This window comes from Eptesicus fuscus, chromosome 14 (genome assembly GCF_027574615.1).
Source record: "Eptesicus fuscus isolate TK198812 chromosome 14, DD_ASM_mEF_20220401, whole genome shotgun sequence".
NCBI classification, from domain to species: Eukaryota; Metazoa; Chordata; class Mammalia; order Chiroptera; family Vespertilionidae; genus Eptesicus; species Eptesicus fuscus.
Window position 1 is genome coordinate 5,563,575 of NC_072486.1, and position 288,358 is coordinate 5,851,932.

At 47.7% G+C, this 288,358-nt stretch overlaps 4 protein-coding genes and 2 non-coding genes across 14 annotated transcripts; 2 read left to right on the forward strand and 4 right to left on the reverse strand.

Annotated features, from left to right (window-relative positions):
• Nucleotides 1–6,788: 6,788 nt before the first annotated feature.
• Nucleotides 6,789–46,823, reverse strand: ANLN (anillin, actin binding protein). Of its 3 annotated transcripts, XM_028154534.2 has the most exons (25): nt 46,742–46,823; nt 39,916–40,069; nt 38,042–38,359; nt 37,154–37,533; nt 35,743–35,968; nt 34,731–34,918; nt 34,375–34,482; nt 32,600–32,732; nt 31,505–31,615; nt 30,275–30,513; nt 29,442–29,587; nt 29,019–29,178; nt 27,864–27,999; nt 27,074–27,256; nt 25,631–25,757; nt 24,752–24,800; nt 24,604–24,660; nt 24,004–24,042; nt 23,718–23,739; nt 22,774–22,886; nt 21,328–21,381; nt 15,782–15,868; nt 12,662–12,769; nt 9,141–9,313; nt 6,789–8,064 (listed from the first exon to the last, which is right to left on the reverse strand). In XM_028154534.2, exons 1-25 carry the CDS (start codon nt 46,757–46,759, stop codon nt 7,941–7,943), a joined length of 3,453 nt encoding a protein of 1,150 aa, XP_028010335.2. In that variant the 5' UTR covers nt 46,760–46,823; the 3' UTR covers nt 6,789–7,940. The 3 variants fall into 3 exon arrangements, with proteins under 3 accessions (XP_028010335.2, XP_054581898.1, XP_054581899.1); XM_054725923.1 differs by lacking the exon at nt 21,328–21,381; XM_054725924.1 differs by lacking the exons at nt 21,328–21,381; nt 31,505–31,615.
• On the forward strand, nt 46,692–84,056 carry MATCAP2 (microtubule associated tyrosine carboxypeptidase 2). Of its 4 annotated transcripts, none has more exons than XM_054725925.1 (8): nt 46,692–46,828; nt 51,503–51,572; nt 73,491–74,188; nt 79,010–79,153; nt 79,749–79,881; nt 80,387–80,692; nt 82,019–82,116; nt 83,315–84,056. In XM_054725925.1, exons 1-8 carry the CDS (start codon nt 46,712–46,714, stop codon nt 83,474–83,476), a joined length of 1,728 nt encoding a protein of 575 aa, XP_054581900.1. In that variant the 5' UTR covers nt 46,692–46,711; the 3' UTR covers nt 83,477–84,056. The 4 variants fall into 4 exon arrangements, with proteins under 4 accessions (XP_054581900.1, XP_054581901.1, XP_008148942.1 ...); XM_054725926.1 differs by having other exon boundaries at nt 79,749–79,842; XM_008150720.3 differs by lacking the exons at nt 46,692–46,828; nt 51,503–51,572 and adding an exon at nt 63,619–63,848.
• On the forward strand, nt 55,151–55,345 carry LOC129151539 (U2 spliceosomal RNA). The gene has a single exon (XR_008558198.1). It is a non-coding gene; the product is annotated as a U2 spliceosomal RNA (small nuclear RNA).
• A 7,761-nt stretch (nt 84,057–91,817) lies between the features above and the next one.
• Nucleotides 91,818–160,763, reverse strand: EEPD1 (endonuclease/exonuclease/phosphatase family domain containing 1). Of its 2 annotated transcripts, XM_028154557.2 has the most exons (8): nt 160,290–160,763; nt 158,944–159,945; nt 121,702–121,753; nt 104,571–104,681; nt 102,491–102,625; nt 100,399–100,537; nt 95,890–96,084; nt 91,818–92,425 (listed from the first exon to the last, which is right to left on the reverse strand). In XM_028154557.2, the coding sequence occupies exons 2-8, from the start codon at nt 159,819–159,821 to the stop codon at nt 92,226–92,228; spliced, it is 1,710 nt and encodes a 569-aa protein (XP_028010358.2). In that variant the 5' UTR covers nt 159,822–159,945; nt 160,290–160,763; the 3' UTR covers nt 91,818–92,225. The 2 variants fall into 2 exon arrangements, with proteins under 2 accessions (XP_028010358.2, XP_054582371.1); XM_054726396.1 differs by lacking the exon at nt 95,890–96,084.
• Nucleotides 160,764–208,087: 47,324 nt separating this feature from the next.
• SEPTIN7 (septin 7) lies at nt 208,088–251,353 on the reverse strand. 3 transcript variants are annotated; one of them, XM_028154561.2, is made up of 14 exons: nt 251,335–251,353; nt 249,958–250,060; nt 243,906–244,012; nt 230,157–230,257; nt 229,192–229,326; nt 226,359–226,476; nt 223,990–224,082; nt 222,845–222,941; nt 221,280–221,331; nt 219,521–219,646; nt 214,099–214,119; nt 211,159–211,294; nt 210,120–210,259; nt 208,088–209,146 (listed from the first exon to the last, which is right to left on the reverse strand). In XM_028154561.2, exons 2-14 carry the CDS (start codon nt 249,965–249,967, stop codon nt 209,107–209,109), a joined length of 1,176 nt encoding a protein of 391 aa, XP_028010362.2. In that variant the 5' UTR covers nt 249,968–250,060; nt 251,335–251,353; the 3' UTR covers nt 208,088–209,106. The 3 variants fall into 3 exon arrangements, with proteins under 3 accessions (XP_028010362.2, XP_028010361.1, XP_028010369.1); XM_028154560.2 differs by lacking the exon at nt 251,335–251,353 and adding an exon at nt 250,785–250,825; XM_028154568.2 differs by lacking the exons at nt 214,099–214,119; nt 251,335–251,353 and adding an exon at nt 250,785–250,825.
• Nucleotides 221,468–221,593, reverse strand: LOC114235037 (small nucleolar RNA SNORA30/SNORA37 family). Its single transcript, XR_003621221.1, has one exon. It is a non-coding gene; the product is annotated as a small nucleolar RNA SNORA30/SNORA37 family (small nucleolar RNA).
• Nucleotides 251,354–288,358: the final 37,005 nt, after the last annotated feature.

Sequence of the window (288,358 nt, forward strand, 5' to 3'; positions counted from 1 at the left end):
TCACAGCAAGGTCATCAGGCGGTCAATGCACAGCCTTGAAAGACACCTTATTCAGTGCGGAGTTGATTGGTGAACACTGAACTCAGGGCCAACAGCAGGAGACTCACCTGAGAGAACCCTGTCCGCTCCCCTGTCCTCTCCCTGGGGCGCCCACCGCCACCTGCACTCAGAGACTCGGGCGGCCCTTTGGCGTTGCCCCTGGATGGCACCGTCACAGTGAAGTCACCAACCAAAAGCACGGAAGTGCCCGCAACGTGGCAGGGAGTCTGCCGTGAAAAGGACGCTAGTTTATGAAAGGCAGAGCTCTGCCTCCTTCCACCTCAACTGGGACCTGCGGTTAAGGGGACGGAACTTTTTTACCGCCCAGATGACAGGAGCGCCAGGGGTACTGATATGGGAGCCCCTGGCTCTGGGATCTTGTCACGCTTCTGTTCCAGGTTACTGTCTCTTTAAGATGGGCGCGATCACACCTGTGACCCAGCACTTGATGTTAACGGTGCTTAGAGAGGGCTGGTGTAGATCCCACGCAGAACTCGCCAATAGTGAGGATTGCCTGTGTCTTGAAACATCGTTTGTGGCCATCGGTACTGTCAGCACTAGAGCCCGTAAAAGAGGCACACATATGAACATGTGCCCGGGCTTACATATTTCAAAATCCTTGCACCAGGCGGATATTTGCTTTCATCACGACAGGTTTTCTTCGTAATCCTGTTTTATTTTTGTCAATAAACTGTCTGAGAGGGGCTCGCAGGCTCCCCCAGCCTGCCGGGGGGTACCTGACGCAGGAGGGCCACATGGGCTGGGTGGGGCTTGGAGAGGAAGCCCACGGCTCATCAGTGGGGAGGCACAGCCCCAGTCCTGCTTCCGGAAAGCCCCAGGGGGGAGTTCTGCTGAGAGACGTGTCTGTCCCGCTCACCACCAGCCCGACGTCTCTGACCGGGGCCTCCTCTTCCCTCGATGGCTGTTAGCGGCCCTGGACCTTGTGCCTCATGGACCCGCCTTGGGCAACGCAGGTTAGAGCATTCGCCTCTGGCACACCCCGTGGCAGGGTCAGGAGAGGGGCTCCCCGGTACCTGGAGACTAGACACCCCCTCCTCGTCATACGTGTGAGCCGGGGTCTCCGGAATCCCGGTTCCAACCACGGCTTTCCTGGTGGAACCGCCAGGCCAGGCGCGCCAACCCTGTGGCTTCCTTAGAACTCGCTTCAGTAAAGTCTGAGCGCAGGCTCCGTGTTTGCCCGGCAGGACAGCACCCTCTAATCGGACCTGGCGAGGCTCCCGCAGAAGGCGTCACACAAACAAGGGCTCTCCCGGCTGCTCCTAGGCTCGGTGACGGGTGGGAGGCTGGCCTGGGGAGCCTCCTTCCTGGGCCACTGCCCCAAACCGCATCCTCAGAACCTGATGGCCTCAGCCCCGGAGCCCGCCGTGAAGGAGGACCGCAGGCCCGCAGCCTGTGGGTGGGCGGGCGCGCAGAGGAGACGTGAAGAGCACACGATGGGGTGCGCAAGGACTTGGGTGGGGGTCTGTGCTCCTGGCTGGCCGCTTTGTTCAGAGTTAATTGCCGGAGCATTTCCAGGAACCCTTGCAGCCTCAAGGCGCTGCAGATGGAGCTCACCGGTTCACAAAGCTTCAATCACTAAACTGCACAGAGGATGGGCAGGAGGGCGCCCCCAGGATGGGAGGGCGCCCCCAGGATGGGAGAGGCACCCAGGGTGGGAGGAGGCACCCAGGGTGGGAGGGTGTCCCCAGGATAGGAGGAGGCACCCAGGGTGGGAGGGTGTCCCCAGGATAGGAGGAGGCACCCAGGGCGGGAGGGCGCCTCCAGGATGGGAGAGGCACCCAGGGTGGGAGGGCACCCCCAGGGTGGGAGGAGGCACCCAGGGTGGGAGGCCCCCAGGGCGGGAGGGCACCCCCAGGGCTTGCATGCAGCCAGAGATTAAGGTGGCTTCAGACCTGGAGGTCCTGGTCTCGCCGAGGACTGCGCCCTCCCTCCGAGATGCACCCTTTGCGCAGGCTCCGCAGAGCGGCAGGTGCTGATGCTCTCCAGGGGCCTCCACGCTGAAGTTCTGCAAATGTCAGCTGGAGCCCAGACGCGGAGGGGGCTGCTGGGGGCAGCGGGATTGGAAGGAGTAAGTGGAGACTCCACATACGTCACTCTCCTGGGAAGAACAGCTCTGCCCGCTGCCTATGTAATATGTAATTTTACAAGTAAAACTAATCTATGATGAAAAAAAAAATTTAAGTGTTTGCCTGGAGGGCAGGAAACTGGGGAGGACTGAAAGAACTTTCTGGAGTGATGCAGCTATCCTGATGAAGGCTTGACTTACACAGATGTGCACACTTACGAAAACTCATGGAAGGACCCTGGCCGGTGTGGCTCAATGGGTTGGGCGGTGCCACGTGCACCAAAAGGTGGCTGGTTCGATTCTCGGTCAGGGCCCATGCCTGGGTTGCGGGCTTGATCCCCAGTGGGGAGCGATTAGGAAGCAGCTTGTCGATATTTTTTTTCTCTCTCTCTCTCCCTCTCCCTTCCTCTCTCTAAAATCAATAAAAATTAAAAATAAAAACACTAAAAAATATATTTTTTAGAAAGCTGATGGAGTGGAACACTTAAGATTTGTGCACTTCATTGTATGTACATTTTATGGACAGGTGGGCAGCTAGGTGTGTGAATGCATGAATGCCTGTATCTGCTTATTTATTTTTATAAAAATAAGTTGGGGAGGGCGAGTACCTTAAGCATGACATATAAATATAGGCACGCCTCTGATGAATCATTTTTCTAACAAATCTTGAAAGTCTATAAAAGGTCACTGGAAGAATCCATTAAAATGTTCCACCGTGTCTTGTGCCCTGTAATCTTTTTACAGGCATATAAAAAGAGTTTTATGTCCATGCAATTGCTAAGCCACTGGTTTCATTACAAGAAAGAAACATCAGGGTAAAAAAAAAACAAAAAACTGTAAGCTCCTAAACTTTGGGGTACACATAATATTATAATCTGGAAGAGGGAAAGACATAAGGGAAAAGAGAAAACGGATAAAAAAGATCATTAGGATGCGAAATAGGAACATGGCTCATGAATTACCTTGAAAGCACAATTTTAAAATGTAATTATCTTGATTCATTCCCATCCTGAGGAAATGTACGCGTAAAGCCAACGGCTTCTCCCGGGCCCGCTGACAACCTCATTAAGCCAAGTGGCTTCTGATGTCCCCATTCGAAGCAGCACAACCCCTTTGTGGGAGGCCAGGCTGGTGCAAAATTCGCAAAGGAAGCGAGAGACATCAAGTAGGTGTCGGATCTTACTGCAGACAACATCAAGGCTGATTAGCTGTGCGGACCAAGTGCCCAACAGGAATCTCTCACCACTGGGAAGTCTGCTTGCTTTTCAGCCCCGCCCCCTCTGCAGCTGGGTGAGGCCGCCTGTGAAGGGCCAGGGAGGGGCTTTACCTCCATCCCTCACGGTGGGAGAGTTCACTGCCATCTTGTTCTTTCTCATGGATGCCCCAAGAAACTCAAGAACAGTGCAGAAGATGGGTGAAAAGCCAAGGGTCGGCAAGGAAGTCGAAGTGCTTTTGTTATTTTGGAATATTTAACAATCTTAGCATATGTGGGAAGCAGCATAGCCTCTTGCCTTTTAGAGTCGGGCCAAGGCTGGACTGTTGGCTCTGCCACGTGACCTCGGACAAGTTCCTTAACCATGCTGACCCTCAGGTCCCCTATATTCTTATAGCCTTACGTGTAACCCTGGGTGTCTGGGAGAATTAAATGAACTAGCACAGGCGAAGCATCTAAGACAGCTCCGTAATGCCTTATCCGCATGCCCCAAATCAAAAAATTCCGACACCCAGCGTGGGGATGGGGGGGGATGGGAATGGGGGGATGAGGACAAATATGTGACACCTTAATCAATAAAGAAATTTAAAAAAAAAAAAAAATTCCGACACCCAAAGCCTTTTCCTGAATCATCTGTAGGCAAAACCTGACCTGAGGCCATTTAGTCTGTTTTTAATCCACTTATGTGAACACCTATGTTTCTCTGCAGAAATATTAATGTTTGATTGTGTGGAGTTGCCTAGACCCTCCTGGAGTATTACATAATGTCTGGTATATGCACCCTCTTCACTTTGTAAATCCAAAACACTATGAATTTTCGAAATACACCTTGTCCCAAGAGTTTCAGACATGGGATTATGAATCCATATGACATCCTCACTCCATTGTTAATTTATGAATTTGCTAGGCCCACTTTACTGAATATCAAGACCGCCTATGTATAGATTTCATTTACGTTAAAAGAGTTTAGCCCTGACTGGTTTGGCTAAGTGGATAGAGCATCAGCCTGCAGACTGAAGGGTCCCAGGTTTGATTTCAGTCAAGGGCATGTACCTTGGTTGCGGGCACATCCCCAGTAGGGGGTGTGCAGGAGGCAGCTGATGGATGTTTCTCTGTCATCGATGTTTCTAACTCTCTATCCCTCTCCCTTCTTCTCTGTAAAAATCAATTATATATATAGATATAGATATAGTAGATATATAGTAGATATAGTTATAGATATAGATAGATAGATAGATAGATAGATAGATAGATAGATAATAGATAGATAGATAGATGATAGATGATAGATAGATAGATAGATAGATAGATAGATAGATAGATAGATAGATAGATATGGAGAGTTTATGTGGCCTGGCCGGTATGGCTCAGTGGTTGAGTGTCCATCCATGAATCAAGAGGTCCCAGGTTTGATTCCCAGTCAGGGCACATGCCCGGGTTGCAGGCTCAATCCCCAATAGGCGTGCAGGAGGTAGCAGATCAATGATTCTCTCTCATCGATGTTCCTATCTCTCTAGTCCTTTCCCTTCCTCTCTCTCTAAAATCAGAAAGATCTGACTTGTAGAAGCTGGTGTTTGAAAGTTGTACACATTAAAGTGAGTTCAGTTACAGGAAAATAAGTAGTTCTCCATTCATTGCAGGCTGCTTAATTCTTTGGCATAAGTTGTTCTGAAGGTTGTTACATGTTTATATTCATTTTTAACTACATAAAGAGATGAGTTAATCATAATAAAACCTTAATTAGGTTAAGAGGATACACATTCTTTTCAATGTTTCCCAAATGCCAGTTGAGAGGATACCAGTAATTGGCTCTAACCTACCAGAGAAGTATTGGCACCATCTGGTGGTGAAACTGAAAACTGCATATGTATATGCGCCCCTCTCAGCTGTTAGTAATCAGTTCTCAAACGGAAAAGCGGTTATTGACCCACAAGAAAGTGTTATTTCCTCAAGTGCTGACTTCATTCCAGAATTCTATCATCAGCTCCTCAAAGTCACCATAGCAGACGGGTACAAGTTTATGTTAAAAGAAACATAAATGAAAAAAAAGAACCATTTCATAAGAATTAAATATACACATATGGTTCCCCCCCCCAAAAAAAATGTATACGCACTTTGAATAATTAATTCCAATGGGTTAAATCTGAAAAAAAAAGAAAAGAAAACATCAAGAAGATGGCCTGGTGCAGAGTAAATGTTAAACAATGCCAGCCAGCCAAAGGGCTCTTGATGCAGTTTGCATGGTGATTCTTTGATTACTGCGCACAGCGTGAAAATTCCCTCCTAGTCTCTTGCTTACGTTTGTTTATGGACATTTATCAGGCAGGAATTGTTTTATGCAACCAACCCTGTCATTTTTTTTTTTCCTTTTGTGGATTTTATTGTAACCTGGCTGTTTATCTCAACATCTGACTGAACTGACCGCTCCAAGTTTCTGAGTTTGTGGTCAGAATCTTAAGGTTCCTCCTTGGTCTCCCCAGACATCACTCGTGTTCCTTCCACGGATGACAATCAGAGCCACGGCTTTTTCAGGCTTCCCCTCACGACGAACGCGTTCCTTTTGTTTCTGCTTCTCTGTCCACACCACGCTCCCTGGAGGTGGGGAGCCTTTTATCCACGCCAGTGGTTCCCACAATCCCCGCAGGCAGCGACACCAGCGACGTTCGCACAGTACTTTTCACTGGAATTTTTACCTTGATGTTCCACAATCACTTTATATGCCCTAAGATAGAATCATCTCTAAGGGGTATTGTTATGCTTTGTTCCTTTCACTTACGACGAACAGTGTGCGGGGGGGTATTTTTTATGAACAAAAGAATCTAATATGTCTATGGAATATGCATACTCTCTAGGACACAAATGCTGGTAAAAGTGGGAGAATGGGAAAAGACATACCTCCAACATTAACTTCCTTGTGCCTCTTGAGTTTTGTTCTATGATGTTCAACATGAGTCTATCCTGTAGAATAAAAGGGACCTTCTCGTCAACCCCACCAAACCTGTTCCTGTTGTGGCTGGTGATGTCACTTCTGCACTCAGTCTCTGCTAGGCACTGGGGGTCATCCTCTGTCCTTCAAATGCACATCAAGTACCTCATGGAAATGGCACCTACTCAGTCAACAGCAGCCCTACTTACCTCTGACCCACCCACTCATTCAACAGCAGCCCTCCTCACCTCTGACCCACCCACTCATTCAACAGCAACCCTCCTCATCCCTGACCCACCCACTCATTCAACAGCAACCCTCCTCATCCCTGTCCCACCCATTCATTCAACAGCAATCCTAAGCTCACAACACACAGTGAGTCCAGCCCTGGGACACAGCGAAAAGATGAAAGGACACGGTCAATAAAATGCCCTCACGAAGCCCCAGAGCCTGGGGTGCGGAGCAGCCACACTGCACGTTTAAATAGGATTTCTTAAAAAACAGATTCCTGAAGCCATTTTCAAGTATTTATTTAGGTAAGAGATCATAAAACACATTTTATAATACACACAAGTACACATTCAAATGAATAAAAGATAAAATGACAGGAGGTGACAGAATTTAGTGTTTACAAATGAGACCATCAATAACTTTAACAATTTAGAGAAGAAACTAAGTGTACTTAAAAGTTTGAGACCATGCTTTACAATATTTTATAACACAAAAATAAAGTGTTAGGCTTTTAAAGAAATACATTACTGAATAGTTTTTCAACAGATTTCATAACGGATTTCTAGACACTGTCATATATGACATGGAAAGTAAAAAAGTCAAGAGCTTTGGCAAGCCAAGTATTAGTCCACAGCAGCTTGTGAAGATAACTTTCTTATATAAAAATTCTTCAATGCACATTTGTTCTTGTTACAGGAACAGAAAGAAGCTAACATGCCAAGTATATTTGAGGAGTCTGTTAGCTATATAGCAGAAATAATTACTTTGGAAAGCCTACATTTTATGAAAATGTGTACCATGCAGCATCTTCAGTAACAGCAAATGTAAACCATGTGATTATTAAGTCTTCCAAATAAAACGTCTTACCCCAAATCTCACACAAGATCCCTAAGTCCGCATCTCCTGTTCGAAGAAGCCTCAGCTTTAAACGAATGTCCACTTGCTCTCTGAAAAGCCCTTGCCTCCATTACTAAAAGCGTTTCCGTGAAGTCCCTTAGAAATGTTTTCAGTGCGACAGTAACAAGACGCACCCACTAAAGGCCCACAACCTACAGGAAGACGCATGAGGCTAAAGAGCGGCTAACTCCCCAAGACCCCTCTGCGCTGAGACCCACAGCTCCAAGAAGACAACGTACAATTTCTTACTTAAAAACAAACAAACATTTTATCGTGAATAACCGAATAATCAGGTTTCTAGGAAATGAGGCTTTTAGATTAAGATTTAGCAATATCCATTATCATGAATTTTCCTCCAGGCATTTATGAATGACAAATCAGTTGAAGTTTTACATACAAAAGACATAAATACTGCATAATATGTAGTGAATATTGGCACATACCCTTTCGTTTTTAAAGCATAAAATGCACTCAGCATATCGGCCGCTCTTAAGATACACGTATGACGTGGCTCAAAGCCACCGCCGAGCGGCACGGGCACTGCCCGCTCAGGGCTTCCCCAGGGGCTTGTAGCAGGCGTCCGGCTGCCAGAGGCGAATGTCCACAAGGACTTGATTGAGCTTCTGCATCCAGAGGTCCCGCTCTTCCTTGGTGTCTGCGGACAGCCAGTGCCTGTGGGAGCAAACCAGCAGCTGCTCAGAGCCCCTCCGCCCCTTCCACGCCGCCCCGCACCCTTACTTGGGGGGAAAGCCTCAACAAGCCAGTACAATGAGTTACTCTGTACTCTCTGTAAATGGATGCTAATTGAGAGCCCATAGGAAGATGCTTCAAGTACAATTTTTAAAATGAGAAACAATTAATTTAGATAAAAGGCCCTGTGCAGAAATAGTTGAGACAAAGGAGAATGCAGAACGATAAAATGTTTATATTTTAACAAAATGTGTGATCCAAATGGTTTTGAGAAGCCACCAAGAAATGAGAGCCCTCCAGTCTCAAATACGTGATAACAAAGGGTCCACTCAAATAACAATCCTATATAATAAAAGGCTAATATGCAAACTCACCAAACAGCGGAACGACCGGTCGCTATGATGAGCATTGACCACCAGGGGGCAGACACTCAAAACAGGAGCTGCCCCCTGGTGGTCAGTGTGCTCCCACAGGGGGAGTGCAGCTCAGCCAGAAGCCGGGCTCACGGCTGGCAAGTGCAGGGGCAGTGGCGGGAGCCTCTCCCGCCTCTGCAATAGCGTTAAGGACCCCTTGGGGGATGTCCGACGGCTGGCTTAGGCCCGTTCCCTGCGGGGAGAAGGCCTAAGCCAGCAGGCGGACACCTCCTGAGGGGTCCCAGACTGCGAGAAGGCGCAGGCCGGGCTGAGGGCATGCACTGGGCCTCTAGTTATGTTATAATGAGAAAAACAAAGCAAGTACAGTCATGGGAGCCACATGGGACCCCAGCAGCAAGCTAACCTACCGGTCAGAGCATCTGCCCTCTGGTGGTCAGTGTGTGTTACAGCAACTGGTCGAATGGTCAGACACTTAGCATATTAGGCTTTTATTATATAGGATGGTAAGCTTTTCTTCACTATACTAATTTAGTTATTAGATTGTTCACTTACTGTGTGTTTTGTGTTCTTATTAAGCCTGTATCCCCCTAAAGACAAGGATGACCCTGGTAGTTCTTACACTGGTAAGAGCATATGGGCAGTTAGTTACTGTGTTGGCAGAACTACCGGCAGCCTGATACTTACTTGGTGACACAGAGTGTGTCCCTGCACTGGCTGACAAGCGTCTCGCGGTCATCTTCTCTTTGTGGTCGGACAGTAATTAATTCAAAAGTGTTGCGTCTTGCGCAAAATTCTCTGTTGGCTGGTTCTATCTGACGACTGGTACAATTGGCCAGATTTATCCTTCCTATGGGATTCTTTAAAAATAAAAATTTTTAAAGAGTATTAGCAGAAAGTAAACAAGACTATTTAAGTCAGCATTAAGCAGTATTTAAGTTTGTATAAATTTAAAAAGCCATTTTATCCTGTATATTATTGTTTCTTAATAATAAAAGATGTCAACTAGAGCTCTTAGCCAACTTAAAAAACTAAACTCTGTATGGAAAACTTTAGAGATACAAAATTAAAAACAAAGCAATCTAATGAAGCCCCATGCACTATCAACATGCTTTAACAATTAGAAACACACTCAGCCCCCTCTGTCCACGGCCATCCCTCCCTCCCTCTCTGTAAACAGAAGCCTAGATGTGCATCTCATCTGTAAATATTGTCATGGATCTCCAAAAGAGAAGGCCAGACGGTGGAGCGCCACAGACCAGAGCTGCACACATCAGCCCAGACTATTCCACAAACCACCCTGAGTCAAAAAATCAGGTTGCAGACCACTACGTACGTGTGTTCAGAATATGCAGCTGCAATAACATATTGCTTAGGAAAATGTACACATCCTACCTAATAAAAGAGTAATATGCAAATTGACCCTAACTCCGCCATGCCCACAAGCCATGCCCACCAGCCAATCAGGAGCAAATATGCAAATAAACCCAACTAAGATGTGCTTAAGTCGCCAGGGGGCGTGGCTGGCCTGCAAACCACCACAGGCCCTTCACCCAGGCTGCCCCACACCCAAAGGGAACCCCCACCCTGATCCGGGATACCCTTCAGGGCAAACCAGCTGGCCCCCACCCATGCACCAGGCCTCTATCCTATCTAATAAAAGAGTAATATGCAGATTGACCATCACTCCAACAAACAAGATGGCTGCCCCCATATGGTCAAATATCCTGCCCCCATGTGGACACAAGATGGCCAGCAGGGGAGGGCAGTTGGGAGGGACCAGGCCTGCAAGGGAGGGCAGTTGTGGGTGATCAACCCTGCAGGGGAGGGCAGTTAGGGGTGACCAGGCCAGCAGAGGAGGGAAGTTAGGGGCAAACAGGCTGGCAGGGGAGCAGTTAGGCATCAATCAGGCTGGCAAGGGAAGTGGTTAGGGGGTGATCAGGCTGGCAGGCAGAAGAGGTTAGGAGCAATCAGGAAGGCAGGCAGGCGAGCAGTTGGGAGCCAGCAGTCCTGGATTGTGAGAGGGATGTCCGACTGCCCCTTTAGGCCTGATCCTTCGAAGGATCACAGATTGGAGAGGGTGCAGGCTGGCCTGAGGGACACCCCCCCCATGCACAAATTTCATGCACCAGGCCTCTAGTATAATAAAAATTAAATAAGCAGGAACACCATTTCAGCATAGGGGAGAGTCACACGGGGGCTTCAGCTGGACTGAACATGGAGGATGATGGACATTATTCTATATGCCTTTGACTGTCCTAAATAGTTCACAATGAGTTTTATATAGAATTCACATGGCTACAATGATACTAAAGTAAATTTAATATATTTTTTACTAAAAATGTCAATTAAAAACATTATAAAACATTCTAGGAAGAAAGACAAATATACACTAAGTGGCCAGATTATTATGATCTCTGAACGCATAATAATCTGGCCACTCAGTGTATATCCTATCCTATATAATAAAAGGCTAATATGCAAATTGTCCCCTCGACCAGTTCGACCAGCAGGCAGGCCAGCCAACCGCCCATGTCCCCTCCCCATGGCCAGGCTGGCTGGACCCCACCCAGGCATGAATTCATGTACCAGGCCTCTAAAAAAAAAAAATAATAATAATAATATATATATATATACACAAATACACACACACACACACACACACACACACACATATCCTATATAATAAAAGGGTAATATACAAATAGGCCGAATGGCAGAACAACCAAACAACCAACCAAAGTATAATATGCTAATGATATGCTAAGGCTACTCAACTGCTCACTATGACGTGCAGTGACCACCAGGGGCAGATGCTCCAACTGGTAGGTTAGCTTGCTGCTGGGGTCTGGCCGATTGGGACTGAGTGAGATGGGCCAGGCATGCTCTGGAGTCCTCCCATGGTCCTTCCCCGGCCGGTCGTGCACTGGTGGGGTCCCTCAGCCTGGCCTGCACCCTCTCGTAATCTGGGACCCTTGGGGGGATGTTGGAGAGCCGGTTTCAGCCCGATCCTGCAGGCCACTCCCCTTGGGAGGGCACCAGATGCAGGGCTCATGGCTGTCGAGTGCTGCTGTGGCAGCACAAGCCTCTCCCAATAGGGACTGATTGGGTGCGAGCCCGTGGTAGGCACAGTGGGGCCGGGATGAGCTGGAGCAGCAGGTAGGAGCTGCAGGCGGCATTGGACTGCAGGCTTCAGCCCGATCCCTGCAGGCCACCCTGAGGGATCCCACCCATGCACAAATTTGTGCACTGGGCCTCTAGTACACACACACACACACACACACACACACACACACACACACAGAGTGGCCAGAATATTATGCATTCAGAGGTCATAATAATCTGGCCACTCAGTGTATGCCTCACAGTATTTTAAGAGTGGTCAAATAACAGAGAATGAATAAAATATAAAATTTCTGCACACACACACACACACTTTGTGACAAGCACATTTTCGATGGCCTAGTGCAGTGGTCGGCAAACTGCGGCTCGCGAGCGCGGTTTGCCGCTCTGTTGACTAATGAGTTTGCCGACCACTAACTACGTAGGCATTACCCTTACCCAGAAGTTTTGACTTCAGGTTAAAGATATTAGTACATTATTTAAATGTTTTTTAAGTGTTTTCCCCTAAGGCAGTGGTCAGGAAACTCATTAGTCAACAGAGCGGCAAGCGGCTCTTTGGCCCCTTGAGTGTGGCTCTTCCACAAAATACCAGGGCCTGGGCGAGTCTATTTTGAAGAAGTGGCGTTAGAAGAAGTTTAACCCTTTGCACTCGCTTGCTTTTTTCTCGATTCCTTTATTCTACTCGGGATTTAATTTTTTAAATACCCCAGATTTTACAAAGCGCGGCAGTAGAATAAAAAACTGGAGTTTCTTTTCATACAAACTTATTTATTTGGGTTTTTTTATATTTCAAATTATTGATACATTCAAAGAGTATAAAAAGAGCTGCTACCGATGTTAACCGTGTCAAGTCACACTCGACATCCGAGTGCAAAAGGTTAAGTTTAAAAAATTTGGCACTCAAAAGAAATTTCAGTCGTTGTACTGTTGATATTTGGCTCCACTGACTAATGAGTTTGCCGACCACTGGCCTAGTGAACAGACTCCCAGGGGAGCGGATGGGTGGAGGCCTGAGGGAGCATTTAGTGATACAGCACGTGTAGAGAGATCAGGGCCTTCCTACCTACCTGCACCCTCAGCCTTACCTTCCGTTTCTCGTCATCGGGGTACGTCCAGTAAGAGATACAGTTTCCAGACAGGATACACCATCTTCGATGCCAGGCGCCAAACCCACTCACATCTTCAAATATGGTCTGGAAAATGAGTGAGATCCTGGCTTAATCACTTGGGGATCAGTTAAATGTTAATCCCATTGGCTAAATGTCACTATATTGGAATATGTCCTGCTTCGCAATCTCCCTGGGTGACTTCCATCATGTCTCATCCTCAGTGGTGAGAATCACTGGCTGCTCACACCCAGACATGTGCCAGATTTTCAGCACCATCTACTGGCATTCAGCACTTAACCTCAAGTAAGTACCTCTACCTAATATGACTTTTTAAAAAATGCTCCCTAAATAAGAGAAAAATACTTAAAGCGTTGGAAAGTAAAGTGATTTGAGAATGTCATGCCTTATATATTGAAAAAGACTAATGATAGCTTCTTACGTAGAGGTAATGCAGAAGACTGGCATTTAATTTCTATTTGAAACAACAAAACAGGACTGGAAAAGAGTCAAACAGTTAACTAATAACACGTGGGGCTTTTCCACGGAAGTGCTTCTTCCTAAACAGTGTTAAGTAGGGGCTGCTTCCCCCACCCCCACTGTTTCTTAGTCGTAATGGAGCCCTAATTTATGTAAGTCCTTACTGTTAATTTCAGAGAAGAATTCATTTAGACACTATTATATTAAGAAACAAAGCAAGGTAAAAAATGCCCCAGTGCCCTAGTCAGGGTGGGCAGGCTTTCTCTGTGAAGGGCAGAGGGTAGAGATTTGGATTGTGTGGCTCCTTCATGACCATTCATCCGGCCGCTGCTGCAGTGCCAAGCGCCCACAGACAACATGGAGACCGATGAGCCTGAGTTCCAGTGAAACTTTATGGAAACAAACAGTGGGCATACTCGGCTGGCCCTAATACAGATGATCCAAAGGGATCTTTGTGATTTCAAAATGCACTGAGGATTTTCCACCTTGAAATGGTTCAACGAAGCCCCACACCAAACAATAGTGGGAGAGAGTCTTCTCCATCCACTAATGTGTGTAATTTTACCAAAAGGTGGCTTGAGTTAGCAGTGCAATCTCTGGCCCTGGAGGGAAATTACTCTGTGTGAAGGAATGTCTCCATGATAGAATAAAACCTCAAATTTATTAGCTTAATTAATTAGCTCAAATTCATTAGCTGACTCCAACCATATGCTCTCTCACCCCACCTTTTTTTTCCTTTTCCCCAGTTTACCCTCTCTCCTCCCCAAGGCCTGGTTTCTCTAGGCAACACCTGCACACAGCCACCCGAGGGAATAAGGATCTTATTTCAGCCTCATGGACAAAGTTAGCATGAATGACTCCCCAGCGCCCTTCTGTGTTTCTGTCCACCTTTCACATCAGAAAGGTAGCAGACAAGGGGAATTTGATGGAGAGGAGTAATACGGTTGTCATTATGCTCTACTCTAATCAGAGAGGAATGACAAAGGGACAGCTTTTGCTTTCTATAGCTGAGAAAACTAAGGGTCCAGGAAGGCCAATGACAACACCATCACATCGCAGACCACAGACAGGGACCTGCTAGGCGTCCAGAGTGTCCTTCCCTTGCTGCTCATCAGTCCAGACGGAGCTGGAGGAGCACCACAGAACCACTTATCAAGCCTCTTTAGCTGGTCACTTCCTTCCTTCCAGCTGTCAGGAAGGGAAACTGAACACCTTAAATTTCAACTACCACCTCTGTTTTTTAAAATATATTTTTATTGATTTCAGAGAGGAAGGGAGAGGGAAAGAGAGATAAAACATCAAAGATGAGAGAGAATCATTGATCGACTGCCTCCTGCATGCCCCACACTGGGGATTGTGCCCACAATCCAGGCATGTGCCCTGACCCAGGCATGTAGTATGACCTTCTGATTCATAGGTTGATGATCAACCACTGAGCCACACCAGCTGGGCCCACCTCTACTCTTTATAGAGGGCAGAGGTAATTAAAATGCATTGATTAGACAGGGGACAGAAGTCATTTGGGAGAGTCCTGAGCCCTTCCGGTAAGGATAAGTCTGAAGAATATAACTGACTAGTTAAGAGCTCAGACATTCTATGTAAATGAACTAGCTGCCAGAGTCCACCAGTCACAGTCAGTAGGAGACTGGAAAGCGGTGTCTCTAATACAATATGGAAATATTTACATTGAAAGGTCAGTAAACACTGCCTTCAACCCAAGGATTTATAGACAGGCTTTTCCAAGACTACTAGTGCCACCTGCTGGATTTGCACCAGAGAAAAGCCAGCAGGGAAGCTGGGTTTACCGTTGGCTTGGCCTCGAGGGCTTGCTGGGCAACCCAACTTCTCTTTCTGCACCTTTCACAGCCACTGCGAACGCTTGGTCTCCTTCAGGTTCTCGCTTCACAGAGAAAACGGAAGCTACTGAACTTCCCCTACTTCTTGCACCATGCCCACCATCGTCCACATATTCTTCACACGCACATTTCTCCTCTGAGAACTGAAAACATTTAATTCTGCACAAACTCCATCATGTGACCATGTACTGTGGTTTGGGTCTGATTTCGTCTCACTCTCGTGATCTTATTTATCCCAGGAATTCTTCCTGAACTGCCTCAATCTCCAACCCTATTAAAAGCTATCCACTTGTATTTGAAGACTCAAGTTGAGCCTAATAAGATGTCAACAAAATCCTTCTTTTATCCTAAAGGTCCTGTCAAGTACCACACTCTACTTACCCACCTGCAGCCAAACTGTTTCAAAGAGCTGCTTGCACTCCCATTCCTCACGTCCACTCCCTTATAACCAGTTTATTAACATGCACTCTGGGCTTTCGCCCATGACAGCATTGTATCTATCGTACTTACCTGTCCACCTGTTCTTCTCCCAGCCAAGCTAAAATCTCCTGAGCAGAGGGATTTAGGTTGTTTTCATCTCTAGAGTATTATGAAGATGCTATAGTACATTCCCACACCAGCACAGTCATTGGCATGTAATGGATATGCAAAAAATCTTTGCTGAACCAATTTAACACTGAATCACACAGGCTTTCTTGCCTACGAGAAATCAAGTCTAACCTTCACAAAACAGAAAAAAAGATAATACATATAGATTACTTACTAGAAAACCTTTTTCTTCAACACTTGAATTCACTTGACATTTTATTTTTAAATAAATATGACCTTCCAAAGGAGATAAAAAGGGCACCTGTGAAGAAAGACAGTAAATTATTTGCAAAACACTTTCAAACTGGCATTTTTCTTGATAAGAGTTTAATCATGAACAGAGAGCATTGTGCCGTGAAAACACACTACTTTCTAAACCGGGAATATAAACTAAGTGGCCAAAAAGCCACTGGTTCCTCAGCAGCAAATACTTTTGAAGAATAAACACATTCAAATTAGAACTGGTAAAAACAAAACCCTTAGTCCCAGTTAACATGATGAAGAAAACACAGGAGAATACAAGTGCTTATCCATTCTCCATCAATGCACTCAATAGGAGACTGGATAAACCAACTGGTATAGTAATACAACAAAATATTACTCAAAAGTAAGTAACAGTGAACTACAGATTTAAAAAGTTGATCCTCAAATTCATATGAAATTGAAAGAGGTCCCAAACAAGCAAAAACAATCTTTAAAAAGAAAAACAAAGCTGGAAGAACCATACTTCCCAATTGCAAAACTTAATTCAAAGCTGGCATAAGAATAGACATATAGACAAGAATAGAACTGCAAGTTCAGAAATAAACCCAGACTTCTTATAGCCAATTGATTTTCAATAGGGTACCAAAACCATTCAATAAAGAGCAATCTTTTCACAAATGGGGTTGGGAAATTGGATATCCACATGCAAAAGAATGAAGTTGGATATACCTCATATCATATATAAAAAATTAACTCAAAATGAATCAATGATCTACATATGAGAGCTACTAATAAAACCTTAAAAATCTTAGAAAAAAAACATAAAGGTAAATATTAAATGATCATGAATTTGGCAACATTCTCAGATATGATACCAAATGCAGGAGCAACAACAGAAAAAAATCAGAGAAATTAGGCTTCATCAAAATTCAAAACTTTTTAGGATGCAGATTCCTCAAAAAATTAAAGATTGAAATACCATATAATCGAACAATCCCACTTCTGGGAATTTATCCAAAAGAATTGAAATCAGGTCCTGAAAGGGATATTCGCACTCCCAGGTTCATTATCGCATCTTCATAATACCCTAGAGGTGAAAACAACCTAAGTGCCCATCAACAGATGAACGGATACTGGAAATGTGGTGCAGTCTTCTCCTTCCGCCCCATTTCTGAGTATAAAAACTACTCTAAAGTTTGTCTTTAAGGCTTTGAAACTCCCCTGTGCTTCTTTTCTTATGTGTCCTAACCCACAGCCCACACCCGTACATAGCAGATTCTTGAGGGTGACTATTGTGTCTTTTTATTGGCTATTCCCATACCCTACTGCCAAATCATACCCAGGCATTAAACAAATGTTTGCTAATAGAATACTGTTTGGGCAAATAAATACCCAGAGTTCCTTAATGAAAAAAAGAAAAAATAAATGTGGTATATAGATACAATGGAATTATTTAGCCATAAAAAAGGAAATTCTGTCAGATGCTATAATATGGATGAGCTTTGAGTATATTATATTAAGTGAAATAAGCCAGTCACAGAAGGACAGATACTTCCTGGTTCCACGTATATACCTGGAAGTATATACCACATATATACCTGAAGTAGCCAAGCTCATAGAAGCAGAAAGTAGACTAGGTGTTGCAGGGGCAGTTTAAAAAACAAAACAAGCCATGAGCCAGATTTAACCTGTAGGCTAAAAGTTTGCCTGGTCTTATGGTAGACTAAGCCCAACCATATTGGTACTGCATTAAATATAAATGGACTAAACACACCAATGAAAAGACAAAAGATTGTCACACCAAGCAACAAAATATGACCATAAAATACATTTATACACAAATTTGACATATATGGTCACAGACGTATTGAGAATAAAGGATGGAAAAAGAACATACAAACACTAATCATGAGAAAGTTGTTGTAGCTATTAATAGCAGATAAAATACTAGTAGACTTTAAGATAAAGATTATCAGAGATAAAGTAAATAATTCATCAAGATGATATAATAATCTTAAATGTTCATGGACCTAATATGTAGCTTTAAAATACAGGAAACAGCCGAAACCGGTTTGGCTCAGTGGATAGAGCATCGACCTTCGGACTGAAAGGTCCCAGGTTTGATTCCGGTCAAGGGCATGTACATTGGTTGCAGGCACATCCCCGGTGGGGGGTGTGCAGGAGGCAGCTGGTCAATGTTTCTCTCTCATCGATGTTTCTAGCTCTCTAGCCCTCTCTGTAAAAAATCAATAAAATATATTTTTTTAAAAAAATAAATAAAATACAGGAAACAGCCCTAACCGGTTTGGCTCAGTGGATAGAGCATCAGCCTGCAGACTGAAGGGTCCCAGGTTCGATTCCGGTCAAGGACATGTACCTTGGTTGCGGGCAAATCCCCAGTAGGGGGTGTGCAGGAGGCAGCTGATCAATGTTTCTCTCTCATCGATGTTTCTAACTATCCCTCTCCCTTCCTCTCTGTAAAAAAATCAATAAAATATATTTTAAAAATAATAAAATAAAATACAGGAAACATAAATTGACAAAACAAGAATTAAGTGCCTAAATTGAGACTATGTTGTTCTTACTAGTTGGAATGTGGGGGGATTGATTTTTTTTTCCAAATAAAATCCTGCTGTTTATGTAGCATGGAAAACATTCACACAATAGAGTACACAGATGTCATAATATAAAGTTGTATACCTGAAATCTATGTTATTAACCAATGTTACCCCAATATTTACTAAAAAGTTTTTTTAAATAAACATTCACATAAATATGTATAAATGTATCATTCTTATCAACATATTACTAGTTAGTGAAGACACTTCCTGTCAAAAGTATCTTAAATTATAAAAGCTGCTTAAGTCTATGTAAGAATTTTAAAAGATTTAGAATTTAAAGATTATAACAAACATGAGAAATTCAATTGGAGAGGTTGAGTCATTAGAGTAAAATGGCTAATATACATATATTTATTGATATTGACTTATGGTCAAGAAAGAATGATGTTAATGTCTGTCATTCCTGCTGTCCAGTGAAAAAGAATGATCTCCTAGTTGGAATAATCTTAGTTCAGTCTAAATAAATTTTTTAAAAAGAGAGTGGAAGGGAAGGGAAGAGACAGAGAGAGAAACATCAATGTGAGAGAGACAAGGGTTCGAGCCTGCAACCGAGGTAACATGCCCTTGATCAGAATCGAACCCAGGACCCTTCAGTCCTTGGGCTGACACTCTAATCACTGAGCCAAACCAAGTTAGGGCACAGTCTAAATTTTAGTTTTAATTGTAAGGTTAGTTTCCAACAATTTAATATTCTCTTGGCCTAAAAGTATAGATTTAAATGGATTAATTCCATTAGACAAACCTGGAAGTTTCTGGATTTAAAAGGGAACCATAATGTAGAATCAAACATCTCCTATCTCATTTGTTATAAATTCCCTTGCCTTTTTCTTTTCCATACAGTCAGTTTTAAGTTCCTTAGCCTCTCAATGCTAAGAGAATTCCATTGTTTTGCAGAATGCTGCTGGAAAAAAGAATCTCAGAGATAGAAGGAAAAGGGTCCCGCTTACTCTACAACTGTGGAAGTGGACAATGTTCTTCGTTAGTAGCTTGCTCTGAAAGAGTGAATTGAGAATATTCACTAAAGAGTCGATGTTACTACCCCTTGTTGAGTTTGGAGAGAAATGAAAATGTCTGAGTCTATTCTGTTTTCTGTTGAACAAAAGGGTATTTTAAGAATACTGTTAAGAGCTGTAAAATGTAACCTATAACCAGGGCGACTGTGTAATTTTTATACACTGGGATATTTCTGAGAGAGAAGGGGACACCATTAATTATTACACCAGGCCAAAGGCATTCACCAGAACACCTCTGTGCACACCGGAACCCTAACCACTCTTCCTGTGACCTCAAAATTCTACAAAATTCTAACTGGTTGCCCTAAAGCCGTTTAAACTGACATCTCTGCTTCCTGGACAGCAGAACTATCTATGAGGTTTCTTTAAGTCAGAACACGAGCTGTGTGGGATGTCCATCTCCCTTTATCCAAAACATGTAATAAAACTTGAGAGTATTTTTTTAAAACAACAAAAAACCTATGACTATTTTGGATTGGTTATTCAAAGGAAAGAAAGTCCTTGAGAGTCTGTGACTCATTAAGATTCACAATTTGAATTCCAGGGTGCCAGACTTCACATCAGATATCTGTAACCTCAACTAAGAAGGTAATCTCCTGTTAGTGGTGCCCTAAATCTCTAGAGCAAACAGTCTGGATTAACCTCAAAGGTAATTCTATTCTGAAGGGATCTCAGAGATAACTGTTGTATTACTGGTCAAGGCACCAGTAAAATAGGCCAACACTCCCTTGTACCGATAGTATCTGCTAAGATATGGGACATTTGTTTACTCTCTCAAAATTAATTAAATAGAATAGTTATATGAGTATAAAAGGTCTTCCACTTTTCCCAATTTAAAGAACACCTAAACATAACAATTTTAAATATTCTTTTATATCAACTACAAACAATTGGAACAAATATTTGCTTTCCCCTGGCACTTACAAAAAGTACATTTGAGACAAATCTGACATCAAAATTGTGTTGTATGTGAAAGAGACTTTAAAGTATTAGAGACAACCAATTAAATAAAATGATTTTGCACTCAATCACATGATTGCCTATTTAAGTTATGAATTCAAAAGAACTAAGAGAATAGAAATATTTTGTGACATTTTGAATTAAAATGACAGACCAAAAAAATTTCAAAAAGCAAACATTCTATATTTAACATGTTACTGAAATCCCCTCCAATTTAGAGATTAATGAAATCTCTTACACATGCAGAAATTGGCTTTGTGAAAGACAACAGCAAGTAAGGAATACAGTTCACAGAATCTCAGTTCTTACGTGTAATCTGCAAATCTTGTTTTAATAATAAATAAACTAATCCTGTCCAGCATTTTATAAATTAGCATTTCTAAATACCCACAAAATGCTTGCAATTGATCTTCACAAGGATATTAAAAATCCTTTCAAAAATCTAAAATATATGATTTTACTTAGTATAATTTAAGTGTTAAATTCATTTTAATTTAAAAATTATAAACAAAGTATCATCTACATAGAAATATGCCTATTGCCAATTGTGACCAAAAAAGTTTTCTACTTAGAGCATCACCAATAGCTCTTTCAATATATGGGAGGTAAACAATCTTGAATAAATTTAATTTGTTATTTTAGTACCCAGAAAATCAACGTTGAAGTGACTCAAGAATCTGAATGAATTAAAACATAAGAAAAGAATGTAGGAGGAAACCCAACACCAAAGATGCATGAAGAAAACAGAGAACAAAGTAAAGATGCCCAACTGCAAGAGACTCAAGAATAATGGATATAACGTCCTTAATTATTCAAAATAACCAAGGAGGCACAAGAGTGGTTAGTGAAACAAACACATATAGGCCAAAACTTAAGGACTGATTTTTAAGCTTGTTAGTTTCAAGCAAAGAAAAAACTTCAACCTTTTCCTGGAACAAATAGCCCAGTAGCTCTCGCTCTTTTACATCATAATTTATCTAAAACAAACAAAATAAAAGACAAAGAGAAAAAAAAAACCCAGGATCACTCAATTTGTTAAACTAACTGAATCACTAAGTAAAAAGGTACAAGAATCTTTTAAATAAACATGTTAAAAAAATACACTTACGCATTAACAATAATCAAAACTTCAAATATAGTCTATCAACTACAAGAAAGATTTCATGGAATTCTAAAGCTATGAGAAATGAAGTGCCTTTGTTCAATATTAAAGAGGAAATTCCTAGCAGGGCCAACACTAACTAGGCCTCCTAATGTGTGATACTTCATCTCTATATTCTAACTACAAAAAGCTCTTATAATACTTAAAAATTCCCCTGAGTTATGAAGCAGGGGTCAACCCAAGAATTAAAGTTTACTTCTAGTTCTCTCATTCCTTAAAATGGTCTTGTTAGTTATTAAAAGTTTAGTCATATCACATTATGGTGAAAAGCACTCAGTGATATTACGCAGATCTGAATGCTGATGCTTTAAACTTGGGGAGGAACGTGTGGGAAGGAACTCCCTTAGATTCCTGGGTACTTGTCTAAGAAATTAACCTATCTTTCCCTATCTTATCAAAACTAAATCTAAAGCCCTAGTCGGATTGGCTCAATGGATAGAGGTTGGCCTTCGAACTGAAGGGTCCCAGGTTCAATTCTGGTCAAGGGCCTTATGCCCAGGTTGCAGGCTCGATCCCCAGTGTGGGGCATGCAGGAGGCAGCCAATCGATGATTCTCTCTCATCATTGATGTTTCTATCTCTCTCTCCCTCTCCCTTCCACTCTGAAATCAATAAAAATATATATTTAAAAAAAACAACACTAAATCTATAAACTACTATTCATTTTTAAATATGGGTTCCAATGGGCAAGTGACTACGTTTAAAACTGTAAGCTTAACATCTAAGAGCAAGAAGTAATACGTCCAGTTAATAAAAATAGTCACAGGGGTGTAAAGTACAGGACAGGGAATATTGTCAATAATGCTGTAATAACCATGTACGGCTTCAGACGGGTACTGGACTTATCAGAGGATCACTTCATTAGGTATATAGATGTCTAATCACTATGTCGTACACCAGAAACTAATATAATATTGTACGTCAACTGTAATTGAAAAATAAATCTTAAAGAAAGTAACACTTCTTTAATCAGAACTGACATTTAGAATAAATCAGCATGCAGTACTTTCAGGATTTAACTGTTAAGATACAAGGGGAAAATTTTTCCAACATCAAAAATATATCATGTAGGTACACCAATGCCTCGTTAAAATGTACAAGTCTAAGAACACACACTTTCAGTCAAAGATTTTAATACTTGAAAGTACTGGGGCATTCCCACTGACCTGATTTTTCTAAAAATAAATAAACAAATAAATTCGGGTTACCTTGTCCAGAGGGAACTTCGTGTTTCCTACTGAAGATAAGGACAGCGTGTGAGATCCAACAAGGTTGAAGTTGCTGGTGCGCACAGCATGGAGCCCGCCCGGGCTGGCCATCACTGGAGAGAGAGGGGCTGGGGCTTAGTTCGGAGTGACTTCCCTAAGTGTGAATCACTCCTCACCTCACCCAACACAATGACATTAACCTGCCACAGAGAAAACTGCATTTCCCTCCATCTCCGAATAGGGAGGAAAAATCTCAAATTTGCTAGTGACAGCAAACTGTTAGGTAGTTTATATTTAACTATAGTAGAGTTTAGGCACGTCTGAATATCTGGGACAGACAGGTTTTTAAAGAGACAGAACCTCAAAATGTGTGCATAAAATGCATAGGAATGAGAGAAGACTCCATTGCCATAGTCTAGGTGGCACACTTAGCAGCACAGACGATGCTGCACGGTGCTTCTTAGTTACTCTGTACCAAGAAGAGACCAAAAGCCCCAAGGAGGTAAGAGAAACCACCCAACCCTAACCCCTGCCTAAAGCCGTTCTAGAGGCCCTTCCCGGGCTTACGGGAACCCCGTTCCCACTGTGCTAGGAAGATGCTTTTCTGACACGATTCAATGCCAGCTATGGTCAGCAAAGCGAACAGAGGTCAACTCCTCTGTTGACAGCAGGGCAGCATGAGCCAGGTGACGAGCACTGCTCCCGCTGCAGGGGTCAGGTGACCGGCCGCATGGGCGCTGCTGCCGGGGCCTGAGAGATGTGTGGCATCTGACAACAGCGACCGGACAGTAATCTCACGTGGTGCTAAACGACATAGAAAATGTCTTCCCAAGGAGACTATGCTGAACACCCATCAACCGAGATGGCTGCACGTGCGATTACGCAATTGCTTCGTTAGCTCTTTTCCTTATTCTAGTGTTTCCAACAGTTCAAGATCCACTCACCTGAAGAGTGAAGGGTGCCTTTCTAAAAAAGAGTGTGAAGAAGAAACAAGTTATTTTCTTGATTAGATATAAAGATTTGAATATTAAATACAAAACTCTAACACTGCAAGAACTACATTTCAGAACACATTTTTTTTTCTACATAAAGAGGTCCCTCCCTCCTCCAGTAGTATATTTTAAAGATTTCCAAAGTGCTAAGGGTTTAGAAATGGTTAACCAATTCACAATCATATGTGTAATAGGAAGATTTCACAAGGAGACTCAATTTCTTAAAAATTCTACTTACTGTAGTTCTAGATGTGAGAAGTCGCTTTGGAGTGATAGCCTAAAAGAAAACATCAGAATATTTTCTATTAAACATTACGATTTAGAGTTTAAAAATAACCAATCTTAAGACACTCCCACATAGAAAATAATCCTTAAACATGAATATTCTTGAATCTTTTATTAAGGTATTACCCATACTGTCACTCTTTCTCTGTTTAAGCTAAGTAAAATTCTTTTAAATGATGGCTTGAAAAAGAACAGAAGAGCAAAGAGCAGGAAGAATGAGAAGCCAGCTGGAGTCCTGTCCGCACACCTCTGCTCAGCCCTGGTGCAGAGGACGTAGAGACCAGACTCCTGGGAAGGCTGGGGAAGGCAAAGGGGTAACACAAGGAAGCTGTCGAAGAACAGAGCACAGAATCATCAAGCCGAGTGCATGAGGAGCTATACTTAGGATTATAAGTTTACGTCAGTGTTCATACCTATGAAATGCAGTACCTGAAATTTGGGGCATAAAAATGGTCCAAAAATTTGATAATCGTTAAAAATTATACATATGGAAACTGGTATTGGATCTGTGGTTTCTCATTATTATAATTTACTGGGTTTCTTTCATCCTCACCTTGGATTTGTATGCCTTTTTCTTCTTATCTGGCACTGAGGGATCTTTCTTTTGCACCTAATACACAAATGGAAAGCATAACTGGTTTAAATCTGTTACCTTTAAGACAATATACTAGCAGTTATTTTAGAGAGCTTTAACTGCTTACCAAGCTGTAAACTTCAATACTGATTTCAAAGTCATTGGACACATCTTCCCTGAAATCACAAAGCATGAAAACTATAAGGAAAACACCAAGCTATGGCCCAGGATGATGCCACCACACTGTTAAAAGACTCTGAGAGCAAAAGAATTCACCGTGTTTCAACTAAAGACAATAGCGATCAACCACTTAAGAATATATAAATTGGTAAGAACAGTCAATTTTTTCCTATAATACAAGTCAAATATTTTCTTTAGTAATTTACAACTCAAGATCTGCAAAAAGGGTAATTTTTTTCAAACTCAATTTTGACTTGTTTCAAAATAAGTCTGTGACACTAAATATGTTCTCTCACTGAGATTGGACATTAAGTACGTAATGAGATTTAAAGCATACATAAAAAATTATGATCAATGTTTTTATAGGCATATGTATATCTACACACAAACACATTTTAAAACACTTCAACACGTTAAACACCTGCAGTCACGTGGAAGCAGCATTCTACTCAATGGAAAGAAATGTCAGAAACAGAAGAGTTAAACCAGGCGTCCTCAAACTACGGCCCGAAGGCCACATGCGGGTGTTTTTGCCGTTTTATTTTTTTACTTCAAAATAAGATATGTGCAGTGTGCATAGGAATTTGTTCATAGTTTTTTTTAAACTATAGTCCGGCCCTCCAACGGTCTGAGGGACAGTGAACTGGCCCCCTGTTTAAAAAGTTTGAGGACCCCTGAGTTAAACCAACCAATTGGAAACTGAGTTACGTGAGCACATAAGAAGAATGACCACTCTGCACTTCCCAGGCTGTAAGCCCACCTGTGTGCTTAGACTGCATTAACTACCGGAGGGAAAGGCGTGCCGCCGACCGCCTGGTGTACTCACAGAGTGTACGTGGTGGAGAACATTAGGGCATCGCCGTTCAGAGAAGTGGCAGTGCTTGCCAGCGGGGTGGCCACCATGTTCTCGGCGCCTGCCTTCAGGATGATCAGGAAGGAGTAAGTTGCTGCATCTGCAGGAAGGAATCACATCACAGAATCAGATCAAGCAGAGTCGGATGTAGGTAACCAGCATTCTGAAGACCAGAGGAATAAAGGAATACTGCACTGATTTACATAAAATTCATTGAAAATTTTCTAAAATCAACTTTCCAGACACAAAGGTAAGTAAGACATAAGCAGATGGTCATAATTCTAGAATAAGCCTCATCACGGGCCCTCCCACTATGGGAATCACAATAACTTCACTCCACACCCCTCCAATTCTGCAGGCTTCGCGTTTTACTTAGTGACCCCTAGTTCTTGAGCTAATAATAGTGTACAACTCAATGGTATGTACCTGAGCATGTATCTGAGTATGTACTACTGTATTTCAAAACTGAGATCAAAATACTATACTTGTGAAAGTTCCTCAGCGATAAAGTCTAAAGAAAACATGAACTATTTCTTCACTATCTGTCATTAAAGAACCACAGATTTCAAGGTACACATTAAATGACCAACAGATTTCTGCCCACAGCCCACCAAAATCGGACAACAGCAAGAATTAGAACTCAGGTCACCTCTTTCCTGCCAAAATGCTCAAACCTTGAAAGGTCCCCTTTTTACTTTCCCCGCACCTCAAATTCACTTGTCACCTAGTCCAGGCTTCCTCTCTAAGAGAATGTCTCACACAAAAATTTAAAGAAACCTTAAAAAGCATCCGAACTTTAATAAAACACTCATTTTCTTAAGCTTGCTATAATCACCCTGCCTGTCTTCAGATCCTCGTGCCATATTCTCCTTTACCCACTGTGCTTATAATGACTTTTAGGAGAAGATGTCGTTTAGAAAAGTTTACTTATTCAATCTAGAGGGGCAAAGGGAGTAAAAGTTCAATACAAGTATATCCACTGTGGGGCTCTTCACTCCCCCAATTCTATAAATTCAGAATTTATAGAACAAATTTCTATAACGGGATGAATTTCACATAGAATAAAGTAAGTAAAATGAGTCATTTTGGATGCCCCAAATAATTTCCACAATAAAATTAATGAAACTGATTGCTATGTCAGAATAACTCATCTCAGGAAAATGATTCATGTTCAAAATTATGTTTAACTAGCTTACTTTCAGTTAGAGCTTTGTTGTTATGTGGAACAGTGAGTTCCCGTATGAGCTGTCCTTGGTTATTCTTACACGCATATTCACAAAAGGATCTAAAGACCCAAGACACGAGCTTTGTAGCTTTATGCATGCTCTCCATTGTTCCCATTCGCACAATTCCAAGCTAGGTGAGGTTCAAATCCCACATACGTTCTAGAAGGCAGGCAAATGAAAATCTCCGCACCTGGTTTCTGAGCTGTGCTGCAGACAAAATCTGCCTTGAGAGGCAAACGGATTTCTGACAAAGTGACTGACCCTTTGGACGGGACAAATTCACTTTGGGGGAGGAGACCAGCCTTATTCTTCCTCTGAGGTCCTCCACTCTTCAGCTCATTCAGCTCATCCATCAAAAGTGTTCTCTTCTCAGCTATGTAAAACGATGCAAGTTAGTATTTCAAATATTAAAAGTTGCAACTGTTTCTAAATGAGACCAATTATGTGGCAACAGTACAAAAGCCCAAAGACGAAATCAGTAACTTTCTTTATAGAAACAGGTGGAGGTAGTTGGAAAAACCTTAATTGGTCATCTGTTTACCAAGTTCCAATAATTTAATGCTTCCACTACTGGTCAGTTTTCTTGTGCGGTATAATCTTTCCACCGTTCATCACCACACGTACATACACACACAACAAAACTCACACCTTTTTTTAGCTACAGATAGATAGCTAGGTACAGAGAGAGAGTGTGGATGTAAATATATCCATATATTCATTCTCAGCATACTCTGCACAACTGCATGCCTTCAAATGCTTTCCCTTCCTTTTGTCCTTTCATGCAAACTACATCTCCTTTTGCATGGCGGGTCTCCACAGACGTTATCCAGAACAAAAAGCAGATGGACTGAACCAGGTTATGAGAAAAGGCCCTGTCTCTACAGAGAGAGTGTCAGCCCACTCGAGGTGAAGTGAGTGTGTCCTGGCTGCGCCTGCTGGGACTGCCTGGGACTGTCTGGGACTGCCTGGGTCTCACGCACTTGCGATCAGAAGCAGCCTCTCCGCCTCGGCTTCTTCCAGGGACCCCTTCCCGTGCTCCTCGTCCACACAGCAGTTCAGGGCCTGGCTGGCCTGGTAGATCACCGTCTGCTGCAGGTTGATTTCATTGTTGAGTTCCTGGTGAGACCCACGAGGAGAGAAAACCCATTCTCAGTCACCACTTTCACTTACTGAAACTTGGATTATAACCAATCTAATTCTATAATTCCCAAAATTCCCAGAAAGTCCAAACGTTAGTTTCACCATTCAAGTTTCTAGACTCTGTACCAGGAGCATTTAACATAACTGTAATAATTACACTATCAACATTCTTCCTTACGAAAAGACTTTCAATCACACTTACTAAAATTATAATTGAGGCGATGTCCAACAAAGTCACAGCCTTTTTTAGCTACAGATGGATAGGTAGGTAAGAGAGAGAGTGTGGGGATGTAAATATATTCATATATTCATTCTCGGCATGCTCTGCACAGCTGCATGCCTTCAAATGCATCCCAGTCTAGAGACAGAGATTATCTGACTCATTTTATTGAAATTACATGTATGGTGTAATTTTTTAATGTCTTCCTTAGAGTAAAAGAATATTTAAGAACAAAATAAATTGCACATTTCACCATCATGTGATTTATAGTTACACTTTAAGGATATTTAGGACAAACATGTTTAAAAATAAATATTTCAATAATATCAAACAAGCTTCCAACTTTTCTAATAAAGAGAGCCTTTCTCCAATTAAACTGAATTCAAGAGCAACTGCTGAGGTCAGGCTGTCAGGCGTCAGACACTGTCCCAGGCCCTCAGGGCACAGAGATGGAAAGGCTGGGCCTCGCCCTAGCTGGTTTGGCTCAGTGGATAGAGCATCGGCCTTCGGACTGAAGGGTCCCGGGTTCCATTCCAGTCAAAGGCACATGCCCAGTTGTGGGCTCAATCCCCAGTGGGAGGCATGCAGGAGGCAGCCGATCAGTGACTCTCTCATTATTGATGTTTCTATCCCTCTCTCCTTGTCCCTTCCTCTCTGAAATCAATAAAAATATATTTTAAAAAATAAATAAATAAAAATAAAAAAGGCTGGGCCTCATGCTCAAGCTCAGTCTCATGAAATATACACCATAAACCCCGTCCATGGCAGTACACACCTGCATTTTCTGCTTGACGTTAACCTGACCAGGAAAGATGCGCTTTTCTTCAGCATTCTTTTTTCCCTCCAATTTTGAAGTAGCATCTTCCTTCCGAACAATCTGCTTAATTGAAGGACGGTCTGTTTCTTTGATTCTCTGAGATCTGTACGCATCGATGCTTCAGGAAACAGTTACACTCTGTTAGAAATCCAGCAACACACTAGCACTTTTTATTCAGCATTTCCGCAGAACTGGATACTGATGCTGCAACATGTCAGCAGCACATTTCACCAGAACGGGAAATGCCACTGGGCGAAAGAGAAGCTGACAGAAGTGATTCCGAAGTTTTTTGCAAGTTAACATAATTACAAGGAATCCAACTTGTTGTATCCATCGAAACCATGACCCTTAGGAGTGAATGCCTCCCCCAAATGTTCTCACCTGTAAAGAAGGTCACGATCCTCAGAACCAATGCTATCCCCAGACTCGGCCCGTGGGACACGGGTTCTCTGGAACTTCCCTGGTTTTGGACTCTCATCATGTGTGCTACTGCCCTTCAGTTCCAATCTAGGCGAGGAAGCGAAACTCTGCAGGAAAGCAGTGGGTATTAATAGGTTTTATGGATGCCAATTGATTCTAAATGATAACTCTGAGGAACTGAATGAATTCTTGTCTATATGAGGAAATAAATATCGCACAAGTCAACTGATTCATCGTAAAAACAAAACAAACTAAACCAAATTTCTAAAGAATAAATAAATAAAAGTTGAAAGATAGTTATAATCTACATTCATAACCCTCTTTAGAAACAGTTCTAATTGAATCAATTTCCAAACAAAGCTGCAGTTATTCAATATAGGGTGATAGCTAATAATATAGCTCACTCTCATAAATGTTAGTTATCTGTCTGGTGCCAAGTACCAATATACTAATATGTCTTAATAGTCACATCAACCCCAAGATGCAGGTACTATTTTTAACCGCATTTAACAGGTGAGTGGATGTGACAGAGGTTCAATGATCTGACCAATAAACATCAGGAAATGACAGAGCCAGGGTTTGGGCCCCAATGCCTGGCCTTTACCCACGTTAGTTTGGATTCTGTCTAAGGTCAAAGGAACCACGGGAGACTTTTAAGCTCTCTCTCAAGAGCATTCAAGTCAGGTTTGCAGACTCCCCTGGCTCCAGAGTTCTAAATCCCCATGTACCCACTGAAACAAAAGGGGACCCCATGCTGCTTGGTTTCTTCATGTCCCTGGCTCCTCTTTTCTTACCTCTGGACTTACCACGCCGACTGTCTGTGCCAGCGGAGTCAGCAGCGACATGGAGGAGATATTCAGGGCATCCTCCTGGTCCTCCCCGCTCTCGGCTCCCGCCTGGCCCAGCTGCTCTGGGCTCCTGGCCGCATCCAGCTCGCCTTCCTGCAGGACATCACTGAAGATGTCGTTAATCACTTTCGAACTATTGATGTCATCCTCGTCGTCCACGCTCATCTCGATTTCACGTACCACTTCTGAAAGATATTTCAATAAGTGGATGCTGTGATCCAGGCCTTTAAAAATTAGACGGAGAGCAGAAAAGATCTAACATCCACATGCTTACTAAATAAACGGGGGAAAGCCCTGATGAAAAGCACCTCCTAAACAAAAAATAATAATAAAACTTACTAACATATGAAACCAAAATTATTTTCAAATTTCTAGTAATAGTTTCTTACCAATAAAAGTGGAAATTATCAAAAGCTGATCCAATGCTTTGGGGGTGAGAAAGATTAAGAACTCGGGGTTAGAGCCAAAAGCTCCAGACGTATAAAACAAGCTCTTCCCAACGACTCTCCGACGGTGGCGCTGCCCTTGGAGGCGGCAGTCACCAACAGGAAACATTAGCGTCACCAAGGGCAGGACTCACAGGGGCCTTCAGGGCCACCAGCTCCCCGACAGTACATGGCGGTGCCAGGCAGTGCACTCCCTCCCCTGTGGCAGGCCAGGGTGGGCTCGACCACGTTTTCACAGGGTCCGTACCCTAAAGATAACTGTTTCAGTCCTCTAGCTCTGTGGAGGCTAGAGTACTTCTTCGTAGTTAAGAGAGAGAGAGAGAGAGAGAGAGAGAGAGAGAGAGAGAGAGAGAGAGAGAGAGAGAGAGAGAGAGAACTATAAAACCACAAGCCACTTAGAAATATAGAACACTGGCCTGGCTGGCGTGGCTCAGTGGTTGAGCATGGACGGATGAATCAGGAGGTCAAGGTTCGATTCCCGGTCAGGCCACATGCTCAGGTTGTGAGCTCGATCCCCAGTAGGGGGCGTGCAGGAGGCAGCTGATCAATGATTCTCTCTCATCATTGATGTTTCTATCTCTCTCTCTCTCTCCCTACCTCTCTGAAATCAATTTAAAAAAATTTTTTTAAAGAAATATAGAACAGCATATAGTGGAATATGTGCTTCTACTGTTTTATTATTTCTCATAATACGTTCAGTGCTAGTAAGAAATAAAGAATAAAAACCAACCTGTCTGCTGCTCAACCTTTGGGTCTGATGTTACTTTTAAAGACTTTTCCTCTTCTAAAAACAATGTTATTTTCAAAGGGCTAGACTTCGTCATTTCACATTCAGTGAAACCTAAAAAAGTTTTAGGGAAAACCACATTAATATTATAAGAACCCGGAACGTTTTGGTTATAGAATCTTCTGTATCTTTTTTTATTACAAAACTGCATTTCACATTTAGAAACGTACAGAGAATACCCCCAAACGCCTGCCCTCTCCTACCTCCCCTTTCTCTCTCCAGGAGGCAGGGACACCGACAGACCAGGCTATGGTTTGCTCCTCCGCTTTCCCCCGTGGTGATCTATGTGAGCAGCCTTTTATTTATCAGCAGGTGGTCTGCAATTTGTTTTTTACTTTTTTAAAAAAGTGCCGATAAAAACACTTAAAAAGGGTGCAGGGTGGAGAGGGTCAATAGGGGAGACAAGGGGACATCTGTAATACTTTCAGCAATAAAGATATATTAAAAAAACACACACTGAAAAAACGTAGCAACAGAAGGAAACGACCCCTCTCTAAGAAAAGCCCCAGCTAACACCATCCCCTGTAAGGACTGAAAGCTCTTCCTCTAACATCAGGAACAAGACAAAGAAGCCCCTCTCACCACGTCCAGGCAGCAAAGCTTCGGAAGCCCCCATCCAGCAGGGGCACATGTGATTACATGGATTTAGCACCATTTACTTAAAGCTGCTGCTGACTGCCTTAGGTCGTGTATTACCATGACACGCGGCTACAATCATCTCTCTGCACACAGCACATCTTTGCACACTGGTTCCAACTTGCACACACTTGCAGAGAAGCTGACTTACAGAGCATGCACACCTCATAGTTCAACAGATATTACAAGTTGCAGTATTCACACTCGCATCGAGAGGCTGAATTCTCACTCTGGAAAGAGGACTGAGAGAAGCATGGCGTGGCCAGAAGTGAAAAGGGGTGGACATGAAGGCACGGATCTGCCTTTCTACACTAGAGCAGCGTTTCTGACTTCCAACCCAGTTTCCAGAACTCTGGTGGACCGAGAGCGCCAGGGCAGTGAAGGAGGGGAGGAAGCGCCGACCTGCGGGCTCTGTGCTGGGGGGCTGCGCTGGAGTCTGCTTTTCTGCCGCCTTTTCCTTTTCTCTTAGTGGACGTGACGGGGCATTTGAAACAACTTGATGTTTTCTGAGGGGAGTGTTCTGAGAGTGAATTTCCTGCAAAAAGCAAGTGAAGAGATACATTTTACTCCTCAAAACAATAGACTGTTGTCTTTTTATGTGTCATTAAATGAAACAAACCACAGTCATTGCTCTACATAAGCTTCCTCAGAACAAAACAGACAATGCGTGTGAAAGGCCCGGCAGTTCAGAACACGAGCCCTCGGCTAGTTCGGTTCTGGGATTCTCAGGATGTGAGTCACTGAGACCAGGAGGAAAGGGGGAATGGAAATCTGCCTCAGGTTCAGCTTTAGAGAAACCGATTCCAGTGAAAGTCAGGTGTGAAGGAAACAACTCCCCCATGTCACTCATCACAGCCCACATCTGTAAAACTAGGGATGCCCCGGCAGGGTTGCTCAGTGGTTAGAGTATCGGTCCGCAGACTGAAGGGTCCTGGGTTCGATCCCAGTCAAGGGCACATACCTGGGTTGCAGGCTCAAGCCCCAGCCCTGATCAGGGGCACGTGAGGGAGGCAACCAATTGGTGAATCTCTTTCTCTGTCTCTCCCCACCCCCTTCCACTCTCTCTAAAAATCAATGGGGAAAAAAATATCCTTAAGTGAGGATTAACAAAAAACAACAACTAGGGACAGTTCCTACCTCCAGATTCTACTTACCAGTTACTCTGTGGGTAAAATGCAATGAAAACAACACAGGACAAAACAGATCCTAAGAAAAGGAAAAAAGAGGTCTTCCCGATGTGGCTCAGTGGTTGAGTGTCAACCCATGAACCAAGAGGTCACTGGATCGATTCCCGGTCAGGGCACATGCCCAGGGTTGTGGGTTCAATCCTGGGGGGGGGGGTGGGGGGGGGAGAGAAGGGAGGTGCAGGAGGCAGCCTATAGATGTTTCTCTCTCATCGATATTTCTCTTTATCCCTCTCCCTTCCTCTCTCTTTAAAATCAATAAAAACATATTTTTTAAAAAGGAAAAAGAAGAAAAATATTCCTTTACCTGAGTCACTTATTAAATATTTATAAGGCTAGGCAAGAGAAACATTCATTGCTTGTTTGCTTTTGAAAAGGTTGTGATTACAGCCAAGAGTAGAAATAAGAACAGCAGCGAATACTGCCATAGAGCTTCACATGTGTCAGTCATCTTTCTATTTTACACACTTCACATCATTGCCTCATCTGATCCTCCCAATAACTCTCTAGGATGGGTACTAATGTCTCCATTTTACAGATGAGAAAACTGAGACACAGAAGAGTTAAGTAACTTTCCCACACAGCTAGTAGCCAGTTTGATGTACAAACACACAGGAGACTGTAGAATAAGCAAGCAGTTTGAGGAGAGGAAGGCAGGGCAGGTGCATTTCAGAAGTGAGAAGAATGGGCTGAGCGCACCTTCCATTGTGGATCGGGGCCCAAGAATAAACATAGCGGTAAAGGAGGCGGCCGGGGTCAGAGGGTCTGGTTAGAAGACCTGGTTTCCCCACACACCAGCTGAGCCATTTGCACGGGGGATTTACCTCCCTGGGGCTTAGTCCCTCCCCCAGAAAAGGGGGCAGTGTTACCTTCCAGGGTTAGTGTCGGGGTTAAATGATCCCAGGCGCTTTATTTGCGCCCACCAGAGGCCTGGCATGGAGCCAGAGCGTTGCTTCTTCCTTTCATCATCACTCGCCTGTTTGTTTATGTTACCTGTTTGGTTTCTAGTTGTTTGCTTCTCGAGTTTTCGCCTTTTTCTGCACTCCATAAATTGCCCTTGTCAAATCGGCCTCGAAGACATGCTAGTTCTTTTTCACGTTCCTAAAATCATCAAAAGTTCTATTTTACACAAGAGCCAATACTAGGTTTAAGGATAATATCCAAACACTAATAACTTGGCTTGTCTTCAGTTTTAAGAGGAAAAAGTCACAATATAAAAGAATACAGGACAAGTGTATTTCTAATTTAAAATACCTAATACAGAGAACCAAGATGCTACTTATTCAATCAAAAAGAATGGTATGGGAATACACGACTTGATTACTGTGAAGGCAGTAGGACGTATGCACCTGCTTGAGCCGCTGTGCTACGTGGGTAGTAGATGAAGATGTGTTTTGCTTTAACAGCCTTTCCTGGATGGCCTTGGTGTTTGGAGTGACCACGGGGGTCCTGTGGGGCGTGCTCCGCGCGGGGCTGTCTTTGCTGCGTTCTAGACAGCGCTCTCCGAAGCGCTCCAGAAACGGCTTGACTCCCGCTCCTACAGAAAACACCACATTGTTGGAGGCTATTCAGAATAAGTAACCATTATGATTTCTACGGGGAAGTTCTAAATGCCTGTACAGTTCCAAAGCGCTTTGACTCCACTAAGATTATTCATTCAGAAAGTAAACAATATATGCTCAGGTGGTGTTGCTCAGTGGTTGAGCATCAACCCATGAACCAGAAGGTCATAGGTTCGATTCCCAGTCAGGGCACATGCCGGGGTTGTGGGCTTGATCCTTAGTAGGGGGAATGATGTTTCTATCTCTCCCTTCCTCTCTGAAATCAACAAAAATATATTTTTTAAAAAGTACAGAGGAAAGTATCTAGCACAGTATTCTAAGGAAAAGGCATGTTTATTTATTTTTTTAAAATATATTTTATTGATTTTTTTACAGAGAGGAAGGGAGAAGGATAGAGAGTTAGAAACATCGATGAGAGAGAAACATTGATCAGCTGCCTCCTGCACACCTCCTACTGGGGATGTGCCCGCAACCAAGGTACATGCCCTTGACCGGAATCGAACCTGGGACCTTTCAGTCTACAGACCGACGCTCTATCCACTGAGCCAAACCGGTTTTGGCAAGGAAAAGGCATGTTTAAACTGCTTAGATGTTAGCAGGTTAAATACTTTGACCAGTGACTGGATTCGTCTACACTAATAAACAGTCACTCTACCACTTAAAGCTGAATTTGAAGATGTCTCATCTGAGCATTCGGCACTTGCCCTGGCAAACCAACTCTGTACCATTCAAACTGGGTATTTAAAATGCTGAGAACAGAATCCCTGAAAAATTTAGATTTTTTAAAAAAATACATAACCTGGTGTTGTAGATTTGTCTTTAGAGTGAGACTGCAGACAAGTTTCTCTATTTACTTCTTCTTTGGGCCGAACTGTCTGGGATTCGGCTGATTTCCCGATTGGTTTTGATACCTCAGTTTTCAAAGGACTAGCAGGAGTTTTTTGAAGTCGCTCAGGTTTTCGTACCTCACAATTGTTAGCATTGGTGAGAGATATAGAAGCTTTCACAGGGGAAGCAGCAGCTTTCTGAAACATGAAAACGCTTAGGATAAATACAACACTCACCAATACCTAAAGACAGTCCCATAACAGACAACGCGACGTCTATTTGCTTGGTGGCCTATGTAAACTCATGAAAAAATGTTGTTGTTACCTAAGGATCAAGCCAATGTGACAGGTTTGGGGAAAAAAATCAACTTGGAAAATGCTGCAATTCAAATTATACTGTATAGTTCAGCCTGCATAATAGAACGATGGGTAATTCAGTATGAGGGACAGAGTCACTATTTTAAAAAACAATTTCTTTCATAGTATCACACTATTACGTTTATGAATTTTAACTGTTAAAGTGAATTATGTCCTTTTGTATTTTAGTTAAGTCAGTATTATTTTAACATAATCGTATCACGGCCCTGGCCAGTGTGGCTCAGCTGGTTGGCTGGTTGAACATCGTCCTGTGCACTGAAAGGTCCCCGGTTCGATTCCCGGGTTGTGGGTTCAGTCCCTAGTCGGAGTGCTATGAGAGGCAACCAATTCGTGTTTCTCTCTCCCTTTAAAGTAAATAAAAACATGTGTATTTTTATTGTATCATGTACTTGACGACTAATGATAATAAGTGAAGTCCTCACTCTGTGCCAAGCACTATGCTAAGGGCTCCATGCACATACCTCGCTCCACCCTCCCCAGACCCTTTCCTAGGTTCTGCAGGACCAAGTGCCTTGTCCAAGGCCACGCTCCTAATGAAGAGGCAGGGCTGGGACTGCGTGCAGGCTAATTCCAAACCCCAGCTCTACACTCAAAGACGATGCCCAGTACACAACCTTCTTCTTCTTTTTTTAAGATTTTTTTTAAATGTTGAGGTAGCACATGCACAAGGGAATCTTTCAAAAGGACATACGTGAGAGCACCGTACCCACCGCCGACAACTGCCACCTGGTCCCTATCGCTACTAGCTGTCAGAAATACGCACCCTGACGGAGGGCTCCGTCCCGTCATGGTGTGCACTCTGGAGTCGCACTAGTTCTTACTGCTCACTCACCTTGGGGTGGAGGTACCAAAGTTATGACTTTTACTTTCTATAAAACCAATATTCTAAAACTAACATAAAGCACTGCAGATACGTTATAAAAATACATACCTACACATGAACGTACATTATCTCTCATAACATAAGCAGCAAGGCTTTTTGTATTGGAAGCTGTGTGTACTCACCGCAGAGCTGGAAACGGCACCCTTAGGCAAGGAGGCGGCCGCGGCTCTCGGGGCCGGCGCTTCCCTCAGAGAGGCATTGCCGCCCCGTGGGGAGCAGCATGCGGCTTCCTGCGCAACACTGCTGCCATTGATGCCAGCAGATGCTCGGCTCGCCGAGGAAGCTTCGGGTAAACAAGTGGTACCAGGCTGTCCTTGGGCACTGTTCTGCTTCGCCGATGAGTGACTGACATCATCTTCCCAGGAGCAAATAGTGGCAGCAAGGTTGGCCAGACGGCCCCTCCTCCCCACGGGAGTTGCTGAGGCTTCTGCTGGTTTGGGAGGGGCGGCGGCCTTGTCCTCCGCTGGCATGGCTGGGATGAGTGAGCTTTCAGGGGTATCATCTGAAAACGTTTTCAGAAAAAGAATTCACAACCCTGCTCAAGAGATGCATGTACCGTACGTGCACACCCCAGCACCACTCCATCCAGAACTGTTCATGCGGTTAACAGGCTGAGAACTGGTCCAAAGCTCTCGTATGCATGAGAGTACCGAGCTGTTTAAATGTGACAATATCTTTTCAAATCCGATGATACTTAATTCAAATTTAAAAAAGAAAAACAAAACTTTCTTAACCAACTGCCTTCCTCCTTTTGGCTAAACCCCAGACACTGCAGATAACACACCTGAAGTTGAAACTGCAAAACATGTCCCTCCTCAGTGCGGTGCCTCCAGCGCGCCCCACACCTGGTAAACATACTACTGATAAGCGAACTATGTGCAAGTGACCGTACTGGGATAGATAAAGCAAAAGCAGTGCCTTCATCTGTTAACTGATAAATACGGTTTTCAGCATACCAAGGTGAATCCTACTGACAGACTAAAGGGACATCCCATCCGTGTCGTTCATACCTGTCACCTCGTCATTATCCCAGTGGCGCCGCTGGGCTGCCAGCTTCTGCATCCGCGTTTTAACAGAGGAGGCCGCAGAGGCCTCGGGTCTGGCGTGCGGCGCTCTCTGCAGGCCCAGCAGCGGTGCGCGGGCGGCGGGCAGGGAATCACTGGCCGGAGCCGGAGCCTGTGGCTGCGCCTGAGGGGACGCAGGACTTGGAGAACAAGGTTTGGCAGAAGCTGACTCAACCGGTTGTGCATTTTCCAAGTTAGAAACTTCTACTTCAGTGTTGTCAGAACAGCGTTTTTTTGATGGCGATGGTTTTGTACAAGATTTCTCTAGATTAAAAAAGGGAAATATTTCAAAACTCCATACTTTCTCACAGCACAAACAACTTGCCAGAGGTACTTCACAACTTAATAAAACACCATGTTTCTCGAATCCTTTCAATGATTTTACTTACAAGAAATATGTAAAATTCTACTTTCAATAACTTAGAAATCTGCTATCAGAGATTTAAAATATATATAATTTATGCTTTAAAAAACCTGAGTGAAAATAAATTCAAGCAACATTCTCAATATATATGTACAATACTTTACACAGTTTAAGACAGCAGGAAATTAAAGTGCACACACAGAATGAGCAAATGTTCCGGGGCCGGTTAAAGGTCACAGCCCAGTCACCTCGCTTTTAGACAAGAAAAACCACGCTGGAGGAATGTAGCTCCCTGCCTAAAGGGTCGCAGCTGAGCTAAGGGTAGAAACCAGGCTTTCTGTTTCTAAGACAATCTTTCATGGACAATAATAAGTCAAGGGTACAGGGCACCTGGCTTGAGGTTTAGGAAAGAGACAGGGAACCAAAAATGTGACTGAATTTTCTAGTCAATAGCAAACAAATTAATCAACCCAAGTGCTTAACCACACTTCACATTTTACACTTCCACGAACACCGAGAAAACAAATTCCAAGTCCTGAAATAAAAGGGAGCGATCCAAATATAAGGCATATGACTTCAACCCAGGAATGAGTTTTAATATATCTCCTGGAAAATTGATATTTTTTAAAAGTCAGGATGTAAATTTTCTAAGAGGTCAGTTTCACGGGTTGTCTAACCAAGGATTCTTGTTCTGGCAGTGACAGTTGTATCAGTGAGAGGCTGTGACTGCCCTTATCAACATCCATCTACGTAAAACACAGCATAAAACTTTCTCCTCTTCTGTAACTCATTTTCCATGGACTTATCTGATCATTTTTAACATGTTTCCATTTTAACATGCAATACCACCTGGAAATACACAGTTCTTTACATTTACAGTTCTTGTGAACAACAGTAAATACCTCCATTTTAGCATCAAAATGTAGTCCCAACCACTGGTTTTCTGCACACGGCACTCACTCTGTGAGTGTACAGACCCATGTCACAGTGAAAGCAGAGATCCTGGACCGGGCCAGGCCTCTATTTTCCTGGCCGAACACCATGTGTATGTAACATATTCCCCTCCCTTCCTTCAACATGAATATGTGAAAATAAATTATCATTCTATGGTGAGTTCCCAAAATAACTGTAAGCCAGCCCCAAGCCCTCATCTCTGTCATCCTCCGTTTCTACCCATTTCAAAGTTACACTAAGGATTATCGCCAGACTATTCCACACTCAGAGTAAGTCTGGATTGAGGAAAATAAAGTTCAACCAATTAATTCAAACTATTTGTTAAAGGAAACTCCTGTCTGGCCCAGTAGGTCCAGACCTGACATAAAACATAGTCCTGACGTAGAGGGAGAAGGCTGGTCTTCCCCCAGGGGCTGGACGTGTGCCTCCCTCAGAGGCTGATTCTTCCGCGTGCACGAGGAAGTGTTTGGGGCTTCCTCCTCCAATTACCTCCCAGTCTTACCTTCCCCCCCGGACAGGGGCTGCTGGTTACTGGCTTCTGCAAGCGGCTCTCTGGCGCGCTTGGCGAGGGGCACGGTCCTCGGTGCTGCCGTGGGCCTCTCGGCCATCTTTCTCTGGAGATTTTCTCGCCTGGCACGGGTTCGTTCGAGTAGTTTCTACATAGATAATGTTTAAAATACGGTTTAGTCAAAGGCTCACAAACCTGCAGGTAACTTCTAAAATCACCGATTGCCATGCAGGAAAAGAGTTACATACATTTCAAAAGTGAAATCCTAAGGTATTCAAGTCAAGACCCACTAAATGAGCACCCCAATGTCAAAACTACTACTGATGTAATATGAACATTGCAGGGGGAATGAAGCCCGGCTGGTGTGGCTCAGTGGATTGAGCGTCGCCCCATGTACCAAGAGGTCACCGGTACGCTTACGGTCCGGGCACGTGCCTGTGTTGTGGGCTCCATCCCTGGTAGGGGATGTGCAGGAGGCAGCCGATTGAGGATGCTCCTCTCTCATCCCTCTCCCTTCCTCTCTCTAAAAACCAATAAAAACAGATTTTTAAAAATTGTGTGCTCATTGTTTTAAGCACTAAGGCTGGTGGGCAGAACAATGGTCTCCAAAGATGCTCATATCCTAATGCCCTGAAACTGTGAATATGTTGCGTGGCAAAGGAAGCTTGCTGGTGTGACTAAGCTAAGAATCTCGCGATGGAGAGACCGTCGTGGATTATCTGGACCGATGTAATCACAATGGCCCTTACAAGGGAAAAGGGGGGCAGGAAACTCAGGCAGCGAAGAGGTGGCAGCGGAAGCGGAGGTCAGAGGGCCGTGATTGGCGGCTGTGAAGATGGATGAAGGGGGACAGGACCCTAAAAGCGCAGGTGGCGCCAGAAGCTGGAGAAGGTAAGGAAGTAAATTCTCCCCTAAAATCTCCAGAAGGAACCCAATCCTGCCGACACCCTGCGTTTAAGTAAAACCCATCAGACTTCGGACCTACGGGAGCTAAGGTGCGGTTCTGACCACCGAGTCGGTGGAAATTTGGTGCAGCAGCTGCACGAACACAGCACGAAGACCTGGGGTGGTGCACAGCAAGAGATAACCGAAAACATAAGACACTTCCTCAGAGGGAAAATACACCAAACAATCTCAATGTTTCATTTAATTAAATGTCAATAGAAAAGTTTTATGTTGAAATCTGAGCCATTTCATAGAATTATGAGTACTTTCATGAACTCGGACGCTCCTGTTTGAATTGTGGTAAAACCCACACGAGACCTGTAAGACCACTCATTCTCTGCCAAGTGCACGCACTGAGGGAGGGGTGCAGATTCCTGGCTGGAGTTTACACACTGCCCTGCAAGCACACTAAGAAATTACACTCCATCTGACCTTTTTAATTCCTTAATTAAAACAGAATAACAATTGTTTTTAATTCCTCTCAAGCATGAGCTAAATTGGGAAGAAAGCTCAACTCTCTCCTCTCCTTAGGATGATTTCTAACTTCAAGTTCATTAAGCCCGGCCAGTATGGCTCAGCTGGTTGAGCGTCATCCTGTGCACAGAGAGGTCAAGGGTTCGAGTCCCTGTCAGGGCACATGCCCGGGTTATGGGTTGGATCACCAGTAGGGGGCGTACTGGAGGCAGCAGATAGATGTTTCTATTTCTCTCTGTCTCTTCCCCTATCTCTAAAATCAATAAAAACATTTTTTTAAAAAGTTCATTGAAAAAAGTGACACTAAGTCTAAATGCTCTGCCACAGAAAGGGTGATTTATGAAACACAAAACCTTCCCCTTTAAGTAAAAGTCTTGCATAAACTCAAAAGTGATAGACAAATTTATGTCTGATCATTTCTCCAGCAATAAAATATATCACTCCCCAGACAAAGCTAGCCTAATTATATTCATTCATGGACATGCCCACATTCCATTCCAGGCTGTTAGAATGCTTGTGAGTCAGTGTATCTTCAGTTACTATGAGCAATGGGTCACAACAAAAGAATGTGGTTGTGGCATTCTAACTTACACAACTGTCCTGTTGTCTACTTTGGTCTAAATTTTTTCAAATTAAAAATAAAGTAGATAAGTAAAAAGAGAAAAAAGTTCCGTAGTCTGTAAAATAAAAACTAATAAGTAACAAAGGTTATTAATTTAAAAGAAATGATATACATATAAAAACAACAACTCAGTAAATGTAAGTCACCGTTCCTTATAATGGTGTATCAGGAAGTTAAAGATTCTTTTATTTATAACGTACATTCCTTCAAACAGTAGAGGAATAAAAAAATAAAACATTGCGATAATTAACAGAATCAGGACATAAGATACTCCGAATGGATTAATCTAAGATAAATGAAGCATATAGTCCCTAAGCAATTTCTGCCACACACACTTTGGATCATTTGTGACAAAAATTTTCCTAGGAAGGATTACTAACTCCCTGACTTCTTAAACCGAGTAGATTCAATAGAAATTAACTTATTTTTTTAAAATATATATTTATTCATTTCAGAGAGGAAGAGAGAGGGAGAGAAACATCAATGATGAAAGAGAATCATTGATTGGCTGCCTCCTGCATGTCCCCTACTGGGGATCAAGCCTGCAACCCAGGCATGTGCCCTTGACCAGAATCGAACCTGGGACCCTTCAGTCCGTAGGCCAACACTCTATCCACTGAGCCAAACCAGCTCGGGCAGAAATTAACTTATTATTCTCAGTGTACTCCAGTAGCATTCCCTCCTGGGTCAATACAGAGAGTGTCACAATTCTGGAAAATAAGAGAGACTCCATTCAAAACAGTAACAGCATGTTTGTTTATTTTTATTGCAAGAAAAGATGTTTTACAAGGAACGTTCATTGTAGCCTCTTCTCTGTTAGGGTTCCTCCATAAAGTTCTGACTTGGCACACCTAGCCCTGGTTTCCCTATGCTCGTCTTGGACTGGGATGACCATCACCCATGGGCGGATCTTCAAATTAAGAGGCTAACGCCAATGTTTTAAGTGTATACATAAGTGTTACATTCACCTCACAGTACAACAATCACTAACACTTACGTAGGATTTAATCCCAGTACTTTCAGTGTTTGCACACATTAACTCATTTCCAAAGCCTAGAAACAAAAACAAAAGCCACCTTCTGGGGCAGGCTGTTTTTACTGCTGTTTAGAGATGAAGAAATCCAGGCACGGGTTACGTAACAAGCCATAGGTCACGCAGCTAAGGAAAGGAGAGGCAGAATTCAAACGAGGGCTCCTGAGTCGGGGATCTTACTTTGCTATAAACCGTCTTTTGACAAAACCCAATTGCTCTTTTTAAGAACTTGCGTCAGAAAACTAACTCCAGATCATCAGCATAAGTTTTTTAATGCTATCAGCTCATATCGGATCATAATGATAAACATCTGCTTAAACTGCTTGTTCGCCCATGAATCAAGATGGAGTCATTACTTCCGGCTGGTCCATGTAAAACTTGAAAGACCCTGTCTACATCCTGATTCATGTCAACTGCAAAAGCATGAGACACAGGGAAATCTGAACGTTGGCAGAATACCTGATACTAAGGAACTGTTACTGTTAAGGTGTGATGGCATGTTGATGTTTTGCTTTTAAAGCCCTTAGCATTTAGTGGTAAACACTGAAATACTTAAGTATGAAATTATATGATCTCTAGGATTTGCTTTCAAATAATTCAGTGGGAAGGACGAGACGGGGGATACAGTGAAACACTGGCCTGAGCCGCTGGGTGATGGGTGCATGAGAGGTTATCACGCCTGCGTCATTTGAAATGTTATTTAGAAAACACTGCGAAAATGTCCTAACAGCTACTGTGGTGGGTAATTACTTGATGGTAAAATAGCAACACCGAGGCGCTCTCCTATACTAACTCAGCACTGTTACTGGGTGAGCCTGAGGTTAGGGAAACTCGCTCTGAACAGAAAAAACAGGCCTACCTGCTCATAGCCAGCAAGTAACATGCTCAAGAGGTAAATGCAAGGGAGCTGAGCACTGTGAAAGGCGTCCTCTCCTCGGAAGCAGGGAGATCAGTGCGAGCCAGAGGTTAAACCAGGGTTTTCCAGGCAGAAGGGCAGGGAGAAGAGTGCCAGAAAGCACCAGTGGCAGCAGGGAGAACCAAGGAAAACAGAGTTTAGGACGGTGGCAGCCTTTCTCAACCAGAGTTACCTGGAGGAGTAAGCCCTGGCTCCCTGACATCCCTGTGATGAATAAAACACTTGCTATGCTTGCAGGAGGGCATGGGAAGATTGAGAAAACCGTCTCTCCGTCCCCCCTGCTCTATGGCTCTGATAAGAATGCTCGTTGAGAAAGTCATTCCAACTGACTTTCAGCCCTTTCAGACAAGGCACTGTGCCAGTTCATTTCACTGTGCAACAATGTTATGAATGCTAGAATTAAGCACCTACTGGCCAGAACCAATTCAAATAGTTCACTCACTACCAATTAAGGGAAAGATGTCAAAGCCATTTATTCCAACTGCAACGGACCTAACTTTTCATAATACAAACCATACATATTAAACAATACGTATTTCTGAGCACATGCTAAAATGAAAGGTTTCTTTCACATAAAGTTTTTCAATTAAGATTTGTCCTGCTTCAGAATGACATTTTTAAGTGACATTTTCAGCCAACATTTAAAATGCTTTGTTCCTATTACTTAGGAGAATAAAAAAAAACTATTCAGAACACATAGGACTAATGTTTTAAGGAATCCTATTTTAAGTAACATTAAAAATATATCCATTAGAACTTCAATTAAGTGAAAAATATGGTGCATGACCAGCCTTATTCTTTAAAGATGATACAAAGATGTGTTCTGGATTTTTGTGAGAATTTTTAAAAGTAAGGTAAACAGCCCCTCTCTCTTCCATTTTCGATAAAAAAATCAATGGTAAAAAATATCCTCGGGTGAGGATTTAAAAAAAAAATAAAATAAAAATAAAAAGGCAAGCAAACTGGTGTTTTCTCCCAAGATGATTGAGAACTTGAAACAAAAATACTGTTGCCCTAGCTGGTGTGGCTCAGTGGTTAGAGTGTCAGCCTGCAGACCAAAGGGTCCTGGGTTCGATTCCTGTCCAGGGCACCTACCTTGGTTGTAGGATCCTCCCTGGCACGGGCCCTGGTCGGGCATGCAGGAGGCAACCAATCAATCCATGTGTTTCTCTCACATCGATATTTCTGTCTTTCCCTCTCTCTCCCACTCTCCTTAAAAATCAATGGAAAAACATCCTTGGGTGAGGGTAAAAAGTAATAATATGTGCTAGTTGGTTTGGCTCAGTGGACAGAGCATTGGCCTGTGAACTGAAGGGTCCCAGGTTTGATTCCAGTCAAGGGCACATGACCGGGGTTGTGGGATTCATCCCTAGTTGGGGGCGTGCAGGAGGCAGCCAATTTCATGATTCTCTCTCATCATTGATGTTTCTCTCTCTCCTTCTCCCTTCCTCTTTGTAAAAAAATCAATAAAATATATTAAAAATAAATAAAAATGTTTAAAAAAATAATAACAAATACTGTTGTGTTTGAAAACAAGTCTAACTGTTGAAACTTTTATTTTTATTTTTTTATTTTTTAGGGCTAGGGTTAGGGTTAGGGCTAGGGTTAGGTTTAGGGTTAAGATTAGGGTTAGGGTTAGAGTTAGGGCTAGAGTTAGCGTTAGGGTTAGGGCTAGGGTTAGCGTTAGGGTTAGGGCTAGGGTTAGGGTTAGAGTTAAGATTAGGATTAGGGCTAGGGCTAGTGTTAGGGTTAGGGCTAGGGTTCTAACTGTTGAAACTTTTAAATACCTTACACTTATGGAATTGTAACTACATTTCAAAATAAAAAAGTATTAACTACTCTCCAAAGCATTTACGTTTTTTTAATCTAGTGTAGAGACATGTTTAGATCCCCTTTGCAGAAACTCAAAAAACAACAGTTTGAAGCTTGTGCAACAACCTTAAAAAGAGGAAGAAAAGAGTGGACAGCTGGCAGCACGGAAACTCCTGAACGGTACAGGCTCCGCGGGTCAAAGCCCGAGAGTGAATCACCCAGTAAGAATGCAAGCAACCCGCATTCAGTCTCTGGAGGACGAAGGAGGAGTGAGGCTCTGCTGTGGTGTCATCCATAAACACACCATAAAAAGGTTTATTTCTTCACTCTGAGTCGTGGGCTAATAAATGTGATGTGTCCATATCCAGCCACCACTTTCCCTTTCCGCGTACGGTCAGCTGGGACGGAACTTCACCCCCGCCGGCCGAGCGACGGGAGCTGAGGAACCCCTGGACTTTGCGGGAGCGGAGGCGGTGCTCTCAGGCGCCAGCTTATCCCAACGCTCGGCTGTTCCTTCGTGAACCGCCTCCTTCAAGGCATCCCTAGCTCCTCTGCGGGCCGCCCGGACCCCGCAAACCCCGCTCCATTCCATTTCCCTTAGGCGGTTGGCAGGCAACGGTGAGTCACCCGGCACCCGCCTCCGCCCGCCCCGGCGGGCCGCGGTCGCTCCCGGCGGGACCGGTTCCGTCGGACCGCACCCTCCCTCTCCGGGAGACAGGGTTCCACTCCCCGGGGGCACTCCCCTTAACAACCGGGCCGACCTGACGTTTCTCACTACCTTCGGGGACAGACTCTAACCTTCCCTCCCAAGGTTTCAGCGGCAGGAGAGCGCGGACGCGCCGCTGGGGTGGGCGCCCCGCGGCCCCTCCCGGCGGCCCCCGCGGGACCCCGCACGCAGGCTCTGCGCACGCGCGCGCACGCGCTCTCCGCCCGGGGGTCCCGGAGGTTGACAGGGGGTGGGCAGGGCGGGTGGGGGCCGAGGAGGGTCATGCCCGGCTGCGCCCGCAGGCTTTCTCACCTCCGTAAACGGGTCCATCGCCCCGGGCTTCGCGTGTCGATTGCGAGACGATGGAGACGGTGGTTCAAATTCAGGAAAAGGAAAGAAGTGAGTCCCGGTTCGGTGTGTCGCTCGGAGAAAACGAGGAGTCCGGGGCCGGGACACTCTCCCCAGCCTGCGCTCCTGTCCCCCGCAGCCTCCAGTGTGGGACTCGGGCTCCGGCTGCCGTTCAAATTTGAATTTCAGCGCCGGGAGCCGCGCGCATGCGTGTGGGGGGGGCGGGGCGGGGCGCGCCTCTCCCCGCCCCCGCACCGGGTCACGTGGCCTCGGCGGCCGGGAGGTTCCCAGGGTGGCTCTGCTTCCCTAGCTCGGCCCCAGGCTGCAGCCCGGCGCCGGGGATCCGCGGGAGGTGCGGTGCTGCTGGTACAGAAACCGCCTCGGGCGCGAAGCCCCACCTTCAACGTTCGCTCACCCCACCCGATCCCTTCCCCCGGGCTGGGCTGGGGCGTTCCGCCTGCCTTCATTCCTCCGGGTAGGATTGAGAGCCCTAGGTTCGGGTGAAATCCCCGTGGGCCTCTGGGCCTCCCGAGGCATCCTCTCCGCCCGCCCTCACATCACCCAAAGGGGGCTGCAGGCTTGACCTTCTTAAGGGGCAGGTCTAGTGCGTCCCCCGGACACTTGGGGTTAATGACCGCTCACCCACCTTGGACGCTGGAGGCCGTTCTCATTGGGAAAATAAGGCCAACTTGAACAGGCTTTGTCAAGAGTTTATGCCCATTTGCGCCCCTATTTTAAATCCTGTCCAAACTGGCAAGGATGGTAGAGTTGGAAGGATTCAGAGAAAGCGATCCACTTTAATCCTTCCTTTTACATCTCGAAGAGAGGAGATCCTGAGATATTAGGTAACCGGTCCAGGAGAAATGAAAATCCACTCTCAGCTCATGGTCTGCTTCCCACCTCTAGATCAAGAAGCTGTGTCTCAGGATTTTTGTTTTTTTTCATGATTATTGCTTATAGATTACTCACAATTGTAAAATACGTTACCTAGCCACTGTGTCAGATTCCTTTCTTAGCAAGTTTGTGCTAGCGCTTTAGTAACAGCTCTTGACTTGTTCATTTGAAAAATAACACCCTGTCGATTAGAGTGCCCAACAGCTGAACCAACTCCCACGTAAGATGTTTCCGTATATTTAACAGCTTTTGCACCTTAGCAGTCAGTAAACATTACAAAACGTATTTCACCAATGATATCTCTAATCGGAATGTTGATGCTGTGAGTTGTAATGAGAAGAATCCAGGGTGTGAGGTAGGAAGAAAGTGCTTGGGGTCTTGGCTGCACCAGGACCCTGTGGCCTGTGGCTTTAGGCAAATTGTTTAACCCACTGTTTCTGAAACCTTTTTGGGGGAGTCATGAACTCCTTTACAATACAGTTCAAGTTAACCCTCAACCTAGAAAAATGCCCATTCAGTCATAAACTATATAACATAGGAATTCATGACGTTCGTGGTCACACGGGTTAAGAATTTCTGATTTAGCCTCTTTGGGTTTTAGTTTACGCATCTGTAAAACAGGAATGATCAACTGCCCTTTCTCAGAGTTGTTTGTTAGGAGGATCAAGTGAAAAACTGAGAGAGATCCAAAAGTATTCTGTAATAAGTAATAAGGCACTATCCAAGTGTTTGGTGTATCGAGCTGTTAAACTTTAACTCAAAATATGCTACTTAAGAACCAAAGAGAAAAGATGGTTGCATTTTTTTCAAATGCTAGACAGGGAAAGGGTGTGTATATTAGCAGGAGAAAGTGTATGTTTTAAACAACATTGAAAAATGAGTCATCAAAGAAGAAAAAAAAAAAGCAAGAAAAATGAGTCATTAGAAATGTTATGTAGCCTTGTGCCTTCTGCCTTTCTCTGAGCCTCAGATTCTTTATAACTAGATTCTAGGTAAGACCAAAAGATAGATAAAGCACCTAGTACAACATAGCTACTTGAACATTTTAGTTTCTCTTTTTCACAGTCCCCCTAAGTCTTTGATCTTTGCCCTGATGGTGATGATGATGATGATGATGATGATGATGATGATAGCAACCACCTTAACAATAACTACAATTTGTTAAACACGGACTGTGCCAGAAACTGTGCTAGGTACCCAGCTCCACCCTTCAGGAGTACAGCACGTGTCTTGTCTCCTAACGTGTCTCCTCTCTTCCACTCTTAGCCCTTGGTGGTTCATTCTTCAGTTTATAAGCTAGAATTACTTTTTCTCCTTTTAAAAATTGTTATAAAATATGTCCAGTTTACAAAAAACATAGTGAGTAAAATAATCATGTACCTAACACCTAGCTTATAAAGTATGTAATCTCATAATTGAAGTCTCCTGTGTCCTTCCTTAATACTATTCACCTTCCACTCCCCAGGAGTAAAACTATCCTGATTTTCATGTTTATCATCCCCATGTATGTACCTTTATTATATCTACTTATAGACATAACAATATGTAGTTTTACATAAATTTTATTATCATTATATAATATTTCTGCAATTTTCCCCTCAATATTCTCTTTATGAGAGCCAACCTCATTAGTAGTTCCAGCTGCATTCATTCATTTTTTACTGTTGTATACTTGTAACTTATGTATCCTTTATCCTATTAACAGACATTTCCCTCATCTCCAATTTTTCATCTCCAAGATTCCATGATGCCATGAATATTTCTATGTCTCTGTATACACATATGCAAGATTTTCTCTAAAGTAATATAGGAATTAGAGGATCATTTCAATCAATATTTTTCCAACATTATTGCCAGAAGCTAAAAATAAAAGCAACAACAAAAAAGGTAATAGGAATAAATTAAAGAATTTAAAGATCTTCATGGAAGCACTCTATAAATAAACATTTTTGGAAGATATAAAGTACACCTGCCCTAGCCAATTGTCTCAATGGATAGAGCATTGGCCTGTGGAATGAAGGGTCCTGGGTTCGATTCCAGTCAAGGGCACATACCTCAGTTGCAGGTTCGATCCCTGGCCCTGGTCAGGGTACCTGTGAGAGGCAACCAATCCATGTGTCTCTCTCAGACTGAAGTTTCTCTCTGTCTGCCTCTCCCACTCTCTATAAAAATCAATGGAAAAAGTATCCTCAGGTGAGGCTTAACAGGAAAAAAAATTAAAGTAGGCCTAAATTAGTGAAGATATATCATGGTCATGAATGCAAAGTCTTGATATCACAAAGATATAAATTTTCTCCAAGTTATGTGATAAATTCAGTATGATTTCAATTAAAAATCTCAAGAGGATTTGTTTTCCTTTATGGAGCTTGACAATCTGATCCTAAAATGTATAAATGGTATCTTTTAAGTTATATTTTGAAACTATCCATTACTGGTATAAAGGAACATAATTAATCATTGCAAACTTACGAACTATGAGGGATCTTTTTTCCATTGATTTTTTTTTGGGGGGGAGGAGTCTTTTTAAAATGTAAATCATGCAGTGTCAATTCCTTGTTTAGAGTCAGTTTATGTCTTACATTGCAATTAGAATATCCACATTCTTTATTATATCTACAAAGCCCTACGTGATCTCGACCCTTTCTACCTACTCCTAATATCCTCTGAATATCATAATACACTCCCTTTTTCCCCCCACTAGTTTCTAACTCCATAGGCTTTATTCTGGTCATTAAAAAATGGTAAATTCTTTCCTGCCTCAAGAACTTTCCACTTCCTGGATACTGCTCCTCTAGATATACCCATGTCTGTCCCCTCATTAGTTGAGTCTAAGCTTGAAATCGCTACCTCCTCAAAGAAGATTTCCCTGATCCGATGGCCACACCCCTTTTCTATGCTCCCCCATCACTCTTCATCCTGTTACTCGATTTATTTCCTTTATTGCATTCACCACTTATATGGAATTACTTTAGTTCTGTATTTCTGTTTCTCATTTAACTCTCCTACTAGACTGTAAGCTATGGAATGGCAGGGGCTTGTCTTGTTTATAGCTGTAACCAAGCATTTTCTGGGCTCACAATATATGTTGAAGGAATGGATGTAAGGTGACTGTTATTCCTATTTTAGAGATGTGGAAACTGAGATACAAAGAGGCTGAATGATGGGCCTAAGACCATCACCATATAATTTGAACCAGATCTACCTGATTTCAAATCCAATTCTTTATACTCTTAACATTTCCGTTAATTTATTTATTTTGATCACCAAAGTTATAATACTGATATGTGTTCCCTTGAGCTATTGCGAAAGTGCTAAATAAATACCAACCATGTTTTTTTCCCTTGGAATTGCTTTCTTTAAAAATGTTTTTTAAATGATTAAGTTAGGAGAGAAAATAAACATGTGCTATATTTGCATGATTATTAGCAGTTAGGCTATACAGTTTGACCTAAATGATGTTAATATTCTAAAAATCATCAAAAGCGTCTTCCCTAGTTATTTAAATAAAAACCACAACCTCCCAAGTTATTTAGGTAAAGACCACAGATTATTACATTAATTTAAGAATAGAATCAAGACCCTGAAGCAGAGATAATGAGAGATTAAAGGTGGCCTTCGTAAATGAGTATTTGGTCCTTCCTTTTCAACAAAGGAAATAGTAATCATGTCTCTCACAGACAAAATTGATGGAGGAATGAAAAACACAAAACTCAAAAGTGTTTACTTCAGACACTCCAAATGGCATATATTTACAGTTAATTTTTCAAAATATATTTACACATTTCATTCACAAAATAATTACAATGCCATAAAATATTCTTATTTTTACAGAGCGTGAAAAGGCCAAGATCTCACCATAAGGCAGTGGCAAGAAAAATTCAAGTCAAGTCCTCTACTTCAGGTTATCTTGCTGAAGAGCCACTTCTTTTATACAGTTATTATAATGAAGAAATAAGAACCATCAAAGGATGTTATATACATGTTACTGAAAAGGGCCATTTTATTTGTTATAATCTCTGCTATTAATGGTACTTAGCATTACATTTTATTGGTGCTTAGCATCAGACTTTTTTCTCTCTAATTGAATCAGTGACTTAAAGTTTCACATGCCAAAGCGAAGGAAAACAGATTGTGTTTGCTGAACATAGTGTATTGTTTCCAAAAAACAATGCAACTACAGGCATATTTCCTTTATCTTCCAAACACTTCAATAGACTACTTTCAAAATTTATGCAGCTTTAATTTCTTCTTTGTTTTTTCAAGTGGTTAATAAGGGTATTAGGGGATTCACTTTTTAATGTTTTTCATTGATTTTAGAGAGAGAAGGAGGGAGAGGGGGAGAGAGAGAGAAACATCAATGGGCTGCTTCCTACATGCTCCCCACGGGGGATCCAGCCTGCACCCAGGCATGTGCCCAGACCTGGAATCAAACCAGTGACCTCTTGGTGCAGGGGATGACGCTCAATCCACTGAGCTGGGCTAGGGAATTCATATTTAATGGACCACAGTAAATCCTTTCATAAAGAGGAAGAATTCTTTTATGTACTTATCACACTGTAATTCATAGATTGATAACATTACTTTTCCATATCTAAATTTCTGAAAGCTATATTCACAGATTCTATTTTTAAAATTTTAGCAATCCCATATTAAAGTAGCTCTTTTTTTTAAATAAATCTTTATTGTTCAGATTATTACAATTGTTTCTCCTTTTTCCCCCCATATTTCCCCACCACCCGGTTCCCACCCCCCCCTGCTCTTACCTCCCCCCCGTTGTCCTTATCCATAGGTGTATGATTTTTGTCCAGTCTCTTCCCGTACCCCCCACACAGACACCCCTTTACCCCTGAGAATTATCAATCCACTCCCATTCTATGCCTCTGATTCTATTATGTTCACCAGTTTATTCTGTTCCTCAGATTTTTAATTCACTTGATTTTTAGGATCACTTGTTGATAGATATGTATTTGTTGTTCATAATTTTTATCTTTACTTTTTTCTTCTTTTTCCTCTTTTTAAAGAATACCTTTCAGCATCTTACCTAATAATAGACAAACATGTAAATGTACCTCCGCTATGCCACCAGCCAATCAGGAGTGATATGCAAATTAACCCAACAAAGACAGAGGTTAATTTGCATACACGGGTGCTGAGTGATGAGGGTGGGTGGAACGCTTGCGTTGTCGCCATGGCAATGACGCAGGTGTTCTGCCCCACCCCTGGTCTCAGGGCCTCTGGGCAGTGTGGGAAGGCGGGGCTGGAGCAGAAAGAGGCGGCTCTGGGGCCTGATCGGAAAGGGGCTGGGCCGGAGTCGAAAGGCGGTGCCAGCAGCCAGGGAAAGGAAAGCCCATTTTAGCATGAATCTTCATGCATCGGGCTTCTAGTTTCATATAATACTGGTTTGTTGGTGATGAACTCCTTTAGCTTTTTCTTATCTGTGAAGCTCTTTATCTGCCCTTCAATTCTGAATGATAACTTTGCTGGGTAGAGTAGTCTTGGTTGTAGGTTCTTGCTATTCATCACTTTGAATATTTCTTGCCATTCCCGTCTGGCCTGCATAGTTTCTGTTGAGAAATCAGCAGACAGTCATATGGGTACTCCCTTGTAGGTAACTAACTGTTTTTCTCTTGCTGCTTGTAAGATTCTCTCTTTGTCTTTTGCCCTTGGCATTTTAATTATGATGTGTCTTGGTGTGGTCCTCTTTGGATTCCTCTTGTTTGGGGTTCTGTGTGCTTCCTGAACTTGTAAGTTTATTTCTTTCACCAGGTAGGGGAAGTTTTCTGTCATTATTTCTTCAAATAGGTTTTCAGTATCTTGCTCTCTCTCTTCTTCTGGCACCCCAAAAATTTGGATATTGGTACGCTTAAAGCCATCCCAGAGGCTCCTTACGCTATCCTCGCACTTTTGGATTCTTCTTTCTTTCCGCCTCTCTGGTTGGGTGTTTTTTTCTTCCTCATATTCCAGATCTTTGGTTTGACACTTCGGGTACGGTGGTCTACAGTTGAGTGTCTGTATATTCTTTATTTCAGGCAGTGTATGCATAATTTCTGACTGGTCCTTTTCCATTTTTTTGGTATTCTCATTAAGGTCCTTGAAGGTCTCTTCAAGTTTATCAGCGGTTTTTAGAAGATTCTTGAGTAACCTTATAAATGTGGTTCTGAACACTGTGTCGTCCATTAGTTTGCTTTCCTCCATCTCTCCTACTCGTGACATACTTCGGTGTCTCCGCATTTTGGCTGCCTCCCTGTGTTGATGGAGTGGCTTTGTGTGGTCAGTGACCTATAGGGGCCGGTAGCTCAGCTTCCCCAATCACTCTAGGTGGTCACTCTTGGTACACCCCTTTGTGGGCTGAGTGGAAAGTCTTGGTGTAGTTAAAAGCCTTGATTGCTGTTGGTACACTGGGAGGAATTGACCTCCAGGCCAATTGGCTGTGAGGACCTGCTGTGTCTATAACGGAATAATTGCTGTGCTGGAGACACAGTAGGGCTTTGGTGCTCACTGAGTCTGCCTCTTGAATGTGTCCCTTATGAGAGTGGTTGAAATCTGGTGTCATCCACACCGACCACTAGATACCCTAGTGTCTGGATCTCTAATGGGGTGCAGGTCTGAGGCCTCCCAGCAGGAGCTACAGCAAGAGCTACAGTTTTCTCCTCTTTGCTTGGGTGGTTTTGGAGCAGTCTGACTGGAGCTGCAGTTAATTTGGTTGAGCTGCCACAGAACAGGCCATTTATATGTAAAAGCCGCTGTGTGGAGCCTGGGCGGGTTTGTAGAATGTGCGGGGCGGGGTCTCAGGGCAGGGTGGGCTCTCAGGGCGTCACTAGGCTGGGGCGTGGCCAACGGCCATGGCTGCCTTCAGCCGTCTCTGCCTTTCCGCATTTCCAAGTCCCCGTGTCCCGCGCTCCAGCGCAGCAAACCCTGATCGCTGGGCACACCTCTGCAGAAAAGTCACTCTCACTCTCCGACCGATGGCCGAGAGTCCAGCTTCTCCCCGTAGGCGTCTGGGTCCCCCGTGTGTCCCCAGAAACTGGAGTTCAGAGTGATCAGGAGTTTGTCTCCCTTCGGTTTGAAGAAAAGCCGCGCGCCCAGTCGCCCGCCACCAGCCTGCTTCGCACGCGCCTCCGTATCTCAGCTCTTCAGCGTTTGCGCTCCCTTCTCTTCTTAGTTGTAAATCTACCACTCAGCCAGCTTTCCCGTGGTTCTGGGTGGTAGACGTTTTGTCTTTTAGTTGTATTTTTGAAATTGTTGTGCGAGGCGGCAGTTTAGTTGTTTAACTTTGCCGCCATCTTGGTTCCTCCTAAAGTAGCTCTTAAATATTTCAAAATAGCAGAAGCAAATGTTTCTTAAACATCAAATTTTCTTTATTGAACAGCAAAAATAAAATCTCCTTAAGTTTGATATAATAAGAAGGTTCATTGTACTCCACTGATGTCTGTTGTGAACTTCTTTATTTTTCAAACATTTCAAAAATTTCTCTTTATTATTGTTTCTCGGCTTTTTGGCTAAGATCAAGCATAGGTATTCTATTTTAATCAGTTTAACATCTGATACATTCTATATCTGTGGGCAACATATTGGATGGATTTTTGGAACAGGGAGATGGAATAGGAGCTTGCTCCGTCAATAAACAAAAAGTTTCTCTCCTTACACACTACTTCTAGACCATGCTTCTTCTCCTCTCTCTTTAACCCTTCCAAATTTTTGGTGTTCATGACATCCACATTCATTCTCTCTCTCTCTCTCTCTCTCTCTCTCTCTCTCTCTCTCTCTCCTCTCCCCCCCCCCTCCCCACACACATACATACTTACATACATACACACACATATATACATATATTTACTCTTAAATACATCACAATATGTATATACATGGTGGGGAAAAAGTATATTAACAGTTGTGAGCCTATGAAATAGTTTATTCTTGTATTATTATTTATTAACATTATTTTCCATACGAACAACTGTAAACATACTCTTGCCCCACCCTGTATATACATACTATGATGTATTTAGGAGTAAAGGGGCATCATGTTTGCAGACTACTCTTAAACAGTTCAGAAAAGAGAGAGAGGGAGAGGAGAGAGAAAGAGAGAGAGAGAGGGATAGTTATATAGTTACTAGAGGCCCAGTGCACGAAATTTGTGCACTTGGGAAGGGAGGCGTTCCCTCAGCCCGGCCTGTGCCCTCTTGCAGTCCAGGAGCCCTTGGGGGATGTCCAACTGCTGTGGAGGTGGGAGAGGCTCCCGCCACCGCTGCTGCGCTCGCCAGCCATAAGCTCAGCTTCTGGCTGAGCAGCACTCCTCCTGTGGGAGCGCACTGACCACAGGGGGCAGCTCCTGCATTGAGCATCTGCCCTCTGGTGGTCAGTGCACATCATAGCGACCAGTTGTTCTGCTGTTCGGTCAATTTGCATATTAGCTTTTTATTATATAGGATGTATCTATTGCTCTGTGTGTGTGTGTGTGTGTGTGTGTGTGTGTATAAAACTTTGTTGGCTCCTCTTCCTATGCTTCACCACTAAATGACTAAAACTCAAAATTCTGCTCTTGTCTACCTTCACACATACTCCCTAGGTCAGTGGTCGGCAAACTCATTAGTCAACAGAGCCAAATATCAACAGTACAATGATAGAAATTTCTTTTGCGAGCCAAATTTTTTAAACTTAAACTTCTTCTAACGCCACTTCTTCAAAATAGACTCGCCCAGGTCATGGTATTTTGTGGAAGAGCCACACTCAAGGGGCCAAAGAGCCGCATGTAGCTCGCGAGCTGCAGTTTGCCAACCACGACCCTAGGTGATCTCTCAGTCCTATTGACTTAAAGTACCACCCGTATACTGATGGCTCCCAAATTTATTTCTTTACATGATCTCTTCCCTGAGCTCCAAACTCTATTTCAGCACCACCTATTTGAAATCTTGACTTGTACTCTAACTGCCAGATTGAACTTAACATTTCCAAAATAGAATTTCCCCACCAAACCTGTTCTTCAATCTTCTCCATTTCCATAAATGGCAACACTAGCCATTTATGTTGCTCAAGCCAGAAACCTAGGGGGTCATGTCAAATTCCTTCTTCCTCTCCTCCCACTCTATCCACATCTCCAACCTGCAGATATATCCTGGGTCTTCTACTTCGCTCCCTCTCACAGCTTCCATTTCCCTCTAAGCCACCATCACCTCACTTGGCCCACTGCAAGAGTTTCCTATCTGGTTTCCCTGCTTCCACTCCACCCTCATAGGCATTGTCCTCAGAGCAGACAGTGCAATCTTTTTTTTCTTTTAAATTTTAATCTTTATTGTTGAAAGTATTACATCGGTCCTCTTTTTCCCCATTAACCTCTTCCAGTTGTCTATTAAATCTTAAAAAAAAAAAAAAAAAAAGCCAACTATGTCACTGCCCTCTTTAAAATCCACCAGTGGCTTCTGATTGCACTTAGACTAAAAAGCAAATTCCTTTCCCCGGCCCCTGCCTGCCTCTGGGATCTTTCTTCTGTCACTTTTCCCCAGCTCACTTGGACTCCAACCATGCCGACTTTCATGCAGCCACAGGGATTATGTCAAGATCATTCCCATCTCAGGGCTTTGACCTCTGCAATTCCCTCTACCTAGGATGCGTGTGCTCCCCAATTTCCTATGGCTGACTCTTATCCTTCATCGCTCAGCTCAAAAGTTACTTCCTCAACGAGGCATTTTCTGACACACACACCCCCATATCCACGTCACCACCTACCATACTTCCCTTGAAGCACAGTAATCCCTCCTTTGGAAAACTGCTGTTTGAACTACTCTGTTATTGTGAGATAGTCCCTTATTCTATAAAATAACTGTTTTAGTTTGAACAATAGAAAGAAATAAAAACTTAACTGTCTCACCTTGCAAGCTAGCCATCTAACGTAATAGACTAATACTGATAATAATTTCCATATTCTTATGCCAAGTGCTTTTTATTATGTACATTTGTTCATTATATCTGCAAAAATAACTTACACAGAGCTCTTTGTAAAATCTGCAGACAAAGAGCTCAAAAAGGTATAAATAGGGAAAACTTCCTCTGTGTGCCGCTCAGAGATTTGGGAGACATCGCCCTCTGGGTCCACTGGCATTAATAAAGACTCCTAATTAATTGGCTTGTTAAGGCATCTGGTATCTATCTCGCTGATTTACGATACAACACCCTGATTTACTGTACTTCCTAGCACCTGTCTGTACTGAAATTACATCGTTTGTTAAGCTGATGCCAGGTGGTTTCTCCAACTGTAACATAAGTTCCAAGAGAACTATCTGGTTTACTCACCAGAGCATCCCTGATGTGTGTGTCAAGGACTGGTTGATGTATGTACATCATGTTTACATAGATAGGTGTGTGTGCACTATCAGTAACTTCTGAGGGCAGGACGGTGTCTTTTTCATCTTTTTGTCTTGCACATAGCCGGCACTTAATAAATACCTGTGGAGTAATTAATGTGCATCCTATTTTCTTCCAAATATGATTAAGATGGGCAGTATTTTTGTCTGATTAAAAAATATCTGTCCACCCCAGTCACTTACAACAAAACGTCCTATTTTTTTTTTAATATATTTTATTGAGTTTTTACAGAGAGGAAGGGAGAGGGATAGAGAGCTAGAAACATCGATGAGAGAGAATCATCGACCAGCTGCCTCCTGCACACCCCCTACCAGGGATGTGCCCGCAGCCAATGTACATGCCCTTGACCGCAATCGAACCTGGGACCTTTCAGTCCGCAGGCCGATGCTCTATCCATTGAGCCAAACCGGCTTCGGCAAAACGTCCTATTTTTAAAAACCACTTTCCCAGGACTTTTGTGCTGTTCTGACCATTTTCAGTGACGTGCAAAGGGCGGTTTCACAAAGCATTCTTTATTGGCCTTCCACGTAATGCCTTTCATTCTCCTGAAAAAGACATGCTGAAAGCATTCCATTCTCAGGACAGGCATCCTGAAAGCTCGCAAGCTTCACCGACAATTTTTTTTTTTTAAACCACGAAACCAACGATTCCGTGGGTTTTTGTGTAAGAGAAATGAAGGAACGTCGTGGCCAGCTTGCCCCAGGGCTTTGGTCAATGCCGATTAGAATCGGGGTTAGAATCTGGGGTGTCCCAGCTGAGTTGCTCTGTTGTTTTACAACAGAAGCTGCAGAGCGACTCTCCTCAATTCATGCATTTCCATCACATAGAATGTCATAAACTGACTCCAGTAGAACAGGAAAGTCTTTTCTTGAAGCTTCTCCTCCCCCATTAAATTCTCATGTGAAATTTATATTTTAATGTTCTAATTTTTTAAAGTTACTAAGCTAACTTCTCCTTAAGAAATTAAACTTTTCTCAGTTCCCAGCATAACATATGCTCGATCTGTTCTCAACGAAATGAACTTTTGCTGGAGAAAGTGAAACCTCATAGTTATTTGTCTCTCCCTGGCACTAGCAATTCTTGTGAGCATCCTTCTCCGGTCTCCTCCATCCCTCTTCCTCTTTCTTGGTCTTTATTACCCGTTCCTCCATGGACGGTAAATGATCAGATGTGTTCTCTGTCTTTCAAAAGGAGGATGTTAATCTTTTTTCTTAAAAAAAAAAAAAATCCTCTCTTATACAGAGATGTTTACACGGGATTTTTATTATCCCCAAACCATCAACTGAATAGTTTGCCATGTAGCATGTACATGGAATATACAGATTAACATAAGAGTTAACTAAACAAAAGTTACTGATAAAATAAGAAAACTTTAAGCTCTTTACTCATAAATTAAAATCCCACATAAAAGAATAATATCTCTATTAAAATACCCATTCCCCTATCATTTTTGTATTTAAATTGAATGGAAATCATCATTAAATTGAAATAACCCACAACGTAATGCTGATAGTGCACAGGGAACTGAGCATAAAAGGGAAGTACAGTAGGACAACTAACTACAATGGTATTCTTGGCTAGTATTGGAAAACTTAAGTTTAGGAAAACTTTAAAGAGAGGAGAAGGTGCATCTTGAAAGATGAACACAACTTACTAAAGTCAGTTTTAATATATCTTAACTTTATTTTACTATCAGTGCTTTGAAATGGATAATCACGTCAGTTTTCTTGAAATTAATGGTTTATGTAGAATCAGGTATAAAGATAAAAGTTTCTCAGAAAGATGGAATTGTTCATTGTTCTGGCGCATATGCAAAGACAATGCTGACTCAAAAGCAGCCACGTGGGCAGCTGCAGAGGCCGTGCCGATGGAAATGCTAGGCAGGCATGGCGCGAAGCAGTAATTAGCAGAGCAGATGCAGAGCTTGCCGAGGATGAATAACTGCATAGGCGGGAACGGTAAAAGGAGCCAATAACAGTACTAGTTTTGTATGAAATTAGATAAGCTCTTCGTGTTCATGGATTTGTTAGCAAGAGCACTTCAATGCCTAATAGCACAGGAAGAGTATCTTCTAAAATGCTTTGATTAAATTGACATGCAACTTTATATAATACTTTTCAGTAAAGATATTTACAAATCAAAGTGATACACAAGAAAATGTAGAGTGAACATAAAAATAATTTTGAAAGAAAAGAATGAAATAAGTTAAATGAAATGTTGAACAAGGAGGCCCCTTTAGTGCGCATCATGTTCTAATGTGAGTGTGAGATCTGTATAAACCTTCCCTGCTAGTCAGCCAGGTCCTTGCGGATAAGTACTGTGTCTTTTATGTACTCTAAAAGTACAAGTCCCAGTGCCTGTGTATAAATAAATGGAATGAGTGAAATAATACATTTTGGTGTCTTCAAAATATAATGAAAATGGACAATCTGATTAAGCACGCTTTTGTAAAAAGCATCCAGAGTAAGTCATTTACACAGATGCTGACATATGACTCAGAAAAATCTTTCACGAGTCTTTATATTTTGAGAAACAGTGACTTTAAAAACTAGAAATATGCAGGAGTAATAGATGCCTTTATAGCAAACTTGGAAAGGGGGTTTCAGAGTTTTAGGTCTATAAAGAAGCTAAGGGAGGCATATAAGGAAGCTTGGTATGTACGTTTCATTTACAGCATTTTTCCTTAGGACATATGTTGAAAGGATAATTGCTCTTATGAATGCAAAGGATTCAGTGCTCATTACTATATCAAGTGCTTTAATCTGGAGATTTTTTCTTACATACCCATTTTATATCATTCTATTTTCTCTGAGTTACTATTGAAAATGCATACTTTCTATTGTCTACTTATTCATTAACTTACACATAATTTATTGAGTACCTACTGCATGCCAGGCACTATCCTAGATGCTGGAAATATTGCAGTGAACACCCCCAAATTTTTGCACTTATAGAAATTTTATTCTAAGGCAGAGACAGGCAATAAGACAAATCAGCGAATAATGTTAAGTGTTAAGGGAAATAATGAAGCAGAGAAGGGGGATAAGAAATCTGAGAAAGGAGTGGAATTTTAAATTGCGTGGCCAGGTAAGTCCTCACTGAGACATGGCATTTGGGTTAAGTTCTGAAAGAATTGAAGGAGCTCGTCCATCCATGGGCATCTTGGGGGAGAGCCTTCCAAGCAGGGGAAATCCAGAATGGCAAAGGCCATGAGGTGAAAGTGCTTGTCATAGTTGCAGGGTATTGAGGGTGTCCAGCTGGACCAGGGAGGAGAGAGTAGAGGGAGATGAGATCAAAGAGGTGGCAGCAGGCCAGGACATAAAGGACCTCATAGGTAAGCAAGGAAGCCATTGGAGTTTTACTTAGGGGAGGGATATTATCTCCCAGCCACAGGATCACTGGCCACTGAGTTTTGAGATTAAAGTGAAGAGTGGAAGATGGAAATACAGATGATTTAGGAGACTCTAGCTATAATCCCGATAAAAGATGGTCATGAAGGGTTGAACCGGAATAAGTGGCTGGGTTCCAGATACATTTTGAAGATAGTATTCCCAGGATTTCATGAAAGAACTAGAGGCCTGGTGCATGAAATTTGTGCATGGGGGCGGGGAGGAGGGGTATCCCTCAGCCCAGCCTGCACCCTTTCCAATCTGGGACCCCTGGAGGGATGTCTGACTTGGGATGTGGGATCAGGCCTAAATGTGCAGTCAGACATCCCTCTCACAATCCAGGACTGTTGGCTCCCAATTGCTCGCCTGCCTGCCTGCCAGATTGCCCCTAACTGCTTCCTGCCTGCCAGCCTGATCACCTCCTAACCACTACCCTGTCAGCCTGATCGATGCCTAACTGCTCCCCTGCCATCCCAATTGCCCCTAACTCCCCTCCCCTGCTGGCCTGGTCACCCCTAACTGCCCTCCCTTGCCAGCCTGGTCGCCTCTAACTGTCCTCCCCTGCAGGCCTGGTCGCCCACAACTACCCTGCCCTGCTGGCCTGGTAACCCCTAACTGCCCTCCCTTGCCAGCCTGGTTGCCCCTAACTGTCCTCCCCTGCAGGCCTGGTCACCCCAACTGCCCTCCCTTGCAGGCCTGGTTGCCCCCAACTGCCCTCCTCTGCCAACCTGGTCACCCCTAAGTGTCCTCCCCTGCAGGCCTGATTGCCCCCAACTGCCCTCCGTTGCTGGCCTGGTCCCTCCCAACTGCCCTCCCCTGCTGGCCTGATCTCCCACAACTGCCCTCCCCTGCTGGCCATCTTGTGGTGGCCATCTTGTGTCCACATGGGGGCAGCCATCTTGTGTCCACATGGGGGCTGCCATCTTTGACCACATGGGGCAGCCATCTTGTGTGTTGGAGTGATGGTCAATTTGCATATTACCCTTTTATTAGATAGGATTAGATATGAGGTCATCTACTAGTAGTGATAGTTAAATTTCCATTGTTCTTTCCTAATTGATGAAAAAGACACAAATTCTCACATGCTCTCAGAGTGTGATGTGCCTGCCATAACTTCAGCTTTCTTTTGTTCCTGAGTTTGAATCCTCCCACCCCCAACTATTTGTGTCCTGTTGATGCCAGGAGGGGCAAGTCCCTAGGGAAGACTCCCTCTCTGAGCCAGGGCCGCCCCTTCTCTTGCCCTTCTGCTACATTACTCTCAGCCTTGAGGAAGGGAAAAGAGATGTGGCTCTGAACATTGGCAGCGACAACACTAGCGCATGAGCTCCCCCTAGACCAGTGGTCGGCAAACTGTGGCTCGTGAGCCACATGCTGCTCTTTGGCCCCTTGAGTGTGGCTCTTCCACAAAATACCACAGCCTGGGCGAGTCTATTTTGAAGAAGTGGCGTTAGAAGTTTAAGTTTAAAAAATTTGGCTCTCAAAAGAAATTTCAGTCGTTGTACTGTTGATATTTGGCTCTGTGGACTAATGAGTTTGCTGGCCACTGACCTAGACCATAAGCTTCCTGAGACTCCTTTCATTCCCCTGCTATGTCCTCAGGCCTGTCTCAGGACCTTGCACACGTTAGGCTCTCAAAAACTGTTGAATGGTATAGCCGTTACATTTCCCTTGCAATAATAAATTGAAAAACACACCCAGTCCTATCAAGTAAAATGTGTATTGTGGCATTGAGGCTATCATGCAGGGGTACTCAAATGGTAAATGTATCTGGGCTTCCTCAACTAATAAAAGGTGCTCATATTACCCAGCCCAACCTCAAGTTTTTAGTTTTCCCGCATCTTCTAAGTTAACTAAAGGGCGGAGAAGACTGGCTTTGCAATTCGCAGCTGGGGCTGAGTTTCCCGTCACAACACCCTCCCTCGTGAAGTTACTGCCCAGTTAAGCCCATTTGAATAGCGCACAACCGCCTGTGCGGGTTATCAGTCAGAACGCGTGCGCGGCGGGAGACGCGAGCTGTGCACGCCGGGAGTTGTAGTTCCTTCCCCGTCTGGTCCTGCGAGCCCGTCCCGGACCCGCGAGCGCCCCCCGCGGCGCGCAGGCTCCGGGAAGCGCAGCTCCTGCGGACGCCAGGTGCGTTTCCTAGCAACGGGGGAGCGGCCACGTCACAGCGCGGGTTCTAAACGCGCTACCCTCCGTTGGGCCGCGGTGTGTACCTTCAGACACCTGCGTGCTGGAGGGAGCCCTGCTCACGGCCCCGCGTCCGTCTGTCCTGACCCGCCTATCCTGCCCCACGTCGCTGACCGCAACCTCCCCCGCGACCTCATCTCTGAGGACCCGGCCGGCCGCCCGGCTCTCGTCCCCCGCGCCCGCGGAGCCCACCGCCCGCGACCTCGGCCGGAGGATGCTGGAGTCCATTCGCGTGACGGGTGAGTGCGGAAAGGGCAGGCCGCTGGGCTGGCTGGGCGCCGTGTCTGTCCCCCGCTTGCGCGGTCCTGACAGCCCCGAGGCCCAGGTAACGGTAGATGCGGGTTCCGTGCGCGGAGATGCGGGACCAGGAGATGCTGGGGGAGGGGGGAGGGAGGATGTGCGGAGGGGGACGAAAACGGTCCCTTTTCCTTTTGTCACTTATTATCATGCACAGATTACTGGCCCTACAAGTGCACAGTCTAAACACACATTGTTAAATTCTATTTCAAACACAGTAGGTGTCATTAGGCATTATGATGTCCCAGGACATCATTTTCTAGACTGCTCATAAAAATCGGAGCTAACCAAAAGAACACATTTCTATGTATCCGTATTTATACTGCTTATTTGTATGCGTGCTTCTATTTGAAATGATGTTTTTAAAAGGTCACTTTAGTATGTACTATACCTAGGTCAGAAACTTTACTGACTTCATTAATTTTTTAAATAACTATGGATATTAGTCATTTAAAAATTATCTCACGTAATACTAGACTAATTGTCTAGGCCGTGTTCCCAGCATTTGGTTCTGTATAACCTTTCTGCAAGACAGGGCTCATGGTAGTCCAGTATTACGAGGAAGAACAGCAGAGTAGGGGGAAATGCCTGATTCTAACACTAGTGTCAAAATAAATGCGGACAGAATTTTTTACTTCAAGGCATTGCAGTACCTAATAAACCATTTTTTCTCTGAATATTTCATTGTAAAACTAAATTCCTTTCCATATAGTTCTGGTCTTAATTTTATTCTATTTTATTTCATGTTCCATGGTATAAACTATGGAGCAGATTTTGCTCGACCATGCCATTGCTGGGATTGATCTCATTGTTATGTTGGCAGGAAGCATAGACAGTTGCAGGATCTAAGATCTAAGAGGCAACTTAAATTGGCATTAGATTTTGTAAAATGTGATTTGATGCAGATGCTGTTTGCATCTTAAAAGACAATGAAAACGTTGAAAGGTACTTAAAAATACCATACCATGTTTTTGTCTCGGAGCAGGGCTCCCAGCCTGGGCTCTGTTAACATTGAGTTAGTAGCTAATGGTTGGTTGTGGGGCTGTTCTGTGCATGGTAGAATGTTTCCCAGCATCCCCCGCCTCTGTCCACAGGTGTCAGGAGCAACACCCTCCCTTACCCAGGGGTGACAGCCAGAAATGTCTCCAGACGTTGTCAGGTGTCCCCTGGAGGGCAAAATCACGCCACCCGACCCCCACATTTGAGGGCCACTGCCTTATACCATTAGGTTCTGTCAGAGTGACGGTTATTAGGTAACGATTTAGAAGTAAAATCTATTAAAACAACTTCCCCAGGGCATAGCAATCCTTGCAGAGAGGGTGTATGAGTACGATAGCATTAGGGAGTAGATATTAGATAGTCTGACCAACTAGTCAGCAATACAAAGTTGTGTTTTTACAGGCAGAGTTGGAAGTCTGAAGAGAGCTGCTTTATAAAAGAGGAGACACAGTCCTCTTGCCTCAACTCTCTCCCTATCATTCAGTGCAATGCATGTATCACTCTAACGCTTCATGTTGAATACCTTGAGAGAGATAGTTTGGCAGCGAATTTCTATGGTTTATTAAACATTCAAACAGCCATTTGTGACGGCTCAGGCCTCAAATTTACAACCTCTTTAAAAAGAATTAACCACGTCATTTTTCAGAATGGTTTCTCCATTTCTTTTACACAGTGCTTGGCCAGCTAAGATGACAGTTCTGGAGCCCTCGCCCAGCTTTCGTTCCATATAGAAAGCCCGTTAGAATGGCCAGATGCTTTACGGAGCCCACTTAGCTGAGAACATGCCCCTCCCCCTCACTATCCCCTCACTCTTCACTGACGCCCAGGCGCCTGTCCTGGTTCGAAGAAGAGCTTAGTTATATGGGGTCAGAGTATTGATGGAAATGTGTGTGTGTTTGCGTTGTGAGCTCTAGAATCGCCATAATGTTAAAACAAACTGATTGGTTTTTATTTCAGGACTGAGCAATTAAATGTTTCTGAAATCACTCCCTATCTGATATCCTTCGCACTTTTGACTTATTAGCCATGATTTAATATAACCTAAATACAACATTGTGGTGTAACTGCTGATTAGGAGAGCTGTGGTAAGAAAGCTGTGTGTGCTGTGTAAGCTCTAGATGCTGTTTGAAATGAAATCAAGTCAGAAAAGGTTTCTGTGCCTTCTCACAGATTTTAAAGAAGATAGTTTATTATACTGAAGCCACCAATATGTTGGTTGTAGAATATAGAATTGTTTAATGTTAAATTTACCTGGGAAATCCAAATGTAATTATTCTAAGTATTTTCCCTTTTACATTATTTCATGGAGTAGTTCTATAGGAGCTGAATATAATATTGAATAAAATAATGATACTGATCATTAACACAGGCTGCACTGTTCTCAGCACTTAACAGACTAACTTTTTTGTTCCTCGCACCACTACTATAACATATGTAGTTTATGATCCCATTTTATAGATAAGAAACAGCACAAAGTTCAATGACGTGGTCAAGGTCACAGCTACTGATAATTAGCCAAGATTCAATTCAGCTGAGCTCCATTCCCACGTCCATGTTCCCCACCACCAGGAAAGGCCCGACATGTTACAAAGAATATACGACCTGCCTGGCTGGTTTGGCTCAGTGGATAGAGCGTCGGCCTGTGGACTGAAGGGTCCTAGGTTTGATTCCGGTCAGGGGCGTGTACCTTGGTTGCGGGCACATCCCCGGTCGGAGGTGTGCAGGAGGCAGCTGATCAATGTTTCTCTCTCATCGATGTTTCTAACTCTCTATCCCTCTCCCTTCCTCTCTGTAAAAAAATCAATAAAATATATTTTAAAAAAAAAAAGACTATATGACCTGACTTAAGCCACAAATTCAACAGGAAGAGCTCATTTGACAGCAGTGGCACATTATCTGGCAGCTCACTCAAGTTGGTGTTTTTTAAGTTTTTATCACAGACAAGTCTGTAAATTTCGGTCTGAAAAGATCATATTTTACTAAAACATTGTTTCAAAATAGAAAGTAAGCCATCGAGCTCATTCAATGAGTAGCAAGTGCTGTCAGAAACCATGTAACACTGTGTCAGTTTATTATTTCTTACTGCCCATATTTTGTGTGTGATACAGATGCGATCGATGCGTCATCTGGAAACGGAGCTCCTTTGTCACAAAGGTGAATGTTTAAAATACTGGAGGCCACCGTCGTCTTGAGCTCAATGTGTGGTCTGTGGGCTGAAACACTAGGTGCGTTGCTCCTGTGTGGCCTGCAGCAGTACTAGGCACCTGCCATTAAAACTCGTCTTCAGCCGAAACCGGTTTGGCTCAGTTGATAGAGCTTCGGCCTGCGGACTGAAGGGTCCCAGGTTCGATTCCGGTCAAGGGCATGTATCTTGGTTGCGGGCACATCCCCAGTAGGGGGTGTGCAGGTCGATCGATGTTTCTCTCTCATCGATGTTTCTAGCTCTCTATCCCTCTCCCTTCCTCTCTGTAAAAGTCAATAAAATATATTTAAAAAAAAAGTCAGCACCAGAGTGAAGAAGGGAGAGAGAGAGAGAAGGGAAGGGAGAGAGAGAAACATCCATGAGAGAGAAACATCAATGGGCTGCCCCCCACACACACCCCCTACTGGGGATCGAGCCCACAACCTGGACATGTGCCCAGACCTGGCATCTAACGGGTGAACAGGCGACCTCTCGGGGCATGGCAGGACACTCAACCACCTGAGCCACGCCGGCCAGGGCAACTAGTTGCTTCATTTCCTTATGCTGGACTGGTAGGATTTTCCTCTCAACCATCAGGCATTCAAATCTTGTATCTTTTCTCACCTCTCAGATATTCTCTTCCCTTTGCTACGTCCTTGTACGATCAGAGCAGTGAGCAAAGACGAACACCACGTCTCCGTAAGGGATCACACAGTGTCAGTGTCGGGAAGGCCACCAGACAACACATGTAAGCCTGCAGCCACGGCAAGTGCTCTGAAGACCCTCCCAGAGGTTTCCTGAGCAAGTGGTGTGTGAAGTGAAGGACCAAGTTCATCTAATAGAGGGGAGGGAAGAACTCGCCGAACACAGGGACAGAGTGAGGAGGTGCTGGGTCTGGGGGGAGAGGTGAGCGTGAGGGGCCGACACGTGAAGGGCAGCTGCAGTGGCCTGAGTCCGGGGACTGCGCAGGGTGCGGCCACGGCAGAGCTGACCACGAGTGACCGCAGGTGCCGTGGTGAGGGGTTTTGTGTTCATCCTAAATGGAAAACCGGGGGGACGTCCGCCGTTGTTTTAGATGGTGTTTGATGCTTCTCTCACCACAATCATCATTTCTGGCATTCTAGAACACTCTGTGTATTTTCACTGGTACAAATAACACCACAGCAGTTTCTGACCAAAAAACAGTGTCACGTTATAAAGAATCATTGGCACTAATAGTAACACTGAGGTGCTCCCAGCTGGGACGGTGGCACTTTTAGGAATCCCGGAATCCAGTTGTGTTCCTCAGTTCCTGAATTGTAATAGCAGGATCTTTCCATCTCGTTTTTTAACTTACAGTTGAGAAACTATAGTGGGTGCTGTTGGATTTAGAGATGATATAATTAACTAGAGGCCCGATGCATGAAATTCGTGCAAGGGGCTCGGCCCTCACAGCCCCGGCTGCCTCAGCCCTCATGGCCTGGCTGCCTCTCGGCCCTGCGGCCCTGCTATGGTCGTTCTGGAAGGTTGTTCTGCCATCCGGTCTAATTAGCATATTAGCTGTTAATTATATAGGATAGCTTTTCTATTATAATGCAGACAGTTGGGGAACAAATATGTTTTCAAAGATACTTATTTTTTCATAAATCATTTTTAAAAATTAAGGTGTAACTTTCATTCATTAAGGTTCACAAGTCTGAAGTGTGTGGCCTGATGAATTTGCACGTATGTAACCACTACCCAGTACAAGATGTAGGACATTGCTTGCACTCGTTAGCCTGGTACCTCCTCCTAGTTATGAGCCCTCCCTCTAAGCTAGCCACTCTGCTGATGTCTGGTTTTGAACTAGACATAAATGGAATTATACGGTATGTGCTCTTGATCTGGTTCAGTTGCTCAGTATTGTCTGTAGGATTCATCTGTAGTGTTGCTTGCAACCACAGTTTGTTCTTTTCATTGCAGTATACTCGTCTATTGTATGACTATACCACAGCTTAGTCATCCTTTCTACTGTCCATACAGATGATCTCTTTTGAGGTTTAATTAATTTAATCCCCAAGTGAGATAAACACTTGATCAAATTGTTTATCTTATTTGGGGATTATTTTGTTTTGTTTAGCCTTTTCTTCTGCTTGTCATCGAGCAACCTGTTGTTTTGTGGTGCAAATTGCCCCAGGTTCTCGGGTTTCATACGTATTAGTGAACCATATAAAATTGCCGTCTTGTGGGTCAAAACCAGTTGAATGGTAGTTTTCCACTAGGCTTTGTTTCTGGCGATGTAATCTTCCCTTCAGCCGGGGCCCTCCTAATTACCGTGAAACCTCACCTCTTCGCAGCCGAGAAACACGGGGCCTCAGTGCACAGTGCTCCCCGCTCCCGCGCCTCTAGGTGAGGAGCCTGAGGCGCTGATGGGCTTCGTGATTAGACTGACGTTACAGAGAGGCCATTGAAAGCCCGGGAATGGACGCCAGGGCTCCTGGGACCCTCTGCTCCCGTTCTGGATACAAACGGAGCTTTCACTGTGTTGGTAATCTCAGTGTACTCACCTAGTTGTGTGAATATACCGAGTATCAATTCTAATGCAATATTTCCCTTTTCCTCAGTATGAGTAATCAGGTTGGGATGAATGATTTCTTTGATCAACAAATCATGTTCATTTACCCCCCAGTTCTAGTGCTGCAGATTTCGAATGGCCCGAATGCCCCATGAGTGACATTTAATATGAGAAAGTTTGATTTTTAGTTACCTTGTTACATTTCAGAGGGAAAATGAGTTACACTTCCCCCAAAGTTTTAATTTTTCGGAAAAGAGGAGTTAGAATAGGATGTTGTTCTTCAGTGAAACCTCCTGATTGGGCTTTGACTATGTTCTTACGCAGGTTTAAAAGTCATTTTTCTTAAACAATAGTATTTAAAATTACAAAAAACTTGGAGGTTCTCTAATACTTTTCATGCAACTGAAAAGGAGGTTAGTGTGCCTGCCGTGAGGAATTAGTTTGTATCCTCCTTGTGTGAGTGCTTGCCGGGCCACCTGCCCACGTCCATGAGCTTCGTGGGATGTCAGCATTCGGCAGGACTGGCATTTGCGAAATCAGAGCCCCGTGGGCGCTCCCAGCCTTGACTCAGCAGGTGGGGCTGGGAAAGGGCCGAGGCTGAGCCTCTCGGGCAGGCGACCAGCACGTGAACGTGAACGGAGATGCGGCACCTGCGGGGGGAGTGGCGGTGTCCCACGCCGTCACACACTGCCCTCTCCGCCCACTCCGCCTGGAGGGTTTTGGCGGGTGGTTCGGACTTTGTCAGTGTACCCTGAAGTGCGCAGGCTGCTCGAGGTGGGACAGAATCATGAAGGCACGGGTCACTGCGCTTTATGACAACACAGCTCTGTGAGCTCACGCCTGGTCACAGAGCTCCTGCGTCTTAGGAACCACCGAGAGCACTTTTCCCTGAATGTTCATTTTTAAACATCAACACAACATGAATGTAACCACCAGCAAAGTTAGACATTCCTCCTAGTTTTCTTCATTGACTTTAACTGGGCAGCTTTCCCCCTTCCAAACGAGAGCCCGGTACCTCCCTCGACCTTCCTGGCTGTGCCCAGTCCTCACCTGACTTCCTAGGTGTGTGATACCCTGTTCTTATCTCAGCTCTCTTGCTCTTCCCTTTCAGTGTCCATTTCGGTCTTCCTTTCTTATCTCCTGAACTGCTGGGGTCTTTGGAGAAACTGACCTTGCCCGTGGGCGTTGGGGCTGCAGCCTGTGACCTGGTGTTCCTTAGCCCATGTTGCCCGGCCTGCCCAGCTCAGAGTACCAGTCGGCAACACTTAAGTCCGAAACCCCTGAGGAACGGGGACCCACTCCCCGTGAGAGTTTTGTTTGTCCTGTTTATTTGTGGCTGGTCGCCAGCACGGATTGAATGGCTTCTTTGTGCAGTCAACCTTCAACATGACCTGTGCAGCCTCGCTCCTACCTCTCACCTCTCAGCTTGGAAATGCAGTAGACATTTAACCCCCGCAAGTTCATACTTTCATGTTATCATTTAGACACCAGAATTCACACTTCACATGGTGGCCTAGAAAATGTTAAGTAGAAGGACGTTTAAGTACCTTACATGTTTGGATTATTATCCACTTTCGACCTGGTACTGTTTCTTTACCCTCAACCCTGGACTTCAAGTAAACACTTCCATGTAGAGCAGGGTGTCTCTACCTTGGCACTGTCTTAGGATGAATATTTTGTTGCAGGAGCTGTCCTGTGCATGGAAGGATGTTTAGCATCATCTCTACCCACAAGATGCCAGTAGCTCCTCCCCCTAGCAGTGACAGCAGAATGTCTCCAGACATTGCCAGTTCCCCATTATATTTCCACTGGTGCGGTGTGTCCTCATGTAAATACAGAATGCTCCCAGAACTACTAACACCTGCTGACCTACCATGGTTGGAGAGTGGCATGTTCAAGGTCATGCCGTTCATTCAGTGTACATTTACGGAATGTCTGCCAGATCCCAGGCTAGCTGTTGGAAAGAAAGAGAAGACTAAGACACGGTCCTGGTACCTCTCTTAGTACATCAGTATCCACATTACCCCGTCTTCCTGGGAGCCGTGTTCTCTGCAGAGGAGAAGTGATGCGTGTTGTGCTTGCAGCCGAGTTCATCCTGCGTGTCTGTGGATAACTGAGTGAGTGACCCCACACGAGAGAATGAGCATGGAGCCTGTGATCAGACACACCTGCATTCAAACCACAGTTTGCCATTTATTACTCTCCTGTCCTATAACCTTGAGCCAATTACTTAACATCGCCGAGGCGTGATATAACCTGTACAGTTTTGGTGTGAAATCCCAAACTCACAGAAATATGGCAACAGGTGATGGTGCTATTGTTGTTATTATTTATCACTACGTATTGTGGAACGTCTCATCTTGAATGGGTGATTGGCAGATGTGTGTGGATAAATAGTTTTCAAAAAAGTGAAATAAAGCATGTCTTTCTTGGCAAGGCAGGCACTCGTCCAAGTCAGCTAGCATTGAACTTGCCTCAGCGGGAGGGGCCCAGGGTTGAGGGCTGGAGGCACCACGGTCCAGGAGACCTGGGGACGAGGCCTGGTTGAGAACCATGATGTGTCCCATTTGCAGAAAGGAGTTAGAACAGTTAGTGACCAGCCTATGTCCGATTTATCGGTAGGACGTTAGCTGGAGCCTCGTTCAGACAGCGGGAGGAAGGCAAACGCAGCCACTTTGTTAGTGTAGACCAGTGATGGGCAACCTTTTGAGCTTGGTGTGTCAAACTTCGCCAAAAAACTGAGCGTAACTCGGGTAGTGTGTCACTTTGAGGAAAAAACTAACTCCAAGACTCTAGACGCAAATGTTTCATCCTCAGGAGCAGCAAATGTTTCATCCTCGGCATGCGGCCGCGTGTCATCAGAAATGGCTACGCGTGTCAGTGCTGACACGTGTGTCATAGGTTCGCCATCACTGGTGTAGACTGAGGCTGAAAGCCCTGAGGCTCTGCTGACCACCCCCTTCCCCCGCATCAGTTTCTCTTCACATTGCCCTCCTCCTCCTCTCAAGTCTAGGTCATAGCTCCTGCTTTTCACGTTTAAGCTTCTTACTCCCTTTCGTTATTATTCAGGTCTTCCCAGGACTGCCTTGCCTTCAGAGCCAGATTAGAAGCTGGTTGAAGGCAGGAACAATGCATTCGTGCAGACGTATTTTAAGAAAAAGTGCAAATCCAGCCTACAGCAGCTCCTGAGCAGCAGTATATCAAGTGATTCTTGCCTCTTTAAACCACTTGTGAGGTCTAAAGACAAAGTTGACTTCTTCTTCATTTGCCGTTTGATGTGCTGGTATCTATGTAACAGTCATTACAATTTTTTTTTCAGACATGGCAAGAAAAATCCTTGATTTTCTTTCATCTTAATCTATAGCCTAGAATGAAGAAAACCAACCAGCTAATATTGAGTGACATTCCTAAAACATGCTTGAACATACGCACTTCATTATTTCATCTTAAAAGTGGTTTTCAAGATCAATAAGGCACTGCTGTTCTTCCTTTACCGATGGCTACCTGTGTATAAACTATCAGATTTCTAGATTGGATTGGCTTTGAAAGTGACTTGGATCTATGGAATCCCCATTCTTTGGTAGAGTTGAGTATTCACATTATTTACATGTGCTGTCTCACATCTGTATTAAACCTTGATCATCTAAATGGTTTGAAGCTGTGGACTTCTAGAGATAATTCAGAAGCGGCAATGTTTAGCATGACCAAAGTTTAGTAACACATCCTTTTAATACTTACAATGTCTTTTCTAAAGATTGTTGCAAAGTTATAAAGTCTGCAGAACCTTCAGCACACTTCGCGTGTCATAAGCAATTCGCTTCATGTGGTGTCTTTGTTATTTCTCGTGTTTGGTTTTGTTTGTTGACACAGAAAAGCTTCACTGGCCCGAGCAGGAGCTGGCCCAGAAGTCTGTGCTGACCGCCGAAGAGGCCGTGGCCGCGGACCGCCGCCGGAGCGCCTCCCAGTTACCGCCCGGGATCCTGAAGGACATCTTCACCACCGGCACCAGCAGCTACAATGTCCTCCTCCAGAGCAGAGAGGAGAGGAGGCATCAGTCGCAGCGGCGGCCTTCCTCCGCCCAGCCCAAGCGATGTGGGAAGCCCAGCAAGTCGCCCTGCTCGCCCCACGGCAAGGAGCTGCGCAAGACCAGGGCCCTGGTGCCGGGGCTGAGCGGCGGCGCCTGGTGCTGCCTCGACCGGCAGCCTGCCGCCTTCATCAAGAGCGCCCTGTCGAGTCCCGTGGCCTTTACACACGGTATCTCTGTTACAGGGAACAGCATAGCCCTGACACCCAAAGCCAAACACAAGGTCAAGCGGCACCATTTCTCCCCTCTCCCCAAGCCGAGGCCGCAGCCCCCGCCGCAGCTGTGTCGGAGTTTTGAGAAAGATGATTCTTCTGGGAAGAAATTTTGCATTCTGACTGCCATAAAGCCCACCAACCTGGAGAGGGAGAAGCTCAGGTTCTTCAAGTCCGACTACACCTACGACCCGCAGTTTGAGTACGGGAACCCCTCTCTGCCCAGCGTGCTGGCCAAGCACAGCAACGCGTCGGACCGCTTTCTGAAGCAGGTAAACGCTCCTTGGGAGCGGCGTTTCGTGGTTACATAGCTAAAGCAGTTGTCTGCAGTCTGATAAAAGGAAAAAAGGACTTGGGAAGTATTCCAGTTGTTTACATGTTATAGTTAATCCCCATCCCGGATGATAGAAATTTCCAGGGAAGTGGCACAGCCTCTCTGTAGACTCCGTCACACTCATCGCGCTCCATAAAGAATCTGTTTCATCGACTCCGTGGCAGGAAGACTCTTTATTAGATTTTTGTTGTTGTTGTTAATCCTCTCCCGAGGATATGTTTCCATTGGTTTTTAGAGAGCGTGGAAGAGAGAGGGAAAGACAGAGAAAACATCGATGTGAGAGAAACACATCCATTGGTTGCCTTCTGTAGGAGCCCTGACCAGGGCCCGGGCTGGGGAAGAGCCTGCAACCAAGGTATGTGCCCTTGACCGGAATAGAACCTGGGACCCTTTGGACCACAGGCCGACGCTCTATCCGCTGAGCCACACCGGCCAGGGCAGGAAGACTCTTTACGAGGAAGAAAGCTTCAGATCTGGCTCCCGACTTTCCGGGGGGAGTTACAGGCCTGGCCGTGAGTGAGCCCACAGGCAAGTACAGCCCTTCTCCGTGTGAGCGGAGAAACGGCTGCACTTGTTCTGCTTGCCTCCGGCCCGCAGTCTCTGGTTCTCCTGCTCGGACTCCACCCCCAGCTTGCTCAGGCCCCACACGTCTGGCGGCCATGAGCGTTTTAGTGCTCTGTTCACATAGTTTATCATCATCAAATCAATATTTAGGCGCTCATTTATAGAAGAAAAGGATGAAATTATAAAAGTGATCTTCAAGGTTCGCCAATCCTATGTGACTGGCAGGACCAGCACTTTCCAGAGTCCCGTTCGGTCACGCAGCCCATAGCTCTGTGGCAGGCGCGTTAGGGCACCCTCCACTTCTCAGGCACCTGGGCTTCCCCTGCAGGCACAGTGCGGCCGGCCAAGGCAGACATTTGGTGAAATTAACCTTGCACCGGCTGTTCTGGCGCAGCAGGCCCGGCATGGCTTTGTCAGGGCTGCCCGGCGTTGGCAGGCATAGCTCCGCCGGCCTGTGCCGTGTGCCCTGTCGTAGCATTTCTGCTGCACACGGTTCTTTTGGATTTGTGCCAGCAGATTTGGTGTTGTTATAACTGACATGCCATCTGACCAGTCATTTAAGCCATTAGGTAGAGCTTATTTTAAGATTAAAATAATTTTAATATTGCTATTTCAATTCCTTTGCTGGAAGAAACCTTTTCTACCGTACCTCTGTTTTTTTTAGAGGGCAATCGCTTTTTATTTAGATGTGCTGAGATTGAGCCAAACACTAGAAAGTCAGCTGTCGCTTTTATTCCTATTCTGGCAATCATTTTGTGATTTATTTATTTTTTTGGGTGGAAATTGCAATTGATTGAATGTGGGGATGTCACATTTAAACTTTATGATAATTATTAAAAAGCTGTTTGCTTCCCCCTCCTTAGTGCTGAGAGAAAGGGCTGAGATTTATTCACCAACACATTTTAATTTGGAGTCCCACCCCAACCCCTGCCAGCCAGGAGAGATTTCCCGCCATGAAATCAAAGCGAATGTTCTCTCATTTCTGTGGGAGGCGATGAGGGGGCATCAGCAGCCGCACGGACAGAATTGACACGACTTGCCTGTGGCTCCACAACCTGTACTTTCACCCAGTTCCCATGCTATCCTATTCCTAAGACTGTATTTTTCAAAGTAACTGTTAATTGCAAGTACACTGCGGTTTTGATCACCCACATTAATGGAAGGAAACCTTTGCATGGATTAGCTCAGGCGGAAAAGTCATCCCCTGCTCCCCCGCTGAACAGCTGTCGCCAGGGCAGCCACCTTGCTCTCCTGTGGTGACACGGGCCACAGGTCTGCAGGAGGGTCAGTATGGGGAGCAAACATGGTCAGAGAAGGAAACGCGGTAATAGAGGAGCCGCCAACGGTGCCGTGAAAAGGAGAGCGTAGGAGGAAGTGGTGTTTAAAACAAACCCCTCAGTGAGGATACACCACTGAACTGACTCATAAAGAAGGAGGCTTCTGGACCCTTGATTTGGTTCCAGGCATCTTGCATGGTAACCTGTGGCGGGGGGGGGGAGGGGGGGCAGGGGGGGATGGCGGAGAGGCAGATGCAGTGAGGAAAGACAAGGGACTAGGGATTGAGGCGGAGACAGATGTTACAGCCAGTGACACAGGCTTCATTTCTTATAAAAAGATCTGTCCAGGAGCAGAGCTGTTTGATTTTAAAGATGGCCCCCGGAAAGCAATGTCTTGCTTTTAGAGTTGGTAGTGTAAGTGGATAGGTAATTCATTGCTGTTTAACCCAGTATTTTCCAACCACATTTGGCCATGGAGCCCTTTTGAAATGATATCTGGTCCACCACTCTTCCAGAGAAACAGTTTGGCCTAGGGAAGAGGACTGACTTCCTGGGGTGACCTCCTGGGGTGATTCAGGATTTGGGGGAGGGGGGCTCTAGATGGAAGAGTTTATAAAAGGGGGGAAGTGAAGGGAGGGTTGGAATTGAGTGGAGGTCAAACCAATGACCTTAAATTCTAAAATTAAAACCCAGCCTTTAATCTGTTGGAACTTAAAAACGATACACAGTCATATGGGAAATAGACAACAAAACCCATTCACGGTCTCTCTCTCTGCCTGTCGCCTCTTTTTCTGTCTCTAACTTTGTCCTCACAACAACCCTGTGAGGTAAGTAGGGCAAACATTTTCATCTCCACTTGCCAGTGGAGAAACGCAGCCCGAGAGGGAGGAATGACATGCCTAGGATGTCACAGGCCGTGAAGGGCAGGCGCCAGGTGAGCAGGCCTGCTGGCCGCCCGTCTCCCGCTCCCGGTCGCACCGGTGTCCCTATTGCACCGAGTGAAACGGCAGCTGAGAAGGGAGATAGCTTTAAGCACATGACTGGGGAAGTGGCTCGTGACTGATGGTCAGATTTCCAGGTTGCTGAGCCGTGGACAGAACCAGCAGGCCAACCAGCAGCAGGTCCCTCACAGACGTGTCAGAAGCTTGTTCTACCCGAGACAATGCTGCACAGTTTGTGCAGACAGTTTTCATTTCCTGGGGTAGTGGTTGGAAAGTTACACAGTGCTATCCGATGAACTATTCCTTTTTATTTATTATTGTTTTTATGTTATTTTTTAAAATAGTATTTTGCTGATTTCAGAGAGAAAGGGAGAGGGAGAGGAAGAGAGAGATAGAAACATCCATGATGAGAAAGAAACATAGATCGGCTGCCTCCTGCACGCCCCCCCACTGGGGGCTGAGCCTGCAACCTGGGCATGTGCCCTTGACCGGAATTGAACCCGGGACACTTCAGTCCGCAGGCTGACACTCTATCCACTGAGCCAAACCAGCTAGGGCTGAACTAATCCTTTTTAAATGACAGCTTAAGATAAAAGTCACACGCCGTGCAGTTCACCAACATGAGTGTACAGTCAGTGATTCTGAGTGTGTTTAGAACTATGCAGCATCAACACTATCCAATTCAAGGACATGTAACACCCTCCAAAAGAAACCTCTGCCCATTAGAAATGACTCCCCATTGGCCACCAGCCTTCCAGCTCTAGGCCAATGCCAGTCTACTCTCTCTTTTTCTATGGACTTGCCTGTTCTGGAAGTTTCATATAAGTGGAATCATTCAGCATTGGCCCTTTGTAACAAGCTCCTTTCACTTAGCATAATGTTGTCAAGATTCATCCGTGTTGTAGCTTGTGTCAGGACTTCATTGTTGAGTAATACCCAAGGATGTATAGCTCATTTTATGTGTCCATTCATCAGTTGATAGACATGTGGGTTGTTTCTGCTCTTTGGCTATTATGAATAACTAGAGGCCCGGTGCACGAAATTCGTGCACTGTGTGTGTGTGTGTGTGTGTGTGTGTGTGTGTGTGTGTGTGTGTGTGGGGGGGGTCCCTCAGCCCGGCCTGTGCCCTCTCACAGTCCGGGACCCCTCTCTCCTTACCGCCCGCCTGCTTGCTGCTCCTACCGCTCGGCTCGCTGCTCCTTAGTGCTGCTGTGGAGGTTCCCACCACCTCTGCCTCGCTGAGTGGCGCTGCCCCTGTGGGAGCACACTGACCACCAGGGGGCAGCTCCTACGTTGAGCATCTGCCTCCTGGTGGTCAGTTCATAGTGACCAGTCATTTCACTGTTTGGTCAATTTGTATATTAGGGTTTTATTATATAGGATACTGCTATGAATATGTGTGCAAATTTTTGTGTGGACCTATGTTTTAAGTTATCTTAGGTGTACACCTGGTAGTGGGTCATGCGTAGTTGGTCATATGGTGGTAGATTGTGTACTAGTGGGTCAGATGTATTAAAGAGAAGCGAACACATTGGAATCTTGGAGGGAAGGCGGGCGGGGGGGGGGGGGGAGGGAGAGTGGGTGGGAGGTTATCAACCAAAGAACTTGTTTGCATATATGCATAACCCATGGACACAGACAACAGGGTGGTGAAGGCCTGGGGCAGAGGACGGGGGACGGGTTGGAGGGGGTCAATTGGAGAAAAAGGGGGACATATATAATATTTTCAACAATAAGGATTTTTTAAAAAGAGAGAAGCGAATACAGAAAAAGTAGTATTTGTAACTGACAGGTGTTTGTGAAAGTATGTGCAAGGGAGTGACAGCTGCTTAGGATTAGAAAGATGTGGTGCCTCAGTTGTATTTTCATTTGGAAATAAACAACAGACACAGTCACGATAAATAAGAGTATTACCGGCTTATTACTCCCCTCGAGTAATGGGAGGCTGTTGGCTTCCATGTTCTCTTTCTTCTCCAGGCCATCAATATTATGGAGCTGACTTTACAGAAATATGGGAGCTATGAGAAGTTTGAGCAGGCCACGGGCGGGAGCCTGCTGTCCAAGACTCGGATCTGGAGCCACGTCAGGAAGTACATGATGAAGGAAGGCTGCCTGGGGGAGGTGAGTCCTGGGGCGAGCGCCGTGGCACTTAGCCCTCCGCAGGGCCCACGGCGCTGGCTGCAGGCGGTGTCTTTCCAACCCCGTCTAGTTCCTTAAACTAGTCACGCAGATTTCTGACTGAATACTGGAAGTCTACTTTCCCATGGCATTGAGCTGTGTTTGGTTTCTTTTCTTACCGCCATTTCTGTGTAGCTTATGGCAACATGTGAGTGGTTTTATGAAAATTGTCAATGAAGAGATTGCCCTGGGGCCCCTCGCATTGGAAGCCAGGTCCTGGCGTTCAGTGTTGACATAGCTCCGGCGCAGTGGCCAGGCCTCCGTCTGCGCCCGCCCTGCGTCACTGTGGCCGGGCTCAGCGCAGCGGGACAGGGCCTGGTCCTCGTGTCTTCCCCGCAGAGCCCTTGCCTTCCTTCCAGTCCAGGAAGGCCCTGAGGTCCCACAGGCTCAGCACCGGAAGGTCCAGGGGACTGGCCCTCAGTTCATCCTCTTGGTTCTGGGAGCATCGGGGTGCTGGAAACAAAAGAAGGTGTTCCTGGGGCCTGGCCCCCCACTTCACATTGTGCTTCCATCTCCGTACCTTCCCTGTGGCCCTCAGGTCGTGGTCCACCTCACCGAGGACCTGCTCTCCCGCGCCTCCATGACGGTGGTCAACGGCTGCCCCACGCTGACCATCAACGTGTCCACTGCACGTGAGCACTGGCTGGAGGGAATGCTGAGGCACGAAATCGGTAGGGCGGCCCCTCCACCGTCCCGCGTTGTACCGAACCGGCTCCACAGACACGCTCTTTGGAATGGGGTTTTCGTAGTTGTATTTGGCAAAAAGCAATGGAGTTGTTAGGCCTCACTTGAACTTGAGCTACGCTGATTGATGTCCCATTTCAAGTTAGGTTCTCAGGGCCCTGTGCAGCAGCATTAAGCTTAAAAAGTCACTGAACCCCAGGATTTCGGTTCCTTGACCTTAAACTGAAGGAATTGAATTACCTGATCTCTGAGATTCTTTTCTATGATTCCTCCCTTGACAAAAATAACCTCTTCTGAGGAGACCTGGGAGCCCTTAGGGGGACGGGAGGGGGGGGGGGCGCGGGGGGGCAGTGTGCTCCTTACGATCAGAGGCTTGGGGCGGGGCGGGCTGGCTTCTGCCGTTTGGGTTGATTTGGGCTGAGAACGGCTGGTAGGGTCTTTGGGGAAGGAAGTAAAGACGGGCGTTTCCTGCTTCCACGGCCCCTCCCGCAGGCACTCATTACTTCCGGGGCATCAACAACCTGCAGCAGCCCTGGGGCAGCTGGACGGGCCGCAGGAAGCACGAGCTGAAGCCCAACAACCCCACGGAGGAGGGGCTGGCGAGCATCCACAGCGTCCTGTTCAGGAAGGACCCCTTCCTGTGGCGGGCTGCGCTGCTCTACTACACCGTGTTCCAGGCCAGCCGCCTGTCCTTCTGCGAGCTCTTCCGGGACATCGGGAGGTTTGTCAAGGACCCCAACACGAGGTGGGATTACTGCGTGCGGGCCAAGAGGGGCTGCACCGACACGGCCCAGCCAGGTGGGTGGCCCGGGCCATAGGTCCTCTGACTTTGGGGTGAGGATCAACAAAAAACAGGAGTGATGAATGTGCTGACTGAACCCTCGTTCAACACGACGCAGTCTTAGTGGTTATGAACCACTAACTGGTTCACCAGTTGTCCCTAGAGTATTGGAAACCAATTCCAGACATCTGTCCTTTTACCTGCGTCCCTAACTGTGCGCGTCCCTAACCAGTAAGGACAACTTGTCCACAGTCCCCGGGCTATTAGCATAGCTAACCACATCCACAGCGTCTTAGCACAGGACTCTGTATGGTGACTTCAGTCCATGGAACAGAGCAATGTTTAACAAATTCACACGCTGTCAGGTGGGAGGAGGGTTTTCTTTGTAAATTAACACTTTTTTAAAAGTAGGATCAGATCTCACGAGCTGTTTCTGCTCATCATGTCTTTGTCCACATTTTTTCTATTTATAAACCCCATCTTCTTTAAAACTCAGTCCTAATTCTTGATTTCTTAGGGAAGAATAGTATCAGAATCACCTATAGTTATTTTAATGGTGCAAAGGGTATTAGTGTGTGTGTGTGTATGTGTGTGTGTGTGTGTTTAACTAGTAGTTCTGACATCCTATGCTTCCACATTGTTCCTGTGAGACCTAATGCTGTAAGCCATCCCCCGCCCTCCTCACCGGACACCCTCATTGCATCATGGGAGTTAAGGCTGCAGTCAGAGGGTGGGGTGAGGGTGAGGGTAGGATAATCTACACTAATAAAAGAGAAAGATGCAAATTGACCATACCTCTAAGAACCCACCAGCCAATCAGGAGTGAGTATGCAAATTAACTCAACAAAGATGGAGAGTTAATTTGCATATGCAGGCACGGAGTGACTGAAGACAACTAAAGACTGAAGAGGCTTGGCTTCTCCGCTGCGGCCAGAGTGAAGGCCTGGGTCCCGAGCGCCGGAGGAAAACCGGTGCCGGCAGCCAGGGGAAGGAAGGCCTATTGCACGAATCTTCGTGCAACAGGCCTCTAGTTATTTACAGGAGTCATACAATTTAAGTTACCAGTGTTTCTTTATAACTGGGGGAACATGCTATTTTAATTATGGGGATGGGGACCTGGGGAGGAGAGATTCTTAAAAGGGAGTTGCTGGTTTCCATGTTGTCCTGGTCCTTCCAGAGACCTTACGTTGGACATTACAGAGATAGAGCAGTTAAACACAAGTAAACGTGGCGCCTTAGAAAACCCTTTTGTTCAGGGCCGATTCCTACACGGGGAACGGCCAGCATCTCATTACTGAGGGATGTTTCGGACATGGGGGTAAACACGGCCGTGGTCCCTGCAGGGTGCTTCAGTAAAGACCAGGTGTACCTGGACGGCATCCTGCAGCTGCTGCGGCACCGGGACTCCATCGACTTCCCCCTGCTGACCGCCCTGGGCAAGGTGAGTGACAGGGAGGGCGAGGTCCCCACGCATTGCGCGGCACTTCCCCCGCTGCTTTATGACGACGGCAGGCGCAGGTCAGACTGCTTTTACCTGTGCTCGGAGCTAGCCTCTTCAGCGTGATACAGGAGGGAAGAAATGTGTTCTGTCGTCAAACCGAACGGCACACTCTCTTAGTGGACAACGAGAGATAAAGAAGGGAGTAGGAAATCTGGGGATGCAGTATGTAGTTTCACTTATATACATCTTTTCCTAAAGCATTTGAAAGTAGTTCGTAGATATAACACTACCCCCCCCCCTTAAATATATTTTTATTGATTTCAGAGAGGAAGGGAGAGGGGAGAGGGAGATAGAAACATCAGTGATGAGAGAGAATCAGTGATCGGCTGCCTCTTGCACGCTCCACACTGAGGACTGAGCCCACACCTGGGCGTGTGCCCTGACTGGGTTTGATCCCCGGTCAGGGCACGTACAAGAAGCAACCCATGAATGCATGAATAAGTGAGCAACAAACCGATGCTTCTCTTTCTCCCTCTCCCACCCCCGTCTTCTCTTTCCTTTTTCTCTCTAAACTCAATAAATAAAGATTAAAATAATAAAGAAAGAAGATTTTTGCTATTTTGCAGATATTAAAGTAATTTGAAAAACAGTTCACATACTTGCCCTAGCCGGTTTAGCTCAGAGTCGGCCTGCAGACTGAAGGGTCCTGGGTTTGATTCCGGTCAAGGGCACATGCCCGGATTGCAGGCTCGGTCCCCAGAAGGGGGTGTGCAGGAGGCAGCCAATCAATGATTCTATTTCATCATTGATGTTTCTATCTATCCCTCCCTCTCCCTTCCTCTCTGAAATCAATAAAAATGTATTTAAAAAAATAGTCCAGCCGAAACCGGTTTGGCTCAGTGGATAGAGCGTCGGCCTGCGGACTCAAGGGTCCCAGGTTCGATTCCAGTCAAGGGCATGTACCTTGGTTGCGGGCACATCCCCAGTGGGGGGTGTGCAGGAGGCAGCTGATCGATGTTTCTCTCTCATCAATGTTTCTAACTCTCTATCCCTCTCTCTTCCTCTCTGTAAAAAATCAATAAAATATAAAAAAAAAAATAGTCCATATACTTAAAAGTGTACTTACTACCCAGAGAAGAAATTGCTCTTTAACTGTGACTGATAGTTACGTTGAATACTGACCCGCCTCCGTTCTCAGGTCTCCTATGAAGACGTGGACCGCTTGAAGGAGCTGGGCGTCACCGAGAACATGAGGGTCCCGCAGTTCCTGCTGGACCAGGAGCGGTACATGGAGCACTTGGAGAAGATCATGGAAGTGAACGAGCTGACCGACAGGGAGCTCAGAGACCTTATCTGTTAGTTAGCATCCTTGCGAGCAGCGCGGAAGCGTCCCCTATATTCCCTTCGGTGCCTCGGCACCGGCAGATTTGTAAAGGAAGAGGACTGTTTACACGAGTTTCTGCAGACTGGTCGGCAGTTTTCAGCTGCATGTTTAGGATAAGTACCAACCTGAAACTGTTTCGAACGCGGGTTCCACAGGCTGCAAGGGAAGTGACCTGATTTCATCTGATTCCATCCGATTCTCCACAGAGGCCGATGAAAAGACTACTGAGGCGTGTTTTTGAAGAATCTTGGTCAAACCGAGCGATAAACTTCTGCCTGAGCACTAAGACCAGCTTCGGCTACAGCCTGCCTCCCGCACTGTTCACACGCCACGGTTACGTGTTATTTCACGAGGATGGCCATTATTCTCCTCTGAAAAGTTAGTTTTTTATGCCCCCCGAACAGCTCCATCTAAGATTTCTTATTTCTCTTCCATGTTAAGTAATGTTAAGGGGGTGGGGACAATTTGAAAAGTTTCATTAATTCTTTACATCTTATTTTTTCACCTTACCAGTTTGTAGGAACTCAATTAGAGAATTGTTTCCAGTTATTCCTTATCTAAAGTCTGTTTTCATTTGCTGATACATAGTTTACCCCTTGTAAATGTTAACCAAGGTTGAGGGTCTCTCCCTCTGTATTCCTCTATAGAAACGGTAAGTACAGGTTCCAGAGAGGTTCGTCCATGTGCATTAGAATAGTTGGGGAAGAGAGAAGCTACCCACCTTCTCATTAAACGGAGCAACAAGCAGGGAAGGTAGGCTGGGTGTCCACGGGATGTCTACAGTGCACCTGACCTTGCTCTGAGAACTGGCATTGCCGGGCCCTGCCATCGGCTGAACCGGCCCTGTGATTGGCTTGTGTCCTTGATCAAAACCTTTGGCTTCACCAACCCAACAGTGACATAGTTTAAGTTTCAAAAATGAGAGTTCTGATTGGCTACATTTCTCCTGCCAAAAGCTTACCCACTTGGCTTTATAATTTTTTAATTTTGATATATATTTGCATATACATACTTGGGATCAAATGGCTCTTCAAACAACTTATTTTAATGATCAGAAAGAACACTGCTGTAGACACCCCATTCAAAATTGCTATTGTAACAAAATTGAAGAATAAAGACCCCCTCCCCCCCCCCAAAATAACCCCCACAAAACTGCTACTGAAATTCCTCCCCAAAGCTCCCTGAGAGTTTATGTTTACCTCACTTCAGGCTTAAATACGGTGCTACAGTGGGTGTCGGGTGTCCGCTGACAGCCTGGGAAACCACTGGGAACCCTCCCGCAGGCAGGCCGGTGTGTGAGGGTTCTCCTTCACAGAGCCTCCAGGGCTTGCCTTAAAGGAGAAGCTGCAGACAGGGTGTGGCTGGTGCCTGGCGCCCAGCAGAGCCCTGCTTCCCCCTCGGGGGCCATGGGCCAGCCCTCGGCCTGGGGTGGGGCTGCACCTCTCCGTGGCCGTGGCTGGCTGTGCGCTGGCATCACACACACACACACACACACACACACACACACACACACACACACACACACACACGGCAGGCGGCAGCACCACTCCGGACCCACTGCGCTGCTTCCTTGTAGCAGAGCCCTCCAGGCTCAGCTTCATGTCTTGTCTCTGATTTCCTCGTCAAACTTCCCCAAGGTGACTGTGGAAAGGGTCTGATGAGCTGGAATGGAAGCACAGACAGAAACGGCAGGATCTGTGCCTGTGACTTAGGCTCAGTGCTCAGGAGCGGAACCTCGGGGCAGTACCACTCCTCCTGCGGACGTCCAGCTACAGAGGACGGTCCAGCAGCCCTCGGCTCCTGGCTGGGCGGTCTGAGTGTCAAATGGATGACATTCTCTGTCTGGTTTGGGAAAGGAAGACTTTAATGCCCTATGGCTTCAAATAAAAACAAGAAATGTGAGCACCCTCCAGACAAAAATGACTTCAAATCACACCAATTGTCTTAGGATATTTTAAAAGTTAGCGGCGAACCAAAAATAGTTTCAGGTGAGCAGAAAAGCTAAGCTTTAAAAGTTGGGATTGAAGATTTAATTAAGGTTATTCTCTTTCCTGAGATAGAATTCTAATGTCAGTTTTATTTCATAAATAAAGGTTTAATAAGTAGAAAATTATAGCAGCAGTACTTAGGGGAATAATTGAAGATCACATTTTAGGGTTATAATAGTTATTTGTCCTACCTAGACTATTGATGCTTAGGATTTCATCAATGTTGTCTACTGAAATTCTAGAATATAGTATCAAATACACTTTCTGATGCACTGTCTGGTTTTCACACAAGACAGGACTCAAAGTGAAATTGTTGGCAAACAAAATTCCATAGTCTTCATTTCTTTATATTTTCATCTTTGTAAACATGTTTAAAATTTGTATGGCTAGTTTTGTAAATCTTTGGGCATTTTGTGTCTAGATATAAGACACAGAGCACTGAGGTTCTTACATGGAGTATGTGAATTATGTGCATGCAAACTTCTGTCCTTTGGAACCTAATTATATTTTTCTTGTGGCACTTCTGGGTTGCTGTGGTGATTATTGAAAGGAGCATGGATCACGCTGAGCCTTATTTATAGGGAAAGCTTACATTTGCCACCCTCCCCCTCCCCCCAGTTAGTGCAGCTTGTATTCTCATGGGAAAGGAGAGAGGGATCATTCTGTCTTTATTTACTGCCCTGTTCACTGAGTAAATTTTGTTTACTTTGTTTTTTATTGATTTGAGAGAGAGAGGAAGAGAGAGGGAGAGAGAGATAGAAACATCAATGAGAGAGAGTCAGCTCTAGCCAGTTTGGCTCAGTGGATAGAGCATCGGCCTGCAGACCAAAGGGTCCTGGGTTCAATTCTGGTTAAGGGCATGTACCTTGGTTGCAGGCTCCTCCCCGGCCCAGGCCCTGGTCAGGGCTCCTGCAGGAGGCAACCAATCACTATGTTTCTCTCACATCCATGTTTCTCTCTGACTTTTCCTCTCTCTTCTATTCTCCCTAAAAATCAATGGAAATATATCCTCAGGTGAGGATTAACAACAACAACAAAACAAAAAAAGCTGCTATACATCAAAAGAAAACACAAAAAGACACCCTAAGGAATGCGAGAAAATATTTACAAATCATAGATCTGATGAGTTACTGTCTAAAATGTATAAGGAACTCCTAAAACTCAATAGCACAAAAAACAATCTGATTTTAAAATGAGCAGAATGGAGCATATATTTTCCCAAATCAGACATACAAATTGCCAACATGTACATGAAAAGACGCTCAACATCACTAAACAGGTAAGTGGAAATCAAAACGACGAGATTTTATAATAGCTTATAAAAAAGATGAGATTGAGTGTTGGTGAGGAGGTGGAGAAAAGGAAACCCTTGTACACTGTTGGTGGGAATATAGGTAGCTATAGGAAGTAGGAAAAAATGGAACTTCCCCCCCCAAATTAAAAATAGAACTACCATATGATCCAGTGATTCTACTGGGTATATATTCAAAGGAAATGAAAACAGGATATCGAATAGATACCTACAGTCCCATATCCATTGCAGCATTACAATAGCCAAGACACGAAACAACCTCAGCATTCATCGCCAGATGAATGGATGGATATGTGGTATATATCTACAATGAAATGGAATTCAGCCATGAGAAAGAAGGGAACCCTGTCATTTTGGACAATGTGGGTGAGCTAAGTGAGATAATCGGAGAAAGACAAATATTGTACGACATCACTTACTAAATCTAAAAAAGGATGAACTCATAGAAACAGGAGAGAATGATGGTTGCCAGGGGCTGGGGCCAGGAAAGCTGGGGAGATGGTCAAAAGGTACAAACTTCCAGTTCTTAAAGATCTAATGGACAGCGTGGAGGGTACAGTGAACAATACTGTATTATAGATTGGAAATGGCTAAGCGAGTGGATCTTAAACGTTCTCACCACAATAAAGAAATATGTGATGGATGTATTGGCTAATACTATGGTGGTAATTATTTCATAATCCCCACACGCATACCTTAAGCTTAATGTTATATGTGAGCCGTAGCTCAATAAAGCTGGCGCAGGGGGCGGGGACAAGACAACCAACTTCACTAGCTGTGTGTGTGTGTGTGTGTGTGTGTGTGTGTGTGTGTATGTGTTGTGTGTCCTTCCAGAGACAGTTAATGCAAATACTATCTAACATGTAAATGTACTCTGCTGTACTTTTAGCACAAATGATAGATTACTACACATTACTCCGTATTTTGAATTTTGCATTTCATAGATCTTGGAGATTATTCTATGACATGAACTCTTTAAAGATATGGGGGTCCTTTAAAAAAAAACCTAACAGGTGGAATTTCAGTGGCTGTCAATTTCAAGAGGTTGTGGTGCTCTGGAGACTTTTTCCTTCCCAAATGGGGATGAGATAAACCTGAAAAAATCCTAACACCATATACTCGTGTATCAAAGTTCTGAAGCGCAGCACATGGGTCAGGTGGGCCGGTGGGCGGACCCACATAGAAGTGGTAACATCTCAAATTTAGACAGACCAGATATTTTGGTTCTCTTGCCTTTTAAAAATAACCTTTATCATATAGTTTATAACTGTGTTACTTCCAAGAAAAGCAAGTAGCTCTCCCAGGTAAACGGGCCTTCCTGGATTTAGGAAAGACTAATCCCTTTTCGCGTGGGAAGCTCCGATTTTGTGTGAGCTCCAGTCAGCCTCAGGGGCGCTTCTGAGTGCCGCTCCACAACCGCCCACCAGAGGGCCCACGAGCCCTCCTTTTTTCATTCTGGCTCCTCTGCCTCTATTTTAGGCTGGAGGCCCCCAGAGCAGGTTCATCTTGCTGGCTGGCCTCAGAGCCAACCCCAAACCCACACTCTGAGTTTCAGCAAGCACGACGCTTCTGGGAAAGATCCAACGCCTTAAAGAGCTGGACAGGGGGGGTCCCGAAGTCTCACGCGTGCCCATCGCAACATCTGTTTGCTCCTTGGTCCGATTTCAGTCTCCGTCTGACAAGTTGGTCACAGAATTCCCTGAGATGAGCTGAGCCACCACCGGCCACCGCTCCGCGGGGCGGCAGCCTGTTCAGTGGCATCGTCCAGACAGGAGGATGCCCCCTCCTCTCGGGCGGGCTCCCCGCTGCCCTGTCGGAAGGGATCCCGGAGGCCGGTGTCCCTGCCCAACCCAGCCCCCGGGACACGAGTCCTGCGGCCGCCTGGGGCCACTGCCCAGCACAGGCGCCAAGCCCAGTCCTTCTCCTGACTTCCTGACCCGACAGAGAGGAAGCTCTCGGAGCCTCAGTGCTGCCCGTGGAAGCGCAGGCCACAGGCAGAGAAGCCAGCTGCCAGGTGCTTTGAAAGGTGACCTCCCTCCATTGTGTCTCAGGACATCCCTGAGGTTGATAAACAGACCCCCTTACAGACAAGTCAGCCCCACCAGGTCACCCCACACACGTGGCTCCAGCTCCGTGGAGCTGAGCTTGGGGGAGCCACGCATCCCAGCGGCCGCCCCAGCTCGTCAGGGCAGTGGGCACTGGAACCCACGTCCTTCTGCCCCTCGACACCGCCCCCGGGAGCCACTGCTCCGCTCCCGCCTGTGCCAGGAGGGCCTGCCCCGCTCCGCCTGCTCTGTGACCCGAGCGGAGGGCGCAGGCAGCAATGGTGACCTGCGAACCCCCCACCCGCCCTCCGCCGGCCAGGCTCCCGTCCCCCCGCCACCGCAGCCTCTTCCTCTCACTGCAAAGACCCCTGAGCCCCGAACAGCCTCCCTTTTCCTTCCAGTGGTCGGCAAACTCATTCGTCAGCAGAGCCAAATATCAACAGGACAACGATTGAAATTTCTTTTGAGAGCCAAATTTTTTAAACTTAAACTATATAGGTAGGTACATTGTTATTAACTTAATTAGGGTACTCCTAAGCTGGCCTTTGCTAAAAACTCAAGGGGCCAAAGAGCCGCATGTGGCTCGCGAGCCGCAGTTTGCCGGCCATGGCTAGCCTATTACCTTCAAAGATCTGGCCTTTGGCTCCGATTAGTCTTTCCCCCAAAACACACTGCAAGCTTTCGCCACGGGGAACTCTGCTGGCCACGTCCCTCCCTCCACACCCCTGCCCTCACGTTCCCCTGCCCAGATGCCACCCCCCCTCGGCCATGCTTCCCCATCCTACCGCCAAGTCCCAGCTCCAGAGACTCCTCCCCCATGAAGCCTCGGATCTGCCCAGGAAACACCCTCTCCCTCCTCCGAGCCACAGGGCGCTGTCTGCTCACAAGCATTCCCGGGTCCACTCCCATCGGCGCCCGTCCCCTCGAGAGCATTTAACCGTGGCCTTCGGGTCAGAGCTGAGTCGGAATCCCGCCTCGTCACTCACCGGTGTGCAGCCCAGGAGGCCACTCACTGTGAAATGGGGGATGCGTCAGCCTCGAATCCTCAAAGGATGTCCTCAGGTCAGCTGTGTGAGCCCAGGCGGGGGTTCTCCCGGGCAGGCAGCATCCGTCCTTCTCGCCCCTTCCCTCACCTCCCCCCCCCAGCCCCGCACCAGGGCTCCCGACACCCCTTAGGCTGAGGGTGCGCACCTGTGGGCAGACGGATGCCAGAGGCCTGGCAGCTGGGAAAGGGGGCAGGCGCCGCAGGTGAACTCAGGTGAACGTCCCAGCCGGGCTGGGAGCTCCCGTCATGACCTTTGGCTGCACTTCCTTCTAGTCCCGGCCTGCCCCAGGGTCTCCCAACTGGCCTGGGCCTGTGGGGGCGGGAGGGAGGCAGGCAAGGAGACACCGCCGTCTGCCCCAGGAGCTGAGGGTGAGGAAGGTCCACCTTCAGGCCACGTCAATCAGCTGTATGACTCCCTGGGGGTTCCCGTTGGGGAAGGCCGCCTCCCGGCCCCAGCCTGGGCTCAGCCGGGCCGTGGGTGGAGCCATCAGGGGGCAGCGCCAGCAGCAGAGGGGGTCTCCAGGCGGAGAGCTGTCAGGGGCGGGGTGTGAGGGGGGCTCTAGCCCGGGACACCATCTCAGGGATCACCAGCCTGGGTTTCCAGGTTTGCTTTCATTAGGGGGGCCTGTGTGTGTGTGTGTGTGTTTTTAGAAAGGGAGAGAGCAATAGAAACATCAAAGATGAGAGAGAATCATTGATCGGCTGCCTCCTGCACACCCCCACTGGGACTGAAAACACAATCCAGGCATGTGCCCTGACTGGGAATCAGTGACTTCATAGGTCAACGCTCAGCCACTGAGCCACTGAGCCACGCCGGCTGGGCCTGGTTTCCCACAGGTGAGGGGAGAGGCAGGAGCGAATCCGCTGCCTGGCTGCTGCGGGAGGCCCTGCAGAGGCAGGAGGCTCTGAGAGGCGAGGCTTTCGAGGGCCCGGCACCCGGATCCCTGCAGCCCCCTCTTCAGAGACCCTGCAGGCCCTTCTCCCAGGCTCACTCGGAGGGCACAGGAGACCCACCCACCCGGGGCCTGCAGCTGCTGACCAGCACCACCCAGGGCCAGGACCGCGTTGGAGCGACCCCTCGGCCCTGCCCATCCCCAGGGCCTAGCTTGGCGGGTGCACAGTGTGTACCGAATGGATAGAAACACCCCTTTCGTCTCTTCTCTCTGGTGCTTTCCATCTATAGTCCTGGAGGCAGGAGCAGGAAGGACAGCGGGCAGGGGGGCGGCGGCGGGGGAGGGAGGAACCTGGCAGAAAGGCCACACTATGGACAGAGCGGGGTCGGGTGGCAGGGGACGCTGGAGGAGGGCGGGGGTTAGGATAACCCACAGAGGGGCAGACAGATGTGGCGGGATATTACTCAGCAAGGACAAGACATGTGCTGTGAGGCCACGCAAGACCCAGAGGAACCTTAAACGCAGGTTGCCAGGGAGGAAGCCGATCTGAAAAGGCGACCGACTGTGTGATTCCAACCATAGGGCACGCTGGGAAAGGCCGTGGAGAGTGAAAGACCAGTGGTTGCCACGGGTTGGGGGCAGGAGGGATGAAGAGGTGGAGCCCTCCATCATAAAAGACCTCCTAGCAGAGAGGGGGCTCATGGTGAGGGTCAGGCCGGGAGGGAGGAGATGATGTGCAGACTTCAGAGAGTCTAGACCGGATGGGGGAGGGTGGAGGTGGGGAGGGGTTCAGCGGGGTGAAAGGCACTTCTGCAGGGGATGGCATGGAGCTCCCTGGAGGGGCTGCTCTGTGTTTAGGACCCTCAAACCCCCACCCCACCCCACCCAGAGGCATCCAAAGTGGGCACCAAGCACCCGCAGCTGGGGACCCAGCCCCTGACTCTCCCCGAAGCCAGGCAGCTTCATCTGTTTACTTTGCAAAACCAAACTAAAACCCACCGCTCAGAACATCTGAGAAGAACGCTCCGTCACAGTTAGAAGCTTTATGTAATCTGCAGCCAGAACATCACAGACTGGTGGTCAGAGAGGGGAGCTCCCAGCATTGCTCAGCCAGGCCTCGCAGCCCGGAACGCTTTGCACACGCCCTTCCAGCCTCCACGACGGTTCCCTGCGCTGCAACCCACGCGGGATGGACGGCGGCGTCTGCAGAGGTTGGCGGGCCGGAGAGCAGAAGGCATTCCAGTTCCCCGCGGGTTTCCGGTTTGGCCACGGGCACCTCCCTCCCCCACGAGAGGCCCTGAAGGTCCACGAAGAAGGCGGGCAGGTCGGGGCCGGGTGCTGACGGCGGGATGAAGACCACGAGGCAGTGGGACCCGTCTCCCCCCAGGAAGGGCTGCTCCCGCCTGCGCCCCGCGGTTAACGTGGGGAAACCGCCCGTGCCATCACCGCTCGTGCTTAATGTTGGCCTCGCTGTGCTCCAAGGCGACCCCGCTGCCGCTCCGAGGGCCTTCCCTCTTGGTCCCGTCCTTTTCCGCGTAAAACTCGGCCAGCACGGGGCAGTGCTCCGACGCCACGCCGCCCCACGACCAGTTGTCGGGGATCCACGGGTTCGTGAGGCCTTCTCTCAGCACCGCGCAGTGACCTGGGGGAGCGGAGACACAGGGTCAGGGCGGGGACTGCGGGGCCCACGTGCTGATGGGCGGGGCTACGAGCTGGAGGGCGGACCCACATGCTGATCAGGGCGGGCCCCGGGCTGGAGGGCGGACCCACATGCTGATCAGGGCGGGGCCCCGGGCTGGAGGGCAGACCCACATGCTGATCAGGGCGGGGCCCCAGGCTGGAGGGCAGACCCACATGCTGGTGGGCGGGGCCCCGGGCTGGAGGGCGGACCCACATGCTGATCAGGGCGGGGCCCGGGCTGGAGGGCGGACCCACGTGCTATGGGCGGGGCCCCGGGCTGGAGGGCGGACCCACATGCTGATGGGCGGGGCCACAGGCTGGAGGGCGGACCCACGTGCTGATGGGCGGGGCCACGGGCTGGAGGGCGGACCCACGTGCTGATGGGCGGGGCCCCGGGCTGGGGGGCGGACCCACATGCTGATCAGGGCGGGGCCCCAGGCTGGAGGGCAGACCCACATGCTGGTGGGCGGGGCCCCGGGCTGGTGGGCGGACCCACATGCTGATCAGGGCGGGCCCTGGGCTGGAGGGCGGACCCACATGCTGATCAGGGCGGGGCCCGGGCTGGAGGGCGGACCCACGTGCTATGGGCGGGGCCCCGGGCTGGAGGGCGGACCCACATGCTGATGGGCGGGGCCACAGGCTGGAGGGCGGACCCACGTGCTGATGGGCGGGGCCACGGGCTGGAGGGCGGACCCACGTGCTGATGGGCGGGGCCCCGGGCTGGGGGGCGGACCCACATGCTGATCAGGGCGGGGCCCCAGGCTGGAGGGCAGACCCACATGCTGGTGGGCGGGGCCCCGGGCTGGTGGGCGGACCCACATGCTGATCAGGGCGGGCCCTGGGCTGGAGGGCGGACCCACATGCTGATCAGGGCGGGGCCCCGGGCTGGAGGGCGGACCCCATGCTGATGGGCGGGGCCCCGGGCTGGAGGGCGGACCCACGTGCTGATGGGCGGGGCCCCGGGCTGGAGGGCGGACCCACGTGCTATGGGCGGGGCCCCGGGCTGGAGGGCGGACCCACATGCTGATGGGCGGGGCCACAGGCTGGAGGGCGGACCCACGTGCTGATGGGCGGGGCCCCGGGCTGGAGGGCGGACCCACGTGCTGATGGGCGGGGCCCCGGGCTGGGGGGCGGACCCACATGCTGATCAGGGTGGGCCCCGGGCTGGAGGGCGGACCCCATGCTGATGGGCGGGGCCCCGGGCTGGTGGGCGGACCCACATGCTGATCAGGGCGGGGCCCCGGGCTGGGGGGCGGACCCACGTGCTGATGGGCGGGGCCCTGGGCTGGAGGGCGGACCCACATGCTGATGGGCGGGGCCACGGGCTGGAGGGCGGACCCACGTGCTGATGGGCGGGGCCACGGGCTGGAGGGCGGACCCACGTGCTGATGGGCGGGGCCCTGGGCTGGAGGGTGGACCCACATGCTGATGGGCGGGGCCACGGGCTGGAGGGCGGACCCACGTGCTGATGGGCGGGGCCACGGGCTGGAGGGCGGACCCACGTGCTGATGGGCGGGGCCCCGGGCTGGGGGGCGGACCCACATGCTGATCAGGGCGGGGCCCCAGGCTGGAGGGCAGACCCACATGCTGGTGGGTGGGGCCCTGGGCTGGTGGGCGGACCCACATGCTGATCAGGGCGGGGCCCCGGGCTGGTGGGCGGACCCACATGATATAGGGCGGGGTCATGGGTAGTGGATGGACCCACATGCTGATGGGCGGGGCACCGGGTTGGTGGGCGGGGTCACGGGCTGGTGGGTGGAGATGACTCTGCCCCCGAGGCCTGGGGCCCTGCTCACACTGCTACCTGGAGCGCTCGGCCAATGAGATGTCGCGGCCACCCTGTTTCTGGACAGGTGACGCTGATCATTTAGGCCCTGAAAGCCCGCAGTCCAGGCCGCCTGCCCACCCACACCCAGATGGTTGGCCCCTCCTCGCCGCGCACACTTCTAATCTGAGAACAGGAGTGTCTGACACTGGGACAGTCGTCTCCCTGGTTGACCAACGCAAGGCTGGTGGGGGGTCAGTTCCATAAAAAGGGGAACAACGGGCAAGTTACAGAGGCTTAGGAGCCAGTAAATATTTTAGAAGTAAGGATTAAGAAATATATGAAGCAGGAAGGCAATGGAATAGTTCCAAAAGCCGGTGCAGAGCAGTGGAGTGCGAGGCTGTGGCCTTGGGGCGGAGCCACGGGGGCCAGTGGGAGATGCCCAGGCCCTCTGGTCTGAGCCGGGGCCTCCCGGATGGTGGGAACTGCTCCCTGGGCCTCAGCATCTACACCTGAACTGCACAGTGACAGGTGACCTGACTGTGACTTAGGTGGGGGCCTGTGTTCTTGGGCTCCAGGCTAGCTTGGTGAGAACAGTGCCTCTGGGGGCCCCCTCTGGGGAGCTGGCAGTGCATGCGACTGCCATTCCCCCTGAGTCCCACTTTCCCCCTCAGGACACAGTCCCCCAGGAAACCAGTGTCCTGGCTGGACTTTCTAGCCCTGAGGACCTCAGCCCAGCTGCGTGTCCCAGTCCCCAGCGGCCCAGGCCTGGTCTCTCTCACCTGTGACTGTCTCATGGATGTTTCTATGCAAGCCTCCAAGCAGCACAGAGAACCCAGTTCCTCTCTCAGCAGAAGCGCCTGCTGTGGCTTCCACATTTCTAATTGTTTTCTGACCCCAAACAGTCATCTCAGCAGGTTCCTGTTTTTGGGGTGGGCTGCTTTTCAGTGCTGATTACCCACAGCACCCTGGTCCTGGTGAGGTCCTGTCTAAAGTGCTTCTCCCGCCTTATCGGTCACCCCCTGACACTCTGCTCACCCCAACTGCTGCTCCTGGGCACTGTGTGTGCGTAACCGCAGGCCCCACACAGCACCTGGATGTGACAGGCCGGAGAAATGCTTGCTGAGCGGCGAGGCGTCCTAGACTTAGGGTAAGGTGTCAGTTCATCTCATACCCAGGTCTGCCCGGGACACCCTCCATGTACCTTGTTGTAGGCCAGTGAATGCCTTTCCATTCTTTTCCACACCCCCCTTCACTCTTAAAAGTGGCTCTGTTGCCCTAGCCGGTGTGGCTCAGTGGATAGAGCGTCGGCCTGCAGACTGAAAGGTCCCAGGTTCGATTCCGGTCAAGGGCATGTACCTTGGTTGCGGGCACATCCCCAGTAGGGGGTGTGCAGGAGGCAGCTGATCGATGTTTCTCTCGCATCGATGTTTCTAACTCTCTATCCCTCTCCCTTCCTCTCTGTAAAAAAAATAAAATATATTAAAAGTGGCTCTGTTGGAGTGACAGGTACATGGTGACTTGAGCTGTAACCCCATAACTGCCCCCAGAGGAGGTAGGTGACCCCCGCCTCCTGCTCAGCCCAGTCGATCGGCACTGCCGGTTCCGACAGCTTTCGCTTCCTCCCCCGAGCAGGAGAGAGGAGGAGCGACCGGCTTTACCTGTGAAAACCTTCCTCAGGCTTTTACTGATCCAGATGTTGTCCAGGGACTTGGAGCCCTGCGGATTCTTGGTGCTGATGTTGGTGAAGGTGTGCGCCGGGACCAGGGGGTGGAATCTTTCTTTCCGCAGGAGGTCATGGTCGCTGCTGTCCGGGCCCTGGCCGAAGTCCCCCAGGACAACCACGTCCTTCTCTCCTGGAAGCGGAAGGGAGAAAATCAGGAGTGGGCGTCGCGGCCGGAAGGACACCCGGCGCTGACCACAGCCCGTTTGTAAGTGGGGCCGCGAGTCTGACTTGATGCCCCCAGGGGTCAGGACGGCCGCGTAGTTCTCATTCTTCCGATTTTTCCAAATTCCTTGTACAAAAATCCCCAAACCTTAAAGAGGAGGTTAGTAACACACTTGGTAACGGGGGGCCATGTGTGCGGAGGTCACCCTTAGTCCAGCTCGTGGGTTCCAAATCTCACAGCAGAAGGAGGCCTAAGGGTCTCGCCCGGAGATTTTACAAAAGCTCAGAGAAACGTTCACTGAACACAGAGGAAAGCCATGTGAAGATGCAGGGAGAAGGTGGCCGCCTGAACGCCAAGGACGGCGGCCTCGGGGGAACCCAGCCCGGCTGACATCCTGGCCTTGGCCTCTGGCCTCAGAACTGGGGGAAAATGGATGTGCTGTGCAAGCCGCCGGCGGTGTTCTGTTAGGCAGCCCCAGCGGACGAATACAGAGCCGCCCCGGAGAGCTTTTCTCTTTAAAGCATTTTCAACGTTTCTCCCTCGGTCTGATGTATACTAGCGAGTGGGACGGTTACGAAGAATTGCCCAAAGTGAGCAGATGTTCCGAAAGGGCAGTGGGCCCCGGGGGCTCAGCGAGACTCGTTGACAGCCTGACCATCGCCGCGTGTCTCCGGGTCCCTGCAGGGAGCCATGACATCACAGGGCGCAGTGTTTCTGTCACGCCTTTCTTTTAAAAAAAATGTTTTATTGATTTCAGAGAGAGGAACAGAAACATCGATGATTTACACCCCCTCCTGGGGATGGAGCCCACAACCCGGGTATGTGCCCTGACTGGGCATCGAACCGTGACCTCCTGGTTCACAGGTCGATGCTCAGTCACTGAGGCTTTGAAGAAAGCAGTTCATAGACGAGAGCCCGCTGTACCCGCTGTACCCGAGGCACCCAGCAAATCCTTTTCCTTGACCGGAATCTGCTTCAGTAACAATGGCTAAGGGAAGAAGCGAAAGTGAAATGGCACAAGCCACCAGCAGAGGGCACTCGGGCACCGCAGGGGACCCTCGGCTAGGGGCAGGAGGGACAAAAAGGGGATGAGACGGAAGCCTTCCCGAGGCTTCCTTGTGTGGGCAGCAGAGATGGCCCCTCGCCCTCCACCGGAATGACCTGTCTTGAGAAATCAGTGCCAACTTCCAGTGGGAAAGCTGACCTGAGAGTAATGTTCACAACAAGTCCAACCTGGCCATGTCAATCATCCGCTGAGCCCGGGCCCTGGCCCCGTGCCAGGCCCTCTCTGCAGGTAAGTCAGAGCCAGCCCTCCACTCCAGGATCGCCCATAGAGCCGGGATGACACAGCCACGTGGACATGGGTGGGGGTTCATCGCAAACCCCGCCCACCCCCCCCCCCGGTGCCTGGAACAGGGCCTGCTGCACACAGACACTCAGTGGACACACATGGACTCAACAGGTGGAAGGCTGAGGAACCCTCAGAACTCAGGTGCCGCTCACGTTGGAAAGAAAGGGAGGGGGGTGGCTGCCTGTATTGACGATGGAGGAAAAGGAAGGTGCTAACAGGCTGAGGTGAAGGTCCCCGCAAGGAGAGGTCTCCCTGGGGGCAGACCTGAGGAGGGGGGCCTGGAGGACCATTCTCCACCAGGAGGGATGCTGGGTGTGCGGCCTCGGGAGCGAAAGGCGCGCTCTTCTGTTTTCCGTGGAGGTGGCCGCAGCTCTTTCCGCACAGGCGCCGCCCGCCGGCATCCTCACGGCTCCGCTCCTTTGGGTGACGGCGGGGGAGCCACCGAGACCCTGCTTATCGCTGAGAATCTCAAGGTGCAGAGGCCTGCATTCCCCAGAGAGCATTGCCTCGGCGGGCTCCCTGGTCACGTCCTAGGCTCCCGAAGGGAAGGGAGATGCTCGGGTGGATTTCCTCGACGGCCGGCATGTAACACACCAGTGATGACAGACGGCCCCGAGGCATGTAACACGTCAGTGACGATGGCAGGTGCCGGGCCCGCGGAGGGGCCGTCCCACGCAGATGCCGGGCGCTACCGTGTGCCGGCGCTGGTCTGGCCCCGTGGGGTCTGAGAGCAGAAGACGCCATCGGGTGACGGGCACAGCCCCCGCTGGCACCAGCCTGGCACAGCCTGACAACGGCAGGAAGGCCCGAGCTCGCCAGCCGCCTGGCTCTGTTGGCTGCGACAGCCCGTGGAGCGAGGCTGGGCCTCGGGTTCAGCTGAGCCGCCCGTGCCTGTGATGTGCCCGCTGCGCCCGCGGCAGGGGCCCTTCCTGAGTCCTCGGGTGGCCGAGTCCCGGGTTAATAGGCGGGGGGTCACCGGCAGCCTGAGTCACGGCCCACACCCGACGGTCAAGGCCGCGCCGCTGTGGGTCAGCAGCCCGAGGGGACTGGGAGCATGAACCCGCCCAGACTTTCTGATGCAAAGCGGGCCGCTCCCTGGTGTCAGAGCGCCTGGGCTGCCGACGGTTATCAGCGCAGCAGCGCCCTGGCGGGTTTCCTCTCTGTTCCGCGTTAAAAAAGGGAAAAGGGAAAAGCTTGAGATCAAGAACAACAGAAATGACCACAGCTTTTAAAAGCTATCCAGCCATCCTTCTGAACAGGTTACAGACGAACTATAGGCGAACCGTTTCCCATAGCTGCTCCCTTTTCAGCCCAAAGACTCATCTTTTCAGGAGAACGCTGGTCCCAGCACATCCTGGCCCCGAACCGAGGCTGCATTTCGATGTTCAGAGCAGCCAAAAGGCGGAAACAACCCACGTGCCCCCTGGCGGATGGGCAGGTGGTAAATGTTCAGGGTGGGGCAACAGTAAGCGTACGGTTGTGTGTGTGGGAAATAATACAGTAAGAAATAATCATACAAGAATAAACTGTGTTTCGAATACCCACAGCTATAAACCTACTTTTGCTCCACCCTATAGGCAGCGGTATGGTGTCTGGCCTTAAAAAGGAGGAAATTCTGGCCCGTGCTCCAACATAAAGGAAACTTGAGGACGTGAGGCTAAACGAAATAAGCCCGACACGAAAGGGCAAAGACTTGAAGATTCTACCTCTAGGAGGTCCCTAGAGCAGCCACTTCCACCAGATGCATAAAAAGACCCAAAAACTAATAAAGAGGAAAAGCTAATAGAGACAGAAAGGGGATGGAGGTTCCCAGGCATGGCGGGGGTCGGGGGGTGGGGGGGTGTCAGGGGGAGTTAGTGGTTAAGGGGACAGAGTCTCCGTTTAGGACGGCGACACAGTTCTGCAGATGGATGGTGGTGACGGTCGCACAACCCAGTGAATGTACTGTGTGCCACTGACTCTTACACTTAGGAGTGGCTGGGATGGCCGATTTTACGTTATGTGTCTTTTATGCAATAAAACAATCTCAAATGTAAGCCTGTAGTTTGGCCAAATTACTTTTGTAGTCGATTCTTCATTAACTGACTACATTGTGAGGGGCCAATGTAACAAGAAACATGCTGAGAAAGCGAGAGAATGTCGGTCAGAACTCAAAAACGTGAGAGAGAATTCCAGGCGGTGAGCCCTCACCGGAGAAGGCCGGCGTCCCGAAAACCCAAGTCCGGCCGAAACATCCCGGCTTGGCCACCCTGGCCGCTCCTCCTCCCGGCAAACCACACTCAGATCTGCCTTTTCCTGTGCTCTAATCCTCCTGGAACCGTCCGAGTCAACGCACGTCCACCAGCACCGATGGGCTTGGTCCCCCCGGTCCGCGAGCCCCCGGGCACCTGTGAGGGCGGCACTGCTGGGTCCCCATCGGGTGACGGGCCTGAGGCCCTGCAGCTGCTGAAGGGCCGAGATGAAAAGCAGCTTTTCCGAGAGCTCCGGCCGCCAGTGCTGTCTGCGTCCCGCAGCGAGAAACGCACGCGCTGCCCGCCGATCGGGCCTTCCCACTGCCGTCCCTTGTCACCAGCCGTCTCTCCTTCCCAAGATGAGCGCGTGCGGAGGCGCAGGCGGCACCACACGGTGGCACAGCCGAGGTGGTGTCATCGACCCCCAACCCTTTCCATCACAGACAGGCGGGGAGCCCCAAAGCCAATGCTGTGGGCCGCGCATGCTAGACGCGCAGAGACAAGGAGGTCCCCGTGCACGGGGACCCAGCTCCGGAAGGTGCGGGCGTGGCCGCCTCCTGTGCCCTCACCATGCCCCCTGCCCATCCAAGCACCAGCCTGCAGGACCAGGGATGCTGGCAGAGCCCGCCCTGCCCGCCCCACAGAGCCCGCCCCGCAGAAGCGGGAGCCTCGGCCCCGCCCCGGAGAACCACTTCCCACCTTTCAGGGTTTCCTGCAAGGCCTGGGCGAAGCTGGCCGCACGGTGGCCATCGCTGTGGTTCCTGCTTGGATTCTCCCCCGCGGCGAGGGGCGGGGTCGCCAGGTGAAGGTTCACGAGGGTCAAGTCATGACTTCCCACCTGGACGGGAGGAGACAAAGCAACAGGGACGGGCTTAGAGGCTTCTGTTCCCCGTTTCCATTACCACCGACTCGCCGTGGTTTCATACACAACGTGGGCAGCCGGAGGCGAGGCAGGGGCCCTGTGAGCGGGGTCAGAGGGCCCTGCAGGACGAGACCTAAATGTGCTTTCGCCCAACCCTCACGGCACCCTCTCCTGCTGGGCCTGGGAAGTTGGCCCATCTGGAACGCCAGGGTTTTCCCTCCTAAGCAACCACAAGGGAGGGGGGCGGCTCTAGCAGCTGCTGGTTACAAAGCTCAGGGTCCTCCCCGGGGTGGGGGACTGCCTGGATCCCCTGCAAGGCCCACTGTGGGCCCGCCCCCTTCCCCACCCCCCCACATCCCCCACCGCAGTGCCTTCTCTCCCCCTGGAGGCCCCTGCGCCCCCATGCTCGCTTTCACCTGCCACACAGGCTCTGCCCCGTCCTGCGTCCCCAGGAGGGGGCCGCGGGGTGCAGGTGAGGCTGGGCCTGAGCTCGCACTGCTGCTTGGCTGCTGGGGTTTGGCAATCCTGACTTCCGTCTGTCACGGCAGCCCCACCGCACACTGATGGGAAGGGAGGACGTGCAGGGGCCCCGGGGAAGTGAGCCCCGCCTGCCACCATCCCCCGCCCGGAGCTCTCTGCAGCTGTGGCTCTGACCGCAGAGGCCCCCTCTTCATGTGGGCAGGGAAACCCCACCTGGGGAGCCCCGAGAGAGAAGCCACGCCTCTGTCCTGTGCTGCGGCCTGGCCCAGAATGGGGCACGAAGCACGGGCGGCTGAGGGCCTGCCGAGGGGCGGCTTCACTTAGAGAATGTGGGCCGATCGCCGCCTCCTACAGACACCGCGGGCGCTGGCTGTCGCCCCGTGGCCGAAGCTGGCACAACCACTGAGCATAAAGGGGTCCCGATGTTGTGAGGAGGGTTTAGGGATGACGCCCAGCTGGTTTCCACATCCGGACCAGGAGCAGACCCCCCTGGTCCCCCAGGTGTGTGCTCACCAATCCCTGCGACCCTGCAGCCACAGGGGGAGGAGGGCATGCGCCCAACCACCCAACACAGCCCCCAAGCAGGGCAGCCCCCGCCAGTGGAGCCGGGGCCCCGGGAGAGCTCTGGCTGGGGCAGCTCCGGGGCTCCGGACCTGCTCTGCAGCCCGTGGAGGGGCGGCCTGCCAGCCCTGAGTGCGGGACACACCTGCGGGGCCCTGTGAGGCACAGGTCAGTGCCATGGGGTCAGTCAATGGCCTGCCAGCTTCGTGGTCTGTCCTGGCCGCGGGCCTCTCCTCCCCGCCGCCGCCCAGCACCTGCCCGCCTGCCGTCCGCCCACACTGCCCGGGGCATCGGGACCAGAGAGGCAGCTCGGCCCGGTCTGCAGCTGCTCTTGCCTCTGGGGGACACACACTCGCACAGGTGAGGGTGCATCTGGAGCCGTCCTGGCCCCACACCCCAGAGGCCCCTCCCAAAACCCCTCCCAACCCAAATGAGCCCCCGAGGGGCCCCTTCTGCCTGGACAGGAGGAGAAGGGCCCGGCCGCCGGCCCCTGGCCCAGCTGCTGTGTGTGTGTGGGTGGTGGGGGGGGGGGGGTGGGCGGGGAGAGCAGGGGCGCTGGAGCAGCAGGGAGGTGCTTGAGAAGCTGGCCAGTCTGGGCCCGGTCCCGGACACTCCGTAAGGCTCGGGGTCCAGGAGTCCCGGAGTTTAAGGAAGTCTCCCGGGGGGTTTTGGTGTGTGAGGTTTGGGGGCCAGCGCCTGCTGTCCTTCCCGCCCAGATGTGGGGATTCTCAGAGCCCGGGTCCCCCCGAACCCCTCATTCCTGCCCTGGCAAGGTCACCGCCAAGGGAAACCCCGGAGGCCAGCCAGCCGAGGCGTCCCGGGCGCCCAGCTTACAGAGGACATCCCCCTTAGGAGAAGCGGGCCTTCGTGGTGACGCGGAGCGGGTACCTTGAAACGCGCCAGGTACGGGCTGGGGCCCGCGGGCTTCCCGTGCCCGTTGCCCGGGGAGCTCTCCTGCGAGGCGGCGTCTCTCAGCTCCACCCCGGCCCCCGCGTCCCACAGGAACCCCGAGAAGCCGGCCCCCTGCGGGAGAAGAGAGGCGTTAGTTTGGAGAGGGGTGGGGCTCGGGGCTGGGGGACTGGGGGACGAGGAAGGAGGTCCTGGGTTACACAATCAGGGGCTGTTCCTGAAGGAAAAGCTCACCCTCCAGACATCTCATACCACCAGTGTCCCAATTCCCAGGGCTTTCCGTACAGCCGGGCTCCTGGGCGCTTCTCCCGTGTGGGTTGGGGCACCTTTGTAATCATCCCGTCCTATGAGGTAGTTACTCCCATTCCCATGGGCCAGAGGAAGACCAGCTGCTCAGAGAGGGTAAGTAACTCCCCCGAGACCCACAGCGGGTAAATGGCAATGCTGGGAGTCCAGACAAGAAGGTCCGAGGGCTGGGTGTGCTGACCGATCGCCGGCCGCTTATAGCACACGGGGCCTGGCAGGCGCCCCACAAACACAGGGTGAATGGAGGCGGGGTAACAGGCCCAATGCAGCAACGGGTCAGGCCCTCCGGAGGTGGACAGGACCCCCGGGGCCTGAAGCCGGGAGCAGGCGCTGTGAGGGCCGGAGGGGGCAGGCAGACAGGCCGTGCTGGCAGGAGGCGGTGCTTGGGGCTGACCCCTGCCATCCCTGGCAGTGTGTGGGGGGATATTTGTTGAAGGGATGACTACCGAGTGTTAAAGGGGCTGTAAGAGCATCATGAACCTGCGTATGTGTCCAGTGCTATTAGCAACAACGACAAGGCCAGGTGCTATGATTTCTGTGTGGACTGAGGATACAGGGTTTTCCCTTCTAAGCAACCAGGTCTGCAGGCTGCTCTTGCCTCTGGGGGACACACACTCACAGAGGTGAGGGCGCAGAGTGGTAAAAACGAGACCTACTCCGTCCAACTCAGCGCTATTCCCACCCTACGGTGAGCGCACAGGGTGTCTCCCACAGTAACCAGCTCCACCCCAACACATAAAGCCCGGAGAAAGGAGGTTTCCAGCACGTGTTTAAACAGTCGCTAAGAAGAGACCTTATGGTCCGCCATGGCTGGGTAACTGTAATCCAGCTTAGTTATCATGTAAAAGCCCCAAATCTTAATGCCACTCACAGAAAGACAAGCCTATGTCATTTATAAGCATACTAGAGGCCCAGTGCACGAAATTCGTGCATGGGTAGGGTCCCTAGCAGCTGCAGGCTGCCGGTCAGGGCCTCCCTTCCCCCAGCCACCTGCCACTGCTGCTGGCCGGGCCGGGGCGGGGCTGGCCAGGGGGAGGGGCCGCGGGCAGTTGGCCCTCGCCTTGGTGGAACTCCCAGTCAAACTCCCAGTCGAATTCCCGGTCAAGGGGACAATGTGCATATTAGGCTTTTATTATATAGGATTTGCTATATTGGATTTATAGGGAAATTATGTGATGACACAGTTCCCGACCCATGATTAACTAACACCAGTCTATTTTAAAACCTAAAACTCCACAGATATCCAACCTCCCAAATGAGCAAACACTGGTCTTCTGTGGGATGTGTAAGAGTGCAAATGTACACACACAGCCACAGGGTGATACTAAGGAAAGAAAATTGGAAACTAAAATCTGCTGAACGCTGGTTGCCACCATTTTCACAGTTTCCACCGCCCGCAGCGAGCCCTTGGCGAGTGAACTAAGTGACTCCCAAGTTTTCAGCCCACCAGCAGCAGGCTCTCCATAGCTCGGCAGAGGACAAAGGTCAGAAGCGCCCCATGTGTTGCCTCAGCTCCAGACAGGATTTCTGCCCCCTCCCAGCCCCCCAAACTCCCATTTCCGCCCGGGGAGCCGTCCGTTCCCATCTCGGCACAGACTGAGAACCGGGCGTTTAGAAATGGGTGGAAAAAACAGGCAGAAAGACAAAACTGCATGAAGGGCGATGGCAGAGGGAACTATCAGATGCCTGTGAGGAGGGAAAAGGGCGTCCCGGTGCAGTGTGAGGAAAAGGCCCGCTCTGGGGAGCAGGGTACCTTCTGGAGCCGAGCCGAGGGCGTGTCGGCGACCGCGGCCTTCCAGCACCCCCGCGGCCCCTTCCACCTGCGGATGCTGGGCAGGACCGGCTGGTTGAGCTCCGCACAGAACTGCAAAGACAAAGACGGAGCGGTCAGTGAGGCCGGGGGCGGCCCGGGAGCCGGGGGTGGGGGGTCCTGAGGCAGCGTCCTCACGGCGGGCTCCATCCCGGTGCAAGGACCCCGGCGACGAAACCCAGCCACCACACCTTGAAAAGCAGACTGTCCGTCTATGACACGCACAGTGACCCCTAGGGGACTCCTTCGTGGCAATGGGCTCTCTCCGCAGCCGCTGGCACACACAGTTCAGAACGCGCCGTCCTTGCAAAACTCGTGCAGCCGAGGTCCCGGGGGGCCCAGGTCGGCACCAACGCAGGGGAGAACGGTGACGGCGCGGTGGTCTTTTCTCCCGGGCTTGGGTAGGAGGTGCCGACACCGACCCCAGCTCCGTCCGGACCACCACACTGCTCACCCGCGTTTTGTCGGAGAAGAACGCCCTGCTGTCGTGGGCGGCTTCTTGCCAGGGCCTGCGGACCCCTGAGGACAGGTGACGCCCCCGTTCACACCCTAAACCCGAGTGCCAGGGCCTGCGGACCCCTGAGGACAGGTGACGCCCCCGTTCACACCCTAAACCCGAGTGCCAGGGCCTGCGGACCCCTGAGGACAGGTGACGCCCCCGTTGACACCCTAAACCTGAGCCCAACCGACACAGTCCCATCCCCGGGGATGCCACCTTGATCGGAGGGCGGCATGAGAGAGGTGACCCAGGGTGACGGTTTCCCATGTTCACTTCCAAACACCGTCTCGGGGAACTCAGGTGGGGCCGGTCAGAGCACCATCAGGATCGTCTGGGAACTTACGGGGCATGCAGACTCCCAGGCCCCGCCCGGACCCACGGCATCCACAGGGCCTCGGGTGGGGCCCAGGAAGCTGAGCCAAAGGCCACAGGGAACGGCCAAGCCCAAGGGTGAGTTTCAGGTCAAGGTCACGCAGCTGGAAGTCAGAGGGGGGGGTGAAGCCAGGCGTGCCTCCTGCCCCTGCCTCACGGGGGTGGGCCAGCCCGCCTGTACCAGCCCTCAGTCCCTCCTGCCGCAACGTCCAAGGAAAACAGAAGCACCGGAGAGCCCGCCCCTCTGAACTCTGCCTCCCGTGGTTTTAACGGAACAGGTGGCTCTCCGCCCACACAAATGGGAGAAATGTTGCTCTCGAAGTTGGGGTGCTCACCAGGGCCGGCGGTGGAAATGGAAAGGGGGAGGCGTGTGTGGCCGGAAACAGTCTCCCAGGTAACTGGGGTCTGCACACCTGAGCACTCCTGCGCTACACCCTCCCCCCACACCAGCTGTGCTTCTGAAACCCCAGCGGCTAACCCACCACCTGCCGCCGCCCGCAGAATCGCGCTGGTTCTTGTCGGTAACCCACAGGTTGGCGGGCCCATCCCTGGCGGAATCGGGATCTCTGAGGGCCGGGCCAAGGTGTGCACTCCCCAGGGATGAAGGTGTGGCGATCCCCAAGCAACCCCGTACGGCTGGAGAAGCTGCGGACAAGGCCAGACATCGCTGACGGAGACTCGGCCGCCACACGGCTAGGGCTGCGGCCTGCAGGCAGCGTGAGTTGTCCAGCTCAAGCAAATCCCCTTTCGGCCCCACCCCACACCCCGAGACACTGCCTCTGGCTCTTGGCAGACAACCTGCGGGGTGAGGCGAGAGGCAGCTGCACGGATGGCCCACAGCAGGCCTGCCGCAGAGACCTGCAGAAGATGAGTCAAGGGGCGTCCCTCTCCCCGCTTCTCTCTCCCGGGACAAGTTACAAGGACCCGGGCCAGGCGTGTTTCTCTACGTTAGACCAAAGCGGGTGGCAGCTGGGCAGACGGCAGAACCCAACCCCCCACCCGCTGGGGTGGCCACAGGCGGCCTCGGAGTCGGGAGCGGGAGAAGTGGGGAAATGGGAAAGGAAACACAAGATTCTCACAAACAGTAAAATCCTTCCTCCCTCGTCCTCTGTCGTTACGGCTGTGAGAACTCTAGAGGAAGGATTCCGTCTGAAGGAACTCTTGCAAAACTGCCTGGAATAAGAGCTTATTTATAGAGAGAGAGAAAGAGAGAAGAAGGGAGGGAGAGAGAAACATCAATATAAGAGGGAAACATGGATCAGCTGCCTCCCGTAGGCACCCTGACAGGGACTTGAACTCCCAAACCACTGAGCCACCCGGCCAGGGCAAGTTTAATTTTAATATCTAGTAAACTAATCCGGTACGTTTGGGTAAATCCCGAAACAGTCAGAAAACACTGGCGGCCAACCTGGGACCGGGTTCGCTTCTGAATCTTTAAACAACAGGATCGGAGCGGGAGGTGGGGGGAGGGGAACCAGCATCTGTTGAGTGCCAGTCCTCTGGCGGGCACGGTTCACAGACCCACAGGCGACCCTAAGGACGACCTGAGAGGGAACACGCCGAGGCCGCTCCCTGCCAGCCTGGCCACGTCTAATCTCAGTGCACTTAGCAGAGAAGGCTCAGGAAACACAGGTTAAACCCACGGCCCACGCGACGTCCCTGCGCCACGCGCGTCACACGTTTTGGGTTCTCCGGAGCGAAACCATCACCTGCCAGAGTCGGTTTCATCATCGGTGTGTCGGCTGCAGGGTCCTGGGGACACGGCTCTCCCGGGGAGGCCAACACCGCGGACCTCTGCCTCCGGCACGCCCCCTGGCAGGGACCGGGCGCCCCAGGGCTTGTAGATTCGTAGGGCAGCCCCTGCTCTCCAAGCCCAGGCCCCCCCTTCATCCCTGGGGAGCAGTGATGAGCTCGCAGCCCCTCAGCCCCCCGCCCACCAGCCCCTTCGAGGTCAGCTCCGCGAACACGCTCTTTCCACGGGGACCTGCAAGGAACTCGGCGACGTATCCTTGCTCCAACCTCCTCATCAGGCCGAGGAAGACGGGAAGCCAACAAGGAGACGTTTCCTCGGCCACCCCCGCCAGCCGATCAGTAGCTGCTTTCACAGACAAGGTGGTGACGCCACGCGCCCTCCTGTCGACAGGCCCGGCTGGCGCTTCCCAGACTCACTCAGCCCATGTTTTCTGAACAAGGTGGTTAAAAATAAGCGGGGGCTGGGGAGGAGGGAACTTTCAAGGGCAATTAAAACATTTATTTGGCAAGGGCTACGGTTCACTGGGGAGTAGGGGGAAGTTAGAGATTCCGTGGAGATGGACGTTAGAATAGGGATGGAGGTGCACGTGCCACGGAACGCTGTGGCCATTCACTCCACGTGGCCACCACCTGGCCATCCCTTCAGGGACGTGCCCAACGTCGCTCTTGTTCTCCCAGTCTTGGGATGTTAAGACTCTTTTTTTTAAAAAATATTTTATATTTGATTGACTTTTTACAGAGAGGAAGGGAGAGGGATAGAGAGCTAGAAACATCGATGAGAGAGAAATATTGATCAGCTGCCTCCTGCACACCCCCCACTGGGGATATGCCCGCAACCATGGTACATGCCCTTGACCGGAATCGAACCTGGGACCCTTCAGTCCACAGGCCGACGCTCTATCCACTGAGCCAAACCAGTTAGGGCGGATGTTAAGACTCTTAATCTTCGATGGGAGTTAAGACTGTGATGATACTGTTGCGCTCTTTTCCCCCTTCTCTTGATTCTTTTAGCCTATTTTTAAAAATACGTTTTTTTAAAATTGATTTTTAGAGAGGGAAGAAGGGAGAGGAAGAAAAAGATAGAAACATCAATGAGAGAGAACATCCATCAGCTGCCTCCTGCACGCCCCCTACTGGGGATCGAGCCACAACCCAGGCGTGTGCCCTGACGGGGAATAGAACTAGCGACCCTTTGGTGCTTGGGCCGACGCTCTAACCATAGAGCCACACCGGCCAGGGCTCAGGTCCATTTCGTTATGATGGACATAAATTTCACATATAAAAAGTGAATTATTTTGGAGTCCAGTTGACAGTGAAGAGTTCAGTGGCTTCACGGTGTTGTGCAGCCATCACCTCTGTCCAGTCCCCGAACGTTTGGTCAGCCACAAAGAGAAGCCAGTAGCCATGAAGCGTCACTCCCCACCCTCCTCTTGCAGCCCCCGCTGCCGCCAGTCTGCCCCCGGCCCTGAGGACGGTTCGTAGGAAGGGGTCACACGACACGGGGTCTGGCGTGTTCACTCGGCAAAGTGCTTGGGCTCGTTGTGCTGGAGTGGGAGTCGGTTCATCACTCCTTCGTGGGGTTCAGTACTGCTCCGGGGCGTGGAGGGGGCACGTCCTGTGTGTCCGCTCACCAGCGACGGCCACTTGAGCTGTGCCCACCTCCTGGCTGCCGTGGCTGCTGCTGCTGCTGTGAGCAGGCACACGTGGGGGTGTGAGGACCCGTTGTGGCTTCTTTGAGGCCAAGGTGGCTTACTTCCTACTTCCCTCAGCCCTGCCCACTGCCCTCCGCAGCCTCTCGCCACCCTCGTCTCTCCCTGCACGCTCGCTGGTGCGTCTGTGACCTCGCCGGCCTGCTCCCCGCTGCACTCCACACGGAGGCCCTGCGGCCTTTTCTAACCCCAGGTCTCTTGTTCACACGGCTCGGGGATTTCACGGTCGCTCGCAGGATAAGGTCCAAAGGCCTTTCAGGGCACACAGGGCCCAGCATGGCCAGGTCTCTGACCCCCCCGCCTCCCCTTTACACTCAGCTCATCATTCTGACCCTCAGCCTCCGTGCTGCGGCCACACTGACCACTCTGTCCTGCAAACCAGCCATGCTCCATCCCACCACAGGCCCTTTGCACGTCCTGGGTGGTAGGCTTGATCCCTGGCCCTGGTCGGGGCATGTGCAGGAGGCAACCAATCGATGTGCCTCTCTCACATGTTTCTCTCTCTCTCTCTCTCTCTTCCTTCTTCCCTTCCACTCTCTCTAAAAACCAATGGAGAAAGTACCCCCAGGTGACGAGTGACAAAATAACCGACTTGGGCAATGGCTTCGATGTGTAAGGGGAAGCAGAGGAGCCACTCTCCCCATCCAGCAAACAGACGCCAGGGGTTCCAGCCATGGGGCCTGGGTCAGGCGGGGAGCAGGGGCCGGTGCCACCCCCGCGGGGACCTGCCCCCGGCAGTCTGGTCCAGCGTTCCCTCCGCTCGGTCACCGAGCACCTGGGGGAGGAATGAGCAGCCCAGTCATTTCTGGAACGTAGACTTTTCAGAGCTCAGAAAAGACAGTTTGGGGACAAATAAAACAAGCACTTCTTCCCAAATTAGGCATACACTTGTGAGTAATGATTGAAACTAATTATTCCAAGTGGAGGCAAGTCTGAAAATAGCTACGTGTTTTGGAGGGTTTGGGGCTATTTTCGGCGAGCGTAGGAAAGCTGCAGGCAGAGCCAAGCGCCCCGATCCCAGCAGAGGCCCTGGGGTGGCCGCACCAGGGCTGGCACCCACGTGCCATTCCACGGATGCCAATGTTTTCACGTCGCTTGAGAAACGTGCCAACAGTGAAGGCCGGGGGGTCGGAGTTCCATTGGTTCTTCCTAAGGAAATGCTCGAACAGCCCACAGGGAACGCCAACCACGGATGTCACATCTGACCTGTAAGCAGATGTCACATTCCACCCCAGCTTGTCGGATGACGGTAACTTATTTCCTAAGACAAACCGCAGTGATGAAGCCGACCGTACGCTTCCTTTTCTAGAGTCTTCTCCCTCTTTGACAATGTCAGGTGGGCAGGCTGACGCATAGGTAAGGTGGGTGTAGACAGGGGAAAGGGCCTCTGAACCCACATAAAGCCTCCCACGGGGCACGCTATCAATAAGAGCATTTCCACCCGTGAGGTTTCAGATGGGGCAACAGAAAGGGTGAGGCCCGGGGGGAGAGAGAGGCCCACACATCCGGGTAGGACACGATGATTTAGGTACAATGCAGGGGCCGAGCAAAGCTGGCCCTTTCCACTGGCTGTCCCTCCCCTCCCCTTTCCCGAGGACACCCTCGGATTTTTTTTTTTTAATATATTTTATTGATTTTCTACAGAGAGGAAGGGAGAGGGATAGAAAGTCAGAAACATCGATCAGTTGCCTCCTACACACCCCCTACTGGGGATGTGCCCACAACCAAGGTACATGCCCTTGACCGGAATCGAACCCTGGGACCCTTCAGTCCGCAGGCCGACGCTCTATCCACTGAGCCAAACCGGTCAGGGCGACACCCTCGGATTTTTAAACCCCAGACACAGATCTTCTCAGACTCACGTCAGACGCAAGACTCCCAGCATTTCCCACGCGTTTCTGCGAAGAACCCCGCGTTCCTCAGGAGCCGTCCCGTGAAACAGTCCGTGCGCACAGACCCTCGGGAACGGCTGTCTGCCCGCCCCAGCTCTTCTAGACGGCGCTCCCCCAGCCCGCCTCCCTCGGGCAACAATCGTGCACACGCGCCTGCAGGGCGTGGGTTCCGGACTCATGGCTTTGATTTATGGTTTACGTGGATCTGCGTGATGCCACCCCCTAGTCTTGAACGCCTGCGTAGTTCCTACTTTATCTCGGGGCGAACCACGCAGGCTTGGTCGTCCTTTTCTGTGCGGGCCGCCAGGGATGGCGGGGGGACTGTGAGTTTTTGTCCCAGACACCTGATGGCACCTCCTCCTGGGGTGTGCGGACACCACCGGTCCTGAGCGTCCTGTGCCGACGGAGAGATGGAGAGCCAGCCCCCAGCTACCTTCCCGCCACCGCCCTCTCCCATCACGCTTCTGCCAGAGGCATTGAAAAACAGCCAACCGCCTGACGCTAGTGGCACGGGCTTCTCGAGCTCCTTCCCACATCCTGGGAGAAGATGGCTCAAAAGCAACCAGGACAGAAAGAAGGGACGTATCACAAAGCCAAGCGGCACGCCAGGGCCGTGGCGGTGCCCACAGCACACGAGCAATGATGTCTGAATCAGATCGAGAGCGCTCATCCGTCCGCAGGAGGCCGGCCGCGTGCCAGGCGCTGGTGCACGCTCCTTACACAGGACGCTGCTGAGACTCACACCCCGGCCCTGCCACGGAGGCACCATCCCCACCAGAGACACGGAGAACACGGGGCTGCCGGGATGAAGATCAGCCAGAGCCGAGTGGCCGAGCCAGGACCCAAACCCCAAATCTAGCCGACTCCATGATGCCACTCAGCTTCCTGCCAAGAAGAGGAGCAATGTGATCAGACTGTGTTTTAGAAGAGTTACTCTGGGAACGATATAAAGGAGGGACTGGACAACGAAAGTAAGTCACAGAGCCCGGCTGGCGTGGCTCAGTGGTTGAGTGTAAACCTATGAACCAGGAGGTCATGGTTTAATTCCTGGTCAGGGCACATGCCCGGGTTTCGGGAGTGATCCCCAGTAGGGGGCGTGCAGGAGGCAGCTGATCGATGATCTCTTTCATCATTGATGTTTCTGTCTCTCTCTCCCTCTCCCTTCCTCTCTGAAATCAATAAAAATACATTTTTTTTAAAAAAAAGTAAATCACAGAGACCAAATAGTAACTTCATGTTTTCATTTTTCTCTCTGCCTTCACATTTTCTAGAAATTTCACTTTTCTGGCTGTAATATAAATACTGATTAATTGGCTTGAAGTTTATCCATGTAGAAGACATGCGTTTGTGCATGCACACACACACACACAGTTAATTCTTTTTCATAAGTAAAAGCTGATTAAGTGCTGTTCATAAGTAAATTAAGGACCAAAACAACATTAACAAATGTCCCTGCCACATCTTGAACAGATGCCTAAAAATACTTGTTTCTTCCTCCCCTCTTACTCTCAAATGTAGCCACTCAAACTGACTGCACAACACGGGTGTCTGGATAATCAGACACAAAACGAACAATCAATATGCAGCAATTTATTCCTCAGCAGGGTTTTGGCCAGGTGGAGACAGGGCGGAAGACTAAGCCTGTTGGATAGAAACGATGAGCACTAACACAAACTACAGGCTCACAACTTTATAATCTGGGGGAAAAGGCTTTACTGATCCCCCAGGAGCTGGTGTTAATGGTGGGGTTCAGGCAGAACCCCAGAACGTGTCCCTTTCCCTTCCAGGTCCAGCCCTTTGGCTTGCAAATACTGAGGATCATGCTTGATCCGGGCACTTGTCCCTGTGGCTTCCCGGAGCTGAACACATCAGAGGGGTGCTCTGTGACTCATCGCGGTCTTATACCGCCACTTGGATAAATCTCTTGCTTGGCCCCTGATGTCGGAAGCCAGGACAGGCAACCGGGAAGGCAGGTCATTCTGGAGCAACTCGCAAATGGGGAGCGGCTTTGCCGTCCCTGGCTGTCCTTCCCCACCTCATTAATTCTGCATGTGAAAGTCAGTCTGTATTTCACGGACAAGAGTTTGATGGGACAGGCCTAGTGCAAGGGAAGGAGTGGGGAGGTAGCCTAGGGCAGAGTGTCGTAGGGAAACCAAGTCCAGGATCTAGAAACGAGTCTTGGATTCTGTTCGTAAGGGATGTCGGTACACTTCAGCACTTCTAGGCAGACAGATCAAAATCTCGGAAAGCAGGTTGGACGCTTTCCCAGGAGTTTCAAATCTCATTAAGGCCCAAACTCACCATTTCAATGCCACCCACACAGTCCTTTATCACCTGTAGGAATCACTCATTCTAAATGGGTAGCTCACGATTTGATAGATCTCTCCATGGAATCAATCTGGTCAGAGCAAGCCTTCCTGACCAGCTCAGTCATCTTCCCTGCGAGGAACAGCAGCATAAATGTTTTCAGTAACGGAGCCAAACAGTTATACCTGCCTGCCCTTCTGTTTCGTTTAAAATGACAAATTAGCACAAAATTGGCTGAACATAAAGTCATGCTCTGAAGAAATGAATGAATCATTCATGAAAAGTCTCAGAATTCTGTCAAAAAATGAATTGAAAGTTCTCTCATACCAACTCATTGTTAGCATTTCCTGATAAGAGAGGCATTTGAGGGTGGACCGAACAAGACAGGAAATTGCATATAACTCCTGTCACCATGGCAATGTGGGTGTTTCCATGAGGTGGTGGCCCCATGCAGCAATGTGAAAGGGAATGCTATGAGTTGGACAGATTTTCTTTCTGTTGAAAAGCAAAACAGAGTCAAGAGACTAACAAGGCACGAGGGAGAAGCGCTTAGGATATACCCATGGCCAAGCAGGCCTGTCCAGGACTGGAAAAACCCGAGAGCAAGCCCTCCTTCCTCTCTTCCAAGCCAATAAATAGTCTAGGACAGCAGTTTTCAAACATTTTGACCATGACTCATGGAAATAAAAAGTTTTTATATGGCAATCTGGTTAACTGTCTGCCTGCCAACTATGTGTGTGTATGTATATACCCTGAGTGGCCAGATTATTATGACCACCCCATCAGTACTTCGCTGGGCCACCTTTTGCCTTCAATACTGCGGTGATTCTTCTTGGCATTGACTCCACGAGATGTTGAAAGGTGATGCGAGGAATCTGACACCGTGCCTGATGAATAGCACTGTCCAGTTCTGTGAGATTGGATGGTTGTGGAACCAGCTGCCTGATGGCTCTTTTAACTTCGTCCCACAAATGCTCAATTGGATTGAGATCCGGTGATTGTGGGGGCCACCTAAGCAAGGTGAAGTCTCCCTCATGTTCTTGAAACCACTCCTGCACAATATGAGCACCGTGGCATGGCGCATTGTCTTGTTGGAAGAAGCCACCTCCATTGGGATACACCCGTGGTCGGCAAACTGCGGCTCTCGAGCCATGTGCGGCTCTTTGGCCCCTTGAGTGTGGCTCTTCCACAAAATACCATGGCCTGGACGAGTCTATTTTGAAGAAGTGGTGTTAGAAGAAGTTTAAGTTTAAAAAATTGGGCTCTCAAAAGAAATTTCAATCGTACTGTTGAGGTTTGGCTCTGTTGACTTATGAGTTTGCCGACCACTGGGATACACCATCAACATGATAGGATGAACTTGATCAGCAACAATACTTAGGTATGTTGTGCTATTCAGACGTTGTTCCACATGAATTAAAGGGCCCAAATCATGCCAGGAAAACATGCCCCAAACCATAACACTGCTCCCACCAGTTTGAAGGGTTGTACTTATGTATGTGGGGGTGCATGCTTTCATGCTGTTTCTGTGAAATTCTCATTCTGCCACTTGCATGATGCAACTGGAAACGTGATTCATCAGACCACATGACTTTTTTCCAATGCTCAACTGTCCAATCCTCGTGTTCCTGTGCAAATTGCAGACAGCAAAGGTGTTCGAACAAGCCTTCGGCTTCCATATCCCATACGATGCAGTGTACGGCTAATTTGCCTACAAACGTCAGGTGGTCATAATAATCTGGCCACTCAGTGTATATCAATCTACCTACCCATCCATCTATCCACTCATCCATCCATCCATGCATCCATCTGTCCACCCATCCATTTGTATACATGTATAATGAAACAAATGCTGGTTGTAATTTACTAAATTGATTTAATAACATATAATTTGAGAATCAAAATCTGGTATTTCTTAGTAAAAGTCATTGGTCTTACAAGAACAGCATGATGCGCTCTCCTTTTCATTCTCTCTTTGCCAGATTATGTGAAATGTTTTGTTGGACTTTATGTAGAAAAAGCCTTCAAATTTTCCTCAAACAAGCCTTGGGACACTGAGTCACTCTTCAGAAACCCAGCAAATAAAATACCCCTTCAGTAAACACAGTGGCCGAGGCATACATCCAGCTTGCAAGCCACCTGCTCCCAATGTGATTAACGGCTGAATGTTCATCCACAACATTGGCCAGAAGGCAGTGGAATGACAAAGTCAAAGTGCTGTCACCCAAGAATCTGAACACATTGTGGATGAATCATGAGAATTCACGTGTTTTCTGTTCTAAGGCTTGTGGACAATCACGAGAATTCTTTACAAAGGTATTAGCTTGTAAGAACATGTAATAAATAATTTCAAAATGCAATGGGTGTTTAATTTTAAAGCATGCCTTTAATATTTATGTAAAACGTTTTTTGTACTCATTCAATAGAAACTTATCTGGCTACTGGGTAAAGCTAGCAATGAAACCACTGGCCTGCCATGTGTTAAGTTCAGAAAAACCACCTTTCAAAAAGGAAGATGCAATGCACTCCAAGACAAACAAAACTGTAAGAATTAGTTGCTAGTAGACCTTCCTTATAAGAAATATTAAAGAACGTTCTTTAGGCTGAAAGCAAGTGACCCCAGACCAACTCAAATCCTCATGAAAAAAAAATGAAGAGAACCAGGAAAGGTAATTATGTAATTATACAATTTACTCATGTTGTATAAACAACATGTACACAGTTGTATGACTGGGTATGTAATATATAGAAATGTAATACAGTGGACGACAGCCCGAAGGAGATGCGAAGGAGCAAAGCTGCATTGGAATGAGAAAGTGATGCCAGATGGTAACGTGAATCCACAGAAACAAAGGAAGAAAGCCGGAAGTGGAAAACGAGAAGGTTAATGTAGACAACTCTATGAATATATAGAAAATATATGCTCCTTTCTTCTCTCATCTTCTTTAAAAAAGGACGAATACGTAAAGCAATGATTGGAACAATGTATAGTCAGGTCTGTAGCACGTTTACATATAACATGTGCACCAACAGCATCAAAAGGGGGAGAGGGAATAGAACCACACCGGAGTAATGTGTCCATAGCTCACGGAAATAAGCTAGTGAATCTGATGAGTGAAGATGGATATGTTAAACTCTGGAACACCCACCAAGAAAGTAAAGAGCTCAGAACTTTTGGAGACTAAAGACAAAGCAAGCAAACCACCAAGGACTGCCTCCCAGGGAGAAGACGGCACTCAGGTCAGACTCTCTGAGCGCAGCAGCGACCCGGATGAAACAAGTTCCAGGCGCGAGCCCTTTCCTGCCCACTCCTAAATTCATAGCATTGTCTCTAAATGGCTCCAAAATTTTTTAAAAAAATATTTCCCAACTAAATTCATTAAGTATTCATCATAAAAACAAATAGCGATATAGAAATTATACAAAAAATGAGCAATTGCATTATATAAATGTTCACTTCTAGGTAAAACGATTTAATGATAATTTCTAATGACAGAAAGCCAACATTTTTTAAAATAACAATGTTTGGGGCTTGGTTAGAGATCAGCTCAGGTAAACCATGATTTACTGGAGTCATACAACTCCGGGCTCCCCGGAGTTACAGGCAGCTGTGCAGGGTGAGGATTCACATTCACGAAAACTACAAGCTCAGGAGAGAAGAGAGAGCGCACAGCAGAAGAGAGCAGGACAAGCAGCGACACATTTCAGGTTCTGGGCTAAACGTGTCCGAAGTCACCAGTGGAGGACCTGATGCCGGAAGAATGGGGGTGCAGACATTCTACCAGCCAGATGTCCCCTCGGAACAGCCGCTGTGGGATCAAAGCGCAGTCACAGACTGTCACTGAGGGCTGCTGTTTCTGCACCCCCGGGCGACCGTGTTGTCTCACACCCACTGGGCCCGGACCACACACAGAACACGCCCTGTCCTGGGCTCTGTCCTTCTCGGAGGAACGTTTCGTCACGGGCTGCGTTTTGAAGACGACTGAAGATATGACAGCTTTCCTGGGTGGCGAAATGAATCCCACCTCCCTTCACCAGCGCCCAGAGCTGGGAACCTGAGGGGCTCCATGGAGAAGCTTCCGGAACATGTGAACTCCCCTGGCGGGCGGCTCAGCTGGTTGGGCAAGGGGGGCACTTCCACTCCTCCGTCCTCTGCGTCCTGCCCGCAAATGACAGGCCTGATGGGGTGGTTTGGGGGGGGAGGGGAGGGTCCCCTCAGCTCCGACATCCTGGGATCCTGTCCATGCCACTGAAATGTATCTCCATCGCTTCACCCCCTTGCTGTGCAGTGCAATTGAGGCCCAGAGTCAGCACTCAGCCGTCACACAGGCTAAGTTAAGCGGAGTCCAGATCACAGGGAAACACTCTGGAAGCCAGTGCTCATGTATGTACACGTGTGTATGCTCAGAAACACCATCACCAACCGCAGGTACAAGCATCCTTAGGTTCTTCACACACATCTACGTGACAATTATGTACCACCTATTTCCTCCTGAAAACCCTCCAAAGCTGTGAACTTCTCACTCCACTGCTGCCCGCCACAGCTCCTGGGTGCCAGTACCAAGTTCCGTGGGTCCAGTCCCAGCTCGCTGGGGAAGCGCACACACGTTATCTCACGCACGAAGCCCCAGAAGACTTAGCGATCCCCTGCTCCACCTGCAGAACCGCCAGAGTAAGAACCAGACGTCAAAGCTGAAAGTCGGAGAAACATCTGGCAGCAGCAGGCATGAACGACTAGCAGGCATTTGTCCTAGACCCGTGGTCGGCAAACTGCGGCTCGCGAGCCACATGCGGCTCTTTGGCCCCTTGAGTGTGGCTCTTCCACAAAATACCACGGCCTGGGTGAGTCTATTTTGAAGAAGTGGCATTTGAAGAAGTTTAAGTTTAAAAAATTGGGCTCTCAAAAGAAATTTCAATCGTTGTACTGTTGATATTGGCTCTGTTGACTAATGAGTTTGCCGACCACTGTCCTAGACAACGTGGCAGGAGGGATAGGAGGGGGACTCCTTTTTAACATCCACCAATGGAGACAAATCAATCTCAAGTTGGGCTTCTCGAGAGAGACGGAGGAGGAAGTTATCGATGGTGATGAGGATGATATGTCAATGACCACAGCAGCAGCTAATTAGCAGGAGTAGGGATAGAATGAGCCACCATTGCTCTGGTGCTCACCATACACATAATCCCTTCTAGCTCATACATTATCTCACTCCATTCTCGTGAAGTCGGTATCACTGTGACACCCCCACCCCCATGCCAAAAAGAAACCGAGGCTTGGCAATAACCTGCCGAAGAAGTTCCACAGCTAGGAGACCGCAGAGTGGCCTTACCCCCAGTCTGTGCACCCTCAGAGCCCGGGTTCCAGAGGATGGAGATGGACGCCGTCAGCTTTGATGGACGGCTGAGTCGTGGCCTGCAGAGGCCGGGGAGCCTGGAGGGGGTGGGGGTGGGGATGGGAGTGGCACAGGCAGTGGCCATGCGCCGGGCAGATCTAGAGTTGGGTGGGCCCGTGCTCTGCCCTCTGGCCCTTCAAGGGAGGGTGACCTCCAGCTGGAGGCCACGGCCAAGCTATTGTTTGCAGCTTTGCAGGAAGCGGGTTGAAAGGGTCGTTGAAAAATGATCTTACTAAATCAAGCTGTACCAATATTTTTATTTCCTTTCATGCAATGCCATGTTTGAAAGGCATTAGGTGGGCCTGTTTATAAAGCCTGGGAACTAAGTCTGTGTGACTTCAGTTCAGGAAAACAAACGCGTCCTGCCCTTACAGCAGAGAGAACGGCCGGAGGGCAGCTTCCTTCTCAGAGCAGGTCCTTGCTCTCGGCACCTGCGGGATGTTTGACAAAAGTCCTTCGGATCCAAAAGGCTTCTTCAGAGAGATGCCACTGTCCTGACATTTATGCGCATTAAACCACCTTCCTGTGGGTCTAACAGTTTTATTTTTTTAAATAAGAAATTGGTAGACAGACTTAAGATTATTAGCTGTAAGGTTTATAGCTTATTGTTAAAATATTTTTACTTATTTCAGAGAGGAAGGGAGAGGGAGGGAGAGAGATAGAAACATCAATGATGAGAGAGAATCATTGATCGGCTGCCTCCTGCACACTCCCTCCTGGGGATCGAGCCCGCAGTCTGGGCATGTGCCCTGACCGAGAAGTGAACCGTGACCTCCTGGTTCCTAGGTGGGGGTCTGGGCAGGGCCCGAGAGTCTGCATTTCTGACTGCTTCCGAGGCTGCTGGTCTGCAGAGCAGGCTCCGGTAGCAACGCTCTCCGAGTTACCAAGAGCTTTTCCTGGTGGGCCTCTCACTTGTCCGGGTGGATAAGGACCTGTGAGTCCTGAGCTCCTGTAAACAGGTGAAAAATCAGGCCTTTGCCAGGTCACATTCCACCTGCCACTCAAATGCAACTGGCCACCACGCGCATGGCCACTGGCTGCCTCTGGACTTTGCTGGAGCGTCTGCTACCTGCCTGGCACGCAGAGGGCGCCACAGAGGCCAGGAGTGTGAGAGACTGAGTGGGCGCGCACACAACACAAAAGAAGGAAGAAGGAAGCGGCCTTGGCTCCCGGCGGGCCCCGGGCCCATTCAGACCCTCGTGTAAAGCTGTCTGCCGGTCACGTATGGAGTCAGGGAACAGTACAAAGCCGTGAGCAGACCTGGTGAGGAAGAGGGAGGAGGGGGAGGAGGAAGGAGAAGGCCCAGGAGCAGCAGCTAACTTTGGGGGATCAGTCAGCACAGGGCAGTGTTGAGTCTTGCGCGCTGACTGTCTACTTAGTCTTTTCAAGACCTCTGTGGACTGGGGATTACAAGGATTTCCACTCTGCAGACCGGGACACGGAAGCACAGAGAGGATTAGCAACTCCGAGATAACACAGCGAGGAAGGAGCCTGTCGGAGCCACACTGTGCGCCCCGCCGCACGGCAGCCCCCTTCTCTGCCGGGCCCGCAGCCCTTGGCTCCCCAGGTGGGCTTCCCTGTGCGGCCCCCCCCAGATCGGATAGTAACACAGCTCCGAAGACCCGGCCGATATTTTCCGGCCGGTGTTTTCCGGCCTCCGCGTGTCTACCAGCTTGGTCTGATGTTGGGTGTTTTTTTGTGTGTGTGTGTGTTTAATCTGAGACGTAAAACCAAGAACTGCAGTGACTGCTGAGAGGAGACTTGTTTGAGGAGAGGTAACCTTTTAAAAGTTCCAAGCCCATCCAAAGAATCGTCACGCACTCCTGGACCCAGTGCGCTCTATGGCTGGTGCACATTAAGAATTCATACGTAATTAAGAATTCATACGGCCTGAGTGCCTGGCATCTAGAAAGCCCTTCCGCTACACTAACTCATCCGGGTGTCCCGCCCCTCTGAGCTCCTAGGCAGCGTGCTCCTTGCTTTACCTGGAATGGAAACGAGGCTGATGGGACGTGAGATTCAGAGCCCTCGCCCACATCACGGCTTGGTGCCTAAAAACTTAATTTGCTTCAGTGTCAACCTGCAATCCAACCACTAATCCAAACAATTCTATGAATAAAATATCACGTCAGTGCTTATCTCTCTAACCCCTTTTTAAAAAGTAATTTTATTGATTTCAAAGAGGAAGGGAGAGGGAGAGAGAGATAGAAACATCTATGATGAGAGAGAGTCATTGATCGGCTGCTTCCCGCACACCCACCACTGGGGATCAAGCCTGCAACTCGGGCATGGGCCCTGACTGGGAATCGAACCGTGACCCCCTGGTTCCTAGGTGGACGCTCAAACACTGAGCCGCGCTGGCTGGGCTCTAACCACTTTCTTTCATGTTAACATTATGTATTCTAATTAACACCTGCAATCACACAGTTAGGAAGAGGCCGAAGCTACCGAGGGGAGCAGCTGGGTGTGAGTTTGGGGGTCTGTGAGTGCCACTGGAGAGCCTGACCTCCTTGGCACCTGCCCAGCCTGCTTTTGGGAGCCCAACCCACCTCGCACACAGACCTCAAACCCCCAACCGGCCGAGGGTCCCAGCTGTGTCTTGACTTGAACCTAGAAAGCCGAGGTGCACGGGTATCTCTCCCAGGGCACAGTGCAAACCTTGGTTTGAGGCGGGGAGGGAGTTCCCCAATGCTCAGAAGTAGCCTAAATAGGGCCTCGAACTCACGAACTGGTCTAGGAATTAGAAAAAGCATTAACTTGCGAAATGGAACCACGGGACTCAATTCCTTAGCTCGTCGCCTCGCTGGGCCTCAGTTGTATCATCCACTAGCCCAGAGGATGACGCACAGCAGAGATGCAGGGGAGTGGCTGTCACGGACCCTGGCACTCGGGTGGGGTCTGGAGCATGGCCCACGGCGGGGGCCTCAGCCCTCGCACAGCCCCGAAGGGCCAAGCCAGGCGGGGTCTGCAAGTGTTAGTGGCATAGGAGCCACGCGGGGGTTTTGACCACAATTCTGCGTGGTGCACTGACTGTTAGGACATAAGTAACAGCCCAGCCTTGCAGCCAACTCCCTCTCTGAGGACAGGGAGTTGCATGTTTTCGGTGTGGGTGTGGGTGTGGGTGTGGGGTGGGAAGAACAAAACATTTACCTTTTCCAGGGCCTCTCTGTCAAGGAGCTCTTGCACCGCGAGAAGCTTGATGCTGTAAGAAAAATTAAAACCACACTTGAAAACAAACCATTTCATGTCAGCAGGCATCAGGCAGGTCACAGGGCAAAAGGCTGAAATTTCAGCCGCATTTCGACGTCACCTCCCCTCGTACGGTGGCCTCGGGTTGAACTGAAATGACCGTTACAGAACTAAATGGTGGAAGCGATTTTACCGTCTGAGCCAGCAATTCCGCTTCTGGGCAGGTACCCAGGAGGCTGAAAACCTGGACTGGAGCAGGAATCTGCACGCCCCATTCACAGCAGCGCTGCTCTCAGCAGCCAACGGGCGGGAGCAACCCAGCGTCCATCCGTGGGGCACACACGCAGTGGAAGATCGTTCAGCTTTCCAAAGACGGCAGCGCTGGCCTAGCCGGGTTTGCTCAGTGGACAGAGCGTCGGCCCTTGGAGTGAAGGGTCCCGGGTTCGATGCCAGTCAAGGGCACATACCTCGATGGCAGGCTCCATCTCAGCCCCAGTCTGGGCACGTGTGGGAGGCAACCAATCGATGTGTCTCTCTCACATCGATGTTTCTCTGTCTCTGTCTCTCCCTCTCCCTTCCACTCTCTTTCAAAATCAATGGAAAAATATGCTCGGGTGAGGATTAACAGAAAAAAACAAACAACAACCCAGAAACAAATTCAGGAAGGACACTCTGGCCTGTGCTACCTGGATGAACCTTGAGGACATTATGAGGTGGAATAAGCGAGACACAAAGGACCAATCCCGTGTGATTCCGTGCCTCTGAGGTGCCTAAGGCATCCCATTCACAGAGACAGAAAGTAGATGGAGGTCCCCAGGCCCGGCCAGGGGCGGGGGCGGGGAGTTAGTGGTTCCTGGGGACAAAGTCTCGGTTTGAGATGAGGACATGGCCCTGGTGTGGCGGGAGCGCGACCAAGCGAGTGAACTTCATGCCACTGAGCTGCACACGTATCCAGTTCACGTCAGAGTGGAGTCTATGTCACGTACCTTTCACCCCAGGAAATTCTGAAAGGAACTGACAGGCGCTTCATGTGAGGAACCTGAATGAAGTCAGAGGAATACAGAAAGGGACACCGGGGCCATGCTCAGTGGCCCTCTTCCCCGACGGCCCTCCGAGGATGACGAGAAAGAGCGCGCTCACTGCTGACGGAGGCCTGCTCAGGGCTCACTGGCTCCCTGCACCCGGATCGAGCCCTACTGTGCGGGGGGAACCGCTCCCCGCCCACGAGGAGCTCACGGCCCCTTGGAGGCCACAGTCAGACCAGATTATGATGTACAGGGTGCCAAGGGGGCGGCCGGGGCTCCGAGAGGAGCCGGCCCAGCTGAGGTCAGGGAAGGCTTCCTGGTGGAGGGGCCGGTAAGCTCTGCCAGGGGGAGGGGCCAGGGGCGAAGGCGCCCACAGAGGGCCAGCAGAGGCAAAGGCGCCGAGGGGGGAGAGAGGGCAGGGGGACACAGCCACCCGTTTCCAGGCCCGGGGCCAGAGCCCAGGCCGCAGGCAGCACCCTCGGGGAGAGAATTCGGGAGTGGATGGAGGTTTACGGGGAGGTACTTCCCCTTCTGTGCCAGTGGCTTCGGCAGAGGCCAGGGTCACTGTGAGCAGGCAGCCACGGCACGCTCATCCGCCAGGGAGGAAGCAGCGAGCTGGGCGGGGTGCTGAGGGAGGGTCAGCTGCTGATGGTGTCACCAGCTCCCTCTTCACCCTGATAATCTGCTTAGTGATGAGCTGTTGGTGTCACCAGCCCCCCTGGCCTCCCCCCCAGCCCCCACCCCCCGCACGGGCTCTCTGCACAGGCTCTCTGCAGCAGAAAGGGGCCTCTCCGGGACCCCGTGCCTCCCTCCAGAGGGGTTCTATCCACGATAAGGTCCACCTTAACTTGCAGGACTCTCTGTACAATGACCGCTCTGCACAGCTCAGCAAGCACGCGCCCAGCAAATGCAACGAGTTACTACAGAGCAACTCCGGGAGGTGCAATGCAAGCTTGAAAGACACCACCTCGAGCCGCAGCAACAATTCACAGGCCTCGGGGCTCATGGCAGGGCCCTCCCTCTGCTCCCGGCACACGGACCCCCCCTCCCGCCCGCCCGGCCATGCTTGCTTGTTTCTCCCTCCCCGCAGCTGCAGTGCTAAGGTGTGTCCGGATGGGTCCCGTTACACGATATCCTGGCGTTATTCCTTACCCAGTTGGAGACTACCAGAGCGGAGAGTCTCAATTTCACATTTCTGGTACCAGATTCTTCTAGCACATCGGATACCCCCTGGGAGGGAATTCACACGTGAAGGAGCCGCAAACCCATTTACCAAATGCTCCATTCGACACCTCTAACTTCCCCGCCCTGGAAGGGGATCTCCTCTCTCATTTCAATCCTGCTCCTCCTCTCCTTCCTCCATCCCCTCGCTAACTCCACAAACACACACTGCGTGTCAGAAACTGTGCCGGGCGCCAGGGGGGCCAAGATGAACACAGCATGGCCCCGGCTCCCACAGGGCTCCCAGGGGCCCGGATGCTGCTTGGGCACAGTCCCTGGAGGCCTGTCTCCCTGAGACCCCCCGGGTCCCCACATGGACCAGCGGAGCTGGGAGACGCGGGGCATGCTTGGCCAGCGCTCTGAGGACAGCCAGGCTCCAGGATGGCGCTGCAATGCCTTAGTCTGCGCTGCACTTTGAGGAGAGAGGCAAATCCCACAAAGGCAGTGATTTATTTAGAAAAATGGCAACAGCAAGGGCCAGGCCTGAAGTCAAGATGGGCAACGCTCAGAAAGACCTAGAAGGCGTGCAGTCACCGCGGGTGGACAAGCCACGGGAGGGAAGGCGCTGAGGCCAGAGGTCTTCTCAGCACCCAGGCGGCACCTGCCACAGTGAGGTCCACCCAGAAGGAGAAGTGGTGAGGGGCAGCGTGCCAGGCAGACCCCGGCCCCGACGGCAGGAGGAAACACCGCAAGGTCGAAGACGCAGAAGACAGAGGGTGGCCTTGGGCTGCAGACTGAATGAACTCACTGGCCCTGACGGGCAGGTCAGAGGTAGCTCTGTGAGGCCTGCAAACACACCTACAGGGTGACACGCCCCCCCCCTCCCCCACGCTCCGAGTCAGGATCTCTCTCTAGCTCCCTGGCTGGCACTTTGAGTTTCACCGGTTTACTCAGCGATGCGTTTTAGAGGCTGAGATACGACAGTAAATGCACAGCCATGCCATGCGGAGCCGTCCAGTCTCCGCACAGATAAAATACTAGCATGTAAGGCTATGCACCAGGCACCGCTGGGCGCTGGGGATTCAGTGAGCGCCAACCCAGCCTCAGCCAGGCGAGGGCGCTCCAGGAGGCAGACCCGGGCGCTGTGAGTTCTGCACCAAGCGGAGAGGCCCCTGGAAAGTGGCCTCAGGGGACAGGTCCAGGGGTGCAGGCACAGGGTGGGCGGGAGGAATAGCGGGAGCTGTTCTCGGCAAGCGGCTTGTGCAGCAGATGGAGAGGCTGGCTCCTCCTCTCCCTGCAGGCTCCTCACTGTCCACGTGGGAAAAGCACCCCAAAGAGAATCCATTTCTGAGTCAGGTCCTGCTCCTCCAGGCCCCACAGCGCCGGCCTCCAGGCTCCTGCGTCCCTGGCAGGCGCCCCAGCTCCCGGCTCCCAGCGAGACCCTCCGCGTGGGACCAGGACAGCCCCTTCGGGAAATCTCTTCGAGCACAAACCGCTGGCCAGAGGTGACAAAGCCCGGCGCTAACAGGAAACAGCAGAAGAGGGTCAGACCCCGTGTGGGAAGCGGCCAGTGGAAGCGAGCCTGGCGCCCGCCGGAGGCTGGGGAACGCCTTCCCACACCCCGCTCCTTTGTCAGCAGCACGCTCCCCACCTGGCGCCACTTTTTAAAAAATATATCTTTATTGATTTCAGAGAGGAAGGGAGAGAGATAGAAACATCGATGATGAGAGAGAATCATCGATCGGCTGCCTCCTGCACGCACCCCACTGGGGATCGAGCCCGCAACCTGGGCATGAGCCCTTGACCTGAATCGAACCTTTTGTCTGCAGGCCGACGCTCTATCCACTGAGCCAAACCAGCCAGGGCAGGTGGTACCACTTTTTAAAAAATATATCTTTACTGATTTCAGAGAGGGAGAGGGAGAGAGAGATAGAAGCATCCATGATGGGAGAGAATCACTGACTGGCTGCCTCCTGCACGCCCCACACTGGGGATCAAGCCCACAACCTGGGCATGTGCCCTGCCCGGAATCAAACCGTCACCTCCTGGTTCATGAGCTGACGCTCAACCACTGAGCCACACTTGCTTTCTCTGACTCCTCTTTGGCTACTCTGGGGCTTTCCTTCCGGGGAAGTGGAAGGAACCACCAGGTCAAATGAGCTTTTGCGTCTACTGCAGGGACAGTGTCGCCTCCTGCACGACCTCACCTGTTCGCCGGTGAAGACTGCGGCTGACCCCATGCCCTCTGCACCTCCACTTTCCCGTGGTCCTTCTGTAGGAAGGTGCTCAGAGCCCTGTGGGATGCGATCTTCCAGGGGTGACCTGGTCTTTTCTTCCTGCCATGCCATTCCATTCACTAGGCTTCCTTCCAACATCTCAATCTTTTGCATTATATAAAATCTAGAGGCCTGATGCATGGAATTCGTGCAAGAGCAGGCCTTCCTTCCCCTGCTGCCAGCACTGGCTTCCCTCTGGCACCCGGGACCCGGGGTCCCCTCACAGCCCCTGAAGGACGTCCGGTCTAATTAGCATATTATGCTTTTATTATTATAGATTCTTTATGAGCATCAAATCCTGTGAGAATGAAAGTAATCAACACACTTTTGTTTTGTTTTGTTTGTTTTTTGTTTTTATGCACGCTGGCCAGCTATCAATAATTAAGGATTTGGGGTTGCATTTTTTTTTTTTTTTTGCTCCCCATATTTTTGTATTTTGGGATTCACAGGGGACTCCTGGTCAACTATTTTTTTTTCCTATAAATGTCCACAAGTTTAGGATTTGCCATCTAGTTACTCTGTCTTTTTGGTCCCAATATTGTAATCGTGAACATTTTCAAACCTCCAGGAAAATGTAGAGAACAGTATAGGAAACAGCTCCCCACCTGCCCCCCACAGGCCACCATTGTTGGCATTTCACCCCATTGGCGATAACACACGCTGCCTATCCGCTCGCCGGCCCAGCCTCTTCTGGATGCGCTGCAAAGCAAGCTGCAGCCCAAACACCTGGTTTCCGATGAGATTCCACCCAAAGGCTGGCCTCCACGCACTGCCTCTGCCTCCTCAACTGAACCACACCCTGCAGATTCCGACCCCATCGTGAGTGGAACTCGCCCTCGGTGCTACTTAAAACCTACCCTCCCTCCTTCCCTTAATGCTTCTCCGCCAGGGCTTTCTCTCAGGCGCCCCTGAAGCTCTCATTTACTGAAGCCACACCCCCTCCCCCCTAACCTGGAAGGAACCACCAGTCTCCCCTCCGCCTGCTCCCCTCCCCTCCTCTCCCACCCTCTCATGTTTCCTAAGCCTGCCAAGCCACCATTAAATGAATATTCCTAAAGCTCAACTTCACATGCGCTCCATGAGACCTGGCCCGGCTCTTGTCCCCTTCTGCCCATCACCCAACTTTCCGTAACAGCGAGTGTGTCACAGAAGCCCAGCGAGGCTCATTCCTGCTGCTCTCAACTGCTCATGGCCGCCGTCTAGAGAACTTATTTATTTTAGTTTTCTGGGGACGAGTAAGAGCGATTGATTGAACGTGCAAGAGACAAGAAGTTCCTGCTATCGGGACAGACTGAAAACCAGTAAGTTATCTCGCACAGGGCACGGCCCCCACTCAGTGCTCCCGCCCGAATTCCTCATCTGGCTTTGGATGCCGACCTTTCACCTCTCTGTCAGGCGGCTCTTCCTTTCGGGCCAGAAGAAATGCACCTCTGGGTTTTGTCAGAGGCGGCGGCCTCATTAATCAGCAAAAAGCAAACATTCATCCCGGCTTGTGATACAGAGCAGCAGGGAGGGTCTCTGGGCTGGGGCTGTTGAAAGCCCCAAGCGAGAGGGCATGTTTCACAGGAATCTCTTCTTCACGTTTTTATAAGAAGGTCCTTACAGAGCACACGCTACTGCAGAAAATTCAGAACACACACACACACACACACACACACACACACAGAGAAATGAAAGAATCATTAGCACAATCTTGCTACCTAGAAATACCGTTAACATTTTGATATCTATCCTTTGAGACTCTATAAAAATAAATATATCCGTTTCATAAAATTGAAATCATATTGTACACACTTTCTATTATTTTTAACTGCCATTATGTTATAAATTATTGACACGATTCCATCTCATTAAGTATTTTTATGTAATTGAATGGAGAGACATATATGCTAGAATGATCTGTCGGACATGAAGGCTGTTTGAAATTTGTCACTGTTCTAAGGATCACTTTAGTGAAAAACACTGCATATGCTACTTTTCGAATGCCTTTAATTGCCTCAGACAACAAATTTCCAGGAGGTCACGGCAATGTGCGTTTTGGAGATTTTAAGGAAGTTTTGCAAAATGGCTTTGTAGAAGGGGACGTCCACCGACCGTCATTCACTAGGACCGGCTCCCATGCCCTGCACGCCTCCCCGCGGGGGATCGAGCCTGCGTAATTTTTGTTAATCCTCCCTAACCCAGAGGTGTTATGATGCTGTTTAAATTTACATGTACTTGACCACTAGAGAAACTGGACTTTTACTGGCCAATTTCAATCTTTTCATCAGAGCGGGTGAGTGATGGGGAGGGAAGGGGCCCGGGCGGGGCAGTCAGAGACCAATAGGATCTCTGCAAAGTAGCTGACAATCATGCTCTCATTCCTCTCCTTCGTTTTTTTCTTTCTTTTTTTTTGGTTTTGTTTTGTTAATCCTCATCAGAGGATATGTTTTCCATTGATTTTTTGGAGAGAGTGGAAGAAGGGAGGGACAAAGGGAAAGAGGGAGAGAGAGAGAGAGAGAGAGAGAGAGAGAGAGAGAGAGAGAGAGACATTGATGTGAGAGAGACACATTGATTGGCTGTCTCCCCCATGTGCCCCAGAAGGGCTGGGAATCGAACCTGCAATCCAGGTACCTGCCCTTGACCAGGAATCAAACCCTTGACCCTTCAGTGCGTGGGCCGTGCTCTAACCACCAAGAAATACTGGCAGGGCCCTCTCCTTTGTGAATTGGATATAATTCGCTGGAAACACTAGATCAGTATGTACGGGAGTTTTACATTATCGCACGGTCTTGACAAATAACAATTATCAATATTTTGCCCAAACAGTTTTGTGTAGGGCTCCGCCAGCTGGAAGAAGTATGATTAAAGGCTACTCACTGGAGAGAAAAATTAAAAACAACCAAGTGTGTGTGGAAAGGTTTACCAGTTGGCTCAAAATCATCTGGGGCCCACCAGAGCCAGAGCCGGGGTTCCCATGTTCCCTGTGGTTTGGGCAGCACAGGAGGGCTCCCCTACACAGGGACGCGACCTGCACAGGAATCCCGGTAGATCGGGCGCAGGACTGCAGGGAGGCCCAGAGGCTCTCCCCGAGGGCAGAAGGACCAGCATCAGGGCACAGGGCCGGCCCTGGGTCCCCAGGGCAGGACGTCCAGATCCCCGACCAGAACTCTCCTGTGGCCCAGCCACCCACAGCCCAGGATCTGTTCTGCTCGGCAGCACAGAACAGACTGGAACACTGACCCCGGGCAGCAAGGCCCCCCAGCGCCGTGGGTACGGGCTTTCAGAAGGTGAGTGAGGTCCCACTGCAGGGACAAACGGGCACTGCTCTGTGCCAAGAGCCTGGCTATCTGGGCTACCCGCCCCCCCCCCCACCCACCAGGCTTCTGAGTCAGCTCCAGACCTGCGGGACCTGGCTGGTCTCTGGATGTCTGTCTGTCCCTCGAATTTCCAGGAGGAGAAACCCCGGCCTCTGCAGCAGGCACGCTGGCTGCTGTGTGCACACCGCGAGCTGCAGTGCGGGCCCAAGCCCCCAACAAGCAACAGCCGCCGCCGCCACGCTTTGATCTCCTCTCCGGGGCACCCAAGGGGCAGAGGGCTGGGGGACCTGGACGGCGGCGGGTGGGCCGCGGCTGTTTTTGGTTAAGCGGCAGCATCTCAGTCTTCAAAGCCAGAGGTCCCCTGACGCCACCGCTATGAGTTCCAGCTGCCGTGTGCGAAACCTTACCCCGCCTGCCACCAGGCCCCTCCGCTCCGCTCCTCACTGGCTTCTCCTCAGTTTAAGACACTGATTCAGGGAGACGCAGGAGGCCCCTCCCTGCCCAGTCCCCCCAACCTCCCCCCCCGCCCCCCCCCCCCCCCCGCACAAGCTGGCTGGGAGCCGCCTGTGCAGAGTCAGGCCGGAAAGCTGCCTGGGCCCCCGGCAGAAACTGCCGGCCTGTCATTTGGGAGGTGCCCCTGCCAGACGGGACCTCTAACTCTGTCAGCCCAGCTCTCCACGCTCAGGGCTCCAGGTGACAACCGCAAACGCCCTTCCGGGACGCAGGCGGGAGGCAAGGACGTGGCTGCCTGGGGCTCCCGTGTTCGTGTCCCACAACCATCTGCCTGCGTTTGGATTGAGGACAGTGGCCCTGCATTGGGGGTCAGTGAGCATCGCCCGGGTGGCTGAAGCCAAGTGCCCGCCCCTGAGTGTTCTCCTGAAGCAGGGCGCCCCGGGCCTGAGAACTGGCATCTCTTACCCGTTCCCCGGACGGCAGAGGCGGCCAGCCCGGGAACCGCACTCTGACCACCGACTGAGGGCATGACCGTAACTAAGGTGCCACCGTTACGTGGGTCACATCGAAGAATTCCTCGAGCAGACCTGCTGAGCAGGGCTCCGGGGGAGATTCCCAGAGGCTTAGTGGGGATGCAAGGTGACAGTACCACTTGCCTTTCCCAAACTGGACATCGATTCCTGCGGAAACTGTGCAAAAGGTCAAATGTCACCAACCGAGAGGCCTCAGCCCAGCTGACCCCGAGCCATGTGGCCATCTCCCTCCGCCATGCTCGCGCAACCCTCACGCTCGGAGGAGCTCCTGTCTCTCCAGGACCTGAGGCCAAGTCTACGCTTAAAGACGGTCCCCCTCCCTCTCCCCCTCCCCCCACTAACACTGCTCTCACGTTGGCCTGTGGATTGAGGGGTCCCGGGTTCGATTCTGGTCAAGGGCACGTACCTCGGATGCAGACTTTAGAGGCAACCAATTGGTGTGTCTCTCACATCCATGTTTTTCTCTCTCTGTCTCTCCCTTTCCCTTCCACTCTCTCTAAAAATCGATGAAAACATACTCTCCGGTGAGGATTCACACACACACAAATAAACTGGTGCTGGGCCCGCTGCCCCCTTGAGCTCTCCTCCTGAACCTCTAGATTGTGTCCCCCCTAAAATCCACATGTGGAAGTCCTAGCCCCCAGGACCTCCAAGTGTGACTGTGATCGAGGCCTGGTCTTCAAAAAGGTAATTGAGTTAAAATAGGGCCATTGGAGTGGCCCAGCCCAATGAGGGGGGCCTTGTAAGAGGCGATCAGGACACGAACGTGCACAGAGAGAAGACCACGTAAAGACACAGCGAGAAGACGGCCTTCTACAAGCCAAGGACGGAGGCCCCAGGACAAACCCACCTGCAGACACCTTGCTCTCCGACTCCCGGTCCCCAAACTGCGAGAAGATACATTTCTGTTGTTTGGCCGCCCTTTCCATGAACTGCAAATGGGGCTAAAACTCCTATTAGTCGTGATGAAATGGAAGGAAAGCCACGTGGCCAGGGTTCAGAACGTCCAGGTCCTCAACCAGCCCTTCCCCATGGCCACAGCCACCCCGAGCCCCAGAAGAGAGGCCACCAGGCCAGGAGCACGTAACATCTTGGGCAGGCTCAGCCCACAAACCACACGCGGCCTCCGCGCATCCGCCCTGATCACGCAGCCCACACGACCCCCTGGCCTGCGGTTTTCGGTGGTGACTCATCCTCCCTGGAAACCCAGCGACAGGAAAGCATCAGAAATCCTCACTGAGTTGCCTGACAACCACCCCCAACAAGAGGAAAGAACCCCCCTGAGCATCCGGACAGACATCGCTAATCGATAATGGCACGCACATGCCCAGCTCAGAGTTGGCCTTAACATCCCTCTCGGGCTCCGAGCAGCTCAGCTCCCACGAAGGAACCAGAGTTGGCGATGAGGAGGGAACCCTCCTTGCTAGCCTGGACCTAGAGAGCAGCCAGCATTTTTTTGCAGAATGAGAGGGTTTAACAACTAAATGACTTAGATTTCTAAGGGACAGCTGTACAGTAAAATGAGGAAATGGCCTTGGGGTCAAAGAGAAGGGGGATCAAAGCCAGCAGACCTCGAGCGAGCTAGAGCACTTAGCATGTGCCTCCCGGTTTTAACATTCATTACCTAATGCAATCCACACGGCCCCAAGCAGGAGGTCCTGTTAGCACCCCACTCTACAGATGGGGACACTGAGGCACAGAGCGGCTGTCCAATCTGCCCAGCCCTATGCCTGGGCTCGGGTGCGGGAGCTCCAGCGCTGTGCCCTCATCTCTCAGGAGGGGTTCCCGAGCGTCCGGGTGCGTCCGGGGTGCCTGGGGGGCTTGTGAAAACAGAGATGGGCCCCGGCTCCGGGTCCTCATGCTGGAACTTCTGGGCGTGGCCTGAGAATCTGCACTTCTTTTTCCATTTTTGTTCATCTTTACTTGAGGATATTTTTCCATTGATTTTTTTTTAAGAGAGAGAGTGAGGGGTGGGAGGAGAAACACACAAAGAGAAACATCGATGTGAGAGAGACACATCGATTGGTGGCCTCCTGCAAGTGCCCCAACCAGGGCCAGGGATCGAGCCTGCAACCAAGAATTGTGCCCTATGCCAAAGCCGGTTTGGCTCAGTGGATAGAGCGTCGGCCTGCGGACTCATGGGTCCCAGGTTCGATTCCGGTCAAGGGCATGTACCTTGGTTGTGGGCACATCCCCAGTAGGGGGTGTGCAGGAGACAGCTGATTGATGTTTCTCTCTCATCGATGTTTCTAACTCTCTATCCCTCTCCCTTCCTCTCTGTAAAAAATCAATAAAATATATATTAAAAAAAAAAAAAAAAAGAATTGTGCCCTGGACTGGAATCAAACCGGAGTCCCTTCAGTCCATGGGGTGATGCTCTATGCACTGAGCCAAACCGACGAGGGCGAGCATCTGCGTTTCTAACACGCTCCCCGGTGACGCTGCTGGTCCGGGGACCACACGTGGAGAGCCGCTTCCCTAAGGAAGGAAAAAAGCTGCGAGAAAAAGCTCACTCAGCCACGTGGGAAACACCTACCCAGGAACCGTGCTTGGCACTGGCCCGGGACAGCGCAGGGCCCACCGGGTCCGGCAGGCGGTCTGCCTGCCTGTTTCTAAAACTCTACCGTGTCATCCCTAGAGCCTGGGGAGCCGCCACTGACCACTCAGTTCCAGGGGGAGAGCCCACCCCATGCCGGGGCCCAGCCTCAGAGCGTGAAACCCTGCGGCTCCGACTCATCAGCCCAGATAGAACCTCAGCGCAGCCAGCATGCGTGGACGCCAAAGCGAGGGCCCGACATCTACCAACAGCCAAACGCTGAGGGTTTCGCACGCCGCCTTTTGTGTTTCTAAATACTAACATCCGAATTCTGCAAACTCTGCTTGCTCTTTCGGAAGGGCTGTGAGGGCCCTGGCTGGTTTGGCTCAGTGGGTAGAGTGTCGGCCCACAGACGGAAGGGTCCTGGGTTCAATTCCGGCCAAGGGCACGTACCTCGGTTGCAGGCTCCATCCCCGGTCCTGCTCCAGGCGTGTGCAGGAGGCAACCAATCGATCTTTCTCTCTGTCTCTCCCCCTCCTTCCACTCTCTCTAAAAATCAATGGAAACACATCCTCGGGTGAGGATTAACCAAAAATAAAGAAAGAAATAAAATGAAAGGGCTGCTAGGAAGGGGGTAAGGGAGGGATACAGGCCCGGTCCACCTTGGGCCCAGTGCTTTCCCAGTCTGTGAACCTGTCAGTCTGGCGGGTGAGCAAGCGCCCCCCGCCCCCACACAGCCACACAGGGAACCCCGTCGCTGCCACCCCAGCCCGGGGCCTCTCTGAACTGGAGTAACCCGGTCCCGCTGGCCCAGGCCCAGCCGGCAGCGCATTCGGGTCACTAGGATTCACACTTTATAAAGAGGAACACGCTGAGGAGATCAAAATGCAAACCGCTGAGTGCAGAGCAGGCTCGCCATTCCTGGAGGGCGTGCGGCGCGGTCTGCCCCGCCCCGCCGTGGCCGAGGGCCCTGTGTGGACAAGGGCAAGATGCTCCGTGTCCGGGTTCAAGTCCTGCATGGAGGTTCCGGGTGGGCGGCTGGAAACCCCGGGAGGTGATTTCTCCCCCAGGTTCCCTGATACGACAACAGAGACAGGCACACGGCCCTTACAGCACGGCCGAGGGCACTCTCCTGCAGGGACAACTCAGAACCGAATGCAGAACACTCTTATTTCAGATCTCAAAGCGGAAACTGGAGTCACAGGCCCGGGCCTGGAGCTGAGGTCCCCAGGTCCCCAGGGTCAGGGCAGGGCCCTCCACGCCTTCTCCCTCCCACAGACCTGGCCTGGGCCCTGGATCTCCAGATGAAGAGCTGCTCTGGGCACAGCAACCCCAGCGCCTGGGCTCAGACCCCGCTCCGATGCGCACCTGGAGGGTTGCAAGCAGGCGGCCCAACCTGGCGGGGCTGTGCAGTGGACGACCAGGTCCCGGGTTCCAACCCAATGCGTCCTGTTCAGAATGCGTCTCCCCTGCACCCCTAGCCATCTGCCTCGCAGAGGCCCCCTCATTCTGCGTCCTTCCACTCAGAGACCCCCCCTTGGGAGAGTCCCGACGCCTGGGCAGAAGGAAGGCGTTCTCGTGCGTTTCCGCAGCCCCTGCTCATGTCCAGTCCTGACCGCGTGGACACGGGACTTGCTTTCTCCTCCGCTGGAATCTGAGCTCCGGGACCTGCGTGTGTCAGGGCCTGGCACCCAGCTGACCCTGGATAAACTTCTGCCGAAGGAACGGTACCTGCTGCCGCCCTCGCAGAGTTACAGGTGCCAAACACAACACGCTGAAAGGATCCTGTCATGGAAAAGCCTATGGAAGTGTCCAGTGCTACGATCGATAATTTATTAAGGTTTAAAGCTTTTCTTTTTTTTTTTTTTTGCTTTTTTTTTAATGGCAGAAGAAGCTCTAAAGTCCCTACAGTGATCCCAGGGGCCCAAGCAGCATCCCGGCAGCTTCCCCGGCTGACTCTGCTACCTGCCCTCGCCAATACCACAGCCCGGGGCACGCACGGCGACGGGGCGCGTGCACTGTGAGGGGTGCAAGCTGAGGGGTGCTGTGAAGGGTGAAACCCGCCCTGGATTTCGAAGAATACCCAAAAAGAACGTAAAACATCTCATTAGTAATTTCTATATACATAAAATGGTGAATCTTAATATTTTTGGATATATTGGGTTAAGTAAACGATACTAAAATGAGCCCTAGCTGCTTTGGCTCAGTGGATAGAGCATCAGCCTGTGGACTGAAGGGTCCCCGGTTCGATTCCGGTCAAAGGCACATGCCCAGGTTGCAGGCTCAGTCCCCAGTGAGGGGCGTGCAGGAGGCAGCCGATCCATGATTCTCTCTCATCACTGATGTTTCAGTCTCTCTTTCCCTCTCCCTTCCTCTCTGAAATCAACCAACATATATTTTTTTTTAAAATGAACGCCAAGGTCTGCTCATTTCTTGGGATTTGGTTTTTTCTTTTTAAAAATTAAATGTATTGGGGTGACACCGGTTAATAAGATTATGTAAGTTTCAGGTGTACAGTTCTGTGATACATCATCTGGATATGGCCTGGTGTGCTCGCCACCCAGAGTCTAGTCGCTTCCTGTCACCAGATATTTGGCCCCCTTCACCCTCTTCATCCCCCACCCCTCCCTCCCCCCCTCTGGTAACCACCGTACTGTTGTCTGTGCCAATGAGTTTGTTTTGTTCATTCATTTGTTGCTTTCTGTTTTATATCCCACACGTGAGTGAAATCATATGGTTCCTGGCTTTTTCCACGTGACTTATTTTTGCTCAGCGTGATACAGTCTTAAGATCCATCCATGTTGTCGCAAATGGTGGTGTTCCATCCTTTCTTCTGGCCGAGCACATTCCGTTGTATATATTTAGCACGTCTTTATCCAATCGCCCATCAGGGGACGCTTGGGTTGTGTCCACGTCTTGGGCTTCTTCCCATGAAATCCTGTTCCTTTGTCCGTGACTCTGTCCAGGGATTTAGCCCGGTTCCCACCCAGCCTTCCAGCAGGCGCCTGGTGCCAGGAAACCCTCTGTGGGCGGCTGGGCGGCCAGGCTGTCTTGGGAGGGCAGCCTGCCTGTCGTCTGGGCCTGAATGCACACAGGGCCCGCGTGGAAATGCTGGGCACCGTGGCCTCGATTCAGCCCATCCTGGCAACAGGAGCTCATTGTGCTGGCGGATTCCTGCCCTTATTTAGGTCAGTGGACCTAAGTTACCCCCGTGTCCGAGAGAGAGTGCCTATGGGTTTTGTCTCTGCCGCTCTTTGCTACCCTGTCCCCTCTTTGCAGAAAACACCACCTCGGGAGGCACTAAAACTTGACACTAAACAGCCAGAGCTCACTCCCCCCCCCCCCACCGCCACCCCCGCCCCCCCCGCCCCCGGCCGAGCAGCCTGCGCACGTTGGGAGGGTGTTCCCATTTTCAAAAGTTAGATACATAATTCAACACCGCACGCCACCTCACTCGGGGCGAGAATCACACTCCCTGCTTCCCATTTGCAGCAGTTTTCCAATCCCCCCTCCCCCCTCCCCCACAGACAAAGGCTTTCACCTGCCCCTCGCGCTGGGGCTGAGCCCCAGGGCCAGGGGACGGTGAAACGCAAAACCCTCTGCACAGCTCCGCCGCTGGGCTCCATGGCGCCCAGGACCTTGGTGAGCCAGGACTGCTGTCCCCCCGGTGCTGGGACGCAGCCTGCGATGGGTTAGGTTCCACCGCTCGAGTCCAGGCTGATTCACTCTGGGATCAGACACAAACTCTGTAATTCCGCTTTCTGTGCTTTTCAGGATGGACACGAAACTATTCACATTCATTTAAAGAAAAGAGAAAGAAGGAATACACACACCTACAGATGAACATCATCTGTGCCCTGGAAATCAGAGGCAAGGGGAGGCGTCAGCTACCCCGGAGAAGATGAGCAACAGAATTCCCTGCCCATTCGTTGGCTCACGCCCCCCCCCCCCCTCCACTCCCCGCTGCTCAGAAATGCCGAGGGTTGAGTTTCCCCTCAATTCACGTGTCACGAGGAGCTGGCTGCATCTGCGTTTGTGCTTTCTTCCTCTTTGAAAATAATCTGTGGTTTGTGTTTTTACACAATACAGATTAGCTGGCTGTGAGGCGTCACTGCAGGCACACTGTCAGTCCCTGTTTAAAAATAAACATCACATCTGCCATGCAAAGCTCCCGCCCGCTTTAGAGAAGGGGAAGGCGGTGCCCAGTGTCCTGGGGCGGTGCGGGGCTGGCACAGGTGAGGCCTCTAACCGCAGGATTGCAACACCGGGGAGCGTCTCCGTGCTCCCAACCTGGACCCCCCACAGCTGCCCGGGCATCCTTCTCCCGGCCACGGGGCAGGTCACAAACAGTCTCAGGATCCCAAACCAGAGAGGACACACATCGTCACCCGGAGAAGCTCCCTCCGACTAACGAAAAAGAGCAAGCTTGCCCAGCAGGCGTGGCTCAGGGGTGGAGCATTGACCTGCGATCTCAGAGGTCACAGCTGGATTCCCAGTCAGGGCACATGCCTGGGTTGCGGGCTTGATCCCCAGTGGGGGCGCGCAGGAGGCAGCCGATCCATGATTCTCTCTCATCACTGATGTTTCTATCTCTCTCCCTCTCCCTTCCTCTCTGAAATCAATAAAAATATGCTTTAAATAAATTTAAAAAAGAGCTCCCTTGAGTCCCACAGTGAAGACACAGAATGAAGTGTGGGTGGTCAGGGCCGGCGTGGCCATGGGATGGACAGGGCCTGGGGCCTGGTTTCATCAGCAGCGCCCAGGTCACACCTCCGTGGATGGCTCCCACGGCCCAGGCAACTGGAGGCATCACGGGCCATCCCAGCTGAGGGTCTTCCCGAGGGCGGGCCGAAGGGAAGCGAGTGGCCGTCAGCCTCTCCGATGCCGCCCTTGGTCTCGGCCAGGACGGAGGACTCAGCAGGCTGGTGGCGGCTGCTTCCAGGCTAGCCCCGCGTCCCGTCCCCGCCTCTCGGTGCCGCACGCTCTCCCGCGCTCACCTGTGCAGCTGTGGGGTCGGGGCTGGAGCCTCGACTTCAGTTCTGCAGTGATGCCATCCCAGTGGCTGACCCCGGGGCCCCGGTCCTGTTCACTCATCCCTGTGGCTCCCAGCACGGGCTTAAAGTTAGGACCCCTCAGCGAGCGGCCCCAGGTGGCCACGGACACTTCACTACCCGACACCCATCTGGTCCTTCCAGCCTCGCCCGAGGCTAGACCGCCTGGTCCCAAATGGGAGAACTCAAGTTTCTGAGCAAAAGCCAACGGGGAACCTGTTTCAAGTTCAAAACCCTCGGAGCATTTTTCTGGGGAAGAGGTCAATGACCGGCAGTGACCTCGGGGAAGGCGGCTGGCAGGACACCAGAATGAGGAAGCCGGCCTCTGGGTGTGGTGGGTGGAAGTCACGCTCCCAGCCAGCAGGTCCAGCGCCAGAAGGCGGAGGCCAGGAAGGATACGTGGTGACGCGGGGTGGGCTTCTCCTCTCTAAAAATAACCCGATGATGGAGCGCCAGGCACCCCCCCCCCTCCGCTCTCAGGGCGCGTGTTTCACGTCTGTGCCGGGATCAGTGCTAGTGAGTGTGCCAGGCCCCCTTCAGGCATCGGACCAGAGAAGCAAGCTAAGCCCACGGGCTCAGGGAAGCAGGTGGAAGGTCCCTGAGTCCTCACAAGTCCACGCAGGCCAACCCGGGGCTGCGTCCTGCTCCCAGCGGCCCCCACGCGGGGCTGGGCTGAAGAGTGAATGAAGCACACAGCCTTTGGGAAGCCAAGCAGGAACCCCTGCCCGGTCAGGCGTACACCGATTCTTGTCTCGTGGTGTCACGGGACTTGAGGGTGGAGACAGACCTGGGGCCACGCCGAGAGTCGCCCGAGCTGGACGCAGCAGGTGGTGCTGGCTGCACGCTCTCCACCCGCCCCAGGAGCCCGCCTGCACGTCTCCCCTGCCTCTCACCCACGTCGGAGAGGCTCCTGTTGCTGTTCTTAGTTTCTATGTGGGGAAACCGAGGCACGGGAAGCTGATGCGAATCCTGACAGTGAATGACGGGTGCAGGATTTGAACCAAGTCTGCGTGAGGACCTCTGCTCCTCACCTCAGTGAGTTCAACAGCCTCAGGAGGAAAGGTGAGCCATTCATGCCCGGAAGCCTGGCCTCCCCGTCAGCTGGGGGAGCGGGAGGGAGAGCACCTTCTTCTCTCCCCGGAGCGCTGAGCCCACTGGAGCCCTCCCCACGGCAGGGGCTCAATAAACACCGACCGACAGCAAGACCCTCACGTCCCCAAGCAGATAACACAGCCGGCACTTCGAAAGCATTGAGCAAACCCGTGTCCACTGATAACACGGGGAAGTGCGACGTGAGGCCGTGGTCACTGCATTTAACTCCAGCACTAGGATTTCAAGACTAAACGAACCCTTCACTGATGTTTTCCGAGGACTTGGCATTAAAAAAAAAAAAAATCCCTATTTTTCAACCAGACAAGCGTTCCATCCTCCAGAATTCCGATTCGCTCACTGTGAAATTCCACAGGCGGTGGGCCGATCAGTACCTATGTTTTTGAGGACCACACAGTGCCAGGCGCTGGGCTAGGTCCCTCCCCGCCAGCCCCTGGCTGTCTTCACTGCATCTCACGTCCTGTGGGGACTGATAGGATGGAAACGGTCTGACACCTACACACATCAACCCCAGAGGCGGGAAGGGGGGGGGGGGGGCGGCATAACGCCAGGGCACTGGTTACGGGATCAGCCTACCCAGGGTTCCCCCAGCGCCTGTCCAGCTGAGGCCACTGAATGACACTCCGTCTGCCACGCGTTCAACGGGAAGCTTCTAACCGTGGAAATCAGCATTTGCTAATGGGCTGTTATAAAGCATTTCCAAATACGAAATTACAGAGCCCCCCGACAACACTGAACATGCGTAACAAAACATCGGAAGTAACCGATGGGCCTCCTACGCATTCATCTCGTTTTCCAAACATATTTAAAAATAAATATGTGTAATTAGCCATTTACATATTTCAGAGCTCAGTGTGTGTGTGTGTGTGTGTGTGTGTGTGTGTGTGTGTGTGTGTGTGTTTAGTGCAAACCACTCATTTCAGCCAAGGAAAAATGCGGCCTTAACTCTCACCACCAGTTTACTGCAGATCTCACCTGAGGGAGGGAAGGGCCTGGTTGAAGTTTTGCCTTTTATTTATTTATTTATTTTTAAAATATGTTTTTATTGAATTTAGACAGAGAGGAAGGGAGAGGGAGAGAGAGAGGCAGAGACATCGATGAGAGAGAAACATCGATCCGCTGCCTCCCACATGCCCCCTACTGGGAATAGAGCCCACAATCGGGCATGTGTCCTGACCGGGAATCGAACCAATGAAGTCTTGGTGGATGTGACGACGCTCCGTCTGTTGAGCCACACCGGCCGGGCACGTTTTGGTTTTTATTGATGCGGATCACTGGCCATAGCCTGTGGCATCACCTGGCGCTCCCTCCCGCCCATAGGCCCGGAGGACAGCTGCCCAGCCTCCCTGTCTCCGCTGCAGTCACAATGCTGCTGGCTGCAATGTCCTACCTGTCAACAGCGTCAGGGGAATCCAAGGCCATTACCACACGCCCTAGGCTGACCTCAACGCCGTGCCGGCAGGTGCCAGACACACGGAAGGACCGATAAAATAACACCCTTATAACTGACGCCGGGAGAACAGAAAATGCCTCTTCCAGCTCACTTCCGGCCTCACCATCCACTACAATCGTTATTGCCCGAACGATTATCAAGACACGTGCCTGTTCTCAGCACCCTGCAGTAAAAAGAACAGGCCTCGTTTAGAAAAAGGAGAGACAGGCCATACGAAACGGATGCAAATTTGTACCCGGCGGATTAACAAAGCAAGTAACAATTACCATTTTAAAAACGACCCGCAGAGTTAAAAATGAGTTAAATTACTAACAAGCAGAGAAACAGGACTGGCAGAGAGATATTCACACGCTCGTCTTCACAGCAGCATTATTCGCAACCGCCCAACGGCGGGAAACCCACGTGCCTCCAGGCAGCCGGGCGGGGAGACAGGACGGGGTGCACTGTTCAGCCTTAAGCAGGAAGGGAACGGGCACACGGGCCACAGCCTGGGCGAGCCTCGAGGCCGTTATGTGACGTGAAACAGCCGGTCACCAAGGCCAAAGGCTGTGTAATCCCCGTGCATGAGGGTCTTGTAGTCACATCGCAGAGACAGAGTGAAGGTGGTTGCCAGGAGCTGGGGGCGGGGGGATGGGAGCTCGTGTTTAATGGATATGGAGCCTCAACTGGGGAAGATGAAAGAACTTCTAGAGATGTGGTGATGGTTGCGCAACTATGTAATATTTTTGGTGTGCGTGTGTTTTTAAAACTAATTAGTTTCCTTTTTTTAAAAAAAAATACGTTTTTATTGGTTTTAGAGAGGAAGGGAGAGGGAGAGAGAGAAAGAAATATCAATGATGAGAGAGAATCATTGATCGGCTGCCTCCTGCACACCCCCACTGGGGATTGAGCTGAAACCTGGGCATGTGCCCTGACCGGGAATCGAACCGTGACCTCCTGGTTCATAGGCTGACGCTCAACCACTGAGCCACGCTGGCCGGGCCAATGTAAATGTTCTTAATGCCAACGAACTATATACTCCAAAATGGTTAAAACGGTAAGTTTTTATGTTATGTATGTTACACCACAATTTTAAATTTTTGTTTTTAAAGAAAGAGGACTTCACGGAAAATTCTAACACCTGACTGAGGAGGCGGTGTGGAGGGGTCAGGCTGGTGGCCTGCAATGACAGAGCTGAGAAGCAAAACTGCCTCCGGAACAGAGCACCCGGCAAACGCACCAAGAAGCAGGGGAGTGGGCGCCGGGCTCCGCCGTGGCTGGCAGCGTCCCGCTGGATTTGCGCACGGCTGCAAACGATGAACATGCGGAAGCACGGACTTCACGGTATACAACCTCCTCTCACATGGACAGTCAGCACAGCCTCCGACCGAGCCCGTGTGACTCGTGTTGTAGCAAAACAGTTTGGTGTCTAGCGTTTCCAGTAATAGTTCCTGAGACGACTGGAAGAATGATTTGCTTAACTAAATTTTACACAAGCCAACTTTTGCATATCCCCCAGCGACGGCGATGACCCTGCCTACCAAACGAACCTGAGAGTGTGTGTGAGAGTGAGAGTGTGTGAGTGTATTTGAGAGTGAGTGTGTGTGACTATTCCTGAGAGTGTGTGTGAGAGTGTGAGTGTGTGTGTGTGTGTGTGTGTGTGAGTGTATATGTGAGAATCTGAGTGTGAGAGTGTGAGTGTGTGAGAGTATGTGAGTATGTGTATGAATGTGAGTGTGTGTGTGTGTGTGAGTGAATGTGTGAGTGTATATGTGAGAGTGTGAGTATGTGTGCGAATGTGAGAGTGTGTGAGTGTGTGAGTGTGTGTGTGTGAGTGTGTTAGGGGGTGTGGGTAACGGGGGCTCTCTGTTAGAACTGGGAGGTCTGGACTCCATCTAAAGCGCTACGGGAACCACCTGTGAGCAGCATTTTCAGAACATTAGGTTTTCCTTTTAGAAAAGGAAACTGCAGCCTGGAGAGGCAGGGCCTGGGCCAGAGAGAGGCCAAGGCCGAGACAGAGAAAATGACAACCAAGAAGATGGTAACGATGATGGTGGGGTGAGCATGAGGCTAGGAACCAGGGGTGTTGTCAATGCTTTACACTTAATTCAGTTACTTGTCCCAACAACCCGTGTAGGCGCACCATCATCACTTTCCAAGAGAAGACGATGAGGCACGGAGAGTTTAAATGATTTCCCTGAGAAGTCCAATAAGACCCCATCCAAAGCACAGAGCAACAACGCCGATGGCTTCGGTGAGGTTAGACTTACGCACCATCAACGCTGCCCGTTGCGCGTGCACAGTTCAGTGATGTTTTAGGGACTTTCTAGTGGGGCCATCATCACCACAACCCAGTTTCTGAACACGCAGGCCTCCCCCAACTTTCCTGGTGCCCATTAGCAGCCAATCCCTGTCCCCACCCCGGCCCCAACCACCAACCCACTTTCTGTCTCTAAAAATTTAGGCAACAGCATTCTAAGTCAAAGCACATTTAATTATAATTATTTCTGTTCTTATTCTTTTTCTTTCCCCTGAAGACATTCAAAGTACCTAAGAGCTGCTTGAGGGGAACCAGCCGGCTTTATTTTTAGGTTGCCCCTATATATAGAATTTATACCATATGCTCTTTTCCCTCCCTCTTCTTTTCCTCGCTGCAAAGGATTTAGTCTGCTTTGGGGCCTTAACAGCTTATTTAGGATAGGATTTATAATAGAGTCGAGCACATATCAAGTAACTGTGAACTAAAGTCAGGTACAACTATTTTTCTAATTTGAGATGTTTCTTTGTGTACAAAAAATATTTTACTTCTCAAATAGAACTATTTCTCTAATTGGAGAGGTTTCTCTGTGTACAAAACAATTATTTCACTTCGACTAAGTTTTCCTCTTATTTTAAGGGGTCATTACTGAGGAAGTGTTAGGGTCTCCATGGTAGAAGTAGGAACACTAATACCCGAGTATGTTGAGCCGGGCTAACATTTTACCTGCAGGTCCGCCACTATAACACGGCACCTCCCAGTATGTGAACGGAAATAACTTTACCCAAAGAGCCATCGCATAAGAGAACTGGCAGGACCCACGGGGCTCCCAGGAGACCCGGTTTTTCTACCATAAAACAAGGCCCAGGAATAACTAACCCCCCTCCCCCTCCTTCCAGACTTCGGCTCTGTCCCGATGTGTGAGGAGGGGACACTCGCCAGGCTGCTCCTGAAGCGACCTGCCATCCAGGAAGCGCGGACACCTCCTCCCTCCAAGTCTTCTCCTTCCACGGCACCTTCCGGCACCTTCGCTCGGCGTAGCACCCTGGCCTTCCTGCATCTGCACCCTGCCCCCTCCCAGGCTCACCCTCATCAGGGCGGTGGAGCAGATCGGGGCTCCCAAGTTCCTCCTTTACTTGATCGTCCCACAGAGGGGCGGGGTGCAGGGGGCCCCTGGGCCTTACCTCCTCGGCCTTGCCTCCTACTCCGCACGTTCCCACCAGCTCCGTCCACCCGACATGCTCCATGGCTAAAACAGTGCCCGCCAGCCTCCACCCGCCCCCCTCCAGATGCAGGGAGTCACCCACAGCTCCTCTTCAACCTCACCGGCCCAAGGGGTCTCCCTGTCAGCCCCGTGGCTCCGTCCTTCCTGTCCTGCCCGGGCCCGGGGTCCAGCCCTCTCCTGAAGCCACAGAAACTCGGCCACCTGAGCCAGGTCCCCACCGTGGCCATCACGCTCTGTGCCTCTCTGACGAGGGGTTCCAGAGCAGTGACTCTCAGCCAGGGACAATCCTGCCTCGGGCACACTCATCTGGCGATGCCCGGAGGCATGATGGGCTGTCACACCTGGGGAAGGGGGTGCTCCTGGCATCACGTGCATAGAGGCCAGAGATGTCGCTAAACATCCTACAATGCACAGGCCAGTCCCGGCCCCATTATCTGGCCCCAAATGTCAACAGAATGTGAATCTATAATAACCTCAAAAATGAAATTTTTTTTTAAAGTCAAAATTGCTGATGTTGAGAGACCCCACCTTTCCATGTGAGGGCAAATTACAGCCCTTACTGCTTATGGACCGGTATTTTTTTTATCTTAAAAATGGATTGTGTTTGAAGAAGACTCTGAGACATGTAACAAATGTCCCTTGGCCCAGGTGTCCACGCTTGTGCAGGGTCTGGCACGGGCCAGGTATGCGGCCACTTCCCTGCGGAAAGTGATCGGAAAGGCAGAGCAGGCCAGGCTCTTGGGGGAAGTGGCCACCAGCCACACTGCCTCTGCTGCCCCAGGGACCTGGTCCTCGGCAAACTGTCCGCAGGCTGGAGTGAGGTCCTCACAGCCCCTGCGCGGTCACTGCTACTGCCTCCCAACTCAGCGGTTGGAACGAACCCACCAAGCAGCAGAGCCCAGGCCTAGCTGCAAAGGATGCTGGGAAAGCGAGCTTTTGCATTTCCTGTGTCCCCATGGGCGGGGGCCTCTGCTGCCCGTCAAGTCTTACAAGGAAGGGAATGTTCCAGGCACAGAAGGGATGGGTGGGAGGGACCTGAAGAAGGACAGAGGGACATGAGGGCTCTGCGTCCTCAAAAAAGGAAAACGCACTGACAAGAGGGAAGAGAGGGCCCAGGTATGGTTTGTACACTTTGTACGTTTTAAATGTTTCACGTCAAAACGAAAGGCCCCGACGTGGACACCGAAAACAAACTTCACCGTCAGGCCTTGCAAAGGAGCGAGGTCATGGCACCTGGCCCTGACCTGAGCAGCACCAGGTCATCTGGAAACGGGTTGTAGAAAAAGGAACTTCTAATATTCGCCTGGTCCCGCTGGGCTTGGCTGGAAGGACCACAGAGGAGAGAGAGCGCACCCCTCCTCAGGAGGCGTGTACAGCCCACTGCATCCAGTCCCCCGGCCGCCGCTCCGTCACGGGGAAGGTGGGAGCAGCAGAGAAGCAACTGACACTCAAGATGAAGATCTATTTAAAAACATGGTATATTTATAACTCATGCAGAACCAGACACTCTGTGGGTGGAAGCATGTTCAGACCTAGGTCTGTGGCCACACACACATAGGAACCCACGGACACATGAGAAGCAAAATAGATTAAAAAAAAAAAACCAGACTCAAGATCTGATGCCTAAACTATAAAAGATAATTCCAAGGTCTTTGACCTCAAATTTGACCTACAATCAAGTCTGACTCGAGGCTAGAGTTGTTCTGCACAAATAAAATTAATTTTAAACATTTATCATTGGGGGACCCTATATTTTTTTTGGGGGGGTGGCTGTTGTTTGGAGCCAGCAGAATGTGTTTGGGTTTTTCTACTGGGTCCACTCCTATTTAGAGTTGCATTCAAGAAGGTTTAGAGCAGGGGTCCTCAAACTTTTTAAACTGGGGGCCAGTTCACTGTCCCTCAGACCGTTGGAAGGCAGGACTCTAGTTTAAAAAAAAACTATGAAAAAATTCCTATGCACACTGCACATATCTTATTTTGAAGTAAAAAAACAAAACGGCAAAAACACCCGCATGTGGCCCGCGGGCCGTAGTTTGAGGACGCCTGGTTTAGAGTATAAGTCTGTGGTTTAGATTATAGCCTGAGAAATGATTTATGCTTGAAAAATCTGAATCCCGGAGGAAAGCGAAGTGAACTAAAGTTCCTCAGGGTGAGACGAGCAGGTGGCAGGAGATTAAACTTGAGGGCCCCAGTACACAGAGAGGCTCTGAAGGCTGGTTTTCACTTCTAGAGGGAAAATTGAGAACCGTGGGCCCAAATGACAAAGGACGTACAGCCGGTGGAGGAAGAGCCTCAGAGTGATAAGGACAGTTAAGCCTTGAAGTGAGTACCAGCAAAACTGTGGAACTTCATTCTCTGGTGATTTTTTAAAAATAGGGACACAAAGGATCTAAAATTTAACCCGAGAGAGAATGCACAGAACCTTCATGTAGAAATACGTGGAGCTCTATTAAAAGTCCCAAAAGAAGGTTCCGGTCAAGATGGTGGAGTAGGTGATCACTGCTCGCCTCCTCCCACGACCACATCAAAATGACAACCGAATGACTGAACAATCAACCTGGGGAACCCCCTGAAGACTAGCCGAGCGGAAGTCCTATACCTGAGGACAGAAAGAAGAGGCCACGTCGGGACTGAGTATCAGAATGCAACAATAAATACATAAAAGTTCCAGAAGGAGCTTAAGTAAGTGAAGAAATATGGATATCCAAGGAAAGGGTTAGCTGACACGGCAGTGACGTCAACTTTTCCCAAGCTCCATCTGGAAAGCCAATGCAATTCCCACCACGCTTCTAGCAGGACGTTGGAGAAACGCAACCTGATCCTAAAATGTGCACGGTTAAACAACTTTTCATAAGAGCAGGAAGGAGACTCGCCCGACCAGATGCCATGGGATCAGACACAGTACGGAAGAGGCACAGGAAAACATTAAACTTGATGGACATATATGATAAAGGATGGGGCCCCAATCAGTGGGGAAAGGATAAGTTGTTCACAGATGATTCTGGAAAAATTCCAAAAAAAAAAATAAAATAAAATCATACCCTGGGCTCCTACACAAAGGTAGACTCCAGAGAGGTTAAAAACTTAAGAAGCGAAGAGGAAAATGTAAAACCAAGAAGAAAAGGTAAGAGCGAACTTGGGGTACGAGGAAACTTGCAAAGCAGCATCCAAAGGGAAATGAATCAATTTGATTGCAACAAAATCAAGACTTTCTCTTGCAGAAAGGGTATCACAGGCAAAGGGTAGGGGTGATACTCGACCCGTCCACTGGTCATTTAGTAGCTGTCCTGGTTATCAGATGGGCCCACTCCAGGCAGTACCCCTTTAAACTGATCTTTTCACACCTTCTCGATATGAAAAGGCTAGCCCACACTGGCCCTCCCTTCTTAACCTCCTGGTCCTCTCCAGGGCCGTGGATGGGCTGCCTCTGAACTGAGGGAGAGTCTGGGCTCTGAGCAATTCTCCCTGGGACTGACTCTGCTCCCTACTCGCCAACGCTGGGACTTCTGGCAAGTTTGCTATAAATTCTTTTTTTCTTTTTTAAAAATACGTTTTTATTGCTTTCAGAGAGAAAGGGAGAGGGGGAGAGATAGAAACATAACTCTCAATGATTCAAGAGAGAGAATCAGTGATTGGCCGCCTCCTGCACACCCCCCACTGGGGACCTAGCCCGAAAACCAGGCATGTACACTGACCAGAATAGAACCATGACCTCCTGGTTCATAGGTCAGTGCTCAACCCCTGAGCCACAGCAGCCGGGCTACTGTAAGTTCTTTCAGGTACGTTTTCTTATGTGTTAGGTGGGGATACTTTAGCTGCCTCACTGGGATGGGGTGAAGATCAAGTTAGTTAATGAATATAAAAATCTTAGCCACGGCACTTGGGGCAAAGTAAATAGTTAAGCAGTGTATAGTCTAGGGGTACAGACTCATCACACAGGCGGGTACTGCAGAATGGCTGCTGGGGCGCCTCACAGAGAAGCCGGGGAGCCGAGCCGGAGTGACTTCTGAGGGGTCCCTCTGAGCCTCACCTTCTTCGGCAGCTCTAAAGGGCACTGAACTCCACAGGGCAGATAAACATCATGTGTCACCATTACCGGGGCCAAGGGCACGCGCGGTATTTGGCAGGGCGGAGCTGCTGCCTGGGGGGTGGGGGTGGGGGTGGGGGGGTAGGAGGCTTCAGGAGAACACCAAGGGCTGGCAGTTGGAAGGAGAGAAGTTCAAGGGAAGCAAACCCAGCACCTAAGAACCGGCCCACACTCGATGTGGCCCGCAGAGAGCCGTTCCTCTCGCCTGCAGACGGCCACTCCCCGAGCTCGGACGCGGGTTTCTCCAGCATGCACACTGTGGAACAGCATCTTCCCTCCAGGAAGCACCTGAAGGGGCAGGTTCCTCACACACAGCCAAAAGGAAGTCCCAGGGCAGTTTCTCTTACACCATCTTGTTATGGGCTGAATCGTGACTCCTACCCTCACCCCCAATTCATATGTTTCGGTCTTAACCCCCAATCCCTCAGGATGTGACTGCATTTGAAACAGCATATTTACTTATTTATTCTTTTTTTTTTAGACTGTTACATTTTATTTTTTTATTGATTTTTTACAGAGAGGAAGAGAGAGGGATAGAGAGTTAGAAACATCGATAAGAGAGAAACATCGATCAGCTGCCTCTTGCACACTCCCTACTGGGGATGTGCCCACAACCAAGGTACATGCCCTTGACCGGAATCGAACCTGGGACCCTTGAGTCCGCAGGCCGACGCTCTATCCACTGAGCCAAACCGGTTTCGGCTTACTTATTTATTCTTAAATACATTTTATTTCAGAGAGGAATGGAGAGGGAGCGCGACATAGAAACATCAAAGATGAGAGGGAATTATTGATCAGCTGCCTCCTGCACACCCTCTACTGGGGATCGAGCCTGCAACCCGGGCATGTGCCCTTGACTGGAATCAAAACCGGGACTCTTCAGTCCACAGGCTGACGCTCTATCCACTGAGCTAAACGGCCAGGGCTGAAACAACATCTTTAAAGGGGTGATTAAGGTGAAAGGAGGCCATGAGAGTGGCCCGAGGCCGCGATGAGATTAGGACCAGGGACAGAGGGAGACCACAGGAAAACAGGGAGAAGGTGGCCATCGACAAGCCAGGGAGAGGCCTCAGAAGGCACCCGCTCGGCGGACACCTTGATCTTGGACTTCTAGCCTCCAGGTGGTGAGAAGTAAATTTCTGTGGCTTAAGCCACCAGGCTATGGTACGGGGCTATGGCCGCCTAGGGAACGAACACACCTCCTCGCTCTAGGAACAACCACTTTCCCTTCGCAGAACGAAGGCTCTTTGGAGGAAATAGTGATCATTTTCCCTCTCTGTGGAACAAGCTTCCGGGTTGGAAGGGACTTTTGTGATTTAGAAGAAATGTATACATTTAAATGTCAAACCTTTACTAGCACATCAATCAATAAAAATACCAGAGCTATTTTGACAAACGCAAATACTGTATTTGAAACCAGGGGTCCTGGGTGTCCGCAGTCCCCACTATTCCTGGCTTTGTCCACCAGTGACAAGACATTCCGAACCGGCAAAGGTCACATGAATGGTTGCAAGTGGTAACACGGTGAACACCATCGAATCATCTCGGATGCCCTTCAATTAACTTCACCCCAACGCTTGAAAAAGCAGCAGCACCGTTTAGTTCTAAGTTGAAACTCGAACAAGATCTAACGACTCGCATGATTATAAATGTTGGAGGCATCAAAACGAACCTCATTCGAGGTTACACATCAACTCCTAACAGTCCTGCCTGGATTTTTTTCTTTTTCAATCCTCACCCGAGGATATTTTTCCATTGATCTTTAGAGAGAGTGGAAGAGAAAGGGAAAAACAGAGAGAAACATACCAAGTGGTATGGTGAGAGAAACATATCGATGGGTTGCCTCCTGCACGAGCCCGGACCAGGCCGGGCAGGAGCCTGCAACTGAGGTACATGCTCTTGACCGGAATCGAGCCCAGAACCCTTTGGCCCACAGGCCAACGCTCTATCCACTGAGCCAAACCAGCTAGGGCTTGCCTGGATTTAACTGAGTTCAGCTTATATGTACAGCTACACAGCCGTCTCCTGCATGTTTCACATGTGTGGCCATGTAGTTTACATGAACAAAATCCAAACCTGAAAATCAAACTCAGAACAGTTCGAGAAGACAGTGCAGAGCCACAGCCTTGGGACGGTTTTAATAAGCCACCCAGGCCAGTGCACCTGCCCAGACACCGCCCCTCCCCCTGCCAGCTCCCAGCTGCTCAGGAGTTCTGTAAGCTCGCCATCTGCCACTGAAGAAAACGCTGACCAGCACAGGTCTCAGAACAAGCAACAGACATCGCTCCTTCACCTCCTCTACTGCTAACATCTGCAAGGAATTTCTGGAGGGGTAATTGGGACAATGAACTCTCAACCTTATCACAGCATAGTTCCATTTTTGAGTCTATTTTCTGGAGTAACCAGTGGGTCGGTAACCACCTCCAGTCACTGCGGGTGTGCAATATACACAGACGGCAATGCGGTCTCCAGACGAATCAACACTAAAACTTGGGCCCAGGTCCTAGTTTACAAACATGATAGATGTTCTCCTAACCAACCTCTGCTCAAGGGACCCACCAGACTGCCCCCCATGTCTCCGTAAAGCCTGCTCGGGGGGGTGGGGTGGTGGAATCCCTGGTCACGAGCACCCCCAGCCGGACAGCGGTGCACTGCCACCCTCCAGGGCCCCCACCGTGTGCTTGCCAGGCCGCCTGCATCGGTGCCCCGGCCTGTTCATGATTATAAACATGTATGACTAGTATGACTAGTATGATTCTGGTCTCCTAAACAGGACATCAGCTGAGGAAGTGAGCAGGAGAAGCTGTTTCTATGAAAACTGACAGGAATGCTTAGAAAGCTCCTATAAAAGCAAGTCGTTTAAAGAAACTGCTGTCAAAATAGCTGTGGGCAAGAAGGTCGTAAAAGACTGCATAGTCATAAAAACATAGGACCCTCACTCAGCAAATATCCTTGCTCTGCTTTGAAGAGACAAATACAAGACCACACACACACACACACACACACACACACACACACACCATGACCTACCAGCGTGCCTATGAAAGGTCATGACTTAGGGATGCAAAACAAGCTGTTGAGAGACATCTAGCCTGCCACGCAGGCTGGGGTATGAATAAAATACAAAAGGGGGAGAGATCGTGAGCGCAGGGAGCCTGGGGATCAGTCGAGCTCCGGCACTCGAGGCTGAGTGACCTGGGGAAGTTTACCCGAGCCCCTAAGCCAGGCTCTCTCCCCGGAGCGGCACCTGTGAAAGGGCGAGTAATGCCACCCACACGTGAGCCTGCTTGCTGAGCTCGGGGCCTCAGCCACAGTCATTCTCAGTGTTGATGACTGCTCTTGTTCTTAGCACAACTACAACCACCGGACGCCGAAAATACAACTCCTCCAATTAAAAACCACGGGGACGCCTTTGAAAAGAACCAGCGGCGCCAAAGAAAGCCACACGGTGACCTGAAGCTGCAGAGGCCCCTCCCCTCTAAGCGAGGAAGCCCTGCGCCCACCGCAGAGTCCAAGGCCCGTGGCGATCATGGGTACTTGGAGGCCCCCAAACGTATACGCTCCCCCATTTTAGAAAAGGGAGACTGCAAAAGCACTGAGCTCAGGCCGGGTGTGCTTCCGGAAAGGGCATCTTCACCTGGCGGCGGGCATCCAATGAACAGGGAGAGGAAGGGGGAGAGAAAGAAATGCTTTCGGGAGTTTTGGGTGTGTTTTTTGAGTAACATATTGGCTCAGTATTTTTTAAAGCACCGATCATCCAAGACCTCCCTCTCGGCCCAAGGCAAGAAAGACAAGTCCCCATTTTACCCTCCGGCTTTTGTGAGCAAACAGGATTCAGATCCCCGGAACGCGATACAGCCACACCCCGAACGCACGCAACCCTGAGTGTGGCCACGGGAACAACGTTCTCCGGGCAGAGCTCGCCATTCCTGGGGTTGACAGCGGCCTCCAGATGAAAACAATTGAAGGCCTCCCTCAACAGCTTAATCAGGTAGCGGCTGAACCAAAATAGAATCCGCAGGAAACTGGGGCTCGTTGGAAACAAACAACAAAGCAACAGGGTGAGGGAGCCGGCCCCGGGGAAGAAAACCCAGGGCTTCTTCAGCCAAGAGCTTCGCAGGAGGATTCGGGGCTCTCCTTTCTAATGAAATGTCTGCTCTGAGCCTGTCTCCCCAGGGTTCCCAGCTGCTGGAATCCAGCTGTTTGACAGCTGTCAATCAAACCATGACACCAAAACCTGTTGTCGGGACCAGGCCCGTGTAGGAGGCACAGGGTCGGGACGCTTCTGAGACCCCCAAATCTTTGCTGAGGGCTGGCAGCTGCGGGCGGGGCCAGGCACCGCTGCGGCCCCTCCTGGGTGTTCGGGCGCCAGAAGTCACCGGTGGGGAATTTCCACTCAGCCGTCCATGCCTCCACACAGACCACGTGTCTGTGATGAGCACACGACGTTTTAGCGGAATGCATCCTTTGCCTTGGGACTGGCAGAGTTCGTTATTAAGGAATTCTATCTGGGATAGAATCTCCGGTAAGGCGGGGTAATTTAGAATTAAAAATAGCACACACCTCGCTGCTGTTCTCTACCGGGAGGCACCGCGCGTGGGAGCCTGCAGGTCCCTGTCTGAACATTCCACACTGTACGCCTGGGCGGTGGGCACACTGGCGCCCAGGGCTGGGAACTGACTCCGGCGTCCTGCCCTCACTGTCGGCTGTGCGAGGCCGGGGGGGCGGGGGGGGGGCTGACTTTCACACCATGGCCACCACGCTCTTGCCACTTCAGACCCCAACCTCCCCTCCAGACCAACTCGCTCCCAGCCACCTGAGCTGGTCCTGTCCCTCACCTGCCCTACGCGGAGGTCACACACTTCCAGAACCTGGCAGGCAAGCAGCAGGTCCCTGTGCGTAAGCTGTGCTTCTCCCCGAGCCCCTGACCTCACCAGGCAGGGGGCGCAGCCTAGGTGCTCAATCAGCGCTGAATAGATGTCAATGCCTTTTGATAGAAATAGTCACCTAAGTCCCGCCCCCGCAAATAGGCCCTGTTCTCCTGGGAACTGATGCCAAAGAGAAAGCCGCCTTGTCAGACGCCGGCCTGCAGAGGGCCAGGCTCTTCCTCCACCCCCAGTGGCCCAGGACCCACCCCTGTCCCGAGCTAGACACAGCAGAGGGGAGGGGTGAGGTCGGCAAGCTGCATCGTGTCCACACAGCACAGAGGCACGCTAGCCGCCCCGGGATTTCTTAACTGCCTCTGAGCCCGTCTCCTAGAAATCCAGCAGCTAATCCCCGCCATGTCCACAACACGGGCAGGTCTTTGCAGTTTTCACCTCTGAAAGATCCTCTCTTCTCCACCCACTTCCCCATCTCCCGGCCACTATCGCCTTCAGCCTTTCCTCTGCAACAGCCGATCTATCAGCGCCCAGGACCCACGCCCAGGGCCCCAGCGGCCAGAGCCACCTGGTCACAGGTAATTCATCACCCTCAGCTGCTAATCCTCTGTGGCTTCCTGGTGTGGTTAACAGAGAGCCTTGCAGGCCCCACCCACTTGCCCTGCCTCTCCCTGCAACCATGGCCACCTGCCAGTCCCGACCTCTGGCTTTCTGTCTGGAACAGACCCAGGGCCTTGGCCCTTGCTGGTTCCTCTCGTGGGGCACCCTTCCCCGCCCCGTTTCCATGCCTGGCCCCTGCTCCTCCATCAGCTTTTAGCGGAGGCCTTCCCGACCCCATCGACCTCAGCTTCTCTTCACCTCCCCTCCATCCTCCTCAGCATCAGCCACTGTCTGTCCTTGTACATCCACGTGCGGACGGGTTTGTCTCCCCGCCTAACGTGGAGGCCCCCTGAGCGCAGGGACTGTGGCCTGTTCTCCAGTTTATTACCAGGGCTGGACACAGCACCTGGCCCCTGGGGAGAGCTCCAAACCATCAGCTGAATGAATGAGTAAATAATAAAGCAACGAACATCTGATAGACAATCGGTGCTATCAGACCTCCCAAACCAGCTCCCCAGTGGGCCCAGCTTTCCTGAAAGACAAAAGGAGCACCCTTCCCCGAGGGAAACAAACCCCCTCCTCCTGCCACCCCGGCGGGCTCAGTCCTGACCACCTTTCTCTCTGGAAATGACCCAGCGCTCCTTGGCTCAGAAAACCAGAGCTCCACCCTGGCGGGGAGCCAAGGTCACAGCCTCACATTTCAGGGGCCGGGGGGAGGGGCCCTGAGCCCTCCGCACGGCTCTACCTCTGGCCATAAGCCTGGACCTTCAGAACAAAAACAGGAAGAGAGCAGAGGCCTCTGGGGCCTTGTCGTGGGCCCAGGAGCCTAGGTGAAGCCCGGCCAGCCAGAGACCCAAGACAGGGAGGAAGCAGCAGGTGGGCCAGGGGTCAGTCCAAGGACAGGGAGTTTGGGGAAAGACAGCTCTGCTCCCTGGCTCTGAAATCAGACGGCGGCCCGGCTGCAGATCCTGACTCCCACATCTCTAGCTCAGAGGGCCACAGGCTGCTACCAGTCGGAGCCTCCGTTTCCACAGCTCTCAGAACGAACGTCCCAGCTGCCATGTCTGGCTACATCTACCCACCCTCCAATCACCTAGGACCGTGGTCGGCAAACTCATTAGTCAACAGAACCAAACATCAACAGCACAACGATTGAAATTTCTTTTGAGAGCCAAATTCTTTAAACTTAAACTTCTTCTACACCACTTCTTCAAAATAGACTCGCCCACCATGGTATTTTGTGGAAGAGCCACACTCAAGGGGCAAAGAGCCACATGTGGCTCGTGAGCCAGTTTGCCGACCACGGGCCTAGGATGAAGGAGCCCCATATTCATCTGGGGAAAATCCAGCCAGCTTTCAGTCACACTCAGTGGCTTTCTAAAAGTAAATAAATACAGACATCTGAGTTTCCCAGCCGGCTCTGAGGCTGGGCCGTGCCAGCCGAGTCGCACGCACTTCCCTCTGGTCCGCAGCAGGGCCACGCTGGCTCGGGAGTTTAGCAAGCGCGTGTCCACAGCAGCCATTCAACACGCAGCTTTCCAATGAATGAACCAAGCGACAAGGTGAGTTGTGTCTATAGGGATCCTAGTCCTCAAGTCGGACCAACGAAAACCTTGTTTGGCAATTGGGACGCGTCGCCAGGCACGCACTCCCCTGGTCCTTTGACACCACAGGCAGACATGTGGCAGGAACACACGTTTAGACCCCTGTCAAGCTCAGGACTTCGCCACGGCCCCTTCTGAGGGAGGCCATGGGGATCTGGGTAAGCGGAACATCAAACCTCTTCATTTCTCTCGGAGATTATCTGTCCGTTTCCCCGGGCTCGTTCTTTCAAAATAGAACAACTCCTCAGGGGAAAAAAAAAAAAAAAAAAGAACAACCTTCATTCCATATGTTGGCTGTCACCAGATTTCTGCACGGGTATTTGGCAGGAGCATTCCTCTTTGGTCCTGCTCCATAAATACTGAACAGGGAAAAGCCTTGCCTACGACAGACCTGGCAGCGGAACCTGAGGAAACCTGTCAGTTCTGGGTCACGTGTCCCTGAAGGCTCCTGGTGACTGAGTCTCTAGCTCTCTGCCGTCCGGCCTCAGCCTTGGCCGGCCAAGCACGGTTCCTGGGATCCCCCCCCCCCCCCCCCCCCCCGCCCTCCGCGCGCTGGCCCACCCCTGGGGCAGCGCCTCAGGGCAAGGAAGGCTCTAACGCTGTGGGTGGAGTCCCCCCGGGGCTCCTTTCATCGAAGGAAACGCCTCCTAAAGCAAACCCACCGAAAGGAAAAGAAGGGGTTCGCTATTTCCTTCTCAAAAGAAGTGTCTCATTTTTTCTGGGACTCCATTTAACAGATGGGAAAACTGAGACCTGGAGAGGTTGAGGAATGTCACCCATTTAACACAGAAGAGGTGGAGCCAGGGTGTTTTCTGTTTGTTTGTTTTAAATGTATCTACAATGGACTTAACGTAAGAAAATGTGACCGGCACACACGTTGCCGCGTGTCCTTGAATAGGCAGAGGGTAGGATGCCTGAACAAGAGGTGGATACAGGTGACTTGCTTACCAAACACGGCATGCATGCAGAGAACACAGGTCTACCGTCAGAAGGTCTGGGTCCCAGCCCCAGCTGAGTCACTGATGAGCTCATCACGGGACTTCTTTGCTTTTCGTTTCCTCACCCGGAGATGGAGAGCGTTGTTCAAAGCAAGCCTTGCCTTCCTCTCGGAATTACTGGGGAAGTCGGATGAACGGGGAAGCTGTAGGGAGCTAGGAGGGTCCATCCAGAAGTCAGGGGACCCTGGTATGTACACGTGTATGAAAAGAAGCGCCGCCCGGAAACCTACCCGCAGCCACCCTTGCTCACACTCACCCTATTTCCTCTTACTAAGAGGAGGATCCCCTGGAACGCGAGGGATTTCTGTGAATCAGCTCCAGCAGAATGTGCATCGCTGGCCTGATGACACGTGATCGGCGGCCCCAGGCAGCCCTCTCTCGGTGCCCCGGGACAGTCACACCGGCCCTAAAACGATGGCCTCAGGTTGACCAGACCCTAACAAGGTGCTTGGCGAGCCCAGAACACTGAGCGCATTGTGAAGGGACAAAAGGAGCCGCCGCCCCACAGGACAACAGGTGTGGCAGGTGTGAGAAACGAGACGCGGCCACGCGGACAGGAGCTGCTGCCGCTCCTCCTCACGTGCCCGGGCTGCCCGGGTCTGCGCTGCGGGGAGGAGCCCCCCGAGGCCGGCTGGCTGTCCCCGGCGCTCCCTCCCATTTTCTACCCTGACATTCGTCTATTCTGGAAGCCGAACAACCCCTACACACTCTGAACAAAGACGATCATGTGGTTGAACAAATACAGGGATGATCAGAACAATCAAAGATAATAATACATAAAACCAATACTGAGAAAGCCCCGGGTGGATTCACCGGGCTTGTCTGAAAAGCCAGCACAGGAAGGCGCTATACAGAGCACGCCCCGGGGCACACAGCACGACGGGGCTCAGCCTTGAGTGTGTGCCAGAACCGGCCAGAGTGCACGGTAAAACACAGAAACCCAGGACTGAGTGTGCACCAGAAGCGGCCGGGGTGCACGGGAAAACACAGAAACCCAGGACTGAGTGTGCGCCAGAGCGGCCGGGGTGCACGGGAAAACACAGAAACCCAGGACTGAGTGTGCGCCAGAGCGGCCGGGGTGCACGGGAAAACACAGAAACCCAGGACTGAGTGTGCGCCAGAAGCGGCCGGGGTGCACGGGAAAACACAGAAACGCAGGATCTCGAGTCAGTCACGGATGTCAGTGCGGGTCTGGAGACCACGGTTGAAAAATCACTGTCATGGTAAACGAGCCAGAGCTGCCAGGCTGTCATTCGCACTGGGGCGACTTCAGATCCTGATTCATCCCCGCCGACCCCCCCCGCCCCCCCCCCGCCCCGCTGCCCCAACATGAGCCTTCAGGAAACTCTTGATGGGAACTGAACTGCCATCCGCCCTCCTCCCCTCCTCCCCTCCCCTCCCATACACACATCCGTGCTGCTATGGATGACAACAAGCCATTCCGGGTAAGTATTTCCCAGGACCGAGTCCGGCTCTCACCTGTGCACAAGATGATTTTGCAAAAGGAGTCGTGCTGCAAAGCAAAGGACAGGGCGGCGCAGGGAGAAGGCTCAGGCTCGGGGGTCCAGGTCTCTGAGCCGGCGCACGGTCCCTCCATCCTCAGTGATGAGAGTGCCCCTGGGACCCGGCCAGCGAGACGCTGTGACCTGCTTTCTCCTCGCCCATGTATCCTGACACTCTGTCACCGTGCGCTGATTCCCATCCCCCAACCCCAACTCACTTCGTGTCGCCAAACGGTTACGGGGGCCAGCCTCACCCACAACCCAGCGCAAAGGAAAGCAGCGACCCCTCCCCCCCACCACCACCCCCAGCAGCCACCACCTCCGGAGGAGTTCTGACCTGGAAGGGACCATAAAAACATCTCTTTCCTTCCCAGAGCTGATTGCATTATACAGTTCACTATTTTATTAACAGCAGGAGTTACTGCTACAATAATATTGTTTCGTTTCACGGGGGCTTAGCGGAAGTTCCTGCAGAGAACTCTGCTGTGAATAATGCGAGCTCTGTGATAAGAGCCCATCCCACAGCCTCTCCTGCGGGTCAAGTGGGAAAATGTGGCCACTATTCACCTCACGTCCCTGTGACCTCCGCTGGCCATGGGACAGAAGATTCAGGGCTGCCACTGTGGGCCTGAAAGCCAGCGTCAGGCTAAATAAGGAGAAAGAATGAAGAGTGATTCATTCATGGCATTTTGGTAAATATACACCACGCATGTGTTTGCAAATACCTGGTGTTTAAGCCGATTTTGTGCACACAAATAGGCCTATTTAGGGAAACAAATGACTTTCCCCGCTCACAAAAAAAAAAAAAGAGAAAAAAAATCCGACTAGCTCTTTCTCACATGCAAAACTGAGCTATAGTCCCTGAGGGCCTTGTGTATACACCCACGAAGTCTTGAGTCAAACAACGTTCTCCAAAGCAGTCACACCAATACAATCTCCACTCACCCACAAACTATGAACTGGCCTCAGCTATACCACGTTCATGAAACGGGCCCCAAGCCCAGGCAGCTGTATTCTGAAAGCTATGGAGCAGAAGGAGACCTCAGTGCCGGGTAACCATACTGGCTGGGGCCTGGAGGACACTGATTAAATACCCTGGCCCCCTTCCTACCACCCCCCCCCAAAAGTCCACTCTTGCATGCACCCCAACACCTGTGGCGGATCCTGTCCTCACCTGTTCTCCAGGAGCGTCATGCACACCACCTCTCGCACCCCGGGGTTGTTGGCCTTCTCCAGGGAACAGCCCTGCAAGTTCCACGTGGCCAGCCTCAGCACGGGCCGCCCGTCCCTGGTGCCTCCAAAGGCCTCCACCGAGGGCCGCGTGGAGATGATCTGAGGGGGCCCCCCGGGCGGCAGGTCCAGGTCCTCGCTCTGCAGGCTCAGGGAGGTGGGGCTGGGGTGAGGCTTGGCGGTGAAGGTCAGGCCCCCGTTGGTGTGGGTGGACGGGGGCCGGGACCGCTCGGCGAACACCTGGTGCCGGATCCTGTCCAGGAAGGCGGCGTTGATGCCGCCCGTCTTCACCAGGTCCTCCACGCTGCGGAAGGGCCCGTGCTCGCGGCGGTAGTCCACGATGCTGGCGGCCATCTTCTCCGTGAGGCCTCGGACGCTCAGGAGCTGGGCCGGGGTGGCCGTGTTGATGTTGACGCGCGGCGTGAGGGGCATGGCGGTGGCCAGGTGGTGCGGCTGCTGCTCGGCCAGCAGGTCCCGGCGCGCGGAGCTGGGCGAGTGCTGCGCCGAGCTGCCCTTGCTGCTCACGCAGATCTCGAACTTGACCTGCTCCAGCTTGGTGGCGCCCACGCCGCTGACCAGGGCCAGGTCCTCCACCTTCTTGAAGCCGCCGATGTAGTCGCGGTACTCCACGATGCTGCGCGCCACGGCCCGCGTCACGCCCGGCAGGGTCATCAGCTCCTCCTCCGTGGCCGTGTTGATGTTCAGCCGCTCCTGGTTCACCAGGATGTTGCTGAAGTTGCAGGCGGCGCTGAACTTGCGGCTGTGGGACAGGTCCGAGGGGTCCCGGGGAATGGAGCGGTGGCAGCCCAGGGTGCTGCCCATGGCCGGCCAGGCCCAGGGGCCCAGGGAGGCCTCGCCACCGCAGAGGGACGCTCTGGCCAGGAAGGAAGCCCAGGAGAGCTGACAGGCACCGAAGGGCGTCCCGGCGCAGCGGTCCCTTGCCCACCTGGAAGACAAATGCATCAGCTCAAGTCAACGGAACCGGTTCATCCATGCGCACTCGCGCTCCCGGCCTGCCCAGAGCTGAAGTTCTTCCCCGGGAGTCCCGGGCCGCTGGCTGCCCTTGGCCCCGGAGCCTGCGGGGAGCCTGGGCGCCGTGGGTGTTCCTCCGGAGAGGTCCGGTTTTATCACCTTGAACCCAAAAAGGCCACAAGTCTTTTCTCTGGGGAAGAGACCTGTCCCACCGCCCACACCTCCTGTTCCTGCCTGGATTCCGTCCTCACTAGTGCGGCTCGGAGGTGTGCCCACCAGGCGGCTCCCACCAGACCCGCCGCCGACCCCGCGCCCCACCTCTCGGCGCTCCCCTGGGGCGTCCTTCTTCCACCTGCGGCTCCCCGGCCGGAGCCCGGCCCCGGACAGCGCTGGGGCCCTGCCTCCAGCCCTGGCGCCCGCGCGGGTGCGGGTCGGGGCCGGGCCACGGGATCCCTCCCACGCCGCCTCGGGCCGCGCGGGGTCCCGGCTCTTTCTGCGGGAGGAACTCTCCGAGTCGCTCCCCTAGAGCCGGCGGAGATGCAGGGCTGCGGGGAGGCAGCGAAGGCAGCGAAATCCGCCCGCCGCCCGCGGCTGCACCGTCTCGCGGCTGCACCCGGGCTGGCGGCGTCGCCGCAGTTGCGTGGATCCCAGAAAAAAGTCCTGCGTTCCAGTCGGACGCAGGATCCGCCAGAACCGCATCCAGCGTCCCGCACCAGCGCCCCGGTCCCGCTCGCCGCCCGTGTCAAAGCCAAAGTCCGGGCCCCGCCGCCCGCGCCTCCGCCGGCACCACGGCCACGCCTCCCCCCGCGCGGCAACTCCGCCCCGGGACTCCCAGGGCACGTGGGGGCGGGGCCAGCGCGCGCGGCGGGGGCCGGGCAGCGCGGAACCCCGGAGCGCGGGGGCGGGGCCCTGGAGTGAGAGAGGCGGGCCCCGGAGCGCGGGGGCGGGGCCCTGGGTGAGAGAGGCGGGGCCCGGAGCGCGGGGGCGGGGCCCTGGAGTGAGAGAGGCGGGCCCCGGAGCGCGGGGGCGGAGCCCAGGAGTGAGAGAGGCGGGGCTCTGAGTGAGGGGGCGGGGCCACGGGCGAGGGGGCGGGCCGAGCGCGTGTGGGGTTAGAGACGGAACTCGGGAGTGCGGAGGCGGAGCTATGGCGGGAGGGGCGGGCCTCTGGGAGCGCGGAGGCGGGACTTAGGGCCTGAGGGGCGTGGCCTATACGCCCTGTCCTTTGCAGAGGGTCACCTGGGGGCAGTGGTGGAGTTCCTGATCCTGAGTTGGGGTGGCCCCCCTGGTCCGAGGGCTGCTGTGCGGCTTGGAGGCTGTTGAGTCTCTTCCCCGAGGGGAGGCCTGCGCGGCTGCTTTTGGCAGGCAGAGCCCCGCAGAGGAGAGGGGCGCCCAGGGACGGACACTACCTGGCCTCTCTTTGGGGCTTGGGGCAGAGTCAGGGCCGCGGGGCAGGAGCCGCCCTCAGTTCTGCAGTTAAACCTGAGGATGTTCCAGAGGGGACTGGAGGGGACCTTTTTAATTTCTGTCCCCCACTTTCGGCCTCTTTTCTTCCACTGGAAAGAAAATGCTGGCTGGAAATGAAGGCTGCTTCCCCAAATTCAGAAGTTTTGGGGTCATACCACAAAATGACAGTGAGTTGGAGATTAAAGATCCCGCTGCTTTACACGGGACACACAAAACTAGAGTATTCAATCAAACAAACCGCGTGGTGGCCGTGAAAAACTTTGACCCTGGTCGTTTAACGCTCTCTGAGGTCTCACCCCCAACCAGCGTCACGGCTTTCAAGTCCCAGGGCCAGGTCAGCAGAAACAGCCACTCTCGGGGAGACATGTGAAATGAGAGGCAGCTAATGCTCGCAAAATGTGATTGCCTTTGAGGTACAGTCCCCTAGTGTGTGTTCTAGTGGGGACTCTTAATTGCAAGTGACAGAAATCCAAGTCACACTACCTCAGACAAAAAAGGGGGTTTTCCTGGTTCTTGCGTGGAAAAGTTAAGGAGTAGATCCTTCCTCAAGCATGGCTGCACCAGCTCAAATGATGCCATCAGGACCCGCTCCCACCCCCTCCATCTACCAATTTCCACTTGCCCCCTCCCCATGCTACACTACATCGTGCCCCGCCCTTCCTCCTGTAATTAGGTTGAAGTAAGAAAACAATTGTTTAAGAAAAGCAGGAGAATCCCTTTTAGAGGAGGGAAAAGTCTTTGTGGAACAGAATGCCTTGCTGAGCTTTTGTGGCTGTGGGTGGGCAGCCTGGGGTCATGGCTAGTTGGATTAGAAGTAGAGAAACCACGTATTTTATGTCCAAACCAGGACGCTTCGGAGGGTCAGAGGCCACTATTAACTTCACTGGCACAACAGGCACGATCTGGTCTTATTCCCCGTAAAGCTGAGCATGCGCGCCCCTTGGTAGAAATGAAACCAAGAGGTAGCTCAACCGTTGTGCATTAAAATAAACAAAACCCAATGAGGGGGGTTAAATTTTAAATGCCATAGCAAGTGTTGTGGAGCAATTGCAACTCTCATGCGTTGCTAGTGGGAGTGTAAGATGGTACAACCACTTTGGAAATCAGTTTGGCAGTTTCTTAAAAAGTTAAACATACATTCGCCATTCGACCCATCCATTCCATTCCTAGATACTTAACCAAAGAGGAAGGAAAGCATGGAATTCAAAGACTCGTACGTGACTAGGAGATTTACTTGTTAGAGGTAAAATCCAGAAACAACCCCAATCCACCACAAATGGTGGTAAAACCATACAATGGCGTACAACTGAGCAATAAAGAAGACTATTAATATAGACAGTACTGAAGAATCCCAAAATCATACTGAATGAAAGAAGGCAGGCCAAAAGAAAAGCAAAAGAACATAATGTGTTGTTCCATTTATACAAAACTCCAGAAAATACTAGCTAATCTGCAGAGAGAGGAAGATCAGCAGATGGTTGGAGATGCGACGGAGGGAAGCTTGGATGAAAAGGGACATGGGAAACTTGGGGGTGGGGATGTGTGTGGAGATGGAAATGTTTGCAAGGTCATGGTTTCATGGGTATATGTATGTCAAAACTGATAGAATTGTACACTTTAAATATGTGAGGTGTAGTAAACTTCCATTTACCTCAATAAAGTTGGGGGAAATCTTCAAAAAGTAAAAAGGAACACTCTTTGAACCTAAAAGAAGAGATGGGTTTATTTTGGGGAGGAATAGGTGACTGAGGGTGGAGAGGAGGGGTTGACAGGGAGCAAAGGATGCCCAAGAAGTTGAGTCTGGAGCTAACAGGGGCCCAACAGTCACCTCATTAACATAAAAGACACCTTTGTCACTCTCAACACATAAATCCCAAGTGTTTGGGGACCTGTGAGCCTGCAACTATGGATGAAAACCAAATATTTTATAAAGCGCAGTGTTGCAGCAGATATAGCAACCGACATTTACCTTATTAGCAATTAAAACCGTGGGATGCTCCGGTGGCCTTGTATTCCTAGTTTGAAAAGTAATAATAATTTTGACTTTTAAAAAGCTTATAACGTCGACACTTTAAATATTCAATTCTTTCTTCTTTCAACTCTGAGCGATTGGTCTCAAAATGATACCACAACTTAACAGACATCCTCATACTATACAGAAACGTTCCTTTGCATAACACAATATACTGTTTTCGTCTGGCTTTGGTATTAGGGTAATGCTGGTCTCACAGAATGAGTTAAGGAAGTATTCCTTCCCCTTCTCTCTTCTGGAAGAAATCGTAAAGAATTGGTATTATTTTCTTCCTTAAATGTCTGGTAGAATTCATTGGTAAAATCATCTGGGCCTGGTGCTTTCTGTTTTGGAAGGTTATTCATATTTATTCAATTTCTTTAAGAGATATAGGCCTATTCAATCTGTCCATTATATAAGACTGCCTGACCCCTCCCCGCCAGAATGAAGTTTTTAAAGTGAGTTAATAAAAAAACAATTCCGTGACAATGAAGTAAATACAAAACATTGAGGTGGGGGGTGGGGGGAATCCCCATTTAGATTCTATTTGTCTGTTAGAAGATCCATTAGCCTATCTGCCAAGGAGTCGCTGCTGAGACAGACAGAGGAGCCGATTTCTCCTGGTTAGAGACATGGATACGGAGGAGGAAACAGCTCCTAGTCATTCTTACGTGCCAACCTGCATCTGCCCTGGTTTTACTAACGGGCTTAGCATCAGCCCCCACAATAGAGGTCAACCCCAGTAAAAAGCAGATTCTTCCACTCACGACTCCCGTGGAACCCCGAGTGTAATTTCTTTCTCCGTCAGTGAACTTGACCTTCTCCCAGGGAAGTGGAATGAAACGTGGACAGTACCGGTTTGAGTGTCTTTGCATCATATTCCTCCTTTAAAGTTCACAGTCTCCCGACTGATATTTTATTTCATTTCATGGCTGACAACTGAAGGCCTTTGTCATCCCCCCCCCCCCGACATGCTAAATGCCTTTCCAAATGGCACTTTATTTCTTATGGAGCATTTGACTGGAAATTATCGGAGCGAAGTCCCAACAGAACGAGGCGGCTCCATTTACAAAACCAAAGGGAAAGCATTTACCATCAGAGGCCCTGTGCTGTCAGTCCCCCCATCCCCCGCCCACCTCCAGAATTATTATTATTATTACAGAAAATAATATTCATTAATCTTTAAAAGTAATGCGATTATGACCATCATACTTAGGAACGCCAGCTCCTATTGGTTTTATTCATTTCCTCTTAAAAGCAACATTTCCAGTTAGTTCCAGGCTTCCACTTCTTCACAGAACAGCGTATTCTTTCTTGTTTATTAAATTGGGGGTTTTAGATACATTCTTCTTGGCAAAGCCCTATTATTTTGTTTTATGAATGTCTAATCAGGAGACTTCTCTTAGCACGGGATCCTCCAGAGTCCGAAGAGGGAGTGAGGCAACTTATTTCTACTTTAGGGTAAATCAAGGTCATGCCCTGGACCCCTGCACTTCTGGGGGTGGGGTGAGGAGGCCCGTCCAGCCAGGCCATGTGCCAGGGGGAGGCTCCTGTGCACCTGTGAACAGCAGGTGCATCTCACCTGCCCTGCCTCCCACGTTAGGCTCACCTGGCAGCAGCCCGGTGCCCACTGTTGACTTCATGCCAGGTTCAAGTTCATGATGCCCTTTCTGCTCGTCACCTTCTCTGGCCTTTCTCCATTTCCATCGGTGTTCTTTCTAAGCCCCATTTCTCCTAAATAATGGGAAACGTAATGTCTGATAAGTCTGATCCCTGACCTCACAGCCCCACTTCCAGGAGTGACTCCCTTAAGAAATAACCTCCGAGGCCTTAGAGAGCATCCCCCAAAGTGCAGTCCAAGGGGGTGAGGACGAGGAATTGAGAAGACACAGAAGTGTGGGAAATTTGATCATTCCTCCAAACCTCATACCTTTTAGCTCTATCTTCAAATCCTCTCATTCCTACCCCTTCCCCAGCCCAATACGTGAGTACTAATCTACTTTCTGTCTCTCCAGCGTTGCCTGTTCTGGACATTTCATCTAAGTGGAATCGTAGAAAATGAGCCTTTGTGATCAGCTTCTTTCACTTAGCATCACGTTGTCACGGTTCACCCACGTTGTAGCTCGTATCCGTACTTCACTCCTTTTCATGGGTGGGCTCCACTGTAGGAACGGGCCACACCGCTTTCCCCCTCATCGGCCGATGGGCGTTTGGATTCCTTCTATTGTTTGTTATTATGAACTAGAGGCCCGTTGCCCGAAGATTCGTGCAATAGGCCTTCCTTCCCCTGGCTGCCGGCACCGGTTTTCCTACGGCACCCGGGACTCAGGCCTTTGCTCCCGGCCTGAGCCTTCATACTTAGGTAGGGGTCTCTTCACTCCATCAGGAGCACGGCTCCTATAGCTCCCTCCGTCCCCCACCCTCCCCTCATAGCAGGCGTTCCACCCGCCTGGCAGCTCCGTGCCTGCATGTGTGCTGCCCAGAGGCCTGGAGCAGCTGGGGGGCAGGGCCGCCTCCATCTTTGTTGGGTTCATTTGCATACTCACTCTTCATTGGCTGGTGGGTGTCTCAAAGTGACAATCAATTTGCATATTTCTCTTTTATTAGTGTAGCTAATGCTGCTACGAGCATTCATGTTTTAGTGAAGACATAGGCTTCCTTTCTCCTGGGTATATACCTAGGAGTGGAGGTGCTGGGTCATGTGGTAACTCTGCTTAACTTTGTGAGGGAATTGCCAGACTCTCCCACACAGTGGCTGCCCCATGTACACCCCCAGCAGCGTGTGAGGGTTCTTATTTCTCCACATTCTCTCCAACGTGCCTTAGTATCTCACTGTTGCCTGCAGCCATCCTCACTGTGTGAAGAGGTCTCTCGCTGTGGGTTTGCTCTGCATTGTTCTGATGACTAACGACACTGAGCATCTTGTCCCGTGCTTACTGGCCATTTGTGTGTCTTCTTTGGTGAACTGGTTTCTGTTTATGATTCTACTTTATCTTCTTGGTGGCTTATTCGCTGTAAATCTTGTATCGTTATTTTAGTGGTTGTCTTAGGGTTCATATACATCCTTAACTTAGCACTATCAACCTTCACGGGAGATTATCCCACCTCGTGTACATTCCAGAACCTTCCAAACGTGCACTTCTGTTTATCCGCTCCCCTTTTGTGCTGGTGTCATCATGTCGCTGGTTAAATTAGATGCTCTCTGACTGACTGATTTCACTTAGCAAATACCTTAATCAATAAAGAAAAAAAAGGAAAAAAATTATATAAGATAGTTTACCATTTAAAAAAAAATTAGATGCTCTCCTCTGTGCAGTTTACCTGTGCTCTGCTACCCAGAGAGGATGGGACTTGCCCTGGGAAGCGAGAAGAAGGGACGCACTTGGGCTCATTCTCTTGCATTTTGCGTTGTTCCTGGAGGGCAGGCCTGGCCCAGCTGTCTGGCTCTCCAGAGGGAACATGAAGGGCAGAGCAGACCTCGGAAGGGTAGGGGTCCCGTCCGTCGGCATCCCCGAGGCTCCTCCACCAGGTTCCTGATTCTCCTGGCTGCCTTCCTCAGATCCACACCCCGTGCTGGATTCATGACTAATAAGTCTGTCAGCTGCAGGAATTGCATGTGAATAGGGTGGAGCGACAGGGAGACCTGGGCTCAAATACCAGCTCTACCACTTACAGGTGCGTAACCCCGGGACAAGACACTAAACTCTCGTGAGCCTCAGTTTCCTCATCTATAAAATGGGAATAAAAAGCCTCATCTCAGAACGTCGCTAAAAAGATGAAATGAAGTGACTCAGGGAAAAGTGTCCAGCCTGTGACATTACAAGCTCTTTATTAATATTTTTATCCCTTCTGTATGCCTCACTGACTGCATTTGCTAATTATATTTCTCCATTCTTTATGTTTCTCAGGCACTCAGAATTCATCGATTCTTTCTCCTCTTCATACCCTGAAGATTCTAGTGGGTTCAAATATTTTTATGGGTTTGTCACCAGCTCCCTACTTTTGCATTTATTGGGCAGACTCAATGTCAGGGCACCCAGCCGCCTCTTTTCCAAAGCTAGTTATCAACCCCATAAGGATCAGCTCCCTGGGGATGGGCAGGGTGCCTCAAACTTGGCCCTGTGGGCCTTTGGGGCCAGAGCATTCTGGGTTGTGTGGGACCGTCTTGTGAATCATAAGATGTTTAGCAGCACCCATGGCCTCCACCCACCACAGGCCCAGTGCACACCTTCAATAAGGTATTTGCTAAGCCAATTTAACTTTCCCACAATGAACTCACATTCCCGCTGCCTTTGAGTACGATTACAAACCAGTCTTGTCCCAATCAGTTGTAAAAAACCAAAAATATCTGCTGAAATCATCACCTATCTTCGGGGTGGGGGGGTGGGGGGGTAGAGGGCAAAGCCTCCCCCAGGTGTGAACCCCAGGGATGGGATTGGTGTCATTCCCATCTACCCATGAGAAAGCCAGAACTCAGAGTGGTCAAGGGCTTTGCTCGGGGTCACACAGCTACCAAGTAGTGGGGGCAGGATTCCAGGAAGTCCAGCTGGATTCCAGGAAGTCCAGAGGACACTCGAGGGTGTCCTCTCCTCTGCAAATACAGCCTTGAATGCCTTTGACATCGGGCCCTAAACTGCCTTTTGTGCCCAAGGTGCCTGACTTCTGGAAGCTTCTCTCTGAAAGCCAAGAACGGGCGCCGAGGGGCGAGGTTAGGTCGTCCCTGCTCACAGACAGGGCTCCGAGGCCACGGGCCACACGCTCCACGCCCCTGGCACCGGGCATGCTTCTCCGTGACGGGAGGGTGTTATGGGTGGAACCATGTCCCCCAGGGATGTGCTGGACGCCTGGCTCCGGGCCCTGGGAAGGGGATCTTATTGGGAAACGGGGCCAGTGCTGCATACCCGAGTTAAGATGAAGTCATGAAGAGGGCCCTGTCCCAGTGCGACTGCTGTCCTTACAAACCAGGGAATCTTGGACACATTCGGCAGGAAGGCGGCCACGGGAAGGAGGCGCAGAGGTGGGAGCGATGCTGCCACAAGCCAAGGAGCCCTTGGAGCGTCCAGAGGCGGGAGAGTGAGGAAGGGCCCTCCCGCAGGGGCACCCAGGAGCACGGGACTGTCCACACCTTGATTTCAGGCTCCGGCCTGCAGACGGGGGAGCGAATACATGTCTGTGGTTCTCGCCAGGAAACCACTGCAGGGGAGCGCTCCCCTCGTCCTCTGGCTGCCCTGAGCACCCCAAATTCTGATTTGACAGTGCTCCTTGCTCCCCAGTCAGTTAGAATATCTGGCCGTTAATCAAAGTCAGGGGAGATATTTAACTTTCCTACAATAAACTCACAAGTTAGATTGTGCCTCCCCGTAATCGCGTGGCTGAGATATTGATCTGGCGGCGGAATGACGACTCCGGGACCTCCTGCCCAGCAGCTGCCCACGCGGACGCCTTCCCCGGATTGGCAGCAGCAGGGACTCGGCGGGGCCGTGCCTTATCTCGCTTGGTAACAGGAGGTACCATATCGTCCCGAGATAAGGAGGAGCGACTTCGTAGCATCTGACTCAGTGGCCTTGGTTTCCTGCAGGTCACAGATAAACAGACGGAGGGACATGAACCTTAGCCAACCACGAGGAAATGAACACCAGACAGGAAGTGAACAAAGTCAGCCAGGATCGTTGAGAATCCAAAGCCCAAAGCCATTTGCTCCAGGCGAGGAAACAGGTAGCAGCAAGGGCACTCACAGGTCCACTGAGATGCTGCGAGGCTAACGCAGCCCTGAGAAGCCGGGTGTATCCCGAACAGGTCTGTCACCTGGCCCAGCCACGCCCCAGGGTGGGATCCTGGGCAGTGTTCACTAGTACAATCTCCCTCTGGAGAGCTCATCAGGCCCATGAGCATATTAAAGACTTTGACTCCGGCCAGTGTAGCTCAGTGGTTGAGCGTCAGCCTATTGACCAGGAGGTCAGAGTTCAATTCTTGGGCAGAGCACCTGCCCAGGTTGCAGGCTCGAGTCCCCAGTAGGGGGCGTGCAGGAGGCAGCCAATCAGTGATTCTCTCTCATCATTGATGTTTCTATCTTTCTCTTCCTTCATCTCTGAAATCAATTATATAATTACTAGAGGCCCGGCGCACAAAATTTGTACACCAGTGGGTCCCTCAGCCTGGCCTGCGCCCTCTCGCAATCCGGGACCCCTCTGGTCCGTGCTCAAAGTGTCAGACGGCTGGGGAGGAGCCTGAGCCGGGGCTGGGTGCCATGCCACTCCCGCTCATCCCGGCCCCACTGCGCCTGCTGCCACTGTGCTTGCCAGCCGTGAGTGGCGCTCCCCCTGTGGGAGCACACTGACCACCAGGGGGCAGCTCCTGCGTTGAGCATCTGCCCCCTGGTGGTCAGTGTGCATCATAGCGACCAGTTGACTGGTGGTTCAGTCAACTGGTTGTAATGGTCACTTAGGCTTTTATATAGACATATAAAAATATTTTTAAAACATTTTTTTAAAGACTGAGAAATTCTGCTGGAAAGATACCATTCAAGGCCTTTCGGGGGATGCAGTGCAACGCACCTCGGAATTTGAATGCATTCTGGCCCGTCTGTTTTGCAGACTGTGAGGCTGAGGCCGGAGAAATTAGATGCCCTCTCAAAAGTCACCCAGACAGAAAGTGACCTTGTGTGCCTGGACTGGGATGGTCAGATCCCAAACCCAGTGCTCTTTCTACGTTTTCATTTTCCCATTAATTAGTTTATTAATAAACATTTGAGTGCGACCATGTGGGGATGTGGGAATGTAAAAATGAAGAAGGCAGGCCTTACCTTGCACGTCATTTGCTATTTCTGGAATAAATGAGCAACAGAATAGCAAGCAGTGGAAAGGTTGTGGGGAGGGAGGGAGGGAGCAGCTGACTGGGATGAATATAGAACCAGCCAGTCTGGAGGTTTCAGATTAGGTTACTGCTGTTCTAGGGAGTCCCATCATCAGGACCCATTGTCCCCACCACCCACGGCCCCTTCAGAGAGGTGGCAGGCAGAGCCCGGCTGCCCCGGGCCACCTGCTAACCTGGCTGAGCTGATGGGTTAGGGGTACCAGCCCCAAGCTGCCAGACGCTTACAATACACCTGCTTCCCCAACATGGGATGACCGATCCGATTTCTTCAAATTGGAACTGGGGGCAACAGAAAAGGCAGTGGACTGGGAGGCTGAAGACAGCGGAACATCTGAGGAGAGAGTGTGGGGGAGGGAGGGCACTGGAGGGTGGCAGGCAGGGGGAAGCCAGGAGTAGCAGTGTGGAGGGCAGACCTGTGGGGCCTGGGACAGAGTGTGCACAGGAGACCAGGACAGACAGACAGCAGGCAGCAGCCCCCCCCCCCTGACCCCCAGCCATCCCTGCTCAGGATTCTGGGAGGTCCCGTCTCCCTTGGTGCCCCACCCACACGACCTGAGCCCGCCTGAGAGGGGCTCCGGTCTGGGTTAGTAAATTATGGTAAAATACACATACCATCAAATGGGCCATGCTGACCGTGTCAAGTGTCCAGGTCAGTGGCATGAAGTGCATTCACACTGTTGTGCAACCATCACCCCAGACCTTTCTCTTTATCTCCCAAAACTGAAACTCTGTCCCCTTAAACATTAACTCCCCATCCTCCCCCTCCTCCCGGCCCCCGGCATCCTCCATTCTACTTCCTGTCTCTGTGAATGTGACTCCTCTAGGGACCTCCTAGATGAGGGACACAGGACCTGTCCTTTTGGGCCTGGCTTACTTCGGTTAGCTAACCTCCCCAAGGTCCATCCAGGTAGCACCATGCGTCAAACGTCCTTTTTACGGTTGAGCAGTATTCCCCTAGAATAGATGTACAGACCATATGCTCATCCATCCATAGACGGGTGCTTACGTGGCTCCCACTAAGGGGCTATTTGAATAATGCTGCTGTGAGCATAGCTGCACAATTTCCTCTTTGATACCTTTTCCCAATTCTTTTGGGGGTCAAGACACCTGTCAGTGGTGCAGGAGGAAACGGGGGGCTGCCTAGAGCTGAGATGCTGCACACTCAGCTGAGGTCCAAGAAGGTGGGGTGACGGGGGAGCTCTTCCTCTGTGTTTTCTCCTGGTGCTTAGGGTTGGGGGGCTACCTCCCAGCCCACACCACAGGGAGCCTCTGTCCAGGCAGAGACAGATCTGCCTGAGGCACAGTGACCAGAACCCTTGCTTCCCCACCCTTCCCCGTGCTTTTCCAGCAGGCTTTCTGGAACGTAAGCTCCGTGAGGGCAGCGATGGTCTCATTTGGGTCCCTCAACCATTTCTAGCACCTGCTGAGAGCCTAGCACAAAAGGCACATTTTACTCAAATGACATTTGCTAAGTCATTAATACTTTATATAATAATATATATATACTAGCGGCCCGGTGGACAAAATTCGTGCACGGGGCGAGGGGGTGGTCCCTCAGCTCGGCCTGCACCCTCTCGCAATCCAGGACTGCTGGCTCCTAACCACTGGCCTGCATGCCTGCCTGACTGCCCCTAACCACTTTGCCTGCCTGCCTCATCACTCCCAACTGCTTCTGCCTGCCTGCCTGATCGCCCCTAACTGCCTCTGCCTCAGCCGCCATGGCTGCAGCTTTGTCTGGAAGGATGTCCGGAAGGATGTCCAGAATGACATCTGGAAGGTCGTTCGGCTGTCCAGTCTAATTAGCATATTATGCTTTTATTATTATAGATTATATATAGTTGATTTCAGAAAGGAAAGAAGAGAGAGAGAGATAGAAACATCAATGATGAGAGAGAATCATTGATTGGCTGCTTTCTGCACGCCTCCTACTGGGGATTGAGCTTGCAACCCGGGCATGTGCCCTGACGGGGAATTAAACTGCAACCTCCTGGTTCATTGGTAGATGCTCAGCCACTGAGCCACACCTGTCAGGCATCATTAACACTTCAAAGTTAATTCAATCACTATGTTCTTTTTTCTATCTTCCCCCCATACACTTCCACCTCTTAGTTTTATTTTCTTTTTTATCACCCAAAGTCCATAGTTTACACTAGGGTTCACTCTCCTATGCGCTTTGACAAATGCATAATGACATGTGTCAGCCATTATGGTGTCATAAGAGTTTCACTGCCCTAGGAGTCCTCTGTGCTCCGACTGTTCACTCTTCCCTCCCCCAACCCCCACTCCTGACAAGCACTGACCTTCCTATCTCCGTGGTTTTGCCTTTTCCAGGTCATCTAGTTGGACGCATGCAGTAGGTAGCCTTTCAGATGGGCTTCTTCCGATGCATTTAAGGGTCCTCCGTGTCTTTCCATGGCCTGAGAGCTCATTTCTTTTTGGCACCGAATACTCTTTCATCGTCTGGATGGGCCACAGCTTATCCATGCACCTCCTGAAGGACACCTCGGATGCTCCCAATTTGGGCGATTATGAAGAAAGCTGCCATAAACACCTGTGTGCAGGTTTTTGTATGGACTTAAGTTTTCAGCATCTTAGAGCAAATGCCAAGGACTGTGACTGCTGGGTCGTGTGGTCAGAGTGTGTTTACTTCCGGAAGAAACTGCCCACCCGTCCTCCAAAGTGGCTGCACCGCTTTGCGTTCCCACAGCGATGAGCGAGTTCCCGTCGCTCCCATCCTTGTCCTCGGCACCTGGTGCTGGTCTGGGTTTTGGCTGCTCTAATAGGTGTGAGTGGCACCTTGTTTTCATTTTCAGTTTCCTAATGGCCTATGATATTGAGCATCTTCTCATCTGTATATATACTCTTCGGTGAGGTGTCTGTTCAGACCTTTGCTCATTTTTGTTGAGTTTTAAGAGTTCTTTTTTTTTTTTTTAATTTAATGAATCTTTATTGTTCAGATTACAATTGTTTCTCCTTTTTCCCCACATATCTCCCCACCACCCAGTTCCTACCCCCCCTCTTCCCTTACCTCCCCCCCCCGCTGTCCTTATCCATAGGTGTATGATTTTTGTCCAGTCTCTTCCCATACTCCCCACACAGACACCCCTTTCCCCCTGAGAATTATCAATCCACTCCCATTCTATGCCTCTGATTCTATTAAGTTCACCAGTTTATTCTGTTCCTCAGATTTTTAATTCACTTGACTTTTAGATTCATTTGTTGATATATATGTATTTGTTGTTCATAATTTTTATCTTTCTTCTTCTTTTTCCTCTTTTTAAAGAATACCTTTCAGCATTTCATATAATGCTGGTTTGGTGGTGATGAACTCCTTTAGCTTTTTCTTATCTGTGAAGCTCTTTATCTGCCCTTCAATTCTGAATGATAACTTTGCTGGGTAGAGTAGTCTTGGTTGTAGGTTCCTGCTATTCATCACTTTGAATATTTCTTGCCACTCCCGTCTGGCCTGCATGGTTTCTGTTGAGAAATTAGCTGATAATCGTATGGGAGCTCCCTTGTAGGTAACTAACTGTTTTTCTCTTGCTGCTCGTAAGATTCTCTCTTTGTCTTTTGCTCTTGGCATTTTAATTATGATGTGTCTTGGTGTGGTCCTCTTTGGATCCCTTTTGTTTGGGGTTCTGTACGCTTCCTGGACTCGTAAGTCTATTTCTTTCATCAGGTGGGGAAAGTTTTCGTTCATTATTTCTTCAAATAGGTTTTCAGCATCTTGCTCTCTCTCTTCTTCTGGTACCCCCATAATTCTGATGTTGGTTCGCTTGAAGTTGTCCCAGAGACTTCTTACACTATCTTCAACTTTCTGAATTCTCTTCACTTCATGCTTCTCTGGAGGAGTGTCCTTGGCCTCTTTGTATTCCAAATCTTTGAGTTGATTCTTGCAATCCTCTAGTCTGCTTTTGGGTCTCTGTATAATATTTTTTATCTCAGTCAGTGTATGTTTAATTTCTAGTTGGTCCTTTTTCATATCCTCAAGGGTCTCATTGAATTTATCGGCCTTTTCCATGAAATTCTTGAAAAACCTTATAACCGTGGTTTTGAACTCTATGTCCAGTCGCTTATTCTCCTCCATTTCTTTGGTTTGTGATCTGTTTCCTTGCCTTCTCTTCTCAGCTGTAAATATTCCACTCAGCCAGCTTTCCCGTGGTTCTGGGTGGTAGACGTTTTTGTCTTTTAGTTGTGTTTTTGAAATTGTTGTGTGAGGCAGCAGATTAGTTGTTTAACTATGCCGCCATCTTGGTCCCATCAGCAGTTTTAAGAGTTCTTTGTATATTTTGGATAACAGCCCGTTATCAGCTATGTGTTTTGCAACTAATTTCTCCCAATCTGTGCTTTGTCTTCTGATTCTCTTGACACCCTTCCCCCACTCCTTTAGTGTGAAAACAGCAATAACAAAAAGGCCCTACTATGCAGAGAATGTTGTTCAATGGAGGGTTTTGAAAAGTTTGCTAGGTTTGGGTCCCAGCTCTGAGATTCCTGTTCTGTAGGTTTGAAGTGAGACCCAGAAATTTATGCCTTTATTTTTATTTTTTGTTAATCTTCACCCGAGGATATGTTTCTAGTGTCTTTTAGAGAGAGAGGAAGGGAGGGGGAGAGACAGAGAGAGAGAGACACATCTTTGTGAGAGAGACACATCAACTGGTTGCCTCCTGCACATGCCCCGACCAGGGCTGGGGTATCGAGCCTGCAACCGAGGTACGTGCCCTTGACCAGAATCGAACCTGGGACCCTTCCGTCCACGGGCTGACGCCAAACCTGCCAGGAGCAAAAATGTATGCCTTTAAAAAGCCTCCCTAGTGATGATGATGGCCAGCTCCATCAAGACCATGACATTGAAGATGGCATTGCAGTCACACTAACAGGTGGGAGGTGGCCCTGTCATGACACCTTGCAGGTACTGCACTTGGTCCTCCCACCGGCCCGGTCCCACAGCCCCATCTGAAGCCCGGTGAGACCCAGACCTCTGTAATTCACTGTGAATGGACATCTCCATCTGGCATCTCAAACTCGGCCTCTCCCAAGCTAAGCCCGTAATTATCCCCATCCCCACCCCGAAACCAGCTCTGCCTCTGATCTTCCGGCCGTGGAAGGTGGCAATTCCAATCTTCCAGCTGCTCAGGCCACAACTCTTGAAGTCAACCTTGACTTTCCCTCTCAGACACATCGAATGTGTCAGCAATGCCTGAGGGCTTGACCTTTAAAATATATCCAGGGTCTGACCTCCCTTACCCCCTCCACTGCCATCGCCATACCAGGTCTCCCTGCTCTGCCCTTGCCCCTTCCAGTCTGCTCTCAGCCCTAAGCCAGAGTCAGCCTATGACCACGAAAGTCAGATCATGTCCTCTGCTCACAACCCTCTGCTCACTCCCATCTCACGCGGAGTAAAAGCTCAAGTCCTGACCGCGGCCTACAAGGCCTCCCTCGTACAATCCTTGCTCCCCTACTTCACCCCGCAGCTCTCATCTCACCTACCCTTTGCCCTCCGGGTCCTTCCAGCCACACGGGCCCTTTGAAGTTGCTGGAATAGGCTGCCCCAGGGCCTTTGCATTGCTGTCCACTCCTTCTGGAATGTTCTTCCACCAGAGAGCTACTGGACCAGCTTCCCTCACCCTGTAGGTCTCCACTGGCCACCTGCCTAGAATGTCATGCCTTCGCCCCGCCTGCCAGCGCTGCTATCTTTCTTTTCCTCCTGAGGACTTAGCCCTGGTCGACTGCCTGCTGACTTGCTTGTCCTTTTCTGTCTGGCCCCGCCCACTAGATGCCAGAGCCACGAGGCGGGGCTGGCTGTCTGCTGTGTGCTGCGGAGCCGGGAGCCTAGAACAGGGCCTGGTGCACAGTGGTTCCCATCCTCGAAACCCCGCTCTCTCAGCCTCTTTGTCCCATCCTATCGTCTCCCCCACCCTGAGCCATCTTCCATTTCACCCCCTTTCATCTCCATCGCCTGCACTTGGTCTCCATTCCCAGGAACCATTGCTGACAGCTGGGCCCCCTCCCCTCTGGGGCGTCTTCCCAGCTGCCCAAGGCTTCTTGCGAAGAGGCAGGTCTGCAGCAATCCTGGGCGACACCCTTCACTTCCAGGACACTGTGCACACTCCCTGGCTTCAAACACAAGGTCCCTGTCCGCAGGGCTCCTGCCTCCCTCGGCAGCCAGCCCTGTGGGTCCTGCCCACCTCCCAGCACCCTCCCTCTGCAGGCTGTGTTTTCTCCCTTGTCTCTGCAGCTACTGTTTCTTCCGCCCGACCTGCCACGCTCATCCCTGCATGCGGAGCCCTGCTCTCCAGCCAGCAAGCCCGGATCTGGCCTTCTAAGAACCCCAGTCTATCCAAGCCCCTCCCATTGCCCCCTGACCCTCTACAGGTTACTTGTTTGTCCGTCTCCATCAGGAGCCCAGGCCCCTGCGCGCCTGGCTCCTCACACTCACGGGCCTGGCGCTGACTAGGGGCTCCGCATGTTTCCTGGGTAGGCACGTCTCCAGAAATGTGCAAACGTGGGCCAGACCTGCAGTAGAGCTTCCAATGCCTGTGGCACTTTGCCAGCCAATGAACTCACTCTTCAACAGGCCAAGAATGTTCTAGAATGCATCACTGCAAGTGTGCCTGAAAACCGGGGCAGAGGAGAGAGCCCACTTTCAAGGATACCTGTGCAGCTCAAACTGGTCGGTCAGTCTCCCATATTTTTACCATTCCTGTGCGTGTGTGTATGCAAATATAGACAAATATGTGTGTGCATATATGTATGCATTTACAGATACATATACATATGTCACATATGCACGTCTCTGTGTGTGATTAAAGATGCTGTAAATATTCTTTGCGGCATGGCTGGCTGGCTGCTCTGTGACGCTTCTCACGTCTGGTTGACCTTTATGCGGGCAGGTGAAGGGATAAACCATCAAAATGAATGGTCACTCCTTCCCAAAGTCTCTAGAGCTGAAGTCTTTACTCAGATGGACGGTTCTAACGTGTAGGGCTTTGCTACAAAATGTCTTCCATGTTGGTTTCAGTCCGCTTTCTGCTGCGGTCATAGAAGAGCCCTGACCGCTGTTCTCAGGAAAAGGCCCTGCCGTGCTGCAGACCGTCCCCCCGTCGATCGCGGCTGCTCTCCCGAGCCTTTCCCGAGCCGTCCCCGTGACGATCACGCCAACGCCGAGGAGGATGTCGTTCCTTCCTTCACCTTCATGCAGAGGCTCTGCTGGTCACAGGACACGTGCTCACCAGGCATCTGCTGGGTGGGGAAACGCAGGATGCCCACGTGAACACACGTGGAGGAAAACGTGCCAGCGAGACCGTGTGCTGGGGTGAGGGGCCACCGCGGACGAAACGGACAGGAGCACCCCTCCGAGAGGTGACATTGGACATCAAGCGTGATGACAGGGGAGCCAGCCACACGGGGATGGGAGGGAGGAGGCGAGGACAACGCCGTGGGAACACACGGCGGGACATGGTCCTCGCCAACCTGAAGGAGGCAGCCCCCAACCCCGGCCCCTCCTCCTTCTCGGGAAGCCCTCCCCTCAGTCACTTGTTTGTGCAGCTGACCCCACGTCACCCACCACTCAGCTCCCTGGGCCAGGCCCAGAGGTGGCCACCCTTTCCCCCTGGTATCTAGTCACAGTGTTTGGCAAACAGGCGGAGTTCAGTAAATGCTTGTGACATTGTCAAACAGCAATGACTCGGCCGCAAAGCAGATAGTGGTGCATGGAGCTGTGATGGAAAAAGAATTCCCGGAACCAGGCCAAGGGTGTCCTTTAATTTTTAGATTCTGAGTAATCGATCCCTGGGGGGGGGGGGGGGGGGGGGAGAGGGCGGGGGGTGAATACACAGGAACTACCAGGGAAGGGTTTGCACTGTAACCTCAGGGGCGGGGCAGGTGGGAGCGATTTGGAGCCTTGCTGACAATGGAGCTTTACGTCTGTGCTGTGGATTTCGTCGGTCCCAGGGCCAAGGCCACTCCTGCCCACAGCGAGAGGGGCTCCACGGCTGAGCGGGGGAAGCTCCAGGCCCGTCTGTGCCTCTAAGTCCTGTGGCCAGAGCCCGTCACGACACTCCTGCGGGCGGACGAGACGGGACTGCGGGTGTGACTCAGCGTGGAGCCTGGTGTGCCCACAGCTCTGGCCCGTGTCCAGGCAGCAGGACACACCCCGACGGGCTGTGAACACTGCCCAGAGGTGCGCTCTGCCCCTGATGGCCCAGGCACCAGAACGACACTGGAAATACAGTCCAGAAAATGCTAGGAGTACGATTCAGGAACTTTCTGACCCAAAGTCCCACAAAGTGGCTCATCTAGGGAGTTATTTTGTGTCAACAGCAAACACCCTTGTGGTTTTTCTAAGAGCTTGGCCTCCCAGGGTGTGACTCAGAGCTGCTAGTGAATGCCTTTGGGGAAAAGTGATCACAGGTCGCATTTGTAGGGCGTGGACGATGGTCCGAGCGCTGGGCCGAGAGCCTTATCTCCGTTCATTCTCACAGCCACCTCAGCAGGGGGGTACCCTTATTAACCTCACGTTCCAGGCCAGGCCAGAGGAAACTCCGCTTAGGAGACTGGCCAACGGGGTTCAGTGAGGGGTGCGGGCGGGCCTTGTCCTGTGGCCAGGAAGGCGTCATCTCCACAGCCAGGTCCACTCCCCACACCCTGGTCAACACCTGCCACGCTGCCCGGCACTCTGCACGCGTCATGTTGAGGCCGTCCGGGTGACGGTTCAGAGTGTGGACTCTGGGTTCGTGTCCTGGCTCCACCCTTCCACTCGCTGTGTGACCTTGGCCGACTTCCCTAGCCACTCTGTGCCTCGGGCTTTCTCATCTGCTAAATGGGACAAGGACAGCCCCACCCTCTTGGGGTTACTGTGCATTTACCACAGCGCCTGCCCCACGGTCCCCACTCCATCGAGGTTGGTTCTCAGTTATTCCACGTGACACCAGGAGGCCTTCCCAGTGCTCTCCGGGGATGGGGGGGTGAGGGGTCCCTGGGAAGCCTGACCCAAAACCAGGGCGCTATGGATAGGGTGCCAGGTGGGGCTTGTGTCTGTGCCAGATGCCCGGGGAGGGGGACGCCCACACCAGAGGAGTGACTCAGCTGTGAATCCCCGGGGGGCGGGGCAGGAGAGGGGTGAGTAGGTGGTGGGTTTCTTATCTCAAAGTGCCTCCCAAGGGGAAAGGGCCCAAAGAGGCTCTGTGGCTCGTGCTGGCAGCTGCCTTTGGCTTCTTCTCACGCCTTTCCCCGCTCCCGCCGCACCCACGCGGTGCCCGCTGGCTTGGGAAGAGCCGGTGGCTATTAGAGGGCGGCGAGCGCAGGGGAAGGCCTGAAATATCCGGAACAGAGTGGAGAAATGGAAGCGCAATATGACAACGGGCTCGGAAGTACACGGAAGTCCGATCAATACTTCTTCTTTTCAGAAACGATGGTCTCCTGCCCCCGGTTGGCTGTGCCTGATGATCTGGGCCAGAACAGGCCTCCCGTTTGGAAGCCAGGCATCGCTGTGAATCACGCCGCCTCGAGAAGGAAGGTTTGTGCTCCTGGCAACCGCGGTGCCGGGAAACGGAAACACGATCCGCTCTTCAAAGTGCATTAGAGCAGCGGCAGCCCGGACGGCGGCTTTTAAAGGAAACCAGTCCTGCCATTTTTAGGGCCAAACAACACATCGATGTTTCCCTTCTTAGGAGTCACGACCGACTGAAATAGAAGTGGCTTCTGTGGGGGACACGCAGGACAGGAGTCACCACGCTCGGGGGCGGAGACCCGGGCGCGTCCCTCGGGCCTCCCGTCTCCCCGTGATGGGCAGTTCTCACGCGACCGATTCCGGCTCCACCAGTGGGCATTCAGCACGGAACCTGGGCCCAGCCGGTGTGGCTCTCGACCTCTGAACCAGGAGGTCACCGTTCGATTCCCAGTCAGGGCACAAGCCCGGGTTGCAGGCTCGATCCCCAGGGTGGGTTGTGCAGGAGGCAGCCGATCAATGCTTCTCTCTCGTCACTGATGTTTCTATACCTCTCTCTCCCTTCCTCTCTGAAATCAGTAAAAATATATTTAAAAAATAAAAGCAACTTGGTCCCCGGAGGAAACCTGCCTAGTGTTCTCCCCGAATGTCCTGCCAACACTCTCTCTCCTTCGTGGCCCGTGGCCCCGACACGGCACCAGCCGCCACTTTCGCTGGTCCACCCCGAGGGCGACCCCCGGCCGATCCCCGCAGGACGACAGAGGCCTCGGCCCCACCCAGCCCCAACCCCAGCCCCCAAAAGCTGATGCCCGTCTCTCCCGGCTCTTTCTCTCCAACCCTAACATGGAACTGCCCGGGGCAGGGAACAGTTCTTTTCCAGATTTTAACCGTAAAATAAAATCGAGTCCGGAGACCAGCGGGTCGGCCTCTCTCGGTGACAGGAGAGAAGCCTGCCCCCAGGTGGGGGACGCAGCCCGCTTCCGGGACCTGTGCCCTGACCAGGAATGGAACCGTGACCTCCTGGTGCAGAGGTCGACGCCCAACCACTGAGCCACGCTGGCCGGGCAGGAACCGGCATTTCTGACATCACAAACCCCATGTTCCCTGTGAGGAAACCGAGGCTCAGAACAACACCCCAAACTCTTCTTGGGGGCAGAAGACAGCACCACTTTCCTGCTCCCAAGGCCCTGCTTGCCCTCCCTCCCCCCCGCCCCCCACCATGTGGTCACTCAGCTCAGAGGAAGCATTCTGTCCCTGCCCCTTTCCTGAGGCAGGAAGATGGAACGTTTTCTCATCGCGGATCTTGGGCTAAAAGATGAGACCGCCAGGGGCCTGGCTGTGAGGGCAGCGTTTGGTGTGTTGGCGGCAGGAGGGTGGACCTGGGAGCCGACCCTCCGAGACCCCAGGGGTTCAGCACGTCTCTCTGCTGTGAGAGGCTCAACTCGGAGGGGCGGGGGCAGGATTCTTAAGGGAAACGGTGATGGATGGGCAGCTGGTAGGTCGTGTGGACGGAGAACGAAGGAGAAACCCCCAGGAGATCACGGGAGGGCCCAGCTCACACGCAGCCCGGCGTCAATTCTCTCCCAGGTCAAACTTTCCCAGGAGCAGAGGCGGGGTGGGCAGCCACCTGACACCTGGTCCCCTGGTCTGAGGCTGGGGACCCCAATGAAAAGGGCCACCTAGGCCAGTGGTCGGCAAACTCAGTCAACAGAGCCAAATACCAACAGGACAACGATTGAAATTTCTTTTGAGAGCCAAATTTTTTAAACTTAAACTTCTTCTAACGCCACTTGTTCAAAATAGACTCGCCCAGCCCGTGGTATTTTGTGGAAGAGCCACACTCAAGGGGCCAAAGAACCGCATGTGGCTCGCGAGCCGCGGTTTGCCAACCACTGACCTAGGCCCAGGCCACCTCACACCTGCCTCTTGGCCAGACTCCCCCCCCTGGGGTGCGGGGAGGCAACTTTGTCTCTTGTTTAGTGCGTTACAGCCTCGTGGCTGAGGGTCTCGCATACACACACACACACACACACACACACACCCCCCACCAAGCACCCCCGAGGGGCCGTCCACTGAAGCCCCGGCCGGCAGCAGGGTCTTCGCAGGACGGCACACGCGTTCCAGCCTTACATCTGTTCAGAGCGCCAGCGCCCAGCTCTGACTCGGTGAGTGTTTGCGGGGTGACAGGCAGGGGTGAACACGCTTGTGGCTGCTGAGGTGGGGCTCCCTGTCTGGTGGGACAGGAGCCCCAGGGGCACCTTGCTGTCCAACAGAGAGAAGACACAGGATGCGGGGGGGGGGCTAATTGTGCTTGGGAGCGTCACGGGGGCTCCCCAGAGGCCCTGATGGGCGCTAAGGACAGCAACCATTCACCAGGAGCCGCCCCGAAGGGCAGGATGTATCCAGGCAGGAAAGTGGGGACCTGGGTTTAAACAGAGCTGTGACCTGGAGGCCAGAATCAGCTGGAAGGCAGTCAGCCAGGGAAAGACAGAACCATCCTCAGAGGACGGGCGAGGGGCCTGCCTCCCACCCGCACGGTTCATCCGGTGGCTTCACCGCTCCCTCCTGGAGCGGCCGCACCCCCACTCCCGCAGCCACCTGGCAGCCCCGTCCGGGATCTAATTTTCCCCGAGAAATGTAGGTTCAGGAGACACTGTGCGGGAGCCTCGCCGGCCAGGAGGAGGCGGGAGGGGCGCAGTCCCTGGGCCCCAGACAGACCCGCGGTGAGAGGAGGTGGCGTGGGCAGGAGCCACGTGGGCAAAACCCGTGGCCGGCGGCGGTGTGTCCCAGGACCGCGCCGTGAGCCACCCGCCACCCAGCTCCGGGGAGGTGACAGTCTCTGGAGCGTGGATCTCATGTGTGTCCTGCCTGCGTTCACAGCCCGAGGACGAGGCTCAGCCCTCAGGGAAGAGAGGGACACGTTCGCCTGGTGGTCAGGGCAGGAGCCCTGAGGACATTCGCCCTGGGCTGTGCTCTCTGGGCCTAAAGCACGTGTTCCAGGAAGCTGCGGGGTGTCCGTGCCCCAGTGTGCGTGTGTGTGTGTGTGTGTGTGTGTGTGTGTGTGTGTGTGTGTGAGATATGCCCCAGTGTGCGTGTGTGTGTGTGTATGTGTGTGTGTGTGTGAGATATGCCCCAGTGTGCGTGTGTGTGTGTGATATGCCCCAGTGTGTGTGTGTGTGCGTGTGTGTGTGCATGTGTGTGTGATATGCCCCAGTGTGCGTGCGTGTGTGTGTGTGTGTGTGATATGCCCCAGTGTGTGTGCGCATGTGTGTATGTGATATGCCCCAGTGTGTGTGCACGTGTGTGTGTGCATGTGTGTGTGATATGCCCCAGTGTGCGTGCGTGTGTGTGTGTATGTGTGTGTGTGCGTGTGTGTGTGTGTGTGTGTGATATGCTCCAGTGTTTGTGTGATATGCCCCTGTGTATGTGATATGCCCCAGTGTGTGCACGTGTGTGCGTGTGTGTGCAGAGAGCTGTGTGAACAGGAAGGCACGACAGGGATGCGATGACTCAGGCCTGCGGGCGGTGGAGGAGGCGGCGCACATGTTAATGTCAGAATCAGCCCCACGTCCCGGGCAGCAGCCTGCCAGCCTTCGCCACTCCCTCCCCATGCCAGGCCGGCCCTCCGCGGTTCCACGCTGCCCCGAGGCCTCTGCTCAGTCACCTGTTGCCAACACAGGCGCACCTGCAGCTCAGTGCAGGCCCCGCAGAACCCCACGGAACGAGCGCCTCTGCTCCGAGAAACACACGGACTCTGTGACTGTTTGCCAGAGCCATTCTGATAAGACACTGCCACCCTAATGTGCAAGGAACCCTCCAGTCCAGCGAGGCCATAGCAGACACCCAGCAAAAGACAGACAAAGGACCTCAACAGACACCTCGCCAACGAAGAGAGATACGTGCACGTTTGCGCACAAGAGGATGCTAAACGCGACATGCAAATCAAAGGACCATCAGCAAAACTTGTGAAGTGCGAGAGCGTTGTCCACACACACACAGACACACACACACACACACACACACACACACACTCAACAAGGTAAGTAATATCAAGAGGTTGTGGAGAAAAGGGAACCCTCATCCACTGCTGGTGGGAGTGTAGACTGGCACAGCCAGTATGGAAAACAGTCTGATGGTTCCTCAAAAAATGAAGACTAGAGCTACCATACGACCCAGCAATCCCTCTCGGGGAGACACCTGAAAAACTCGAAAGCGTGTTTGCAAACATAGAGGTCCCCCTATGCTCGTGGCAGCGTTATTCTCAGTGGCCAAGACCCGGAGACAACCTAGGAGCCCTGTGATCGAGGACCAGACAGGAAGAGGTGGTCATGCACACAATGGACTCCTGCTCAGCCAGAAGGAAGGGTGACATACTGCCATTTGCCACAGCACGGAGGGACCTTGGGAACGTCATGCTAAGTCTGGCAGAAGAAGCTGAGAGCCATATCATTTCACCCACATGTGGGCTATAAAACCGAAACTCGTGGGCACAAACAGCAGTGTGGTGGCTGCCAGAGGGAAGGGGGCGGATGGGGTGAAGAGGACCTAATACATGGCGACAGAAGATGATTGGACTTTGGGGGTGGGCACACTGCAATACACAGATCTCGTATCATAGAAACCTACACCGGAAGCCTATGTGCTCCTATTCGCCAGCGTCACCCCAACAGATTTAATCTAGAAAAAAGAAGAGAATCAAATGGAGTGTTAAGGAAGAAGTGTGAACAAGTTTTAAATGTACAACATAAAGAATGAAAATATAAATCGAACTGTGGTAAAAATAAAATAAAATAAAATAAATAAATAAATAAAATAAAATAAAATAAAATGGAAGACAGCGCATCTGAGTTTCCAGGGGGCACGGGAGGCTGGGCCTTGCTCCTTCCAGGGATCCCTCCTCCCCGAAGTCAGGCTCAGCTCCCGGTCCTGAGGAGGGAACCCTGCGTTCATCAAGGCAAATGGAAATCTCTGGATGCGCCGGATGTTACCCACAACGGCAGCTACCCTCCGGCTTCCTGGCAATACCCGCGTTCCTCCAAGGCAGGGGGCCTGTGGATCTGGCCGGGGGAGGGGCGGGGGACCCAGCCCAGCCCACACCACCCCTCACCCAGCTTCCCCGGGCAGCTCCCGGGCCTGAGCAGAGATGGGGGGACCTGAGCCAGCGGTGGCGTGGGTTAGACTTCAGTGGGTGAGAGTTCCTAACCCTTCCCCCTTCCCTCTCCACTCCAAGAAGTGCTACCTCCTTTAGCTAGATCAGAATGGCAGAAAGTCTCCCCAAAACGCTCTCACCTGCCTGAGAACCCCCACCGCTCCTGTCTCCTCCTCCTGCAGCTCTGCCTGCACTGAACACCTTCTCTGGATCGCAAAGGGCCTCCCGGTGAGGCTGCACCCTCAGGCAGCCTTCCACGGAGGGTGAAGGCACGCCCGTCGGGACGGTTCACTCTCAGGGGTGGGAGCATCGGGCCCGGGGGCCGCAAAAGGCCGTGAAATCGTTTGGCCTGGCCCTGCCAGGCATTAGGGGTGAGTTAATTAAATGTTTGACCAAATCTAGCTACTTCCTAAGTGGATAACTTTGCGTGGCCCACGAAGGATGTTATAAGGATCCCAAGGCCCTGGGCAGAAGAAAGGTTCCCCACCCCTGACTTAACTGAACCTTTATGAGGTCTCTGTGGGGCCCACTCAGGTCTGGGCGTGGGACGGTCAGGCAGTGACAGCCACAGGGCGGGCTTGACGTCAACACACAGGAAGCAGCACAAACCGAGGATTTCTTCCCCAGAGGGCCCCTTTCAGGCTGTCCTCAGCCTGGAAAGACCAGAAAATGCCTCCTAGAGGCTCAGCACAACTGGGACAGATGGGGAGGTCACGGGTAAGCATCGAATTGCAGGGGGAGGGGGAGGGGGAGGAGGGAGGAGTACGGGGTGGGGGTAGGGAAGGGTCTGTCTCAGGGCCTGGGCAGCTGACCTTACCCAGTCACATCTCAGCCTCTGCCCCCGCCCCCGCACGGGCCTGTGCAGTAGCCTGTAGCAACCAGGAGAGCTAGGGCTCCTGCACGCGGGAAAGCCTGACTGGGAGCCCCTGGAGCCGGAGAGAGCCCCCTCTCTTACTGGAGGAGGAGCCCTCGCGGACGGGTTGACCCATCCCGGGCAGGCTGGAGGCAGGGAGGAAGTGTGTGGGCGCAGAGGATCGATCAGGAGGAAAGGAGACAGTCACGGGGAAGGGACTGTGACATTTCCCACACTGGCCTCTGGCTGAGGTTTCACCATGAGCGTGACGGGGGCTGGAAGTAAGTGCGGGGACACACCCCATTCGCCCTGGGCGCACTCGTGCTGCAGTTAATGATTTAACGGTTTGTTCCGTGGCAGGGGGTTCGCCACCAGAATGCAACTTAATCGGGATTGCTCTGCCGATGGATTTGCCTGATGTGAACATCCCCTCCTCCCCCTCTTCCTCGGGCTCTACCGGGTGTTACGTAAGACATGACACAGGCACTACACTTCCTTTATAACATCTGAAAACATCTGGATTTCCATTTCTGATGTAAAAACGTATCTGGCCCCAGAATTTCGGGTTAGAAATTGGGGTCCTCTTCTAACTCCAGGCCTGACCTCCAGCTGGGAAGGCTTAGACGTGGGGGGACAGATGGTAACCCGGTCTCTGACCTCCAGGGGGTGGGGTGAAGATGTTTAATTCTTAAAAAAAGGTTTAATTTGAATGTAAGAGAGCATTGAAGTGGAAAAGTGAAATTTTCAAGTCAGAGAGACCTGGGTGCAAATCCAAGTTGAAAGGTTCATGCCTCTGATGCACCTGAGCAACAACATCTGGAAAACATCTGTGAAATGGGTGCAGGGCCCCCCTCCCCCGGGCAGGACGTGCAGATGTGAGTGTAAAGGAGCAGCTACTACAGGAGAAGCACAGGAACTCCATAAACAGGACCCGCCCTTCCCCCACACACTCCCCAGTGAAAGGCCAAACTGCGAATTCTCGGGAGGAGAGGCAAACCCTTGCCAAAGCCGAGCAAAGGTGTTTGGTACCTGGAACCAGGAGGTTATTCGGACGCTCACAGTCATGCCAAGTGCCTCCCAGGGAGTCAGGCCTGCCAGCCGGGGCCGGCGCCAGCTGCGTGCTCCCCCCACATCCTTGGCCGATGCCCAAGGGCAGCGAAGGCCGCCCCACGGCTTGCCCCTCACTGCTGGCTCTCCTTAGCCATGGAAGGAGGCGTTCGTTTTCAAACGTCCTCTCACCACATGTACGTCCCCAGGGGACGTCTGTAGGGCATGGGGCAGGGAGTGAGGGAACAAAAGACACAGCAGAGCTGGCCGAGTCCTGTGCACTGAAGGGTCTCCGCTTCGATTCCTGTTCAGGGCACACCTGGGTTTTGGGTTCAATCTGTGGTTGGGCACATGTGGAGGGCAGTCAGCTGATCTCTCTCTCTCTCTCTCTCTCTCTCTCTTCTCTCTCTCTCTCTCTCTCTTCCCCTTTCACCCTCTCAGCATGTCCTTGGGCGAGGAGATTTGCGGGTGAGGTTTCCTAGCAGCCACCCCCCTGGCCCAGAGACAGGGCCCAGGAGGGCGCTGGAGCAAGCAGACGTGCAATGATGAGAGAGAATCATTGATCAGCTGCCTCCATCGCTCATGGTCCTTATCTGCCCTGGCCGGTTTGGCTCAGTGGATAGAGCATCAGCCTGAGGACCAAAGGGTCCTAGTTGGGGCTCGTGCAGAAGGCAACCAATTGATGCATTTCTCTCTGCCTTTCCCTCCCTCTTTTATTCTCTCTAAAAATCAATTGAAAAATATCCTCAGGTGAGGATTAATAATAATAATAGAATGCACATTATCTTTTATTCAGCCAGTTTCCCCTTATTTTATTTGCAAACTAGAGGCCCGTGGCACGAGATTCGTGCAATAGGCCTTCCTTCCCCTGGCTGCCAGCACCGGCTTTCCTCTGGCACCCGGGACCCAGGCCTTCGCTCTGGCCAGAGAGCCACTCCTGTAGCTCCCTCCATCCCCCCGCCCTCCACCTCATAGCAGGCATCCTACCCCGCCCAGCCACTCCGAACCTGCATGCATGCTGCCCAGAGGCCCGGAGCAGCTGGGGGGCGGGGCCGCCACCATCTTTGTTGGGTTAATTTGCATACTCACTCCTGATTTACTGGTGGGTGCCACAGAGTGATGGTCAATTTGCATATTTCTCTTTTATTAGTGTAGGTGTAGGGTCTCTTCCTTGATTCATAGTATTGTCATTAAACCAATGGCCTTATATAGTTTATCAATCAAAAGCGTTGGGGGGTCTTTAACTGTGCAAGGGCTGGCGGGAGGCACGCGTGATGAGAGCACCCAGGCCCCAAACCCAGGCTGCCTGGTGACCCGCTGGCCCTCATAATTCCCATGGGATTTGTGAGCCTGACCTTCTGGGAGAGGGCAGATTATACTTATACTTATTTCACCCTGAGGGTGTCTGCTGCCTACAAGTCTCTCTGTAGTTTGGGGGCCAGGACAGACCATTCCACTGTCTCCCTACTGACTGGACTTGCACAGCATAGTGTCCCTCACAGGCGAGGCTGGAACGTGGCTGTGACACCGGGAAATGGGGCAGCACCCTTGACCATGAGGGAGAAGCTGCACTTTGAGCCCAGGGGCCTGGGGCTCGGACAGCACCGACCCATCCCAGCAGCCTGAGACCCCCACCCAGACAGTCACACAAGAGAGAGACCCCTGACTTACGTGGGACAGTGCATGGGGTTGGGGTCTCTTTGTAACAGCAGCCACACCTGGATCTGCAAGTGGCACCGACACGGCAGCGAGAACTCCAAAAGGCCTCCTAGGTGGGCCGGTCCAGCCCAACAAGAGGAAATCCTGCGTTCGGCGCTGGCTTCCTCCCCTCCCTCCCCGTTAGTCTGTCTCTCTTTGCACGCAAAAGGGATAAACGTAGAAAGGCACATTGCAGGAGAGAAAACGAAGAAACGACAATGGGAGAGCGAAGGTAACTTTAAGTCGCCACTCGATGGAAACACATTGAGAGTGGGCAGGGTGAGTGGACCAGCTTGAAACTGTTCACAAGTGTGTTTTTTAAATACCGTATTTTCTGGCGTATAAGATGACTTTTTAACCCAGGAAAATCTTCTCAAAAGTCGGGGGTCGCCCTGACTGGTTTGGCTCAGTGGATAGAGCGTCGGCCTGCGGACTGAAGGGTCCCTGGTTCGATTCCGGTCAAGGGCATGTACCTTGGTTTCGGGCACATCCCCAGGAGGGGGTGGGCAGGAGGCAGCTGATCGATGTTTCTCTCTCATCAATGTTTCTAACTCTCTATCCCTCTCCCTTCCTCTCTGTAAAAAATCAATAAAATATATTAAAAAAAAAAAAGTCGGGGGTCATCTTATACGCCATCTTATAGGGCGGGTATATCCCAAACTCTATATTTTAACTGGAAAAGTTGGGGGTCGTCTTATACGCCCAGTCGTCTTATACACCGGAAAATACGGTATATTTTTATTGATTTCAGAGAGGAAGGGAAAGGGAGGAGAGATAGAAACATCAGTGATGAGAGAGAACCACTGATTGGCTGCCTCCTGCACCTCCCCCCCCTGCTGGGGATCCAGCCCGCACCTCCTGGTTCATAGGTCGATGCTCAACCACTGAGCCACACGGGCCGGGCTGTTTACAAGTCTTGACTGGAGCTTCTCCATGGCCCCTGTGCCCACTCCCCAGCCGAGGACAGAGCAGAAGGGGTGTCACATGCCTCCCACAGTGCCCGTCTCTGAAGCAACAGCAACGAGACACTATTGCCGATGCCGCAACACTTCGAAATTCCGTGCAAAAGTCAGGCAGCGATCGCGGCAGCTGTTCCTAAGGTGGAAACAGCGGACACTGGCTTAGAAGCAGGGAGTTGCCACAGTTCCTTGGGCCTCCTCCCGGGGTTTCCTGGGTCCCTGCCACTGCCCAGGGGCAAGCTATGGTCCTTGGGGTGAAGCGTAGGACACCTCTTACTTGTGAGGGCCTGAGGCAGGAGCAAGAAGGCGTCAAGCCAGTCCGTCCTCCAGGGCCAAGTTCACTGCTGGGCGTGGGTCTGGATGCTTCTTTGTGGGGAAGGGGAGGAAATGGCCCCTCGAGCTCCTGGTACACCGCCTCATGGTCTCATCTGGCAAACCTGGACCACGGCCCAGGCCAGTCTGGGAGGCCGAGGACTTGGCGTCCCACGGCTCCTCACGGAGGTGGCTTCTCCCGGGAAGGGCTCTTCCCGAGAAGGACCGCTGGGTCAGCAGACAACTGAGTCGGCCACAGAATAATGGCCCACGCCACATGCCCTGTTCTCAGAGGGTCAGCATTTCCCTTGAGGCCTCTCGGCCCTCCATCGCTCATGGTCCTTGTTCCACTCACAGCTCCACGGGCCAGCGGAGTGAGGGCTGGAGCGGTGGGTTCACGTCCAATGCTCGTTCTCCTGGACACACCTGCTGCGAGGGAGAGCCACCTCCCGCCCTCGCCCCAGGCCCCCAGGACAGGGCTGCCTACCGTGCGGAGACGGCCCTTTGCTGGCAGAAAGCCTGTGCAAGACAAAGGTTCTTTTTTTAAATATATATATTTATTTTTTTATTTCAGAGGAAGGGAGAGGGAGAGAGAAGAGAGAAACATCAATGATGAGAGAGAATCATTGATCAGCTGCCTCCTGCACGCCCCCTACTGGGGATCGAGCCCACAACCCAGCCATGTGCCCTGACTGGGAATGGAACCGTGACCTCCTGGTTCATAGGTCGACGCTCAACCACCGAGCCAGGCCGGCAGGGCAGCAGAGGCGACTCAGACCCCCAAGACGACCCACAGCATTTGCCACATTGTGACATGGCCCGTAACCTATTTTGCTGAAGAAAAAGTAAAATAAAACAAGAGTAATCTCCAGCAGGGCCCCCTTCTGACGCGATTTTCTTATCCACGAACCCACAGGGCGCCGGGATTCGATCCTGGTGAGAGGTGCCCGCCCCCAGGCCCAGCGTGCCAGGCCGCAGCGTGCTGGGTTTCCTGGAGGCCCGTCTGCACCCTCCACCCTCCGTCTGCACCCTCCACCCTCCGTGTGGCTCTCTGCTCTGTTGCCCGGAGGCCAGCGCAGCCTTCCGGGCCATTCAGAAAGGAGCCCTCGCTCGCTCCCCCGCTGGGGCCTTTGGAAGCTCCTGTTTGTTTTCAGAAATTGCTGCCCGATCGCTTTCTCATGGACAATGGGGAGCAATTTGGCCTCGTACATAATCCTGGATTACTGACTTGGTTAATATTTCATGATGGCGATGAGTCATTTGCATCTATAAAAACATGGGTCATGAAAAATTAAAGCGTTAATTGCTTCAGGTTTCTTTGTTTTTCTTTTCTTTTCTTTTTTTTTTTTATGGTGGAGAACTTTTCTCTTAGCCGAGCTGTTTTCCAAGTCTTGGGCCCAGAGTACTCAGAAGAACCAGGGGATTTGGAAGGGGGACTTGAGGACTGAGGGATGGACCGCAGGACGAGGAGGCGGGGCTCGGGGAATAAGGAATGATCTGATGCATTGCCATTCTTCTTCAGCAAGAACAGCCTTTCACCAGGAAACAAAGGGCACATCTCTAACTGCAGAGTTTCAGGCCCCAGGACAGCCCAACACGAGAGATGGTGAAGAGGAAGGCCGGCCGGTGCCCTGGTCTCCGTGGCAATGGCTCGCCCTCTGGGCTCTTCGGCATGAACTAGGCACCTCAGGCGTGTTCAGGCCACGGGTACCGCACACACCAGACGTGGCCACGTCTCCCACTACCCCGAGCCTGGCAGGGCCTCTCCGGAGCCCTCCTCTCCAGGGCCGGGGCCTGTCCTGCCGGGGTTCGCTCGGAAGATCAGGAAACGCCCCGGAACCTGCGCAGGTCCCCTCGGAGGAGGCGGCGTATTTAGTGTCTCTGTGGTACGAACAGCAAGGCAGCCTTAGCATCTGCGGAAAACAGAGAACAAACAGGCCGCCTGCCTTCGGCCAACCCGCTCGCCCCTGTGTCGCTGTGGCTCCCAGAGCAAAGCCTTCCTGCGTGAAGGAGCCGGGGCGGCCGAGGTATACAGGAGGGTCAGGAGAAGGAGAAGGAGGAGCAGGAGGAGGAGGGGTGGGAGGAGGAGGGGGAGTGGGAGGAAGGGAAAACCAGACATGTGTCTCCTGACGAAAGAACACACCACCGCCTACAGTCTGGCCAAGAGGATTGGAAGTGAGGCTGATGAAACCTCTGATTTCAGCTGCCAACTTTCAGGAAATCGGAGCACAGAGCAATGAGTGTGCAATCAGCGAAACCCAGGCTGGGGAAGCGCAGGCTCCAGGCCCCTCTATCTTAGAGGGACGGGGCACCTGTAAATCTAATGGGACGTGGAAGACCTAACACGGTGGGGGAGGTGGAAGAGGAAGAGGGGGGTACATGGTGCTGGAAGGAGACCTGACTTGGGTGCTGAACACACAATGCAACGTACAGGTGATGTGTCATAGAGCTGTACACCGGGAACCTATGTCATTTTACTCACCAATGTCACCCCAATACATTTAATTTTTTTTAAAAAGGCATAACACACGTCTTTAGAAGGCAAGCCGAGACTGTGGAGACCAGGAGTGTGAGCAGGCGATGGAATTATGAAGAAACGCGAGGAAGTGGTAACCCTACCAGCCAGGAGAGCGTTCACTTTTAGGCCCGGGAACCTTTTTCCTGCCAGGGCCATCGGGATATTTATGACTCCATTTGTGGGCCATACAACACGATCACCTTACCAACCAGCTGCTACACTTGGTCAAACGTTTAATTAACTCTCCCCTAATGCCTTGGCAGGGCCGGGCCGAATGATTTCTCGGGCCTTACACGGCCCCCCGGGCCGGGCGTTCCCCACCCTGCTCCAGGGGAAGGGAGGCGCTGAGAGGACGTGGAGGGCCTTCTGAGATGGTGTGTAAGTCTATCCCGTGAGGTGAGCCGTGATGACGGGACGGTCACCTGCACCTCGTGAAGCTATACATTCATTTGATGGGGTTTCTATAGGTCTTTTGTTTTACACTTTTTAAAGGGGCCGAGGAGAAAGACCTATATAGCCTTCCATTCATGGCAACGGCGGGCACAGGCATTTGGGGGTCCTGAATGGTACCTGGCGTCTTCTAAGAGCCCATTGCTGCCCTCAGGGCACCTGTAACAGGGGATGGGCACTACAGATGGGGTGACATTGGTGAGTGAAATTACATAGGTTCCGGGTGTACAGAGGACAAGGCCTTCGAGGTCCCACCTCCACGGATGGCGCTGCCTGGCAGCTGGGTGGGGGGTGTGGGGAGGCAGGTTCTGAGAAGTCAGCACTTGTTCTGGTACTCTCTGTCCTCCACATGCCCAGATCCCAGGAGCTGTTTGCTCACGGGGTACACGACAAAAGGTCATGGCTAGAAAGGGCCTCAGAGTCCCCTGCGCCCACCACACCGGGCTCTCTGGGCTCGTGTAGAAGGCAGACCTGGAGGGGCTGAGCTCAGCTTCACACAAACTCCCTGCACCAGGCTGACACCTCCTGCAGTCGGCCATCCCGGTCTAATCCAGTCCCTCCTTTATCCACGGGGAGAGTAGCCCCTCAGGGGGAGTAGCTCGAGAAATAGTTGTGCAGCAAATCGGCACAGACAGGACTAGAACCCCATTCTCCTCCTCCTGCTCCTCCACCCGCCCCAGCCCAATCCCTCCCTCCCTCCGGGTAGAAGGCCCAGCAGGTACCATTGTGAGTGAGGCAGACCTCATCCCGCCTTTCTGGGGCTTTCCTCCGAACAGAGGACATTGGAGCTGACCTGTGAGGGAGAGGAGCGGGTGGGTGGGAAGTCTCCCAAGCAGAGGGGAGAGCTCCAGGTTCAGAGGGAGCGCGACTCCGAGGAGGAGCCAGCGATGCCTAAGGCAGCGGGAGGTCACCGGCCCGGAGAAGAGACGGGAGGGAGAAGGAGGTGGCACCCCCGAGCGCCCCTGGACCCAGCCTGTGCCCCGGCACCTCAGACTGGGCTGTGCATCCCAATCCTCTTGGGAACTTAAAGCTGTCTCTGCCCCGGCCCGACCCCGGGAGTCAGCAGGCCTGGGGAAATCCCAGGAATTGGAATTTTTAAAAAAGCGTCTCCATTTATCCTGATGGGCAACATGGTTTGGGAACTTGTGGTCGGCAAACACGTTAGTCAACAGAGCCAAATATCAACAGGACAACGATTGAAATGTCTTTGGAGAGCCAAATTTTTTAAACTGAAACTTCTTCCAACGCCACTTCTTCAACATAGGCTCGCCCAGGCCGTGGTATTTTGTGGAAGAGCCACACTCAAGGGGCCAAAGAGCCGCATGTGGCCCACGAGCCGCGGTTTGCCGACCACGGGCCTAGGGGATCTGAGGAAAATGAAAACAGTGAAGACAAGTGATGGGCAAGCTCCGAATTCCCTCGCAGCCCCTCAGCGCTCACCCGCCCCGTGGGAGGGGAGGCACCAGCTCCGTGGGGCGGGGGCGGGTGGCATCGATGACACAATATCTGCGAAGAAGCAGTTTGGGCCTCGGGACCGTGGGACCTGCTCCGTGCTTGTGACTGTAATTAGATCCAGGCCTCTGGTTTCTAGGAGGGCTATTTTTATTTTGTTTGTTTGTTTGTTTGTTTCTCTTTTTTTTGGGGGGGAGGAGGGCTGCTATTTTTAGAAGGAAGGATTATTTTTATCGCTCTGCAAAACAGTCGATGGTTTTTGGGAACCTGCATTGCCCTCCTCTCAAACCCAGAATAGTTCCTGTCCCTCCAACCACCTCCTGCCCCCCCTGAGAGCAGGGGATGGAGGGTCAAGGCTGTTTTAAATCTCTACCCCACCCCCAGCGACGCTGTATTCCCAGCTGGCCTTAGGGGTGAATAATCTTTTCCCTAAAAATAGACAGCGGACACAGGCTCCGTCCAGATCGGGTTGCACCTCTTGTTTGTAAGGTCGGCGGCCTGGCAACCAGTGCTGAGGCTAACGGACACGTCTCCAATGGTGAAAGGAAGGCCTCGGGGCGTGAATTCTTGGCGTTGGAGCAGTTCTGTGGCAAAACCTCCAGATCCGAAAAGTTGAGCAAGAGATTTATTTGCACCACGACGATTCTTGCAAAATCAGCACCGACTCTCGGGCTATTTTAGCGGGAAGGCAGCCCCGGGACCAGGCGGCAGCACGGCGAGTGGAGAGAGGGGGAGGCGTGGGGGCCCAGTTCGCTCCGCCGCGCTGCCCAAGTCGCTTTCAGGTGTAACGTCTGTCGCTTTCGTTCTTAAAGGAGGGAACAGAACAGAGAATACAGGGAAAGGGAGACAGGAGACGCTGATGGGGTGAGGGAGGGCAGCAGAAAGGGGAAATGGGCCTCATGTCTGTGGTTGAGGTTCGCTGGCCATTTCTCCCTCCGACCACTGCTCCGGGTTCTCCCTGACCACCCAGGCTTCTCTGTCGAAGAGCCAGCTTCTCCATGCTGAGCCCCTCTTCCAGGCCAGCATCACCCCTAAATACAGGTCTTCCTTTATCCTCTCCACAAAGCTGACGCCAGGCCGTAGCGCTCAGCAAACGTGCCCGAAGCTTTGGAAGGACGGAAGATCACAAAGCAGAACCGGAACAGCTAACACCGGAGTATCACCTTCCCCCTGGTGTCCGGCCCATCAGCCTTGCCCAGCCAGAAGGACACCCCTCTCTTCTGGGCACGACCCTGCCACCATATTGCATTCCTTCCACCCCAGGAGCGTGTTCCCCGCAAACACTAGAGCTCCCCACGCCCAGCCTCAGGACGACGCTACTGATATTTAAATTTTAAAAAATTGATTTCAGAGAGGAAGGGAGAGGAACAGAGAGATAGAAACTTCAATGATGAGAGAGAACCATCGATCGACTGCCTCCTGCACGCCCCCTACTGGGGATGGAGCCCGCAACGTAGGCCTGTGCCCTGACCTGGAATGGAACCCTGACCTCTTGGTTCATAGGTGGGTGCTCAACCCCGGAAACACGCCGGCGGGGCGATGCTGCTGATGTTTAAGTAAATACAAGCTGCCCACTCTCACCTGCCTGGAGCGGAGTCTCGCTTCTCCTTCTGCCCCTTGGAAATCACCTGTGGATTTCCGTTCTTTCTGCGTCCACAGAACTCAGGGTAGTCGCATCTGGTCTGCGAAGGCCTGAGCCTCCTTCCCTCTGCCCCAGGCCCTGGCGCGCAAGCAGGGCTGGCTTTCTGTAGGAGGCATTGGCCTTGGCCTCCAGGTCTGATGAGACTCAGCAGGGAGACTGCTCCCCACAGATCAGCCCCCTCCAGGTGCCGGCGGAGACGGGCGGTAAACACAGTCTCAGCGGCCCAGGCCCTATGTGCTGGCGGGATCTGAGGGGGGGACAGGTCAGAGGAGGAGGCTAACGTGCCGCTGGATTGTGACCTGTCCCTTCATTGCCCATCAGGCAGCATTCCTCCCGCGAACTGCAGCGCCTCCCGTGGGCAGTGAAGCCGGCACAGGATTTAAGCATGAAGCATGATTAGAAAAACACACAGAAGTAATCAGTAAAAGAGAACATAAATATGTGTACTACATAAATAAGACTTTAATATATATGCATATGCCAGGCAATACTGAATAAAAAAACAAAAAAGAGAAAACATCCAGGTACTGTCTGAACACTATACTGACAACCTTTTTGTGTTGGGTTGTTTGTTAATCTTCAACTGAGGATCATTTTTCCATTGCTTTTCAGAAAAGTGGGAGGGAGGGAGAGAGAGAGGAGAGAGAGAGAGAAGAGAGAGAAACATCAATATGAGAAAGAAACACACACACACACATCAACTGGTTGCCTCCTGCACTTGCCTGACCAGGAGTGGTGAACAAACCTGAAACCCAAATACGTGCCATTGACCGGGAATCGAACCCATGACCCTTCGGTGCACAGGCCAATGGTCTAACCATTGAGAAACACTGGCCAGGGCAATCCCCCCACCTCCCCACGCACACACACGTACTGTTTTACGAGAACCTAATCTAAACTCTCCTACCACATCAGTGCCCCTATATGTGAATATCCTGCTAACTCTAATAGAACATGCTCTATGGGTTATAAAGATATATAGGATTCTGGATTCCTCCACCAAAATTTTTGGCCTGGGAGCTGTGTTTCCTTGTTTCCGTATTCATTTTCTCATTCCCAATCAGCAATCACGTCTGGCTGTTACCCCTAGCAGGCAACTACCCGCCTCCCTAGCCCCCATCACCCCAGGTGCCCCTTCACACTGAGCCCACTCCTCCCCTCACACCCCTTCTTAGAAGTTGCTTCTTCCAAGTCCTAGCAGCTTACGAAAGAATGTCCCTTCCTTTTAGGGTTACAGAGGGTGACCTCAAGACCAGTGAGTTGGCACCTGTTCCCAAAGTGGAGGTGTGATAAGCAGGCTTCGTAAAAAGGTGGGTCTGAGGTGGACTCAGGGCTCCAGAATAGGGGGGTGGCCTCAGTGTGTCCCCAGCAGAGGGAAGACAATGAAAACATTTGAGTATGAGAAAATAACATGGCACACGCAACATCTTAAGAAGAATTGAATGCAGTTGGATGCCAATAATTTGGGAAGTTATAAAGAAGAATCCTTTTGTGCAATAAGCACTTTTATTTAAGTAAACTTTTAAGTAGTTTGTTTATGAATTCATACTTAATCAATTTGTTTGTTTTAGGCATGGTAGGCCGATATCAGCTAATTTAATTATGCAATGAGTTATTCATGGTTTGAGAGTCTTGAAACTTTCCAAAAACTTACCATTCCTGAAGAACACTGAACATCTCCCACACATTATCATAGTGAATGAATCCAGTGGAGGCGGTAATGGACATCATCCTCATCCTCAGTTGAGAAAATTAATATAGGTCCCAAGTGGTCAAGTCACTCGCCGAGGCCCAGGCAACCAGAACGTAGCCACGATGGGACTCTGGACTGCCATTGGCTGACGCTGGTATCTGGGGTTAGGTTGTGGTTACCTGGAAAGGCTCCTGCAGGGCAAACCTCCTGTTGGTGCTGTGGGAGGGCATGGCCACTGAGTGTTTAATGGGGGCGTGGGGGCCCTCAGAAGGAAGTGGGTATGTTCACCTCACTGAATTAATATTCCAGCCGCAATTCAAACCCAAACAGCAGCTTCTGTGTGGCTCTGGGGTGAGCCGGAAGCTTGACGATTTTTAAAAATCTTTATTGTTGAAAGTATTATGTTCCCCCTTCCCCCCACTGAGCTCTTCTAGCGAGCCCCACCCCCACCCCCACCCAGGCCTTCACCGCCCTATTGTCTGTGTCCATGGGTTATGCATATTTGCATACAGGTTCTTTGTTGTTTTTTGTTTGTTTGTTTTTAATATATTTTAATGATTTTTTACAGAGAGGAAGGGAGAGGGATAGAGAGTTAGAAACATCGATGAGAGAGAAATATCGGTCAGCTGCCTCCTGCACACTCCCTACTGGGGATGTGCCCACAACCAAGGTACATGCCCTTGACCGGACTCGAACCTGGGACCTTTCAGTCCGCAGGCCGACGCTCTATCCACTGAGCCAAACCAGTTAGGGCTGCATACAGGTTCTTTGGTTGATCTCTTCCACTCACCCACCCACCCACCCCCCTTGCCTCTGAGATTCATCAGTCTGTTCCATGCTTCTATGTCTCTGGATCTATTTTGTTCATCGTTTATTTTGTTCATTAGATTCCACATGTGAGTGAGATCATGTGATTCTTGTCTTTCTCTGACTGGCTTATTTCGCTTAGCATGATATGCTCCAGGTCCCTCCATGCTGTAGTTGCACATGGTAAGCGCTCTTTCTTTTTTACAGCTGCGTAGTACTCCATGGTGAGCATGTACCACAGCTTTTGTATCCACTCCTCTGCTGATGGGCCTTTGGGCTGTTTCCAAATCGTAACTATGGTAACTTGTGCTGCTAGGAGCATAGGGCGCACACGTTCTTTCTGACAGGTGTTTCCGATTTCTTGGGAAATGGGGAAGCTGCTTTAAATGCCTGGAAGCGGAGGCGTGGGCACAGAGCAGAGGGGGCCCTGACCAGCCCCCGGCCCTGGGAGAGCGCGTCCCACCTGGTGAAGGTGGTGAGACTCTCACAGGCGCCACACCGGCTCCAGGAGGCTCAGCCGAGTGCACTGCTGGGAGGGGGCGATGGGGGAATCAGCACCCCTGGCCAGGCCCTTGCTGCCCAACACACAGCCTGGCCCGCGGAACCGGCGCCCTCCCTCCTGCCCGGCCATCCGCGGGGACCTGGGAGGGAGGCGGCCGCGTCCAGCTTTGGGCCCCGGGTTTTCTGCATGAAGGAAGCTGTTCCTCCCCGCCGGTCACGAAGGGACTGATAACCATCTGTTGCCAAGACAGCCATCCTTCCAAGAGGGTGCGACAGAGACATCCCTCAGTCAGCAGTGATGTCATCTGCACCCAGAGGCCACCTGGCACCGAGCCAGGAGGCACAGCCAACAGTCCCCGCACACTTTCTCCTGCGCCCGCAGCTCCCCTCCAGCCCGGGCCCGGGGCCTGGGAACTGGCCGGCGCCCCTGGCCCCGCGGCCCGAGGAGCAGCGGCGTTTGTCCCGGCGCCTGGGACAGAGAAGGGCCCTTTGTGAGCGGCGGAGGCTCCCCGCCAAGATGCCTCTCCCAGCCCCTCAGTGCTCCGGGCGAGGGCGAGGGGCGGGGGGGGTAGGGGGCAGCCTGGCAGCTCTTCTCAGGACCGAGAAAGCCGCGCTCTGGCCTCTGGCCGGGCCCAGGATTCGCCGAGAGGAGCCCAGAGGGGTGGGGAATGTCAGACCTCTCCCCACGGAGGCTCGGGGCCTCCGGGCAGGAAGAAAGCCCCTCCCCAGCCGCTCCCAGCGGGGATGAGAAATGCTGCCCGGCGAGAGTCACACAGCTTTGTGCCCGGGGTCCGGCCGCCCGGAGCCAGGAGGTCTGAGCCAAGCGGGCATCCCGCCTGGCACCTCTGCTCGCTGGCGGTCCCTGCCTCCTCAGAGCAGCGCTGTGATGCCCCTGACTGTTGTCTCCCCAGTAGCAGATTCATTTCCAAAAAGGTGGATTCGGCCCTGGCCGGTGTGGCTCACTGGATAGAGCGCCGGCCTGCGGGCTGAAGGCTCGATCCCCAGCGGGGGGCGTGTGGGAAGCAGCCAATCAATGATTCTCACCATTGATGTTTCAATCTCTCCCCCCGTCCCTCTCTGAAATCAACAATAATAATAATAATAATAATAAAGATTCGTTCCCAAACTCCTCGTCCACCCCACCCAGCAGACACGGAAGGAGGAACGGGGGTCCGGGAGACACGAGGCCCCGCCTGGGAGCCGGTCAGCGCCAAGTGCGGGAGCCCACGCGCCTGGCACAGCGGCAGCCGCGTGTTTAGTGCTCTGAGGCCTCAGACGCCACAGGTGCCAACCTCGCCCCTTAAGGGAGAAGGAGAAGCCGTCTTTCAGACTCCGCGAAACACAGTTCATTCTTGTATTATTCTTGATGATTGTATTATTTTCCACATGAACAACTGTAAACCTACGTTTGCTCCGCCCTGTATGGGGTGGATTCAAGGACAAAATAGGTTATTTCACGACTCCTTCCGCAGGCGCCTGGCGTGGGTTAGGACTCCACGATACCCACTGAATACCCAAGTGCTGTGATGTGCTAACCCTATCACATGAACTGCAGATAATCCTACCGAATGCAAGCAGGGCCATGTGCCAGGGATGAAGGATTCTCACCTCATTACAATACATGAGTTATTAAACACCTTCTTGAGTTTTTAAAAATTCACATTCATTCGGCCTCTGTGAGTGTGTTCACCGGCCTGCTGAGGAGCAGCCTCGGCCACAGGTGCATGAAACACGTTGGCAGAGACGCCGGGCCTGAGCCCACCCCACCCACCCACCCACTCACCCCGTGTCGGGGCCCAGCCTCCACAGCTCGGTGGCTCCTGCGGTTCCACCACGGGCCCTCTGGAGCAGGTCTGAGGGCCGCTGGAGCAGACAGAGCACTTATAACCCCCTTCCTGGGCTTTAAAGCAACCCGGTGAGGGTTCGTGATGGGGCCATGGAAATCCCGAGCTTTCTGCCAACGTTTCTAAGAATACAGTAGATCGGAAAACTAAGGAAGGAAGGAAGGAAGGAAGGAAGGAAGGAAGGAAGGAAGGAAGGAAGGAAGGAAGGAAAGGAGGAAGGAAGGAGGAAGGGAAGGGAGGAAGGAAGGAAGGAGGAAGAGAAGGAAGGAAGGAAGGAAGGAGGAAGGAGGAAGGAAGGAAGGAAGGAAGGAAGGAGGAAGGAAGGAAGGAAGGAAGGAAGGAAGGAAGGAAGGAAGGAAGGAAGGAAAGAAGGAAGGAAGGAAGGAAGGAAGGAAGGAAAGGAAAGGAGGGAGGGAGGGAGGGAGGGAGGAGGGAAACTGCACATGTGCAGGCGGGTGAGCGCACAGCAGATGAAGGTCCCGCTGCGCAGAGGACTGTGTCATTTCTCTTACTCGGCGATGGGACACTCCGGAGAGTGGAAAGGGCCCTGGGAATACTCAGGCCAGGCCAGGAACTTAGTGCCTGGGCAGCCACTGAAGCCAGTGGAAGGAGCCTGATGCTGGGCAGTGCTGCCCCCTGGTGCCCACTGGGAGTTGTGCTCCCAGCACTCCCAAGGGAAGGGGTTCCTGGCCCACACTTGTCTCCGTTCTTCTAAGACCTGGGCAGGGCACAAGGTGGGGGGGGCAGGCCTCCAGCCACATGCCATTCCCACAGCCAGGCCACCTGCCAGGCGAGGCCAGCAGGTTTTCCAAGTGGCCAAAATAACCGGCGAGGGCCCGCTGTGCGGTCACACCTCCAGGGGGAGCACAGGAGTATCTGCCCAACCTCTTCTAGACGGTCCCCATCCACTCAGGACATGGCGAGGTCACGGGACCCTCACCCCTGTGCCCAGGGCTACCTGTCAGCCTGATGCTCCAGGAGCTGGTGCCTCCCTCTCCAGCCACCAGGGGGCGATGCCCTATAGCTCTTGATCTCTGCCCCAAATGGGCACCAATAGGGTGATCCCCTCCCTGTCCTCAGACCCTAGCTTCTCCCCCATCCAGTCCCGGCCTCCTGAACACGTCCCCTGGGCCCGGGCTGGCCCAGTCCCCGTCCACAGGGCGCACACTCCCCTGGTGGAGCCTGAGGTGCCCTCCACGCCTGCCCCTCTCTTCCCCAGCCCAGCCTGGCCTCCCTGTGCTGTTCAGGGGCCTGGAGAGTAGTGAGGGTCTGGGGGGAGACCCCCCACCAGGCAGGCTGGGCAGCACCAGATCAAGATTCCGAGGGGCTGAAAACCCTTCAAGTCTAGCATCCCACCACCCAATTCAAAAGAAAAGAAATTTAAAACTGTAAACAGGGGTAACAAAACCCCAGATTCCAACAAAATCCTCGTTCCCCATGATACATAACGTGACGTCTTTTTAAAAGGCAGGTTCCTGGGACGCCTTTGGTTTTAGGAAAGACCCACAGAAGCCCCTGCCCGGCTAATGGGAAGACCCCAAAGGGATTGTTTCACCAGCAGGGACGTGCGAACAGCACCAGTGTGTTCAGCCCTTACAGAGGCAGCGGGCCTGGCGAGGGCCCTGGCCGCTCCCTGCGCGGAACCACAGCCAGCACCTCAGGTCCAGCTGCCAGACTCTGAGCTGTCTGTGAGCGCCCGGGCTTTTTCTCCGCTTATCGGGGGGCCCTAAGGGAACGCCTTGGCGTCACGCTGCTTTGGCTTCCGGAAGGTTTCATAGGAGAGCGGGCACCTGTGAAAGCTTCACACTTGGTTTGTTTGTTTTTTTTTATTGATTTTTTTACAGAGAGGAAGGGAGAGGGATAGAGAGTTAGAAACATCGATGAGAGAGAAACATCCATCAGCTGCCTCCTGCACACCCCCTACTGGGGATGTGCCCGCAACCAAGGTACATGCCCTTGACCGGAATCGAACCTGGGACCCTTGAGTCCGCAGGCCGACGCTCTATCCACTGAGCCAAACCGGTTAGGGCGAAGGCTTCACACTTTTGCCCTCCCCACTTTTGGGCGACATGAGAGAAGTGTGAGGAGCCTGTGGGCCCGGCTGACGGGCTGGGAGGGAGGAAAGGGGCAGAGTGCTGGGCCCAGACCCTGCAGCCTCTGAGGGAGGGACAGGAGCTCTCAGAGGGGCGGAGGGGAGGGGAAGGTCCCTGGAGGTGAGGTGGCCCCGGGGCTCACCAGGCCTGAGGGAGAGAGGAGCCCTGGGAGCCGCAGGCCTCCCTCCTGCGGGGCTGACCTGGGCTCCAGAACAGTGGCTGTCACTCCCTGTCCTGGGGAGCCGCAGGCCAGCTTACTCAGGCCCAGACCAGGCCCGGGCCCGGGTCAGAGCCCACAGGACAGTGAGTGGAGAAGAACAGAGAGGGGTGACGCTCCAAAAGGCGCTCCAGGGAGAGCGAGGGGAGGGCCCTGCCTGGCCCTGGCTGCAGAGGGAGGCTGCCTGGAGCTCCTGGTGGTTCGCCGTCCCTCCCTCCAGGCCTGCCCTTCCAGGGACACAGCGCCTGACCCAGCTGTCACTCAACTGCCCGGCCGCGGGGAGGTGGGTAGAGAGGTAAACTCAATGTTATTTTCTATTTAAAGATATTAAGGTGAAATCTATGCAACTCTGAAGTTGCCATCTTAACCGTTTTTAAGAGTACAATTCGGTGACATTGACATCCGCATTGCTGCACAGCCATCACCACCATCTCTTCAAAAACACTGTCAACACCAAAGAAACTACACCCTCTAGGCAGCGGCTGTCCGTTCCCCTCCCCCGAGGACTAATCATGTCTAGTCCTTCCTGTCCCTATACGTTTGAGTTTGTCCTTATAAGTAGGTGCTTCCCATAAGTGGTCGTTTCCACCTCCTTGGCTCTTGCGAGTGATGCTGCTCGGCGCGAACATGGATGCTCACGTCCCTGCTTTTGCTTCTGTGGGTAATGACAGGCCCGTGTGGTGGGTCATATGGTAATTCTGTTCAACTTCCAGAGAAACTGCCAAACTGTTAATGTTTGCTGTGTTTGATTATGATGTTGTTTTAAGTCTAAGTTACGTTTGCAACATTCATAAAACTGTTAGAAAATAGGAGGTCCTGACGTATTTCTGAAACTAAATAAAATCTGACTCCCGAGTGGGCAGAGGGCGCTCGCCAAGCCCCAGGAGAGCCACCTCCCCGCCTAGGGTCGCAGTCTGCGCGGGGATGCCGCCCCCTTCTCTCCCAAGGGCCACCCTCCAGGGAATGACGGCGGAAAGGCACCCCGTGGGAGTGAGGCGGGGCTGTCCCCATGGATCCCAGTCCCCACTGGACCCCAGGAAACGGGAGGCCCCACAGGAAGGGGCTGGGCAGCTGTCGGGGGGTGCAGGGGAGCCGCCCACCAGCCCAGGGCCACCACCCTGGGCCGGTTCATCCTTGAAACCCCCAGGTGGCTGCGGGACTCCCAGGTGCATGCGGCAATGGCTAATGAGTAGAAAAGTGCTATAACCACCTGCTGTGACTTCAGTCTGCTGGTTTGCAAAAATCAGTGCCTTACAGTGGAGTCTGATGTTTGTTCCCGTCCCTCAGCTTTCCAGGTGGGCGCTCTCTCCCTTGATGACCAGGTATTCCTGCCAGCTTGGACCCTGCTGAAATGTTCGCGTTTGGGAGGACGAGTCCACCAGGCCTCCCGGCACAAGCTGGAGAGAAAGCCTGTCTCCTCAGGGTGTGATCTGTAACTGGGCCCGTCCCACCGAGGGTGGTCACAGCGTGAGGGGGAACTGCGGCCTCGCCCCATTCCCAAGCGCCTGGCTATGAGGGGTGGGGTCTGATTAGGCTCAAATGAAGTGTGGGTGGCTGAGAAAAGGCCAGCCTCAGTTCTGAGCAGCTGCGTGCCGGTTGAAGGAGGACTTTATTTTGGTGCCCAAGTGACAGAGCTGTGTCCCTGAGGTGTTCACTTCAACTCTGTTTTGTTTGGAAAGTAAACCACAGAGCCACCGATTTGTGTAATCACATGTGGGGTTTATCCCTAGGACAAAAATCCACAGCTCCCCGACCACGCCCCCAATCTGTATCCCTGGATTTATGCAGAGTAAGGGGGAGAGCTCCCATTCACAGCAGAGTGAGCCAGGGCACCCAGCACTTGCCAAGTCGCTTAAATTGCTGGCTTATCCGAGACACAGGAAACTTTTCTGGGCCTGTAATCCAGTGGAGCATGCATTTAAATGTGAAAGAGAGCACTGAAATCCAAAGACAACGGGGAAAAGGGCCCACTAGCCCAGGTTAGCTGGGTCCACCCGGAGTGAGCCAGCCCTTCGCCCACGGGATTCTGTGGTTTGTTTCCTGGTAAATATCCAGGTGAACTGCTCCTTGCAACACTTAGAAGCCAGGAGGCTAAGCAGCCCCCTTCACCCGCTTGGGAGAGAAAAAACAGGCATTTCTGGGCAGTCTTCAACCCCCCACTTCCGTCAGCCCCCATCTTACGCCACATCTTCACAGATGTCTGTTCTCAGAGGTGTCAGCCCCTCCCGCTCCCCCTCCCAGAGGATTTCCGAAGGCCCGAGTGGCATTAGATTTCAGCAGGTCCACAAACACTGCATCCCAAACAGTGGTGGTGTGTGGCCACGGGGTTCAGGCCACCCTTGGAGAGCCTGGCCCGGAACAAGGTCTCCTTTCACTTGACCCTCCTTTGCTAGGACAAGGCGGTTTGGCTGGGCCCAGAACCCCATGGGGCAAAGGCTCAGGCCAAGAATAGTCTTCATTCTTCCCGCGAAGCTTTGAAAGGCTCCTAAAGAACGCAGGGAATTGCTGGCCCGTCTCTGCTGAAAACAGCTGACACGCCACTTTGAACATCCTGTGGATTGACCCCAAATCATGGGAACCAGATTCGCTTGAAAGGCAGCAATGTTTTCATTGCAGACACTCGTATAAAACACCTCAGCATTGATTATAAACAATGGCATATTTTATAACTCCCACTAGAGGCCTGGTGCATGAATTCGTGCACCAGTAGGGTCCCTTGGCCTGGCCTACAGGATGGGACCCAAAATCGGCTATCTGACATCCCCTGATGGGTCCCGGATTGCGAGAGGGTGCAGGCCAGGCCGAGGGACCCCCACAGGTGCACGATCGGGGCCGGGGAGGGGATGGGAGGTTGGCCGGCCGGGGAGGGACCGTGGGAGGGCTCCAGGACATGTCCGGCCCGTCTAGCTCAGTCCCGATTGGCCGGACCCCAGCAGCAAGCTAACCTACTGGTCAGAGCATCTGCCCCCCGGTGGTCAGTGCACGTCATAGCGAGCAGTTGAGCGGCCTTAGCATAATTAGCATATTATGCTTTGATTGGTTGGACGAATGGATGACCACTTAGCCTATTAGGCTTTTATTATATAGGATTACTAGTACTGTAAAAAAGCCTGCTTCTCCCCAAAGTTACCTTATTTCCATGGTGTGCCCTTTTGTTGAAACACACCTCAGTCAGTAACTCCAACCAGTATCTGTGCGTACACAGGGGACCCAGAGCAAGTCGCAGCACCATGCAAACATCCTAAAAACAAGCCATCCCCTAAAACTGGGAAAGCAATTCTCCTGACCTGCGCTGGCCCCACTTCGCCGCCTACACAACATTCAAAGGTCATTTCAAGCCCTGGCTGGTTTTGCTCAGTGTTAGTGTCGGCCCAGGCACCGAAGGGTCGCAGGTTCCATTCCTGGTCAAGGGGATGTACCTGGACTGCAGATTTGACCAGTCAGGGCATGTGTGGAAGGTAAACAATTGATGTTTCTCTCTCTTTCCCACTCGCTCTCTAAAAAAAAAAATCAATGGAAAACACACACACACACACACACACACACACACACACACACACACACGGTAATTCAAGTCCAGACACCTCTGCATGTGCAGTCAGAAGTAATCTGCACCCCTAAACAGCAAGGATTGTGGCCGTTTTATAGCTGAAGGAATGAATGTTCTGAAGGGAAGTCAGAGGCCCAGTTCCCACAGAGCTGGGGTTGGAACCTGCATGACAGGTGGTCATTAGCATGTGACAGGCACACGGTCCCTGGGTCACCAAGCCCGGTTCAAATAGCAGCTCTACCAGTCACCACCTGTCTCCTGGAGAAGTCACTGAACCTGCTTCCACGCTGAGAAAGGAGACGCTGGCATCTGGTTCTAGTGAGGATTAAGTGAAGAAAAGGCACATAAACTAGCTTACTGTCCGCACCACTGAGCACTCAAGATGGACAATTACTATTATTACCCAAGGAGCAGGGAAAACAACCTGAATGAAATACACCGACTTGTATTTATATTGCCAAGCTTTTTATTAGAGGATTTCAATTTACCTGAGTGGCAGGGAGGACACACAGCAGTCTACACAGGACATCCTTGGAGATTTAACAATTGACTATTTACAAATCCACATCAATGGCTTCCAGAGTGGAATGGGCTAATTCGCTGAGCCTTGAGGGAGTGCCAAACTCTCTTCCACTCTTTACGCACTTGCTGCCTTACCTGCCACCTTCCCCTTTCCTCTTCCTTCTCACCTACTATCCCCCTGAGCTCCACATTCTTAGGTCAGTTTCTCCAACAGGAGTTTAAAGGCATGAAAGGTACGGGGAGTCAGAATGTGAAGGTCTGACGAGCTAACGGTTCCAAAGGCAGAAGCCTGTCTCCTAGCTCCCAAGATCACACACTGACCTACACATTGATAAGGCAGACATCTAATTCACTGTCAGCTTCCCCTGCTGCCTGTGAACTTGATAATGAAACAATCAGACCTCATCCCACTGGGTGGCAGTAAAACCCCGCCACGTGCTGCCCTAACTGCACTGGGACTTGTGCTTACCCGGTCAACCCGATAATGAGCAAGACTGGTTCATTAGCTGCTTCAACTCGATGATGCTTCTGCCCAAGGGGACTAGCACTGCTGTTTGCTGGCCTTTCCCCAGGCTTACCTGAACGTAACAGTATCACGAACAATCATATAGCTGTTCTCAGAGTCCACAGGCCTCTGGCAAAAATAGCCCTTCATATGCATGAAGAGCCTGAGGTCAATCAAAAGGGCCAGGAAAGCTGCATCGCTCCTCTCCCAGACTGAAGGAACACCTTAGGCATGACATGATGGAGACTGGGAACGCTTTCATAGTGCTAGAAGAGACTGCCTTATCACCGTACAGAATTGCACAACGGTAACCACGAGAACCTGTTTCCAGAGCAGCAGTACTTCACTAAAAAGAAAGAAACGCAAGGCGTATACATTCCAAGTGAAACGAACATACAAGAGAAAAGATGCGCTGCAATCGTGGAGCTGACAAATTCAAGTAGAAAACTTTTTTCCCAAACATATTCTAGTCTTGTACATCAACTGTAGAACAGTTAAGACCCACACTCTATTACATCACAACATTGTTTATTATGTGAATTTTTTACAATACAAACAAAAAAATACAGAAATGCAATATATGAATACAGCTAAATGCAGAATGGTGACTTTTTTTTCTTTTCAAGAGGCCATGATTCCCATTTCTAGTAAAATAAAGAGGCTGCACATGGGTAGAAAGAGGTTGGTCGTTAGCTCCACAATTTTGCCTAGAAATGATCTATAAATGCATTTTTCCCCTGCTACTTACCATAAAATGTAAAAAGGGAATTAAAGGAAAGTTTCCTTGTTGGTTCCTACCATATGAAAGATGCTATATTCTATTTTAGCAGGGCCAATATATGGAAAATACCTAAATTAAATGTTATTACAAAAATGAAGCAGTAATGAGACTCTGGCTAAAGAGGGCACTAAATGAGAATAATATATATTTAAAGAATCCAAAACAAACAAATAAACAAAAAAAGGCTGTTATAAAAAAGCTCTAGGTGCATTGTAAGCATATAGGTTTTTTTTTTCCATGTGTATTTTTAAACAATGGAAGTGTCAAAAAATAGGGTCAACTGTGTTAGACTAAATTACATTATTGTATATGCTGCATTGGATGGAACCTTTGTATTATAATTATTATAGAGAAGCATAGTTTGCATCATATTATGGCAATTTATCCTCAGTGAAAACCTTTCAGAGTCCTTTTATTTTGGAATATCCTGTAAACAGTCAAACCACCAGAACATGATTGTACAATAGTAAAATGTTTTCTTGCATTAAATTGAAGACATCTGTTTAATAAAAAAAAGAAAATGTAGGAAAGGTACTTAGAGCTGTTAGTTTCTAAGTACACAACAATACCCTAGACAATTCAAGGCATCTTAATCTCCATCAAGAACAAAAAAATAATAATTTTTGTCATGCTGTTAAATCCATCATTAAGGATAAAACTGGTGCAAATTGGTCAAACGGATCCAACAAACACTGATGTCCAAGCTGGCATATTGGCAACTAATACGTAACTGGTGGTCAACAGAGGGTTTAAAAGATCTTCCCTTTCTTCTTGTTCTTTTCCAAGGTTCTAAATGATTAAAGAAAATAATCAAAATGGCTGACGTTATAAACATTATAAACAACAAACGGTAGCAATAACTAACCCAACTACAACTGTGTTGGGTTTTCAAACACTACTTTTTCATCTGAAAAATTAAAGTAAACAATGAGGACAATGCTAGTCCATAATAGTCTTTTCTTAGGCAATCAAATATTTGACAAAAAATACAGTAAATATATGACAAAAACAATTTTCAATATATGAGAACAATTCTCAAATAAAATAGTACAAATTTTAAAAAATCAACTGATATCTAATAGAGTATCCTTTTCTTCTACTGCCATTTGTATTCAGAAATGCATTTGCTTTCACAAATATATTTTCCTCTTCTTTGGAGAAAAAGTTAATTGAACAAATGTCTAATCTTAAAAACATTTAGCAGTGAGGATAAATTGTAGAATCCTTACAACAATTCAACGTACTCAGTTTTAAATGGAACTAATGGGGGGGGGGGGGAAGCCAAGGTACAAATATTACTGAGTTTTTAAATAAAGGCTGCGAAACTTGTTAACTGCAGTAGGAATTGAGATACCCAAAATGTTCTTAAGAATTTTACCTAAATAAATAATTCAACACAATTAAAACATACCTCTAACTACATAAAAGATCTTTATAGCAGTATTTTCTGTGTTTACTAAAAACTGAACACAACCATGAGTCCGATAATTGGAGGGAGAAGGTAAGAAACTGATTATGGTGAGTCAACTGGGCAGAATGTTATGAACCTATTAATTTAGTTATGGAGATTGTTAAATCATCCAAAATGTAGTGAAAAAAATTGCCATTATGTTAGATTACATTCATCTATATAAAAACATTAAAATAATTGTGCTTAGGATGTATAAGGGGTGGTGTCTTTTAAAATGCTATCCTAATTTTGTTAATAAATAAGAAAATAATTCTTTAAAACATTACTGGACATCTCTTGGGAACTAGTTACCTTGAAGAGTTCTGTTGTTCTAAAATACGTTGCTGGGCTTCCCAGTTGGCTTTTTCATCTTCAAACTGACGGCGTTTTTCCTCTAGTTCTTTGTGCTGTGCTTCCAGATTCTTTTTCATTTGCTCATGGCGCCGTTGGAGCTAAATCACAGCACGACATACCAAATAAGACTGGTTAAGAACTCAGGCGCAAAAGTGCGTTTCATCCATCCTAATGTTAAGGGTGTGAGCACTGAGTTCTTGTGCTATAAATTCAGAGCACCATCTGGAAAGCACTATGATTCCTCTTCCTATAGGACTTGTGACCTCCCCCTCAAAAGTGGCCCCAGAGAAAAATCTTGAGAAATGGGGAAAAGTGCAACAAGCTTACGGTTGTGTAGCCCTTTCTAACAGCAGACATACCCAATCTCATTTTTCACTGCTCACAAACATGTAGGAAGCTCACCAGGGAAGACGTCAATGCTCCCTCCCATTGTATAGATAAGCAAACAGTCTACAGTTTAAGTCCCATGCCATGGTCATTATCCAGAAAGTGGCAGAAAACCAGGATTTGAACCTGTCTCCTAATTCAAGGTTCAGAAAGTTGACACAAGTGGGAAGAAAGCAGGGAGATATGGCTTATAGTATTAGGGGAAATTTGGCCCAGATCTCTTTACAGGTAGGCCCTTTAATGCTGAGAAAGGTTTCATCCTTCAAAAGAGTAAGTTAAATTTCTCAAAACTCTGATAATTATTTTTCTTATTCTAAATATATGGAATGGCTTATAATTTTGTTTTTCATAACTTACTCATTATAACTAATAATTCATTATAACTATTCTATTATGTCTTTCTACCAAATATACTATGTCCACTTACATAATGAAGTATATTTTATAGCAACATAGTGCTTGCTTTTATTTCTCTGTTTTATTACATTGGAGTATTATATTTAATTTGGGAAAATATTTATAAAAGTTCTATTATCGTTGAACTTTATGAACAGTATTATTCTGAAAAGGAACATTGTGTCGTAAGAAGTGGAACTATTAGGTTGATTACCTCAGCTTCAGAGTCCTTCAGTTTCTGAACTTTTTCTTTGACCTTCATCTCAAACACCTGCTCCATCTCCATCTCCATCTTCTTCATCTTAGCTACATGCTCCCTTCTTTCTTCTTCCATTTGTGCCAGAGGGCTCCTGTTATGAACATGAAGAATAATCATTACACATCCAGAAATAAAAAGTTAACACAAAACTCTGAGTGATGAAAACAAATGAGATACTGTATGGCATTACTAAAATCTCTGCTTTCTGTTTCTTGAAAATAAGTTTCAAAATAATTTTTCAATTATTCTGACACCATGTAAATAAAATTGAACACAGATCAGAAGTTCCATATATAAATGCGTTAAAAATTCTTTATGAATTTTTATATTTATATTTATAATCTAGAACTTCCACCAAGTTTCTTATCTAAACTTAAATCTCTAGTAAATAATTATTATGAAAATAGCTCTAAAAAACAAAGGCAACTGTTAGTAGGATGTTTCTCTAAACCTAGTGCATATCTAACCTAAAGATAACTTATTAAATAAAGTATAGAAGGAAAATGGAAAGGAAACACTTCAAAATATATTCACAGAATGGAAAACTAGAAGAAAATTATTTCATTTTGTACTTTCTTTAAACAAGATTTTAATATGAAAAAGGAACTGAGTTAATAAAGTTAATATATGTAGAATACTCTTAGTTCTACAAATCTCCAAGTATTACAATCTCTAAGACAACTACTGACATCACAATTATACTGTCAATTAACAATAATTCGAACTTATTTTGGTAACTGAAACGATATGCTGGAAATGACCAGCAGTCAATACTACAACACTCTTCATTTAGACATGCAGAGCATTTTCAGTCCACTTTGGTAACTTCGATGCTCTTGAAAATTTATTCCACCTAACCCAAATATTTCATTTATTTTTCAAGATTGATAACAATAGTGAGAAAAACAGACAAATACACACACACAGATAATCCGAAGCAAATCATTATCTTTATAATTATTTTAATATGTCAGAAAATAGACACAAGCGTAAACAAACAGTTCAGTATTCCACTGACATTCAAGTCCACAGGCTCAAATCTCTGCACAATTTTGTTCAAAATTCTCATGTTGAAAAAGCACACACAAATGAGTTTAATTAAAGACCAGGATGTTTACAGACCCAAGAGAATGCCAAAGTTTCAGTAACCTACTACAGCCCCAGCAAGGAGAGGAAAGTGAGCTCTGTGGCTCTGAGGAGCTCGGAGCACTATTCAAAACACGGGGACAGCTGAAGAGGCAGGCTCTTCTCGGACTCTGTTGCTAAAACATGTTCATTTGGCCTCCACAAAAACAGGCTTTGACCACTGAATTTTACTTTTTAAATCAGTGAGTTTTATTTTAAGAAAGTGATTTAAAAATTAAATCATGGCTGAAAAAGAAATCAGGTCTTCAATATCACCCATAACTTCAAGGGTAGTTACTCATCCTGACCTGACACTATGAACATGCTGACTTCTCTCCTTAGGAGGCTGCCTAGTTCTGACCCTTAGAGCACTCTTCTCTACCAAGGAGGACAAGAGAGCTAGATAGAAAATGTTGAAAAAGAGCACAGGACAGAATACAGGTGACTGCTTTTTCTTAGCAAAACAGCAAGGACAAAAAAGTGATATACTGCCGTGATCAAGATGACCTGTTTTTGTAGTTAGTGTAAATTAGAATAAAATGTTGTTTGACTAAAGGAGATTTCTTTACCAAAAGAAAACTTACAAATCTGCAGTACAGTTTAACAACTAAGCAATGAAACGGAAGTCCTGAAAATTAAACTAAGCCAAACATTAACTTAGAATAAGATCCTGCATTCAAAAAGTGAGGTCAACAAATAATAACATTTTAAGTGTAAATATCATTATTATTTCATTAAAAGCTGATGAGGTCCTTTTTAATAATATATTTCTCATCTTTATGGCATCAGATCTCTTGAGCATAGAGCAAATGAATACCCCAAATGACATGGTAGCCTTAGCCAGTTTGGCTTAGTGGATAGAGCACTGGCCCCTGGACTGAAGGGTCTCGGATTCGATTCCAGGCAAGGGCACATACCTGGGTTGTAGGCTTAATCCCCGCCACCGCCCCCCTTAGTTGGGTGCCTGCAGGAGGCAACCAATTGATGTATCTCTGTCTCTGCCCCTCCCTTCCACTCTTTCTAAAAATCAATGAAAAAATATCCTCAGGTGAGGAGTAACAACAACAAAATTACATGCCAAATGTGTGTGTGTGTGTGTGTGTGTGTGTGTACGCACGCGCGCACACACACACACACACACACACACACACACACACACACAGGAGCATTTTTCTGGTAAGAGGGTCCAAAGCTGATGTCAGATTTTCAAAAAGGCTATTCTTCATCTTAAAACCTCACTTCTTCATCTTAAAACCTCACTTCTTCCACCTTCTAAAACCTTTTAGAGACTAGAAAAGAAACAATCTAATAACTATTTTAAAGTGACAGTCTTCATAACTGAATATATATGTTTAAGCAACTTAGATTATCCAACAATATTGCTGTGATTTGAAAACAAATATTCAAGACTGTAAATATATTTAAAAAATTAAAATTTAGATAGAATTGTGATTTTAAAGTTAAATATATATTCCTACTTATAATAACCTATCTATAAAATGCTTTTTTAATTTTATTCCTGGGAGGAAGAAGGCAATTCATATAAATTTAAAGAATTCATAGCATAATTTGCATGTGAAAAGACTACCAGTTTACCATGAGTAAACATTGTTATCTAGATTCTTATTTAACTCTGGGAGAAAATATAACACTTTTATAGCAGAGAAACATGCTATAATGTTTGAAATTTGCTTTTAAAGTAAAAATTTAAATATTAAAAATCCCTACATACTAGACCTGCTGTCTTTGGAAAAACAAATAGCCACTTACATGCCTTCATATGTGTCATATCTAAAAGAACAAAAAATACAGAAACTTAGCATATGTAAAGTGAACCACACCAGAAAGCAGCAATTAAAGGCAAATTCATAGATTTTATAATTAAATATGTGCCCTAAAATAAAAGCTTATGGCAAAATTTGTTAATGTGATTTTATTTCTTCTCCAAAATTCTGTTAGTACTTATTATTCCAACTTATAAATAAAATATGCTGTGCAATTACCTTCATATAGTCTGCTCAAATTTCTAAACCTATTTAAATATGCATACTTTCAAAAGAAATCTGTAATATTTCACATTTGAGATATTTTAAATTTCTGACCTTGCAAAAATATGACTCCTGACCAAAAAAATTGATCTTCCAGTATTATATTAACAAAATGGTCACATATATTTAAAAATGGAATTTTTGACATCTCTCATTTGTCAAAATGATCTTTCAAATCTCTTTAATTTTTAAATAAATTGCCATCCTACTTCTGGTCATCTTTACTAAAGTGGTATTTAGAAGCAATACAAAATTATGCTTACTATGTAGAAAACATGGGAAAAAGGATTACTTGTCATAACTGTTTTTTCAAATAAAACCTTTTTTATTAGATGGCTAGAAAAAAACACTTAAATTACATTACCTGCCTACTTCTTAATGGGAAACTTTTTCACACTCAGATACATTAAATATTATAAACTTAAACTTGTCAGAGAAATTTAAAACAACTCAACCAAAGAAATGAAAAGGCTTGAAGATTTTTTAAAAAAAGGCTATGACATAACCTGAATATCACACTAAATCCCCAAAGATGTAACTTGGCTTTTTCTAGAGTTCTCTTTAAGGGGTTCTAACTCCTAAAAGCCACCAGATGACTTATCCTTTCACATGTCCAATAAGAGAGTCACAGCAGGAGGCAGCCAATTGATGTTTTGCTCTCACATCCATGTTTCCCTCTCTCTCTAAAAAATCAATTAAAAATCTTAAAAAAAAAGAAAAGAAAGAAAACACTGTATAAGTTTAAGGTGTACAACATGATGTCTAAATCTTGTTTTAAGTCTGTCCAAAATATAATTGGTCTAGGACCATTAACATAACAGAAAAACACATTTCAGACATACAAGCCAAATATTTTTATTTTTATTTTTTAAAAATATTTTTATTTTTAATCCATAAACTTTACAGCCCATCCAAAACGGCCTCACAAAATTAAATATAAGATGAATCAATTTAATTTACTACCTAATATCTAACTTTTAAAAAATTAGCTTATTGACTTTTTTTTAAGTCAACTTGAATGTTTTATAAATTGCTAACATTTTCAAGCCAATGGATAAAACTTCCAAGTGTCTTCTTTAAGATTCAGTATGTGTTATTCAATAAAGCAATAAAAACCTAATTTAATATAGCAGGTCAATATCTATTCCAAAGTCAGCCATTCTCCAGTTGGTAGAAATATATTTCCAATAGAATTCTACTTTTAATGCTTTCACCTGGGTTATAATTTAACTCAAGTAATCCACACTGGAATCCTGTATATGCAGAATAATTTTTAACAACACTTGCTTTACTATTTTTTTTCTGAATTACACCTTACCTGCAACTAACAGCAAAAATATCCCAGCACTACTTTAAAAGCCTTGTATTTGAAATATGGAAACAAAAATTCCTTATTTCTAGGACATGAACAAATGTTTAAAAGAAGAAAATTAAACATTAAGCACATACATTTAATGAAAAATATGTAGATAGTATACTTCCCTTTAACGTATCCTATATAATAAAAAGGTAATACGCAAATTAACCCTCACGCCCTCACAAGATGGCTGCCAATAACCAGGCAGGAAGGGGGAGTTAGTGAGGGACGACCAAACAACTGAACAAGCTGGCTGCGTGGGGTGACCAGACCGGCAGGGGGGTTAGTGAGGGACAACCAAACGACTGAACAAGCAGGCTGCATGGGGCGACCAGGCTGGCAGGGGGGTTAGTGAGGGACGACCAAACGACTAAACAGCAGGCTGCATGGGGTGACCAGGTCAGCAGGGGGGTTAGTGAGGGATGACCAAACGACTGAGCAGCAGGCTGCCTGGGGGTGACCAGGCCAGTGGGGGGGCCTTGAAGGGAGACCAGGCCGGGGGGGTGGGGGTAAGGGGCAGTTGGGGGCGATCAGGCCAGCACACAGAGGCAGTGAGGGGCAATCAGGCCGGCAGGGGGTGGCAGTTAGGGGTAACCAGGCAGGCAGGCAGATGAGTGACTAGGAGCCAGCGGTCCAGGATTGTGAGAGGGATGTCCAACTGCCGGTTTAGGCCCGATCCTAAACCGGCAGTCGGACATCCCCCAAGGGGTCCCAGATTGGAGAGGGTGCAGGCTGGTCTGAGGGGATCCCATGCACCAGGCCTCTAGTAAAATTATAAGTGGATTTACTTATGTTTTTCTTTAAACAGTTATAAAACCTTTAAGCTAGTGAAATGCATTTAAAAGAAATTAGGAGCCCAGCAAGCATGGCTCAGTGGTTGAGTGTCAACCTATGAACCAGGAGGTCACGATTCAATTATGTGTCAGGCACATGCCCAGATTGTGGGCTCGATCCCCACTGTGGGGCATGCAGAAGGCAGCTGATCATCACTGATATGTCTCTATGTCTGTCTCTCTCTCTCTCTCTCTCTCTCTCTCTCTCTCTCTCTCTCTCATTCTCTGAAATCAATAAAAATGTATTAAAAATAAAATAAAATGAATTACTAGCAGGATTGGATCACTTCATGAGTTACATATTGTCAAAACTATTATGCTGTACATACATCTGAAACTAATATAAAATAATGTTGAATGTCAACTGTAATTGAAAAATTCAATGAAACAAAAATAATTGAGTGGCCTTTTAAAGGATATATTAAAAATAAAATAAAATGGATAGGATTTAATTAACATTTACTAACAATACTTATTAACAATCCTTACATTTTTTGTGATAAAGTCAAAGAAAATTTTGCTAAAACAAATAAAAGTCTTGCCTTTTATTTGCCTTATGTGCTGAACCTTACCTCAAATATTTTAAGTATTTAAAAATTGTATTTAAATATTTAAAAATTATTAAAATATAACCAAATCAATTTTTCCTAGAAGTCAATGTTTTGCAAAGCATGAATTACTAATCACCTATATCAGAATCATTCTAGGTGCTTATTAAAAACTAGAGGCCCGGTGCACAAAATTCATGCATGGGGGGTGGGGGAAAGAGGGGTGTCCCTCAACCCAGCCTGCACCCTCTCCAATCTGGGACCCCTTGAGGGATGTCTGACTGCCCGTGTACCTATGTCCCTTAGTCAGACATCCCTCTCACAATCCAGGACTGCTGGCTCCCAACTGCTCGCCTGCCTCTGTCTGATCAGTCCCTAACCGCTTCCGCCTGCCAGCCTGATCGATGCCTAACTGCTCCCCGGCCGGCCCAATTGCTCCTAACTGCCCTCCCCTGCCAGCCTGGTCACCCCTAACTGCCCTCCCTTGCCAGTCAGGTTGCCCCTAACTGTCCTCCCCTGCAGGCCTGGTTGTCTCCAAGTGCCCTCCCCTGCTGGCCTGGTCACCCCTAACTGCCCTCCCCTGCTGGCCTGGTCACCCCCAACTGCATGCCTGGTTCCCCCCAACTGCCCTTCCCTGTAGGCCTGGGTCCCAAACACCCCAACTGTCCTCCCCTGCATGTCTGATCCCCCCCACCCAATTGCCATCCCCTGCAGGCCTGGTCACCTCCCCTCCGCCAAATGTCCTCCCCTGCTGGCCTGGTCACCCCGAACTGCCCTCCCCTGCATGCCTGGTCCCCCCCAACTGCCCTCCCCTGCTGACCTGGTCTCCCCCAACTGCCCTCCTCTGTTAGCCTGGTCACCCCTAACTGCCCACAACTGCCCTCCCCTGCAGGCCATCTGTGTCCACATGGGGGCAGCCATCTCATGTCTTGGAGTGACGGTCAATTTTCATATTACTCTTTTATTAGATAGGATATAAACTCTCAGGCCCATCTGCCATCTAACGAATCAGAATCACTCGCTAAATGATTGAAACCAGAAAACCTAGAAATTGATCACTAAAGTTTCTCAAAGAAGCATGCTAATAGCATAAGAAGAAATTCTAAGTTAACCCTTTGCACTCGCTTGCTTTTTTCTTGATTCCTTTATTCTACTTGGGATTTTACAAAGCGTGACAGTAGAATAAAAAACTGGAGTTTCTTTTCATACAAACTTATTTATTTGGATTTTTTTATATTTCAAATTATTGATACATTCAAAGAGTATAAAAAGAGCTGCTACTGATGCTAACCGTGTCGAGTCACACTCGACATCTGAGTGCAAAAGGTTAAGTAAGAAATAAGGGACTATGACCCAAGTATCACTAAGAAATTATGGAAGAAAATAAACACAGGTTTTAAAAGAGAACTGCTTTGTGTGCTTTCTCTGGAATGTAAAGGCCATGTGGAGACATTTTCTGTTCCATTATGAGGGATGCTAGCCACTATAAAACACAGTAATGGCTACTTTGAGAATTTGCCTTTTTCATTATTTATGCAGATGATCCTTCAGATTATCCTTTAATGGTAGATAACACATGGCTACAAATGTACATACTATAGTTAAAATAGTCTTCATAATACTTATGATCTTCAGCAATTCCAAGTTTAAAAAAAAAAAAAAGGTACAGACTTGTTACCAAGAACTACCCCAGCTAACTCACCATGTCCTCACACACCTCTTTCCCCATCCCATCACAACCACACAGCCTGAGATCTGCACTAAGTAGGTGAAGCTACACACTTGGTAGTCACTCACACCGCTCCAAGAAATCCAAACCCAGCTAATTTACTACGTGTTAATACACAATGGGAACAGAGAAAGTAGAGAAGGTAACCAAGACTAGAGTCATCTAAGTATTCTTTTTGTTTGGTTCTGTCCCTTGTTTCTATATAATGTTAGTGAAAATTCTGCTATCAAAAAGGCTTATTTAAAAAAGACATAATAAAAGGTAGAAGTTCTATGTGAAGTCTTCTTAAAGAGACAATAAGATATTTATCTTACAAGCATTATGGGTTAAGAGATCTTAATAGTAACTTTTCTCTTTCCTTAAAAAAAAAGTATTTTCTAAAGGAGCTATTTAATTTCTAATTGGGGATCTATTAACTGTGTGGTACACAGATTATAAAAATGGCAAATGACCAAGAGAATGCAAGGTTCTTTCTCTTAAGGAACAAGGAAATAACACTTCCTTCCACAATTAAATAGTAAAATATAAAACTGCCAAAACAAAAGCTTAACATAAAATTCTGCTGTTGTGCATAAGTAACATCCCAGTTTTCTATTGAGTAGCCAGGAGATACTTGATGAAAATAAAACAATATAATTATATACTAATAAATAATACCTTTTCTGATGTATACTTACTTAGTAAGCTGCCCTTTATTCTTGTTATTATCAACTCCATTATAAGTCACAGCTGCCAATTTTCTGCTCCGGTAGTTCTCATAGTGTACATTATTAGTGACATCTTTCAAGTCCTGCATATGTGTTCTGTCATAAGTAAGGTAACAGATCAAGAGTTTGCTTCTATTAAAAAGCAGAGCAAGATACATGCACTAACTTGACACCAATGGAAATTTAGGTTCCAAATGAGAATTTAAGAGCCATAATCCCCTCAAAGCACTTACTAAAGATGACATTTCCACATAAGAGTATTTACTTTTATACTACAGTAAGTCCTCCCTTAGCATATCGATAGGTTCTGCGACTTTCCAGGCTAATAGATATAAACAAAAGTTAAGTTCCTATGGCTTCTCAACATCATAACAAAACAACATTGAACAAAATGACATTATTCAAGGATCTGCTGTATGTATTTTACTAGAGAAGGGAATGTAGGTTAGCTTCTACGGACATTAATAAAACCTAAAAGAAATCCTTTTCTTTAGCAGTATTAATAAGAGTTTTTACTAAGGTGATAAATTCACAGGGACACTTTAGATCACATATCAGGATGAATTCAAAGTGGGGAATTTAAATTTGTTTATTCAAACTCTCTAATGAATGTGGTATCTTGGCTAAATGTTTGCTCACAGCATTTCCATAATATATAAAATCAATACATATAAAATAAACTGCACAATACATCAGACAATGTCATCATTCTTAATGATTCGAAATGCTAAAGACACCCTGAGCTGCTGCATGATTTCCTTCCACAAATGCAGTTTCTTGGATGCGTGTGGTGAGGAGGTCTCTGTAATCATTCCATCCTCCCTTCCTCACCACTTCACCACTTCACTCCCTTCTGGGAGACAAACAAAGGTGTACTCCGTTTTTATTTTTCCCGATGTCCATGAAACATTTACGATTACCTCCCGTTTTGTGATTAGAATGTGATGTTAAATTACTGATTCAACTCCTACTATTTGACATTTCTAAGCAGTTCTCCGAGAGTTTACTGCTCCTGGTTCTAAGTCTGGGTTTTCCACATGTCTCCTTTCTCTTTATACTCTGCCCTTTGATGACTTTATTCTCTCTCTGGCCACCATAGTTACACCTAAAGCTCTATCCTTCTCCACTTCAGTAAAGCCAGGCAGCTTATTCCAAGCAAAGCCAGTGGTTGAGAATAAATAGCTCATGCTAATTTGTCACTGATTTTCCAAACTAAAGAGTTCCATTGCTGTGGAAGCTCTCTTCTCAGCCTCTGAGTCAAGACACTCTAACTCATTACAGTCTCTCCTGGGCTGTCACTCAATTTTTGGTACTAGTGTATCTTATAGGTGACACCATATAACCTCTTCAACTATAAGCTCCCCTTTACAAGAAACATGCCTTCAAAACCTAGCCTTCCCTTCCACTTTTCCCAATAAAAAAAAACGCAAAAGTTTTTCCCCTTTCAACTTTCCATACCTCTTTCAGTGTTAAAACCTCAACTGAAAATACAATTATCGACTTTTTTTCTATACATCCCTAGTCACACAGCTTATTTTGTATTTTTGCTAATGACTTTAAAATCCTGGTGAAATAATCCAAGTTGTCTCCATTCACTACTTACTTTACGGCTAGAATGAGACACCAATTTAAATTAGCTACATTTATGGAAGGCAAAACAAATTTGTCCAACTCTAACTTTATTTAGGGAAAGAAAAAGCTTGTTGTTTTCATCATTACTTACACTTACCTTATCAACATATTTCTGAGAATTGTGAAATCACAATGTTCACCATTTTCAACTATAAAAGAAACAGACCATATTATTTCCATTAACTGCAGGCTTTTCAAAGAAAATTTCACAGAAAAGTGGAGGTAACAAGAATAAAAGAATATGCAAAATAGCTTAGATAAATTTTTCACTAAGGATTTGTTTTCCTCTGTGCCATTGAGTGACAGCTACCACTGGCACAGTCCCAGGGAAGATGCACTCAAGGGTTTTCTTTCAGCACCAGCTACCAAATCCTGGCCCCACTGCCTGGGCCGGACCTGTGAAAGTGCTATCATTCAGGGTTAACACGGTCACACAGTACTTAACCTAAGGGCATGCCCGGCAAGCACAGTGTAATACTGCTTTACTGTAGTTTAATCTTCAGTGATCAAATATATACATCTAACAAAGGAGCTCTTCAGAGCAACTTCTGCGAAGTTGAAAAGGGAGATCATATCTTTTCCTTTATTGGTAGAGAATACATTTACTCCATGATAAAATGCATTTTAAAAGTTTAGTGGTGGGAGAATAAAAGGGGAATCTCTTTAGAAACCCCCCTTAAAACGTATAGGAACATATTTAGGGGGGAGAAACCCCTAAAACTAGAGATATAAAGTAAATTCTTCATCACAGATTTCAAGCTCTAAAGCCTCTGCTCAGCAACTGAAGGTAATCTGGGATAACGGGGCTGGGAATGAGTACAGTTCATTGGTGGGGAAAGTCACTGATAAGGACAGTAACTTGGAACAATACCCTAAAAATTACAGAATTTTTAAGAGTAGTAACAAGTAGATAAAATAATCATGACTCAATCTTTGTCCCAAGTTACTATAACACAGGAGACTTAAATCTTTCTATTAGGTTAAACCAATAATAATAAACACAAACTTAGGGAAACACATCTTTTTACCAGTGGACTTCTGAGATTTGATACTATGGCTAAGATTTTATTGGTGTTTAAAACTCTTTACAAAATTAGTAGAGGATCTCTTAATAATGATCCCCCGCCTAAAGATCAGATGCCTAAAAAGGTAGCTTCTGTCCTGAGGAAAGGAGACTGAATGCTTTCATTGGGCTTATGAAAGTTGTTCTCAATCATTCTTGAGGATCCTAGACCCAATTGAGACTCAGATAAAAGTGAGAGAGGCCTTTTCTCCAAAACTGTTTTCAATTTCAGAAAGGGTATTAGATCCCTCAGAGGCAAAGTTTGGATCCCAGGTAAAGAACCCTGCACTGTACACATGTGTTCAAACAAGAAAACAGAATAGTCCTAATTGATGGGGCAGAGGTGGGAGGGTGGCCGTACTGACAAGTGACTTCTGAGTATTACAGTGTTAGGATTTAACACATACCTGCCTGACTTAGAAGGACACAAGATCTGAGAAACTGGAATGTTTGAGAAAATGAGACTAAATAAAACAATTCACAACTAACACCCTAAACTATATCAATAAAGTGATCATATTATACTACTTACTATAAATACAAATTTTTATCACTTTTTTGAGCTCTTATACAAAGTCATTCACTAAAGAAAACCTTACCTTCAGCAACACCCCAAGGATACTGCCTTCCTCTGACCCTTTTGCCATTAACTTCAATGATAGTATTACTACCTACCACAGCAAGAGGTAAACGGTCCTATAAAACAAAGTATTCTTGTTCAAATACATCTCTGTAGTCCTCACAAGTCAAGAATAAAAGTTATATTACTCAAGAACAGATTGGTAAAAAAAATTACCTTGATAGTGTCTATATTCACTTTTATAGGGCATTCAATTACTATTTAGTAAACTGCCATATCATGGTATTCTTAGCAATGTAAACAATGAATAACATCATATTTTCTCTAAAAATTTTAGAATACTAAAGCATGTACTGATCAAATTATTTGTAAACAAACAAAAAAATCATTCCAAAAAGAAGCTGTCCCATACTGAAAAACTAAAAAGGGTAAAAAATATATTGGCAAATTGAGGAAAAAAATGAGGCTTGTGACTAGCCCGCCTACCTGACCACAAAGCGACCCTAACAGCCCTGGAAGCAGGGAACATTACACTCGTTAGACTATACTGGAAGTCCAAATCTGGGGCCCACATCTGTATTCATCCAGACCAGATCAGAATATAGTCTTTCAAATTTCTTGTAGCTCCCAGAGTATATAAGAATATATAAAATATATGGCTATTTCTACAAAAACTTAGAAATTCTTTATTGGTAAAGCATTTCATTATTCCAAGATAATTACGTGCTTACATAATGCCATTTATAAAAACATTTTTAGGTCCAGGGTACTTAGGAAACCACTATAAATTAAAAATACAGAAAACTGTTGGTATAGATTTTTGGTTAGTTTTTATAAAAGAACAAAAGCGAACATATTTTGTCTGGCTGTTAAAACAAAGATTAAGCATAACAATGCTTAAGAACAAATCCTCTCCCTCTCATTACCTGGTTTTGAGGGGGGGGGAATTATATGAAACCAGTTAACTCAAAACCATATGAAGATTGGAATTATATTATTCATCTCTCTATTCCACACAATGCCTTATTACATATAATAGTCAGCAAACAGAGTTAACTGTAAAGTTGAAATCAACAATGAATAATCTCCCAATTGATATTGTTGTGGATATTAGTGTTTTTAAAGCCCCAAAACATATTAATATTTGTATGGGAATGAACCTACCTTTATCTTTTTAACAAGCTTATTTTCTTCTTCATCATCTGTCTCTGGAAATTCATATATTTTAATTTTATGTTCTTGGATTTCTTTCATTATCTAAAATGGAAGAGGAAATTAGCAAAAAAGAACCACACATAATTAATACATTAACTTTATTTTTATTATACTTACCTTAAATTCCTATGAGCCCTCAGCTTTAGGTCCTTGACTGTTTTTCAATAATGTAAAAACTGTCATCTAAAAACAAAGTACTATGCTGGTCTTTACCACTGAAATCCAATGACTTCAGAAGTGTTCAAGTAATGTGGTTATAATACCAAAAGAGTTCTAAACGTGAGGTAAGATTCCAGAGAGGGCTTTCTCTAGTTGATTTCTACGGTAATGGCTGTAGGTCATTTATTTACAATGACTGAGATTCTTTCTCTAGATAAAGCTCTCTCCAACTGTTTTTATTCGGCTGAATCAGCAATGCCTAAACTCACCTAAAATTTTTAGAAGACTTTGGCTAAGGTAAGTAAAACTAAATACAGTGTTGGCTTCAGTAGAAAAAATTCTACACCATCAGAACATATCCTTGCATGTAAATGTGCATAAACACAAATCAAGGAACAACAGATACAAGGTTGGGTAAGCACAAGGAAAAAATATGCCCTGGAAATAAAGAAGCGAAGGTGTTAGTGAGGAGAATGCAGAAAAGAGAAAGATAGCTTATTAATAATATCAGAAATAACCCACTTCAAATTAAATTATCTTGTCCAAAATTATTCTAAATTCTAAACAAAATATGGATATCCAAATATTGTTCAAATTCACAACAAACCACTAACATACCTAGAACTAGCTAGCTCCCTACCTGTACTGGTATTTCAGTACTATTCTCACTGCAAAGGGTCCCCAGCAGCAGTAAAGGGATCCTAAACAAAATGTGTTAGATGGCTACTAAACAAGAGGAAATAAAATGGCCACTGGGAAACACACACACACACACACACACACACACACACACACACACACAACCACACATTTTACATGAATTAAATAATAATGTGTCAAATGCATGACTAGAAGAAAAAAAGAAACACTAAAAGCTGGCTCTAAGAGCAGAGGTTGTATATTTAAAGGACCCGAATGAACACCTTCAAAATACCAAAGCTAAAGCTCCACCTTAATCTACTGAGCCAAGTGGTAGAAATACAAGCCAATAACTCATTTTGAAAAAGTTCTCCAGATGAGTTTGATAGGCACCCTGGGTTAAGAACCATTATTTTTAAGCATATGAAAAAAAATTGTACAACCACTACAACGCAACCGATTTGGAAGTAGAGATCATTGCTTGCTCATCTTTTTTAAGTTCTTAGTACTGTTCCAAATCAAGATACATTAAAATCATACAGAGGGGAAGAAATGTATATGATTAGTAATTGAATTTAGAAATACACATCTTAAAGTAAAAATGAGAGTGATAGAAATACCAAATATAGTAAAAATGATGTATTAAAGCAGTCTCAAAATCTAAATAGCTCTAACAAGCAAATTTCAAAAGGTTTTTGTTTTTTAACAGGTTTAAGATAGCCTCAAATTTATATTGAAAAAGGTGAAAAAATAAAGTTTCTTGTTACAAAGAGAACTAAAAGGAAAATAATGTATAGTAAACTCTAAGATCTATTTTAAAATATTATACAAAACAGCTTCAATTTATTAGACCATTGGCCTAAAATTAAAAAATAGCTATTGGAATAGAAGAGTAATTCCAGAAATTAACTCTACATTTCATAAAATATATGTACAAACCAGAAATTGACCCTACATTTCATAAAATATACGTACAAACCAAATACGAGGAAAAAATAAACCCGATTTAAAGTGTTCAGCTTTTATAGAAAATTAAAGAAATTATTAGGTACCACTTTATTCCAAAAATTTTTTTCTAAATAAAATGACAAACAGTGCTAACAAGGCACTGAAATAAATACACCCCTTACAGAAGAAATTTGACTGTTTTATTGGGACAGCACCATGACAAAACGAGGGGGCAAACATAATCATGGCCTTTCAAAAAGTAATATTCTTGGAAATTCATGAAAATGATTCTAAAGTGTGTGGGGAGGGATGCTGGTGAAAGCGATACAGAAATATCTAAAATAGCCTTAAGGGACAAAGGATAAAGGAGGCACCATGATAACAGAAAAGAGCTTTCAGGAGAAAACTAAGGCAGAGGATTATTTTCAAGAGTTATTTGTGATACAGCATAAACAACCATATGGAAAAGTAGCAAGAGAAATACACTGTAACACATTATCCTTAAAATGTGAAAAACTACAAATTATGTGAATAGTATGAGAAACCCAGGAGTTCAAGTGCATTCAGCCTACCTGTTTTTTAAACTGTTGGCACTCCTCTGGTGTGAGTGTGTCTGCTTTGGCAATAAGTGGGATGATGTTCACTTTTTCATGCAAACGCTTCATAAACTCAATATCCAATGGTTTAAGTCTGAAATACACAATATTTAACATAAATGAATTTTAAGTTTGGAAAAGCAGATTCTTCATACCCCCAAATGCTAGATTAAATACATTGGAACTACTTTACTTAGTTGCCAGACACACTCTCTAAAGATGTGCTGGGATAGCAGTGGTTATAACAGCAATTATCTACCACTGAACAAAGAAAATGAAGCATCAATAGCTGAAATAAAATATTAACCGTGTGTGTTCAGTGATGACACTGGTGGGGTGAGGTGAGGGGGCGGGGAGGGCACTGAAAATACATTCCTGGAATAACTCATAATTACTCCAAAAACTGGTTCCCTCTAAAAAGGAAATCCAGGGACTACCCATATAAGATAGATAGGCCCTTATTCATGTATCAGACTGCCTAGAATTTTAGTCTGCAGTGAGCAGGGGATTTACAACTCTCTATATAAAATTTAGTGTCATATTCCTTCACTTAATGCATACTAAGCAGCACATATGAATGGACAAAAGTTTGTTCCATTTCCAAAAATAGTTAAGCTGAGAAACTATTCAAAAACACATTTTTGTACATCAGAAATAAACATTTTGAACTCCCATTCCTGTGACAATGAATGGCCCAAAACCACTACACATCATTTGAATTATATCAAAAATTTTTTGCTTAAAAAAAAAATCTTATTTCCCATGCAATTTTAAGAAGTATATTTCCCCTTGGGAAATAGAAGAAATGTGATTTCATGAGAATTACAAAATCTTGGAGAGAGCCCAAAAGACCTAAAATAATAAAACTGAATATAAACTGACCAATTTCTATTGATTCAACCTCAGATTAAGATTTTACTCTGTCCATCTCCAGGAAAAAACAAAACAAAAACGTTTACAAGTTAAACTAGAATGATTAAAAATGTATAAATTCAGGGAGAAGCTAACAAGAACTCATAAAAGACCATAGAGTGTGTGTTGGATTTCTGAGATTACTTTTTAAAAAAAATTGATTTCAGAGAGGGGGAGAGAGTGAGAGAGAGACGGAAACATATATGATGAGAATCATTGATCGGCTGCCTCCTGCACACCCCACACTGGGGATCCAGCCCATAACCCAGGCATGTGCCCTGACAAGGAAATGAACTGTGACCTGGTTCATAAGATTGACGCTCAACCACTGAGCCACACTGGCTGGGCGTTATTACTTTTTTAAACCTTTTGAGATAATTTTTGTGCTTTCTTCATAGTAAACAAATATTTGAAATGAAATATTTGCACCACTACAATCTGACTGCAAAATATGGTAAACTACATAATTAAGGCTTTATGTAGTGATAATGCGAAACCAAGACAGTGATAAGGGCAAAGGTGGAGAAAGAAGCAGGAAATAGAAGAGAAAGGTATTCTTATGAAGGAACTGGTGTACACTGCTGTAACCTGGGTATTGGATTATCTAGTCTGATAGTACATAATAGTCTAGTTCCTTTTGGTGGAAAGATGGTGGGGTTCCTATCATCAAGAGACTGAGTTATGCTGAGTCATTTACCCAGATTAAAAGCAATAACCTACCAATGAATCTTTTTTTAAAAAAATATATTTGATTTTTCACAGAGAGGAAGGGAGAGGGATAGAGAGCCAGAAACATCGACGAGAGAGAAACATCGATCAGCTGCCCCCTGCACACCCCGCACTGGGGATGTGCTTACAATCAAGGCGCCTGCCCTTGACTGGAATCGAACCCGGGACCCTTCAGTCCGCAGGCCGACACTCTATCCACTGAGCCAAACCAGTCAGGGCCCTACCACTGAATCTTTTACCCAGAAAAAGATTAAAGAGTAATTATAAACATCTGCAGTTAACAAAGACACATATATCTATTCAAAATGGCAGAGAAAATAAAAATAAAAAAGAGAGTGCAGGCTGGCAAACAGAACAATCACATCAGCCCTAGCCAATTTGGCTCAGTGGATAGAGCGTCGGCCTGTGGGCCAAACAGAGGGTGGTCCTGGGTTCAATTGCGGTCAAGGGCACATACCTTGGTTGCATGCTTCCCCCTGGCCCAGGCCCTGGTCAGGGCTCATGCAGGAGGCAACCAATCGATGTGTTTTTCTCACATCGATGTTTCTCTCTGTCTTTCCCTCTCTCTTCCACTTGCCCTAAAAATCAATGGAAAATATATATCCTCAGGTGAGGATTAACCAAGGATTAACAACAACAACAAAACATACAAAAAAAACAATCACACCAGATGAATGTCTAGATACTTAGTTATTAACTCTGTATAAGTAGAAGGTTAGTACTGATGCCATGATCCTTAAACCATGTGACCAAAGAAATGGTAAGTGAGGACTTTGGTACTTCTGTCTTTCTGTAACCTTCTCTCTCAGATCTATTTTAAATAACATCTTTGGAGTTTCTTAGAATATAATCTAAGCTAATTATAATTACTATGGCTGTTTCACCTTATTGTGTGGTTCAATTAGTGGCACAGTAGTCCAAAAAAAAGCCAAATTAGCCACATTGAAATATATAACTATGATTAAAACACTGTTCCTCTCTATGAAAGCAAGTAAAAAAAAAGTATACATGAGAAACTACAAAGTAAAATCATTGCTAGTTTATCTAGGACTGAAAAAAAATTTTTTATGTGCCATTTCTACATGGAATTTGGGACTTTTCAACTAGTGTAGTGGAGTAATAAACAACAACAACAACAAAAGGTTATCAGAAGCATCAAGGTACTGACCCATGTCCTGAAGGAGCAATGAAGTATAAACAACACTGCACCCTGCTATCAGGCATCTGACGTCTGTTCACTCGAGATTCTGCATTTAGGTAGTCCTCAAATTTACTATCAATGTAGTCAATAACAGGCTGCCAGCTATGGAATGAAGATGAACAAAATAATTAAGTGGCAATTCTACATTTAAATGTACAAATGATGACTGTTAAAGGGCAATAATCTGTATTTTTAAATAGACAAAATCAATCTAACCAGTATGTCTCAAATTATTCTACATATACTGATTTAAATAAAAACAGTGTATAAATTATGTGGACTAAATCTTGATTTCTAAATTTTCTAAATAAAAGAATATTTAAGTCAAAATGTAACTAAATTATTATCATATTTGTACCAATAAGTATATCAATGCTAAGGCAATTTACAATATGAAAAACTATATCCAAAGAAATGTTTATATTTATATACAATACAGAAACCTCATGATGAATTTATTTGCATATTTTTAAAGTTGAGATAAATTTACTTCAAAAAACAAAACAAAAGATGGAACTCAAAAAAATTAAAACTTCTAATTAAAGTGTCATGGATATTTTCTTCATTTATGATGTATGAAAAACTGAAGATCTAAAGTCAGGTTTAAATTAGAATGTGACAGAAAATAACATATACAAATATATAATATTATAGTAGAAAATGAAAAGTTTTAAATTTCTTACAAGAATTCTTGTATATATGTTTTAAATTTGTCTTCAAAATAATTCAAGGATAAATGTTATCGCCATTTTATAGAAAAGAAAGTCAGTTCAAAGAAATTAAGCAACATTAAGTAAGTGGCAAAGTTGGTGTATGAACAGTTTAGTGGCCTTTTGCTAAGATGGAAAATTTTAAAATGTTAAGCAGAAGGAGTCTAAAAACACCCCGAACCCCGAATATAATGGAAAGCAGTGATATCAAATGCTTCTTACCAATTACTATTATCCACTGCATCTCCAAATCCTGGGGTGTCAACTATTGTGAGCAGCAACTGAACCCCACCTTCTTTGATTAAAACTTTAGATTGTTCCACCTGTAAGAGTAATTGGTGCAGAAATTAATACCACAACATTACACCTATGGTTTCTTACAAGGTAAGCTGTAGGAAAATTAGCATTAATCAAAACTAATCAAGAAGCTTTTTGCAAACTAAATCTACCCACCCCCACATTTTCATTATTGTGGACATAAAAAGTCCTGGTTACTTGAAAGAAAAGTACAATGTAAATACTGAGTTTATGACTCATAGTTGGTATAAAGAAGGAACTGATAAATGGTAATAATCACTAAAGCCATATAATATTTACTAGAGGCCCGGTGCACGAAATTCGTGCACGGAGGGGGGTTGTCCCTCAGCCCAGCCTGTACCCTCTCCAATATGGGACCCCTTGAGGCATGTCCGACTGCCCGTTTAGGCCCAATCCGGGATCGGGCCTAAACCGGCAGTCGGACATCCCTCTCACAATCCAGGACTGCTGGCTCTCAACTGCTTGCCTGCCTGCCTTCCTGATTGCCCCTAACCACTTCTGCCTGCCAGCCTGATCACCCCCTAACCACTCTGCTGCCAGCCTGTTTGCCCCCAACTTCCCTCCTCTGCTGGCCTGGTCACCCCTAACTGCCCTCTGCTGCAGGGTTGATTACCTCCAACTGCCCTCCCTTGCAGGCTTGGTCCCTCTCAACTGCCCTCCCTTGCAGGCCGGGTGCCTCCCAACTGCCCTCTCCTGCTGGCCATCTTGTGGTGGCCATCTTGTGTCCACATGGGGGCAGGATCTTTGACCACATGGGGGCAGCTATATTGTGTGTTGCAGTGATGATCAATCTGCATATTACTCTTTTATTAGATAGGATAGAGGCCTGGTACAGGGGTGGGGGCCAGCTGGTTTGCCCTGAAGGGCATCCCGGATCATGTGGGGGTTCCCCTGGGGTTTGGGGCGGCCTGAGCGAGGGGCCTGTGGTAGTTTGCAGGCCGGCCACAGCCCCTGGCAACCCAAGTGGAGGCCCTGGTATCTGGAATTTATTTTCCTTCTACAATTGAAACTTTGTAGCCTGGAGCAGAGCCAAGCCTGGGGCTCCTTCCGAGGCCGGCAGCCATTTGTGTTGGGGTTATAATTGAAACTTTGTTGCCTTAAGCGGGTGGGCCTGGCCAGGGTGTGCGGAAAGCTTTGCTTCCCCTGTTGCTGGCGGCAACCCTAGCCTGCTCTCTCAAGCTCCGTTCTGCCGCCATTTGTTTGAATTTGTTTACCTTCTATAATTGAAACTTTGTAGCTTGAGTGGAGGCTTAGGCCTGGCCAGGGCAGGCGGAAAGCTTGGCTTCCTCTGTTACCTAGGAAACCTTGCTCTCTGTGGCTGTAGCCATCTTGGTTTGGGTTAATTTGCATACTTGCTCTGGTGGGCATGGCTTATGGGTGTGTTGGAGGTATGGTCAATTTGCATATTTGTCTATTATTAGATAGGATATGGCCTCAATGCACATCCATTAATACAAATAAAGACTGTGTTAGAATGATTCAGTAATTAAGAGATCAACTGTGATTAGGCAGACAAGTACATTTAATCTAACACAATAAATGTTCTCCATCTACTTTGGTCTAAACCAATTTCTTAAGTAAACTTATTACCATTTCCAAATCTTTCTCAGCATGTATGTAATTATTTACACTCGTGTTTATGTTATGGCTAAGATCCAGTTTTCTTTTCTAAAGTGGTATTGCATATTTAGCAATCAACAAAAGTCCCAGCAATTAAAAAATATATATTCTGGTAGAGTAAAACCCTACTAACTCTGATTGAAATCTTCCATTCTCTGTAGAATTTGTAAAAACCTATTTGAGAAAGAGTACTGGACTTAAACAATCAGAACATATAAATCATTCACCCTGGGCATATGCTGCCGCTAAATAAAGTGAAGAAAAGAATACTAATTTCCCCATTCATTGTATATTTACATCTAGTGCTTATTAAAACTAGAGACTCCAAGTATGCCTAAAGGCTAACGTAAGAGGCAAGAATTGTATTAAAACTCTGAGTGGTAAATGCCATTGTACAGTCCAGATTAAGTGCTACCAAACTTAGGAAAAAATGTAATCACGAACAGGTGAAAAGCAACTGCAACTATTTATGTGTTTAACAGAGTTTGGAAAAGAAAACTGACTGATTTCTGGGTAAAAGAAGTTTGGTGCTCCTTTACAGAACCGATGATGTCTTTCCATTTTCCTTTGGCATTTCTTACAGATGCTAGCCGATGCATGAAGGGACTGAGGAGATGAAACTGAGATTGCTGAGCAAGGAAGTCTGTAGCAGCACTATCCAAGGAAACTTTTTGAGATAACTGCAATGTTCTATATTGGCACTGTCCACTACAGTGGCTGCTTGCCCCAGTGGCTACTTAGACCTTACAACGTGTAACTGAGAAACAGAATGTTTAATTTCATTCAATTTGAATTATTTTAAATAGCCACATGTGGCTTAGTGACTATGGAATTGGACAATGCAGGTCTATAGAAATCAAAAGTTATTTTGTTAAAAAGAGTATTATCAAAAAAGAATTTTGTTAAAACTGAAAACAGTTCCTAAATTTGGACATGCAAGTCCATGGAGGAGTTTCTACTATTTTAGACAAGTAAGAGGCAAAGGCCTTATCTTTTAGACCAAGGTCTTCAGACAGCTCTGATCCTGATGTAAACTCTCACATCCCAAATATAAGTATATTTATTTATCAATTCAATTATATATAATTGGCAATCTGAACATTAAATATTAATAAGTATTAATTTTTCTATAGATTAAAAAAGTAAACATCAAAATATAAGGGTCCTAGCCCAGCCAGTGTTGCTCAGTGGTCGAGCATTGACCTATGAACCAGAAGGTCACAGTTAAGATTCCTGGTCAGGACACATGCCATGTTGTGGGCTTGATCCCCAGTAGGGGGTGTGCAGGAAGCAGTTGATCAATGATTCTCTCTCGTTATTGATGTTTCTCTCTCTCCCCCTCTCTGAAATCAATAAAAAAAATATTTATATATATATATGTGTGTGTGTGTGTGTGTGTGTGTGTGTGTGTGTGTGTGTGTGTGTATATATATATATATTCTAGTATTTTTTGGTTATCTCCAGTATCAGCTTGGGAGAACACTGTTTCAGGCCACATAGCCAAGATAACACAGCCTGTCTTATACCAGGTTACTCTAATAATATGAGGGAGGCAAAATAACAGAAAATAATCAGACATCATCATCAGTGTTAGATTATCAAAACTAAAAAAAAAAAAAAAAAAAAAATTAAGTGGCTTAGCAAGTTCACATTTCATATATCTGGTGGTCCTCTAATCAAAGAACAATTTGTTTATATGTCAATTATCTCTCTTTATTTTAAAGGACAATCTGGTCAAATCTTACATCTCCATATATCTTGAATTCACCTCCATCTCCTTCACAAAAACAGGCCATTCGTTAATGTAAACTGTTATTGAAGCAGAAATATCCATAGTACTATGTATTAGAAACTAATGCAAAAATACAATTGTTCTATATGAATCATCTTCCAATTTTACTTCAAACCATTTGATTGCCTTATTACTAAACCTTTAGTAATAAATTGTACATTAATCACACATCCCAACAGAATAAATTTTAAGGTCTTTGTCTCCTTGTCTTTATTTTAAAAAATCAGCACAACAACTTGTTTATTGACATGATAAGAAAAATAAAGATCTGTATTTTACATACTTTAAAGAGTGTTTATAAAGCTTCTTTTCTCCTCTGGCCTATGAAATTCTGTGTATCCATACATGGTCAAATACAGAGACGACAGCAACATATGGAAGAAATCCAGAAAACATAGCTGTAAACGAGTGCCCTTCACAGGATCCAACTGTATCCTATCATCTGATTCTGCAAGTATCCCCATGGGATCCATGGAAAACAAATCAGTGCAAGTCCAGGAATTTCAAACTTTTCTTAACAAATGTATTCCAAATGGCCACTTTCCCATGCACTTTACTTAAGCAGGTCACATCAGCATTTTTTCTGGCATCACTCAAGAGTTCTCTAACATTAAACGCATAATTTAATACTGAAGGAATGAATCGGGCATTTTCATTTCTGTTTTTCTCTGGAAAATAAAACTAAAGCCCTTATATTGTTTATGTACAATTAATTTATTGAGGCCTCTTTTGGATTCCTACCCAAGGCACTGTTTTCTAATATAGTTCTTTTTTCAATCTGAGGGAAAAGTCAAACCTTCCATGTTTTTATGATTCATTTCTTGCATTTTCAAAACACTGTTAAATACACTAAACTTTTCTAACCTAATGTTTAAGAATGATTTGCTATGGTAAATAAAAAGTATTACTTAATTAACTGGATTAAATTTTAAGAAAAAGGTTAGAATTTTCTTTCTTTTTTTAAATATATTTTATTTATATATTTATCTATTTCGTTAATCCTCACCCGAGGATATTTTTCCATTGATTTTTAGAGAAAGTGGGAGAGGGAGAGAGAAACACCAATGTGAGAGAAACACATCGATGGGTTGCCTCCTGCATGCGCCCAGCCCAGGGCCCAGGCCAGGGAGGAGCCTACAACTGAGGTACAATGCTCTTGACCAGAATTGAACCCAGGACCCTTTGGTACACAGGCCAATGCTCTATCCACTGAGCAAAACTGGCTAGGGCTGAATTTTCTGTCAAGAGATTATCTCTGGCTACATTTGCTCGACATTATAGCCAAAGCTCTGCAGACTTCAACATCCTGAAGCTGAGGTATTTCACTTAGTTCAAACACAATAACTATTTTAATTATTTAATGGCTTAAAAGACAAACATCATCTTAAATACTTCATTATGTTCCTCAAGAAACTAAAAGAAGCAATGACCAACAGAACAGCTATGCCTTAAGACTACTTCCTTCTTATCAACACCCAGATCTAGTTTATTGAGAAGTTTAGCTAGAGACTAGAGGCCCGGTGCACAAAATTTGTGCACTCGGGGTCCCTTAGCCTGGCCTGCGCCTTCTCGCAGTCTGGGATCCCTCAGGGGATGTCCGACTAATGGGCCTAAGCCGGTAGTCGGACATCCTTAGTGCTACCACCGCTGCTCTTGCCAGCCGTGAGCCCGGCTTCTGGCTGAGTGGTGCTCCCCCTGTAGGAGCGCACTGATGACCAGGGGGCAGCTCCTGCCTTGAGCGTCTGCCCCCCTGGTGGTCAGTTCGCATCATAGCGACCGGTTGTTCTGCTGCTGGGCGGAAACTGGCTCAACCGGTTGACTGTCTGCCCCCTGGTGGTCAGTGCACGTCATAGCGAGCGGTTGAGCAACCTTAGCATATCATTAGCATATTACGCTTTGATTGGTTGAATGGCCAACCAGATGACTGAACACTTAGCATATTAGGCTTTTATTATATAGGATTCTAATTCTGCCTTCTACTCTGAACCACCACATCTCATTCCCCTATCTCCTACTCTGAGACTTTAAGTCCCTTGTGCCTTTGATTTTCTATTAGCAGCCCTCTCCCTAACCCTTTATATCTTATCTTGTCCTGTCCAGCTCAGATACCTGTTTCAAAAAATTCACGAACTTCAATCTCAACAGGAATTTCCCTGCTGTCTGATAATCCTTTTATTAGCTCCTTAGTCTCATGCCTCTCTCATTTCCCAGTATGGCTCTTCCCATGCTTGAGCCGAATATCTCTGCCATCAAGCTCAAAAAAGTACCTTATCTCTCCTTGAAGATGAGTGCCCCCAATTTATCTGAAGCAACCCTGATTATTCTCTCCTTCAGTGGAATAGATCCCTTTCTTCCTAAGTCTAATTTCTCAATCCATGCTGGGAATCTGATACCTTGCCATTTTAGAGTCATCTTGAAAACCGTTTAGACTATTTCCCCTGTATCTTCAACCTCTCATCCCTTAGGGACTGATTCTTCTTCATAGGATATAAACAACCTCAGATCTTTTTTGGAAATAAAAACCAAATGACCCTCTAACGTCTAGGTATTCCCTCATCCCTTCCTTCACAGCTACCCCATCTTTACTGCCTCACTTACCACTCACTTTTCAGCCCACTGCCATATTGCTTTCTATTCCTACTACTTCACTAAAATCTACCTCGCCAAGGTCACCTTTATAGCACCTAATAGCAACATCTTTATCACTATATCCTTCACTTTACTGTGAGATCCTTGAGAATTTTGACTGTTATCATCACTGTAGCTGCAAAACCTGGTATACGACAAGCATTCAAATGTATGTTCTGTGACTAGTTAAAAAAAATACTAACATTGGAACAACATCAACAGGAGAGTTTCCTAATTAAATTCTAACCTACTAAACAGCAAACTCTGATGTGGGGGACTCAGCAATCTGGTTTAGCAAGCCTTCCAGGTGACTGACGCACACTCAAGTTTGAAAACCACTGGTATAAAGAACTCCAGGACTAAAGTGTCAGCTCACATTTGGAGCAGCAGAACTCCCAGCCAAGACGCCCAAGATAGGAGGTCAGAATTAATTCTATCTAACTGAAAACTTCACTCAAATCGGAACCACTTATATATAACAGGAAGCCCAGAATAACCTCTCTATTCAGTGTAGACAGCTTCTCCTTTCTTCCAAGACTGTGAATGTGAAGGAATGTTTTTTTAAAAAATATGTACTTTATTGATTTTTTACAGAGAGGAAGGGAGAGGGATACAGAGTTAGAAACATCAATGAGAGAGAAACATCGATCAGCTGCCTCTTGCACACCTCCTACTGGGGATGTGCCCATAAACAAGGTACATGCCCTTGACCGGAATCGAACCTGGGACCTTTCAGTCCACAGGCCGACGGTCTATCCACTGAGCCAAACCAGTTAGGGCAGGAATGTCTTTTTAAGATATGAGTCTCTTATAAGTAAAGTGCTAAGGGAGATTATAAAATTGTGGGGGTTTTTTGGTTGTTGTTAATCCTCACCCAAGGATCTTTTTCCATTGATTTTTAGGGAGAGTGGAAGAGAGAGGGAAAGACAGAGAGAAACATCGATGTGAGAGAAATAAATTGATTGGTTGCCTCCTGCACAAGTCCCAAACAGGGCCCAGGCCAGGGAGGAGTGTGCAACCAAGGTATGTGCCCTTAAATGGAATCGAACCTGGGACCCTTTGGTCCACAGGCCGACGCTCTAACCACTGAGCCAAACCGGCTAGGGTGAAATTGTGGTTTATTAAAATTTCACTCCCTATTTGGCTACATCACAGGATTTTTCTTTCCTCCTCCTCCTTTTTGGACAGTTGAAAAGTGTTTCAGAAAGCCTTCAAGTCAGGGAAATTGCAGAACTGCCTTTTGAAATTCAGGACTGTATGTTTCTTATGGTCTAATATGTCTGGTCTGGGATATAATTCTCTGACCACTTTCTGCTGAGAGAAATTTATGAGCTTTCAAGAGCAGATCATCTGAGAGATTACTGGGCTTGGTAAAGAGCCAGTCAACTGCAAAAGAAAATTACATTCTATTCTCTAACTATGCTGAATGACTTGGCACATGTCGTGTTCTCCCTGGGTAAGGGGGGAAAGAGATTGGATAATCTACAACTTGTTTCAGTATATCAAGGAATACCTCTATGCTATAACCAGGAAAAAGGACTTCTCTGGGATTCTAAGTCTGGATCAACCCAGTTCTCAGAGGCTGTAGGTCTTACTGGTGGGAAAATGGAGGAGACTTAACAGTGGTACACAGGCCTTTTTCTTAAAAATCTTACTAGAAATACTAAAAAATATTCACAATAAAAAATAGGTTATTGATTGATTTTGAGAGGGGGGGAGGGAGAGAGGAAGAAAAGAAAGGAGGGAAGGAAACATTGACTTGTTATTCTGCTTATTTATGCACCATTGGTTGATTCTTGTACATGCCCTGACCAGGGATCAAACCCAGAACTTGGCATATAGGGATGATGCTCTAACTAACTGAGCTACCTGGTCAGGGCAAAAGAGGATACTTCTGAAGTGTTACCTTAAAGGAAGGTCAAGCGAGTTCAGAACAGATTATTGGAGATGGGCCAATGTAAAAAGAATTCTAACAAAATAAATTGAGAACTTCTCCCAATGTCTTTAACAGATGCTAGCCTGAGAGAAGTTACTTGTAACTTCTGAAATGTAAGGGACTATTATCTAGGTAAGGAACTCCTTCAGATCAAGGAAGGAAAGAATAGTCATATTAAGATGGTGAAAGCACTTTAATGATATCTGAACACTTAATGAGTATAAAAGACATGTTCAATCCTGCAAGAAATAAAATGTAAAAAGTGAAACAATGAAATACCTTTATTTATACACACACAATGTTCACAAGAAAAATGAGTGCCTATGTCCATCAAAAGATATGTATAAGAATATTCGTATTAGTCAAAAACTAAAAATCCAAATGCTCATCTACAATAGAAAGAATATATTCCCACATGGAATATTATAATATTCCTATGATGGAATATTATACAGCAATGAAAAAACTATTGCTATGCAACATGAATAAATACCACAGACATAATCTCCAGTGAAAGAAATCAGACACAAAGAGTATATTTAAATGAACAAGAACATCTACAGAGAGAAAAGTAAAAAAGGTGCTATTTAGGGTTGGGTTGTAATACTGAGTGGGAGCAGCACAAGGAAGCCTTTTGGGGTGCTAGAAATGTATATATTAATCAGAGTGGTAGTTCCCTGGATATAAAAATACACACAAAAATTCATTAAGCTCTATGCTTAAATTTGTGCCTTCTAGTATACAAGGTACATAATAATTAAAAATTAAATTTTTAAAAATATTGCTTGAGACAAGATGCAAATAATAAAGATCCTCAAATTTTAAACTATTTCATTTAATCTACAACAAGGATTTACAGGACTTCACAGACCAAAAAACAAAAATCAACAAAACTTCAAATATCCTCAAGTTAAAAAATATGCCAATTAAACACTTACTCTTATAAATTGCTTAAATCATTTGTTCAATCACTCAATAAATACTGGATGCTAACATATGACAGATGCAGTTCTAGGAACTGAGCTTATAACAGTGAAAAGAATGAAGTCCCTACCCTCATAGAGCTAACACATTTGGAGCTGGGGGCAGAGACTAGGAGGAATTTACTAGTATTACAGGCAGAAAAAGCCCAGTGTAGGAAATAGGTTGAAGGGGAGCTACTGCAATAATCCAGAAAAAGAGATGATGGATATGAGTGGTACTAGGAAAGGAGAAAAAGGTGGTAGGATTCTGGATATGCTGTGATGGACTGTATGTGAAGCAGAAGGAAGAAAGGAATTAAGAATGACTCCAAGATTTTTGGTCTGAGCAACTAGAAATGTAGAGTTGCATGTAGTGAGATGGAAGAATCTGTGGGAAGAGCAGCTGGTTTAGGGTCAACAGTACCATATGGCTATAGGTATTTTAAATAAATCTGTTGATTTGTTTTGCAAATTTATTTTTGGCACAGGGAATATTAGAGGATAGGTTTTGTTGAACTGCCCTAGTATAAATTTTACCCTGCCCCAAACCCCCACCATAGCTACTTTTTATCTTTTGGTGCTACTTTTTCCTTTCTGAAAGGTGTTTAAAAAAAAGAATGATAAAAGCATGCTCACTGTATAAAATTAAGAAGATATAATAAAAGAAAAAATATTCAGTCTCACAATGTGGGAAATCACTGATGACAACTGTCTACGAATCCTATTTAATATACTTTTTTGCACTATGTGAACCATTACAGAATAAGCACAGTTATAACTACATTACAAATAATCTCTCATTGTTTGAACAAATACTTCATTGCAGAGTATGTAAAACTAGATTTCTGTGTGTTGAATTCCTGAGATTGCATGGGATGATACTCTCACCTGTAAAAATCACTGCACAGGGAATCAAGAGAGCTAGAGATATTATTTTTTCTGTTTATTAAACAAAGTAAAATAAAGCATGGTAAGGCACAAAACTTTCATGAGTTAATTGGCTCCCATCCACCCAGCAGTTTACTGGAATTTCAAGCCTCATACTTAAATGAAAGTTAATACACTCCCAAGTCCATCTTGCAAATTCAAATCTAGTAAGCAACAGCAAACACCATGTGTGTACAATGACAAAAACCCCACTTCAAGTATCCCTTACTAGCTAGCACAGCACCAGAAAGATGAGCCTCATGGCCTAGAGATGCATTTTCATATTATTTAAACTACTTTCACATATTATAAAACTATGAGGAAGAAATAACTTCACTAATCAAATCATTTTGTCTTCATTTTAAATTGCCTAATTGGGAATATATCTCCTTATGTCATACTTTTAAAGGAAAAGGTGAAATAAACCAAAAGAAAACTGATAATTTATTGGACCAAACATTCTTTAAAAAGGGATAGATGTAAGGAAAAGCTAATCCATTTATTAAGAATAAGTTAATCTATTAAACTAGCTCTTATTATCTACAATAGAGAGATAGCATAGGTTGACAGAATACAGACTAAATCTGACAGCTTATATTTGTAGCCTAGTTCTGTCACTCTACATGATCTCAGGCATATTAGCATCTCTGTGCCTCAATGTCCACATTTGTGAAATGGAGATAATAATACCACCTACTTCATAAAGTCCTTATAAGAATTAAGTAAGTTAATGTATCTAAAGTACTTGGTATGCTACCTGGAAGATGATAATGACTCATTATGTGAGTTTAAGTACTAATGCAGGCCTGGCATTTTGTTAGGTGCTAGAATTACTAAGAGGATTTAGAAAACCACACTAGCATTAAGCACCAAAGACACTTTTGGTAGGTAAATGAACATTGAGATTTAACAGATATAGTTTTTAAAATATGTTTTTATTGATTTCAGAGAGCAGGGAGAGGAAGAGAAAGACAGAAACATCAATGTTTAACTGCTTCCTGCACTCCCCGCAATGGGGATCGAGCCCACAACCCACCCACGTGCCCCTGACTGGAATTGAACCTGCAGGCCGACACTCTATCCACTGAACCAAACCAGCTAGGGCTAACAGATACTTTATACTAGAGGCCTGGTGCACAGATTCGCGCACCAGTGGGGTCCCTCAGCCTGGCCTGTGGCCTCTCACAATCCCTGACCTCTTGGTGGATGTCGGATAGCGGGTTTTGGCCCGATCCCCACAGGAGGGAGCCCAATCCTGTGCATTGAGCGTTTGTCCCCTGGTGGTCAGTGCACGTCATAGTGACCGGTCGACTAGTTGCTTAGGCTTTTATATATATAGATATGCCCAAACCTAGGAATCTACACTGGGGTTCCTTTAACATTTCTATGTACTTCATTTTCTGATCTTGAATTTGAATTCCTACATTAAGAAAGTTACAAGTTTAACTTCTTGCTTACAGTTAAAATATCCAATACTGATTATAATAAACAATGTAGTAGCAAGTTTTTAGAACACACTTTTTGCAGGTTATTTGAAATCTCAAGCTCTATGAGGGATAAAAAAATATTCCCAGCAGCAAAGCTTTAAAAAGAATAAATAAAACATTTATGTCACAGAATTATGCCTTAGGGATCTAATTTCTACACTGCATCTTGCAGTTTGATATATATGTTTCTGTCCTAAATTTCCAGACTGTCCTTCCATCTTGTGCACTGAGATAATTTCTGCCAATCCTCCAAATCCAGCTCCTGAACCACTACCGAGTAAAGCCTGCTCCATGCCCCTTCTCTCTGCTTATGTGCTGCATCACTCCACCAACAACTTTTTCAATTAATAGTTTAAAGCAGCAGTTGCCAACCGGTGGACCACTGGTGGTCTGTGAGGTTCAAAAGGTTGGCAGCCACTGGTTTAGAGCACTGCTGCCGAACAAAAATGTAATGTAAACTCCAAAAGTAACTTTAAATTTTTCAGTAGCCACTTTAAAAAGTGATAGATTAATGTATTTTATTTAATCCAATATAACCAAAATATTATCATTGCAAAATGCAATCAATATAAGAAAAACTATTAGACATTTTACACTCACTTTTACATACTAAGTCTCCAAAATAGGAGGTGTATTTTATACTTGTACTAAAGGCCCGGTGCATGAAAATTCGTGCGGGGGTGGGGGGGGTGTCCCTCAGTCCAGCCTGCACCCTCTCCAATCTGGGACCCCTCTCCAATCTGGGACCCCTCTCACAATCCAGGACTGCAGGCTCCCAACTGCTCGCCTGCCTGCCTGCCTGCCTGCCTGATTGCCCCTAACCGCTTCTGCCGGCCTGATTGATGCCTAACTGCTCCCCTGCCGGCCCGATTGCCACTAACTGCCCTCCCCTGCCGGCCTGGTAACCCCTAACTGCCCTCCCCTACTGACCTGGTTGCCCCTAAATGTCCTCCCTTGCAGGCCTGTTCACCCCCAACTGCCCTCACCTGCTGGCCCGGTCACCCCTAACTGCCCTCCCTTGCAGGCCTGGTCGACCCCAACTGCCCTCCCCTGAAGGCCTGGTCGGCCCCAACTGCCCTCCCCTGCCAGCCTGGTCACTCCTAACTGCCCTACCCTACCGGCCTGGTTGGCCCCTGGCAGGCCTGGTCCCCGCCAACTGCCCTCTCCTGCAGGCCTGGGTCCCCCCAACTGCCCTCTCCTGCAGGCCTGGGTCCCCCCCAACTGCCCTCCCCTGCAGGCCTGGTTGCCCCCAACTGCCCTCCTCTGCAGGCCCAGTCACCCCTAACTGCCCTCCCCTGCAGGCCTGATCACCCCCAACTGCCTTCCCTTGCAGGCCTGGTCCCTCCCAACTGCCCTCCCCTGCTGGCCATCTTGTGGCAGCCATCTTGTGTCCACAGGGGGGCGGCCATCTTTGATCACATGGGGGTGGCCATCTTGTGTGTTGGAGTGACGGTCAATTTGCATAATACCTCTTTATTAGATAGGATAACATCTCAAGTTGGACTACCCATATTTTAAGAGCTCAACAGCCACATGTGGCAAATGCTATTGTACTGGACAGTGCAGACAGATCTAGTCTATATATGCAGTATGGTCTATGGGCCAGCACCACTGCCATCACCTAGGATTTTGTTAGAAATGCAGAATCTCAGCCCACCTCACATCTAACAGAACAGAAATTAAATTTTACCAAGTGATCTGAATGCATAAGCAAGTTTGAAAATTACTAAATTAGACCACACATAGCTTGGGAGCCTTAATGAATTGCTACTGCCATTCAACTACTATGTGGTATTATGTTCCCAATGAACACAGAACACTGTATTTAAATAATAATAGCTTTTCAGAGTCATGTTTTCTCTACTGTCCAAGAGAACTTTCTGCAATGGTAAAATATATACATTCACTGCCCAAATAGTAGCCATTGGCCACATATGGCTAGTGAATACTTGAGATGTGACTATTGCAACTGAGAAATTAAGTTTTTAATTTTATTTACTTTAACTCATTCAAAATTAGCCACATAAGGCAAGTAGCTACCTTAATATTTAGCATAACTCTAGGAGTATTAGTTACTCCTATAATTATCACAGTATAATTTCTATTAGGTTTCAGGACAAATTTTGGTTTTAGTCAAGATAATTCCTCTAATTAGCTGCACTTCTTTCTCTCTTAGCAACATGTTTGCCACTTTACATTGGTTGAGGCCAACTCTGAAACCTACCTCTAGGGAAGCATAATAAAAGTTATATGTTAACATTATTCCAGCTTGTCATTAATTAATAAAACTAATACGCATACCTGTACAGTCTTTTTTATTCTATGGGAAGGACCTGGATACTCTGGAGAATACAGATCTGTGAGGAATAATGAGTTGATTAACGTTGACTTTCCCAATCCAGATTCACCTAAAAGAAACAGGGAGGAGGGGGAATCTGTTAAACTCTGCCATGTTATTGACTTTAATATTCAACCAATGCTATAATCAAACTTGCTATATGCAAGTACTTCTTGGTGGGACAAAAATGTGACTTTAGAAAATATACTATAAAGACTTCCTATTAGAGTAAGCTCTTTGTCCTCATTTTCTTATCAAATTAGACCCATGTTTCCAAATAATCCTTTTAGTTTTATAATTTTACAAAGTAATGTACCTGATACAATAGCTTCCATTTAGAAAAAATGTTGTTTTTATTGATTTCAGAGAGAAGAAGGGAGAGGGAGAGAGGGATAGAAACATCAATGATGAAAGAGAATCATTATGGGCTTCCTCCTGCACGCCCCCTACTGGGGATCGAGCCTGAGACCCAAAAGCCATGCATATCTTATCCCAGTTCTCTGACTGGGAATCAAACCATGACCTCTAGTTCATAGGTCGCTGCTCAAACACTGAGTCACACCAGCCGGGCAATAGCCTTCATTTTTAACAATAATGTATCCCCTAGAGGTCAAAGTTAGGCATAAACAAAACACTGGATTGTATACAGCTGCTTTAGTGAAATAAAACATAAAAGTAAAAATGCAATAATTAATGAATGACCAAAGCAAGAAAATCATACAGCTAGGAAAAGAATCTCCCTCAACACACACACACACACACACACACACACACACACACACACACACACAGTACCCATATAGACACTGGCTGTGAGAAACCTATAATATACCATTTGGTTCGAACATGGTACAAAGAAGACTGCACAAGGCGCTACAAGAGCACACAGTGAAAGACTAACAGGCCTCTCAGATACTGATAAACCAAGTAGTTAAAAAATGGAAATAATCTGAATAATTAATATGCTTGATTAAAAATAAATCTGAATAATATGCTTGATTAAAAATAAATGAAAAAATCCTACCCAAATAAACATTTTTCAGATACTTATTGAATACTTATATACTGTGATCATATCTTTGAGTTTTAGCCCATGAAAGGCATGCATATTTCATCACTGTTCAGAAATATTACATTTCAAGCCTAAGAATAAAACATCCATAAGATGTTTGTTCACAAAGCTTTGAAGTCCCACCAATAATTATTTATAATAGTTACACCAACATTTAAAGATGGTCAGTTTCAACAATGAAGATTAAAATAAATAAATAATAATAATAATAAAAGAAAAAAAATAAAGATGGTTAGTGGAAAGGAACCTAAGGAACCAGATAAACCAAGAGGCAGTATCACAAAAAGTGAGAAGGAATTGCAAAGAAAAGTGGTCAATAATACCAAATAAGAGATTTAAAAAAAAAAAAAAGTGGCAAGGGACAATGAGAAGGCCTTTTACTGACCTTTAATAAAAGCAATTTTATATTAAGAAGTCAAATGGTGAGAGTTAACAGGTGGGAAATTTAAAAGTATAGATTTATCCAGTTAAATAAAGAAAAGATATCACCCAGGAGGTAGATAAAAATAAGTTATCCAGGAGGGTGCTAGTCTTTGTTTTGCTTTTTTATATGCTTATCTCTGAAGATTTAATCTAAGAGTCTAGGTTACATTAGATACTGATTATTTCCAAGGTATTCTATATATCCTGGAATTTGCTATAAAATTCATCTCCTCAAAATCTATTAGGGTATCCTTCAACATACAGATGATGTACAGGATAATTATAAAATGCAAGCTAAACAGGTTCCCTATGACCTGGTTCTACAATTATTTAAGCAAGGTTTACATATTCTAATTACAGTAATTGACCACCAGCACTAAAAGCTAAGTAGTAATTCTGCTGTGTAGCTAGTAGCAAACATTCCAACCAGCTGCTCAATAATTACCTCATTCACTGAGTGAAAAGTTTTCACTTGCTATGCATCAAAAGTTGGGAAGTCTTAAGGAGGATATTTATGATTTATGATATTTCTTGCTATACTCAAATAAAAGTACTCTTTTTATAGCCCAATTAGAGAAGAAAAAAATCCTGTTACCAGAAAAACCTAAATGTCTATGTAGAAAATTTTATGATTAATTATTTTTAAAATGGATGATCACAACTTTGTCTTTAAAATGCACTGTCCTTAGTGGGTGAATGTCTGGGGTGGGGCAGGGGCTGGATGGAAGGGGGCAAAGTGGAGGGTAATGGGGGACATCTGTAATAGTGTCAAGAATAAAAATAAATAAATGTACTTTTCCCTTTAGGCTAGGGCAGTGGTCAGCAAACTCATTAGTCAACAGAGCCAAATATCAACAGTACAACGATTGAAATTTCTTTTGAGAGCCAAATTTTTTAAACTTAAACTTCTTCTAACGCCACTTCTTCAAAATAGACTCACCCAGGCCGTGGTATTTTGTGGAAGAGCCACACTCAAGGGGCCAAAGAGCCGCATGTGGCTCGCAAGCCGCAGTTTGCCAACCACGGGGCTAGGGTATGCCACCTTTTGGAGTTTGTAAATCAAATTTCTGTAAGTTCTGCTAAACTGAAAAAAAGCTGAAATCAACAGATACTGTTTAACGGCTCTCCGTACCACGCTCCTCTAAATTCTTCATGTTGTTGCCTGAAATTCTAACTGATCATTCAATAAACATTCCCTCATAAAATCAAGTATTCTTGGAAACACTGTTAGTCTTTCATACTGGGGTGGGGGAGGGGGATGGAGAAGATTACATTTTTCCTCTAATTTCTTTCTAGTAGTGGCCAGCATTCACTAAGTTTTAGTCTGAATGGAAACAGGATTAGTTTTGAAAAATATGAATTAAAAAAGTAAAGATTTTATGGAAATAAAGTGGAGGGTTCTATAAAACTAGAGGGCAGCTTAAGGCCAATGATCACACTAGAGCAGGGGTCCTCAAACTTTTTAAACAGGGGGCCAGTTCACTGTCCCTCAGACCGTTGGAGGGCCGGACTATAGTTTAAAAAAAACTATGAACAAATTCCTATGCACACTGCACATATCTTATTTTGAAGTAAAAAAACAAAACGGCAAAAACACCCGCATGTGGCCCGCGGGGCCGTAGTTTGAGGACGCCTGCACTAGAGGGTAAGAAAAAGGCGAGATATCAGGAAAAAACACACAGGAGTATAACAAAAAAAAAAAAAACCTAAAACATTTTATTTGGATAGAGGGAAGCAGGGAGTTGATCTATTCTTGAGCAGGGAGCACATTCTACAAACTGATGTTAAGAGTGCCTTTTAAAGCTGAAGGGTTGACTTTGATCTTATGCACTAGGTGACTCACAGATTCTTTCAAGTCCTATATATCTCATATACCCAAATTTATACACCAAGGACAAGTGGTAGGTTGCATGAAGTACACTGGTGAATGTGTGAATCTGTATTTCTTTAAAAACACACCCCAAAAAACATGAGTATGCATAGTTATTACATTCACAATAGTTAATGGTATAAATATGCTTAATAAAAAGCTAGACAGATTTCATACTTTGCTGAATTAGAGACCTAAATGTCTTATCAATGAAAACAGAAAAGCTGTAGTTTACAAAAGGATACATTCAGAGATTACATATTTTCTCTGAAAATCAAGATGATATGAGTATTAAATGTTTTTATCTGGCCCTGGCCGGTGTGGGTCTGGCCACACAGTGAAACGTTGCAGGTTCAATCCCCTGTTGGGGTGCATACAGGAGACAACCGAGTGTGTGTGTGTGTGTGTCCCTCCCTCAAATCAATGAAAACATATCCTCAGGTAAGAGGTAACATTTTAAAAATATATATTTTATCTAGAAAAATCTCACAGGCATTTAAAACTCAATCTGACCTGCATACACCAATATTATCCTACTAAGTATATGTTCAAGAAATTACTCTTTAGCCCGACTGGAGTGGCTCAGTGGCTGAGTGTTGACCCATGCACCAAGAGGTCAGTGGTTAGACTTCTGGTCATGCACATGACAGGTTGCAGGCTCAATTCCCAGCAGGGTATGTGCAGGAGTCAGCCAATCAATATGATGTTTCCTCTCATTAGTATTTCTGTATCTCTCTCCCTCTCCCTTCCTCTCTTAAAAAAAAAAAATCAATAAAAACATTTTTTTTAAAAAAGAAGTTATTTTTTTATACTAACATTTTAATATCAAAACCTTTTTGAAAATCATTATAATTATCGTAATGGACCCTGGAAGTTCTCTTACAAATTAAAAAAATGATCTTATATTTGTCTACAGTTTGTCATTTAAGATCACTAACATTACATATGTAAATGTACTATTTCTTCACATATAATGATCATGTTACCAACTTATGGAAGAAAAGGAATGTTCTATAGAAGTTTTATCCATATAGCTAGACTCACTTCTACTCCATAGCAGCAATTTGGAAGCTAGGCATACTATACTTCTACTCTCTCTACCTGTGACAGGCAAGTTAATTAACTAAAGTATTATGGTCAATTGATAAAAATATTTTTCCCTTCAATGAAGGAGTATCGTATCTAATAAAGAGGGAAAATGCTAACTGACCATCACGCCCTCACAAAGATGGCGGTGCCCACAGCCAATAAGGAGGGAATATGCTAAATTGACTGTCACACCCTCAAAGATGGCAGCACCCACAGCCACAAGATGGCAGCGCCCAGTCCCCTCAGCCCCGCTGGGGCGGCAGGTGCGCGGCATGGCCAGGCCCACCCCCAGGCAGGTCCCGCCACTCCACGCGCCTGCCTCCAGAGTCCCCCAGTCCCCTCAGCCCCCCAGGGCCGGTCCAAGGCTTGCCTGTGACTCAGATGGTGGCTGCCTAGCCACCCAGGGCCAGCCCGAGGCACAGGCAAAGCCTCGGATGGCAGCTAACCCAGCTACCCAGCGCCGCCCAAGGCTCAGGTAACCAGAGCCAGCCAAGGCTTGTGCTGCCGGCAGTGGCAGCAGCAGAGGTGTGATGGGGGCATTGCCTTCCCCTGATCTCCAGGTCACCTCCTGCCCCTGAGGGCTCCCAGACTGTGAGAGGGGGCAGGCCGGGCTGAGGGACCCCTCTCTCCAGTGCATGGATTTTCATGCACCAGGCCTCTAGTTTTATAAATAATTTAATCTAAGTCAATACCAGGGATTAACTGTATTAGCAAAAATTAATGCATACAACATAAAGGCCCAGTATCAACTCAATTTTCTTTGTCAAGGACAGTCAATCCATTATCCTACTTTTAACCTTCTTACAAAGTATAGACAAATACAATAAAGTTGCATCATACTTAGGATTTGTTCTAAAGTCAGCCTATATGAGATGAAAATATTATAGTCATTTAAGATTAAGACTGTCATTAAAGTCTACTCATCTTACATATGGCAATGTGTTCCTTCATATACAATGATGATGCTACCAACCTACTGTCAAAGTAACCCTTGAAAATCTCTTAATATTGACTACATGCAGGGTAAGGTGTTCAGAGAATAAAGCACAGGAAAAATTCATATTTCACTCACTCTAGGACTTATACTCAATGAATGAATTCCTGGGGTAATAATTTGCATGATTATGATCCTTCCTGCCCTATCCTTCTTTTTCAAATTGAGAGCACTATGTTTAAGTTAAATGCTCGTGTGCTATGACGCTACTTAGCAATATAAGCCACAGAAAAAAATTATCCTGGAGAAATAAGTAATCACCAGATGCTATTTCCTCTTGTAGTATAACCAAGTGAAGAGAACTTCTCTAGTGTTCTATTCCACCTCCTCCCCACTGCTTGTCAACTTTTAGTTTCTAAAACTGTGTCATCTTTAAAAAGGAGACAAGAAAACATATAAAATCTGTTATACCAAGCTAAATTTTAAAATGTATTCACATAATATGAGAAAATATAACACAGAATCCCTGCAGTTTTTTGGACTATTGTTTTCTTAAATTCATCCAGAGTTGATTAATAGTTTCAAATTTAGATCAAAATTCAATTTTAGGGAGAAATCGTATCTTACCCACAACCATAAGTGTGAATTCAAACCCTCTCTTCACTGACTTCCTGTATACTTGATTTGGTAGATTTGCAAATCCCACATAGCCTTCAAGGTTCTTCTGTTGCTGAGAAAAGAAAAAAGGGCCAAGTTATTCATATATCAACAAACTCTTCTGTCACACATTTCAAATTCCCTTCATTAACCTATTTTTGAAAGCAATACAAACTATTATTCATGGCAAATAGAAGACTTCTAATGGTATCAATAAAAGTATTGATTAGCTGCAGCAATGGACAAAATGAATTAAGCATGAGTTAACTGACAATATAATAGCCAATTATAAAAATCCAAGGAAATAAAATAAAAATTTAAAAAACCTGCCTCTGAGCAAAGATTTCACTTTATAGTGAGTTAGTCACAATAAGATTCTGATCAATCAACTTAAAAAGAAACAACAAAGAATTATTCACAATATAAAATCCCTTAAAATTTTATTAAGAACTCTTCTAATTATCCCATTTGTTCATACTAATTACCACAGGCATGAAAAAAAAAAGTTGAGTTTAAAGCAATTTCTCCACAAATTTTTGAAGGCTCTCATGACCCAGTGTTAATCAATAAACAGTATCCTTCATGCTATTATACCAGACCCAATTATGTTACTTCAAGTTTTCACATGATCCTGCTGCCTCTATTATCAGGGAAATCAGATTTATCCTGGTTTTAAATTACAATTCAGTTTTATAACTTATATGTTTTCTGATGACCTCAATATAATAGTTTTATGAATAATTCAAAGAAACTTACTTCTAAATTGGTGTAGTGAATAAGTCTGATTTTTAACTTACCCATTGGTGAGAAAAACTGTCCATAGTTCAGGCCATCTGAGTAGAGTCTTATTAGTTAATTTTACTTAGAGGTAGGTCTTATTCATCATTAAAATATAATTGCAAAATATTCCTAAGAGGTACATTTCTCTTAAAAGTTTTTATAACATTTAAATTCTCATTTAAAAAACCTCATATGAGATTAAAGCATTAATTTAACACATTTGGATTTAACAACAGTCTGCATTCCTCACTAGTGTCACATATGTAAATATTCTATCCATAACCTTTTACTGTTTTTTCATTCTAATTAAAAAATTAAAAACTAATTTTTAAGCCAAATGTTGAGACAAAAAAGCCAATTAAATTGAAAACTTAATTTTAAATATAATTAGGATACTGATCAGAATATACTATTTTAAAATAAAATATCTGAGAGCCTACAATGTGTAGAGCTAAAACTATATATTAAATTAAGGCTTCCTTGGCTTATATTTCATCCAACTATAAGTTAAATTTAAGTTAATTTAGACTGAAAAAAGTCTCTGTATAAATTATCAAGTATACTCACAGCTACTTTGTAAAGAACACATTTCCATCATTCCAGTGTTCCAGATTCCAACAGAACAGATCCACAGAGGAACAGTAAATGAAGAATTCCAAGAATTGTACATGACACATTTAGTCCAAACAGGAGAGGAAATCCATTGGAACATAGCAAAAGATAGGGAAAAAAATGAAAGTTACTTACATGTAATTCAACAAATCAGAGGTAAATTACAAATAAATTAAAGGCAGACTTTTTTCTACACATGTCAATAAGCTTTTTTTTTTTTTTTTGAGGGATACAAGGCCCAGTGAGTTTAGTTCATTTTCAGCAGCTCTCTTGATGAAATATAAAACAAAAACCTCCTACCTTTTAAATGCCCTGCACCTGAAGTGTTATGAGAAATGGTGGGAAAGCTGTCAAGCATAAAGTTTCAAGAAGGTATACAGGAACCAAGTTTAAATACCAATAAGAAAAAAATGTCAATTTTGCTCTGTCAGTCACTGAATTAAGACAGCCCAGATCAGATAAGGACAAAATGTTTTAGGTAAAATATTTACACAGTACTGTATTTCAGGTTTTATTAATTACCTAAATTAAAATTCAGAATTAGAAGAAATGCAGGCTCATGGATGGATACATGAAAGGGAAGGAAGCTAAAGATGGAAAGCAGAAACAAATGAATAATGAAATAAATGTGAGCTGTGAAACTGAAAGACAACTAATGAAGCACAAAGAAAACAGACTGCCCTTGAACAAAATGTCTGTGAAAAGTGTGCATTTTTATTCTATACTGACATGAATCTGTGAGTTACATTACAACTTGAAACAATGATGATAATGATGCTAACTCTTCACATGTCACCTTCACGGCAAGGCCCACCCTGACCACCTTATCTAACATTATAATCCCACTCATCACCTCAGAACTTTGCTGCTTTATGATTTTCTCCTTAGCCCTAACCACCATCTAACATACATTGTACTCATCTTGTTTATTGCCATCTCTGCCCCAACCCACCTCCAACTAGATTGTAAGCTCCATCAAGGTAGAGATTAATGAATTATATAAATTGTGGCATTAAAAAACAAACAAACAAACAAACAAACAAAAAAACACACACACGGCCATCTGGGAGAGTTGAAGTTTCAGAGAAAGTATTATAGGTTGCATATTCAAGGAACCCACCAGACAAAAAGCATAACAAAACCGCCTCAAAGTCTACCCCGTGTGTCTTATTCCTTGCTTTATCCTCATCTCCTAGAACAGTCTTTGGCATACAGTATAATTTGAGGACTAAAGTAAGAAAAGAGAAGTATTCTAGGCAAAGTGACAAGCTCTAAAAGTGGGGATGAACTTTTACTCCCAGGAACCAAAAGAAGGTACATGAACTGTAATGATGTGAAGTAGTGGACTTGGGGATAAGTGATAGAAAATGAGGTCAGGGGCCAGGTCATGTGGGATCAGACAAAAGAAATATGGATGCTATTTTAGATGGGAAGCCACTGGAGGGTTTCACACAGGCGAGTGACCTGACCTGATTTGTGTTTTAAAGATAGCTCTCACTGCTTAGAGAAGGTGTGAAAATAAGGAAACTAGTAAGGAGCCTATTGCAATAGTCCAAGAAAGAAAGGGTACACTAACTTTAGATGGTGTAGATTAAGATCAGAAGGATTCAGAATGTCTTGAAGGTAGAACTGTCAGGACATTGCTAATGGACTGGATTTGACTGGTGAAGGAAAAAGAGACCAAAGAAAACTCCTAGGCTTTTAGCTTGAACAACTCCATGGCTAGTGAACTCTCTTAGGGAAAAAGGCAACAATAGAGAAGGAAAAGGCTGGAAAGGTCAGAGCCAAAGTTGCCAAAAATAAAAAATAAAAAAAAATCTTTGAACATGCTGAGTTTGAGGTGTCTATTATATATTCAAGGAGAGATGTCCAGCAAGCAATTACATTCTAGGGTTAGTTGGTGCTGCAAACATAGATTTTGGAATCATAAGCATATAGATAGTATTATGGAAGGATTGAAAAGAGCAATCTGTTTTAGAAACTGCTAAATATACTTTTCAGTAACAACAAAATTGATCATGGGGTGTTGTAATAAACTGGAAGCCCGACAAAATCGGAATCTGAGGAAAATTAAGATATATTCCTAGTACGATCTACTTAAAAATCTTCAACTCCTCCCATCTTTACAAAATGAAAAGTTCAGCCCAAATTACCTTAATATGACCAGAATTCTATCTCTCCCCTTGGTAACTACAATTGAAAAAAAAAGAATCAGGCTACAAATATCCAAGGTTTATATCAATAACTTTAAATATCAAAGATAAACATTTGGTCTTTCCTATATAACTGCAAGTTCAATCTGTACCCCTTTAGATCTTAAAACATAGGTATATTGTATATTGTTTTACACATTGACAAAAATAATTACATTTCTTTCTCCTAAAATGTAGATTAATTCTAAATATAAATAAATAAATAAATAACACACCACAAAAGGAAGAGATATTAATTCACAATTTACTTATCTATTATTTAGTGTATTAACAAAAGCCTTATATCATATACACAGATACAAGTGTCTAGCACTTGCTTAATTAAACTCCTACCATCTCTTACATACAAGGAAAGCGTTTAAAAACTTAATCACTTAAATGTTTTAAATATTTTAAATATAACTGGTATAAAAATACCTGAATTCTAGATTTACTGTTACAAAAACATTAAGATGTTACAACATTACATAGGCATGTCCTAAATGTTGGTTTTGATGTCCCTTCCAATATTTTTAAAGGTTCATGTCTCAGTTTGAATGCCCCCTGCTCCTCCTCCTTTACTGAGATGAGTTCCTGTTTTCACTAACCAAAGGAAAGTGAAAGGATTTTTGCTTTTTTAGATAAAAAGGTGGGGGGACAGCACTGTTTGTTTTATAACAAACCTTTATAAGGGCAGTGAACACCCCTAGCCAGGAGAGTGGCACAGGAAGCTCCTTCCCAGGAACTAAACTCACTACTTCAACATTAAGCTGTCATAGCTTTGAACTATGTCTGTTAGCAAAATCTATTTTATCTCAATTTATTTTGTGCATCTGTTACAAGATATGTACTAAGGTATTAGGGGAAAAAAGAGGTCTTAAGGGTGTTACACGGTTTCACAGGAATACTCCACTTTCATATAGTGAAGGAAACCTGTACTAGCTGGCACAGTATTTATTAGGCACCTTTAAACATTTTCTTGTGTACATACTAGACAATTAAAATAATATAGAATGGAATGGCATTAAGAAACTGGCAGAGTAAAGATCTCAGAAAATTCTCTCCATTGAAAGAAATGAGAAAACTGGCGAAATTATCAAAATCAACTTCTCCAGAACGCTGGAAATTAACAAAAGGCTTGCAGCAATCAAAAGAGTGCTTATTCAATAAAAAGGACTGAATTTCAGCAAAAACAGCAGCTCTTTTTGCATTTTAACTTGCCCATTCTCATCTCCCCTCCCCAGCACCACAGTAGCCTTGAAAACCAACAACATGCAATAATGACAAAAATCAGCAGCTGTTCACAACTGGAGGAGGCAGAACATGCTCCTTCAAAGCTTCATTCCCCAAGAACTACCATTATTTGACATGTCTGGTGGTTCCCGGAAAGATTCCACAAGATAACCAAACCACTAAGATAATCAGAGACTTCAATGACAACACATATCAAAGAAAACAGACTTTACAGAATGAGTTCCCCAAAAGTTGATAAACAAACAACAAACAGCAACAATAAACCCTGTGTAATGGGAGAGAGGAAGAATCTGACCCCACTTGCCATACTGTATTACTTAAAAGTTCAGTATTCAAGAAAAAATTATGAGAAATGCAACAAGACAAAACAAAAAAACCCTCTACAAGAATGTATGGCTCATATAGAGGGGAAAAAGCAATCAATAAAAACAACCCCAAGAAAGCCCAGACATTAGGCAGACTTTAGATATGTTAAAAAAAAAAAACTAATGGAAAGCATAAGAACAATGCTTGCCAATACAGAACATCAATAAAGAGATAGAAATTATTAAAAAGAACCAAACAAAAATTCTCAAGTTGAAAAGAACTATAACCGAAATGAAACTTCAGAACTTGACAGATGTAAAACTTACCTTTCAGTGTACTTAGATTAAATGTAACAGGATTAAACATCCCAGCCAAAAGGCAAAGACTGGCTGAATGGAGTTTTAAAAACCATGACTCAACTGTATGGTGCCCACAAGAAACACTTTTAGAATCACAGATACAATTAGCTTGAAAGAAAAAGTTTAGGAAAAGTAACAAAAAGAGAGTTAAAGTGGCTACAACACTGACTTTAAGACAAAGATTGTTACTATAGACAAAAAATGTTTTATGTTGACTAAAACAAGTATTTATCAAGAAGGTATAACAGTTATAAACAAATATGCTCCTAACAACAGAGCCCCAAAATACACAAAGCAAAGACTAACAACATGGAAGGAAGAAATAAGACAATTCAATAAGAACTGGATTTCAATATCTCATTTTCAAAAAGGAATAAAGCAACTAGACAGAAGACAAACAAGGAAAAAGAAGATCTGTGCACTGCCTTTCACTTATAATTTTTCTGTCTCCTTTCTTAGTTATCTTCTTATTTATGCAAAAATCTAGGGAGAAGCTAAAAACTAAACCAGAAACTAATGAGATTGATTGTCCATATGGATGGTGGAACTGTGATAGAAAGGGGAGCCAGAATAGAGTAAAAAGAGATGTAAGGTCTGAGGGACACTTGTGGACATACTGTTTTTATAGAGTTGACTATTAATACCACAGTAATGTTTTACATATTCCAATAAAAAGTAACCTAAATCAGCCAGGATATGAGAACACAAAATGAACTAAAACAAGTAACAAATGAAGCTAACTGTACTTCAAATCAGTAACATTACCACACATGAGAGTGGGGAAGAAAAAAACGTAACTTTAAAAAACAGTACTTTGACTGTATAAGACTAAAGACAAAAAAAGTATATACAAATACTATACCCTAGTAAGTAAATAACACCAATTCTGAAACTACATTAATGTGTATACCAGAATTGAACCAATATGTAAATAAACTGTGGATGAACGCCAAGTTTTTCACTGTTGGAGAAAGGAGTTACAAACAAGGTAAAGAAAAAGACTAGATGAACCTTGTGTTAGTGGACTGGAATTGGCATATCAGTATGAATTAATGACTTTTACATTAATAAACATATGCATATGTAGTGTTTATACACACTTAGATACATAGAAATTAATACAGATGTGTGAATATACATAATTATGTCGTTTCCTAGATCTGCTAAAGACACCTAGAAGCAATGACACTCCAAGATCAATGACCACTTCTGGTGCTCAGACCTTTCATTCTAAATATTATTCTCAAATAAAAGGAACTTGGACTCTTTGGAGAAATGACTGATTCCAGGGCTTAGGAAAGGAAAATACAAGAAGAACCAGAAAGTAAAGAAGTACTCCAAAAAATTGAAGGGGGATGTTGAAAGAAAGAATAGGAGCCAATTTGAAATAGCTCTTAATAGTCATATTCAGGACAATTTAATAAAATTTATATTCGTTTCCCTATACCAGTATTAACAAGTGAATGAATGAATGAATACATAAGACAGAGCAGCTCTTCCTTACAAAAGAATCCAACTTTTTAAATGGAGCATAACAGAAACAGAAAATCGCTATTGAGGCAAACAGCATAGCAATAAATGTGACAGGCAAAATTATTAATAGATTGTGGATAAAAGTATGAAGGGGAATAAGTTATTTGAATAGTTCAACAAAGCACTAGTATCTAAAACATACAAGTCAATAAGTCAAATAACCCAACTTAAAAATGAACCAAACATTTCAATAGACCACCAAAGACATGGATGGCAAATAAGCACATGATTAAGGTCCTCAACATCATTAGTCATCAGTAAAAGGCAAATTAAAATCACAATTAGCAATTTCTACAATTCTGCTAAAATGGCTAAAATTAGTGAGTGACCACCTCAAGTGAATATGTGAAGCAACTAGAGTTCTTATACACAGTTGATAGGAATGTAAAATGTTACAACTATGTTGGAAAATAGTTTGGCAATTTCTGAAAAAGTTAAACATACACCTACCTTTGACTTAGCTTAAGAACACAAGAAAAATGTAATCATGTGCCACCACCACTTACTGCTTTAAAAAAAAAAAGTGTGTGTGTGTGTGTGTGTGTATATATATATACACACACACATATACACACACACACACACACACACACACACACACACACACACATATATAAATAGAACAGGCCCAATGCACGAAATTTGTGCAAGAGTAGGCCTTCCTTCCCCGGCAGCCAGCACCGGCTTCCCTCTGGCACCCGGGACCAGGCTTCCCTCGCAGCCCCGACTTCGTCTGGAAGGTTGTCCAGAAGGACGTCTGGTTTAATTAGCATATTATGCTTTTATTATTATAGATGTATTGATTTCAGAGAGGAAAGGAGAGATAGCAACATCAATGACAAGAGAGAATCGTTGGATTGGCTGCCGCCTGCATGCCCCCTACTGGAGATAGAGCCAACAACCCAGGCATGTGCCCTGACCGGAAATTGAACCCGTGACCTCCTGGTTCATAGGTTGATACTCAACCACTGAGCCACACCAGCTGGGCCACTTACTGCTTTTAAGAAAAGTTTACCCCCCCCCCAAAAAAAAGGTTGAAAAAAATATATTCAAATTTTAACACTGGTTGTATTTTGCTAAGTGGATTTGGGGTGATTCGATTTTATAATATTTTCTGTTTTCCAGGTTATTATTAAGGAACCTGAAGCATTTCTAGTAAAAAAAAAAAATCACAGAAAAAGAAAATGAAGACATGTTCACCACAAATCAGTATGTTGTTTTTTTTTTAATAGACAAATCAGGTGTTCTTTATTTTCCATTTCTGACAAGTTCATTAGACCAACAGTCGCCAACCTTTTGGACCTCACGGACCACAAGTGGTCTGCAGACCACCAGTGTCCACTGCTGCATTAGATTGCAAAGGAAATAAAGAGTAATTCTGACAAGATTTCAAGAAAAATTGTAGGATGTAATTCTGACAAGCAAGGTACAGAAAGACTGGAAAGTCATAAAGATTGATCAATAGCTGGTTAGTTGTATGCCAAATTCAACAGAATTGTACACCACCAGGATCCATCTTAATTAAATCCAGATAACATCATTCAATACTTTTGATAAAAAAACATAAAAGATATGTTTGTCAAACTGGCAGATGATAAAAACTGAAAAAGGTAACAAAAAGTTTATATGACACATTCAGAACCAAATTAAATTTTAACATAGAAATATGTGGATCTAAACCAATACCTTTTTCCCCACCCCCAAACCAGAATTTGAAAGACAAACTTTCAGTTAAGATCAGAACTATAAACTAAGACTACAAAAGTAATAAGGTGAAAGGACATTTTTCAGCCATTCAATTAACAAGCTGCTCTAATTACCACAACAAAAAAAAGTGAAGAAGTTAAACCAATAGCAGCATGAAAGGAAAAAGCAGGAACATCTTAGCTGATGCTTTGCTCCATAAATCAATAGCTACCCTCAAAGGTAATTTAACTTTAGATCTCATTAACAGACTTATAGCAAGTAGAATGAGACAAAAGATAGATGTATTCTGATCTGTAATTTCAAGATCACAAGATATGCAGTTCTTGGTTTCAGCAGGGATATGTACAAAATAAAGTTCACAGGAGAGTAACAATGATGGTTAGAAGCACATAACCCCCTGCCACAAATATTGTTAAAGAGAATGGAAATACCAAATCTCTACAAAAGACTCAGGGAGGGGTTTTTAAAACTATCCTATATAATAAAAGGCTAATATGCAAATCAACGGAATGGCAGAACCACCAGTCGCTATGATGTGCACTGACCATCAGGGGGCAGATGCTCAACGCAGGAGCTGTCCCCTGGTGGTCAGTGTGCTCCCACAGGGGGAGCGCCGCTCATCCAGAAGCCAGGCTCATGGCTGGTGAGCACAGCTGCAGCTGCGTGAGCCTCCGTGGCAGCACTCCTGAGCTGTGGCAGCAGGCACAGCGGGCCGGGGTGAGTGCAAGCAGCAAGGCGCCTGGCCCAGGTTCTGGCTCCTCCCTGACCACCTGCCGGTTTAGGTGCGATCCCAGCAGGCCAGGTGCACGAATCCGGTAGTATATTTTAATAAATAAGAAATATGAATACCAGTATCTGCTCTAACTTAGAGCTATGCTCTGGTGAGTAAATTACATAACCTTTCTAAGCCTTAGATTGGGATAAGTCTTTATGAGGTTACTAGAGGCCCAGTGCATGATTGAATCATGCACGTGTAGGGTCCCCTACACGCTTTCGCTTTTCGCGGTGGAGCTGGGTGCCTGTCTGCTAGTGCACCAGGCCTGGCTTCTGAAAGGCCTGGTGCCGGAGCAGACAGGCACCCAGCTCCCACGCTTTTGATGGTCCGCGGCCGCTGAGGGGGGCTGCTGCGGACACCTGGCTACCCTGCCGTTGAGAGGCGCAGCTGGGTGTCCGCGGCAGGCCCCTCAGCGGCCTCTCAACAACAGGGTAGCCCCCCTCAGTGGCAGCGGATCTGTGCCTCTCAATGGCCGGATAGGCCACCCCGAGTCCCGCCCCCCAGCCTCCCGCCGCCCAATCGTGGGCGTAGCGGAGTGATGGTAATTTACATGTTACTCTATTATTAGATAGGATTGGAAGATATACATATATTTTCATACATATACATAAGTATGTATACTAATATACATGAATGAAATATTTACCACTTCACAAACAGTAAGTACAATGTGCAATTATTAAGGTCTCTATTCTTTGCAGATAAGTGATTCCCAATCCTGGCTGTAATGAGAAGTATTTAAGGAGCTTTATAAAAAAGTTACCTGGGCCTCAGCCTAGAAACAGAGTAGAATCTTTTCCTGGTTCATAGGTTGACACTCAACCACTGAGCCATGCAGGCTGGGCGACAAGTAGAATCTTGCTGATAGGGCCAAGAAAACAGTATTTTTAATAAGAATCTTTAGAAGCCTACACTATAAATAGAAAAATAGTTAAAGTTCTATAATTGGCCAATTATAATAGCAGTATTTGGGATACAATAATCTTACAAAGACTTATTGAATGAAGTGGGAAGACACTGGAAGCAATGAGACCAATGAGGAAACTACTACTCAATAGGAAAGACAGTCCTTTGTTCATGTTGGTTAGATTCTAATTTGTTAAATGGAATCCACTAGTAAGTAAGTATATGTAGAACACTCACCCTTCAATTAAAAAAAAAAAAAAAATCACTGGAATCTCTCAGCCCTTCCCAGTAACATCTAACACAGATTCAAATAAAAGTTTCCATCAAGCACAAACTCCTCTCTTATTCCCTTATTCCAGGCCAGTACATTTATCTCATATAACATGGTATATTTGCAAGTTTATGGTATTACTTCTTCATTTCCTCCGTGTTGATCTAATACTTAACTTTCATAAAGATAGGGTTTGCAACTTTTAAGCAAGTCTAAAATAGCTCTAAAATTTCAAAAAAAAAAAAAAAAAGGGGGGGGGGGCCCTGACTGAATTTGATCAGTGGTTAGAACGTCTGCCTACACATCAAAGGGTCTCAGATTCAATTCAAGGTCAAGGGTGGGCGTGCATGTGGGAGGCAACCAATCAATGTGTCTTTTTCACATGGCTGTTTCTTTTTTTCTCTCTCTCTCTGCCCCTCCTCCCTTCCTTCTACTTTCTAGAAACCAATGGAAAAAGTATCCTCCAATGAGGATTAAAAAAAGAAGAAAACAAAGGACCTATCTACACTAATAAAAAAGAAATATGCAAACTGGCCGTACCTCTGCAACGCCCATCAGCCAATCAGAAGTGAGTATGCAAATTAACCCAACAAATATGGTGGGTTAATTTGCATATGCAAGCACGGAGCAGCCGGGCAGGGCAGGACGCCTGCTATGAGGGGGAGAATGGGGGGGTGGAGGGACTACAGGAGCGGCGCTCTGTCCGGGAGCGAGGACTGCAAGCTCCCGGGCAGCCGGGAGCGAAGCCAGGGAAAGGAAGGCCTATTCTTGCATGAATCTTCGTGCAACGGGCCTCTCGTATCTATATAATTATCTTTCTAACAGCACAGCACCATGGTCAAACACAAACTTAACTACTTTTGGTGAGTCTGCTTGCCAGCCAAGTGATTCTAGTTTTATCTTTTTGGCTCACAGCTGAATGAACCCTCCTCTCATAATGTAACTCATAGTTGTTATGTATTAGACCAACTTTTATATTCTATTATAAAATCCAAAACAGAACTGACTATAGTTCTATCTAGGATCACTAGTTTCATCCTTTCTGCCAAGTTCTCAAGTTTCCAAGTTTAAGCTAGAGATAAGTTAACCACTAGATTCACCCTTTCCAGCAACAAGAAAACTAAAAGACAAGTTCTTGGCTGTGTAGCTCAGTTGGTTAGAGCATCATCCCTGATATGCCAAGATTGCAATTTCAATTCCTGGTCAGGGCACATATAAGAATCAACCAATGAATTCATAAATAAGTGGAACAATATGCATAATCCATGGTCACAGACAATAGGGTGCTGAAGGCCTGGGACGGGGTGAGGGGGGTTGGAAGGGATTCATGGGTGGGGGATGTGGGGAGAGGGGGACATATGTAATACTTTCAACATTAAATAATTTTTTAAGAGATGATAAAAATAAGTGGAACAAACTATTTCTCTCTCATGATAAATCAATCAATAAATATCCTATACAATAAAAGCATAATATGCTAGTCAACTGTTCAACCAGTCGCTATGACGTGCACTGACCAACAGGGGGCAGACGCTCCAACCGGTAGGTTAGCTTGCTGCTGGGGTCCGGCCGATCGGGACTGGGCGAGAGGGCCAGGCATGCCCTGGAGCCCTCCTGTGGTCCCTCCCCAGCCGGCTGGCCCCCATCGACCCTAACTGGGACTGGGCGAGATGGGCCCGATCACCAGCCAGGTCGAGGGACCCCACCTGTGCACGAATTTGTGCACTGAACCTCTAGTAAAAAATAAAAGGACTACAATTTGTCCTCTAAGCATGTATGTACTAGTATGGTCTTTGCAGATTATATAATGGCTACATATTTTGGTTTTTGAGGTTCTTTTCTATTTGCACATTATTTTATACCCCATAAAATATTAATCACTTCTACTTTATTTCATTTTCACCCAGCATATCAACTATACAGAATACAACTGGAAAACAGATATGGAAATCTAACTCAATCCTTAACAGGTAGCAGACCTTCAATACAGAAATGAACCAGTAAATAAAAGCTGACAAGGAAAACATAAAGATTTGTAACAGCAAACTGGATAGTTACAAACTCCAGGGACAGAAGAAGATAAATATACCCACAGAACAGAAAAAAGTGAAAAGCAATGTACATATAGTTAAAAAAGCAAAAATGACTATCATATTGCATTATTTAATAGTTCTATATTATATAAATCACAGCATAAAACAAAATATTCCTGATGATGATTTTAAGAAGTTCAGTATATTCTACTGAAAATATGGAACTAATCAGTTTATACATAACAAATCTCTCTCCAGTAATATAAGAAACAGAAATTAAAACAAGTTTAATGTACTAAACTAGGAAAATAACTAGGGAGGGCAGAAGAGGTTTGCTTAAAGATACTCTTTAAAATAATACTTAAAATTCTAAAATATTGAAACTACAGAATAATAAAAAATGGCTAGGCAAATTAGGATATCAACACTGGAACACCATGTATATATTTAATACATATGTTTAATCCATATTTAACTCATGTAAGTTAATACACCAAAAACCACATTAAATATTAAGTGAATAGTATCTTGGTTTTGTATAAAATGTAAGAGTTTACAGAGTACTTTTACAAATACTACCACATAACATGTAATTCATGCCAGAGGTTATCAATCCTGATGGTTCATCATAATTAACTAAAATACTGAATATGCACATTTTTTGAACCCCCACCTCATACCTCGTGAATTAATGAGCCTCCAAGTATTAAGCATATTAGAAGTGTTTCCAATGCCTGACCAAGGTTAAGAACCAATAACCACTAATATACCTCTAATTACAACCATGAAAAAATTTTAATTAAAAAAGAACACAAATTAGCTTTTAGTGATCGAAATAACTTAATATTTTTTATTCCTTCTGGTTAATTTGTTTAAATTAATCATAAAAGGAAATATATATATATATATGAAACTTTTTAAAATTAAAAAAAAAATTTAAATGTTGGTGGTTGACGGTATATTAGTTACTGAAAAGTATTTCCCTGTTTAGAACACCTCACATCCCAGAATGCTAACAAATGAAGTGGTACCCTGGTCATTTTAATAACAGTATAAACAGAAAGCACTAGAATAAAAGTACTATGAAGAGTTTTCCTCCTCTTAACAAGTAATGATGTCACTGAAAATATTTACAGATTCTCTAAAACTGTACCAAAATCTTCCTCAAAGAGAAAGAACTTGAATTACAATCTGAATGAACAATTTGAATACATAAGGATACAAAATGTCATTGTGTAAAGAAACACCTGTATGACCCTTAAACAGGTGCTGTTGTGAAATATACCAGCAGCAATTTTAAATAAATAAACATTTTAGTATTACTCAAGAAATCGTTGACTATCTGGCCTGTCTAACTTTGAAGAATGAATGAGTTTCACACAAATCACTTTATCGCAATTTCCTTCAACTCTGCTCACCAAAGCACAAATATCAACCAAATCTAAAAACAAACAAATGTATTGACCAAACTACCAGTATAGCTTTTGTTCAATATGTCAGATTCAATTACTAAACATAAAAATTCAAAGCACAAATGAATAAATTTATAATAATCTTAAAATGTTTATTTTCCATCCAAGATCTCTCCTAATCCTAAGACTACCAGACATGCCTACTTAGCTACGGTATCTCCCAAGCCTCTCAATTTCATGTGTGTTTTTTTTGTTAGTTTGTTTTTGTTAATGTTTATTGGAGGATATTTTTTTCCTTTGATTTTTAAAGAGAATGGGAGGGAGGGAGTTGGGGGGGAGAGAGAGAGAGAGAGAGAGAGAGAGAGAGAAATATTGATGGAGAGAGACACATCGATACAGTTGCCTCCCACACGTGCCAAATATGCAAACCGGGTACCGCACTTGACCAGAAATAGAACCCATGCATGGGCCAACACTCTAACCACTAAACACACTGGCCAGGGATCAATTTCATGTTTTAAATCGCCTATCTTAATGATACCTACTCTTATTTATTTTTTTTTAAGTAAATCTCCCATCCACACCTTCCTCAGCTAGCCAATTTCATCCAGAAAGCTCAAACATTTCTGGGTTCTTTATCTACCACCTACATCCCCTCACATACCACATATCTCACAAACATCCCTGTACTTCATGCCCTTTGCCAATGCCCTAGTTGTGTCCTTCGTCTCTTTTTAGTCCTAGGACAGCTACGTTAACCTTCCTTACTTCATTGGCCACCTTGGTATTCTATCTTCCCTATTGGAATTATCATCATGTTGCTCATCGTTACCCCTTGTCTTTTAAAATCCTTCAATAAAGATTTTTTAAAAATCCTCAACATATAACACAAGATCTCTGCTTACCTCTCTAGTCTCATAACCTACACCACTTTGATTTCACAGCTTAGAATAAGTATCCTTTCTCCTCTGCCTAATAACTTGTACCCAACTTTAAGATTCACCTTTTCCATTTTGGAAAAGGTATCCTTCTCCTACTACTCCCACTGTATACATACCTTTAAATCATATCACAAATGATTTAGTAAGTAAATATTAAAGTGAAAAAACAGTCCTTGAGTTTAAGAAACTTACAATGGAAACAGAAAAGTAGTTAATTGCCAGTCTAATACCTTTTTTAAAGCTAAGATCTGAGTGCTTGTTATATGCCAGGTTAAGAACTTGCCATGTATTATCTCATTTAATTTTCCAATAACTTTGGAGTCCTACTTTTTTTACAAAGAAGGAAACAAGAAAAAGTTCTGTTATCTTCCCAAGATTCAGTTGAGTTTTAGGGACGTGAATCCAGGCATAACCAAAACCTAAGCTCTTAATCAATCACCATGCCTTCTATTTCTGTCACAGCATTTAACTCACTTTCCCCAGTGCCTGACACACAGCAGGCACAAGATACAAATTTGTTAAATGAATGAATGTGAGTGTTAAAGTCCTAAGCTAGTTACAATATCATCAATGCTACTGCTTTAATTAATAGTGCCTTGTGTCAAAGAGTTCAAAAACTCTGCGAAACTAACACATGTGAAAAGATCATCTCCCAAGTTATTCATCATGTCATGGCTTATGATAGCAAAACATCCTATATAATAAAAGTGCAGTATGCAAATTGTTCCCTCTACTGAGAGTTGTCTGGGAGTTTTGACCAGGAGACGGGGTTGGCCCGGGGAAGGGAGGGAGTACCCGGCTAGCAGCCAGCAGCTGCTAGGGACCCTACCAGTACGGCCTCTAGTTGAGAATAAATATCTATCAGAAGAGGACATGTTAAACAAATCACAGCCTATCCATATACAGTTACGTACCACTTAACAATGGGGTACGTTCTAAGAAATGAGGTAAGCTATTCTGTCATGCACTTCCATGAACCTAGATGACACATAGCCTACTACACACCCGGGCTATATGGTTTAGCCCAGTGATGGCAAACCTATGACATGCGTGTCAGCACTGACACGTGTAGCCATTTCTGATGACATGCGGCCGCTGAGGTGGCCGCATGCCGAGGATGAAACATTTGCTGCTCCTGAGGATGAAACATTTGCGAAATAATGTTTTTTCCTCAAAGTGACACACTACCCGAGTTATGCTGTTTTTTGGCGAAGTTTGACACACCAAGCTCAAAAGGTTGCCCATCACTGGTTTAGCCTATGCTCTTAGGTTATACACCTGTACAGCATGTTACCATATTGAATACTGTAGGTGATTTTAACACAATAGTAAGTATTTGTGTATCTAAACATAGAAAAGGTACAGTAAAAATATGTTAAAAGATTAAAAATGGTACACCTATATAGGGCACTTACATAAGGGGCCCTGATTGACCCTCCTGTGTGAGGTTCATCAATTATACCTTGTAAAATACTGACCTAATATAATGTTGTATGTTCAATAATTACTGACCATGTCTCACAAAAGTCCACTAATCCTATATAATAAAGCGGTAATATGCAAATTGACCATCATGCCCTCACAAGATGGCTGCCTACAACCAAGCCAGCAGGGGGTTTAGTGAGGGACAACCAAACGACTGAACAAGAAAGCTGCATGGGGTGACCAGGTCGGCAGGGAGGGGGCAGTTAGGGGCGATCAGGCTGGCATGCAGAGGCAGTGAGGGGTGATCAGGCCAGTGGGGGGAGGGGAGGGGGGCAGTTAGGGGCGACCAGGCAGGCAGGTGAGTGATTAGGAGTCAGTGGTCCAGGATTGTGAGAGGGATGTCCGACTGCCGGTTTAGGATTGGGCCTAAACCGGCAGTCGGACATCCCCCGAGGGGTCCCAGATTGGAGAGGGTGCAGGCTGGGCTGAGGGGACCTCCCCACCCCATGCACGGATTTCGTGCACCAGGCCTCTAGTTAAGTGATAAATGTACAGATACACAAAAGCTACCGAGATGATTCTGATTCCCAAGTTTGAAAAATACTAAGTATTAAGTGGTAGGAGTTCTAGGAGGAAGAACTATGGACTAGATCAGTGGTTCTCAACCTTCCTAATGCCGCGACCCTTAATACAGTTCCTCATGTTGTGGTGACCCCCAAACATAAAATTATTTTCGTTGCTACTTCATAACTAATTTTGCTACTGTTAATGAATCGTAATGTAAATATCTGTTTTCCGATGGTCTTAGGTGACCCTGCTAGCGGTTCTCAACCTGTGGGTCGCGACCCACAGGTTGAGAACCGCTGCTGTAGAGCCTAAGACCATCGGAAAACACAGATATTTACATTATGATTCATTAACAGTAGCAAAATTACAGTTATGAAGTAGCAACGAAAATAATTTTATGTTTGGGGGTCACCACAACATGAGGAACTGTGTTAAAGGGTTGCGGCATTAGGAAGGTTGAGAACCACTGGACTAGATGGTTAAGAAAGACTTCTTGCTTCTCCATTTCCTACAATGCTGAATGGCTATCACCCAGCTCAATGTGGCTTTGAGATGAGCTCCTCTCAAGCAGTAGCCTCAGATCTCTCTATCCACACTAGCTATACAGAGTACAGAATAAATGAATCCAAGTAAGAAAAAGCCACATGGACTTAATACCATTTAAGTTTTTCCTCCTCACACCAAGACCTCCAACCTCTTGCACATACTGCACATCCAAACTATATGTTATCCAGAGAGTTTTTACAAATTTTTACCATATTTCTTAATAAAAAAAGAAATATATCCCAAACAACTTATAAAACAGAATTTAATTCTCCCCAAATTTATACTAAGCGCAATGTACTGCTATTTCCTATTTCTTTCCTACCTTTTTTTTTTTGTTAATTCTCACCTGAGGATATTTTTTCCATCGATTTTTAGAGAGAGTGGAAGAGAGAGGGAAAGACAGAAAGAAATATCGATGTGAGAGAAACACATAGATTGGCTGCCTCCTGCAGGAGCCCCGACCAGGGCCAGGAGGAGCCTGCAACAGAGGTACACGCCCTTCACTGGAATCAAACCCGGGACCCTTCGGTGACGCTCTATCCACTGAGCCAAACCCGCTAGGGCTCTCTCCTACTTTTTAAAAAGCATTAGGAGAAATCCACAAAATTGATTTCAAGACCAACTAATAGGTCTCAACTTGCAGTCTGCAAAACACCGCTGTAGAGACCAACAGTCTACATTTAGCAGTATGCTCTCACCTGGCAGGCCTAACCTATAATCATGCTGCCTTAAAATTCTACTCTGCAAAACACATTTTTTCTACATCACTTTCATTGATCATCACTTTCATTGTAATCTCAAATCATTTACAATTCAAATTTAGTAAACATATCAAAAGTTTTGTCTTAAAATTTAGTAAAATGCATAAACATTAAAATAAAAGGTTTCAATCTCTAATCAAAATTGAACATGGCTTATTAGCTCAAAATGTGAAGCATGGTTCTCGACTGGTAATTTAGTAGGTAACAATACTCTATTGGCAAAAGCCAGAGTAGAGCATACATATTGTGAATATGTATACCACCGAATTATAAGAAGTCGGAAACCAAAGTGCTCTACCTCTGTCTTCACTGACTGGTCTTGTCATCTGACCACCCCCAGGCATGAGACCTTGAAAACCACAGATCTAACTCTTCCTCCTCCCCAAGCTTTTTTTTTTTTTTTTTTTGGGGGGGGGGGGGGAGTGAAGGGGGATATCATCTGTGTTGTTGTCAACCCTCTACAATTGCTTTAAGGTCTGTCAGGATCCAACCTTATCTCAAACTAGCTCAGAAGTTCTGGCATGGACTTATTTAAGATTATTTCTATAGGAAAATCCATAAACCTAAACAACCAATTTTATAACAAGCTTCTGAAACATAATCTATTGATAACACTACCTTTCATGTAGTTACTATTGAATACCTTATCTGCAAAAGAAAACCAGAAACCAAAAAGTCTTAACTAAATTACATATATATATATATATATATATATCCTTTCTGTAAATTAAAATCTACTTGACAAATACAAAATGAAGTTCTACAATCAGTTATGAATTTCAATTCTGTAAACCTAACAGCACAGGTGACATTTTTAGTAACTTCATTGAGAGAACCTGGCTTCTCAATAAAAAGGAGGGAAAATAAAAAGAGAACCAGGCTCCGTCGAGTTGTCCCACCACAGACTGACGCGGTGGGACCAGATACACCATCTCTGCAGCTTCCACAGTTACTTCGTGGCTCCGCTCCCCCCTCTCCTCTCGCCCCGCCCACCGAACAGCTGGGGGGGATGAAAGATCGCTTCCTGCCCGCCTCCTTTGCCCCTTCCCTTGCTATTTGGAGGAACAAGGGATCGAGGCGGCAGCAACTAGCTTGGTAGCCGTTTCCATCCTAAGGCACCATCCTTCAGCCTATCGGGATTCCATCCATTTCATTCCATCGCTATCTGTACATTGAACGCCTAAAATGTTTCCTCCTCAACTTGCTCATAAGCTGGGGGGCGGCGGGGGGGTGCTGACCATATTCACCACCTGCATGTATGTGAATGTGTAAACCAAGCAACATGCGTTTGGATCTAGCCTGCCTGTTCATGTGGGTTTTCAAGGGCACCCAGTCCTCTTCCCTTTTCCCAAAACAGAGCCAGAAGAAGTCTTCAAGGGGAACTCTAACCATACACTCGCAACAACGTTATTTCGGTCCCTAAGCAAGCACCTGGATGTCACACAGATCACTTCCCCGCAGGGTCCAAGCCGCGGTGTGAAGCAGCGTCCTCGCACCCTGCAACTCGGCAAAGGGAAGTGAGTGTGTTAGAGCCACCTCCGCTGCGGGCTGCCCACCACACACGCCGTCGGAGGTGGGACTCGGCAGTGGAAAATGTGAATGAAATGGCCTTGCTCTTTTTCCGATTCGCGGGCGGAGGCAGGGAAACGAGAGGGCTTCTTAGGGAGAGTGACGGGGAAGACTGAAACTCTTTCGGGAACCGGCCCCCGCCAACAGCACCGGGCGGGGTCCCGCCCTTTCCCCGCGCCCCTTCCCACCCGCGCCCACTCCTCCGGAGGGCGCCCTTCCCTGACGCCCTTTCCCTCTTTTCTTACACATGAAGCCCACAGCAGGCTCCCGATCCTCGGTCCCCAAGCCTCGCCCGCCATCCCCGGCCTCCGGGGCCGCGCCTGGGGGAAGGCAGCCCGAGCGGGGACAGGGGCAGCGCTGCAGCCGCCGCCGCCGCCTTCCCGCACTGGCAGCCCAGCGCATCCTTCCTCCTCCCGCCCGCGCCCGCCGGGCCGGCCCGCACCTCCCACCTCCTCGCCGGGCCGCTCCCACGAGGGGAGTTCCCCGCGGGGCTGCGGCCGGCCGCCCGGGGAAGCCGGGCCGCGGAAGCCGGCGGGCCGGGCACAGACGACCCACCCCCTCAGGCTGCTCCGGCCGCGGCGCCGGAGGCCGCGGCTCCCGTCTCCCCGCTCCCCGGCCCGCCCGCCGCGGCGGCACAGGAAATGCCGCCGCCTCGGCTCCCCTCGCCTTCAATTCAAACTGTCACCGCCGCCGCCTCCCCTCCCCCCGGGCCCGCCGCCGCCGCCGCGCCCGGGGCCCGCCGTCGCCCCCACCCCACCTCCTCTCGCCGCCGCCCCCGCCTGGCCTCAGGGCGTTCCCCCTGGCCCGGTCCGCGGCCGCAGCGGCCCCCCGCGTCCAGAGCCGCCGACCCGCGCCGGGCGGCCCGGAGCTGAGACTCACCCATGGTGCTGCTGTTGACGCTCCTCTCCTCAGCAGCAGCGGATCTCGCACTGACCGACATCCCCTCCCCCTCCGCGACCAGCCCGGGAGCGGCGCAGCCCGCGATTCTCCAAGGCCGCCTACGCCAGTTCCGCGGCGCAGCCGCCCGGCGTCGCTGCCCCACTTGCGCAGCTCGCAGCGCCCGGACTCCTCCTCCGGCTCGCGCCCGCCCCCGCCCCCTCCGGAGAGGCTTCCGGGCTGCGCGGGGGCCGCTTAGATCTCGCGAGACTTCCCCTTCCCGGCCTCGCCGCCCTGCTCCATGGTGGGCATGACTTCACTGGCGTCCGCGCTCGTTTGCCGCTCGGGTGCGGCCGCCATGTTTAAGTGGGCGGGGTTGGGCACCTCCGGGGCCACGGGCGGCCAGGCCTCCGCAAGCTTCTTCAGCACTGCCTCTGAGGTTAAACCCGCACGGTCGTCAGCGCGGAGCCCGAGGAAGGTGTGAGGGAAAGGCCGGTGGGGCGCGAGGGTGGGGTTGCCCTCACTAAACATGGCCGCCGCGAGGGCCGCCCCGCGCGATCTCACGTCAGAGCCTGGAGAGGCGGGCGCCGCCCGGTTGGCCTCGGCGCCTCCTTACGGAGTTGGCGTAAGGCGGAGAGGCGCCACCGGGAGAGGCCCGGCTGGGGAGCGGCGCTCGGGGCGGGGGCCTCGCCCGCGCCGGGGCTCCCGGCTACTGACCTGGCGGCGTTGGGAGTGGAGGGGAGAGACGCTTGGAGGCCGGCGTCTGTGCCCCGGCCATCCCCGCCTGCTCCGCTTCCTGACGCGGGGTGGAAAGTGAGATGAGGCCCTGGATGCCCCCACGTCCCCCTGGCGCTGTCACTGTGGGCGCCTGGCACAGCCCAGAGGTCGGCTGCGCGGCTGCCCCCGCGGACCCTCCACGTGAGGCGCACCCCGTGCCCGGGTCCCGCCTCGTGGAGCGCACACGCCAGTGGGGAGAATGAATGGGCGCACGTGAGCCCACGGGGTGACAGTGGCCGCGGCACCGAGGGCTGAAATGGTGCGGCCCATGGGAGCAGCTGTGTCCCCGGGCCACTGGGGCCGCCGCCAAACGCTTTCCAGAGAGAGCGTCCCTGCCCGGAACCTTCCATCGGCCTCTGTGCCCTTCTTGAAAACGAATGGCGTGTGTATTTCATGCACATGTGTTCTCTTTCCTATGAAGCTGCATGCTAGGACTTAAATAGAGATAAATATAAGCTTATACACATACAACGTATACATTCATGAGCTGGCATAAGGATGTTGATAGCAGCATTGCTTATATTAGTGAAACAATTTAAGTGTCCACTGTGGGAGAATAGATGCGTAAGTTACATTTGTTGGACAAATGGACATACGCAGAATGCTGAATGCGCATTAATGAGCCAAAGGTACTCGTGTTGATTTCAATAGAATCCATTAACATAATATTGAGAGGGAAGGAATCAGGTGGCAGAAAGACGTGTATGGGATACAATAAATAAAAGTTTAAAAACCGAAAATCACGTAAGGAAATGACGGACACCAAATTCAGAATAGTGATGACTCACAGAGAGGATGAGAAGGGAATGTAATAGAGAGGGTTCACTTGCATCTATAATGTTTTATTTTGTACCAAAAATAATCTGCAGAAAACGTGGCAAAACCTTAGAGCCTGGTGGAGGGTACACGGGGTGTTAAATTGTAATTATTTTCTATACTGTTCTGGATACTTGAAATGTTTCCGATTTCTTTTTAAAATAAAGGACACTTTATCTAAGGAGACAGCTTGTTTTGCATCTTGGTGTGTTTCCGAAGTCCTCATTTGCTCCCTCATTTCTTCTCGGCAGGAAGAACCCTTCAGAGAGGAACACCAACAACCTCCTGTCTCCTTCTTCATCAGCCTGCCTGCACCCACGCCCACCCTGTCCGCCATCGCAGCACATCAGGTATCTACCCCATCCCAGGCACAGATTTCTGCATGTTCTCTGTATTTTACCTGCTCATGCCTGTCCTCTGGATTCTGTTTCCTCCTGTTCACCCAAGAACTTCATTCAGTGGATTATTTATTCCATGCGTCTGGGTTCTGCCCCTGGCACTCCACTGAGATTCTAAACAAAGTCATTAATAACCTGTTTGTTCAATCCAGTGGACCCTCTTTCTTATTTTACTTGACCTCTCGGCAGCATTTGGTACTGGTGATCAAGGCCTGCTGCATGTACAGCCCTGATTTGTGAAACTACACTTCCCTAGTTTTCCTCTGGCTTCTTTATATCACAGTATTCTAACTTCCAGGATGCCCATCTTCTGCCTGCCACTTACATGCCCATGTACCTCAGAGTTGTGTCCTAGTCAGATTATTCCTATCTCACCTTTTATACTCTCCTTCGATGATCTCATTCACTGCCATGGATTCAGTGACTATGCTAATGACTCCTAAATAAAAATTTCTAGTTCTCTTTTCTTACTACAAATCTGCATACCTGACTGCCTTCAGGATATATATCCCCAAGTTCCAAGATATCTCAAAACAATGTATCCCAAATTAAATCCTCATTTTACTTGTTTCTTTGTTCTCAATCTCTAAATGGTATCATCATCAACCCCGTTGCCTCAGCCAGAAATATGGGTTTTATACTCAGCCCCTCCCTCTCACCATTGACAGCCATAGGAAAGTCCCGTTAATGCTTCCTTCTCAGATATGTCTAAACTCTTCATTTCTCTCCATCTCCACTACTTCTGTCCTAGCTCGGCCAATATCTCCGGCCTCACCTCTCTGCAATGGCCTTTCTGCCCGGTTTTATCCCAACTCATTCTTCACAGTGTACCCAGAGTGACCTTCCTAAACTTTATGTATGTACCTAAAGTCTACAGACTTTCCCTCGGGAAACTTACATGATACATATTCTTATTTCTGGCCAACCCATCATGCCTTGCTCTCTCTAGAAACTCTAGCAAGCCTTGTTGCTCCCCTTACCGCCGCCCCCCCCAACCTGGCTTTCTCCTTTAAGTCTCAGCTCACCATCATTTTCTCTGAGAGCCTTCCTTGATCTCCCAAGATTGGGCAAGATACCCTGTAACCAACCACACTCCCATAGTATCTTGTATTTACTGCTATGGTAGCACAGTTTTTTGCATACGTGTCTCTTTCGTGGGAGTCTAAGCTACTTAAGAGCAGGAACGCTTGTCTTGTTCAGCTGTGGGTCCCCAGCACCTAGCACAGGGTCTGGTATTCATTATTTCATTCAGCAAATATTTCTTGAGTCATACCTGGGTCCTAGGCACCAGCACAGTGGATAATGTGTGGAATGGGAAACCCTTGAAGGAGGTCTCTGAGAAGCAAGGGGATCCATGAAGTCAAAATTATTTCAATACCAAGACTATTTTTAAACCTTTCTGATTCTCATTCTCTCATGAGCATATAGTAGAGTTTTCCAGAGACTACATGAAGTGTGATAAGTGCAACAGATGGAATGTAGAAACATATAAATAATTTCAGCTAATATTAACCCAAACATTAAAGGGATTTGCAAAAATGTAAAACAATACCACTCTTCAAACTAATTGTTTTGTTTTGTTTTGGAAGATACGGTTAATTTTCATAAAAAATGTGTTATTTATGTTGACATATAATGGATTGTTGTAATTTTTAATGAATAAATAATATTTTTAAACTTCCTCAGTTTTAATTTCTCATAAGTATCAATAGATATACTGCACATGTACACAAATTCTCTGGGGTCCTCAGTAATTTGTAAGAATGTGGAAGGCTCCTGAGCCCAGCTGTTTGAGAAGGCTGCATCAGCACGTCTTGTATATATGTCCAGTGTAGATGTGGTAAATAATTAACGGATGTCAGTGTGCCAAGACGCTGGCACATGGGTGCTTATTGTTTCTTAATCGAAACTTTCCCAGAATATCTGAATAGCAAAAGTACCCTTAATATCTGAATATGTATAAGTGAAAATATTTTGTAGATGAATATGCTTTGTAAACTATGGCATATCATACAAATACTATTTTTTTAGTAATTTTCTGTGACAAATATGGACTAACGTTCTAGCTTTGATAGTAGAACCAGAATTACCTATTATAATCTATAGTTGACATTAAGATGAGAATTTTAATAGCCAACCATGTTGCATCAATTTAATTTAATTCATATAACAATTTTATGAAATAGATATTACTCTCAATTTTTAAAATATATTTTATTGATTTTTTACAGAGAGAAAGGGAGAGGGACAGAGAGTTAGAAACATCATTGAGAGAGAAACATCGATCAGCTGCCTCCTGCACACTCCCTACTGGGTATGTGCCCGCAACCAAGGTACATGCCCTTGACCGGAATCGAACCTGGGACCCTTGAGTCCGCAGGCCGACTCTCTATCCACTGAGCCAAACCAGTCAGGGCTACTCTCAATTTTTTAAATGAGCAAACCAATGTTCAGAGAAGTGAAGTGATTTATTCAAGGCCTCCGAATTTGTCAGAACCTGAGACGAGATTCAGAGACCTCATGCTTTTCCAATATATAAGACCTCAGTTGAAGGGATTCATTTCTCTGTTGTCCTGAATTCTGTCCTTATTTGCTAGATATTTGGTCTGGTGAAAGGGTAAGTTGGTTTCACAGTTTTCAAGTACTTTTACCTTTAGTGCAAGCAGAAGGACATGTGGATGGTTTTACGTCTATATGGAGGTTTTCTTTGAGGACCAACTCACAACTACAACTGACAATATAAATGAGATGGCACTTCTCATAGAACAAGTCTGTCCTGTTTTCTACAATGACAGAGCTTAGCAGACAAAGTCAGGTTGGGTGGTAGGGGTGGAGCTTGAGATTTCAGAGGTTTATTTTATGAAGTGGGTTAGGCAGTCTGCAATATTTCCCTGTTAACACTAATACCCAAATATCCTCCTTTGAAGAACAGTAGGGGAGGACTGAGAAACAATGTTGAAAATAAGGAGCCATTAACTAATTTTTTTTCTTGTAAATTAAAAATATATAATTTACTCAAAAGCTGAAACTACTTTCATATGAATGAATATTGGAGTATATTTTATTCACATCAAATTTAGAATATGAAACCTCATAATTCAAGATATCCCTCAAGGGAAATATTCTACCATCCACAAAAATTTCTTTTAAAATACAAATACATGGAATCAAGCAGAGTATGGTTTAAATATTTTTGTACTTTTAAGGAATAGTGCATTACAATATAGTTATTAGAAAAAGTTCTGTTGAGATCAAAGAATGTAAAATATTAGACGGTGTTAATGTTCTGCAAATAAAAGAAAATAGATATCTATGTGCCTTTTATAGATTAAAAATCTATACAGTACAGGAAGTTGAGTGACATTTGCAAGGTTATACAACTAATGAACAAAAATTAGAAAAAATAAAGCCTACTTCCTCTTCCTTTGTAAAGATCAAACTTCGCCCCACAGAGGAAGAGAAGCCAAAGGCCATAGTAGTAATAACAAACAAAAGACAAGAAAACAGAACCATGCAACTTGAAGACCAGAGATTTAGCCGAACAGCAAATAGCTGTTTAAATAACAAATAACTCCCATTCTTAACTCTTTACCTTAGAAGGAGGGATTTTTTTCTTTTTCCCACCAGCCACGGAGAGAGTGGGGGAGAAAGCAGAGCAGAAGTAGGATGTTGGGATCCTGACTGCGCAGAGAGGCCTGATTTATCTCAACTTATCACTGGAGGCTCAAGGAATTTTCAAATTCCAGGGCTGCCCTGGAAACTTAGTTCTTATGCAGATGAAAGCTCCACTTCCCTCTGAGGACCTCGTGTTTCTGGTAATAGACTGGCAGCCCAGTGGCCTCTGGAACTGAAGGCAGAGAGGAAGCCATTTACCTTGAGGTTTTCTTGCCAATCAGCACCTTGTTGTAGAGCTGTCCAAATCTGATTTCACAGTAAAAATACCACTGAGCACAATACCGGAGAAAAATCCAAAGTACATAAAAAGAAAATCTATTATAAGTGGAAAAGGCCATTGTTGCCAACTCCCTTTGGCATTTTCTACCACTGAATCATAAACTGACTGAAATAGGAAATGGGGACACATGATTCTATGGGAAACCAGCTGCCTTCAGCAACCAGAGTTAATATATTGACTTTGGCAATGACTGAATGCCTCCTGCTGTAGGAGAGGCCAGTGAAAGTGAATTGAACTGAACTTAAGGACTTTTATGTCCATGACATGCCCTAGGTTAGAGCAAGGCTATCCTTTTAGTATGCAGTTGGAGCCTACCCGCTCCAAATCGCTCTTCCTAGCAGACCTCTGAGTGAGCGACTGTTTCCTGAAGGCTCACCTCAGAGAACCTCACGTCCAGGAAAACAGGAAATTTAGAGAGGAAGCAAATGCCTGTGCCACACGAATGTGCTTTAGGTGAAGCAGTTGCATTGGATCACCAAGGAGACTGGCTGGCGGAGGACAAATGCTTAGTAATAGTGAAAATAGTATGTTATGACTCCCTTCCTTTGTGAGGCTCCTAGCAACTTAGAGACTCCTTCTTACTCTATTTCTCTAGGCATTTGGCATTGATTGGATCCTATTTTAGTTACATAGTGAAGCATCTGATAAAAAAGAAAAGAGCAAATAATGGTGATGTTAATTGTTACCCACAATGTGACCATTTCATGGAAGGAATCGTGATTGAGATTTATTTATGGTTTTTAGTTGATTTTTTCCCTCCTTTGTTTTGCTTCCAGAAATTTGGTAGTAAATTATAACAGCTTGCCAGTCAACCACTATAAACAAATAAATAGATTTTATGAAACCAATATAATGGCCATCTCTATCATCCCAAATGGTAGGAATACAGCATTAAACACTAATGTTGAGCTATAGATATTTCCCCCTGGAGTTCTTATTCCAAAAGGCTACATTTGTGCCCTACTAGAATCTAATATTTTAAGATTTGGAAGAGACTTTATAACTCTAAGCAGCTACTTACCAAATTAAAAATCTTACTCAAATATTTTTTATGTGATGTACAAGGCCACAATGCCAACTATTAAAACCATAAATGTTACATTTGAATTTAAATGAATCAGATGTATTGTAGATGATGTTATATTACTTTAGAGTCCTGTAGTTCCCATATGGCATGGGTGTAACTCTGCTTTTTACAACTTATGACACACAAGTGAGCAAACTGTCCCAAAATCCTTATTTCTCATAAAAATGTTCATTTAATTGTTGGTTATTTCAGAATATGTTTTTGGTTTGAGCTAAATGCCAGTGATATTTAGATGCTGACAGTGAGCACTAGACAATTAAAATGTTTTCTCTTGTAAAATGTAGCTGCTTTTGCAAATTTCTGAGCAAATATGATCATTAATTACCTTTGCTATGATACTACAGACCTGGAAGGAGGACTAAATCTTAGCTATCTTCTCATCTTGTTCAAACCTAGCATAATGCCTAGCACATAGTAGGCACCCAAATATTTTTTGGAAATAATTTTATATACTTTTAGGGTTCATCCGTAGCTTAGGAAACTAGAGTAGAAAAATCAACACCAAAAAAAGGGCAAAAGAAAAAAAAAAAGTGGAACTTGAGTGTTGCAAATAGGAAGAGATTATTACTTCATATTTGCTCCTTAATTTATTTCCAACTTCCCTTACACACACATACATCTGAACACATTGAGGAAAAAAGTCAGGGAAAAAAACCTATAGAATTTCCCCCCACATTTCCAAAGACAGAGATTTCTTTGTTTCTTTAGCATCACCTTGAGACTTTTGTGTTTGTTTGGGGGATGGGAGAGAAGTTGGCATCATAGTCAGTCACATGAAAGGCTCAGCTGATAGTTTCATTGGGAAGGTTGGGGAAAGAGAGCAGGTCTACCTTACTTCTCGTTCAGCCCAGCTGCTGCTTACTCTTCTCCCTCCCTCCTGATCAGTTCTAGGTAACAGGCAGGCCTGACTCTTAGCTTCCCAAATATACTGACCGTTGGAGCAAAGTAGGCAGAAGCTTTCCCAGATCCATGGTGCTTAAGCGACCAGAGTGGATTCTGGAAAGAAAACACAGAGAAGGAAGAAATGCCAAAACTAAAACCGTCTTTTCAATCACTGGCTGATACGCTCCCTCTTCCTTTCCTTCTGTCACTAACACACAGCCATCTCCAGCAAAGCAGTCTTCCACTTTATAAGGAAAAGGAATTGAAGGGAGAAAGAAATATTAGGAGACCTTGAGACCAATTATTCCAGCTACTGGTGGCTGTGTGATTCTGGTGAGTCACTCTTCAGGAAATTGAAAAAATGTTAAGTATGTGAAGATTACTGAGGATGGCTGTGGAGCAGAATGAAGATTGTCATTCTGCCTCATTTCAAGTTCCTTCTACGTCCTTCTCCCAGAAGCACAGATGTCACATGCAATGAAGGCTGAGGGACAGAGGTGCCCAGAGAGAGAGACTGTGGTAAAACAAAGCTTCTAGAAGAGCATTAACCCCGGCTAGCCAGTAGGTTGATTTAGGGCAGTGGTCGGCAAACTCATTAGTCAACAGAGCCAAATATCAACAGTACAACCACTGAAATTTCTTTTGAGAGCCAAATTTTTTAAACTTAAACTTCTTCTAACGCCACTTCTTCAAAATAGACTCGCCCAGGCCGTGGTATTTTGTGGAAGAGCCACACTCAAGGGGCCAAAGAGCCACATGGGGCTCACGAGCCGCAGTTTGCCGACCACAGATCTAGGGTGATCTTAATCTAAAGATTCATCTAATGAATTTAAAATAATCTACAAAAGTGAGCTATTGATCCCTATCAATCCGTGCAAGAAATGTGAGAGAACTGATGTGGGAAGATTTTCTTCTGATCATTGCATAGTTTATATAATGAAAATAGAGGATATGTCCGTGGATAAATACCTTAATAACTTCTTCCTGCTATCTAAATGCTGCACCGGAATGAGATACATAAAAAACAAATTGTTCACAAACATCCGAAGATTCTTGAGATTCCCCAGTGTTCACAGTAAACACCCCTTATTAAATAAACTGCAGTGAGCAAGGAGGGTAATGATGATAAAGAAAGGGACAGAAAGAGCATGGGATCAAGTAAGTAGGGAGCAAGTGACTAGAACAGGGGTCGGCAAACTGCGGCTCGCGAGCCACATGCGACTCTTTGGCCCCTTGAGTGTTCTAACCCCACTTCTTCAAAATAGACTTGCCCAGGCCGAAAAACCGACTTCTGCGCATGGGCCACGAAGTTTCAATCGCACTGTACCTGTGCGCCTGCACGTGGTATTTTGTGGAAGAGCCACACTCAAGGGGCCAAAGAGCCGCATGTGGCTCACGAGCCGCGGTTTGCCGACCACTGGACTAGAACAACCACATGGACCTCAACTCAAAGCAGAGGGCCACCAAGGCTTTTTGAGAATGACCCCTCCATATTAGTTTGCTAGGGCTCCCATAACAAAAGACCACACCCTGGGTGGTGTAAACAGCAGATTTATTTTCTCGTGATTCTGAGGCTCTGAGTCCAAGGTCATGGTGTCAGCAGGTTTGGTTTCTCCTGAGATCTCTCTCCCTGCAGGTGACTGCCTTCTCCCTGTGTCCTCACATGGTCTTTCCTCTGTGCGTGTATCCCTGGTGTCTCTCTCTCTCTCTCTTTTTTCCTTTTCTGGTGTTTCTGTGTGTGTCCAAACTTCCTCTGCTTATAAGGACACCAATTGGATTGGAATTTGGCACACCTAATGGCATCATTTTAACTTAATCACCCTTTAAGGGCCTTATCTCCATATATATAGCCATATTCTGAGGTACTGGGAGTTAGGACTTCAACATATGAATGCTGAGGGGACACAATTCATCGTATTACACTCTCCTTGTGAGTTGGCAGAATATGATTATACTAGAGGCCCGGTGCACGAAATTTGTGCACAGGGTGTGTGTGTGTGTGGGGGGTCTCTCAGCCTGGGCTGCACCCTCTCGCAATCTGGGACCCCTTGGGGGATGTCTGACTGCCGGTTTAGGCCCAATCCCTCAGGGATCCCTGCAGGATTGGGCCTAAACCAACAGTCGGACTTCCCTCTCTCAATCTGGGACTGCTGGCTCCTAACTGCTTGCCTGCTTGCCTGCCTGATCGCCCCTAACCACTCTACCTGCCTGACTGATCGCACCTACCTGCTTGCCAGCCTGCCTGATCGCCCCTAACCACTCTACCTGCCTGACTGATTGCCCCTAACTGCTCGCCTGCCTGCCTGATCAACCCTAACTGCTTCTGCCTCGGCCCCCACCGCTGCAGCTTGTCTGGAAGGACGTCCAGAATGACGTCCGGAAGGTAGTTCAGCTGTCCTGTCTAATTAGCATATTACGCTTTTATTATTATAGACTAGAGGCCCAGTGCACGAAATTCATGCACTCACGTGGGGGGGGGGGGTCCCTCAGCCCGACCTGCACCCTCTCGCAGTCCAGGAGCCCTTGGGTGACGTCCGACTGACAGCTTAAGCCATCAGTCAGACATCCTTAGTGCTACCGCAGAAGCGGAAGAGACTTCCGCCACCGCCTCTGCGCTCTCCAGTCATGAGCCCCTCTTCTGGCTGAGCGGCACTCCCCCTGTGGGAGTGCACTGACCACCAGCGGGCAGCTCCTGCGTTGAGCGCCTGCCTCCTGGTGGTCAGTGTGCATCATAGCAACTGGTCGTTCCACCGTTCGGTCGATTTGCATATTAGCCTTTTATTATATAGGATATGTATACCCTTTGACTTGGCTACTTCTAAATTTATCCTAGAAACATAACTAGCAAATATGCCAAAATGATATTTACATAAGGATGTTCATTGCAGCACTACCCAAAACAGCAAAAAATGGTAACCTAATTATTCATTAACAGATTTGTATTATAAGTTACAGACTAACCATACAAATAGAGTACTAGGCCTAGCCCTGACCAGTTTGGCTCAGTGGATAGAGTGTTTGCCTGCGGACTGAAGGGTCCCAGGTTCGGTTCCAGTCAAGGGCATGTACCTTGGTTGCGGGCACATCCCCAGTAGCGGGTGTGCAGGAGGCAGCTGATCGATGTTTCTCTCTCATCGATGTTTTAACTCTCTATCCCTCTCCCTCCCTCTCTGTAAAAACAAAAAAACAAAAAAAACAATAAAATATATATTTTTTAAAAATTAAAAAAAAAAAAAAAAAGAATACTAGGCCTGGAAAGATGCCCAAAATGTATGTCAAAAACTTAATTTCAGAGCACAATGTATAGTACAAACTTGGGCTTGGAAATGTTATATTTGTATAGGCCTAGAAAAAGGCCTGAAAGTATATACACTGAGTGGCCAGATTATTATGATCTCTGAATGCATAATAATCTGGCCACTCAGTATGTGTGTGTGTGTGTGTGTATTAGAGGCCTGGTGCATGAATTCGTGCATGGGTGAGGTCCGGCCAGCCTGGCCAGGGGGAGGAGACATGGGCGGTTGGCCGGCCTGCCTGCTGGTCGAACTCCTGGTCAAGGGGACAATTTGCATATTCGCCTTTTATTATATGGGATATACACTGAGTGGCCAGATTATTATGCGTTCAGAGATCATAATAATCTGGCCACTCAGTGTATATCAAACTGTTAACAGTGGTTACATCTAAGGTGCTGGCTTTGTAGTAGGGCCTTTCATTTTTTATTTGTATACTTATATAATTTGAATTTTTGCAACAGATGTGTTTTAATAACTAAAAATGAAACCATTGATTTTTAAATTATTTCCAGAAGAACACAGGGCAGACAGGTTTAAAGCCTATAAAGTTTGACAAACACTGTATTAAATAATAAAAGCTATCTTTATTGGGTGTCTACTACTTCATTCAACAAATACTTTTGAGCCTCTATGTCCCAGGCAATATTAGGCAGACACTTTACATATATTACACCCAATCCTCGCAGAATTTCTCGAGGCAAGTTTTATTATTTTTATTTTATTCTGGCAGAAAACAAGGCTCAGAGAAGTCAAGTAATTTGTAAAAGTTGCACAGTTAATAAGCGACAAAGCCAAGTCTTTGGTCTGCTCTATCATGCTGCCTTGTGAAATTACTGTGTATACAGGATACAGAAAATTGTTGTCCAGTTTGACCTTATCTTACAGTCGTTACTGTATTCTTAGCATCTCTAAATCTATCTATCAATATATATTTGGCAGCCACTAATCCGAAGTATTTGCCAGAACAATTTCGAACATATGAGCAATTTTGATAAGTAGAGGAAAATTTAATGATCTTGAGCTCACATTGAATGATGGTTGGGGCAGGGCAGGGGGAGAGCCACTCTTGTTTACTCTGTTTATTGTAGGGTAGGGCGGGACTGGTCTTTGGAATACGAACAGAGCAGTGTCTGGGCCTAAACTTCAGTTATGGAAAGAAAGAAGAGTTGATAGATGGCGTCCTCTGATTACCATCTCTGAGGAGCACACACATCCGTCTTGTTCCCTGTGAAGACGAGGACTGTACCAATAGGCTGGCATCATGGTATGAAAAGTATTTCATGAGAATCTCAAGCAGCAGGACTCTTGATCATCCTACGTCTGATATTTTATCATTTCTTTTCAGACAGCAATAGGACATATTTGAAAGTGCTATTGCCTGCCTCCAAGTGTGATTTCAGGAACTCAGCTTATCTTCCAAATCCTTCCTAGATCCTGCCTCTGACATCCATTCCTCTAAGCGTCTGCCCTTTGTCAAAAGCAGTAGGTCCCCAAAGCACAGTGCTTTCATCTGCCATCAGACATGTATTACTTGGTGCGACAGTAGGCCCCTCCTCAGGGACTGGGGAAGAAACAGGGAAAATTGGGGAGGCTGGGGGCACAAAGAAAATCCTGGCAATTTCACTGTTTCCCGGGACATGCTGCTGGGAATAATGAGGACCCTGTGGGTCAGGAATCACTGGGTGTTTTTGCTCACTAGTGAGTAGAGGTGGAAATAGCTGCCTGGTGCCTCATGTGAGCAGAGCCCCTTCAACAGTGGTCTTCCTAGCTCACCCCTGGGTGAGCCTGATAAGCTTGTGCCCAGTCCCTACGGCTCCGGGGAGGGGCCGAGGAGTACAAGTCTGCAGTCAGAATAGAGTTGGGTTCCACTGCAACTCACCCACTTACTGGCCGGCTGACCTTGGTCACCCCACCCTATGTCACAGGGCTGTCATGAGGATGAAATGAGATGATGTAAGTGAAGAGCTTTGCACAGTGCCTGCTACACAAAAGGCACCCAATAGCGTATAAGCAACCCTTTCTAGGTCCTCGCTGAGAGCTCCACCAGGACCAGAGCCCAGCTTGAACCATAGCCCAGTCAGCTCTGAGTCCTGACCGCTTGCCCAAATCCTGCTGAATCCTTTCTCTTGGGCCGTTTTCATATCCTTTCCGCCATCAGGATGCAGCTTCAAACACACATCCTGCCTGCCTTCCAACCACCAACTGCTTTCCATGGATGGCTGTGCCAGCTTCAGTCAGACCAGAGTCAGCTCTGGTCCCCCTTAGACTCGGTGATTTAGACCAATGGTTCTCAACTCTTCCTGGGACCACACTGGAGCCGAACTGCTCTGTGTATGGAACCGGAGCATCTGCACGTTTTAAAAGCTCCCCCTCCTCCACTGAAAGGGCCCCTTACTGGTCTTTACTCACTCTTTAAAAAAATATACATATATAGCCCTAGCCAGTGTGGCTCAGTGGATAGAGCATTGGCCTGCGGACTGAAGGGTCCCAGGTTCGATTCCTGTCAGGGGCACTTGCCAGGTTGCAAGCTCGATCCCCAGTAGGGGGCGTACAGGAGGCAGCCCATCAATGATTCTCATCATTGATGTTTCTATCTCACCTTCTCCCTTCCTCTCTGAAATCAATAAAAACATATTTTAAAAAATACATTTTTTTTATTGATTTCAGAGAGATATAGAAACATCAATGATGAGAGGGAATCATTGATGGGCTGCCTCCTGGACACCCCTACTGGGAATAGAGCCCTCAACCCAGGCATGTACTCTGACTGGGAATTGAACCGTGACCTCCTGGTTCATAGGTCCACACAACCATTGAGCCATGCTGGCCAGGCTGTCTTCACTCTCTCTTGTTTCAATGCACAGGTTCCCTGCATGCTGTGTAACCAAGACCCAAGCATCTACTTTGCAGATAGTGAATGCTTAATAAACGTTTACTGAGCAAGCCAAGTGTTGGGTGTTTTGTTTGTTTGTTTGTTTGTTTTTTGCCTTACAAAGCTACTTAGCTATGAAATTTTAAAATAACGACACATACTTGTTCAATAAAGGTTGGTTTATGAATGATTAAAACCTGTTTTGGTGTGGATTCTTTGGGGGTGAGGCGGGGAACGACAATCATTTGGGAGAATGCCTGTGGGTACAGAAATTCCGCAGAAATAAATGAAATGACAGCACTTTTATGTAGCATGAAGGAATATGTGGAACAATAATGATGTAATGCCATGCACATATTAGTGTCAGTACATTCTAATTTGTTCTGGAGAAAAGGGACCTCGGGTAAGCACTGTCTCAAAGATTACTGTGTAAGTCACCAGGAAAGAGAAAAGCAAAGAAAGGCTCTCATTAATCGCACCTATCCAAACACAACAAAGAGACATCTCCTTTTCTTTTCTTTTTTCTTGTTATTATGGGAAATTTCTAACATATACAAAGTAGAGAGGATAGCATAATGAAGCCTCATATCCACTGCACAGCTTCAACAATAATCAACATTTTGCCTATATTGGACCAACCCATGTGATACAAAATAGGGTTTCTAAGTTTGCTTTTTAAATCATTTGAAAAGAATGTGTAAATAAATGCTTTAGGACTAGGTCAACATTCTCTGGGAGGGTTTAGGGATGGCATGTCCTCCAGGGCCCATTTACATATATTTTTCAACATCTCACTAACAATCCCTCTTTGAGTTGGCTGATTACCACATCCCAAACCCTGCGCAGTCTCCTGTTGAGTGTATATAATAGAGTCACTGTACTTGTCCTTGGAAAAACAACTTATTTATGTTTAGAACTTCAGAAAATTGTGACTGTGTCTCCATCTGCGGTACAAAGGACCAGTGAGTCCAGTGTGCTGTGGTCCCTGCACTCAATGGCTCCAGATGTGCCAACCCCAAGACAGTGTTATATCAATGCAGAGGGTGATGGGGTGAGAGAGGCTGCAGGTCTGGATCCACTGACTGAGAAAGTCTCTGAGGGTGGAAGTTTATACTCTAAGGCAAAACATTAGGCAGTGACGAGTCGTTTCACATCGAATCCAAGCAGTTTCTTGGGAATCACGGTTTTTGGTCCAACGATTTACTTAAGTACATGGCAATGTTACTGGGTTTAGTTTTCCTATCATTTCTTTTCTTCCAAGTAACCAGTTTTATTTTCTACTTTTACAAGAAGGTCACCACATACTAAGTTGTACCCTCTGACAGTGGGAAGATAGTAGTATTAATTAAACTATTCTTTGAGAGGAATCTACCAGATCATGCTTATTTAATACAGTTTCACATTAAGCACATGGCTTAATATATATTTGTTGAATGAACAAGGTTGAGTGTCTTCCTTCCAAGTGTATTTCTAGCTACTCATATATTTTAATACTAATATTAGTGTGGGTTTTGTCATGTAAAGAAGATCTCAGCTAGAACTAGTGTATTCTTTGGGATTCAAAATCCATGTTGGTAACCTTTTAAACTCTTTGGCCTCCTTTTCAACTCTCACTTCCTTACCTCGGTCTCTGTAACTCCATCTCATTCCACCTCAGGTCCTCTGAGTGTAGCCCCAACTTAGTTATCACTATCAAACTAGGAAAGTTTTCTCTGACCATTACCCAGCAGTCTCTCTCTCCTGTTACCTCACTCCTGACCCACTCTTCACCTTTGTGGACACAGACTCTGTGCTCTTTCTCCATAATTTCTGTTCCTGGCCTCTCGGGACCTCTCAGGCACCTCACGGTTCTCAGGAACAGTTCTTCCCACTGCTCTCACAACTGCATCCCAATGACCCTCAGCTCCCCGGGCTCCTGTCACATCTGTCCTGCCAGTCCCCAGCCCTGGTTAAGGCATCCATCTGTTTCTCCTGCTCCCTGTTCTAGGCAGCTGAGCATTTCAGGACAAAGTAGCATAACCAGGTGGATTAGATGCTCTAAAATGTATTCCAATTTTTCTGGGGATTCAACAAAGCCGGAAATTCCTTTTCTCACCCCTCATCAGTTCACTCTTAAAATACACATCGCTGTCGTTCCATCTTCAGCACCCCCCATTAAAGTTCTATACCTGCCTCCCCCCTCTTTTGCTACCAACTTCACCAGAAGCTGGAGATCATCTGGTATGAATACTATAAAAATTTCATTTGTCGAAAATTATCACCCATTTCCTCTAGTCTCTGAAGAATTTTCCTGACTTCCTTCTGAAGCCAGTGTTCCCCCCTGTCTTTTCCCTCTTCCCTCCCCAGGTCCTTGACTTTGCTCCCCCTCCATTTGTCCCCTTCGTCTACTTCCCTTCCCTGTTCTGGGCCTGCTTCCCTTTTGTCCCTCCCCTGATACCTACAAACCTTTTCTCTCCTGTTTTAATTCTCTACCTTGATCCTAATTTCTGTTCATGGTATTTCTGTCTCCTTCCTGTTCATCCACAGTTTTATCCACTTTTTTCTTCTCCCTCCCAATCCAAAGCACCATTAGCCTACAGAAAGTGCTAATGCCAAAAACCAACCTCTTCCTAGACCTTCTGCTCAAATTCTGTTTTCAGCAGAATTTGAAAACATTCCCCACCCTCTTCTTGCTGGAACTCTGACCTCCTCTGGAGCCCTTGTTACATCCTACTGGCTCTCCTGCCTCATGGACAGCTTTTGTTGAGTTTCCGTCCTGAATCCCTACACGCTACCCTTAGAACAAGCCCTTTAAATAAAAACTTTCTGAAGATTTGGTGTTCAGTTCTGTCTTAACTCTTGACAGTCCCTTGGTAATCTCTTACCTTACAGCTTGAGCTACCTAGTTGTTCCCCTTAGAGAGTGGCTCACAGCTCTACCTTTACCCTCATCTGTCTTTCCCTAGTCAGACCCTGTTCCTAACGGTATGCTGAGCCTCCCACGCTGATGTGTTGCAGACACCCTACACTCAGATCTAAATTAAACTCATCGCTTTCCACTGCTGTGTTTTTGATCTTGGCTAATCAATCCAATGAAGTCTCCTTCCACCATTATCTTTCAAATCATCTCCTTCTGTTCGATACCCTTCTTCAAATAATTGGCTAATATAACAAATAATAACATGTTAAGAGGAAGACACAGTGCAAGTGAAAGAATATATGCAAACATCACAGAAGCGTCTGATTTTAATTAAAAGAAAATGTATGTGAAATGCTTATTATTTGATACAGACTAAGCTCTTAGTAAATGTTACTTAATATATACAGCAAGTAAAGGGGCTGGAAAAAAACAATGTGTTTTTTCCTATGTAGCCCACATAATTTTGTGTGATAGCTGATACTAACTTGGAACTGCATTCAGTTTGAAATCAGCTGGATATGTCTTTTTATGATAATTTCAAGAGCAAGTAACAAAGAGTAAAGCA

Coding starts and splice junctions, on each gene's coding strand:
- SEPTIN7 (XM_028154560.2), bottom strand. CDS start 250,808: ATGGACAGTTTTTCTCACCAATGG. Junction 244,013..249,957: donor ATTCACACTTATGGTTGTGG/GTAAGATACGAT, acceptor TGTTTCTTTTAG/GTGAATCTGGATTGGGAAAG. Junction 226,477..229,191: donor ATTGCTCCTTCAGGACATGG/GTCAGTACCTTG, acceptor TGTGTATTTCAG/ACTTAAACCATTGGATATTG.
- ANLN (XM_028154534.2), bottom strand. Junction 38,360..39,915: donor GCCCCTGTCCGGGGGGGAAG/GTAAGACTGGGA, acceptor TTTTTAATCTAG/AGAAATCTTGTACAAAACCA. Junction 31,616..32,599: donor CCCCAGCACAGAGCCCGCAG/GTCGGCGCTTCC, acceptor AAACTTTTTTAG/GTTTCACTGAATGTGAAATG.
- MATCAP2 (XM_054725925.1), top strand. CDS start 46,712: ATGCCCGGCTGCGCCCGCAGGCTTTCTCACCTCCGTAAACGGGTCCAT. Junction 46,829..51,502: donor AATTCAGGAAAAGGAAAGAA/GTGAGTCCCGGT, acceptor TTATTTTTACAG/AGCGTGAAAAGGCCAAGATC. Junction 80,693..82,018: donor CACCGACACGGCCCAGCCAG/GTGGGTGGCCCG, acceptor TGGTCCCTGCAG/GGTGCTTCAGTAAAGACCAG.
- EEPD1 (XM_028154557.2), bottom strand. CDS start 159,821: ATGGGCAGCACCCTGGGCTGCCACCGCTCCATTCCCCGGGACCCCTCG. Junction 102,626..104,570: donor CCTCGGCTCGGCTCCAGAAG/GTACCCTGCTCC, acceptor CTTCTCCCGCAG/GGGGCCGGCTTCTCGGGGTT. Junction 96,085..100,398: donor CTTGCAGGAAACCCTGAAAG/GTGGGAAGTGGT, acceptor TTCCGCTTCCAG/GAGAGAAGGACGTGGTTGTC.